At 34.8% G+C, this 264,960-nt stretch overlaps 12 protein-coding genes and 3 long non-coding RNA genes across 28 annotated transcripts; 5 read left to right on the forward strand and 10 right to left on the reverse strand.

The window, feature by feature from the left end:
- The first annotated feature begins 7,895 nt into the window (after positions 1 to 7,895).
- On the forward strand, positions 7,896 to 20,927 carry LOC126701780 (prolyl 4-hydroxylase 1). The gene is made up of 12 exons (XM_050400140.1): positions 7,896 to 8,159; positions 9,710 to 9,757; positions 10,667 to 10,729; positions 11,160 to 11,212; positions 14,530 to 14,595; positions 15,538 to 15,612; positions 17,530 to 17,604; positions 18,701 to 18,771; positions 18,865 to 18,916; positions 19,047 to 19,136; positions 20,031 to 20,123; positions 20,613 to 20,927. Exons 1-12 carry the CDS (start codon positions 8,093 to 8,095, stop codon positions 20,724 to 20,726), a joined length of 867 nt encoding a protein of 288 aa, XP_050256097.1. The 5' UTR covers positions 7,896 to 8,092; the 3' UTR covers positions 20,727 to 20,927.
- Positions 20,928 to 22,552: 1,625 nt separating this feature from the next.
- LOC126703876 (putative disease resistance protein RGA3) lies at positions 22,553 to 25,456 on the reverse strand. Its single transcript, XM_050402937.1, has one exon. It carries the CDS (start codon positions 25,454 to 25,456, stop codon positions 22,553 to 22,555), a length of 2,904 nt encoding a protein of 967 aa, XP_050258894.1.
- A 16,338-nt stretch (positions 25,457 to 41,794) lies between these two features.
- Positions 41,795 to 58,877, forward strand: LOC126703626 (signal peptide peptidase-like 3). The gene is made up of 14 exons (XM_050402651.1): positions 41,795 to 42,312; positions 46,426 to 46,584; positions 46,819 to 46,930; positions 48,441 to 48,560; positions 49,754 to 49,911; positions 51,790 to 51,969; positions 52,967 to 53,001; positions 53,112 to 53,268; positions 54,483 to 54,536; positions 54,607 to 54,699; positions 55,432 to 55,574; positions 56,924 to 56,994; positions 57,988 to 58,071; positions 58,420 to 58,877. Exons 1-14 carry the CDS (start codon positions 42,151 to 42,153, stop codon positions 58,533 to 58,535), a joined length of 1,644 nt encoding a protein of 547 aa, XP_050258608.1. The 5' UTR covers positions 41,795 to 42,150; the 3' UTR covers positions 58,536 to 58,877.
- Positions 58,878 to 64,780: 5,903 nt separating this feature from the next.
- Positions 64,781 to 65,494, reverse strand: LOC126702437 (putative lipid-transfer protein DIR1). Its single transcript, XM_050401139.1, has one exon. It carries the CDS (start codon positions 65,400 to 65,402, stop codon positions 65,082 to 65,084), a length of 321 nt encoding a protein of 106 aa, XP_050257096.1. The 5' UTR covers positions 65,403 to 65,494; the 3' UTR covers positions 64,781 to 65,081.
- Positions 65,495 to 79,069: 13,575 nt separating this feature from the next.
- Positions 79,070 to 81,000, reverse strand: LOC126702780 (UDP-glycosyltransferase 92A1-like). Its single transcript, XM_050401632.1, has one exon. It carries the CDS (start codon positions 80,806 to 80,808, stop codon positions 79,270 to 79,272), a length of 1,539 nt encoding a protein of 512 aa, XP_050257589.1. The 5' UTR covers positions 80,809 to 81,000; the 3' UTR covers positions 79,070 to 79,269.
- A 21,201-nt stretch (positions 81,001 to 102,201) lies between these two features.
- On the reverse strand, positions 102,202 to 105,143 carry LOC126703877 (uncharacterized). Its single transcript, XM_050402938.1, has 5 exons — positions 105,129 to 105,143; positions 104,720 to 104,812; positions 104,517 to 104,618; positions 102,637 to 103,014; positions 102,202 to 102,463 (listed from the first exon to the last, which is right to left on the reverse strand). Exons 1-5 carry the CDS (start codon positions 105,141 to 105,143, stop codon positions 102,389 to 102,391), a joined length of 663 nt encoding a protein of 220 aa, XP_050258895.1. The 3' UTR covers positions 102,202 to 102,388.
- Positions 105,144 to 130,361: 25,218 nt separating this feature from the next.
- On the reverse strand, positions 130,362 to 132,308 carry LOC126703673 (UDP-glycosyltransferase 92A1-like). The gene has a single exon (XM_050402723.1). It carries the CDS (start codon positions 132,104 to 132,106, stop codon positions 130,580 to 130,582), a length of 1,527 nt encoding a protein of 508 aa, XP_050258680.1. The 5' UTR covers positions 132,107 to 132,308; the 3' UTR covers positions 130,362 to 130,579.
- On the reverse strand, positions 130,362 to 207,473 carry LOC126703674 (UDP-glycosyltransferase 92A1-like). The gene is made up of 2 exons (XM_050402724.1): positions 205,860 to 207,473; positions 130,362 to 130,591 (listed from the first exon to the last, which is right to left on the reverse strand). Exons 1-2 carry the CDS (start codon positions 207,372 to 207,374, stop codon positions 130,580 to 130,582), a joined length of 1,527 nt encoding a protein of 508 aa, XP_050258681.1. The 5' UTR covers positions 207,375 to 207,473; the 3' UTR covers positions 130,362 to 130,579.
- On the reverse strand, positions 154,029 to 194,434 carry LOC126703676 (uncharacterized). 13 transcript variants are annotated; one of them, XR_007648161.1, is made up of 8 exons: positions 194,304 to 194,434; positions 194,080 to 194,224; positions 193,245 to 193,598; positions 193,059 to 193,160; positions 192,223 to 192,336; positions 192,044 to 192,090; positions 190,946 to 191,748; positions 154,029 to 154,207 (listed from the first exon to the last, which is right to left on the reverse strand). XR_007648161.1 is itself a non-coding variant. In XM_050402727.1 (5 exons), the coding sequence occupies exons 2-5, from the start codon at positions 194,178 to 194,180 to the stop codon at positions 182,826 to 182,828; spliced, it is 306 nt and encodes a 101-aa protein (XP_050258684.1). In that variant the 5' UTR covers positions 194,181 to 194,224; positions 194,304 to 194,434; the 3' UTR covers positions 182,729 to 182,825. The 13 variants fall into 13 exon arrangements, 2 of the variants coding, with proteins under 2 accessions (XP_050258684.1, XP_050258683.1); XR_007648164.1 differs by lacking the exon at positions 154,029 to 154,207 and adding an exon at positions 182,729 to 182,907 and having other exon boundaries at positions 191,678 to 191,748; XR_007648160.1 differs by lacking the exon at positions 154,029 to 154,207 and adding an exon at positions 182,729 to 182,907.
- LOC126703675 (UDP-glycosyltransferase 92A1-like) lies at positions 166,308 to 168,172 on the reverse strand. The gene has a single exon (XM_050402725.1). It carries the CDS (start codon positions 167,969 to 167,971, stop codon positions 166,445 to 166,447), a length of 1,527 nt encoding a protein of 508 aa, XP_050258682.1. The 5' UTR covers positions 167,972 to 168,172; the 3' UTR covers positions 166,308 to 166,444.
- LOC126703678 (uncharacterized) lies at positions 182,939 to 183,937 on the reverse strand. 2 transcript variants are annotated; one of them, XR_007648167.1, is made up of 2 exons: positions 183,592 to 183,937; positions 182,939 to 183,341 (listed from the first exon to the last, which is right to left on the reverse strand). It is a non-coding gene; the product is annotated as an uncharacterized LOC126703678 (long non-coding RNA). The 2 variants fall into 2 exon arrangements; XR_007648168.1 differs by having other exon boundaries at positions 182,939 to 183,418.
- LOC126703679 (uncharacterized) lies at positions 183,167 to 183,504 on the forward strand. Its single transcript, XR_007648169.1, has 2 exons — positions 183,167 to 183,289; positions 183,367 to 183,504. It is a non-coding gene; the product is annotated as an uncharacterized LOC126703679 (long non-coding RNA).
- A 2,546-nt stretch (positions 207,474 to 210,019) lies between the features above and the next one.
- On the forward strand, positions 210,020 to 211,424 carry LOC126702361 (uncharacterized). The gene is made up of 2 exons (XR_007647734.1): positions 210,020 to 210,309; positions 210,963 to 211,424. It is a non-coding gene; the product is annotated as an uncharacterized LOC126702361 (long non-coding RNA).
- Positions 211,425 to 222,725: 11,301 nt separating this feature from the next.
- Positions 222,726 to 224,737, forward strand: LOC126704416 (pentatricopeptide repeat-containing protein At3g02650, mitochondrial-like; the record flags this gene model as incomplete). The annotated part of the gene is made up of 1 exon (XM_050403427.1): positions 222,726 to 224,737. A coding segment is annotated over one exon (1,656 nt), but the record flags the coding sequence as incomplete, so codon positions are not given.
- Positions 224,738 to 242,301: 17,564 nt separating this feature from the next.
- Positions 242,302 to 243,542, reverse strand: LOC126702621 (transcription factor IBH1). The gene has a single exon (XM_050401379.1). The coding sequence runs from the start codon at positions 243,067 to 243,069 to the stop codon at positions 242,617 to 242,619; it is 453 nt and encodes a 150-aa protein (XP_050257336.1). The 5' UTR covers positions 243,070 to 243,542; the 3' UTR covers positions 242,302 to 242,616.
- Positions 243,543 to 264,960: the final 21,418 nt, after the last annotated feature.

Here is a 264,960-nt window from a genome sequence, read left to right on the forward strand (position 1 = left end):
CTAAATTTTTGGGGTATTTGGATTTTACATTTTAAATTTTCAGAATTTCAGGGTATAAAATCTCAACACTCCCAAACTTTAGAAGGTAAAATCCAAATTCTGAAATGTTAGGGTGTAAAATCCAAATACCCCAAACTTCAGGGAGTAAAATTCAAATTCTGAAACTTTAGGATATAAAATCTAATCACCCTCAAACTTTAGGATTGTAATTTGCAATTTACCCTTAAAAAAACATGCAACTCTTGTCAAGTTATAGCAGGTGTAACTTAAACTCATTTCATATATATATATATATATATATAAAACTATATATGAAGTTTTTATTTTATTTTTTTATTTTATTTAACATATGATATTTTCTTACATAAAGTAAGTGTTTACATCTTAGCAAAAAAAGAAAAAAGAAAAAGGTAAGTCTTGTCATATCTAAAAATATTCAAGTCAATTTTATAAAAATAAAACATAATTAAATTACGTATGACATACAATAAATACACTTTGATTTAATGAGTTACGTATGACATAAGAGTAATTAGAGGGAACAAAAAAAATGCATTAGTCAACAATAAATAAATGCATTACATGTTTTTAGTAAAAATCTAGGGGAACAATTATTGAAATCTATGTACAAAATTATTATTTTTTAAAATAAAAATATAAGAGAGAGGAAGGATTTTTGAAAAGTCAAGAAGGGGCTCTGCCACTCCCTAATGATAACACTTTTTCTTCGTCAGCACAAGTGTTTACTTCATCTATAACAAAATCTTGCAAAATAGTTAGCACAACATATAGAATTCGTGATCATCAACATGTTACCGCGCACCCTTGGCGCGATGGTCACTCCACAAGTATAAGTGCTTATAGGGTGTGGGGGCAAGGGTTAAGGTTCAAGTCTCTAAGAATGAGCTTCACACACATATACACTTAGATTAAGTTAGAGTAAAATTTCTATCTTGTATAAAAAAAATTAAAAAGATCATCAACATGCAAAACAAAATTTGACATGTTTTGTGCCCCTTTTTAAATTTGTATTATTTTAACTTGGATTATCAAAGATATTTGTTTTCTACTTATTTCCATGATCCTCAATTTGCTAAACTAAATTTGATGAGTCAGTTTTATTTTAATTTATAACTTAGACTACCAAAATATATGACTAGTTATTTTTAGATAAGGAGATAAAATATAATGGGCAAAACTTAGGTACAATTCTTAGGTATTGTTTCTTATATTCCTCCTCTTAAGATTCACCCATGTAGCTGTACTTAACTAAAATACACTTCCATCCTATGAGAAAAAAGCCATATGGTTGAATCTTAAGAGAGGAACCTAAAGAACAACACTTAAGTATTATACCAAAGTTTTATCCAAATATAATAGGGTAAATTGCAAAGTACACCCCTGAAATTTGAAGTTGCTTGGATTTTGTACCCCAAAGTTTGAGATATTGAATTTTACACCTTGAAGTTTGGTTCTATTAGTGAAACCTCACCCTCCATTAGCTTAAGCTGTTAAGTGACACATTGGTGTGCTGACATGTTTTCTACCTTCGTCAAGAAATCCTCCAGCTAGTTTCACATCCTAGTCTCGCCTGTCACCTAGTATCACATCCTCCTCCCTCACCGCCTCAGCCTTCATTAAGAAGTCCTACAAATTCATCTCCTCCACCGTATTATTTCTATTTTTGTTGTTGTTGTTGTTGTTAATCTCCTCCGCCTTGTTGTGATTGTCAGTGGCGATGGTCTCTTCCTAGACCTCATCGATAATCTTGTCTCCTTCGGCTCTGAGGTATCGAGAGGTGGTTCCTTTAAGGAATTGGTCAAACAAGGTGGAGTAGAGATTTTTCAAGAGATTAGCCAGCATAGTAAAGAGTGAACAAATAGAAGACTATCGTGGTAGATCTAGATTCTTTGTCGCCGCCGCCGCCTTTGTCTTAGACCTGATCTGGTCGAGCTGGGTGGGTTCACGGTGAGCTGAGGGCTGGGTTGGGTTTTGAGTTGCATGGGTTCGTTGGGTCCTTCAGCAGGTAAGGGTTTGTGGGTTTCTTCATTTTGAGTTGAGTGATTTACGAATTGAGTTGCTTCCAAAATGGTGTCATCATAAAACTTGGAATTCGGGTGGGTTCATAGTGCTTTTTGCTTTAAAACCACATCGTTTTGTAGAGCTGATTTGAGGAAAAAAAAGTAGAGTTAATTTGGCATAAAAAATAAAATAAAATAAACATGTCAGCACACCAACGTGTCACTTAATAGCTCAAACTAACGGAGGGTGGGGTTTTGCTAACGGAACCAAACTTCAGAGTGTAAAATCCAATTTCTCAAACTTTAGGATGTAAAATCTAAACAACCCCAAATTTCAGGGATGTACTTTGCAATTTACCCAATAATATACTATTGTGGTGGGCCTTTTTGTGTTATTGGGCTTCCATCCCTCTTGTTGTACTACGGCCCGTGGGTCTGAGGTAAGAGAGTTGGCGCTGGCCTAAATGGGCTACACTTTAGGCCAGCTTGTGCACAAGTCGAGCTATCCCAATATAGATGTGTTCTGGCAGAGGCATCGTAGACTGAGTGTATGGCATGCCCACAGTAGGAACAAATGTTACAGATGTTATAGTAGGCATATAGTATGACAAAATAACTGTAATACTAAACGAAACAAATGAGACTAACGTTAAGAAGGAAGATAGTTTAATAAGGATATAGCAGAATAATACAAAAAATGGAAATAACGCTACAGCAGACAGTTTAATAACTAAACGGTAAACTAATCACCCAATAAGCATAAATAACAAAAGAAAACTTGTTTGCCAGAAAAGTAGGCTTAGCTTTTCAGCAGAAGCGAGTCCAAGAAGGGAACCAATCCCCAACATGAGTAACCTCAAGGAAGGCTTTTGCCATTGAAGTTACGCACTTTGGAAAAAGGGTCAAAATGGTTTAAGCTTCCATCCTCAATCTCTTAGAGAATGGGTCTGTTAAGAGGGAGAGAAAAAAGGTAGTTTATTAATGCATGCCTCTATTCCTACCACTTATGTTTCTCTGATTTTCTGTATATTCTTTTCTTTTTTCTCTATTCTTTCTTTTTCTACCTCTTCTTCCTTCTATCTCTTGTCCCCCTTTCACTGTTCAAAGTTACCCCTTTTAATTCCCTCTGTCGTGGTGGGATTTGCCATTTTTACCCCTCAACTATTTTGGCTCCTTATGGGCATCCTTCCAGGACTACCTACTGGCCTGCTGGCTGCTTAGCCACTACCATTGCTCTAAATGTGTTGGTTGTACCACTCTCTATTCTCAGATAAAATTGCTTGTCTTGTTTCTTACCTATCTCTGTTTTTCACTTCCCTTATCTAGATAAGGATTAAGTCTCTTCATTACCTACTTCTATGGCATGCATCAAGTGGTCTCAGCCCATACTTACCTCTTTTGGGTTAGATGTCATCTCAGCAGGACATCTCTCTCTAAAGAAGTTTGAGCGAGAACCCCAAAATAGACCCCCTCTTTCTTCCTACCGTTAGACCACACCCTCTGAAAACCTTGACCTATGGGCCACCTCCCATGTATTGGTTGGGTACAAGTAAGTGGTGCCTTGACCTTTTGTGTATGCTCCACTCCGTCTGAATTTTGTTTCTTTTTGGCCTTCACACCATTATTGCTGCCTTCGTGTTTGTTTGATTCTGCTGTACGTACTGGTTGGTGTTTATCTTTTGTGGCGTGAAGGATGTGTAGGCTTTTGGGCTCATATTCCTTGCCTTTTATCCCTTCTTGGACTAGGCATTGCTTGGGCCTCATCTTCCTGCTGAGCCCATGTTTTCCTTTTCTATGTCTGGGACCTTTTGGCTATTGATCATGACATATCACTTCATCGTACTCGCTATAGCTTTTCCTTTCCTTTTACTTCTTGTTACCTTGTGGACTTGCAGGTTGATGTTCCTGCCGTGCCAATCCACATCTTCTTCAATCTTTTGCTCAGGGCTTCCTAGGCCCACTTTTCACATCTTTACCTATTTTGGGCTTTGTTAGCCAACATTCTTGTTGTGCCAGCCCATTTCATTATTTCATTCCTTGGGCTTCTTTGGCCCGTTTACTTTATCTTTACCTCTTTTATTCCCATGGGCTTTTTTCTAGATCCTGTGGGCTTCCTCAACCCAATTACCATATCCTTACCTCTTATTACTTTTCGGGTTTATTGGCCTTTAAGCCGACCCATTGAGTTTACTAATTCATTTCCCAGACTTCCTCCGCCCATTTACCTCTTCTTTACCTCTTTTTATTCCCATGGGCTTACTACTTCATTCTTTGGGCTTCCTCGGCCCATTTACTTCTTTACCTCTTTTTTATTCTTGTGGGCCTGCTAGCCATCAATCCTACCATTTCAGCCTGCTAGGCTTGCTTCCTCATTTCTTTACCATTTTCCCCTTCTCACCTTCCCTATATTGTTGGGTTTCTTCTACTGTTGGGATTTTTGTCAAAAAAATGGGCATCAACAACTGTCTATGTCATGGAAATTAATAGGAAATATAACTAAGATAACCTAATAGGTAATAACTCAAATGGCAATGAAAAGGAATGGCAGATATTTAAAAAAAAAATACTTTTTTTTGGCCTTTTGGCTAGGATCAAGGAATTGAGGAGTTTTGATATATATCATTATTGTATTAATAAAAAGACACATGCCATCCTTCTATGCATCTTTGGTTTGGAATTCAATTTTATAATATAATAATATATGTGGATTTCTTTTTTGAAGGAATATATGTGGATTTGAAATAACTAGGTGTAAAATATTACTTTTTTTTCTATATAAAAAAGTGTAAGATATTATTTCAAATCCATAATATCTAAGTGGGTTTTTACCAAAAAAAAAAAAAATCTAAGTGGGTTTGCTTGAGCAAAATCTCCAAATTTTATAAAATCATGTGTCACTAAATTTATATCAAGCAATTTTATTCATTAAATTCGTTTATTTACTAAATTTATTTATCTGGGTTATGGTCCGAAATAGAAGCTTTACTTCTAGCAATTTCTGAAGCTAGCTTGCAATATGTCCTTGTCCCGTGTTATCTTTTGAAGGAAATGCGAAGAGTCTCATTTTGGATAATCCTTGTATATGCAGTGGTATCTTTGCTTTATAGGTTGTGTGTTTTTTGTTTTGTTTTTTTTAAGAAATTCTTTCATTCAGGGAAAAACACATGAACATGAAAAAGTATATCTCAATTCTCAAAAGTGTGTAATGAATGCAATGATCAGGGTTTATTATTGAAAAATAGAATACTGATTCTTCTCAGCATTTTGTAAATTGACAAAAGTGGCTTAGAATAATTAAACGTGACCGTTTTAGATACCTCCGCTTCTATTGTAACTAAATTTCAAAAAAAAAAAAAATTAAAAGTAAAAAAAATTAAACGTTACCGTTAAAGGTATTAAATTAAACATGACATGAGATTTAAAAAAGTAATAAGTTAAGAGAAATAACATTGAGTAACGTTACTTAGATAAATTTTTTTACAAACTGTTGATGTGGTGAGTGGTTATTGATAATGAAAAAGTAATATTAATGGTAGACGTAGATAAAAACCAATAAAAAATTAGTTACATCAACGGTTTATAAAAGTTTTGTAAAATAGTTTTGGCTATAGCATTACTCAGTAATATTTTCACAAGAAATCTTAAGGGACAAATTGTTACTAGTTGTTATTGATTGACAAAAAAGTAATTTCAAGGATAGACTCAAATTAAAATTGTAACAATCTACCATATAAAATTTGTTGTGGAAATATTGTGAATCAGACATATAATATTACTCATATATATATATATATATATATATATATATATATATATTTAAAACCAAAGATTAGAGAAAATCCAATTAGATTTCAATTGGATTCTCAATTTAGGGTTACGTGTCCCATCTAATTTTGTGCAAAGTGAATTATTGAGGTTAAAGAACAATGAATCCAAATCTAATTAAATTCTAAATTGGATTTCAATTGGAGTCCAATTTTGCGCCAAGTGTCCATCTAATTTTTTAATTTTTGTGGCAAGTTAATTATTTGATGCAAAAACCGAAGAGTCTAAATCCAATTAATTCTAAATCATATATATATATATATATATATGAAATAATAAGAAACCATTATATATTTTAAAAATGTATGATTTAAAAAAATGTATAAGCTAATATCATGTATAATTTGAATCTATCTTAGAAAAAATATATATATGTATATATATAATTTGAACCGTATAATTATAATTTAATTTAATTATACGATACATATGCACATGTTTATATACTAGTTAAACACTAAACCACAACTGATATTAATTCTACTCTAAATACAACATACATTCTCCTCTACTCTAAATACAGTATAAATGCACCTCAAATTATTAATTTGCTCCTTTTAAAACTATAAAATTTAATTTATGACTTCTTAACCCTTAAAAAATCTTTTTAAAATCTCATAATTTAATTTATTATTTTTGAAGAAATAAATTTTAATTTATCTTAAAATATAGTTTTTCCAAAGCTCTGACTTCTTTTTATTTTATATATTTTTAATTGTTAAAAAGACAAAGACCCAGGTAGAAGTGAAAAACCTAAATAGCCGTCAGCGTGTTCACACTTCGCACACAATCACGCGTAGACGGCGTAGTCAACCGGGCCTACTAGTTTGAGAAATTTCCGAGTCAAAATATAAAAGAAAAAAAAAAAACAAAGAAAGTATTTTTTTTTTTAAAGGAAAAAAATAAAGAACGGTAAGTAATTAGTCTATCTAAATATAAATATAAATTAAAAAAGATAGAAAAGTAAAAAACGTGCAACAAAAAAAATTGGGCGTTTTTCACCAAAATAAAAAAAAACATTGGGCGTTTAAAAAAATTTTCTTTCTGTCTTAAAAAAAATCAAAATATTTTAACAATAATTTTATAATAAAACTTAAGTTACAAACGGTTAATTATAGGTAAAAAAAAAAAAATAAATAACATGGTAGATTCAGACGAGAATCACCAACAATTTATTACTCAAATAACAAAGAGAACTTTTTTTTTTTTTTTAGAATCAAATGACAGAGAAAGCTAAGTACCTAAATAAAATACTTATCCAATAAATAAGTAAGTAAATAAAAATAAATTATAAACGTGAAAAACACGTATTTAAAGTACTTTTTAAGAGAAAATGTATTTAAAGTACTTATAATGTATTATTGTTGTTTAAAATGATGTGAAAATTATGGTTTAAAAAATTGTTGTAAAAGCACATATTTAAAGTACTTATAATGTAAAAAATGTGTTTGGTACTATATTTTTAATAATATCTTTTTAAAAGTGAAAAAATATAATTATGTGTTTGGTATGTGTGTGTGTGTTTTTTTTAAAAAGTAATGTCATGTAGTCTAATATGTGGGACTTATAGTTTTTTACTTATTTACAATGGTATCATTGAATAATGTTATTTAAAAATTAAAAACTGGTAAGAAAGATTTTCTAAATTCAGTGTTTAAATACCTTAAAATAAGAAACGTAATTCAAATACTTCAAAATTATTTTTTTTTTACCCATAATTTTCAATGTTTAAATATTAAAAATTATTGTTTGAGTTACCTTACCAAAGAGGCCTGCCATTCAAAGTGTCTTTTTTCTATCTAAAGAAATAAAATCAAAACATAAAAAGGGAAAATAACAAAAATAGAAGTTTAGACACAATATTTTTATAGTAAAAAGTTATTACTGTACAACTTATCACTTAAATTTTGTCGTGTAATTGTTGTAAAATTATCTAACCACCGCTCAAAAAACAAAGAAAGGTAAGTAAATTAAAATACTTATCCCAAAAAATAAGTAAGTAAATAAATATAAATTTAAAAAAAAAAAATTTGGAAAAACATGCAACAAAAAACAGTGGGCGTTCAAAGTGCTTTCCTTCTGTTTCTCCAAACGAAAATTCTCGGTTCCCCACCGTAGCCGTTTCACTCTCTCTCTCTCTTTGAAGTCCAAAGTCCAAACAATATATTTGTCTCTCCCACCTAAAAAAAAAAAAAAACAGAAGACCAAAGAAAGATAGCAAAAGAAAGAAAGAAAGAAAGGAAGACATGGGTGGGGGTGCGATGAAGATCGTTTTTGGGCTGTTAACACTCGTCACTGTTGGAATGATTATAGGTACTCAATTTCAATTCTTTTCTTTTATTATTCTTCACTATCTACTTATATATATAAAATGATTCTAATACTACTCTATAATTTTCATGCTATGTTTCATTTTCTCTTCTTCACTGTACTACTTCAAATCTTTTGGTTCATTCATTTTCCATCTTTATCCAATATACCCATCTGCCACTTTATTTTATTTTATTTTTTTTAAATAATTCAGTGAGTGAGTACTATCTTGGATCTAATTTTCATCTAATTTTTCTTTTGTTTGTTTGTTTTTGTTTTTGGTTATTTTATTTTATTTTATATTTGTTTTTTAGCTTCAATTATATTACATGTTTTTGCTTGGCTGAGTTGGAACCAAACGTGGGGCTTATATTTCTTGCAAAAAAAAAAAAAAAAAAAAAAAAAGTCCCACATCTGGGTTTTTGGGGGGGTCCATTAATCATTTGAGAGATACAGGGTTTGCCTTTTGTATTATGTTCATTGGTGGGATTTTTTTTTTTTTTTTGAACATGATTTTTTTATTGATTCGAAGTATATTTTAGTCAAAACAGTGTCTTTATGTGATAGGATGTTATTTAGATGTGTGTAAGAGTGTTTTTGCTTTGAAATTAAGTTCTTTGAAGCCTTTTAAGATTGGTCCCAAAGTTGTAAAATGAAAATTGAAAGTCTTGTATCAATAAAAATTCAGTCTTTGTTTTCTTTGTGTTGGTTTCCAGATCTTTTCCTTGAGTATTTAATAATAATTTTACCTTGAGAATTTAAAGTGTTAAGTGCCTGTTTGGTAATGCGTTGACAGCTTTTTCATATTTCACATTTTTTTGGTACGGCCTTTTCAAACAATCCCATTTTTAAAAAGCTGAAAAATGAGATGTACCAAACAAGCACACAAATTTTAGGGTTGTACATGTGTAGGTGGACAGTTTGTGGTAGATACAAATCATATGGTAGATGGGTTCCTTTGGTGATGTTGTTTAAAAAAACTCTTGATTTGAGCCAAGAGCCTTGAAACTCAACTGACACCTTCTAGTGTTTCCAATAGACACGTCCAGGGTTCAAATTCCTCCCCCCATTGTAACTATCAAAGAAAAAATAACTTGATTCGTGCAATTGTGGATGCATGCTTACCTGGTTAATTTAATTGTTTTACCGCTTACTTGTTCTAGAAAGAAGATGTTAATTTCAAGATCACATAATGTCGAATTGGTGCTTTGATACCAAATGTAAATGATGGTTGATGAGGGATACTTAGGAGAACTTAGGGTTTCGTGCAGTAACTTTTTAAATTAGGGATTTTCATGAGTTTCATGGGTTTCAGGTCTAGTGGAAAATTTCATACTGAGAGTAGATTATATTATTATATTATTGTTTGTTTCTTACTTTTCCTAAAGAGATCAAGTATTTTGTACTTTCTTTCTTTCTTGCTTTCCTTGGATTCAAAACGTGATTACATCACTAAAATCACAATGTTGTACATTGAAGTGCATCCAATGCTTAATATAGAAAGCTAGTTTTTAGTATAACACTAATGCTGCATTGTTGTTTGGGAATCGCAGGTGCTTTGTTTCAATTAGCATTTATACGAAGGTTGGAAGCCTCCTATGGTACATTTCTTGGACTTTTCATCTCAACTGCTATAAATTCTGACTGAATATTGAGAGCTCTTATATTGCTTTGCCTTTTCTTGCATGTCTTACTTATATTAAGTGTTTAGATATTATATATATGGGAATTGAATATCTTATTCTTGTCTGCTGTATTTGTTTTCATTTCCTTCTGTATCTTTTGACTCTTAAGTTGCTGTGTAACATTTGGTTTTTATTCTAAAATTATATACTAAAATGAAGAGTTGACACCCAATGTACGTTGGTGCTGTGCTTGAAACATATACTTTAGTTTTGCTGGCAGTTACCAGGTATTAGGGTTTGTGGTGAAATTTTAACTTTTGAAATTACTTTAATGACCTTTTCATGAAGTGAATGAACACGTTTGGGGCATATTTTGGAAGATGGTATTTTCTGAAAATTTTAGGAGTAGGAGGGTCAATTAACTTTATCCAGGCAGGACGGGTGATTGGAAGAGAAGAACTTAGAAACTTTAGTGGAAGGAAGAGTCAGAGTTGCTGAAATTTGCAGAAGATTTGATGATATCTGCAGACTAATTATTTTTCTGATCTCTTTACTTCAGGGAAGTGAGGAACCATTTTATGGTAGAAGTTTGTGGTTTTGAAATTGATTGATGTCAATAATACGGTAGTAACAAATGAAATTTAACAAGTGTTGTTTCATCAATAAACTCATTAGAGCATGTCAGTCAAATTTAGAAAACATTTGTTAAGGAACTTAGTGTCAGCATTATGATATTCTTCTATCTACAAGATTTATATTGTGGATTGACATTGTTCATACTTTAAAAAATGTTTTGGTGCTCATATATATGCTTGCTAAGTTATATTTTGTTTTATCATTAATTTAACAAATGAAATTTAAAAGCACCATTCTTTATGGGTGCAGAGTTTCCATCATCTAGAAGATTGCAGGGAAACGAGAATGATGGCTATCTTCAGCTTCCCAGAGGTCAGTTTTCTTCCTAACTATTATTATGTTTTCTCCCAAAGTTGATTTTGCATAAGAAAACTCTATTCCGCTGTATTCTGCCAACCATAAAGTGGACCCATGCTACAAGTTACTTGTTTTTAACTTTCAAAGCATGGACCCATGTTTATGTATTCAGAGTTTGAATCATTCACTGAACTGTGAAACGCTGTTGCAATGATTTATCAGTATTATGGTCAACATGGGTTTTTTTTAGGTCCCCCATAAATTAGTAATTATATTTTTGCGATTACATATTTAACTGTTTTTAACAAGAAGCTTGATATAGCATCATTTTGTGAAATAGTGATCTTTTTTTTTTACTTTTTAAAATTTTTGCTGCCATAGAATTAGTGGAGTTTAGGAGTACTTTCTCTCTGATCTATTATTTTTACCATTTATCAATTTTCAGGTATTCCCGATTGGAATAATGACAAAGACGCAAGAATTTTACGTCTTGGATATGTATGTTCACGATTTTGTTATCTAATATTATGTTTAATTTAAGGTCACTATATCTCAACCCTCTGTCTCACCTGCCCACCTGAGGGTGGCGGGGTAAAGGTGAACAAACACATTTTATTCTTAATGATTTACATTTTGAAAATTTTGATGCATACTTTTTCTCACTGTTGGAACACCAACCTCTCATATACTTCCATACTCAGTGTCAATAACCCTTCTCCAAAGACATACCCCATAAGGAAATTCTCCCAATTTTGATGAATACTTGATGATTGGGAATTGTGTTTTGGGTTAATTCACATACATATTCATATATTATTTATAAGTGGTAATACAATATTATAATTTTGCTCCTCACACTAATATGCATTCATAATACTCCTCCACAAGTTGGTATATATAACTTATATATCATATAGTCCCCATTTGTTAAATAACAAACACAAACAATTCTTGCAAAAGGGTTTAGTAAACATATCAATGACTTGAGCTTCTCTAGAGATATATGGATTAACAATTACATCACTTTCTCTTCTTTCTCAAACAAGATGACAATCCACCAATGTATGCTTTGTCTACTCATGAAACACAGGATTAGGCGTAATGTGAATTGCTGATTGATTGTCGCAAAATATAGTCACATTCCTTGAGAAGGTGATAATGGGTGTTCGCTGTTCATTGGTTGGTACAGCTGGTTTTCAGAGCTTTTTGAGCAGCACCGGCCTTGTCGGAATCTGAGATAAGTGAACTGCCACCAGCACCATTGGGATCGGCTTTCCGGTATGTCGGAGCAGCTTTTCATCAGTGTGGTGGTCGGTTGCCATTGAGCACCATCAAATCCACCACAATCCAGATCTGGAGCAACCATTCAAAGTTTCAAACTAAACAATCTACATAGATCAAACCCTAAAATATGACTAGCAACACCAACACCAAATCAAAGAGAGAGAGAGAGAGAGAGAAGATTTGCTATCTGAGATTTCAGATCTGGGAGCTCTCACCTTCAAGGATGGAGATTTCAGATTTGGGAGTTCTCACCTTCGATCTGAGATTTCAAACCCAAACATTGAGGAAGAGAAATCTAGGTTGAGAGATTTGAATGAAGAGAGATCTGGGCTGACTTTGACTGAGTTTGTACAGATTTGAGATGGAGGAAGAGATATATGGGTGCTGTGGTGACGGTGGATGAATACTCCTATATAGTTTTCCTTAGTCTACACACCTTTCCATACTTCCCTTTAGCCAAAGACTTTGATGTTTGCTCCATATAAGATCTCCTCTCATAAATACCATAAGAGAAATACAGTTTTGACATATAGCTTAACTAATAACCAACCAAGATTAGTACCAATTTATCAAAAGGTGCACAGAAGAAACTTAGCAATTGGAGAGAATATCTCTAAATAGTCTACAACATAGTATATACCCATTGACATTGCAAATATCATTTTCACAATGCTGACAGCTCTTCTTCCATAACTAACCTTAAATCTTGAATAGACATTTCCCAAATTGTCTTAGAAATGATGGTAGAAGACTCAAAAGAGGTAAAGGCACATAAAAATGGAGATAAATGTGCATATGATACAAATTGAAAAATTGGATGAGAAGTACAAGTGTGTGCTTACGTTTGTGCAAAACAATAGGAAGAGATTCAGGATCAAGAAGTGAATCTCGAAAACTGGGGAGGAGTCTTAGTGGGAGGCAGACACCGACATGGATAAACCTGTAGTGGTCTCTCAATAGAAGTTACTGGAGGAGAAAAAGAAGGTATGTGGGGAAAAAAAAGGACTATTCACACTTTATGTAGAGGAAGAAAAATAAGGGGTAGACTTAAGGAAGGTCACAAAGTGATGGTGAATGGTAGTTTAATAACTCTTATACCCCTTTTGAGTACAAGAATACCCTAGGAATACACATTTGATTGATTTGGGATCAAGTTTTATCACCCCCAGACCTAGATGTGAACATAGTAAGTGTGCATTTGACATCAACTTATTTAGCTTTTTGTTCAAAGTGTGCTAAAGTATACTTTGAAAAAAATGAGAAAATATGAGGTTTTAAAAGCTGTACATAAAAGCTAAAAGCTAGCCAAATAAGTTGGACACAAATAGACATTTAAATACACCTAAAATTTTAAGGCAGTAAATGAAACAATGGTTTTTCAGGAGGCAATACTTTATCAGGAATCTGATCCTCAAGAACAGTGGAAGGCATACGATTGATGAGGAAGCAGGCTATTAGTATTGCATCACTCCAATATGGTTTGGGGACACTCATATGGAATAGCAATGCTTGAGTAACCTCCAACATATGTTGTAACTTATGCTTTGAGCTATGATAAATTACCACTTGTCCTAAAAGTTTAAGTGGATAGGAAATGGTGAATTTGATCACTTGCCATTATTTTCTAACACTTCCCCCACGTGTGGCCTTGAATTCTTCTTCAATAAGCATGGCCCAACATGTCAAGTTTTTAATTTTAAATTGGAGGTAACAATAGGGTTTGAACTCAAGATCACATGTTTTGATACCATGTTAAGTATAGGGGAGTATGTTTGGGGTTAATTAATTACCTAACACACATACATATTATTTATAGGTGGGTAGCTACAATATTAAAATTTTGCCCCTCACACTAATACGTATTCATAACAGTATTTAATGGATCAAGATGGAAACCCTGCCTATATATCATGGTCGCACTCCATTCTAGAGAAATATTACATTTAGTACACACACACACGCTTATACTTAAAATGGTTTGGACTTGCATAGGTGAATTTGGTCAAAATCTACTTACCTGTGCTTGTAGTGGGGTAATTTTGTATCTTCTGATTAGGACAAGTAATATATGTGTTATTTACTAGTATTTTGGTTATTCATTTTGTGACTTTGTGTTTATGTTTGGTTATTTACTTTTATTTTTTTCATTTGTTCTTTGTTTCTTTATTTATTTTTTGGTTGTGTTATTTAGAACACGCTGTGCAGTGGGGTCGGGAAAATTATAAAGGGTATTGGTGGTTTATTGGATGTTGTCCAAAACTTTGAATTTCTCTTAAATTACTGTGATGCATAGGCAATGAGTAGTGCATAACAGGTGTACTCTCTCTCTCATGGATATAAATGTTAAATAGCCTTTCTCTCATTTTTTGTTTAACTGGAATATATTTGGTTTTAATGTGAAATCTTTTTTCTACATATACTTGAATTTTTTTTCTTCTAGAAACAATTGTTATATTTCGTTATGAAGTTTTTTTGGGTCAATTTTTATGCTCAAGGCTCTCACTCTCTCTCTCTGTCTCTCTTAAATCTAGGTCAAACCTGAAATAATCAGCTGGTCACCTCGAATCATTGTACTTCATAATTTTCTGAGCATGGAGGTAAGTGTGTGTGCTATTTTATAATACCTTCTCATGTTGGCATGATAACCCTGGCTCATTATATATTCAATGAAGGCTCGGGTTTGGGGAAGCTCAGGTGGTTTTGAGAAACATAAAATCTAGAGCTGAATTTTTATTTATTGAATCTGTAGAGCTGAAAACTATATGTATCTTCCATAATCCAAGAATTTAAAAAATATGATAGGTACAAATGCCAAAGTTTGTAAACTCCGTAGTTTATGATATTATCCTCACGCTCATGGCATGGCATTTTTTATTACTGAGTTGATAATACTTCCACCAATGAGCAGAGCTCAAATGGCACGCCTTCCTTGTGTAAGAGTAAGATGGAGGGTGAGGTTATTGGTTCAATGTCCATTTCGTGCATGTGTGACTTACCAATCATAATAATAGTAATAATAATAAAAATAACAGATTCTACTTCCCAGGTGTCCGTAACCAGTATCTTATATTATATATAGCTGCAAGAACTACAACTAGGATTTAATTTTTGTTAAAAATAAATTTAAACTAAAAAAAGAAATTAGTGTAAAATGTAGATCATGTAAAGACTTCTTCTATTTCATATGCTTTTAAATGTTGTAGCCAGCATTGTTACAATCTAAGTTCCATGTTATGTAATACTTGATTACATGTTACTCCTTGGTACCTTCCGGTCTAGGCTTATGCAAAATTTGTTTTTTAAAACTTGAAAAATAAATGTTTATCAGCATAAGTTGTGGTAGAATCTTCCCCATACAGGATGATTCCTCTCAACCCAGCAAGGGCTGAGTGCACCAATGTCATTTTTGCCAAAAGGTTGAATTTCAAAATTTGGTGGAAGTTGAAGCTTATCTGCTTAATTCTTGCAGAGTTAAAAAATAGTCTTTTGCAGATGAAGCTACAAAATAGTGTTTCAAGTGAAGTTGTTGGTTTTTACAGGAATGCGACTACCTTAGAGCAATGGCCCTCCCCCGACTTGAAATTTCAACTGTAGTGGATACAGCAACTGGGAAGGTAGGCAAAATGGCTTTTCTTTTCCCTCTATAATTTTTCTTGTTCTTTACATTAAGTAATACTCTTATCTCTTTGTCAAAAATGTAGTAGATTGTCTGTTGCATGAATTCATCTTATTTTAATTTTTTTCTCATGCTTTTTTCTAATATTAATTTTATTTAGATTCTTCTCTTTAAGGACTTTGTTAAACCTTCCAGTTTTGATGTGAATGTAGGGCAAAAGGATCTGATACTAAATCTGACATATGACAGAAACAAGTGAATTTTTGGCTAGTTTCTTGAGATATATATATATATATATATATATATATTTGATAAGTAATTAAGATTTATTGATATCAGAAAAGAGACAGCCAAGTACACAGGAGTATACATGGGGTATACAAATCAAATAAATAAATTACATAAATCAAGTAAATCAAGATTTGAAGATAAGGATTGGTTTCTCCATACTGACTACCAGTCCAATAAGGTTCTAAAAAAGAATAACCTGAGATCAGGCAGAGAACTCTCATTATCTTCATAGCAACTACTATTTTTTTGCCTCCAGATACACCACATCAAACAATGGAGAGCAACTATCCATATATGTCCATTATGATGGTGACTAAACTGACCTTGCCAGCAAGCAAGAAGCTCAACAACAGACTTTGGCATAACCCAACTTACTCCAAATAACCCAAAACCATAGCCCACAGATTTGTAGTAACCGGACAATAAAGGAAGAGATGGTCAACAGATTCACCATTAAACTTGCACATGTAACACCAATCCATAATACAAACTTTTTTTTCCTTAAATTGTCAATCGTCAGACTTTTTCCCAAGGCAGTGGTCCAAACAAAGAAAGCCACTCTAGAAGGAATCTTTTGCTTCCATATGCTCTTCCAAGGGAAAAATTGATCACTAGGGCCAACTAAAAGACGGTAATAAACAGTAACCATAAACCTATTACTCCTATCTGGTATCCATCACATCTTATTCAACCCAATCCCCCTTACAAGAGTGCCATAAATGGTTTCTTGAGAGATATAGGTGACCAAAAGTTGGGAAAGAAGTGAGGCTAAAGGCAGAAAGATTGATTTGGGTTGGATAAGATGGAAACTTGATGGATTTTTGTTGCTGGAAAATAGGATAAAATGTTGCAGGATTTAACCATGGCAGTAAGTTATGGTAGGGTTTAGGAAGAGCTAGAGTTAGGGTTTAATGAGGTAAGGTGAACTTTAGCATTTCAGACTCCCAGCTCAAGCCTCACTGACCCTTTGAGATATCTATAGCAATCACCGGTATCTAGCCAAGATCTGCTTAGATGGCACACTGCTTTGTGATGAATCTCCATAGCCCCTCTGATTACAAAGGCTCACTATGGCTGAAAGAAAATTTGATGTTTTAGTTTGTGGTGATTTTTGCAGTTTTCATGTTCTGAATGGCAATCATTGGTCATGATCATATTCAGGCAGTGGAGCAAGAGAAGGAGGTCCCTCTTGTAGGGCTTTAGTTTTTGGCATCACATTGTTTTTTGTGCTGCCTATGGTTTGTTTCTCATCTTTCTTTCCGCTTATTTAGGCCTTTGTTTGGTGTTAGATAAAGGGTTGGGAAAATTATAGAAGTTTGAAGCAGAGGTAACCAAACCATTTCTAACCAATAACTAGCATCGGTTTTGGTTTGGTTGCTTAGGATCCATGGTTTGTTGGTTCCACCATTTCCCAAAATTAGCACTTTGGTTCAGTTATCTCCATGACAACCAAATTCCCTGTCATCATCCATTTACAATCAAACAAAGAGCTCTTGATTTTTCTCTTTATTTGCATAAATTATACTCTCTTCATAAAACATTACACATTTGCTTTCCTTTCAAACTCTATATAGTTTTTATTTTCTTAACTTGTAATGGCTGAAGTATGTTGTCCTATTTTCAGGGAATTAAAAGTAGTGTAAGGACTAGCTCAGGAATGTTCTTAAATCGTGAAGAAAAGAAGTATCCAATGATACAGGTTGGTTTGCTGTCAGAGTTAGTCTTCAACTTTTTTAACTATAATATCAATTCTAATCACTTTTTAGCTTCTCTAGAAGATACTGAAAGCTTGTTTATTTCCTCTGAGGTGCTATGCTTGTTATTAGTGGCTGTGGTTGTGGTCCTGTTGATGTAGAGCTTATTTATTTACTGTCCATTGTTGTTTTCATTGTTTGTCTGTGCTCATTTCTAACAAACAATTGGACTATAGATATATATTTTTTCTTAATAAGTTCGGACTGTTTTGACTCTAGATTGAGGAATGGTGTATGGGTGATTTGCAAACTTTATTGGAGAAGGCATATGCTTGAACAAATGGGGTTTTGGAGCATGTACTAATGGTTATTTATTTTATGGAAAAACATTTTTCTTTTCTATTAAAATTTTCTGTTCACTTTTGAAAACTTGTTCAAGATGGACCAACTTACAACTTGTTGGCCATGGACAATAAGCCCTTTTGGAAGAATGTTTTATGAAGATTTGCCACCTCTGCAGGAATATACTGCCAACTTGAGATGTCTTCTCAAGGAACTTATATTATATATATGCAAGCAACAACTGAGGAGTGTTATTTCTAACATTTTGAGAAGACATCTCAAGTTGTTTCTGAGGGGATCTCATCCACAAGTTTTGGATCATCACCTGATGTGATCTAGCTTAACTAGCACCTCCTCCTCCTGTAAGAATAGGATGGGGGATGAAGTATTACTTATTAGCATCAAAACCTAAATCTTTTGTCACAGCTATTTTGCATAATCATACAGCAAGAAGTGGAGTAATACCTTTTTAAAGTCGCACCTTTGCATTTTATATTTGGGACTTAACCCATCAAGGAGTGTTGCCTCCTCCTAGTGGCAGTTAGAAGGGATTTAAGGATAATGAATGTCAAAGTATGGTTAAGATTAAGACCCCAATTTCCAACTTTCTGCAAAGTGCGTCACACATAGACAAGCTTCAGTATGCAGTTGATATGTACACTACTATTTCCATTCTGTATTAATTGAGGCAGGCCTTAACTTTTTGTTGGCTGGTAGTAACTGATTTTGTGCTGTAATATTCTTTTTTTGCATGATCAGGCAATTGAAAAAAGAATTTCTGTCTATTCTCAAGTGCCAGTTGAAAATGGGGAACTCATACAAGTATTAAGGTAGGGATCTAATTTGCATACTAGCGAAGTATTCTTTGTGAATAGGAAGGCTGATATGTGTCAGTATCAAGGCTAACATTTGCAGCAGCGCAGGTATGAGAAGAGTCAGTATTACCAACCGCATCATGACTACTTCTCTGATTCTGTAAGTTATTTAGCCTTCTTAAATATTGGGATAATTTTCTTTACAGATATTGCTCATCAGTTGTCTTAAAATCTTTTACTCTTTTGTTGTGAAAAAAATCAAAATCATTTTCCCCCTTGTTTCATGTCAGTTCAATGTGAAGTATGGCGGTCAGCGCATAGCAACAGTCCTCATGTATTTAAGTGATAACGTTGAAGGAGGAGAAACATATTTCCCTATGGTAATTAACATATAAAATTTGATGCTTAATTTCTATGTTGTTTCTTTAGATAGAGGAATGGTAGAACTAATCTTGCTTTAGGTTATTGAGAACTTTGATGTTTTCATTTTCAGAGAAAATGACAATCATCTTATCATAATTGTCATATTTGAGCCATTTTCCAACTTATCTTGACAATTTTCATTTCCCAGTAACCTTTGCCTCAGGTTTCTGGCTTTGCCGAAAAAGAAAATAGAAAATGAGCAATTTAAATAACCAAACATGCCCTGAACTTTTCCTCAAATGAATATATGCATAACATATGTATCTTTTGATGTGTCTGTTTGGAAGTCCCTTGACCTAAGGACAATGCCTAGGAAAAAGTTGTTGGACTGTGGGTAAACTCTAGTGCCAAGTTGGTCCTGCAGGTGGTTGACACACAAGTCACCCTCTGATTAATTTTCTTCCTTCCAACTTGCAGATATTTATTTATTTGTTTATTTTTTTATTAAAAAAAAAGTGATCCATGGTCCCGATGACCTTCAAACATAGGCACCTCTAATATCACCATCATGCACTAGAATAATGAATTTCAACAAAATATTTTAACAGGATCTTGGGCTTGATGACCTGGGTTGTTGAATGGTCTGTTGCTGGGCACCAGCCTAAAATTGGGTCACTAGCTGACCTGAGTATTAAACAAGACTATTGGATTGCAGGCTAGATGGGCTTGCTCAAGTACAAAAGAAATAGTCATACCATCAAATAGAACAAGTGGGGTTGGGTCACTTTTGAAGTTAAAACTTTCATCTATCAGATTGTTGATTTTCTCTCCATTTTTGTCTGGGAAAGTATTATATCTTCTTGAAGTTTTGTTGCATAATATGCTTAAATTTTTTACTGATTAATTCTCAGGCTGGTTCGGGTGAATGTAGCTGTGGTGGGAAGAAGCTCAAGGGGATGTCTGTAAAACCAAATAAAGGAGATGCTGTGCTTTTTTGGAGCATGGTTTGTTTCCTTAATGTTTCTTATTAAGTTTGAGCATTTTTTTTATGGTTCTTTATTGAAATATGGTCTGCAACCCCTTAATTGTTTAACAATGACAATGTAATGCTTGTCAGAAATAAAAGAGGGCAAAAGAGAACTAGAAAAAAGGAAGGGGGGGGGGGGGGGGGTGTCTAAGCTAATATTTGAAATATTAGATAATGAATATTAAACCTAGACGTAAAACTGTAAAAGAATGCCCCAATATGGTTTTCCCCCCTTTCGCAATAGTTCTGTGATGATTATTAATATATAAAAAAATTAAAAAATTTAAAAAAAAAAAGAAAAGAAAAAAAGAAAAAAAGATGCTACATATAATCAATTATAATTTTCTTTACTAAATATCATGATGCTCCAATTATAATTTTTTTTTTTTTTAATTAAGCTTTCTATTTAATTGTCGGGCCTAATCATGTCTATGTTTGATTATTTTACTTGTCTTGATTCTTTCAGGGACTAGATGGACAGTCGGATATAAATAGCATACATGGAGGATGTGAGGTGCTCTCAGGTGAAAAGTGGTCGGCTACGAAATGGATGAGGCAGAGAGCTCTCTCGCCACCATAGCTTTACCAATACAATCTCTAAAAAATATACTAAAGGGGTCCCTTTACATGGGTTTTTTCTTTTCCCCTGGTAGATTGGACACATGTTTAAATGGTCAGTGAATGTGAATAATGTCAGATGTAAGTTATAAATTAAGCCTAAAATCCAAAAGTGTTGGTGAAAATACCAAATAATCAAAGTCCATATGATTAGCCAGAGCGAGTTAAGGACTTTATGTTGTCACATTTTGTGGCTCCAGTGTAGATACAGGGCCTCCTCATGGGAGATTCTAAAAACACTTAAAAATTACATGTTAGAAATAAGTGACCTTTTAAGTGAAGAATATAAATTTTTTTTTTCACTGGTTAGAAATACTACATAAATACCCCACCCATCCCCCTCCGGTGCTTGAATTTAGGTCCCTGTGCCCCATGCACCTAAGACTTGGGAGGACAACATACCTTGTGGTGAGGAGTATAATGTTGTTCAAATAAAAAGAAGTAAAAGAGTGAGATGCTTCCAATGCACTATATTTAAAGTCTTTGATGGTTGAATAGGAAATCTAAGATTCAATCTCTGTCTACACAAAAAAATTGATTGATATTTTGGTCTAATGATAAAGAGTTATTATCAGAAGAGTATGCTATAAATTGAAACTATTTTTTTTAAAAAAAGTACTTTGCCTGTAAGAAGGAATACAATTTTGGGACAGTAGGTTACAAATTACCCCTTTCCTCCTCTCTGTCTCATGAATTTCACTTATACAAGTATATTCATTTTATATATTTTCTCCTTAAATGAAAAGCATGCACATATCAGTCTAACGTGTGTTCCTTCTGTTTAAGAAATTTCCCATATTCAGAAATTGTTAATTCTAATGTTTTTGATGAAGCCAAAAGGAAAATATAAACCCAATTTGGTATTCAATGTCAATATAGGATATAATAGCAATTCTTGTCCAACTTCGGTTATATGGGGAGAAGGGGATTTAGAAAATTTAGTGGTTTATGAACCTGAGAAGAGAGAATAATGTGTTTAGGATATTTACATTACATAATATAGTTTGGAAAAGGAAATTAATTATTGAAAATGCCGACTTGAAGGATTTATGAGGCAACAACAAAACTAAAGAGTGTCAAACTTATATATATATATATATATATATATATATATGTATATGTATATATGTATATGTATATATATCTTGTAGTTTTGAGTGCATTGAATTTGGAGTGTAATTTTCTCGTCTGGGACAATCCATCCTTGCATGACCATACCTTTCGATTGAATTGTACTAAATCTAGATGGCTCAATAAGAGTTAAGCAATTTCGAGGATAGGTTAGATATATATTACAAACTAGATGTAACATGCTAAAAGTTTTGTAACATAGGTTATATAATCTATGAGCAATGGAGCTTTTTAGCACACAAAACAAACGAAGACACCACCCCAAACACAAAAAAAAAAAAAAAAAAAGGAGGAATCTTTTAGGAAAATTACCACAAAAAAAGAAATAAAGAAAGAAAGAAAAACTTATTTTATATTTTTTGGAGAGACAAACACACACACCATGTACTCCACTCAAAGACCGTGGTAAAACATTTTTTATTTTTTATTTAATTAGAAACACGCATCAGTTCTACACTCATAATATAATAGAGTCTTTTGGATATAAATTTATTACAATAACTCACAAGAAGTAAAATTAAAGTATCAAGATCCAGAGTTAAATGAGGCACTACAAAAGATGTTATTATCAATAGACTATTACTTAAACCTTGCTCGGTTTCACTTGGCTTCATATCTTCAACGAGTAAGGACGGTGTTTTTTATGTACAGAATGAATCAAATTTGATTGGGATATGAGATATCTTGGCCCAATCCTCTCCTCTCTCCTTGTGGCAGCATTGTCTCAAGTATAGGACACTCTCTGATAGTTACTTGTATAGGTGCAGTCTGAATGAGGTGTGGCAGTGCCTTTAGCTTGGGGCAGCATTCAATTGTCAAGCAACTGAGTCTCGGCATTATCAAACAATCTTCTCTCCAGCTTGTCCAGTCATACCAGTCTTCCCACTCTGTCAGGCCAAAAAACCCGAGTCTCTTCAGTTTTGGGAATGCAATTTTTGTAGATGTGGTTAGTACATCATCTGTGTTTGGAATGCTATCATGTGCATCCACCCCCAAAAATCTATGGCCCATGGTCTTTACATGATACATATACCATATTTCTAGTAACTCAAGGGAAGGGAGATTTCCCAAAGGAGGCAAATTCTCACAGTTTTCACAATTTTTGAGTATAAGCTCTCTCATGTTGGTTAACATCATTATCCAACTTGGCAACCTAGTGCCTTGGTAGTAGAGTATGTGTAAGGATGCCAGATTTGGATTTGGCTGCAATTCTTCAATTACATCATCATCATCATCATCATCATTGTGAATTCCTCCCTCTCTTTTCTGACCATAGAAATCCAGCCTCAAACCCAAAAGGTTTTTCTTGTTCTTCAATTCTGCTTTCTTAGACTCACCCCCACTTATCAAATTTTCTAGCCCATCCAAGTAAAGAATCCCTTGGAGGTGTTTCATATTTTTTAACAGTACCATATTACATGCCTTTTTAACACCATCGCCTCTCACAATGAACTTGCTCAATGTTCGAAGAGAACTTAATTTTCCAATTCCTTTAGGAAACTTCCTTAGATTTGAGGTCTCTTCAAGCTCAAGATGCCTCAAGTTGATAAGTTTCCCAATCCCTTGAGGTAGTCTCTTGAGGCTTTGACACCAATTAAGGATCAGGGATTCCAAATTGCTCAAATCACACACTGCTTCAGGCAATTCATGCAATCTAGTGTTTTTACTCAAGTTAAGGTATCTTAAATGCATCAAGTTGCGTACCTTGACAGGAACTTCTTTAATTGCAGCAGCATTTAAATCTAATGCCCTAAGCCGTGTCAAATTATCGAATAAATGAGGTAGAGCAATGTCTTCGGCCAGATTCAAGAGAGTGCGTGAATTCACTGCATTGTAATTGAAGACGGGCATTTGCGCATCTGATGCACATGTCAAGGTTAAGTGACGAACCTTTTTGTAGAATGCATCCATGCTTGGCTTTTTTTTACTGTCAACCTCCATGATAACACATTCGTTTCTTGTAAGAAATTGTGCAAAGTCGTGAACTATGTCATGCATCTTGCACTGTATTATGCTACCATCATCATCTTTTATGAAATCCTGGAACAAAGAGTGTGCAGCTAGGCTTTCAAAGTACTCCTGACCAGTTACTTCCATCTCTCTACTTCGCGAGGAGCTGAGATAACCTTGTGCCATCCACAATTTGATCAAAACATCCTTCTTTATTTCATAATCTTTGGGAAAGACGGCACAAAATAAGAAACACCGTCTTATTGCAGAGGGCAAATCATATAAGCTAAACAATAGAGGAGGTAGAAGGCCCTTTTCAGCCTCTTCCAATTCCCAAATCTCACTATCCAGAACATTCTGCCACTCTGCTTTAGTTCTTCTAAAACGCATGAGTGACCCTAGAGTTTTTGCAGCAAGAGGCAGACCCTTACACTTGGAAACAATCTTCTTGCCAATTTCTTCTAATGTTTCACACTCTTCACTAGCCCTTCCAAGAAATGCCAACTGACTAAACAACCACCAAGTGTCCCCCTCAGACAAATTCTGCAGCTGGAACATACATGAGCTTCCCATCATCTGTGCTACTCTTTCCTTACGTGTGGTCACCAAAATTGTGCTTCCTTGAGCACCATGCTGAAGACAATGTTTCAAAGGCTCCCACTTTTTGTAATCCTCAACCCACACATCATCTAGGACAATAAGGAGCTTCCTTTCCTTAATGGATTTACACATGTTTTGCAGGACACTTTCCAGTTCAACTAAACTCGGACCCGATTGTCCAACTTGTTCAACTATTGCTTTGGCAATCCTAATCTCATCAAAAGGGTCAGAGACACAAATCCATATTCTCATGTCAAAATGGGCTTTCACCTCTTCATCATTGTAGGCTAGTTGGGCCAGAGTTGTCTTTCCAATTCCTCCCATGCCTACTATAGAGGCTATATGGAGCTTGTTATTAACATTTCCTTCTTGTTGACCTTGAGTTTGACCACTCTCGGATAGTATTAATAACTTTCTCACTAAGGTTTCCTTGTCTTGGTCTCTACCTCGTATCTCTGATACATCTAGAAATGAACAAGTTTGTTGTCTGTCACGGTCAGGTTGTTGAGGAGCTCTAATGGAGTTAAAGTCATACCTATCTTTCTCTTTTGCAATCACATCTAGTTTTCCATTTATTACTTTTATCTTCTTAGCAATACCAGGACGATGACTAGCCCGACTAAGTTGACTAACTGGATTCAAAGACAAGAAAGAGATAGGAAAGGAGCTCACCTTCTTGGGAGCTAGAAGAAGATCGTTGTTGTCATCATTTTCGACTTTGTCTTTGTTTTTGTCAATCTGTGATTTCAGAATCGCAGTGCTCCATTCATCCAATAAGTCTTCCATCTCATAGGACATGTCTTTGAGCTTATCTAGCCAACGTTTCACACTGGCTTCTCTGACTTGTCTCTTCTCTGCATCCTCAAGGACAGTTTGAATGGCTTGTAGATTGCTTGTGAGCTTTTCAACTTGTTTTTCAACACTCACCACCGATTTCACGTTCTCTGCTATTTGTTGGCTAGTGACTGAGATCAGTTGTCCCAGGATCTGGGAAATAAGTGCTTCAGCCATACTTAAATTATAACTTGCAGAGCCGTATAGGAAAAAGAAACTGAGATGAGTTTGGTACTGACCAGTGGTGATTATTTTTTATATGACTGGTTCTATTATTGAATAAAAATCCCACCGTAGAATATAAGCCACTCCTTTATTGCATGCACTATCGCCCCATCAATGATTTCATGTTCTTTCTTAGAAGATTAAATAATTTTAATTTTAAAATAAAAGTTAATAAGTTTCACAACTGACAAGGTGATTAGTTGCAATTGTTGCACAATAAAAGTAATGTCAGTGATGATTCTTCTTAATACAATGTTACATTAATCACAATCTATATCCTCATGCAAAAAAAAAATATTTGAGAAGTTTATTGAATTTGTAGCAAGGTCAATCTATAACCTCATGTTGTGAAAAAATTTTGAGAAATTTATTGAATGGTTGTTATGAGTATGAGTCACTAACTCGTGCTATGCACGGGAACCTATCTATTTGTGAGGTAAACTAAAATAATCTTATAAAATCTTAAATTGATTAAGAAATTACACCATTGCATGATTTGCTCTTGTATGACTTTAATTTGTGTTATAATTTGATGAAGAAGCCATTGCTTGAACGTGCAATGACTTACAAAAAATTTATAAAATAACATAAGAGATTTTATATATTGCATGGATTTACATTAATTACTCAGGAATACCGTATAAAAATGCACATTTAAACATTAAGAGAAAAGAAATATCCTAAATTTTACTCACATAAAGTAAATTCGTATTCAGGAATATTATTCTAACGTTGATACTGCAAATTAAATTACAATTGATTATTCACTAACTAAAGAAATGTGCTGTTAGGTTAAAAGCATAAAGAAATATCCTAAATTTTACGATGTTCTTCTTTGTTATTATGTTAACAAAATGATTTGTCTTTGTAAATTTTTAATATTATATAACATTAACTTTTATTTTAATGTTTGCATGGATTTTGTTATTTTCAAGAATGAAATTTCAGATATTAAGGGCCCGTTTGGTAGAGCATTTTAGCAATATGTTTTCAGTTTTTAAACAATATTATACGCATTTTCACACTTTTTTTCCTCACGCGTATTTCAAAAAAATACAAACAACATTACTCAAATTTCTCTACCAAACAGGTCCTAAAACTTCTGAAAAACCAAAAAATATTGAAGAATCATATGATTCACAGCTTAGAAATTATTGAAACAAAACAAAATATATATGACTAAATAATAGAAAAATATAAGAGAAAGATGGGTTATATTCAAAAGAATAATCTATGGTTATAATTATTGAAAGGAATAAAAAGATTCAGAGCCTACAAATTATAGATAAAATATAAATATAAATATATATATATATATATATATATATATATATGATGCAAGAGACACAAGAAGATTATTATTTAGTATTATTTATGTTTGCAAGTCAATTGTATTTTTATGTTTTAGGTCCTATTAGTTTATTGGGCTATTAGTATTTTAATTTGGAAGCAAGGTTATTTTTGTAATAAGGTAATTAGGGTTTCCCAACCAATTAGAATTAGGGTTTAGCAATCCTTTATAAGCAACTTATTGTACTTTTTGAGAAGTTAGTTAATATTTTGATGAATGAAACAAATAGCCGTTTGGTCTTTCTTTGATCTGGTGCTAACTCCAGGTCTACCCTAGGTGCTAACTCTTAGTGGTTTCCCTGCTTGGTGCTAACTCTAAGCAAGGCCTAGGTGCTAACTCCTAGGTCATATCTCTTTATTTTATTGTTGTTCAATTTTTGTTTTGGTTGTCCTGCATCAATATATATATATATATATATATGTGTGTGTGTGTGTGTGTGTGTGACTACACAACAGAGAAATATAAGAGAAAAATATGTTACCATCAAAAGAATAATGTAGATGTTAAAACTTTTGAAAGGCCAAAAAATATTAAAGAATCATAAGATTTACTTCCTATAAATTTTTGAAACAAAACAAAATGTATATGATTACACAATAGAGAAATATAAAAGAAAAATTGATAACCTTCAAAAGAATAATACATGGTATAGCATTGAAATCTGCTAAACATGTTCAAATATTACAAAAACTAACACAAATTAGATGTTAAAACTTCCAAAATGCCAAAAAGATATATAATTAAAGAATAAGCTATTGAAACAATTCAAAAAAAATACACGAACCATAAAGCAATAAGTTTTAAATTTTAATGGGTCTAAACTTTAAATGATAAAAAAAAAAAAAAATCATATATAGTCAAAAGCGAAGGGTTTGGTAGTTCATGTACAAAAATCACTTAAAAAAAATACACGAAAAACCATAAAATAAATTTTTTTTTATAACATAGTAAAGGAGGAAAAAAAAAAACAAAAAAAGAGCTCATAACTCTACTCGTCTTAAAATATATATATATATATATATATATATATGTAAGGACACGATTCTCACACGGCCCAACAATGACGTTGGGCTCGCACGTGAAGGATCCCTCACAATAAGATTTGTAGAGAGTGGGCTTGAAAGGCTAGCGTTTGGTCACAGGGCGTTGGTCCAGACCGGACTTTAGGGAAACTCAGATAAGAAAAGGCTTCAGCCTGGATATCCAAGCCCCACAGCTTTGTAACTTGAGGGATTGGACTCCTCGGATCATGTCCGAGGAGCACTAATGTTTTTCTCCGGTTACCCGGCGGTGGGTTTTTCGTGGTGGTGTACATATATTGTCCGGGCATTCTCATCCCTGGAGTTTTTCCCAGGAAGTGAGATGGGGCTCCCTCACTTCGTTACCTTATGTTTCCTTTTATATTATCCTGCGTTTGCTGTCCTTCGTCCACGTGTAGGGTTAACTTTTCCAGGACTGACATTTGTCCCGTTAGTCTAATCCCAGAATTGGTGGGGATGGTAGATAAAACCTAAGAATCCGGTTCTGTTAGGTGTATAGTCTTATCTGGGAAGGGTAATAAGGGTAACTTTCCTAAGATATTTTAGATCTTCTTATGGATTTGTTCTTATAACTCTCTTTTACCCCTTTTGTCAAGGGAGCTTTAGGCTTGCCGAGGACTAAACCGTCCTTGGCTGCATACCTGGGCCATCCTTGGCCTTATACTTTTAAGCTTGGGCCATAACTTTTTTCAGTTTGGGCCTGCGGGCTCCCCATGAGCAAGTGGGCCTGACCCATAAACTATTGGGCCCCACAATTTATATATATATATATATATATATTGGGGTTTGTACAGCTTTTATAGTGTTCATGATTAACCTTGCAAATTTGGAGATAAATTATCAACGTCTGAGTTTGAGTTTAAGTTGGACTTGTTAGAGAGATAGAGTTTCACTCCTTATTAAATTTGGACTTTGGCTATTGATATCAAAGATTAGTCCTACTCAGGTTGAAGTTGATATTATTAATTAAAAAATGTTAAATAATTTTGTTTTTTAAAAAATGATAATGATGTAGTAAGCTCTAGAGAAGTAAACAAAAAGTTAAGGGTTTCGGTTATATATATATATATATATATATATATATATGTAAAATAGCTTACAAATCATTATTAGACTTTTTCTTTAATTTAAAAAAAAAAAAAAAAAGCTTTAACAGAAAAAATTATCAATTGTCAAGCAACCAAGAATCGGCGTCATCAAACAACCTTCTCTTCAGCTTGTCCAGTTATACCAGTCTTCCCATTTTGTTAGACCCCCAAAAAAGAAAAAGAAAAAGAAAAAAAGAGACTCTTCAGTTTTGGGAATGCAATTTTTGTAGATGTGGTTAGTACTACATCTGTATTTGGAATGCCATCATGTGCATCCATTCCTAAGAATCTAAGGCCCATGGTTTTTACATGCTACATAATTACAATAACCATATTTCTAGTAACTCAGGGGAAGGGAGGTTTCCCAAAGAAGGCAAATTCTCACAGTTTTCACAATTTTTGAGCATAAGCTCTTTCATGTTGATTAAGATCATCAATTATCTAACTTGGCATCCTAAGAGCACTAGTATTGGAAGTGTAAATACCCGCAGTTGCTATTTTACAACCAAAACCTCAAAAAACATGCTCCATCTAAGTAAGAGTTTCTATAATATTTTTACAACCTGTGTGGTTCTTAGAGCATTCTTAGCAAAGGTGTCAAATGCTATAATTTAACATCAAATTTTAAAAAAGCACCCTTCATCAAAGGTGCTAGATGTTATTAATTTTGACATCTAACTATAGTGGGCTCTAGCAGCCCACTGTAGCAAGATGTTAAAAAAAAAAAAATTGTTTGTTTAATGAAACACTATAGCAACAATGGATGTAATTAATGATTTAAATGAATAAAGAATAAAAAAAGAATATTTAAATGAAGTGGTAAAATAATAGAACCTTTGATATTGAGTATATTGTAAAGTGAGTTGTTAAAATGAATAAAGTAACTTTTTGAGATGCTAAATGCTATATTTTATAGCATTCTTAATAAGAATGCTTATCAAAGGTGCTAAAAATGCTAAATGCTATTTTTTAGCATTTTTAGCACCTCAAATGATAAAAACACATCTACATCAAATATGCTAAATTCTAAAAATTTAGCATTGAGCTATAATGGAATCTCATCTTTGACACCCTATTATAGCAAGATGCTAAAGTTTTTTAATATATTTCTTTTTCTTTTTCTCTCTCTCACTCTCTCTTGTGTCGTGCCTTTCTTCTCTCTCTCTCTCTCTCTCTCTGTGACTCTTGATCTCCACTTCAACAACGGTGAGCAACGCGACAACAAGGATGGCGCTGCCATCGTCGTTTTTCCGAGGGCCTCGTTAAAGGTGTTGTGGACGTGTTCCCTGAGCGTGGCTTCCACCGCCAGTGCCACGTTGGACATGAGACGCTCCGGAAGTGGCTGGGTTGATTGAGGTTTGCACGTCGCTTTTCACCAAGGGTGGGTTGTTTTGATTTTGTGATTTTGGTTGTTTTGTGGGTTTCGTGCTTTGATTTTGGTGGGTGTGATTTGATTCGTGATTTGGGTCTTTGTTGTGATTCTTTGATTTGTGATTCTGTGGTTTGTGATTTCGGTGGATGTGGTTCGTGATTTTGTGATTAGATGGGTGGGCTTCTAGGTCTTTGTTGTGATTTGATTTTGGCTAGGTTTCGGTAGTGGTGTGTGGTTGGAGGTGATGAGCTTGAAATCTCTGGCCATGGAGGTTTAGAAGGAAAGCTCAATTTAGGAGGGAGGGCTCGAAGGGATGAGAAGGGTTTTAGGCTAAGAATATGGAGAGGGTGAGACTTAGGGTCGAAACACCATGGAGTGGTGGCGTTGATGTTCAGAGACGGAGCTTGGTGATCAACCATGGAGCATGGGTTTGAGAACAGAAGATCAGAGAGAGGGAGAAGGTTCTAAATTTGTTGGGTTGAGAAATAGAGAAAGACAAAGGGAGAGAGAAGAAGAATAAAAAATAACAAAGAAAGAATATTTAAATTAAGTGGTAAAAAAAAATAGAAGTTTTGATTAAGTTGTATTGTAAAGTGATATGTTAAATGTTATAAAGTTGGTTTTTTAGATGCTAAATGCTAAAATTTTTACAATCTTTGATGAGAATGCTCTTATATATAGAACCAACTATTTACTTGGATGCAAAACAAATACTATTATTTGAAATGAAAATATTTGATGTTCTCTTTCTTCTCCTGTGCTATATAGCACTCCTCATCTCACTTTTAGTCATTCTTCTCTCTCTCTCTCTCTCTCTCTCTCTCCTAATTGCAAAAGCTCCATTGCTCTCCCCATGCCATTCAATCACTCATTTTCTCTCTATCCTTTTTTTTTTTTCACTGTATTGCTCTCTTCCTAGACTGAAGATTCAAGGGTTTGTTGGTTGGTTTAAATTTGGGTTTCGCCTGGAATTTTTGGGTTTCTTGGTGGTTGTTTGTTGGTCATTTTTGGGTTTGTGGTTTCTCGGTGGCTAGATCGGTGATGGTTGTTGGTGTTTATTTGAATCGGTGGCTAGATCGGTGATGGTTGCTATTGGTGTTTGTTTGAATCGATATTGAATTGGTGGTTGTGTTTGTTTGTTTGAATCGGTGTTTGTTTTGATGGTTGCTGTTTGGAGTTTTGGTGTTGAATGGTTTGAGTTTCGGTGTTGAATTGATGGATTGCTTGTCGGTTTGTGTGTGGGTTTTTTCTAGGTTTGGTGAGTGGTGGTGGGTTGCTTGGTGTGGGTTTGGTAAGTGGTGGTGGTGAGTGGTGGAGGGCTTTTTCTGGGATTTGGTGTTTGTGGTGGTGGGTTGCTTGGTGTGGGTTTGGTAAGTGGTGGTGGTGAGTGGTGGAGGGCTTTTTCTGGGATTTGGTGTTTATGGTGGATGGTGATGATGAGTACTTTTTTGTGGTGGTGAGTGCAATGGTGGTGGGTAGCAGTTCCATTTGGGTTTTGTATTTATATATTATATATATATATATATATATATATTTATTTATTTATTTATTTGGGTTTGTCATTTGTGGGTATGGATATGTGATTTTGGTGGTTGTTGGTGGTGGTGGTTGCTTGGTTTTATTGTTGTGGTTTGGGTTTTCAATGGTGGTGGGTGGTGGTGGCAATCTTTTTGGGTAATTTTGGTGATGACACGGGCTGAGTTTTGGTGGAAGGTGGTTGTGTGGGTTTTCTGGAGAGAGAAACAAGAAGAGAGGAAAAAGAAATGAAAGACTAGAGAGAAAAACATGATTTTTTATGTTATTTGATGCTATAGTTTATATTATTTTAATGAGTTGTATAAAAAAATTAGAAACTAAGATGTTAAGTGAGTTGTAAAATGAGATGATAAAATAGATAAAGTAGGTTTTGAGGATATAAAATAAGTGTTTCTTAACAAACCTAGATGCTAGTGCTCTAATACCTTGGTATTAGAGTTCGTGTAAGGATGCTAAATTTGGATTTGGCTACAATGCTTTAATTACATCATCATCATTGTGAATCCCTCCAACTTTTCTGACCAAAGAAATCCAGTCTCATACCCAAAAGGTTTTTCTTGTGCTTCAATTCTGCTTTCTTAGCCTCACCTCCACCAATCAAATTTTCTAGCCCATCCAAGTAAAGAATCCTTGGTGTATTATATTCTTAAACATTACTATATTACATGCTTTGTTAAGTTTTAGCACTATCACTACTCATAATCAACTTGTTCAATGTTCAAAGAGAACTACGAGGCTATTTGGATTTGCTATTTCCATAACTCATAACTCTGTTTCCATAACTCATAACTCAAAAATGGTGGGACCCATGACTGAGAAGTCTGTTTGGATTTTCATAACTCTGTTTCCAATTTTTGTTTCCATCACTCAATTCTCTGATTTTTGAGTGATGAGTTATGGAAACTGAAAACACATTTTAGGTGTTTTTAGTTTCCAAACTCTGTTTTCAATAGCATTTCTGTAATTAAAACAACATACTGGGTCCCACGGTCAGAGGTCAACCGCAACCTTTGACCTCTTTTTTTTTTTTTTTCCTCTCTCTCTCTCTCTCTATGGGTTCGATGATCTTCTTCTTCTTCTTCTTCTTTTTCTTTTTCCTTTCACACTAGTGGGTTTCAAAGTTTAAGATCATAACCTTTACAAAAAAAAAATGATTTTTTTTGCAAACACAGATCTGAATCAAAGACCTAGAAGGCTTCTAGATCTTAGAAAGTCAAGAAATTCACAATCTTTGTGTACCAAGTCAAATCAGACTCACATTCTCATCTCTCACAATCCATAACCCAAGCAAGAAAAACAGAGAGAGAGAGAAGAGGCAAAGAAAAATAGATAAAAAGTTTCTTAGTGTGAAAATGTGTATAGAATAGTGGGTAAGTACTAAAATTTTGCAAAGGAGATGAGATTGTAGAGGTGGGTCTCATTGAAATTTTCTCGGTGTTTTTTTTTCACTGGGTTTGAGTTCCCTCCACACCTTTGCCTCGATCGCCCTCTTCTTCTTCTTTCACTGGGTTTTGGCCTCGGTTTGGGATTTGAGAATGGTCTGTGACGAAGCGAAGACCGAAGAGGACTTGCGGTTGCAGAGAGTTAGCGGAGCCATCTTGGCGCTGCTGGACCACACGATGGTGTTGTTGGGCTTGTCTTCGTCGGCCGAATAGGGTGGAGGGAGGTCTCCATACAACTCAAAGCAAAAAAGAACAAAAATAGAGAGAGAGAGAGAGAGAGAGAGAGAGAGAGAGAGAGAGAGAGAGAGTTATTAGGGGCTAGGAGTGTGTCGGGCATGGGTCTCACAAACAGTGAAAAAATATTGAGTGATGATAAGTTGAGTGATGATGCCAAACAAAGTTTGTGTAGAGTAATGGGGTATTTTAAGTGATGAGTGATGAAAAATAAAAATCCAAATAGGGCCTAAATTTTCCAATTTCTTTCGGTAGCTATCTTAGATTTCAAGCTCAAACAATAAAGGATCTGGGATTTCAAATTGCACAAACAAATGTTTGAGTGTGTTTTTTTTTTTTTTTGGTCGATAACTTGATATATTCAAGTTTACTTTTTATTAAATTTTGTTTAATTTAAGTTTCTTAACGATTCTCCTAAAAAAATTCTTGTAGCTGCCATTTCATGTTCATAATTATGGGACCACACAAGAGGATTGCTATGCTCATTTGGACTAGAGCTTCAGGTTTTTGCATTGCGTAACCAAGTTAATGGTGTTTTGGGCAAAACTTCTGCGAGCAACTATGTGAGTAAGGTGAAGGTGGGAGTTGTCATGTCATACCTGTTTTGGGTGGTGATAAAGAATTCTCATCTTCAAGACTCTTTGCCATGGATTGTGCCGTAGCAAGATTAGACAGTTCACGGAATGCCATTCTTTGGAGTATGGCAATCTACATTGTTCTAATTGGATGAACAGCCATGGAATAGTTTTTAAGAGATAATTAATCATTTCTTGTTCTTTAGTACTCTATCTAGCTACCTAATGAGCTATATATGTTTAGAGCGGAAAAATCTTGCTATGTGCCGGTCTCATGAGACTCTCCATTGGAGCACTCTTTCATCATAAAATTTTAGTAAGGTCAGAGTCATCATCAATGACACATGTCTGGCCATTTCATTAATTTCTTTGTTCAATTAGTTCATATATTACAACACAATGGTAAGTAATAAATACTATGCTCCTTTCTTTTGCATTGAAGAAAAAAAAACCATTAAATAACAGCAAAATGTGCATTTAGTTAGAGTATAATAAATAACTCTAAATTACAGCGTGCAAATTCAAAATTAACTAAACTTTCAGAGAAAAAAATGTGTTAAATTATGAGAGATCCCCACTTGTTACAAAAAGCTTGCCAAGCTCTACATATAAGAAACAAAACTTCACTTGTTTCAATCTGTTGGCTTGAAGGTAAAATATGAAAAACCTAAAAAAGTGAAGGGGGGAAACAAAAGAAGTAAAAAAAATAGAACACCTGCAATATTAGACATTAGGCCTAAAAAATCGATGGTTATTACACGGCACCCTTTCAAAGCCCGTTGCTACACAACACTCTTACAAAGCCCATTGCTACATGGCAATATTTTTTACAAAATTTTACAAAGCCCAAATTCTAATTTGACACTATTTCATAAAGCCCAAATGTTATTTTGGCACTTATTTTACAAAGCCCAAATACTAATTTGACACTATTTCATAAAACCCAAATACTATTTTGGCACCTATTTTACAAAGCCCAAATATTATTTAGATAACTATTTCATAAAGCCCAAATGCTATTTTGGCACATATTCACAAGATTCAAATATTATTTTGACACTTGTTTTACATATACTAAATCTCACACTCATGGGAAATATAACTATTCATCCCTCAAGAAATACCTCTCTTACAAGATTTGTAAAAGCCCATGAATATCACCCATGACAAAACTATTCATTTTGTAGGGACAACCAAGCCCAAGGAAGCTTAACTACAAAGCCCAACTGGACCAGCTCAGTTCACACACAAATTCCAGCAGCAAGAGGTCACGTGAGCTGTCCAACCAAAATCTAGCACAACTAAACAGTTGGAGCCTATTCCCATCAAGTCCCAACTTGTCTAATCAGATCAGAAGAGGACACGTGTTCATCTGGGGTTAAACCCTTCCTCCATAAGCTGAAATTCCATCATTTCTCATGTGACATTAAACTGAAAGTGATGTGATAGAAAGTTAGGAAGCTTTAGCTAGCTATCACTTCTTTCTTCTCCAACCTATTTAGTCAAGAACTAAGAGCAGCTATGACCAAGCCATCAAAGCTCCTGAAACAACTTGAAATCAATTCATTTTCATACTTCTCTGGTTCATGGACTAAGTACATGAACCCCAAATGGGGAAACTTAAGGAAATGTGGTTTAGAGGGCACCAAGGGGTTCCCAGCAGAGTTCCCAGTAAGGGCTCCAAGGTTGACACCTGGCTTGGGGTGATCCAATTTGCCCTAGGGAGCTCTGATTCTAGCTGTAACATAACCAAGATTATTAGCCTAAAGCGTGCTCTAATCCCATCAGCCAAGGCCAATCAGCATTCAATGCTAAGTTAGAATCCCAGTTGTTATTACCCAAAACAGCAACAATCTTCTAAAAGTTAAGCTTAACACTATTAGCTAAAATCTCAAGAACGATTCTCTAAGGATTTTCTGAGGATTGGGAAAGATTTAGCAAAGATTATTTGCTAATCACCCCCTAAAAACCCAGATATAAATGGAACTCTCCATTAATGTCGAAGAGGGAGAGACCAAGATACACTAAGACATACACTAGGAAAGATTTTTCCTTAACCTCTCTGTTTAAACCTTCTCTAAGTTCTGAAAAAAAGCACTGAGTTCTTAGTTTCAAGCCTAGAAACTAAGTCCCCAACTCCTAGCTCAAAAACACTTCTCATATCTATACTCATAAACACTTATCTACCCTCAGCATAAAGCTCCAACAGCCTTACTATACACTCTTATTCATTACTCATACTACTCACAAATTACTCTCTCTACTCATTACTCACTATATTCACGAGCATGTCTTGGCATCATAATGATCTTGCTGCGCTAGCTGGGATCTCTCTCTCCCTTTATCTCACACTAAGTTTTCCTCATTATTTGTCATAATGGAACCCATGATATTGACTTATTTATTTACTGTTAATGTTTATGATGTAACTGTTACTATAGAATTTTTCCCTCATATTGTTGGATTAAAAGACTCCTCTCCAAAGCTAACGAATGAAGTAGCTAACAGCTGGAGGTTTATCCTGTTTTATCTTACTTTACCACTGGGCTATTTTTTGCAGAAATACCTTATCGCTGGGTCATTTTCTGCAGAAACATTTTACTGCTGGGTTATTTCTTACGGTATACTTTTTAACTGTGTTAACGTGTCCGTTGTTGGGATTGTTTATGGGCTACTCTTGTCAATTCCAATCTAGGCCCAAGGCATAAAATATAGTGGATTCCTTGGATCTTCACCAATAGCCTTTAGGCCGTGCATTGAGCCCATTGTCGAGTTTCGGTTTAGACCCCCCAACCCATCATAAATCTCATTTATCGAAAAGAAAACTTTTTCGCCCCCGACACTTTGTAAAGCTTTCCAAATTTTCTTAACAGAATTATAAGTTGTATCATAATAATCATAGAAATGTCGGCAAGACAATTCAAAAGATAAGAGCAACAATTATATTCATCTTTTATATACTTATCTATTTTTTCTTGATGGAGACTGTATTCTTCCTCACTTTTTTCATCGGTAGGAACTTTTGATGGATTCTTGTCAGTGAGGATATATGAGACTTTGAGAAGACTTAAGTAGAAGAGGACCTTTCCTTTCCACCTCTTGAAGTGAGCCCCCTTAAAGCGAAAGGGCTTATTGAGATCTCCCATAGGCTCATTTGGTTTCTCTTGTGTAGGCTCCATATGATGAATCTCCTTAAAATTGTTGGTGCTAACACAATGATAATGAAAATAACACAAAGAGAAACTAAATAATACTCCTGAATTTTATTAATTTAAAGAGAGAAATTACACAATATTATTTGGATTGAGGCGCGGTACTTGCTCTCTTTAAGGAGATTCAAGCCCTTGGTTGGCTAAACTTTGTAACCGGTGCAGACCTTCTCTAACCTATCTCCCCCAGGATACAACAGTCCAACAAGTGTCGTATGGCTAGAACGACCTCTGCACAAAGTGTTTAAACCTAAAGCTCCACCAGAAAGAACACCATTCTTTGCCAAGAATCTCTCTATTTTTTTTTTTTTTTTGGGTGTATATTGCAGTAACTTAGATTGGGTCTTAATGAGTCTATTTATAGGCTCAATGGGCCTCACGAAATTACTACCCAATTTATTCTGATCAATTAGGTCCATTATTCTACTATAGTGGGTGTTATAAGATTAATTGTTGGATATTAATTCTTGGACACCTCCACCCTTCACCTCCCTATTGTGCACGTATCTAGTCCAATATCTGAGACAATTCATGTTAGCCCATTAATCACCACAATTAAAAAGAATAAAATAGTCTCTCTCCTTTTTAATGTGGGATTAAACATTTTCACTAACTCCTCATCTTCCATATTCACTCCCATATCTTTACATTTATGTTATAACATTTATTCATTTTAATTATTTAATATTAAAATGCTCCAACATGAATTATTTGTATATAATGGGTTGAACGAATTATAGATTTGAATGATTATGGATTTTAATTTTTTGTTTTTGAATATTTTTTTTTTGTTGAATAACTTATTTACTTGTTTTTTGGCTTGGTTTTGTTTTTGTTTGGGTTATTTTTTATGTTATCTAGTTTTTATTCTTGTTATTTTTTTTAGGAGGATACAAATTATATTTGAGGGGCATGATTATTTTTGGAGTAATTCTATGTCTACAATATTTTTACAATAAATTTTATGTGACAAACTATTATTAGGAGGTAAAAAAATTATGTCAACATTGAGCCCAAATTAGAAGTTGTAACAGTTTACCACTTAGAATTTATTGTGAAAGTATTGTAAAAATGTTGTGGACGTAACATAACTCTTATATTTGTTGAACCTAAATTCTTGTTATTCTTAGATTAAAGTGCTCAATACTTTTTTTAGGATGGTCAAAATAGATTAATTTTGTATATTATTTTTTTTGCTTCAAGTATTTATATAAATTTTTTTTAAAAAGTCAAGGTGTTCAAATTGCGGAGCCCTCAGTCAATCATCCAATCCACAACAATTTTAGCATCCACCTGCACCGTCTTATCGCAACAGCACTTAAACCAAATGGAATGTATTTTTTTTTTTTCCTTTAAGAGGATTCAGAAATCTGTATATATTAAGAGGATTCAGAAAGTTAGTTATTGACTTTTTTCTTGTCAAAAATACCCCTAAATTAATTAACCAATAACTTAAAAATGAGGTCAAAATAGTAAATTAGAAAAAGAAAGTTAGTTATTACTTTTTTTACTGTCAAAAATACCTCTACCTAAAACTTAAAATTGAGGTTAAAATAGTAAATTAACAAAAATAATAAATTCCTACTTCTACGTTGAAATACCTTCCTGCTTCTAGTAAACTCCTACTTTTACGTTTATTTAAATTCTTACTTCTACTTACTAACTTCCTATAAAATAAGATTACTCTTTTATTAGTTTTAAAACTCTTCAAATCTACAAAACTCATCCCAAGTATTCATTTTTTTTTTTTTTTTTTACTTCATCACGATGTTTTTGTTTCTTCTATCCTCATTTTTTTTTTCAATTTAAAAAAAAAAAAATTCACTACACCCTTATGTTTTTTTTTTTTTTTTTTTTTTTTGGTGATTGGAAAAGGTAGAAATCCCAAATTATAATAAATGCAAATTATTAATTTTTACCAAAAAATAGAAGAGCTTTTGAGCATGCGCGTGAGTGCATGCTCAGAGACTAGTATATATTAAGTACTATTTAAGAGGCTTCCTCTATTTGAAATCCTCAATTTAGATGCCTAAAATACCTTCAAATTTATCCGTTTTTTAGGCTTAAATCATAGGGTTAGACATGTAAAATTAGTAATTTTAAAACTTCTATCCTCATTTTTTTTTTCAATTTAAAAAAAAAGTTTTTTCTCTCACTTCCACATTTCTCTCTCACGTTAGTTGTCAAATACTAATACAACTTAAAAAAAAAAAAAATAGAACTTTTTTTTTTTTCCACAAACATACCTTTTTTTTAATCACTAAACTGTTTTTTTCCCACCTCCACATTTCTCTCTCACATTAATAGTCAATTACTAATACAACTTCTTAAAAAAAAAAAAAAAAAAAAAAAAACTTCCATGGATAAAACGTGTAAACCCAAAAAATAAAAAGTCTCATTGCATGCGTGAAGTGTGTGTGATGAGGCTAATGTGTGTGTGTATAAACAAAATTAAATCCAAAGAATAAGAATAGCACAAACACACACACACATTATATTTATTTATTGCTTATACATGAAGAATGTTTGCAAGTGATTTCATTTAACATATGATATTTACTTACGCAAACAAAAATATATCAAGTAAGGGCACTCACATTAGTACTTATATAATAGAAAAAATGTCACATTCCAATCAAGCATAAAATTCACCCACTTTAGTCCATGCAAAATTGTGTAAAAATAAAATATTATTACAGTAACAGTATAAATTTATAATGACACTATTCATTTTTGCATTTATTTTATTATTAGTTTTTTACGTATCCCTACCAATGATGAAGGAAAAGAGTATATGGTTGTTGTTGTGTGTAAAGAAAGAGAAGCAATTAAAAAACAAAGATAATCTAATGTGAGTTGTTTTGAAAAGCATGTAAAATAGAAAAAGTAAGTTATTATGCTAAGACAAACAAAATTTTTTATATAAACTGATGCGAATGCTCTAAGTCTTTACATCTTTACAAAAAAAAAAAAGAAAAAAAAAAGAGTACGTCTTGACATGTCTAAAAATATACAAGTCAATTGATAAAAATAAAACATAATTAAATTATGTATGGTATATGTGGGTACCTAAGGCATGCTTGGCAACGTCCTTGGCCGACCTCGGCATGCTTTGCAACGTCCTTGGCCGACCTTGGCATGCTTTGCAATGTCCTAGGCCGTTACAAAGCATGCCGAGATCAGCCAAGGACGTTGCCAAGCATGCCTAGGACGTTGCAAGCATGCTTAAGCATGCCTTACGTACCCACAGTATACATTATATACACCTTGATTAAAGAGCTATGTATGATATAAGCATAATTAAAGAAAACAAAAATGTAGTATGCAACTATATAAATGCATTACATGTTTTTAGTAAAATTCTAGGGATCATTGTTTAAATACTCGGGGAGCACATGAGGGGTGAGCCCTATGGTGGAACTCATATGTGGGACCCACCCATCACGTGAGACAAGAGAGTATTGATCTTGGAGTATCCTATAACTTCCCATCTAGATGCCAAACTTGTTGCTATATTAGCTTCATTATCAATGACAGAACTAAAATTTCATCTCTAAAGCATGAATTGAAAATTTATCACCATTAGAAAAAAAAAAAAATACTAAAAAAAAGATTTTAATAAAATATAATAAAAGAACACACACTTTTTTCTTAATAAATTTCCATTCAAATTATTTATCAAAATAGAACTCAACCCTTTTTCTTAATCTTGAAAATCACCTATAATTTTTTTTTTTTTGAGAAGAAAATACATTCAGTCATTTAATTCGAAGGGCTTTAAATCAGCCAAAACAATAGCATTTAAATCTAGTGGAACAGACTCCATCCAGAATTGTAAAGGGGAAGAAAGTCTTGTTCTCTGAAGTAAGGCGTGTGCAACTGCATTACCTTATCTAATATGAAGGAGAAAAGTTTTGTAGATATTCCCCAAATAAATAAATAAAAAGATTTATAGATATCATCTCCATTATATGTCCGATTGCTTTAAGGACAAAAATGAAAAAAAGATAAATTTAAATAGTGTACTTCATAGGTTCATACTACCGAGTTATAACAAAAAAAAAAGGGGGGGGCTAAATTATAAATTGCACACTTTAACTTTGTCAAAAATTCAATAAAGTCTTTCATCCAATTCAATTTCCTAATTTTCAACTTCGTTTAATTCAGTTATCTTATTAGTCTTTGACGCATTTAGCCATTGAAGACCCTCGGACGATGTAGTTTTGTATTGAAAATAATTGAAAGTTTATACCGCAATTCAGACAAAGACAGAGTACTGAATTGAACAAAATTTAACAAAAGTAAAAATAGAGATGTGAATTGAATTTTAAACAAATTTATTAGAGAGTGTAGTTTCAAAAAAAAAAAAAAAAAAAAGAATTGAAGACTCGAGGTGAGGATATATTAATTTAAAGAAAGCAACGTAGCGTGAAGTTACTGAGGAGAGGGATAGATAATAGATTTAGAAGATTTATTTGGTGTAGCAGACCTCTCTTCTCTGCCTACCTACCGGTCACTCGAACTCTTTTTAGTGTTTCCAACCACGAGTTTTGCGTTGATGCCTCCGTGACCCCGAGAGAGAGTAAAATACAAGACCAGAGAAAAAACCATCATTCATATATATATATATAGATTCCTCAACCGCTTTCTCAAAACAGTTAAAAACTAAAATAACTATAAATCTTATTTTACTCTCAGCTTCCTTCATACAAGAAAGAGAAAAAGCAAAGCAAACAAAATTCCTTTATCCCATTTTTTTTTTCTCTCTCTCTCAGATTGGAGCTTCTGTCAGGTCCGCCATGGCTGCTGCTTCTTCTTCTTGGCCAAAACGCCGCGTTTTGGCGAATTCTCTGATCCTCTTCATTCTGATTGGTCTGTCGTGTATCGTCGCCGCTGACGATGTCAAACAGGACGACGATACATCACCTAAATCTCCGTCCTGCGACAACCCTTACGAGTTGGTAATTTTATCCAATCCCTCTTTCCTTTCCAATCCCTAATAATTGAATCACACAATTTCTTTTTCTTGTTTCAATTATCAGATTTTTTTTTTTTTTTTGGTTCAGATTCCATTTTATATGTCCAATTTTACATTCAATTACACATAATATGGCATTTATTTTGGGTTTTAGATTTTTATTATGAATAATTGAAAATTTTAACATATTTGTTTGTGGGATCCAATTTGTCGGTGGAGAACTGAAACCAAAGAAGTAGTTTTTTTTAATAATAATAATAAAAAAAATTATTTTTATTTGTAAATTGCTTAATGGGCTATTAAAGAATGTGGCCGGAAATTCGGTATACCATGGCTTGGTAGCTTGAGGCCAATAAGATTTAGATGTGATGAATGAGTGATCATTTTTTTTTTTTTTTTTTGGTAATTTGTTTTTGCCTTTTTGTCTGGAGCTATGAATTAGAGCTTAATGTTTGGCTCTCAAGCTTGCTTTAGAGTGGTGCCAAGAGTTTTGTAGCTCAATTATCACTTCTTGGTGTTAACGGGGGAGACAATCTAGGGTTCAAATCCCCGCTCCCTCAACTAGGAAAAGAGAGGCAAAACATTGTGAGGGGCGAGATCATGGTTAGTAATTCCTCAAATCATTAGGAATTAGGAATAGGAAGAAATATTGAACTACGTACGCCATGCCAAATTAGTCGAGGGATGAAAGTGGTTTTTTTCATTAAAATTATGGTGAAGAAGTCAAAAGTATTGTCCCTATGTGAATCTGAAAATGGAATAAAAGAAGTATTTGAGGTGTGGCTTTGGAGTGATGCTTGAGAGAAATATGAATGAGATTTCTTGTGAAGTGCTGTTGCCATGGAGGGAATACCATTTGGTGAATACTGAATAGAGATGGTTTATGTATTAGAAATATGGGGAGTTTTAAACCAAGGTATATAAGGGAAATGAATTAGGAGATTGATTGGAATTTATCGCGATTTTATTGAAGGATCTATACTGGCCTTTGATTATCTTGAATTCAAAAGATCCAGGAAGACCGGTTTTAAGAGTGACTTATGAGATTGGAAAATTTTCTATTATAGTGAGGATGTGTCTTTGTGAGATGGACGATTGGATGCTTGAAATAAAGGGACTTGAAGGGTCCAAATAGAGGGAGTTTATTAAGTGGTCGTTGATTGTGTCAATGCAGCACCTCATGGAGGATTTGTATACTACTTTGAGAAACTTCTACTCATTTGGCCGAATTTCAAGAAGTCAACATCAATCATATATATTGAGAAGTAAATTTTTATTCAACAAAGACAAAAAAGAAGAGTACACAGTACATTCTAAATTTTACAGTTTCAAGTTAAGCTATTTAAGAATTCCAAAACAGAACATGAGGGAACATTTCCTTACACAATTGTTTAATCATTTTTTTTTTGATAAGTAAGAATGTTATATATACGAATGGCTGCTCTATGCATGAAAAACATAGAGCAAACCCAGAAGATACAAGAAGGAAACAAAGAAAAAGCAAAAAAGAAAACCAATCCACAGATTAATTACAAAGAGAAAGAGAGCTAATGAAAGAAGGGAGAGAATCACTAGTCGTGAGTCCCTAAGCCCGAGACTAATCAAAAAGAGTCCCACTAAAAGAAGCAAGCATCTGATCACCGGAGCTAATCAAATCCTCAAAAGTCCACCGTTTCCGTTCCTTCCAAATACACCAAAAGATGCACAATGGAACTAAATTTCATATCTGAGACGAGTGTTTCCCCAACCGATTCCACCAGCCAAAAAGCAAATCTGGGATCGAACTAGGTACAATGATTCTTTGAACATTTGGATTTGGCCATTCAATTCCATCAAAAGTTCTACTATTTGATTACGCCAAATTGTCCACACAATGCACAAAGGAACTGCATTCCAAACTTTATAATTTTTGTTGCATTCCAACAACTTAAACATTTGAACCACTGTCTTCGGCATAACCCATGACACTCCAAAGAGTGCGCATACAAATGATCAAATATCTCTAACCACTATACAAGGAAGAAGAAGGTGTTCCACTGATTCCCCACTGTTCTTACACATACAACACCAATCAACAACCATGATAGTTGAAATACTGTCTACTGTAATGTTTCTTGGCACCTTAATGCCCCTGATATACTTCCATGGAAATCTATTCCCAATAGCACCACTCAAGGCTTCATGATAAGAGTGAACTTCAAATTTGCTGACCTGTATGGTTTCCACACTATTTGATCCTCTAATCTTGAGCTAACCAGCCAATTTGAGGATTCCAACTGAGATCTCCACCCAGTTAGGAAGCGACTGACGCACTCTTATTGTTTGCATGAAATAATTAAGAAAAGCATCTTTTAGCAGAGAGTCCCAACACCACAGATTATGCCAAACATGAATTTGTGTACCATCCCCTACCTAGAATATTATATGATAGATGAGATAGCAAACTTGGGTTGTACCATGGATGGCTTTCAAACATGGGGGAGGAACTTTTTATTCCAAGTTTGGCACATATTGGATGATGATTTTGAGGAAGTATTCTTGCCTTGGTTTATTATTTCTAATTACTTTTATTTTTCCTACCATGTGTGTGTGGGGGGCTAAGTAAATCAATGGATAGCTTGGTCCTGTTGGAAATACCAGTGTTAGTGAAGACACAATAAGAAATGATATAGATAAAATCACTCTTAGTGGGAGTGATAGTGACAATTCTAATTAAGCAATGTTGATTAGTTAGTGGGCGTTAGAGACATTAAGAATCTCATACCTGATGATACTCATTTAGTTAGGGATAATAATAGGGAGACTTATCTCATATATTTTGATATTGATAATTAAAATTTTGAGATTGACAATGTTCATTCTTTTCTTTGGGAACTAAAAAGTTCCTTTTCAACTTCTTTGAATGTCAGTTATCTGAATAGTGTGTCTAATAGTGATGACCACCATATATATATATATATATACATAGGTGATCTGAATTCACACTCTATTCTATACCTTCCAATTATGTTAAAATCCTTATGTCCCATTCATAGAGGGCAATGGTAATTTATCATTAGTTTAGGCCTTTGGGATTGGGGGTAATTTATCAATGGATTAAGATTAGGGTTAGGGTTAGAGTATTCGGCCCAGATATGTGGAAGAGTTGGGTAAACAATATATATTCAGTTGTGGTTAGAGTTTTCATACAGCTAATTTATGGAAGCCAATTAGGAGCATTTGTGAGGTATTCTAGAAATGTACTAGGATTAATGTTAAGATGGAAGTGACAGTTGTTTTTGACATGATCTCTGGTATAAAGATACATCATTGAAATTTTATTCCCGGAATTTTTATGCATTGCAGTTGATAGAGAAGCAACTATTACGGATTATATGCGTCTCACTAATTAGGTTTTGCATTGAAGCTCTTGGTGTTCAAGCTTTTGCTTATCTCTTATATACTTCCTGTGTATAAGGGCTACACCCTTCTATGATTTCTTGAAGAATGTCTCACTTTTTCTTAATTTTTTTTAATTAAAAAAAAATAATAAATAAAGAACCATTAATGAGTCGATAGAACATAAGAATTTTTTGTTGGTTAGTAGTGTTAATTGAATACGCAAGAAAGGGGTGCAACTCTAATGCATAAGAGGGATACAATAGAAATTGCTTGAAAATTAGAAATAAATATGAAGAATTGCATAAATGCTAATAAGCTCTATCTCAAATGGAGCCTCCTCGCCTTGTAAGAACAAGGTGGGGGTGAGGTCACGAGTTCATGATCCACTGGGTGCTTGTGTGATTACCAAAGAAGATCGGCCATCATTCGTGTGCATCCAAGCATGAAATCATCTTAAAAATAGAAGCTTGAACTCCAACATGGATACTTCCCACAATCAAAAGTCTGAGCATTCCTCTCTCTAGATGCACCACATAAGACAGAGGGACAACCTTGTTGATCTTGCCACATAAGATTTGAGTCATTTGAAGTGACAATTTTGCAGATGTGAAAATCAACAAAATTATTTTTGAAATTCTTTTCTTCAGCTCGAGTATAGATTGAAGAAGAAAAAGGGGAAAAAAAAAACTCTGTTTACTGTATTTAAATCTTGCAGGTCAAGGTCAAGAGCTGGGCTGGGGGTGCTGAAGGAGAAACTTTAACCGGGTTAAATGCAAGATTTGGGGCTCTATTGCCTTCTCATGCTGAAAAAGCTCCCAGATTGCCTGCTGTCTTTTCAAATCCCTTGAACAGCTGTTCCAGTTCATCTTCAAAGGTATACCATCTTTTTTGATTGGTTAAAATTTTCATCTTCTTAGCTCTTAGTCTTGAAGAACTCTCAATTCAAAGCTTTCAAAAAGTTGGAAAAACTTTAAATGCTTGAGTTGATGTTATAGTGAATGATTAGAAAAACATTATTGTTTTTGAAGTTCATAATTAAATTCAGATTGATGTCATTATTAACTTTTTAAGGCATCGGGATAAGTATGGTTGTCTTTTGCTTTTGTAGTTATCTGGATCTATTGTCCTGGCCATACGTGGTGATTGTGACTTCACAAAAAAGGCAGAAGTCGCACAGTCAGGAGGAGCTGCGGCCTTGGTGGTGATAAATGACAATGAAGGTTGTAATTTAAATACATCTATACACAATGTTAGTAATTTACATGCACACATTGTTAGTAATTCAGAATCAAATTTATTGACTCTTCTCGTTCCAACGTAAGCCATTTTATAATTTCTTGACTTCCAAGCACAAATTTATATTTTTAAATTAAAAAAAAATTTTCATTTCTGTTCTATTATTTGTTTGAAACTTTAAAAGCAGCTAGAAGGGATTTTTTTTTTTTTTTTTTTTTTTTTCAGTTGTTTTGCATATCTAAACTGAATGGCTTAACATAGAAATTGAAAATATATTTTCCAATCTTTTATGCTTATGTTCCCAATAACACAAACTATTAGTAATTAATGATTATATATATATATATATATATTAAATTTGTACTGTTAGTAATTTATATATTTAAAATGTTGTTATATTTATTCACTTTTCAAGTTTGAGTTTTGAATATAAATGGCTATGTTTTTTCCACTGAAAGAATATCTCTTTGGCTTGGTTATCAGGTTGAACTCCTAAGATTTGCTACCATTCAACGACATTAATTTCAGTCATTATAAATTTCTTAATAAATTATAGTATTATGATGTCAAAATGGCAAGTTTAATTTCTTTAGCTTGCCAATATAGTAGTTTCTAGTTCATGTTTCATCTTTGGAAACTTTTTTGATAATTAATAATTTTATTGCAAACAGTAAAAGCTTATGTACATAGAATGTACACTCAAACTCTCCTAAAGAATTACATAGAGAAAAAACTATAATATCAAAGAAGAGAGCTTATAAAATCTATGATCGAATGCTCATCATGGTTTCCAATAGTATGAGACTTCTCTACCAAACATCTTAGAAATGAAGTTTTCAACTAACACCCTCACACCGTTAAAAGTGCGGTTGTTCCTCTCCCTCCATAGTGCCCATGTGTGACACAATGGAGCTATGTTTCAAGCAAATGAGTTGGCATGATTTCCAACATAAGCCTTCCATACACAAAGTAGTATCATTTCAATCATTTATAGGTTGTGTTCATTTTGTGTTTGAACAATGTTCCTTCATCGCCTATAATTGATGTCTTAGAGCAATACTTTTGACAAATCAAATATTTATTTGTCACCAAATTGGATGGGAAAAAATGTGACATGTTGCTTAAGTAGTGATATTTTAATATATATTTGTCTTGATTTTCTCCTTAGATTTACTCTACTTCATCTACCCTAATTGCAAAATACTGACTGTCTCATTCTCACAATTATTTGTTGATTGCATATGTATATTATTAAACCTCCTTTCTATGTGTGTGACTGTCTGTATGTGTGTGTGTGTGTGTGTGTGTGGTCTTTTTGCCATTAACTCTTGATTGCACATCTATGGTTTTACAAAACCTCCATCATAGAACCCCTCCATCCATCTTCACTGAGCACCACCACTGTCATGGACAGTTAATCAGTAACTTTGACTTTTTTCCTTTTTATCAATTTCTTCAATTTTAATTTCATGTCCCGTTTTACTATCACTTCAGATCTTTTCAAGATGGTCTGCTCCGACAATGACACAGCTATAAATATATCAATTCCTGTTGTTATGATTCCAAAGTCAGGAGGAGAGACTCTTAACAAATCTTTAGCATCTGGACAGAAAGGTGAGCCTCTAATTATTCTGTGAAACATTTTTATATTTATTATACATGTGTAGCAGTTATTTACATGGACTGTTAGAGAAGCAAGGACATCTTGTCTCTGCACAGGAACAATAGTTGGTTAGGGACATGATTAAAGTATGTGTCTGGTTGACGACCATAAGTGAGACAGAAAATTCCAAGAATGAGGAGTGGTATTCTCTGTAAGGACTCTTCCTTAGAAAGGTTCCCTATGTTATCAAAAAAGAAGAGAGAAGGGGTGGGGGGGGGGGGGGGGGCAGGAGGGATGTAATTTATTACTCAAGAGTATGCATGAAAGTAAACTAAGAAAAGCAGAGATGATACTTTATGAAGCAAATTCTCTGCTACAATTGATATGTGGCATCACATGGTGTAAAATCATGTGTTTTCACTCTATGCTTGCTCATGGTTAAAAGATGCTTACATTATTAAAGTTATTGGCCTCTTGCTTCAGTTACATGGAGTAAGGCAAGCTTGAACTAAGGGAGTGTTAGGCTGGGATGAAGGTAGGGTCTTGATTTTTGTCCCCTCTGGATTATGGCCATCATGGTTAGTCCTGTCTCCCCCTGCAACTTTATAGTTACCTCCTTACCTTTTTACCATCTTTGCCTAATATAAATAGTCTCTGCCTAATCTCATAAGTGGAAGAATTGGCTTCTATTTTAATACATCTTAATCATTAAAGCTGCTAGCCATTTTTTTCTTGACCCAATCCCCCTAAAACAAAAGGCTTTTTTTCATCTTTGATATGCATGTGGGTATTTTAAGATATGAGTTCTTTTTCCCTGCCTGGTTCTTTTCTTCGATGATTTTTATTTAGTGCATGGCGTTATAGACAAAGCGAGTTGATATATTTTTAGAAACTGCATGGAGGTCAATGTTGGATTAGGATGACTCAATGGAAGTAATTATAATTTACCTTTTCTTCTAGTAGGTGCAAGTGCCAGGGATTTAGAGAGAATGCTTAAATTTGAGCTTATCTTTACTGAATTCTTGGCTAGCAACATGCATAAGCAGGGGTTAGTGATGTTTGTGTGCATGTGCATATATTGATTTAGACTTCACTTCCAGATATGTTTTCACTTATGAAGTATCTGTCGGGTGAGTACTTATCAATTATTAATTTTTTTTTTTATCTCTTATATTTGTGGTTAATTGTAAATCATTTATTGCAGTGGAACTTTTATTATATGCGCCAGACCGCCCAGTTGTAGACTACGCAGTGATATTCTTATGGTTGATGGCTGTTGGAACACTTTTCTGTGCTTCACTTTGGTCAGATTTCACTGCTTCTGAGAAGACTGACGAGCGCTATAATGAACTATCTCCAAAGGTTTTCTGTTCAACCATTTATTCTTTGTCCTACACTTCATTTTTGATAAGTACTGTCCTACACTTAATATGTGTGTACTTAAGTTTAATTCCCTTCTCATAGATTTCTCTTGATCAACATCATAATGAGCTTGGTTACACAAAATGACTGCTTGGTAATTGGTATAATAGCTAATGTAAATGCATGTTGTTGGCTATTTTAAGTCATCTGGAATTGGTGTCATACGAAATAGAGAAAAAAATTGTAATTGTTTTGACTGCCCTTGATCTTTATACTCTTATAAATTTTCCTGATATATGCTACCTTCTCTATTTTGTCTCTTTTTCAGTTGTTACTGATGTAATATATGCAGTACTAAATGAATTAGCTCAAAATATTATATTGTAAATGCAATTCTGGGCAACTCAGGTCTGAATTATTAAAAAAATCTAGCTTTTTGACTGCCTTTTTTCTGTGTGCTCTTATAAATCTTCCTGATGTATGTTACATTCTCTATGTTGCCTTTGGAGCAGTTGTCACTGATGCATTATATGCAGCACAATAAAATTTATTTCAAAGTATTCTATTGTAAATTACATTCTGGGTAACTCAGGTCTGATTTTTTTGTTGCTTTTTTAGATAGGTTTGTGTCAGCCCTTGATGGGTATGCCCTTCTTGCCTATTTGCACCCTACATCATACATGTCGTTGGATCATTAAAACATATTCAAGTTTATTGGCTGAAAATATAGTTTGATGGTCATCATTAGGATAGTGTTTATGCCATATGAACAGTATTACTATTTTATTTTCAACTGCTAATAAGATCTAATTTTATGGCAGATGAGTTCTATGTTAATCACTTGAATGACTATTAATTAAAGTAAATCAACCGAGTACTGTTTGTATTTTCAACTAAGCATTAATTCCAAGGATCCTTTTTTGTCATTCAGCCCTATCTAAGGCCATATTCTAACTACTTGCCTATTTTATGTTTGGCACCTCCTTAACCCTTTTTGCTTGGCCAACTTGAATAAAATCAATCTCTTTGGATTATTCTTGAATGTGATCAAACCATTTTGTGGAAACTTATTTGATCTTTCCTTGTGTTCGCACTTTTCCATCTTGATATCATGTTTGCTACTTATAGTATTGATCTGTTTCTTTATTGCTTGACATTTTCTTCCATACAGCATGTTATAATGCACAATTGTCTCATTATGGATACTCTGTTATGTCTTAAATAAATAATGCATAATTATCTCTCTATTGATAATTGTCGAACCTTTAATGAGAAATTCACCTTGTAAGAATTATGAAATTATAGAGTAGAATGGAAAGTTTTGCAATAGTTCATAGTGAGATATTCTTTTTTTTATGTTGAACCTTTTTTTCCCCGGGCAAGTAGCTAATGATTTCTTCTTATATGCCTCCATGACCCTTTTCTTTCTCCCTAATCCCAACAACAAAAACAAATCCCATATCATACTGTAATTGGTTCCCACTTGTTGCTAAATTGCTATGTGTTCTAGATTGCTTGCTAGTCAGGGCATTTGATTGATAGTTTGACATTGCCCCCCTATTGACCTTGATAGAACCAGAAAATAGTTGATTCTACTATCTCCAAAACACCACAACTGTGAGCACCATGCTTCATAGAGAATAATGGTGTTATTAGTAATAGTGTGTGACAGATGGTTGTACCAATTGGAGGAAAATCATAGGTTCACATTTATTTTCTTTGTGAGATGTTCTATTGAAATTTAGCTTTCCATCATAATTATTTCTCCTGTCTTTCCCCTAGTCTCCAAGTTGTTTAGTTTTCTTTAATTATTGCGTAATATGTGGTGATTATGGAAAGGAGTATTTGAATTGAATTGTCTTTTCTTTTATTGACTAGGAATCTTCCAATGCTGGATCAGACAAAGACGATTTGGAGAAGGAAGTCCTTGATATTAGTGCAAAGGGTGCTATATTTTTTGTCATAATGGCATCTGCATTTTTGGTGCTATTATATTTTTTTATGTCCTCCTGGTTTATCTGGGTGCTCATTGTACTATTCTGCATTGGTGGTGTTGAGGTAACACGGTTCTTTAGCGTGCATGTTTATTATTTTTATTTCTGGCTGAGATGATATAAAATTCCTCCATAAACATGTATTGCTTTCTGTCTAGAGGTACTCGAAATGTCACATTTTTAAATAATATCCTTCAATCTTATATGCACATGAAAACGTTTTTTATTATGCATTTTAGTAACAGCTTCCAGGAATGCATTTTTAGAAAATGGAAGTTATTTTAGTAAAAAAATGCCAATTATTAGTGTTTCATATTAAAGTGTCCTCCCAAAAGCTTTAGTCAATAGGTGGAGAGTTCCAATAAGTACATAAAGCTGTTACCTGGGATGAGTCAAACAATGTGGAACTTCCTTTGAGCACCTCCTCGAATGTGTTGGTCCAAAAAAAACAGTAAAGAATTCAATTAAACGAAACAGGCTCAATGTAGAACAACCAAACCAGAATCAAATAAACCAGGTACATGGAATCTGAACTACAAATTGTTGTCTGACACTATGTGACAACTGACAACCAAAAGTTTAAGCTCATAGTTGGAAGGCCCAACATGTACATAAACCCATAACCAAGCACACTCAGTGTGGAACTTCCTTCAACAGTTCATTTTTCTTAAACATAAAATGTGAAAAGGAAATTTTGAAAATCGTTATGATGTTATTTTTAATAAGTGAACTCATTATGTTGTTCTCCGAAACTAGTTTCTCGTTTTCCCTAAAAAAATCTTTTCTTAAATGATTTATGTGCTATTTTTTAATATTCTTGTCTCTATGAATAGAAAATTATTTTCCAGCACGTCCAAGAGGCCTTCAAGGTCTTATTAAAATGGCAGGGTACTATTAGTTTACTCAATGTATGATACAGAACAGAAAATATTGTGCTGCATACAGTGTTTTAACTATTAGACCAGACCTGTTGGTTGGACTGTTTGAACAGTGGACTGGTCTAATTTCATTCATGTCATACTTGTCCCCTTCTTTCTAATTAAATTAGTTTTTTGTTTCAGGGAATGCATGCTTGTATAGTTGGCCTAATATTACGGTATACTCCATATTTGCTTTTGCTTTCTGCTGAACCTTTCAAGTAGCTTGGAATTATGTAATAGTTTCTTTTTATTAGTGTTCCTTACTTTTGTACTATCTTTTGAGCAGAAAATGCAGAAAATGTGGGCTAAAGGCAGTGAATTTGCCTCTTATTGGGGAGGTTTCAATTATCTCACTTGTGGTACTATTTTTCTGTGTGGCATTTGCAATTTTCTGGGCTGTTACTCGGAAGTCATCATATTCATGGTTCGGTCAAGATGTTCTTGTAAGTCACATATCTCAGTAACTGTGTGCCATGCAATTTTGTCTATATCAATGTTCAAATGAAATAAATTCAGTTACTAAAACCAAACCTTTTTGAACTGGTATATTGAAGTTTTCTATAGCACCATTGAAATGAAAAATAACTCAGTTGCTAATGCTGAATTGATATTTAGGTAGAGTTGCTGAATTGGTAATGGAAGTTACTCCTCTTTTATCTTAATTTTTATTTATTGGCAATCCGTGTCCTTGTTGGGAGAACTTTATTGGATTGGTTGTTTGCTTTGCAAAAACAATCATTCCCTTCTTTTATTGATTTCCTAGATTCTTGCAATATATGTATTTGATTTGTTGACCCCTTGTACACTCCTTGTGTACTAGTGTGTTCCTTTTTGATATCAATAAAACTTATTACTTATCAAAAAAAAAAAAAGTGTCCTTGTTGGAATTGGCAAGGAAGCTGAAATAGTTTTATTTGGTTGTCATGTGTAAGCCATACCTATGCTATTTATCATGCTGACCCATTTGGTTTATGAATTTCTTCTGTGATTTAGAACTCATCAAATATTTCCTTAGAAATCTTAATCCATTCTCTCTTTCTCATAAAACCTGATGTCGTTTTTATTATTTTTTTTAAAACCTATCTGTCATTATGTCAGTGAATTCAGAGGGGAATGTGGACGAGGACATTACCCAAACATATGACACTCATTTAATTTGTCTTCCTTCCTTGGTTGTTGGTGCATTTGTGTTAATATATGCTTAATATTTCAGATTTGGAAATGTATCTGTGTCAATCCCTTTCTTTTGTTAATTATTTTTGTTAAATTGCCACCTAGAATGTTGTAGCCTTGTAGAATGGACTGGTGATCTTACTCATCATGATGCCTTAGTTCATTGAGGGTTCACCTTAGTGCGTAGTTTAGTTAGGTATAAATGGCTTGTGTCCTGCACAGAAACCTCAAGCAGCCAAAGTACTATGCCACTGTGTTTTGCCAATATATGTCTTATAAGCAGAACCAACCAGTGTAGGTGAAATGAATCTTCTTTTTCGTATTGTTACGAATCTTAAGTTGTTGGACTATTATATATCTATTGGTTTGCTGCAATATGTTGTATTTCGTCTGTGTATGTAGCTTACTGAAGTCAGATGCATAATTTTTCAAATCCTTCTTTCTTCTCTCATTTTCACTAGTTAAATGGCCTCCTTGTTGACAGGGTATCTGTTTGATGATAACAGTCTTGCAAATGGCCCGATTGCCTAATATCAAGGTAGGTAAGTTTTTTGCTTTCACTTGACATTGCATTCATTTTTAATAACCATGTCGAGATCACACTGCAGGTTGCTACTGTACTTCTTTGCTGTGCATTTGTTTATGACATCTTTTGGGTATTCATATCAAAAGCGATCTTCAATGAGAGTGTTATGATTGCGGTAAGTTCTGATCTCACCTTTAGTTTCTTTTGCTTGTATCGTTAAAGTTGTGCTATATAGTACCCATGCATGCTTGTTCTGTTTAGTTTAGACTTGAAACACAGAGTGTGTATCTATTTTTTGCACATTCACTTTACCCTGATTGGATGAAAGAATTGATATTTATATAGATTTAAATTAAAATGATAGGATTTATATTCCCATCATTTAAAATTCTAGCAATCACTATTTGCATTGTTTGGATTGGATATTATGTAGACAAGAAAATTTCATTAATTTAAATGTATAAAAATTCTAAAAATACAAGCTAAAACTGATGAGTGAAACCCTCTCACAGTACTCATCGCTATTTACAATCAAATCAAATTTTGAGTGGTGAGGATACAATATTTCTTTTTGGGGGTAAGTGACAATATATTTTGTTATGCAAATACTATTTCCCTAATATTTTAATATGTGGAACCTGCTGATGGCAATATGAGTAGCATGTTGCACTACATTTTCTGCTAACAACTATTTCACATGGAACATTTGTATTGGGTCTTGTTTTTGTTTTCTGTGCTTCCTCTTCTTGCTTTTTATTAAATTTTTCATCTGATGTATCCTTCTGTCTAACCATATCTCTGTGATATTTTTAACTTTCATGAGTACGTAATAAATTACATAGGCTATTTTTTATGACTGGAATTATTTTTATATGGTTTTTGAATGACTTTTCATCATTATCTGTAGGTTGCTCGAGGTGACAACAGTGGTGGAGAATCAATTCCCATGCTTTTGAGAGTCCCTCGACTTTTTGACCCTTGGGGTGGTTATGATATGATTGGCTTTGGGGACATTCTTTTCCCTGGTTTGCTTATTTCATTTGCTTTCAGGTAATGATTCGGTGCATCTCGATTGTGATATGAAGTACTTTGCCTTCAGTAAATCATATGAAATGTAAAGGTCTTACAAACCATGAAATCATTATGTGGCTCAATATTACATGTTAAACAACATGTTTATGCTATGTGGCTACTAGAAGTACATTAAATTCTTTAAAATTTTTGGTCTATATGAAAATTTCTTACTAAAATTTTAAAAAATTTAAAGTACCATTACTGCTACAATTAAAATCCGACTATCAAAACTTTCAACAATTATTTTTGTTATTTATTTTAAATTATTTTCATCATCTACTATAATTTTTAATTTTGATAAAAACTCAGTCTTACATAATTTTTATTCACCACATAATTTAAGGTAATTACTTTTACTATCCATTTTATTGTTCAATTTTGACGGGATTAATGAAAATTTCCGTAAGTTACACATGATTTTTAATTATTCCATGCATCACATGGGTATACTGCTAGTTTTGTGAAAGTATGGAGGCTCCTTTTTGCTTGAGCTTAGTGAACTTAACGGTGATTGGCTAGAATTAAAAGACAATTTTGTATTTTTTTTTTTAGGTAAAAAGCCAATTTTGTATGTTGCTGAATTTCCTACGCTTTTAAAATAATAATTCTTTTTGGCTAAATGAATGATCAATACTTTCAGAATTGAGTAGTGATGGCAATGAATTGGGTTTAGTGGGTTTCCCAACCCAAACCAAATAAGGGTCTGGGGTGGGGTTGGTTTCAAATTATAAAACCCACTAGGGCCTGGGAAGTATTCAGGTTTTACCCTTTAGGTATCCTAACCAGATCTGATTATGTGTTTAAATTACTACTAAAAGTCCCCTATTATTACTTTGTTTATACAAAAACTAGGGTTCTACAACAAAAGTATGTCTCTCTTTATCTCTTAAGGTGTTGTTTAATTTAGAGTAAAAGTACTAACTGGTGCTTAAATTTAGATAAATAATATTAGATGATTACTTTTAGGTTAACCGGACTTAATCATCCCATTCAGCCCAACTCATGGTTAGATAAATGAGGAGTTAGTACAGGTTTGGGATGGAATTTCGAAAATTTTATAGGGTTTGGTGTGTAGAATATTTGGAGGGTTTGGGTTTGGAATTTTTTTTATTTTTTATTTTTTCAGGTCCCAAACCTGGCCTATTGTCAGTCATAGAATTGAGCTTTTGAAACTGATTAAGGTGTTTGATGTTTCTGATCATGTGTCAAACAAAGGCATATTGTATTTAAGATGGTGAAAATTTTATTTTTTATTTTTTAAATTTGCTTCTGTGGGTAAATTTTCATTTTAATCTCTCTCTTTTTTCCATCTTTGGGTGTCTCAGATATGACAAAGCAAACAAGAAGGGTGTATTGAATGGATATTTTCTTTGGCTGATGATTGGCTATGGACTTGGTGAGTGCTCCTGCAATATCTTCTTCATCTTAATTTGTTTGCATTTGCGGCACAAAGATTTTTCTTCCGCATCAACTTAGAGAATAAATGTTGTGCATGTGAAAAGTATTGAACTTATGTAAGGTCATATAACTATCATATGACTAATTGAATAAAATTTAAAGGAGATCTAACGTTTTATATTATCATTTCTGTACACCATAAAAGAAAGTACCCTTTTTATCTTATGATTTTCTCTGTCCCCATTTAACTGTTGAACACTATCTGTATTGTATTGATGTCATTTTCTAATGCTCAGAATTTGAAAACACCCGTAATTAATGAAGATCACTGAGCTGACAGCCCTTTGGATAGAGAGCACAATTTTGAAAAGCTAATGGTTACAGAGGGAATTCTTTAACAAGTATAGAGGTCCTAGGAAAGAACCTTCTATCTCCCTTCCAGTGTATTTGGTGAAGGAACATGTAGAATATCTTAGAGGAAGTGTAAGGGATCATGAAATCCACTAATGAATAAGAGTCCAATGAATTTTCCTTGCCAAAGCAACATAGGGTTTCCCTAACAACTACACCCCAAGAATTCTATTGGTACTTCTTGTTTGGAATGATTTGGACAACTTTTATTGTTGCAACTGACTTGTAAAATTTAATCATGTCATCGTAATTTTTCATTCCTTATGCACAAAAGATGATGATAATATGTCAAGCAACAGTTTTCATTTTGTTACTGATGTTGCATCTTCACTGAGAACTGAATAAGATTATTCCTGTTGTTGTCTTAAGCTCTCTGCTAGGGTGGCTGGTAGCTCAAGTTCACAGTTTTGCATGTCTATGCTGATACCTTTTTTTTTTGGTTGAGAAACATGTCTATGTTAATACTTAAAAAGTATATAGATTCAGTGTTTTGAGCTGCTGCACTAGGATGCATGCAAACCCTTCTATATTTCTATGCTGTCTTTCCTGTTATACTGACAGAAGGTTTCTACTGCTTCAGGCCTTTTCTTTACGTACCTGGCCTTATATCTAATGGATGGGCATGGTCAGCCCGCACTCCTCTATCTTGTTCCATGTACACTAGGTAATAAATTGTGTTATTTAGCTTTTGGTAGGCTTCATCCTTCCTGGTTTACAATTAATGGGATATATATATATATATATATATATATATTTTTTTATCCACACTTTATTTTTCTCTGCAATAAGAGACAAAAAAGCTTATGACTGACGTGGTGGCAAGTTGGTATTGATAAGTCAAAAAGTGATGTGAATGGTGGACTTATGTGAGAACCAATGAAAACTTACCAACCCAACTTTTGTGAAAATTATTATATTTGGAGCATTACTCTTTTTCTTTCTCTTTTTGTTAGGTCAATAAAGCTTTGCATGTTCTTGACTTTTTCCATCCTTTCTCTGGCCATTGTATCAGGTGTTATTGTTATACTGAGCTTGGTGAGAGGTGAATTGAAGCAGCTTTGGCATTATGGCGCAGAAGAGGAGTCATCGCCATCACCAACCCCTAGGGATCCTTCTGAAGAAGCTTAAAGCATCATATTAGTCACATATATCTTCCAAAATGAGATAAAACGGAATTCGCTCTTATCTCCCTAGTTTGAAGAGGTTGACTTCGGATTCATCAGTAACTATCTTGGCTCAATATGATGTGAAGAATACAGTTAAGAGCAGTACAATTCCAAGGCTATTCACCTCGATGTTCACTCTTGTGTATATCATCTTCTTTTGTATTTATTGATCTTGCGTCTATTTAATACGTTCGTAATATTATGAATTGCATCATCATTATTGTTCCCTTTGATGAATGATAATATACTTGGAAAGAACTGTTAATTTTAACATCATACGGTTAGTGAATTACTTACATCGAAATGATGGTGCTTAAATGGTTGCAGATATCTATATTTATATACTAATAATACTAAAAGCTGATGAAAAGTATTAGTACTACAAAAAAATAACACAACTCGGATAGTGCGAATGCCAAGTTAGTGGGGGGAGAAAAAAAAGTTGTAGATCAAGAGCTCTACCACTCAGAACTCTCCACATGGTCGGTTGTTATAAAAATTAAGTTATTTTTTTGTAGCCTTAGCATTTTTCAAAGTTAAAAGTAGCATTTATTGTTGTTACTCTTTTGTTGAGAATTATCAATGTAACATTTTAGTCCATCTCGGTCTCATTTTGGTTAATTTCAATCCAATCCAGTTTGGTTCATTCAGTCCATTCAATCTACTTACTTAAGAATAGAGAAAATAGGTTTAAGTTAAGAGTACTTATTCAAAATATGAATTTATCAAAAAATATATATAGATAACAAAAAGTAGAATGATTATTTTTAATTTAATGATTTGTGGTATTAAATTTCATCAATTTTTTCCCCTTAGTTAATATTTGTACTTTATTTTTTTGTGTGAATTATACAATTTCAATGTTTAGATATGATATAATTTGAATTCGAAGACCAATATATATATATATATATATATATATATATATTATTTTTATTTTTATAAGGGTCCGATTAATGTATGTTCAAAGACAAACATTAACCATTCATTCTAGATCTGTTTTATTGGAGTGGAAAAGTGGGAGGATAGAAAAGATTTAGTTTTCACTCATATGTGTTTGGTTGGAGCAGTGAAAAAGTGGGAGAGTGAAAAACTCTTTTATTTGATTAAAGAGGAAAGTGGAAGGATAGTAAATGTAGTTTATATAAATTGACTATTATGTCTTTGTTATATAATATATAAGAAATAGATTTATTTACACTCATTAAATAATATAAAAATTAACACAAATACATATGAATTTATATTATTATTTATATTATAAAATTTATGGGCAACAAAAATTGTATTACGTGTTAACTTTGCTGGGAAGGCATTCTAAAAAGGAAAAAAGAAAACTTTGCTGAGAAGAAAAACGTGGAATATGGGCAGCAAAACTAATAAATCAAAACTGGGCAACAAAAATAATTGGGCAGAAAAAATAAGACAGCAAATATAAGTTCAACAAAAGAAGACAACAAAAATAACTAAGCAGCAAAACGTGAAATAGAATGAGTACAAGGCAAAAAAGTAAAGGGTATTGTTGTCACACAGCAGACTTTAGAGTTTTCTCCCCTCTTTTATCTCCATTTTGGGGAGAAAAGTTGTGTGGGCCTGGGTGGAAAATGCCTGGGCCCACATAAAAGTTTTCTTTCCCTTCCCAATTCCAAACAACACATAAACTCATTTTTTCTTTTATTTTTTCTCTAAAGTTTTCCATCAATCCTATTTCATCTCCAAAGAAACAAACAATTTAAGAAACTTTTTATGAAAAATTGAAAAAACTGTCAAATCAATTAGTTACTTCTTCATTTCTCCATAAAATGTTTCCTAAAATGGTTTACAAATATATGCTTAGCACATAAGTTAGTAAAATCCATTTTTATAAAGGGATAAGAAATTTCTTTGATGAGTTGGATACTAATATGCAAGGTTTTCAAACCCGGACCATACATTGAACCGTAAAAATGAGAGGTTCAAGGTTTTTAAGGTCAAACCGAGGTCGAACTAGAGTCGAACCGTGATGATGTCATAATTAATTTAATAATTATTTAAATATAAATTAATATATTAAATTTGTAAATATTATCAAAATTTACTAAAAATATCTTAAAAATTGAAACAAAATACATAAAATAGTACATTATAAGGTTAATAAAAAATAGTACAACATAAATAAGCATAAAAAGAAATTTTTATAATAATCCTTTAAGAGAAATCATTTCAGTTAACTAAAAATGACTTTTAAAATAAATTCATAAATTATTATTCTTAAATAAAAAGTTAATTTGGTAATGTTTAATATGTTGAGAAAGATGACATAGAAGTTTAGAAACTATAAATCATATAAATTTAATAATATTGCATATTAGCTCCCAAGAAGAGCACTTGGTCCGTTGGTCATGGCTTCAGTCTTGCTTACAAGGTGTGAGAGGTCAGGTTCGGATCTCAAAACCTTGTTGATATGAAGTTGCGCCCAATGCGATGCAGGTGTAAAAAAAAAAAATTATTGAAATAATTAATGAGTTTGCAATACAAATGATGAATTGAAAAAAAAAAAAAATTTGTTGTTTAATTTTTAGTGGTTTTTTTATAAGTAGTATATATTTGTTGTTCCATGCATATTGGATTTGAAAGTTCTCTTTGAAATATGTTGTGTTCTATTCTTCTATTTAGTTTTTTCTAATGTTATTGTATTATAAATTGTTTGTGTTTGGTTTACTTAGTTTCCAATGTAGTTTAAGAGTTATCATATTAATAATCTAATCACTAAACATATACAGATATAAATATTTGATTTTGTAGTCAGTTTTGAAGGTATTCTGTAGTTGCACAAAAAATTGATTCCTGACAAGTATAATTCAAAAAATTAAAATCCCATTTCATATGAAGATTATAGATTAAAATGTTGACTAATATCCATTTGTTAGCATTTTTTTTAGCACAAAAAAAAATGATTATTTTATTCAAATCTCAAGACACAGATGTGCATGTGACAATATAAGATCCCATAATGTGGTCAAATAATAGACTCCAAGTTTTTCTGTTAAGCATAGCTCATAACAAGACATGATCTTTTAGAAGAAAAAATAGGTTGGATAATACTCAAACACTAATGATTGTGTTCGAAATGCATTTTAGAACAATTAGAAATGCAAAAGTGATTTTCAATAATAAAATAGAATGTAGTATATGATTGTGAACTAAATTTTTATGATTTTATTTTTATTTAGTTGTCTATAACCCTATAACCCTTTACAAATCTTTTATCCCCTATAGAATTCATCTACTATAAACTTAATGGTTAATACATTCATACTTGAGCAACTTACTCTATATGGTGGACAAAGCATGTTTTAAAATCTCTATCTTGATGAACTTTTGTATTGGCTGAAATTAATTTAATTTTGTTTCAATAATATACTGGTGGTTAATCTGTGCGATGTATGAGAAAAATTATATTAAAATTTTAAAACTATATATTCAAATATCAAAAGAAATTGTTTTCATCATTGTATACTAAGTCACATAAATTGCATATTTCCCATATATTTCAAAGGTAAATAAAAGAATTACAATACTTTGAAGAGGAAAATTTAATGCAATGAAATACAATACTAAGTCACTTGCATTATATAATAATTTTTTTTTTCATAAGACTCTATGATACAGATAGCTACATGGAAAATATTGGATCATTTGACATCATTGATGATTGAACTAATAAGCTAGTGCTAAATTGGTCTACAAGAAATTAAATTTCAATTATGTTAACAGTGGTCAATCAGCATGAACAAATACATATATTCACCAGAGTCAAAATTAATCAACTTTACCTTCATTCTATACTTTTTTAAAGCTACATGTTTCTCATCAAAGGACTGTACTCTGCAACACCGACACCAACGCATAAATCAACTTTGAGGAATGGTAAATAAACATATTGACAAATCAAATCCAATTGCCTATCTAACCTTTTAAGTTTTAACCCGTCTCACTCTTGTGTGCAGTCCAGACATCTCATTGTTCATCAACAATGGCTCCATCTTTGGTTCCAACTTTCTCTGCATGTTTCTTGTTATCTGCAAAACCCAAGTAGTTTTTTCTATCTACCATTTAATGGCTGGGTCTTTCTTGACATAATATCAAAATTTTAGGAATTTATTAATTGACATATTTGAAATGTTAGGGAGCATTTTGACATAGGAAAAAAGTTATGGATCAAATTAAAATAGTAATCAAACGATTCAAACCTTATGGAAATGTTATTACTTGCTCTGGCTGTTTTTGTTGGTCAGGAACTTTTTAAATGAGTTGCATCTTTCAATAACTTATGATCATTAGGATACAATTCTGATCATAAAGTTTGACTTATTAAGAAGTGAATTTATCCTGTTATTCAAGTTGGTTTCTTCATTTTTTTTTTTTTTCCTTTTTTTGATGAGGTTTCTTTAATTTTAAATTTTTGCAAACTCATGCAAGTTATTGATCAGGATTCAGGAGGTTATAGGTAGTGGTGACTAATGACTTAAGGCCTTGTTTGGTTTAAAAAAATGGTCACTCGTCACTCAGTTTTCATCACCTATCACTCATTACTCATCACTTAAAACACCCCACCCCGTTTGGTACCATCACTCACTTGTCATCACTCAATATTTTTCAACTATTTGTGGGCCTCATACCTGTACCTTGTGCAACTTTTACTCTCTTTTTTCCCCTTCAACCCCTAGTACCCAAACTCATCGAACCCAGTGAGAAGAAAAAGAAAAAAGAAAAAAAAAAGAGGAAGAACTGAAAACCGAACCAGTGAAAAAAAAAAGGGGGAGAAGAAGAAGACTGAACCCAAGAGAAGAAACGAATAAAAAAAAGTTAAAGGTCAAAAGGTGCAGCTGTGGGTCCCTCCATGTGTGTTTAATTACAAAAATATCATTGAGTTATGAGTTATGAAAACTGAAAACAACTAAAATGTGTTTTCAGTTTCCATAACTTATAACTCAAAAATCAGAAAATTGAGTAATGGAAACTGAGTCACGGATCATGAGTCATGGAGTCCAAACAAGTGCTCTTCCGTGGACCCCACTAGTTTTGGATCATGAGTTATGAAAACAGGATGATATCACTCAAAACTCTCTTCATCCAAACATCACCTTATTTTTTGAGTAAGGTTGGTGGTCGACAATTTATATACAATCAATGAAGTTTTCTCTATATATGGAAACAAGTAATTATCTGTCTTAACCTGTAATTGATAGAATATCAATAAACACGTTAGCCTCATTTTCAAAAAAAAAATAATAATAATAATAAATAAACACGTTAGCCCGACATATATTTACCATCCTGAAATTGTGAGGAAATTAAAGAAATATTTCTTGATTTCTGAAATTCAAGAAATACTAGTTCTACTTACATCACAAGAAACTTGTCAGCTCATATCAAATTCAAAACTAATTTACGTAGGAAATGAGAGTCATCTTAATCATTTTCAAGATAGAAGTCGCTCAACCAACTTCCCTTTAATGGCTGTGGTAGATTATAGCAAGTGCTAAATATTAAGGGCCTTCCTTGTCAATTTATAAACTTTGTTTTTTATTTTTATTTTGAGAAGACGTCAATTTTCAAACTTATTATATGATGAAAAAAAAAACTTATTATATAATGTTGATTTAGATTCATTATATCTACTCCTATTGGAATGCCATAAAGAAATAAAGAAATCCTAATTCTACTTATATCACAAGAAACTCTAATTATACTTGTCTTACAAGTATTGTAATCATGAATCAATATATATATATATATATATATATGATTAGCCTAAAGCCTGCTATTATGAATATCTTTCAACGGACTTATTCTAAAATATAGAGCTTAATAAGATCTAGTTCTCAAGGACTTCTTTTCTATGGAGGTAGGCCGCAAAACTCTTTCTTTCTTTGTCTTTTTTATTTTGTTCTTTACATTTAACCATTCACTTGTTCATGGTGTCAAATATATGTTTAATTTTTCTGAAATGGTATTAGAGCTATAGTTTTTTTTCCCATATAGTAAGAATTTAATGAATTTAACTATGACCTTAATTATAATATCTACTGGTCTATTCAGATGATCTGGGATTGAACCGTTGTTACTTATCCCTTCTTGGTAGCCAAATCAATGTCTAGTTGGAGATTGACAACTATGCTAGCCAAAACGGTATGAAATAAAGTACCATTATATCCAGAAACATAGATAATGGTCCCTCTTCTTTCTGTTTGTGTTATAAGGGTGTACAAGAGAGGACAAAAGTACAAAACATCTATATGATATGACAGTGAAATAACTCAATACAAATACAGATACTGCATTACATTTGATATCACAATATATAACTATAACATGCAAGAACTCACAAACCTGACAATATATTGAAAGAGACAACAATTGATAATATATGTGCTCACAACTTCTAATGCTCAAGAAGATCATTCAAAGTTGAGCATTATTGAAAATGATCTAACTTCAGCTTTTTGCTAATTCATAGCTTAGCTTAGCAATGAGCAGCGTGAGGAAGTTTGCACTTTCCAGGGAGCTGCATGGCAAGGTTTGGATCAATTCCAAGTGAAGGCAACAGGTTTGAGTTCCTGTATGAGCAAAGACAACGAAGATCGGCATGTGAGAGTGCAGTGCAGCAATTAGTTGAAGGTGTTGTAGGATTTGGAGGAGTCACAGCTGATTTGCATGCCATTAGCCCAGAAACAGAAACATTGCATATGGTTTGGGCATTGGAAATTTGAAGCACACCATTGCTGGAAATAGCAACAAGTAGCACAGCCACAACAACAAAGAGCTTGATCTTGAATGCCTCCATGAAAACCAAACAGCTAGCTTGCAAAAGGTAGTCTCTTTCTTTGTTTGGACTTTGGATTGGTGTTTTGGTATTGGGAGCTTTGTGTTTGCTGCTTTTTAAAGGGAAGAATGATGAAAAATGTAAAAGTAGCCCGTGAATATACCTTGGCGTGTTCCCATGCACATACACTGTGGTGTCACGGGCTTTTGCACTTGTGGAGAGATGCCTTCAAATGTACTTCGATTCTTGTGCCTAGATGTGGGCCTAGTACAGATAGGCTATGATTGATTAGTTTAATTTTATATATTTTGGTTGGTTATCTCATGTCATGATGTCAAGCACCCAGCAATATGTTTATGTACATGAATAATTTTACAAAAAATTCTATACCTGACAAGTTATTAAAAGTAGGTATAAATATAATGCCCGATGATGGTCCAATGAGAATTAGTTTAAGCTTACTAATTCAATTGTTATGAAAATTTTTATGTTTGTAAGATTACTTAGCACTAAGTGATTTCTTCCAAAGTCCAAACACTAGCCAATGTTTTATGAGCAATGCCTGACAAACAAGTCTGGTTGATCAGAGTCAAATGTAGTACAATTATATTCGGATCATAACAGAAAAGATTTGGATAAAAAATGGATTGTTCTAAAGGGATTGCAAAACATACCACCCTTACTCAATTTTTTAAAATATAGTGTAAAACTTACTATGAGCCATATTTTTTTTCACATGACAAAAAATAAAAAATTGATAAATATATATATATATATATATATATTTGTCTTCATTTCAATATAAAACAAAATAATAAAATTCGAGAATAAAAATTAAATAGTATATAAAATTTTAAGTTAACACAGTTTAAGGTTTACTAAATTAAAATGTTCAAACCTCAATCTAATAAAGAAAGAATTGTTTGTGAGCACATATAGAAGAACCTTGAAAATAATACATAGAAAGGAACAATGGGGACTCCAGGAATTTTGTTCAAGGTGTTCTTATTCCACTTTGAAAAAATTTCAGGTCATTTCGGTCCATTTCAGGTGTTTCGGTAAATACCGGCCGAAATTTAAGATTTGGCCTTAAAAAAAAAAAAAAAAAAAAAATCTTAAAACCAAAACAAATTTGCATTCTGTACACTGAAAAACCTTAAAAGGAAAAAAAAAAATGAAAAGAAAAGAAATGAACAAAAGCATCTGTACAATAAACTATAAGTTCATTTGAAATATTAATAAAATTATTAATTATTATTGTTTAGTTGTTTCATAAATTTGTTTGTCTTTTATAAACTATAATTTGTTGTATTGTTATTTCATTAATTATTAAATTATTAATTATTGTTTAGCCTAACATAATTTAATTTATTTGTCTTTTATAATGTATTAGTTAATTAAATTATTAATAATTGGTGTTAAATAGCTTCATTAATTTTTTCTCTTGTCTTTCTCTCATTAATTTTTTAGCCTAACATGCCTTTCTCTCATTGGTAGAAAATCTACCACCTATCTTCAATTTTTTTTTTTTCATCTCATTAGTTCCTAGGCAAGTTGTGTACAGCTGGCTTGCACTTTAGTATGAGACTTGCACGCAAAATAGAAACATCAAGTCAAACTAAAAATAAAGAAATCCGGATCTCTCTCTTCTTGTCTTTAGTTTCCACTTTTCACTTCTCACTTTTCAAGCTCTCTCTAGTCTTCAGTTTCAAGACTCTTCTCCAGCTGCCCCTGTCATCACCATGTCTCTATCTCACTCTCTTCCCACCATGTCTCTACCTCTATTGGCTTACTAACGGAGTACCAACGCCTTATGACAACACAACAAAGCTGGGCTTTTTTTTTCCTTCAGATTCTTTGTTACAATTTTTTTTTTAATTTTTAGATTTTAGTTCAAAATTTGTTTGGCATAAAATTTTTGAGGGTGTTTCTAATAGGGCCTGAGGGTGTTCCTTTTTCTCCCTTCTTTTTTTTTTTTTTTTTTTTTTTTTTTTAAGGGTAAACAAATAAAAAAATTTAAATTATTATATATAAATTTTTTTTTTCAAGTTAGGGTGTTCCTGGGAACACCCTGGACTCTGAGTGGCATCACCACTGGAAAGGAAATGATCAACATCTACTAACTTCTAAGACACACGTAAGTCACCCTACTTGCTAAAAATCATGTATCATGGTTTCTTCAACGATGTGATTAGTAAAGAAAGAATTAGAATAGGAAGATTTGGTAAGAATGAGGAAAAAAGGTCATTCTTGTAACCTACGCAAGCAACTTCATAGGCTCTCCACTAACTCTAAATCACCCGAAAGACAAACAGGAAAATACATAAAATTAAGACGTAAATGCATTTTTAGACCTTACATTTTATACTTTTTTTTATTTTGATCCCTATATTTTATTTTTATCATTTTTAGTACCTAAACCAATTAACGTCTAACATTTAGGTCAATTTCGGCACTCAACTAACGGTAAAAGTTGACATGGCTGACGGTGGAATAAAAAAAAAAAAATATAATCACACATTAATTAATTAATTAAATTAAAAACAAACATTAGAAAAAAAAAAAATTTTCATTAGTTTTTGGGAAGAACATGATTGTTCATATTCTTCATGTTCTTCCCTAAGCATGTTTGATTGCCCAGAAATTTAAAATATCGAAGATTTAAAATAACGCATCAATGCCCTTGAGTCCTCTCTCCACCATTTAAAAAAAAACCTACTTTGTAAAAATTTATGATCTTTCCTTTTCTTCTTCCATTTCAATTCCAGATCCTCTCTTTCTCTTTCTCTTTCTCACAATGCATGTTTGTGTTTGTATATTTCTTTTTCTTCTTCCTTTGATCCAACTGTCGATCACTCACTTTCTCTTAAATCTTAATCTCTGAATTTTTTTTTCTCTCTCTCTCCCTCTTTGCTGTTTGATCGATGATGGTGGTGTGGGTTTGATCCGCAATGGTGGAGTGGGTTTGATCGGGTTTTTCTAGGTTTTCGTTGGGTTGGGTTTTTCTAGCTTGATCAGCGATGGTTATGTGGGTTTGATTGGGTAGGTTTCTGTGGGGCTAGGTATTTTCGGCTTGATTGGCAATGGTGGTGTAAGTTTGATCTAGTTTTTCTGGGTTTTCGGTTATGGGTTTGATTGGCAATGGTGATGTGGGTTTGATCAGGTTTTTCCGGGTTTCTGGGGTTGGGTTTGATCGACAATAGTGGTGTGGGTTTGATCATTTTTTTAAGGGTTTCTATGGGGCTGGGTTTTTCCCACGATGGTGGTGGTGTTTGTTGCTTTGGGAAATGGGTTTGATCGGTGGGGTGGTGTTGTTGATGGCGGATTTGGGTCAAGGATGGTGAGTTTGGTTTCGTATTTACAGGTTGTGGGTCTTGGATTTATGAACCTTGTATGGATGAACGTGAAAGAGTATTTGGTTATGGGTTTATGGGTCTATTTCTTGGATTTATGGGTTTGATTTACTAGAGGTTTCAATATTGAATGTGTTAGAAGTTTCTATGTTGAGATTGATTATGAATGTTGGCCGGTTGGGTTTGTCTTAATTTGGTGAAGAACATGAAGTTCATGTTTTGAAGAAGAAGAAGAACACGAAGATAATTAACAGTCATGTTCTTCCCAAAAACAAATGAGTTTTTTTTTTTTTTTATTTATTTATTTATTTTAATATTTATTTTTAATTTAATTGATTAATGTGTGTGATTATATATTTTTTTTATTCCACTATCAGCCACATCAACTTTTGCTGTTAGTTAGGTGACGGAAAGAATTTAAATGTCAGATGTTAATTGGTTTAGGGATTAAAAGTGATAAAAATAAAATGTAAAGACCAAAATGAAAAAGTGCAAAATGTAGGAATTAAAAGTACATTTACGCTTAAAATTAATAGGGACATATCCATTCTAGGGATTGGCGTAAGATTATTGAATTATAAAGGAACATGATAGGAACCAAGGCGATGTTAAAAATGTTAAAAGGAAGATATATTTTATGAAATTGCTAAACTACAAAAGGGGCAATTAAAAATAGTAGAGTCAAAAGAAACCACCTCACTTTACTCCTTTCCAAGTGAATTATTGGTCATCTATTACAACCAAGAGTCACGATTCTCCTTGGAAGAGTCCCACTGAATTAAAATGTACAAATCATCTCTTTCAAGGAAATAGAAGAACAAAGTGAGATTGGGAACTTGACCACAAGAATGATAGGGGTGACTTGAAGTAAAGAAGCATTGCTACATCCTAAAATTGGAAGGAATAATAAATAAATTTGGTACCCAATAATATAGACATTTAGAGAATGCAAAATGTTTAAGGAATATGATCATGTCACATGCTGATTTGGCTCAAACACCCTTGTTAAAAGAAGAAAATAGTTAACATCTTCTAGAGCACACTTAGGCCACCCTACTTCTCAAAAAACATGTTATTGGAATCATGTCCCGTGATTTTGCCAATGTTGTAGTTACGAGAGAATAAGAAGTCATAAAGAGAAGAAAAAAAAAAGACATTGACTTTGTAAGAGATATATTAGCTCATTAGCATAAGCTCAAGCCTAATACTACTTTGTGTGTAAGTCAAGTCTCTTACTTGTACTAGAAGTCTATTAGTTTAGGGTTTAGTCTATTATATATACCCATATTATGGTTCACTGTAATATAAGATTTGTACTATACTCTAATATATTAAAGATGTAGCTGTAGGAGGAAAAATTTTAAGCCAATTATAAAATGCCACATCAAAATTTAGTGGCAAATTCGAAATTAATGTCATTAAATTCATTAAATCAAATGATGACATGTGTCATCCAAATTGATAAAACATTAGCATATTGAAATTTGCCATGTATCACTTGGCCCACAAGATAAAGATAAATCTCATATTCAAAATTTATGGATAATTATCTTTATTAAAAATAAATAAAATAAAATAAAGATAAATTTTCTATTCAAAATTGATGAATAATTATCTTTATTAAAATAAATAAATTAAATAGAGGTAATTATTTATCTTTGTTGATTATTATCTTTATCAAAATATGATCTTTATCAAAATAGATAAATAGAGATAATTATCCCTAAATAAAATTTGGGCCAATCAAAAGTTTACCACATATTTCAAGCATATCAATTCAAAGTGGAGCTTATCCTCTGAAATCACTATAAATAGAGGACATCCTCTCTCATTTTCAACACCAAGTTTTCAAGAAGCTTAAACCCTGGATAAATTCTGTCTCAAGAATCTTTGAAGAACTTGAAGAACATTCAAAGGGCTTGAAGGATATTCAAAGGACTTGAAGGATATTCAAAGGACTTGAAGAACATTTGAAGGACTTGAAGAACAAAAAATCTCTAACAAGCTCAAAACCAAAGATATATTGTGAGGGCCATTTAATCCATCTTCCAAACAATTTGAAGAAAATTTCGCAAGTCAAGACCATAAAGAAGATAGAATTAGAGAAACACTTTTTATAAAAGAGTCAAAACAAAGATTGTACTCACAACTTGATTAATACAAAATTATATTTGTGGAACACATTTTTCAATTTTTTTAATTTTCTACTATTGAGAAATTTTGTGTTTACAGTAGCCTTTTAGGGTTTCCTTCGTGGATAAAAGCCGTTAGACTAAACCACGTAACCCTCTTATGTTCTATACTTTATGTTTCTGTTTCTATGCTAGTATATTCAATATGGTATATCAATATTGTACAGCACTTGGAACCCCAGGCCCAATTGGGCCTTAGGCTCTAACCTAACAACACGGCCTATGACGCCAACCTCTATTTGCCTGAGGCTCGGGCCTTAGGCCCACAAGGACCATAGGCCTAGGTCTTATGCCACCTTGAAGCACATTGAGTGAATGGTCTTAATTATTACGCACCATGCTTCCTCACCCAAATCACGCCCAGTGTACCACCTGCTAGACATTAGGGCAACTACTTGGGTTCACCAATTCTCGACTGCCCAGCAGTGCCTTGGGGAATATCGCTACCGAGCAAATCTACTTAGGTGGAAACCAATTCCAATGCCACTCTTACCACACCCCACTCCCAACTAACACCCACTTAAGAATAACGATATTGGATCTTCTTTCCCACTAACCATGAAAGTAATCATAACTCTCCACTAATTTTTGGCTATAAATAGGAGAAGTTAAAGAAGAGAAGGGGGTTGTTAAAAAAAAGTTCTAAAAGAGACTAAGAGTGGAAGAAGTGAGAATTAAGCTTGTGCAGTATTAGGAGGGAAGGGTAGTTCCGTTGGGTTTCTGTATAAAGAACTACCCAAGGTAGGAAATCCAAAGCCAACGTCACAAATAAATTGAGAGCCTAAGTGAGGGTTGGCCCACTAGCCTCAATACTAATATTTAACAGACTCCATCTTATCTAGGGTTGAAATCTCCCTTCTGGTTGTAACTATTGAATTTACCCCCCAAAAAAAAAAATCCATATTATAAGTTTTCTAAAACCAAACCGAGCTATTCCAAAAGGCGATATTACAAATGTAAAAGGAAGATTTTTAGAAATGGGTAAGCTTTAGAATGATGCTATTAACAATAATAGAAAGAGAAGGAATCACATGGTCTACATCACTCTATTCCTTTTGAAGTGAACTTATTTTCATATATTACAACCAAGAGTCGTGGGTCTCCTTTCAAGATTCAAATGGAATTACAATGTATAAGTCATGCCATCCTTTGCAATAATAGAAGAAGAAAGCAAAATTGGGGAACTTGACTTAATGCTAGGGATGACTTGGAGTGAGAGTTATTCACCTCTAAATAAGTTGAACATATAGTGACTGTTTGGATTGGGCTGATTTTCCTGTGCGTCTGCATTTGGCATTTTTTTTTTTTTTGGTAGAGATGCGTGTTCTGTGGCTGTCTAGTGGGTCCCGTGCACTATTCACAGGACCCACAAACCTCTTCTTTTCAATAAAACTTTCATTAAAAATGGGTCCTACGACACTATTCACATATTTAAAAATTATTTTGCTACAATGTTTTCAGTTTTCAACAAAATAAGCGGTATCTAAACGGACACATAGAAGGAAAGAAGCATTTCTAGGAACCTCAAAGCAATCGGTTACGGAACAAGAAGCCATTGATTGAGCTCAAAATTATGCAAAGAAGTGAGTCTGATGAGTTCAGAAAATTGAATATGTGATTAGTACCTTTACTATCCTTGAAAATTCATAGGAATGTCATTTAGGATAAGAAACTTTTTTTTTTTTTTTTTTTTTTTTATAATTTTAGCTAACCATTTTTCCTTTTCACTCATGTCATATTCCATATTCTAAATTCTATTTCATTTAAATATTATTTCATTATTCATTTTTTGTTATTTCTTTTACTTTTCAAAACACCCACTTTTCTTTATCAGAGTTACCAAAATACAAAAAACAATAAAAAAATAAAACACGAAATGAACAATACTCTCTAAATATAGGGAGGAGCCATAACAAAACTTCAAAGTAGAAAAGAGATAGGTAAGCTGATGTGGGGGAATTTTTGAATTTCCTTCCCTATTTTGCTTCCTTACCCTATTCTAGGGAATCTGTTTCCAATGCTCTAAGGCCATCGAATCTTTATCCATGTTTTGTGAATATTATTTCAAGGAAAGAGAGGGGACAAATGGGATCTATTAAACTAATAGTGCCATAGGTCGATGATGAAGTTCACACAAATGACAAGACAACTCCAATATTGTTTCAAATTGATCGTCCTTTAATTAACACAAAGTGACATGTGCTCCAAAAATTTATTCAAGTGTGGTCTAATTTATCTCAAGTGTCATTATCACTAGAAGTGAAAATCAAATTGAACTACTTTCGTTTGAATTTATTCATGGGGTGCCTAACACCTTTCTGAAAAGTAATTGAACTCCTAAAGTCACGATTCTGCTTAGAGACACGATTTAATGTAGATTAGCTTAAAGGACCCTAAGATGCTTAAAACATCACTATAGGTTACTGATCAAATGTTAGTGGCCAATCGCACCTTAGAAATCTAAACCCTTATGGGTGACTTCATTCATTCTATTTCATTGCCGACACATATGATCACCAGCCTACAAGGACAAATAGCACAATCAAAAGTGATATAACACTTTTACACGCGCAATAGGGAGAGCATACACACAGAGAGAAGAGTACCATCGAAGGGTGGTCAGTTGAGACCTAGTATCAAATAACTCTCCAATAGAATGTAACTTTATTTATGTGAAGTTTTATCATGTAACATATTCCTTTCCCAACAGAATGTAACTTTATTTAGGTGAAGTCTTATCATGTAACATGTTCCTTCCTTTAGTTGATTTGACTAGAAGTCATTGATTGTACCAATGGCATATAGTTCAATTTATTGGCATCTTCTTATATTTTCAATAGAAATATCTTAAGTTTGAATATCTTTGCCCCCAATTATCAATGTATCAAAAAAAATTTTAATAAGGAAGTTAGTGATTGTAAGTGATCAAGCCAATTTATTTATTTGGTTTCAAATTAAATGTTTAATAATAAATTTTTAAATACTTTTTTCTTTTTAATAATTGTTCTCCATAAAAACAAGCTTTTGAGTAGTACTACCACATATAAATTTGATTATACACATTGTCATTTCATTAATGTATAGTAGGATGATTTAAACTCCATATAATTCAATATCACTAATTTATTACCAATATCTTCTTTCAAAACCTTTTAAAAATGGATGTTTTGATAAAACATATTGTTCTTATAGGTCCACGCATCCTCATATGTTATCTTGGAACTTATGTGACTTTTACGAGCAAACATGGATTTTGTTGAAATGTATATTCATGTAAGTATTTTAAAATCTAGTGAGCTTAGCCAAAAAGCATTAATTAAATTGTAGGATACTTAAAATAATATTGCTCGTGCTTCTAAAAGTCACAATATTCTAGACAACTCTGATTTGAAAAAGAAAAAAAAAAAATTGTTTTAAGACTAAATCAAGTTGTAGATCAAGCATCAAATTAAGGTTTCAAATCATTCAATTATATATAAGGAATAAGAGTTGAAGCCTTAATTGTCATTACTAAATTTATCTTAAAACTTGGAAATTTTTTTAAGTGGTAGCATATCAATGGATTGGAAAGTAATGAGAAAACTTTTGATGGGGATGGCAACATTTTCATTAAAAAGCAAGCTACAGACCATCCCCATACCACTTTACATCCTTCTTCAGTTCTAAACCCCCTTCCTCTTCTCACAAAATTTGATAATGTTCCTCATGAATTTCCTGTTTGTTTTAAAAGCCAAAGTAGATTTTGCGAGAATGCAAAAGATCGGAAGGAATTTGGATTGGTTATTTTACATGTTTTTGAATACTGCTTGAATAACCAGCGAAATCTAAATGACCCATATTATTGTGCCGCTAAATATTGCCTAATTTCTTGTAGGAAAGAAAACAAACATCCTATTCATTTGGGACTTTGTTTATTTCAATGTTACAAAAATCATCACTAAAGGAAATTTTAGATTTGGTAATTAGTCCCAATCCTCTCTCGCTCTCTCGCTCACTATTCACTATTGACATGAATGCACATGTCCTTCAACAATATGTCATATCTATGAGCAACTAATACCTTTTTGTAGGTACATGTCACTTAGATCTATGTTTACAGAGAACATGTCAGACATCACTAATTCCATGTTTGACACTAGACGGTACATGCTTCTAGGTAGTCATGCATTAGCTTCTCACTCTTAGTCTCATAAGATCCTTTAGAACCCTATTTTATCTTTTGATATTTTAGATCTTCTCTTTTTTCTTTTATATGTGACCAAACTATGTTGTGTTGAAATTTCATTCTCTTTGTTATATAGTGGTTAATTAGTTTAACTCTTTTGCTTTAAAAATAATGAGTAAGGAGGAGAATAATTGTATAATAATATTTTTAACTTAGATTTGGTGTGTTCATTGTTGGATTACTAGATCAAATCTATTATTTGATTTAACAAATATATTGACAATTTTAAAATATAGTGGTTTCATGTTGGTATCTAGGATTTGTGACCTTGCCCAATTCAATTGTGCTTCTATTTGCTTCATTTAAACTCTCGTTTTTAAATCCCAGATCTCCTACCTTAAATTTCTCTGAATTATTTGTTTGTTTGTTTCTTCAAGAACATAGGACGTGGATTTTGAAATAACTACACTCTTAATTCTTCAACCAATAACTATACTCTCATTCTCCATCATCCATCATCCCATGTCAATAACGAAAGTTTGGCAGCCTCTCATATCAGAACAACGCCCATAAAGGGTCATATGTTGGAAAAATAGTATGGAGTGAATAAGAAATTGACTCTTAATATGTTCACTTGAACATGATATTGAAGTGGTGGGAATCCTTGAGTCCCACATAGGAAATGATAGAGAATATGAGTTTATATGTTCATGGGTTGGACATTGGGTTGGGCTTTAGTCATGTGTGGATTGGGCCTTCTTGTTCAAATAATAATAATGTTTTATTATTTTATTTTTTGAGTCAGTAAGTCTGTATACAACAATTATTAACTGAAACAGTGTGTCTATTCAATAAGGTATATTTTCATAGTCCCTCATTCATGAAAAACAATTTTTGTAGAAACTCTTCCAGAGAGAAAATATTTTGTGCATTCATTTGAGTCAAAGAGAGAGAAAGAGACATAGAGTAGTTCGCAAGCACGAACCTTGTGTGCTTATTCTTCGTGCTATAAATCATTTTATCCTGGAAGACAGACGTTCAGGAGTTGTAAAGCATCACAGATTGTGTGAAAGGCAAAATCTGCTTTAAAAAGATTGTGTTAAACACAAGACTTAATCTGAATTATTCATCCTTCACGTATTTGGTCAGTGAGTTGTTAATTATTTGTAGATTTCTTCTTATATATATACAATATTTATTTATTGCTTTTGCCTATCACATCTATTTGTGTTATTGCTTATATTTAGATTTGTATATTGTTTTTTTTAGTTAATCATAAAAATAAATTGTTGAAATATATCCAACATCACCTCCCTCCTCAAATTTGATCATTCTCCCCCTACATATTGGTTTTGATGAACATGCTGCATGCCACACCGTTTTCACCCACATCCCATTCTTCCACCTTGCCTATTGATTTTCCAATCTCCTCCATTGCTTCCTTTGTCATGCTTTTTATTGGAACTTTGGAAGATTTTATATTTGAATCCAAAAGACCAAGTGGCATTGATTAGTACTCTGTCTCGATCTGTTTCATCATTGAAAAAGAAAGGAAATCCGTTGGCCCCAAACTCTTATGCACTGAATCCCTTATTTGGTTTCCAAAAAATTTACATTGTTCACGTTATGGCCTTAAGGTTAACCATCTTTTGCGTGAGAACTTTTTCTATTATTGAAGCTTTTGTGAATTTGTTATGATCCTAGTGTTCCACATGGAAGTATAAGCTTAACCATGCATTTATAAGCTCTTGGACACTCCCCTTTACAAGCTTCACCTATACTTGATCCTTGCCTGTATAGTTGAAAATTTTGATACTTGTTGACTGCCGCTATTCATTGTTGTTATTAGTCATACTACAAAATTACTAATTTATATTAATTTTCTTTCCTTTCATGTTTTAAACATAATTTTATCCACCTAATTATTTTATGAAAGCATATTATTCCATGTTTTATTTATCCACTTTATTTACTTATTTATTTTTTGCATTTTTAGTGTGCTTGGGTTTCATATTGAATTATAGGAATGCTAACATTGGTGGAAGAGCAAGACATACTATGTAGAAAATTTCAAGTCTCTTATTTTAAATTGTGATTTGTAATAATTTGTTCAGAAAGTTGAAAACTTTGATACGCATGATTACTCGGTGACCATGACTATTCATTTCTATAATTAATGATACTAGAAAATTACAAATTTGGTGTTGGAGCATTTTAATATGATCTAATTAAAATGAATAAATAAGACAATATAAATATAAATATTTGTAAGTTAATAGGGAAGATAAAGAGTTAGTGGAATATTTAATCCCACATTGAAAAGGAGATAGACTCTTTTATTCTTTTTAATTGTGGTAATTAATGGGTTGATATGTATTGTTTCAAATTGTGGGCTCGATACATTAAGAATAATTTTCATATTCATTGGTAAGTAAATGATCTTTCTTATTATGAAAAATGAAGAGTCATTCACCCACTTAATGGAGGTTTATGTCTAGCAATTAATTTTATAACACCCACTACATCAGAATTATGGACCTAATTAATTATAATACCAAAAATATCCAACCACATTGAGTCCAAATAGTATTGCGTAATTTTTCTTTTAAATTAATAATATTCTGAAGTATTATTCAATTTTCTCTTTATGTTATTCTCATTATTATTGTGTTTGCTCCAACATTTGGTATTTTCTTTCTTACCCTCTATGCTCTAAACATCATTTTAACCACCTAATTGTTTTATCAAAATATTATATTCTTTTACATTTTATTTATCCTTTTTCTTTTACCTATTTACATTTCACATTTTAAGCGTATTTTGGTTTGCTATTTAATTACAAGAATGCTAACATCAATGGAAGAGCAAGACTTGCTATATGGACAATTTCAAATATCTCTTATTTTAAATTTTGATGTGTAATAATATATTCAAGGATTGTCTTACTCAATTCTATACTATTTTATATTTAAGTTTTAAAACTATTTGATCAAGGCGTTATGAGTTCAAATAGATGTCAACTTTGAAATTATCTAGTATGTTATCATGCTTTTATTTTATTTAAAAAAATAATAAAGTACTATTGATTTTAATTTCCTTCTCTAATAAGATTTTGGAACTTATATTTTGTTGGTCGATTTGAGAACATTTCCAATAATTGAGGCAAGATGTAGTTTTTGATGCATGATAATTTGCTTGAGGTCTATTTGTAAAGAGGTTAATGGGGGATTAAGAAAATTATTTGTAAATTACAAAGATTCCTTTAACTTTAATGATTTACTCTTTTTTTTCATTTCTAATTTTCTATTTGAATATAAGTATATTGGAAAAGACACAAGAGTATTTTTGAAATTTCGGCAAGATTCGCCATGTGACACTTGGCATGAGTGAGGAAGATGTATCAAAGGTAGCAAGGTCAATCATGAGGCTTCAACTTTGAAAGGACGTCTTCTAGAGTATCGACATTGTTGTTGCGGTGATTGGGTCTTGGGCCTTTTAGTTGGATCATTGTTGTGTGAATGATGTTTTAGCTTATACAAGGGTTGGTCAGTGATACGGGTAAGTGGTAACAATTTGGAGGTGGTAGCAGAAAAGCTCCGACGATGTCATGGTGGTTGGTACGGTTGATGACCCTATAATGGAATGAAAGTTTCGGTTTTCTATTTTAAATAATGGATTTATTTTAATTTATTGGATTTTTTTTTTTTTTTTTGAAAGCTAAAATATACCAAAATTGCCTTAAGTGGTTACAATTTTTTTATTTTTGTACGATGCTTACAATAACTTGAAGTTTCTTACATATTCAACAACCAGAATCATGTATCAACTCCTAACTATTTTATTTTGATAACTTTGCTTGCTCTTGATAAAACCGAACTATTTTATAATGAACTTATTTGTATGTATGTAACAATATAATATTACGAGGTCGCATTACCCAAAAATAAAGTATCAAATACAAACTCAAATAATAAGATATAATAATCTTCCACCCAAATTTATTGTTTCCAGAGAAAAAATGGTTGGTTCAATTAATCTCTATTCTAACAATTGAAACAATAAAAATAAATATTATTCCAAAAACTAAATCAACCATAATCTGAACGTAAGCTCCACAATTAGCAAGGAGATGCTGACTCTATCAAAAACCAACCTAATTTCCCAGGAATTTTTGAACCTCAATTGTCTCTGCTTGCTCTTGACTCCTGGAAATTAAGAATGCTTCTCACAAAGTCATCCATTGCTTTCACTGAAGAACCCATATCATCTGTCTCATCTCTTACTGCTTCCCTCAACTGCTTTTCAACCTCAACGGCCTTATTCCTCATATCCTTTCCTTTACCCTCTTTGTCCAAAACCAATTCAATGACCCTCTTCACCTCTTTCCCCACAACAACACCTTGACTCCCTCTAGTTAACTCTACACTCACACCCATCTCCTCCACCAGCATCTTTGAGTTGTAAGCTTGCTCAGTCGCCATCGGCCATCCTAGAATAGGCACACCTTGGCTTAAGCTCTCCAACACAGAGTTCCATCCACAATGGCTTAGAAATGCTCCTGTGGATTTGTGTGACAGAATGTCCAACTGGGGTGCCCAGTTACGCACTAACAACCCTCGTTTGCTTTGTTTCATTCTTTCTTCAAAGCCTTCTGGTAACCATTCAGCTTTGAACTCACTTTTCAAGTCAAAACCAATCGGTGGCCTTATGACCCAAATGAAAGATACTCCGCTATCTTCCAAACCAATAGCTAATTCCATCATTTGGGACAAACCAATAGTGTTTTGTGAGCCAAAAGAAATGTAAAGAACCGAATCAGGACCATGCAAATCAAGCCACTCAATGCATTTTTCTGGAGTGAGTCCTGGTTTTTTCCCAGTATGTTGTTTGAAAAATGAAAAACCTGAAGTTGAAGTTGAAGTTGAAGATGAAGTATTCTTAAGTGCAGCTAGAGGAATAAGAGGACCTATAGACCAAACAGGAACTCCGAGATACTTTCTCAGAAGATCGAATCCCAAAGGTTCAATTTCCTCAACTGAGTTACACAACCACCCAAAAGACTCAATAGACTGTGAAAGCTGTGTCTGCAAATATCTGGACCATATGTCCGTACCATCCGCGTCTCTTACATATGGATTCAGTTGAGAGCGGTGAAAACGATAGCTTTCAGGGAACCCTGGGACTTTGAACTCTTCAGAATCTGTAGAATAACGATGTGGGAGGTTGAGCCATATAGAGACATAAGCCAAGGTGCCATAAGCACCAGTAGTGGTGAACGCAATATTCACAGTGCCTACACTCTTTGCTAGCTCAGTAGCCCACCCAAAGAGCTCGTCAGAGATTACACATAGAGGAGGTTTCCCTTCTTGGTGGACAATATCATTGAGAAGTTGCAAGAGAGGGTCTTTGAGACTGAGAGATGCATGAAGGAAGTTTCCAATGCTGGAAGGGGACAAGAACTCAGTGTTCTCAGTGTTGGGTGGTAAGTCATGGTCAGTGGTGTTGAAGGGGAGCTCAGCAAAGCGAATTTTGGAGAGGGGTTGTGAATTTGAGTCAGTTGAAATGGAGGAACAGAGATATTGGATGTTGAGTTTTGTGGTGGCGATTGTGATGATGAAGCCAGTTCTTTGTTGGATCTGTCTTGCTAGTGCTAGGAATGGTATGAGATGACCATGGGCCATGAATGGTAGCATTACAATGTGTTCACGATAGTCCATCCGTAAATTCCTGAACTTCTTTGGATTTTGTGTTGAAGATTGTGATGAAACTGAGATTCAAACTTTTAGGTATGAGAAGGAAGTGAAGGGAAGGACTTTTTGGTGAGGTACAATCGTTTTGACTCTTTTATGCCTACCAATCATCCTGGCTTTGGGTATCACTCTTTGTCTTGCTTTGCGCTTTTTATCCTGCTTCACTATTGAAAAGTATTGGAAGCTTTTTAAATTCGCAATTAATATTATGGGTAAAACTTTTATATATATATATATATATATATATATATATATATATATATATAACCAAGTTCAATTAGTACACGGCTACTTTTGAGAATATATAAAACCAATTCCAATTAAAGCGTCCACTTTTGAGAATTTTAGATAAATCCAAAGACTTTGACATCTGCACCATTTTACATATCAGTATCACTTAAATAAATATTTTAATATATATATATATATATATATATATATAATCAATTCCAATTAGAACACATCTACTTTTGAGAATATATAAAACCAATATATATATAATAATAAATAAAGCTGAGAGAAAATCTAATTAGATTTCAAATTGGAATTCAATTAGAGTCTAATTTTGCGCCACATGTCCTTTTTAATATAAGTTTTTAAATTTTTGTGTCAAGTGAGTTAATTCAATGTAAAAATTAGATTTCAATTAGAGTTTAATTTTGCGACATATGTCTCATTTTTAATTTTTGTGTCAAATGAGTTAATTTAGTATAAAAAACGAGAGTCCAATATAAGTAAACCATAAAAAATCTTTCTAAAAAAACAAAAAAAGTAAATCCTAAAAAACATAATTTTTGAATGATTTTATATTTATGAGCCTTTTTTTTTATAGAACTAAAAACAATTCAAGTTTATAAGTCATCTAATATATATATATATATATATATATATATATGTTCCATCAAATCAAATTTTTTTTAATTTTTGTGTCAAATAAGTTAATTTAGTGTAAAAAACGAGGAATCCAATATACATAAATTATAAAAAACATAATCATATATCTAATACTATATATAAAATTAGAGGAAGAGAGAGTTTGAATGGTTTTATATTTATGAGTCTTTTTTTTTTTTTTTTGTATAACTAAAAACAATTCAATTAAATTTATAAGTCATCTATATATATATATATATATATATATATTAATAGGTAAAGTTTAGGAAAATTTCAATTAGATTCTACAATTGAAGTCCAATTTTTTCGCCATGTGTCATAAATTATTTATTTTTAAAGAGATTTTTATTTCATAATTGGAATCAAATGTGGGACTATATCATAAACATGGGCAGAACTACCCTTGGACTAGGGGGGGGGGGGGGCAATGGCCCCCCCTAATTTATTTATTTTTTAAAATATTATTATATATATATGTGTATTAATTTTAGCAATTTTGTTTTATAAAATTACATCTTATTTCCCTTTAATAATATCATTGATTCTTTTAAGAGTAATGCTACATTCGCAAACTTTTTTATAACATTTTTACAAACCTTTTTGGCAGCAAATTCTTATTGGTTCGCATATGAGCACACCACTCACACCATTTTTTTACTTACCAGTAACCACTTATTACATAAATAATTTATAAAAAACTTGCAGCTCTAGCATTTTCCTCATTTTAGTGACCATAAAAAAATTTATAGATCTAAAATCTAAAACAAAATATACAAGCCCCCCCCCCCCCCCACCCAGAAAAAAGAAAAAAAAAAGCTCAACAACAAAAATTACGAGTAAAAATAAAAACAAAATTAAGCTCAATTAACTAATTTTATCCAAAATAAATAACCTTGCCCTTTAAAAAAAATTCTACACAAAAAAAATTTTGTTCTTACCTACCCAAAAAAAAAAAAAAAAAATCTCAACAGCTAAGTTGCAAAATCAGAGGTTGAAATCTCAACAGTAAAACTGTCCCCCCTAACTCAAAGTTCTGACTCCGTCCCTAATCATAAATATCTATTCAAGTGAGTTATTGTGTACAAAAACCAAATAGTTTAGAATTAATGAACATAAAAATATATAAAAATGAACAATTTACATTTTCCACCTAATAACATTCTTACAAGACTTTTTAAAGAGTTAAAAAAAATATAAGAATGACTATCAATAATATTTAAATTATATATATAAGAATAATACTATACATCTTAATGTGTATTTTTTAAGTATATCCATGTAAATGCATAGGGTTACAAACTAGTTCCAATTAAAACACGTCTACTTTAAAGAATTTCAGATAAAACCGAAACCTATGATATCTGCACAATTTTACACATCAGCATTACTTAAATAAATAAATAAATAAATAAATATATATATATATATATATATTTATAACCAATTCCAGTTAGAACTATTTACTTTTAAGAAGTAAGGTTGAATTTATTCAACCATCTAATTGGCTTTATTCCGTGCCAAATTTGCTTGTAATTCAGCATTTAGTAACCCTGTATTTAGGTGGGTTTGTTGTAAGGGTAGTGAGTGAGAAAGAGTGAAGATTGCTCAAGAGTGTGCAAGAAAACAGAGACTCGCGGCTAGGACTCGCGGGTGACTCGCGGCTGCAAGCCGCCAGAAGCAGCACACGTGCCAAGCATGCTGGAAGATGAACAGTCATGCTAGCTGGAGCACTACAGGACAAAACAGGACAACTGGCCATACGGTTAACTCGCGACTGGATCTCGCGACTTAGTCAAGCCGCGAGGTCAAGCCGCGAGCCACCCCTGTTTTGTAAAACCTGACGTTTCACATTCCTCTCCCACTCCAGTATAAATACCCCTTTTACCCACGATTGAAAGAGAGCTTCCAGAGAGAATTTTGAGAGAGAAACCCTAAAGAAAACCCAGATTGTTTCACCCACAATCTCTACCTTAGAGTCTCTTCAAATTCCTCAACTCTCTTCCTCTCTATTGTCAAATCCTTGAGAAGCAATATACCAAACCTGGTTCTCACCATCATCATCACCGAGAGACAGTTGTTTGGATTTCTGGGAAGCAGTTAGGAAGAAACCAATCTTCATTGGTTGATGCTACGGTCTAGTAGCGGAATCCGGGAAGCTAGAAAAGAAAAAGGTTCGGCGCAACCTCGTTGGAGCAAAAAGTTTGGAGGGCTTAGGTGCACTGGGTAGATTAGGCTTGGAGGGTCTATTGCTGTCCTTGTATCCCAACTGTATTTTCTAGTGGATTGTTTACCGCTTGGAGGGCGGCGGAGAGGTTTTTCGCCGAGGACTTCGGTTTCCTCTTCGATAACACATCGCGTGTTGTCTTTGTGTTTGCATCTTCCTTCCTCTCTATCTTTGCCTTTTTATTATCTGCTGTGGTTTTATTTTGTTATGGCTTAGATAGTCTTTAACCAATTTCGTATTATAGCACGTGTTAAGTTTCCGCACACTAGTTGTTTGACATATTGCTTGTATTGGTTAAGTTGTAATTTGGGGGTCTAAACGTTCAAAGGTGTTTTGTACACGTTTTTGAACTTTCAATTGGTATCAGAGCAGGTACACTTGTTGTGGTTTTATTACCTAAGTGTGATCCTAGACCCCTGTGTTGTGGTTGTTGTTTTGGAATATACCATGCTGAATTGTAGCTTAAGTGTTAGTGAAAATGACTCTATGCATATGTCTGAAAGGTGTCTTACTGATGATCTTGTAGAGTTGTTAAAAACTAAGAAACATGCTAGAGTATTTGTTCACATGCTGGAATATCTTGAAAATCAGAATCTTGTCTTACACAGTAGCATATCTGAATCTAAATCATTGATTAAGAAATATAAAAGAAAGAATAGAATGTTGTGTGAGATGATTGAGAATCTGAAAATGAAAAATCAATCTGAAAGAAGCATGAAAACTGATGATGAGTTTGTGTTTGAAGGTCAAGAATGTCTGTCACATGTGAACCTATTTGTGCATACCTCATTGAAGGTGTTTAATGCGTGTTTGTGGTATCTTGACAGTGGGTGTTCTCGCCATATGACAGGGGATAAGTCACTGTTTAAGACACTCAAAGAAAAGGTTGGTGACTATGTGACCTTTGGTGATGGAAGTCATGCTCAAGTCCTAGGCAAAGGAACCATTGAGATACCTGGTTTGCCTCTGTTGAAAGATGTGCTGTTCATAAAAGGACTGAAGGCGAATTTGCTGAGCATCACTCAAATTTGTGATGATGATTTCCTGGTACAATTCTCTAAGAAAGGATGTTTGATCGTCAATGAAGAGGGGATTCAGGTTTTGGAAGGAAATCGGACTACAGATAACTGTTATGGAATAGTTCCCACGGCACCCATATCGTGTAGAAGTGCTCGTGTGGATATGTTGGAGCTGTGGCATCACAGATTTGGGCATGCCAACTTCAAACAAGTAGCAAAAGTCTCCAAACTTGAAGCAGTTGAGGGACTTCCTAAGTTTGGAAAAGTGAAGAAGACCGTTTGTGGTGCATGTCAAATGGGGAAGCAAACTAAGGCAAGTCATCACAAGGTGAATGTGATAGCCATCTCTCGGTGCTTGGAGTTACTTCATGTTGATCTAATGGGGCCTACCAGAACTGAAAGCCTAGGGGGGGAAGAGATACATTATGGTCATTGTGGACGACTACTCAAGATACACTTGGGTTGAATTCCTTAGAGAAAAATCAGAAGCTTGTGAGAGGTTGGAGATTCTGTGCAAGAAACTACAAAATGAAAAAGGGATTCCGATAGCCAAAGTTAGAAGTGATCGTGGGAGGGAATTTGAGAATGCAAGATTCGAGTCCTTCTGTGAGAAGAACGGAATTAAAAGAGAGTTTTCAACTCCCAAAACTCCACAACAAAATGGAGTGGTAGAGAGAAAAAATCGTGTGATTCAGGAGATGGCAAGAGTCATGTTGCTTAACAAGCAAATACCTCAAAAATTTTGGGGAGAAGCTGTCAACACCTCGTGTCACATTGGCAATAGGATTTTCTTTCGAGTTGGTACAAAGAAGACTGCCTATGAGATATGGAATGGGAAGAAGCCTAAAGTGAAGTATTTCCGAGTGTTTGGAAGTAAATGCTATATCCTAAATGATCGAGAGAATCTTGGGAAGTTTGATGCGAGAAGTGATGAGGGTATTTTTCTTGGCTACTCTACTACAAGTCGAGCGTATAGAGTGTTTAACAAGAGAACAAAGGCTGTGATGGAGTCCATAAATGTCAAGATTGATGATGCCTTACCTAAGGTGGAAATGATTGATGATGTAGAAGGGCCAAGCACCAAAGAGCCCAATGTTGAGGGAGAAGCTTTGGATATAGAAGGTGAAGAACCTATACCAGAAGTAGAATCGACTCCCATCAACCCAAGAATGGAAACGAGATCGATGTCTAGAACTTCAAGTCCTCTTACTCCTCCAGAAGTTCATCCTCCTATCTCTCGTAGTGATGAAGTTTCCACTTCAAAAAGGCCATCTTCAAGAGTTATCAAGAATCATCCGGAAAGTAATATCATAGGATCTCTTGATGACGGTCTTCGCCTCAGGAAAGGAAACATTCTGCTAGCCAATCATGTAACATATCACTGTTATCTTGCACAGTTTGAACCAAAAAGGGTTGAAGAGGCTCTTCAAGATGAGAATTGGGTTGAGTCAATGTATGAAGAGCTGAATCAGTTTGTGAGGAATGATGTGTGGGAACTTGCCCACAGCCTAAGAACGTTCATGTTATAGGCACAAAGTGGATTTTTAAAAACAAAACTGATGAAGATGAAGAGATAATTCGAAACAAATCTCGGTTAGTAGCTCAAGGATACATTCAAGTAGAAGGAGTGGATTTTGATGAATCATTCGCTCCGGTGGCAAGACTCGAATCCATTCGAATCCTCATGTCCATTGCGTGCACTTTGAATTTCAAACTTTATCAAATGGATGTAAAGTGCGCATTTCTGAATGGATATCTAAATGAAGAAGTATTTGTTGAGCAACCAAAAGGATTTGAGGATCCTCATTTTCCAGATCATGTATTAAGATTGAAGAAAGCCCTTTATGGATTAAAACAAGCGCCTAGAGCCTGGTACGATCGTCTTACACATTATCTTCTAGATAGAGGTTTCAAGAGAGGGTATGCCGATCGAACTCTGTTTGTCAAAAATGATGAAGATTATCTCCTTGTGGCACAAGTCTATGTTGATGACATAGTGTTTGGGGCAACTATCGAAGATCGTGCTACTGAATTTTCTGAGGAGATGAAGAAGGAGTTTGAGATGAGTATGGTGGGGGAGCTCACATTCTTCTTGGGTCTTCAAGTCAAACAACAGAAGGAGGGTATATTTGTATCTCAAGAGAAGTATGCCAGAAACATTGTCAAGAAGTTTGGACTAGACTCCAAAAAACATGTCTCCACTCCCATGAGCTCTTCCACTAAACTGAATGTGGATTCGTCGGGAGTTGAAGTAAGTCCTACATTGTATAGGAGCATCATAGGGAGTTTGCTCTACCTTACAGCCAGTAGACCGAACATTGCTTTCAGTGTGGGCGTTTGTGCCAGGTACCAAGCTAATCCGAAGGAATCTCATCTGACTGCTGCTAAGCGAATCATTCGATATGTGAATGGTACTGCAAACTATGGTCTGTGGTATTCAAAAGACTCAAATGCTTGTCTTGCTGGGTATTCAGATGCTAACTGGGCTGGCAGTGTAGACGATCGGAATAACACTTCAGGCGGCTGTTTTTATCTTGGTAACAATCTTGTCTCGTGGATGAGCAAGAAGCAGAATTCAGTGTCTCTATCTACTGCAGAAGCAGAATACATCGCTACTGGAAGTTGCTGCACTCAGCTTCTTTGGATGAAGAAATTACTTCATGACTATAGAATTCCTCAAGAAACGATGTGTGTCTTCTGTGACAACACCAGTGCCATCAATCTTTCCAAGAATCCTGTCCAGCATTCAAAATCCAAACACATAGAGATACGTTACCATTTCATTCGGGATTTGGTAGAGGAAAGAGTTGTGTGTCTTGAGTTCATACACACCGACAATCAAAAGGCGGATATCTTCACCAAGCCTCTCGATGGTCCACGGTTTGAATCACTCCGTAAGACCATTGGTGTTGGTACAATTCCTTGACTCTCTTGTGTGTTGTGTGCTTCACATATTTATAATATGATAAGTCTGTTTATGTTGGGGCACACACCTCTTTGATTAGCTCTTTGTGCAACATGTTTATTGTTTGTTTGTCCATTTGTGAATACTGTTGTTTCTTTTTATGTTTGTTCAATCATTTTCTTCTTTTGTGTCAAAAATCCAAAAATCACATAAAAATTAGAAAATCAGAAAGCTTGATTGACATTGTTGAGTTTTTGTTTCAAAACTTGTTTTGCCTTGTAACTTTGTGCTAATGGCATTGTGCATTTTCGAGCATTACTTGTTTCTTTGCACTCATATCTCTGTGGGAGAAATCTTGAAATCTTTGTGATTGTTGTAAATAGATCTTCAAACTTGTCATGAATGATTAGTGAATGGTTTTGTTGATCTTGAGACATGCATAGACTTGTGTCTATATATCTTCCCACTCTTTATTTTTGTTTTGCTAGAGCTCACCAAATGTAAATCTCCAAATGAAAAGAGATATTGAGCTGCAAAAGCCTGTCGCATATTCTAGTATTTGACTAGGAAAAAGGGTAAGCGACCTTTTATTAAAGTGAATGTTTATTCAAAAAGGCCAAAGGCCTGTTCTTTAAAGTGAAAAGTCATATATCACTCTCACAATGAGAGATGATTGCCTCAAAAGATCAAAAAGATCAAATGTTATGATTGAAAGTGGAGTCAAATGATAAGCTCCAAGTTATGTTATCAAGTTGTGTGGGAGGTCATATATACATATTTCTATAATTGAGATGGGTCACATGATCTAGTGCTAATTGTGTATGCCTTGGTTGAATTGATCATTGAAGCTTCACATTAGACGAAGGACTATCTTATTGTTGATATCCACACACAACACACAAGTTTATGTTCAATAAATGCCATATTCATTTGTGTGATTGTACTTGATGAAATGTGTTTTCACATGCTCAATCTTTGTTAATTCAAGCACAAAAAGATTTTTGAGTGTTTTAGGTATTTTTGGAAAGTCTTTTGTTTGAAAAATCTGAAAATTTCAAAAATCCAGTTTTGCCCTGTTTTGGCGGCTCAGTCGCGGGTATGTCAAGTCGCGTCTTCGCGAGTAATTTTTGGCGACTTGTTCGCGAGTGGAAGGTCCAGTCGCGTGGTTTACTCAGAGATTTTCGCGGCTCAGCTCGCGACTCACTCGCGGGTAGACCTTCCAGTCGCGAAAAACACTTAGAAAAAATTTTCAAATTTTTGTCCTTGAGTGTTTTGGCGGCTTGATCTGGCGACTTTTTGGCGACTCGTTTCAGTCGCGAAAATCGCGTGTTTTGGACATACAAGGGCAGTTTTTAAACTTTTTTTTTTCCCTCGATCTTTTTGTGACTGTTCATTGTCTTTCTCATCTGCTCTTACCCATTCACACCGTGCCTCCATTTTCGATCTCCATTATTTGCCTCTTTTCCGCTCAAAATCGTCAACTAACAGGTATGGTTTTTCTGTCTTGAACTCTATTTTACTTGTTGTTATGGTTTTCCCTCTGGATTATTCACTTTTGATTGTGATTTTGTGATGGGTTTTTAGCTCAACTATTACTCTTTGTCCATGCTTAGCTTATGGAAGCTTGTGTTTATGTTTTTGAGCTAGTTTATTTTGGTGGTTGTGTTCTTCATCATGTGCTTAGCTAGGGTTAGCTATTTTTGTCTGATCTGCTGTTGATGTCGTGTTTCACTATGATCCTGTGTGGTATCCTGTTGATGTGTTGTTGAATGTGGGTTTTTTTTTTCAGCTGATTATGTGGTTCTTTTTGACTGTGTAGTTCAATTTGGGCCATTTGTGTCCCTCATTGCTATTTTCTGACCATTTTCATCCAGCTATTAGGGTTTCTTCATTGTCCCTAAATTTCCACTAACCCTCTGCTAATATAGTCGGTTGGATTGTGTTCTGTCATTTCCCTTGTTCATAAAGCAGACTGGTCATGTCACCATTCAAGAAAGCTGCTGTGAAAGGAGGTAGTTCCAAAGGGAAGGAACCAGTAATTGATGTTGATGATTACCCACCTCAACCAAAAGGGACTCGCTCTTCATCAAAGAGATTTGATCCCAACAAGTTCAGATCATATGCAGCCTATCAGTCTTATGAGAATTTCTTTCTACATGCCAAACCATTACTAGAAAGAGTTTTGGATCAGTCCTCACTTCATGACACTGACATTCCGAAATGGTTTGCTCACAAGGATTGGAATTACCTTCTCTCTGATCCGGATGACGCATATGAAGAGATGGTAAAAGAATTTTATGCTAACGCAATTGTGGAAGGAGATGAACTTAAGTGCTGGGTTCGGAAAAAGAGCTTTTCTGTCTCTCCTACATATCTGGCAGAAATTCTTCACATCAACAGACCCATTTTCCGACATTCACCGGTTTATGATGACTCTGTCCTGATGAGGAGCTTCTCAAAGAAAGTCTTGGTCAAGACTTGGAGTTCTCACCCAATGGAAAATCCATCAGTGTTTCCTCTCTTTCTCCAAAACTGAGAGTGCTTACAATTGTGATGTTTCACAATTTGTACCCTTTATCAAGCACTGGGTATATGAACCTCGGACGTGCTTTGTTTCTTCATGATCTAATCTCTAATGTGGAAATAGACATCTGTGCTCATATCTTTCATGTTCTGCGCAAAACGGTTCTTCGAACTGAGTCTCGGATATGCGTTCCTTTCTGCAGTCTCATTTCACGGATCTTGAAGCTCAAGGGAATTTATCCAACGGCTGATGAATCTCCTATCTCCAAACCAAGTCCAATCAACATGCGTACATTCAATGCAAGTATTGGACATAGTCGGAAGAGAGCCAAACCAGAAACTTCTGCATCTCACAGTGACTCTCAGTTTAGCACTCTCTCCCTAGATGAGAAACTTGATCGCATTGTATCCTCTGTCCACGAGTTGAATACAAAGATGTCTGGACTCACAGCTTCTCTACACCATCAAAGCACTCGATGGGATATGAAGTTTACTTCTCTTCAAACTCAATTGGATCAAATTCAGAGAAAGCTGGAAGAGAATGACTAGCCTATTCCATGACAAAAAGGGGGAGTGATAGGCATGATCAGAGGGGGAGGATATTACCTAAGGGGGAGTGTCATTACCTAAGGGGGAGTGTCTTTACATTCTTCTTCAGTTTCAATTTTCTCTTTAAGTTGATATATTGTGTTTTGTAAACTGTTTTTCAGGATGTTTTTGTTGTTTGTACCCATGTGCTTTTGTAAGCTTTTAGGGTTAATGTTTTATGCATAGTTTGTAGGCTTTATGGTATGTACCTTGCTTAATGCAGCCTTTATGCTATGTTGAAATCAGTACTTTAATCTAAATGTTCTGCATTTTGATTTATGTACTGTCACTCTTGTGCCCTTGTAGGATTGTTCCTAGATGCATATACCTTGTGTGTTATGCATTGGTTGAGTGTTGAGCATACAAGTGTCTTGCCTTGTGCTTGTTAACTTGTATGTCCTTGTGTTCATTCCAAGTGTGAATGAACACTGTGATCACTACCTTGTGGTGTTCACTTGGTTGATCAAGCCATGGTTTGTTTCTTAACTCCATCTTTGCTTGATCACATATTGCCTGTTTCATATGCATTTATAATTTTCTGCTTACAATGATCATGGTGTATTGTTGTGTTTCAGGAGTATTATGTTCATATGATTCAAGTGCTTCACAGCTTCTAGAGTTAGGTGTGAGTGAGTTTTGTTCAACTGTTCCCAACTCACATGTTAAGTCTAGAGTCTGTTTTAGGGTTTTGTCACGGAATAGCCAAAGGGGGAGATTGTAAGGTTGAATTTATTCAACCATCTAATTGGCTTTATTCCGTACCAAATTTGCTTGTAATTCAGCATTTAGTAACCCTGTATTTAGGTGGGTTTGTTGTAAGGGTAGTGAGTGAGATAGAGTGAAGATTGCTCAAGAGTGTGCAAGAAAACAGAAACTCGAGACTGGGACTCACGGGTGACTCGCGGCTGCAAGCCGCCAGAAGCAGCACACGTGCCAAGCATGCTGGAAGATGAACAGTCATGCTAGCTGGAGCACTACAGGACAAAACAGGACAACTGGCCATACGGTTAACTCGCGACTGGATCTCGCGACTTAGTCAAGCCGCGAGGTCAAGCCGCGAGCCACCCCTGTTTTGTAAAACCTGACGTTTCACATTCCTCTCCCACTCCAGTATAAATACCCCTTTTACCCACGATTGAAAGAGAGCTTCCAGAGAGAATTTTGAGAGAGAAACCCTAAAGAAAACCCAGATTGTTTCACCCACAATCTCTACCTTAGAGTCTCTTCAAATTCCTCAATTCTCTTCCTCTCCATTGTCAAATCCTTGAGAGGCATTATACCAAACCTGGTTCTCACCATCATTATCACCGAGAGACAGTTGTTTGGATTTCTGGGAAGCAGTTAGGAAGGAACCAATCTTCATTGGTTGATGCTACGGTCTAGTAGCGGAATCCGGGAAGCTAGAAAAGAAAAAGGTTCGGCGCAACCTCGTTGGAGCAAAAAGCTTGGAGGGCTTAGGTGCACTGGGTAGATTAGGCTTGGAGGGTCTATTGCTGTCCTTGTATCCCAACTGTATTTTCTAGTGGATTGTTTACCGCTTGGAAGGCGGCGGAGAGGTTTTTCGCCGAGGACTTCGGTTTCCTCTTCGATAACACATCGCGTGTTGTCTTTGTGTTTGCATCTTCCTTCCTCTCTATCTTTGTCTTTTTATTATCTGCTGTGGTTTTATTTTGTTATGGCTTAGATAGTCTTTAACCAATTTCGTATTATAGCATGTGTTAAGTTTCCGCACACTAGTTGTTTGACATATTGCTTGTATTGGTTAAGTTGTAATTTGGGGGTCTAAACGTTCAAAGGTGTTTTGTACACGTTTTTGAACTTTCAATTTACTTTTGAGAATTTTAGTCCATAACAAACTCTACTATTAGAAGCCTCCTAATTTCACACATCATCTAATTATTTGTTATTTATTATGCATAGTTTATTTCTTTTATTTCTTTATTAATTTATGTTTATTTTTAGCCGATGGTACCCGATTCTTTTTCTTCCTCTCCTCCTTTTAGTCTCTCAAATCTGATTGTCTCTCTTCAAGCTAAAAGTCTCCACCTCTGTCACTCTCTTTCTCTAAGCATTTATACGGCATCATCTCGTATAAAACCACAAAAAGTTATATACTTATCGTTTGTTCAATGGTTAAATCACAGCCCCGGTGGAGTATAGTATGTATAGATAAAAAAATTACAAATTTCTAAATTCAACTGACAATTTTTTGACTTGTTATGAATGTTAATGTCCATCTTTTTTTCTTTTTTTTTAATCAGTTATGTCCATCTTTTTTTCTTTTTTTTTAATCAGTTATGTCCATCTATCAAACCTATGAGTAAGTCTACTATTCTAAACCTACTGAACTTAAAAAGTAATGTAAAATATCAGTCTCACACCCAAACAGTGGTCTAAAGCCACCAATAGATTCACACTTTTTTTTTAATAATATTTTATATTATTATTTTTAATATTGTTTTGTCAAATATTCAACTATTCAATATTCAACTATTTGGGATAATTTACATAAATAATGTGTTTAGTGGTTGGTGTGGGTGTGTGTATATATATATATATATATATATATGTATATATATCATATCATATGCTAGTGTGTTGTATGTAATATAACTTGCCTCACTTTCCCTTAAAAGTTACCATGACTTTTGAGTGGAGTTGTGATGTGTCTATGTATTAGAGCATCAGCATTGGGGCTTCTATATGCCAAATGTTAGGAACATTTGGCATTTAAGCCCCAAAACTACTCAACAATGGGAAGGCCATATGCTAAATGCCAATTCCAAATTTGGGATTTAGCTACAGTACCATCTCAAATGTAAGATGGTACTGTAGCTGAATGTTATAAAAAAAAAAAAAAATTTAATACTCTCATTTCTCTCTCCTCTCTCATTTATCCCGGTAAATTCCTCTCTCCTCTCTCATTTTTTCTGTTTCTTTTCTCTCTCTTTCTTCCTGCTCTCTCTTCTTCAACGGAATGGAGGCAACGGCGTGGAGGCTTGATCAGAAAAGCTGTGGTGGAGGCGTGGAGGTCGTGGGTTTCCGGCGTGAGGGTCGAATTTGGGTGGCGATTGGGTGGCGTTTGGGTGGTGTTTGGCGTTTGGGTCGAAGATGATGATGATGATGACGGGTTTGGGATGAATCCAGACTGCGAAGTGCGACCCTCTCTCTCTCGCCATCGCTGCCGGTGAGAACAGATGGGTTTGGGTTTGGGTTTTGCGAGAACAGATGGGTTTGATTTTTGATTTTGGATTTTGGATTTTGATTTTGATTTAGGATTTTGATTTAGGATTTTGATTTTGGTTTTGATTTTGATTTGGCTGGATTTGGCTGTGCTGTGTTGCCATTGGATTGTGTTTTTTTTTTTTTTTTGGTTCAGCTACTGGGTTTGTGGTTATGGCTAGTGGGCCGACGGTGGAGGTGGTGGAAGTAGTTGTGGCTGGTGGGTCGACGGTGGGGTGGGTGTCTATGGCTCCGTCGGAATGGGTTTTGGGTCAGTGGGTGGCAGGGTGGGTTTGCTGCCTGGGTTTTTTTTTTTTTTTTTTTTTTGGGTGTTGACAGTAAATTATGGGTTGTTGTTGGTGGTGGCGGTGGTGGTGTCAGGTGTGTAGTGCGTCGGTGGTGGTGATTGTGGTTTTTTTGGGTCAGTGGGTGGCAGGGTGGGTTTGCTGCCCAGGTTTTTTTTTTTTTTTGGGTGTTGACGGTAAATTATGAGTTGATGCTGGTGGTGGCAGTGGCGGTGTCAGGTGTGTAGTGCGTCGATGATGGGTTGTGGTGGCTCTGGGGCTGAGGATCGGTTTGGATGGCGTTTGTGGCTGGCGTTTCTGGGGTATTGGGTATTGGGTTGAAGCAGCAGTTGGTTGAAGAGGTTATTTGGGTATTGGGTTTTTGTTTTTATTTGGGTTTAAGGATATATTATTTTATTGTGTAAAAATATTATTTTAATGAGTAGGATAGGAAAATAAAAGTTGGGATGTTGGGTATATTGAAAAATGGTATGGTATAAGTAATAAAGTAGCTTTTTAGAATGGTAAAATAAGATAGGATTTGAGATCCGGATGTGGATGCTCTTAGAACCTCTTTCCCTCTCCCTTGTGTGTGTGTGTGTGTTTGTTTCTCAAAAAAAATGCTATATAATAAAAATTGAGCTTAGAAACCGTAGTTGCACCAAGTGACTACACTAAATTACAAAAAAAAAAACAAAAAAAAAATTAGAATTTAAAAAAAAATAAATATAATTTTTTGTACTTATTTTCTTCTCCTATAATTTCTAAATTGATAATAATTTGAATTTGATTACAATCCAAATTCTTCATCTAATCCTTTTATTATTGTAATTTATAAGTTGATAAAATTTTAATTTGATTACAATTCAAACTTTTCATCTAATCCTTTTTTTAATTAAATTATATTACTACGTGTATTAAAAAAAAAAAAAAAAAAAAAACAACAACAACAACAACATAGTACACATAAAAAAACAAAAAGAAAGCAACAATCTCCATCTATTCCTTTTTTTTTTTAATTTAAATTATATTACTTTGTGTAAGAAAAAAAAAAACATAATACCCATAAAAAAACAACAACAATGTATTCAACAACAAAATCTTCATCTTCACATGTGACTTTTTTTTTTAGATAATTATTGTTCATAACAATTTACCAAAAAAGATTTTGCCTAAAGTTCGTGGTTGCACCAAGTAGTTGCACTAAATTGCAAAAAAAAAAAATAGAATTTTAAAAAATATATATAATTTTTCTGTACTTATCTTATTCTCCTATAATTTCTAAATTGATAAAAATCTTAATTTGATTACAATCCAAACTCTTCATCTAATCCTTTTATTATTATAATTTATAAGTTGATAAAAAATTTTAATTTGATTACAATTCAAACTCTTCATCTAATTTGTTTTTTATTTAAATTATATTACTACGTGTAAAAAAATAACAACATATTATACATAAAAAACAAAAAACGTCAACAATCTCCATCTATTCTTTTTTTTTTTTTTTAATTTAAATTATATTACTTCGTGTAAAAAAAATAAAAAACAACGTATTCAACAACAAAATCTTCCTCTTTACACGTGACTTTTTTTTTAGATAATTATTGTTCATACCAATTTACCAAAAATGTTTCTGCATAAAGTAAAAAAAAAAAAAATATATATATATATATATATATATATATATTTGAGTTTAAAGTAAACACCTTCTCTTTCTTCCAAAAAAAAAAGTATCTATATATAATAAACGTTTGTTCTTCTAAAATAAAGGTTTGTTTGTTTATTTGGTTTTTTTTTTTTTTTTTTTTTTTTTGTTTTGGTGGGTTATAAAAGAAAAGTTTCCTTTTTTCCCATAAATTTTTTTTTTTCCTTTTTTCTTTCTATTCATATGAGCTTTTTTTTAATCCACCTTTTATGGGATTTATGAGATAGCAACAAACAAATTGATTAGAAATCTTAATTCCAATAGGATTTAAATTCTATATCAAATGAAACTCTACCTATATATTAATATATATATATATATATATATATCATTTCTTCATTATTATTTTTTCATTTTGTTTAAGCTATTTTTCTTTAACTTCAAAAAAATAAATAAAAACTTCTCACATACGTTTTAACCCAATTCCTAATATTAAACTTTTGTACTCATTTATTCTCTTCTACAATAATTGGTTCATATTTTAGTTACATACTCACACTTTCATTTCTCAAAGTGATAGAGAAAACAAACAAGTTTATTCTTTGTTCTTTTTCTAAATTTATATCTTAATTTATAATTTGTGTTAATTTCTTAATTTTAAATTATGAATAAGTTTGACTATGTTCTTTATATTAAATGTAAATTGTTGTTTATAGGTTTTTGGTTGTGTTATATTCTTCGGAAAAAAAAAAAGAAATAAAAGAGTTTATATTAATCTGGCAACAAAGTTAAATAGATAAGCCTAAGAAATGTTTACTAATAATAGTTATATCAGTAACTTTTTATTAATATGATTTAAAAAATAAATTGAATAGAGAGATAATTCATTAACGTGATTTAAACTCCACTAAAACTTTTTTAAGGGATTGGTATAAGAAAATTTCAAAATAATTTTCTAATTATTAAATACTATGCGCTAATTTCTAACTACCAAAACCTACAATTGAAATACTAATCTGTATGAGATACTACTTCCAAAGATTAATATCTTAGCTATTATTTATTATATGTTGACTTTATTTTTTTCAAAAGAAGGGTTTCTCTCTCTCCCTACAAAACAAAAGGATTATAATAAGAATTAGCTAGACAAGAGTAAGACTACACCACCTCTTTTCTACAATAAATGTTAATTTCAGATCATTTTTTATGCATATACACACACATGTAGTGTGCAACGCACATGACTTAAACTTTAAGTTTAAACTTAAACTTGGTAGGGTGAAACTCATTCAAGTTTAAGTGCCTCTTAGGGCTATAAATGAGCCAAGTTTTGTTGAGTAATGCATGTTTGAGCTTGGCTTGTCAATAAAAATCAAATGCTCAAGCTTGGCTCGAGCTTGAGACAAGCCTAAAAACAATGTTTGAACTTAAGCTCGTGAGAATGCCAAAAACCTTGAGCTTAGCTTGGCTTGGCTTGATTAATTAGTCAAGTCAAGCTTTTTAGCTTGGGATCCAAAAAAATTGTATCATCAAATGCTTATATCACCAAAAATCAAGTAAACAAAAAACAATAATATACTCATTTTATAATGCTTCTAATTCCACCCATGATTAGAAATTGTTCAAATTACAATTTTACATAATTAAATCCATCCATTCATCATTCATTGTCTATAACTTGAGTAATTGTTCAAAATGCAATTTTTACATCCACATTTGTCATCCATGCAACCATAATCTTCACAAATCTAAATAAATTAACATTCCAAAACATATATGAATAAACAAGCTATAAATTAACATTCTAAAACATACGTGTAATGTCATGATAATGAGTTTATTTAGTAAACATATATCAAGCTATAAACGAGCCTAAGCTCAGCATGTTTTTATCGAGCCCTATTGTTCATGAGCTTGTTCACAAACAATTTTTTTTGTTTGGACTCAGCTTGTTTATCAAACAAGCCTAAAACTAAGGCTCAAACTTGGCTTATTTATAAACAAATAAATATGAACGAGCTTTTTATCGAGCCGAGTCCGAATTGTTTATGAACGGCTTGGTTTGTTTACAGCCCCTGCCTCCTTCCATGCTTTCAAGGACAAAAATTAAATTCTCATGTGAGTCTCTCTCTACTTCAAATTTTTAAATGTTTAATAATTTAGATTGTGCTTAATTATTGAATTGAGGTTTCACTTAAACATGATTTCAATTATTGTTTTGGATAGTTTTTAACTATTAAATTCAAGGGTTTTCCATTTAAATATATGTGATTAAATGAGCCTTAAAGTTCAATGTATTATTGAAAATCATTCTATATATATTTTTAGGTACCTCTACCATCTTCCATTCAATTTTATATATATATATATATATATGCATTTTATGATACCTTAGTCTCACACAACATGCATTCATTATGTAACTTAAAAATAAAATATTCATTTATTTTGATTAAGCCGTGCATCGCATGGGCATAATGCTAGTCTATATCATATACTATATATAATAACAGAAGCCTTTTCCTACAATTAAGGCCATGTTGCCATGTAGGAAAAGTGCCCATCTAAAATTCTGCAACATTCACGATTAAAAAGCGATAAATTATACTGTTTCACGTTAAAACGCCGTTTGATAGTTTCTCCATATATTAATAAAAAATAACCGGTTAAAATACAATTAAATGACTTGCAAAATGCTCCCAAAAAAACTTATGATACAAAGATGAAAAAAAAAAAAACCTCACGATACAAACTACAGAGATAGACCACCGTCCATTTCCTCGCCAGACTTAGACCACCGGAACTGCAAGCACATAGAGAAAGAAAAATCTACCACCATTAGAGAGACAAACTGTGTACCCATAACTAGTAATAACTAATAATCGAAACGTTTGATTTTTTGTTGATCATTCCTCATTGCGCCACGTGGCTCCACAAATTAATGCCATATATACATTTAAAAAAACTAAAAAGTTGTGTCTTTTCATTTTTTGACATCGAACAATTGTATCTTTTGGCTTTGCCTATTAAGTTTTCTTTAAAAAATAACACACTTCTTCAAAACTACATTTACAAACACAACGTTCTGGCTCCTTGGTAGTTATTTTGAACGTTTTAATTCCTTTTGACCCAAAAAAAAAAAAGAAAAACTATCATATAAAAAAACTATTTCTATCCCAAAAATTTCATCTATTAAAAAAAAAAAAAAGCAATTGTGAAAATCAAACCCGATACCCAAAACTGAAGTTTTTGACTTTTTGTTGACCTCTTTAGAGCTTGCCACATCATTATCATTTTATAATTTTTTAACAAAATTGTATTTATAATTTTTTTTTATTCTTATCTTCTTCTCCTATAATTTCTAAGTTGATAAAATTTTTAATTTGATTACAATCCAAATTCTTCTACTACAATTTATTTGTTCATATCCTATCAAATTCTTTTCTTTTCTTTTCTTTTTTGGATAAATAATAAAACAAAAGTAGCCACCACCCACCATTACGATCTTTTTATTATTATTTAAAATATGCATTCTACTTGGTTGATACCTATACAATACCGATGGGAAACTATTTTAAATTATAAAATAATTTTTCTATTAACTTTTAATTAATAGTTTTTTCATATAGGACTCTCTATTTTTTTTTTTTTAGATATATATGATTTTAAATTTAACTATTTCGTACATCGCACGAATTAGCTACTAGTTACACTAGTTGTGTTAGCAATGGAGGTGTAAAACCCTCGTTGTTATTTTACCAAGCAACACCCAACAAATTAAGTTTATCCAAGTATGTATTGCTATATTTTTTTAGCAACTGGAAATAGTGAGTTCTCAAATATACAACCTACTATTCATGGGGCTGTAAACATTAAAAAATAATAATAATTATTATTATTATTATTATATATTGGAGAGAGACAGAAAGGAAGAGAGGAAAGGGAGATGGAAGAGAAGGGAGAAAAACAAAATCTTTTTTATATTATTTGATTGTTTAGTTTATATTATTTGATTAGATTGTATGTAAAAATAAGAACTGGGATGCTGGATGTATTGTTAAATGAGTTAGTAGAGTAGATAAGTAATATTTGAGAATGTAAAATAGGTCTTCTTTTTTTTTTTTTTCCTCCTCAATTGTGAATACTCTTAAATAACACTAAAAGTGGTGAGTCTATCCACACAAGATTGAAATAAACACTACTTAGGATCCGTTTAGAATTCGCTTATTTTCTTGAAACTGAAAACTTTTTACTGAAAGTACTATAGATAAAGGTAAAAGTTAGCTGAAATAATACAGTAAGACCTATGAATAGTACCAAAAAATACAGTGAAACTCATGAATAATAGCAAAAATAGGCTGAATAATAAAATAAGGTGACTTTTTTATTGGTACTATTCATAGGTCTCATGTACTATTTCAACTAACTTTTACTTTTATTTACAGTACTTTCAGTAAAAAAAAATTTAATTTCAGCAAAATAAGTGGATCCCAAACAGACCCTTAGTATTATATTTTGTAATGCTTTTTCCTTTCACGTTCAAATTTCACAAGAAATGACCAAATTAGTGCTTAGAAGTTAGAAGATGGAACGTCAAGTCATGGTACCTTATAATTACTATTTTGAGTTAAAAGGTCCTCTTAACTGAACCATTTTTATCTGAGTTGTTTCAATTTTCATTGCAACTTCTCTTTGTTTTTTAGAATCTTTTTTTCATTGCAATTGGGATTGGGAACTTATGTGAAAATATTATTAAATAAATTTGAGAATCTTCTATCAAAAAATTAAAAAATTGAGAGTCGTGGAGAACGATGCACATCATTAGTTTAATATTAGTAAATAAATTTGAGAATCTTCCATAAAAAAATAAAAACACGAAAGTCATGGAGAACAAAACAAGTATCATTAGCTCACTACTAGTACAGGCTTTGTTTACTTGAAAACTTTAAATAAATTAGTGGCATCAACGTCAATTTGAGATAAGAAACTACCAAGTCATTATATTTCAAAAGTACCTAATAATTACTTTTATTTGCAAAAAGACAACAACATAACCAAATTGAGTGTACTTATAGAATATTTCAAGTGTACTATAAATGCGTATTTTTTCTTCTCACATAATAGTAGGTCTCATTAATTAAATTCATAGTAAAACCCACAATTCATATAAGAGATAATGTATGCATTTATGTTTTATGATACTTCCAAAGTATTAAATAATTTTTTCAAATTGATACAAATACAAGTATACAACCAAGTTGTGCTTACCATAATTATAAAAATACAACTATTTACACAAAATCAAAGGTCATTTCTTAATTTTTCCTTTCACTACCAAAAAAAGACCTATTGCGGCAGGCCAAAAAATGCCGCTAAAGCCCTAAAAACCGCCGCTAAAGGTACATTTGACCTTTAGCGGCAGGTGATCCTGCCACCATTGCGGTGCCACTATAGGTCTATTGCGGCAGTAAAAAAAAGCACTGCTATAGATACAACTTTTAGCGGCGGTTTTGATTTATTGCGGCAGGCATAAAACCGCCGTCATATGACGTTCAAATTCATGTCAACTGACTTTTAGCAACGGGATATGTCCGCCACTATAGGCAATTAAGTAAAACAGGCTAATTGCCCCTTTAGCGGTGGGCTATAAGTGCTGCTATAGGGTTTTATTTAAACCGTAAAAATGTGCACCTATTGTGGCGCTTTTTGACCAGCCGCTATACGTTTGAACCTATAGTGGCGGGCTATAAGCGCCGCTATAGGGTTTTATTTAAACCGTAAAAATGTGCACCTATTGCGGCGCTTTTTGACCGCCGCTATTGGTTTTTTTTTTTTTTTTTTTTTCCCCAGTGGGCTTTAAAACTACTATTTTCATCAAAAATGTTGTTTAAACCTGTTACAAATATATTGTTCAGACCTGTTTAAAACCTGTAATAGTTTTAGCTCTACTAACACAATACCACAAATGTAATTAATTAACAACACTACAAATGTCTCCAAATTAACGTAATATTAATATAGAAATATCGATTATCAAATACATAACGTTGTCTATAACCACCGTCATAAGCTTAACAAAAAAAGATGTGGTCCTTTGAATAAAACAACCACTCAAATTAAGCTAATACTATAATCAAAGTTCTAAAGTGTTTAAAAATATCCTTCAACACTTGCAAAAAATGCGGTTGTTCTTCTGTAGTTCTTTGTACACAAAAAAGTTCTCGAACACCAAGATAAAACTTATAAGCTGCTTGGTTGATAGGATGCAGCTGACGATTTTTGGAGAGCTGGAGATTGTTGAGCCGAAGGAACATCCTAAATACAAAATATGATTACTCAATAAGTGTGCATAAATGGAATAGGATGACAAGAAAATATTACCAAGACAAAAAATGGAAATAAGTTAAATGAAGACATTTATACGCACTCACAACAATAACGAAGTGCTTACAAAGAGAAAAACATTGACTAAGTCTTTATTAATATACCTGATTGCATTGGGAAGAAATTTGTTGCATTTGTTGAAACATGCGAGCCATTCTTTGCTCCATTTCTTCGAATTGACTAAGTCTTTCCTTCATTTCGTCAAAACTTGCAAGTTTATCCTCCATAGTAGCCAAGGAAGCCTTCAGTTGTGCAACTTCATTGTCCCTTGCTTGACTTGAGTGTATTTCAATGTCTGTGAGAGCACTCTTGCTACTTCGACCACTTGGACTTGGACCAAATCCTATCCCACGAATAGGACCTTTGCACTCCTTACCCATCACTTTGGCAAACACATCGTCTATTGACCATGCAATACTACCACTTGTGTCAGATGACTGCAAATGATTCGAAGAATCATCCAACAATTCCTTCATTTTGTCCTGATATTTGGGTTTGAACAAAACAAAAAAAGTTAGAAATCATATAGTTAAAATGACCCCACAACATATATATACATATATATAGGATGAGACAAGCAACCACCAATATGTACCAGTAATCCTCAAGAGAAAATTGACAATCTATAGGCAACTCACCACATGAACCTCTCCAAAAAAACAAAAAGAAGTCCTAAACATCCACTGGGTATGCTGTAATATAACAAAGGAACTAAACATAGAGGCCTCAACTCAATAAGAATAACATTTCCACAATGAAATGGAGTTTGCTATGTAATCCAACAATCAAATGACCCCACAATAAAAACTAATGTGTATTGGCTAATATCAATTTGAAATATATCAATTTAAAATTGGAGTTTCTTGTTAGAAAAACATCATCATATGCCAAGTCACTAATGTGCACTGCTACATCTAAGCTTAGATCTTGCCATTTGTTCCTGGACATGGTTACATCCTAGATGATCCATCTTAGGCTAGTATGATGGTTGGAAAGTAATTCAGAATCCCCTCAAATCATAATTCTAGTCCTATAAATGTAACTATCATACAAGTTGAAAAGACCAGAAGAAGAATGTGATTATAATTCAAGGGCTTAAGAAGAAATTTTCGATACATAGAGTGAGGGGCAATGAAATTCACAGCCAATCCAAATCCTCAAAAAAGGAGGAGGGTTTTGGAAGGTTGACGCCATCATAACATTTGGTCACTTCATTACGAATGAAGAGTGAGGGGCAATTAACTTTATGCCAGGAATTACTAATGCAACTTTCATACCATGAATACTAAGGAGAAGCAATGAAATATGAAAGGTTTTATGCCACAATATTGTTCCCAAACAACACTAACTTCTCCATCCAATCTACATTTTAAACCTCAGCATCTCTCTCTAAGTCAATAACTAATTTAAAATTCATCCATTCCCATTACATTATTTTTTGTATTTGTATTTAGGAATTGGAAAAAGCCTTTCCTAAAACTATATCATATGAGATACCTTGAGTCATTTGTGGAATTCTTGAAAGTTTTATATCTAAGTCACAACCACCAAGATATATAAGGGTGCACACATAATGGGCTATAATAAACATATGCTGAAATGCAAGGTTGACATTAGAACTTGATCTCTGAAATTAAAGTTACACCTTTCATGAAATCATTCTTTAAAAGAAAAAAAAGGGGGGTGTCATATTAATCCCATCATTTCAATCATGAAGGTGAAACATTGATAATAGTATATACTTACCCTTCTTTAATTCAATGACAAAAGAAGGGTATTTATAATGGTACAGTAAAAACACATCTGGCAATAGCCATGGCATAATTAGCTTTGAGCTTACTTCTCTCTTTATAATTCCAAAGCTAGGCACAAACTACAGGTCTACACTACTAAGAACCATCAAATTTTACCATCAATCATTAATAACAATTATCATTGAATTCCTATTTTGTTTACCCCCATCTACAATGGAGAAATTACTCACCATTTTTGCTTTCACTACAGGATTAACTGCAGATCCATCTTTACGAGTATGTAGTATTGGATATAATATTGCACGCTCTATAGGACGTCCATCCGTTTTTGCCTACATTATGAACAACATATTTATGTAGTGATAAATATCGGTTCCACATAAACTTTAAGAGAAGTCAAAATCATCTAAAAAATAGTCATAATACTTATTACCTTTTTTGCAGCGTGCACAGCAAAGCTACAAGAACTAGCAGTATGTAAGTCATCCTGTTTAAAACGACGCTCCTTATTCTTATCTGACTCTAACTACATTCAACAAAATTATATGTTTATATACAGTATGCTTTAAGTATCTAAAGCCACTTTTAGCTAAAGCCAAAATGCAAACAATATTTACAGTATTTTACTAATTTATAAGAGTTGCACACAAAAAATTGCAATGTATTGGACACAAGCTACACAAAAAGGTCACTATAAAATTACCATAAATAAAAACTTTTAGCGCATCTATCTATACATTGTACATTAAAAGTGGTAGGAAATATGAAATTTGCTTGATAAATAAGATTACTCAAAGTTGACATATGCTTGGAAATAAAGCCAAAAAATAGAACTCATGAACATCAATTATTGCCATGATTAATTGTTATCACTATGACTAAGATTATCATTATATTAATACTTCCTGTTATTATTCACTTCTACTAACGGTATTACTGGTATATATATACTGATTAAATATATTCTTTTCAAACAAAAGGTACATTAAGGCAGCCGAAAGTGGCTCTTGATGATTCTATCAATAGACAATTGGTTAACTAAAAACAGAATATTTCAAGTACTTCCCTTCTAATCAATCCCAATCTAACATCTCTGTCCTACATGTGATTAGTTAGAAGTATCTCAGATGTGATAATTTCTTTTAGAGAACTGAAAACCATGCTGGAATATGACTGTAAAGATTAACTCAATGGTGAAAATAGACTACAGAGGCAGTTAGATTTAACAAAGTGAAGGTTAAAAAAAGCACCTTTGGTTCCTTCACGAAGTGACTTGGCAACACGAAAAGGGGCCTTCTTGAGACCCTCTCTATTAATATCCTCCCCTAAACCATGCAATAGAACTCTGACAGCATCTTCAATGGCTATAGTCTTTGGTCAATGGAACCTAGTTTCACTCCATTCTCAAGCTCCAAATCCCCACAGTCACCAATCCGAGGAAATAAAAACAACATATATCAATAGTTATATAGACATATGCACAAACAAATTCAATGTTATAATACCTTAAAAAATTGAAAGAAAAGTAGATAGAGAGAGAGAGAGAGAGAGAGATACCTGAAGAAGACGAGAAGGTATTTTTGGGATTGTGAAGAAATTGGTTTGAGGCTGAACAAACTTTTTCTCTCACAGACAAAGACACAGTAGCAGAAGCAAAGCAATCCCTTAAAGCCAAACCAAAACCCCAAAGAATTTGCGTCACTGTACACGATTTTGGGATTACATTTTGTCATAGAATGTTAATAATGATATGAAGTTTCTTCAATCTTCATGTTATTTTGCATTAGATTTTTTTTATTAATTGTTAACTATATTTCTCTACTCATATATATATATTAAAAAAAAAAAAAAAGTGTCTGAAGCTGACATTATCAAGCAACTTGTTATGCTTGTGATAATTTGTGTTGATGTGTCAAGTGATTTGGTACCTTTATAATAAAAAATAAAAAAAAAATCTTTGGCCTAAAAGTTACATGCAAGCAGCTTAATCGGATTTAAAATGTCACGTAACCACTATGATAAATATTTATTAATTAATTTAGAAATATAATAATATGAGCAATCATGATGGTCATGTGACATTTTTTAACTACATAGGTTGCTAGTGAATCGCTTGGTGTATAGTGATACACATTTTAATTATATAATTTCATATTTTTATTATACAGAAATTAAAAACAATACAAAGCCTCCTATCATATAGAATACAAGGGAAAGTAATTGCATTCAGCTAATAAATTCTCTAAAGAAAGAGACACCCCTAACAAATATAAAAGTAGCTAGCAGCCGCTATCAAGTAAGTGTTAATTAACCAGGAGTTGGTAAGAAAAAAAAAAATTTATGCACCATTTAACAATAATTCAGCCTTTGATAAATACAAATGACAGAACTTATAACAGATAACACAAAAGAAGCATTAAGCCATTAACCATGTTTATCAAGATTTGGTCAGACCCATCAGCTCAACTAGGTGTTTTTAGGCACTGTACAACTTAGAAACAAAAAAAAGTGAATCCTCAAAATAGCATTCTTAAGAAATGCAAACAGTTGAATTAAATATGTAGTAAATATAGATAGAAAATAAAAGAAATTTTGGTACATGCATTTTAAGTTCAAATTTAATGGCGTGAACAAATGTTTATAACCTATGATATTGCCTCTTGTTCTTTACAGAGTTGCACTTGATCTTTAAGCTGCAAAATTAACCATAGCCATCAGACAAGCATACCAAGAAAAGTGAAAGTACAAAAGGGGTGGCAAGTCAGTGAATAGTTTCTAGCTAACTAACTGTTAAGCACATGGCTTCTAACTAATCAACAATTAAGCACATGACACAATCAATTAATAAGCAAGTGACTCTAAACCCTCAATTACAAAGATGATACAAAACTTTACTAAATTCTCAATCACATAGATTATACAATCTGTCTTATTTAGTGTGCAAGCTTACTGGTCAAATGTGTTTATTCTACACATATAGCATAAAATCCCAGTAAACAATCAGGAGCATAATCAATCATGGAAATTATTTTTATTTAAAACAACAACTTACATCTCCACCACTTTGTGATATTCAATGAGAATCTCAAAACTCCACAGAGCCCTACAAAGACCAAGCCTCTCGCAAGGATATCTAATAACGTTGAAATCACCAAATAAAAACCAGGGGTTATTCCAACGACTACGCACCGTTGATAACTCCTCCCACAAATCAGCCCTATGAAGGTCTGCGTTTGGACCATAAATGCCAGTACAAACCCATGCAAAACACCCTTAAAAAGAACACTAACCGAAAACTAACCAACCAACACATCCATTTTCTCGACCACCCGCTTATCCCAAATCAGCAAAACCCCCCCAGATGATTGAACCGCATCCAAAACAGCCCAATCTTTGAAAGGACTACCCGATAAGCTTTGCAAGACAGCAGAGTTAATTGAAGAAAGCTTAGTTTCCTGGAGACAAACAATATCATTCCTCCATTCCTTAAGGAGATTCCTACAAACCTCTCTCTTTCGGGGATTATTTAACCCTCTGACATTCCAAGAAAGAAGTCTTAAAATCATTTATAACTGCCAAAAGCCCCCAAACTGTTCGCCGATTCTCTATAATGAGAAGAGGACCCATCGTAATTTACTATGGAAACTAGACCCCGAACTTCTACTTTGGAGTTCTTTTCTACCCTTAGAAGTACCCCTTAAGTTTCTTTTCTTTTTCTTTTTTTGTTGCTTTGTTTCACTGTTTGTTTTTTTTTTTTGTTGGTAAACTACACAAGCCCAGTAGGTCTTGAACCCCAAGACATCATCCGCCAACCCATTAGAAATAAGTGTCAGTTAAGCATAGCTCATTGGCTTGTATAAAACATCACATCCACTCCCCAAAACACACCTTCTACTCCCACCCCAACTAAGAAAAAGTTGACCAAAAAACATAAATGATTCATATCACAGCTAGAGGGTCCAAAACATCACTACGACTTCACCTGCCATTACTGACCCAAGTGACCCTCTCCCATTTCCTATTTACAATGTAGGGTTGTTCTAATAATAGTTATTTAGGTAATAGCCAATACACAATCTTAGCCCTACTTTTGGCAGAATATAAATCCAAGACACCAAATCAAACAGTCTCATTACTTATCAAAAAAAAAAAAAAAAAAGAGTTTCTTTATGAAGAAAGCAAATTCACACGATCAACACAAACCTAAACCACCAACAAGGAATCACCATTAAAAAGCTACAGAATATTCTGAATTAGAATACACACTAATACCCAAAAAGATCATCTTTAGTGGCTGATACCCAATTGCATTTAAATAAAAATAATAATAATAATATAGCACTACCAAACAAGACCGTGACTGAAACCCTAGAAACTCAAAAGTAAAAGTAAAAAAGAAGCAGTACTTTTAGGCGATCTCCATCAATGGCTTCAAGCAGTCGAGGGCGATCTCCATCAATGCCCTTGCCCTCTTTTGCTCGTCCCTCTCTCTCTCACCGATTTCCCATGGGTGCGAGTCACAGTGCTTCGGCAGTCACTGTAGGTCACTTCGTCATGATGGGTCTGGGTCGTGGGTCAAAGTTTGGTGGTGGATCGTATTTGGTGTTTGCGATGGTGGTTGTTTTGTGATTTGTGATTTGGTGATTTGGTGGCTAGGTTTTTGTTTTGTGATGGGTGTTTTGTAGTGGTGGTGGCTAGTGGTAGGTTGATTTTGGGTTGGGGTTTACGATGGTAGCAGGTGGGTGGGTGATGGTGGCTGTTGGTGACTGTGGGTTTGCTGTAGGTTGGGTTGGCTAGCGGTGACTGTGGGTTTACAGTGGTTTGTTTTTGTTTGTGATTTGGTGGTTAGGGGTTGGGTGGTGGTGGTGGTGGTGATGGTCGTGGTTGTGGGTGGTGGTGGCTGTGGCTATGGGTAGTGGTAGAGACGAGACAGTGAGGAGCTTTTCGAAGTGTTTGAGAGAGAGAGAGTGTCTGTGTGGGAGACTAGCTAAAAACGAAAAGGCGCTAAAACTGAAAAGGGGAAAAAAACAGTGGGAAAATTTAGGCCTGGGGGGGGGGGGGGAAATGTAAGGGTCTATTGGGGCGAGTCATTGACAGCCGCTATATCCAAGCTTTGGGCCGCTAAAACATGCCTATTACAGCGGGTCATTGGCCCGCCGTAGTAGTACGCCACAATAGATCTCATATGCAGCGACAGGCCCAAAATGCGCCGCAATAGGCGACATGTAGTGGCAGGTTTCGCACCCGCCACAATAGGTCGGTTTTTTTGTAGTGTTTCTTAATATATAAAGGAGGGGGGAGAATAAAATCTATTTCAACATATCTCTATCTCCTCTAATAAATTAAAAAGGTAAGACAGTAAATTCAAGACATACAATTATCATTCCAACAATGCTTAATGCAATGCAGCAATGCTATATCATTTGAGAAAACGTTCTGTCCGGAGCTGGCAAAAAAGGGGTTATTTACGCCACCAATCAAGAGCTACCATGCCAGATATTCAATGAGGCCTCAGTACACTCTATCACACAGGATTGTAGCTCAAATAAAACCAAAATCATCAAACACATTCCGTTCAGAAGCCCTTACTTGGAGAAATAGCACCAGCACCAACGCCATCTCTCCTCTAGCCAACAAAGCTCCTCTCTGCTGCTAGAGCCGCCGTGGCGTTGTTCTGAGCCGGCGCCCACACACCCAAATACTACAGTTTGTTCGACTTCCCCTTTATTTTTTTATTAGTTATTTCCCCAATATTTAGGTTTCGAAATTTTGGTGGGTTTGGGTTATTTTTTGGATATCAATTTGTTCATATTGGTATAGGTTTTGTTGAATTATATGGATTTTCCTTTTTTTTTTTTTTTAGGTATTTTCATGGGTTTTGATTAGATTTTTAAGTGATAGGCCACCCACCTGTACTTGTATCCATGTATTTGATTAGATTCTTAAGTGATTCCATGGTATTTTCACATAGAAGATAGTCTGCTCATCCTGCATCATCGATGAAGAAGAGACAACTGAGGAGCCAATTCCAAGGTTACCAAAGGAGCCTAGCTTGATGAAAAGGCCCAAAAATGTGGTCCATGCATTGCCCAGTTGAAATCGTTTGGGAATTGGGAGTTTAATTATTACATAAATTTAAGAATGATACATCAAAATTGTTTGTCGATTGGAATCTTTGGATTCCTCTCTCAGTTGAATTCTTTAGTCTATTTGTCCAAATATGCTTCCAAATGTTTCTATTCCACCATTTGGTTAATTAATATAAACATATCGAAAGTGTGCATTATGACATTTCTTGAAACTAAAAAGGGTAGAAATTGTCATCTTTGATATATATCTATGTTTGAAATGGATGCATTCACCAATTTTTAGTTGTTTGACAGTAAAGATGGTTGAGTTCAACCAAAGCGATCTTGGTTCAGAGAAAACATTTGGATCACAACTATTGAAATAAATTTGGAGATAACTCTTGAAAGAAACAAAGTAGATACTTTTGGAAATTCAAAATTTGGAATGGCTTGATAGAACTGAAATTGGAAATTGACATGCTAGCACCATATCTGTGGTGACCTAACATTTAATGCTGGGCATGGCTTGTCCAAACATATGACTAGAACCCAATCCCCTGTTTTGACTATAGGGAACTTTACTTTCTTTTTTCTCTCACCTTTTATTTTTATTATCGATGTGTTGTTGATTGCATACTCAACTCTAATTTATGTCATTGACTCATCTCCCCAGCAAGTTTCATTTTATCTAGTTGAGGCTGCCACATTAGGTATGCGCAAATTGACAGAGTTGTGTTGTTAATATTTTTTTTATTATTGCTTACTTCATCCAACGTAAAAAGAGTTGTCAAATGTAAGAGAGGTGGTCACCAAGTGCTAAGGCATGGTGAGGAGTGCTGCTCTTATGCCTTTTGAGCTTCAAGGCAAGGAACACTCACCTTTGGGTCTAAAGTGAGCACATTTGGGCTTTTTATATTATTTAAGAACTTTCATTTTTTAATCTTTTAAGAGATGAGTGGCAACCTTGTGGACAACCTAAACTGCTTTCTTTGCTAGTCTAATTTTAAAATTTTGAATTATGTTATTTTTTGAAAGTCACTGTGCTCCATCTTTTTGTAAAACAGGTATTAAGTGTAGGCAAAAATAACTATTTCTAGGTTGCCTCGTCGTGATTATACTATCATATTTATTTAATTTTCATTTTTTTTTAAACCTTGACTTAAATTTTTTGGATTTGCTTTTCTTGGGAGCTTGTTCAATTAGGAATCCAACACTAAAATGAATTTCATTGAATGGGAATCTTGTTTTTTGTTATAGGCGCCTTCTCGACAAGTTTTTTTTATATTGTGGTTGTTGAATTCTCCACCGTGAACCTAGGCCTCTGGACACAGCTGGTATCATTTATTTGATAGATATTATCATATTCTTAGCTTCAAATATAATTTTTTACTAATTGTAATTTCAATTTTCTCCTACTTGTAATGTCAATTTGCTCTCTATATGTACTAGAGTGCAATTAAAGATGTAGTTGGAGTTATTTTATGTAGTGTTTATTGAGTTGTTGAGCAAGGTGTTCAACTATACCCTGCATTTCTTGTGCTTATGTGGAATTAATTTGAATTTCTAAAAATTCAAATTGGTTGTTTAGTTTTGTATTATGTGGTTGGATTTACTCTTTACTTGTATCCTAAAACAAGTTTGCCAAATTGGGCAAGTTTGGTATTGTAATAGCACAATATTTGAATTTATTCTCAATCATATCTTATGAATTTTTCTTCTGTTTTGGTTTTTATAGTTTATTTTGAAATTTAAAATTACTTGAATTGAAAATATGAGTGTGAGCAATGAAGAACCTGAAACAATCTCACTTTATGATATGGTGGATGATGAGTCAAAAATAAATGAAGATCAAAATGATGTAGACTTGTCATTGAATGATTCAAATCAACCTTTTGCATGCAATAGGCATTATGTCTCAATAAAGTATTTGATAAGCTTGAGGATGCTAAAGCATGTTATAATGCATATGCAATAAATCATACTTGAAAGAGTAAAAAAGATAGAATATTGGTTGGTATTGAATATGTTTGTTCAAAGGAAGGGTTTTGTCGTAGATGTGATGAAGACACAGAAAGAATAGGTCCAGAGCATGCAAAAACAAGAGTGGGATGCAAAGAAATGATAGGTTTAAAGAAAATTGAAAAAACATGGGTTGTGTGTAAGTTTGTGGAGGATCATAATCATAAGCTTCTTACCCCTAAGAGTACAAGCATGCTTCATGGGCATAGAGTGATGACAAATACCCAAAGGAATCTTATAGATACACTCGATGAGACAGGTATACCTCCAAGCAAGATAATGTCTGTGTTATGTAAAGAATCCGGTGGTGATTATAATGTTGGATGTATTTCAGTCGATATTCAAAATTTTTTGGGTAATAAAAGAAGAAATTTGCTTCAAGATGGAGATGCCCAAGGAATGTACAAATATTTTATTGAGCAGCAATGTAAAAATCTAGGTTTTGTTTATGCAATTGAAGTTGATGAAAATGGGTGCATGGGTAATTGCTTTTGGGCAGATGCTAGGTCAAAAATTGCATACCAATATTTTGGAGATGTTGTTACTTTTGATGCTACATACCAAACAAATACTTATAAGATGCATTTTGTTCCTTTCACAGGGGTTAACCATCATCATCAATCTGTGATGTTTGGATGTGCTTTGCTTGTGAATGAAACAGCTGAATCTTATACATGGTTATTGAAGACTTGGCTTAATGTAATGCTTGGAAATCCTTCTTCTACAATTATCACAGATGATGACAAGGCTATGGCTAAGGCAATTGCAAATGTATTGCCTAATGCAACTCATAGATTGTGTATGTGGCATATTTTACAGAAAGTTCCAGATCAGTTGTCCCATATATATAATAAATACCATTGCATCCATGATACACTCACCATTGAAGAGTTTGAGTTAGGATGGAGTAAGATTATGGAGAACTATGGATTAAGGGGATAACGATTGGTTGGGAAATCTCTATATGCGGCATGAAAAATGGGTTCCCACTTACTTACGAAGGAAATTTTGTGCTAAGATGTCTACAACTCAAAGGAGTGAAAGCATGAATAAATTTTTTATAGATTATGTTCGTTCAAGTACAACAATAAGTGACTTTGTGTATCAATATAAGCAAGTTTTGAATGCATATTATCTTAAAGAGAAAGAAAATGATGTAAAGAAAAAAAAATTCAGTGCCAATTTTGAAAACATGTTACAAGATAGAAGTAGAAGATGCAAAAGTTTATACAAAAAAGATGTTTATGAAATTTTAAGAAGAGTTATTTTGTAGTAAAAAATACAAGGCATCCAAATATTGTAAAGAAGAAGTGAAGAAGATATATAATGTGGTAGCTCATGGGAAAGAAAGTCCATTTTATGAAGTGTCATTGGACATTGTTGAGACAAAAGCTATTTGTACATGCCATATGTTTGAGTTTGTTGGAATTATTTGTAAGCATACTCTTGCTGTTTTTGTGAAGAAATCTCTTGTACACTTTTTTCCATCACATTTTATTTTAGAGAGATGGACAATAAATGCCAAGAAGTGCATTGTACATGAAATATCTGGTGATATCGTACAGGTTGAGCCACAAATTTCTTCTACCTTAATGAGAAATAATTTGATGCTTCAATTTTTGGAAGTTGCAGAGGCAAGGTCACAGTAAGAGAAGAAATATAAGCATCTTGGACAAACTTTACAAAAAGTTCATGAGGAGCTTCTAGCCATGCAAGATGTTTGTGATATTGATGATTCAAGAAGTCCTGATAATACTATATTAAACAATCAAGTATTATCAAATATTCTAATTGCTTTGCGAGACCCTCCACATGTTCCTTCAAAGGGAAGGACTAAAGCTTTGAGACAAAAGCATCCAAGAGAAAAACAATTGACGAAGAAGAGAAAGTGTAGCATTTGCAAAGAAACAGGTCATGTGAGAAGCAATTGTCCGTCACATAAGCATTCTGGGTAATTATATAAAATTATTGATTTTTGTATTGATTTATTATTTAAATTTTTGTTTTATAAAATTTCTTCTTGTAGGGATGTTGCAAATACAAGCTTGACACCATACTTGGAGTCAATGCATCAACAAAGTCAAACTGAGGTTTTTTTAATTATAATATATTCAATTTCACGATAATACATATCTTTAATGATATTTTCCAAAATGAACTTTTAATTTTTTGAATTAGGAATCTTCGATAACAAGGTTGAACTCGTCAGTCATAGCAAATACATTGTACTCCACAAGTTTTGTATAGGTATATGATGTATTTGATTTTTTTTACTTAGTATAAATTGTTCAGTAATGGATGATTTTGTTATTTATTCTAATTTCTATTTGTCAATCATCTTTAGGATTCTTTGCCAGCTGCGACGTATCCTTCTACATCGTCATCATCTACCATGCATATACATCCAACCAGTCATCATTTAAGGTATGACCACTTATTGTTTAATTAGAATATTTTGAAATTTTTTTTTTTATAATTGTGCTCATTCTAATATATATATATATATATATATATATTTGTATTTGGTTGTACGTTCTTTTATGTAAGATCTATTACAACAATTCCAAGAAAGCTGATGTACAAACAAGTTTTGTGACCAAGAGAATGCATTGGGAAGCAAATATTTTTTGCTATACAATATTTTAATTGTGGTGGATAGAACCATCTTCTTGTAGTTTGAATTGAAACAAGTTTTATTTTAAGATGTATCTTCAATCATATGATTCTCTTTTTATACTCTGAATCATGACATGTTTTATTTCAGGTGAATGTATTGTCAATGAAAAACTTTTTAAAAAAAAATTGTGACATGTTTTATTCCAAATTTATTTGTAATCTTATGATTCTTTTTTTGTATTTTGAATCATGACAAGTTTTATTTCAAGTTAATATATTGTCAATTAGAAACTTTAAAAAAAAAAAAAAAAAAAAAAAAAAAAAAAAAAAAAAAAACAAACAAACAAACAAAAAATTGTGACATATTTATTTTAGGTGAATGTATTGTCAATTAGAAACTTTTATAAAAAATTGTGATAGGTTTTATTTCAGATGTATTTGTAATCTTATGATTCTCTTTTTGTATTCTGAATCATGATAGGTTTTATTTCAAGTGAATGTATTGTTAATTAGAAACTTTTATAAAAAAAATAGTGACAGGTTTTATTTCAAATGTATTTGTAATCTTATGATTCTCTTTTTGTATTCTGAATCATAACAAGTTTTATTTCAGGTGAATGTATTGTCAATTAGAAACTTTAAAAAAAAAAAAAAAAAATTGTGATAGGTTTTATTTCAGATGTATTTGTAATCTTATGATTCTCTTTTTGTATTCTGAATCATGACAGGTTTTATTTTAGATGAATGTATTGTCAATTAAAAACTTGAAAACCAATTTGAAAATTTTAAAACTATTCATTTGAATACTAAGTGATACTAATGCAAAAAAAAAAAAAAAAAAAAAAAAAAAAAAAAAAAATTATGTTTTGCTAATTAACACTATGAACAAGAAAATTTCATAAAAGAATTTTTTTTTTTTTTAAGTTAAATATTATAATAACCGCGTACAAAGGGGTTTTATCAAGTTTCCTAATGGATGGTGGCCTTCTTGCTAAATTAGAACAGGATACTAAAACTTATGTGCAAGGAATGCTAGAGGCATTTTAGTTAGCTACATTATCACAATTATCTAAAATATCCAAGCTTATGTATTACTTTGATCTAAGTTGCTATTTCTATTAAGAGAAAAAAGTAGCCAGGGATTTTATATGACTAAGAATTTCTTATAGATAAAGATGATATTTGACAATCAATCGTAGGAAAGATAGAAAAGAGTTTAACAATTTTGATGCTGCTTATTATTCTTCCGGTGTTTGAATACAAATAATCTAATCATCAATAATTCATTATCAAATAGTTGATAATCAAATACAACTATATCTAATCATCAACAATTCAAAATTCAAATATGGATATACATGCAACACCTATCATTATATGCAAAGCATCTTGTGCAATCTCCTTGGCTAATCCACTCCACCCTCCACCCAAGTCATTCCTACCTTTAAACATAGCAATATATAACAGTTTCATCACTTACATCTTTCATTTTGATCACTCAAGTGCTTTGTAGTACTAAAGTTTCATTTCTTGTTCAGGAGTAGCATTCAACAAAAGATATATATAGACCAAAATCTGAGACATGAAGACACATTTGTGATATTCATTGCTTCCATTTGACAATTTTAAACACAAATTTACTTTCATTATAAAAAATAATAACAACAAAATAAATAAACAAAACATCTTTTATAGAATCTTTGTACTCTTGTACATTGCAATAAAGTAGATAGACAAGACAAGTTAACGTCTTCCACCACCAAATGGTCATGAAATGGAGGTATTTTCACCTTTTTATGGTTTTACATTGGTTCTAAATATGTCTCAAGTTTAAATTGAAATGGAAAGTTGCCTCAAATATACATGAATGAGAGGAGGATTTCAAGAATGGAAGATGTGAAATAGTTCATGCTAGTCTCAGCCATAAATAAATAGAGTTTAGAAAATATCTTGAATTAAGAAAAAGCACAAATTCAACCATCATACAAGTACTTAAAATGAATCCACATGGCCTAATTAAAAGTTTCCTATAGGCTAGAAAAGAATGCTATATGCTGGAAAAGAACATATTAATTTTAAATGCCTATTTCCACATTGTGACTTTTCCGACATCGTTTTGCCTAGCAAAACTAATGCGATTTTATACTCAAATTGCAAACCTAGATCATAACCAATGTCTCTCTTGTAAAAGTAACTCCAAGCCCAGATCACTAATCTGTCAATTTGCACATACCTAATGTGGCAACCTCAACTAGATAATATTTTGTCTAATCACATTGTATTCGTTTACAATCTATTGCGCATACCTAAGGTGGAGAATTCAACAACCACAGTAAAAAAAAACTTGTCGAAAAGGCACCTGTAACAAAAAAAAAAAAAAAAGATTCTCATTCAATTAAATTCATTTTAGTGTTGGATTCCTAATTGAACAAGCTAGCAAGAAAAGTAAATCCAAAAATTTAAGTCAAGGTTTAAAAAAGAAAAAAGAAACACAAATTGAAAATTAAATAAATATGATAGTATAATCACAATGGGACAACCTAAAAAATAGTTATTTTTGCCTACACTTAATACCTGTTTTACAAAAAGATGGAACACATTGACTTTCAAAACATAACACAATTCAAAATTTTAAAATTAGACCAGCAAAGAAGGCAATTTAGGTTGTCCACAAGGTTGCCACTCATCTCTTAAAAGATTAAAAAAGAAAGTTCTCAAATAATATAAAAAGCCCAAATGTGCTCACTTCAGACAACTCTAAAGGCATCAAAAGAGCACTCCTCACCTTGCATTAGCACCTGGTGACCACCTCTCTTACATTTGACAACTCTATTTACATTGGATGAAGCAAGCAATAATAAAATATATATATATATATATATATATTTATATATTAACAACACAACTTTGTCAATTTGTGCATACCTAATGTGGCAACCTCAACTAGATAAAATGAAACTTGCTAGGGAGATAAGTTAATGACATAAATCAGAGTTGAGTATGCAATCAACAACACATCGATAATAAAAATAAAAGGTGAGAGAAAAAAGAAAGTAAAGTTCCCTATAGTCAAAACAGGGCATTGGGTTCTAGTCATATGTTTGGACAAGCCATGCCCAGCATTACATTTTAGGTCACCATAGATATGGTGCTAACATGTCAATTTCCAATTTCAGTTTTGTCAAGCCATTCCAAATTTTGAATTTCCAAAAGTATCTACTTTGTTTCTTTCAAGAGTTATCTCCAAATTTATTTCAATAGTCATGATCCAAACGTTTTCTCTCAACCAAGATTGCTTTGGTTGAACTCAACCATCTCTATTGCCAAACACGTAAAAATTGGTGGAAGCTTGCTAAGTATAACTGTTTGAAACTCTGAATCCATCCATTTCAAACATAGATATTAGATATATATCAAAGGTGACAATTTCTGACATTTTTAGTTTCAAGAAATGTCATAATGCACACTTTTGATATGTTTATATTAATTAACTAAATGATGGAATAGAAACATTTGGAAGCATATTTGGACAAATAGACTAAAGATTTCAATTGAGAGAGGAATCCAAAGATTCCAATCAACAAACAATTATGATGTATCATTCTTAAATTTATGTAATAATTAAACTCCCAATTCCTAAACAATTTCAACTGGGCAATGCATGGACCACATTTTTGGGCCTTTTCATCAAACTAGGCTCCTTTGGTAACCTTGGAATTGGCTCCTCAGTTGTCTCTTCTTCATCAATGATGTAGGATGAGTAGACTATCTTCTATGTGAAAATACCATGGAATCACTAAAAGAATCTAATCAAATACACGGATACATGTACAGGTGAGTGGCCTATTGATAATAGCTTAATTTTGCATATTTATATCATTATTAGAAAGCATTATCATACTTATTTTGAGTTAATTCATGCATTTTATAATTGGTTTTGGAATAATACTAAATAATCAATTTTGTGCTTAATTGAATTTTAATGCGTGAATTTGTCTTTTGTAGGATAATGAAATTAAATAAGTGGATTTGTGTAAAGAAGAAAACTAATGGACTTCTACTTTTACAAGGCCAACCCAATTAAATTCGAGTTCAATTGGAGCAGGGAATCAAAGGAAATTTGCACCAAATCCAAATCCAATTCGGATTTGGATTCCAACCTGCGCACCAGTTAGTATTTGGAGCATAACTTTCAGCTCAGATGTCCAATTGAGATGATTCAAGTTGGGCTGGAAAGCTAACTTAAAGGCTACAACTTTTTAGTTTATCAAAATTCCGAATTCTGAAGTTAAATGGGCAGAAAATGTCGGTTAAGTGAAACCTAAAAATTTGGGATTTTCTCCAAACGGGAATTCAATTTGTAATAGGATTCCTTGACCTATTTAAAGGCCCTTTAGGGCAAAATTCAAAAGGGAGCTGTTGTAAAATATAATTTACATTTTCTTAAAGTTTCTTTACAGTTTTTAGAGTTTTATTTGTGTTATGGCTTGCTAAAAGCCTTGCTAAGGTAAGAGGTGAAACCTAACCGTTTATTGGTATGTTCTTAACAATTATTTATTGGTTTTAATGCTTATATTTTTATGTTTTTGATTGTTTTACTCATCCAAAAAAGTGTTTAGTTCTGTATAATTCTTTGATTTATCGTAGACTCTAGGTACGTTAAATGCTTAGTATTCCCTGCGAACTAATTCACTAGTTTTGTTTTGCCTAAAATCAATCAATTTCATGAAACTACCTTAGACAATTAATTCTTGAGTTCTTATTGTTAAATCGTCCAACTAAGATCATCCTTTGTATGAATTTTAGTTGAGTTATAAAATAAATATTGTTAAGACTACCAATAGATGTGTTGTGTGTGGATCCCTAAACCTTAACGCCTTAATATATTGTTATTTTCTCTCAATTTAAATTACCTTTACTAAAACATCAAAAATCTCTTCAATTAAACTTTATTATTTTAGTTTTATTCTCTTGTGGTTTGCTAATCAATTCCCTTTTCCCTGTGAATTCAACCTCGGACTTATCGAGTTATTACTTCGCGACAATCCTGCACCTGGGAGCATTATTTAAGTCGTAGCTCCTATCACTTAAGAATCTAATCAAAACCCATGAAAATACCCCAAAAAAAAATTGCAAAATCCATATAAATCAACAAAACCTATACCAGTATGAACAGATTAATATCCAAAAAATAACCCAAAACCATCAAAATTTCAAAACCTAAATTTTGGGGAAATAACTAATCAAAAAATAAAGGGGAAATCGAAACAAATTGCAGTATTTGGGTGTGTGGGCACCGGCTCAAAACGCGCTGCGAAGGCTCCAACAGCGAGGAGGAGCTCCATTGGTCAAAGGAGGGGAGGCATTGGTGCTGGTGCTGTTTCTCAAGATAAGGGCTTCTGAATAGAACGTGTTTGATGATTTTGGTTTTATTTGAGCTACAATCCTGTGTGATAGAGTGTACTGAGGCGTCATTGAATATCTAACGTGGCAACTCCCGATTGGTGGCATAAATAACCCTTTTTCTGCCAACTCCGAATAGAACATTTTCTCATATCATTTTTGTTGCCACCTTTTCCCAATATTTACTTTTAGGGTAAATTACGTATATGGTCTTTAATGTTTAAGCTATATGTTAATTTGGTCCTTAACCATCGTTTGATAGGAGGGAATGGGATGGAATAGAAAGGAAATGAATGAAAAGAATAATTTTAAATATTCTTCTCTTCCTTTGTTTGGGAGTTTAAGTGGGAGGGAATGAAATGGGTAGAAGTGAACGCACATTCCTTTTTAATCCCTTAAAACCTCAAATTTTCATTCCCCCTAAAATTGTGAAGAATGTGAGGGAATGAAATTAGAATTAATGAATTTTTTACTAAAACTTCCAAAATACCCCTCTATATTCAACCCTTTATTTTAAAATAGGAGTTTAATAGTAATCTATATATATATATATATATATATATATATAAAACCGAAGCCTCTGAAGCTCCCACAATTTTCCATGTCACCACTATTTTATTTTTATTTTTATTTTAAATTCTTTTTATTTTAGATTTTATATCTTATATATTTATTATTTCTCTTTAATGTGTAATTATCTTATCAAGTGTTACAATAGTTTAGTTTAAGTAAAACTCTATTAGATATATGTCTCAAGACCTCGAAAATTCTACTTCAACTAAAATTCTATAACAAAAATAATATATCCAAGTCAAACAATGTGGAAAAGCGGATTTAGTTATATTTGAAGCGAAGTTCCTCTCGAAGGGTCTCAAGAAGCAATCCTAATTTATACTTTCGGTTAATTGGCATGATCCAATTTCTGACGTGATAAGTATATGGTGCAAGAGAGTAAATCTTTTGTATGCATGCGCATGTCTCGTATGTCAAAATAGAAATTGAAAGTAAAATACCTCATCAGTATATATATATATATTTACTTTAGCAATACGTTTCAATATTTCACTATAATTTTTTTTTTTTTTTTTTTAGAATGCACTATAAACTTTTCAGTTTGTGTTTTACAGCAATACGTTTTAGTTAGTGTTTTACTTTATTTACTTTTTTATAACAGTTTTTAACTTTATCTCTCTCTCTCTCTCTCTCTCTTTATATATATATATATATATATATAACCGAAATCTCTGAAACTCTTACAATTATTATTTTTGTTCAGTCCAAACTTAACAAGGAGTGAAACTCTATCTCTCTAACAAGTCCAATTTAAACTCAAACTCATCATTATCATTTTTTTTTTAACAAAATTATTTTTGTTTAATTCAAACTTAACAAGTAGTGCTATTTTTCTAACAAGTCCAAGTTAAACTCAAACTCAAACTCAAACTTAAACTCAAACATTGTTAATTTATAAATTTTCCCAATACTAATTGAAATCTTAAATGTGAAGTTCAAAAGTTGTTAGAAAGATTGAGTCTATCTAAATCCCCAAACTTATCATATTCTACATGGCATATATATAGACCAGCAAGTGTCTCTCAACCTCACACGCTCAAAGGAAGAAGAAAAAACAATGGCAAAACATAGAATTAGGTATATTGGGGTCGTGACACCAAGCAGTAAGGGTAGTTCAATCAAAAGAATAATGGCGAATAAATCATTAACACTATAAAAGCTGAGTAGAGGTATGAACTCTTCTTATGTTATTTTCTTCTCCTCTATTTTATTAAAAAAAAATTATTTTATGCTTTTTCATGTATTTTTTAAAAAGTAATTTTCGTATATGAACCACCAAACTCTCTTTAGCCTTTTTTTACAAGATAAAAAAGTTTGTAATAATTGAAATTATTCTTTTGAATGTAACTCATCTTTCTCTTATATTTCTCTATTGTTTAGCCATATATATTTTGTTTTGTTTCAATAATTCCTAAGCAGTGAATCATCTAATTCTTCAATATTTTTTAGTCTTTCAGAAGTTTTAATATCTGAATTTTTGAGTTATTTTTTTGCATTATCTGAAATTGTAACACAAATTGAAGTCATACAAGAGCAAATGGTGTAGTTTCTTAATCAATTTTAAATTTTATAAAATTATTTTAGTTTACCTTACAAATTAGTAGGTTCCCGTGCATAGCACGGGTTAGCGACTAGTATTGTCATAAAATAATTCCATTCCATTCCCTCTATGTTACTCCCAAACAAGATTACTTAATTCCATTCATTTTCATTCATTTCCATTCATTTATTTAAAACATCCAATCAAAGTTACTTAATTTCATTCTATTCCATTTTTTTCCATTTCTTTCCCTTGCTTAAATACATTTTATTCTATTCCATTCCTTTTCATTCTCTTATAATCATTCTATTACATTCTCTTATAAACTCTTAAACGAAGCCATAACGTTTCAAATTTGTTAATTTAGTCCTAATATTTTGGTATTATGTCAAAATAATCCATGCTGTTAAGTGATGCTTATGTGACTAATGGCTAGACTTCCATTTGTACTGCCACATCAAAATAAATAAATAAGGGAGAGAGAGAGAGAGAGAGAGAGAGAGAGAGAGAAAGATACTGTTTACCAGTAAAATTTGGGATCAAAATCCCTAATCAAACGCTTGGGTATTTTTCATATCATTGGAGTCAAAGTACTTGGGCTGGATTCCGTTTCACAACGATAGTCCTAATTTGAGGGCGCACAAGTTTGGAATGGCTGTTTGTAGCTATCAAAATAAGGAAGTAGTACTGCACTCGTTTTTTGCTCTTTGGAAAGAATTATTCCCTCTCTGTGTACTGAACTCAATAAAGCTTTTAATTATAACGTTTTCCTCAGAAATACAATCTGCTCCCCACTCCCTCCAAGCCCTCTTGTAATGGATCCATATATCTTCTTTGTTGTACTTACATTCTTCCATTCATTATCATTCTTGTTTCCCAACAGGGAGAACTCCAAAGGGATTCAATACTTCAATCGTCAAAGTTGTGGCCCTTGTGGGCACTAGAAAGTGGTTGGATTGTGGGCAATATGTAAAAATTGAGATCGTGCGTTTGATTAGGGATTCTAGTTACGAAAGAAATTTTACCTGTAGACATATTTGAAATTTTCCCTGTTAGCCACAATAGCATTTTTCATCCATCATTTAAGAGGAGTGCTATATCTACAACATTTTTACAATATTCTTAAATTCCTTGTATCTAGGGCACCACCGTGAAGGGAAGCTCACAACATTGCTTTGAGACAATTAGGTCATAGGTCTTGAGCTACTAGATGAGGTGATATTATTGTAACATTTTACATGCAACAGTATTTTTTATGAGAGGATATCATATGTCGCATGCAACATATATATTATACAAAATAATATATCCATTGAGAGAAGCCACTACAGCTAATCTGGATGGCCTTACGAGTTACAACCACTATCACGATGCCCACAACTTGTTTTAATTATGTGCTTCAAGATTCCAGAGCTGGTTCAGCAGAAGAAAAGCAGGATAAGTGAAGGAAAAACCTTACCCGTAACTTTTTTTATATTAAATATAAAATTATTGGTAAAAGTTGGACATGTCAAATTACGGAAAAATGCTTGGAACACATAAAAGTGCACAACTTTATGCCATAATTCGTCATGTGGCAAGTTGTAAGTGATGGAGGTATGTCCTCACATGGGCCACCACAACTTGTCACGTGGCAAGTTGTGGCACAAAATTGTGCACTTTTATGTGTTCCAAGCATTACTCCAAATTACCTAGTGCTAAAAATAGTACCACCTAAATATTCTATTAACTATTATACACCTAATAAAAGTAAATATATTCTATTTGTGGTGAGCCTTTTTCTGTGTCTTGGGCTGGATCACTCCTGCTATACTACGGCCCTATGATTATGGGTAGGAGAGTTGGGATTGGCCTAACTGAAATACACCTTAGACCAGCTTGTGCGCAACTTAAAGCCCTAGCAGGAATCTTGAGCATGTCGTGTGCCCATGGCAGGAAATATTGTTACAAAATGTTATAGCAAGAAAAACACAATACATCAAGATAGCTAAAATACTTTAACTAAAATATTCCTACTGACAATAATAATACTTGAACAATTCCACAAAGGAGAAGTATGATAATGTGATTACAGCAGGAATAGATTAATAGCAAAAAGAAGTCACGCTAGCTTTTAAACAGCCATCGCAAAAGAAAATAAGATCAGTCTGTTGAAAGAATGGGCTTGACCCTTTGGCAGATTCAAGTCCAAGAAGGGAATCAACCTCCAATATGGGTAACCTTAGAGGGGGATCCTGCTGTAGAGATTACTCACTTTGAAAAATGGACCTAAGTGGCTTGATCTCAAATTCTTGACTTACTAGAGAGTGGGCTATTGAGAGGAAGAGAAGTAGGTAGCCTATTGGTGCATGTTTTTACTCTTATCACTTATATTTTCTTCCTTACTCTCGGTTTTCTTGTTTTCTTTGTTTTCTTACTTATATTTCTTGTTTTTCTTTCTTTTCTGTTGTTATTCCCTTTCCCTCTCTATTGTTCCGTGTTGTTCTTTATTGTGCACATCTATGGTCTTTTATACAGCCTGCCGTGACAAAATTTACCATTTTTACCCCTTAATCGCTTTGGGCCTGTTGTGTGTGTCCTTCCTAAACTGCCCACTAGCCTTCCGGCTGCCCAGCCACCACTACTACACTATGTTGGCCATGCCATGCCCCATTCTCAGACAAAAGTTGTTTTGTTTTGTTTTTTACTTCCCTTGGCACTCCCATCCGAATAAGGGCTCAGCTTCTCTCCTACCAACCTCTATAGCATGCATCTAGTGATTCCAACTTATGTTTGCCTCTTTTAGGTAGAATGTCATCCAAGCAAGACATTTCCCCTAAAAGAGCTTGAGCGGGAACCCCAAAATAGGCTCCCCCTTCTTTCCACCGCCAGAACACACCCTCTCTTAACTTTGACCTATGGCCTACCTCCCTTGTATTGGCTGAGTACAAGTAGGTGGTGCCTAACCCTTGTGTATGCGCTCCACTCCCATATGAGTCCATTGCTTTTCTGGCGTTCATGCATTTGCCATTGCCTACAGGTCTGTCTAACTCTGCTGCACGCTTTAGGGCTTGTTTAACTCTTGTGGCGTGGATGAGTCATTGGATCTTCATTCTCTACATCTCATCCTTTCCTTGGGCTGGACATTACTTAGGTGTGGGCTTCCTCTTCTTTAATTCGGCCCATGTCTCCTTTCATCCCTTGTCCGTGGGCTAGCTGGTGCTTCTACCACACCATTTCATTGTTCCTGCTATGATATCATTTACCTTTATTTACCTTATTACTTCTGGGCTTGCGGGCTGAAGTGTCTGTCATGCTAGTTTCACATATATTATTTCTTCCTTCAGTTTCCACTGCCTAATATTTCTCGGGCTTTTCCGGTCCATTTTATTCCTTGGGCATCCTCGACCGTTTCATTCTTTAGGCATCCTCAGCCCATTTCATTTTTTCCTACTTCTTACATTCCCATGGGCTTTTGCTAAATCCTTTGGACTTCCATGGCCCAACTACCACGTCCTTTACCTTTGGATTTATTGGCCTTCAAACCAATCCCACTTACCAATTCCTTTCTTTGGGCCCCTCTAGCCCCTTTTTGCTTTCTTTCTATTTCTTTTAATTCTCATGGGCTTACTACTTCATTCTTTAGAGCTACCTTCACTCGTTCGCTTTCTTGGGAGCCACTTTGTTATTTTGTGGGCTTGTGGACCATCATTCCTATCACTCTGGCTCAGTGATCTTTATTTTGTTATTTTATTTCTTCATCTTTCTCATATTGTTGGGCTTCTTCTGCCATTGGGCCCTTTTGCCAAAAATGGGCATCTACACTATTATACACCTAATAAAAGTAAATGAAGTGAATGAAAAAAATGAATTTCATTCAAATTTTAAAGACAAAAATAATAATATTACATGAAGAAGTTTTAGAAACAGTATCAATCAAATTCATTGAAGAATCAATAAATATATATATATATATATATATATGTGTGTGTGTGTGTGTGTGTAGGGGGTTTAAACACAAAAAGAAAATTTACCCAAAAAAGCACAAAAAGAAAAAAAAGGTCTTGTGCAATCATTTGGCTGTATCTTTTTTACTTAATAACTAAATAGAAAATTTTTTAATAATTATTTTTCTTTTTCTTTTTGGATGATAAAATTTTTAAGATTCAATTATCTTTCCTTTGACTTTCTCATTTACTCAGCCATCGGTTACTGAAAACTAATTGTTGCAAAACTTACTCTTTTAATGAAAAAAGTACTTCACATGCACTTTCAAAATTAAATCATAATGGGAGTTCACAAAACTACTTCTCTTGCTTTCCATAGCAAATCTTAACGAAAATTTGGGTTTCAAAAACCAAATGGCTAATCAAACATTTCCAAGCTCAAGAATCACAATAAACCTAATACAAAATAAACAAACTTTAACACACTGGTTGAGCCTAAAATTGACCAATTTTGTTGACTCGACCTAACTCTTTGCTTGAGACATATTTTTATGCAATATGACAGTAACCCTATCTCTCCTGATACCAAAATCATTTACCTTCTTTCGAAGGCCGGACCAATGCAATTTGAGAGCTAAGGCAAAAACTCTAAATAGACCTTTTTATAATAAAGTATTAGTTAAATAATATTTATTTTATTAATCATTAATTTTGTTAATATTCTAGCTAGATCACAATTCATGTTTGTTGAAGTGCCATACTAAAACCACAAATATTTTAGCAAATCTTCAAGTAGCCTTCAAGTAACTAATAAATTAGTTTGACTGTCAACGTTTCGGCTTTTGGCAGCAAATCACTTTGAAGATAAAGCTTGTGGAAGGTATTACAAGTTACAGCGAGAAGATGGGAGGTTAGATATAATTTGGGCTTTTTAAAAATGCATGGGAAGTCTCTGCGGCCATGTGGTTCAGTAATACATGTTGAAACTTTATAAAATGCAAATGGGCAATTTGGGTTCCTTCTAAAATGCAAATTTGGGTTCTTTCAAAAACTTTATAAAGGTTGTTCAGTAATAAATGTTGAAACTCCATGTGGTTCAGTATGAATCAAAGCTTAGAAACAGAGTCCCATAGATGTATTTTTGCTTTACAAGAATCACTTCTATGGCTAAAGATGATGGAAGGAGAAAAGGAAAAAAAAGACGAGAGAATTTTTTTAAGAAATAGAAAAGTATTTCACTCTCTTCACTATCAAAGAAATGCCTAAATGTTAACTTCCAAGAGAGTCAATAATACGAGTCTAGCTTTTGGAATAATGATTCCACCTACTGTCAGGACCATGTGCTCTTTTTTCTTAGCAATTATTACTACCTACGCTGCCGTGAGGGCCACACCTATTATATATTTCTTTACCCATATCTCTACGGCCAAGTAAGACCCCGTTTGCTTCCACTTTTTGAGCCCAAAAAGTGCGTTTTGAAAAAAGCTCAACCAATTTTTGCGTTTGGTAAACTCAAAACGCAACTTTTTTATAAAAGTTGCGTTTTGAGCATTGAGGACAAATGCGGAAGGGATTATGGACCCTCAGGGGTCCATAAATGAAAACGCGCTATGCGTGTTTTGTATATTACCGTTGCAAACCCGAAAAATACCGAAATACCCATCAGTTCTCTCACGCCCTCATCTCTCATCTGTGTCTTTTTTCTTCGTCTTCCTTTTCTTCTTCCTCTTCGTCTTCCTCTGCTTCTTCACCGGTCTACCCCCACAATCAACAAAACCCATTTCAACCTTTGATATTCCGAACACAGAATCAACAAAACCAAACCAAAAAACAACTCAAAATCAACACAAAAACAACTTAAAATCAACTCAAATCCGGAAAACCCATCCCAAACCCAACTCAAAATCAACCCAAAATCCATATGAAAAAAAAACCCAAAATCCCAAAATCCTTATGTTTCAATCATCTTCATCTTCATCATCATCATCATCATCATCTTTTTCTCTGGAGTGTGAAAAAAAAAAAATAAAGGATGAGTTGGGTGAGTTTGGTTCCTTTGTTTGTTTTGAAGTGCTAAGAGGAAAGAAAAAAAAAAAAAAAAAAAAAAAAAAGAAGAAGAAGCAGAGCTGTGTTTTGGACCGAAGTGCTAAGAGGCAAAAAAAAAAAATAAATAAAGAAAGAGAGCTGGGCATGTTCTGGACTGAAGATGGTAGAGGAAAGAAGGAAAAAGGAAAAGAAAAGAGTGTGGTTACGTGGGTGGATGAGAAAAAAAGAGGAGAAAAAAAAAAGAAAAAAAAAAAAGAAGTAGAGCCACGTGTGTGGAGAGAAAAAAAGAAATTATATCATAATATTTTCACAATATTTTTACAATAAATTTTAAAGTAGGCTATTATTAGCTAATATTGGTGAGAAAAAAATAATTTTAATAGAAAGAGAAAAAAATAATTTTAATAGTATGTTAAAATTAAAATTACTATCAATTTTTATCACAATATTTTTACAATACTTTCACAATAAATCTTAAGTGGTAGGTTATTATTAGCTAATATTGGTAAGAAAAAAATAATTTTTTTAGAAAGAGAAAAATTGATTTAAGTATGATAAAGTAATTGATTTAAGTATGAAACAAACTCACATAAAAAAAAAAAAAAAAAAAAAAGTATGAAATAAATTCCCTTATATATATATTGTCCTTTTTGGTAATTTATCCCTCAAACTGCCACTTTTATAAATGCTAAACAAACACTCAGTTTTTTCATTATGCACTTTTTAACAGTTTTTACCAAACACTCAGCATTTTGAAACTCCACTTTTTCATTATGCACTTTTACAAAACTCCACTTTTTCATTATGCACTTTTACAAAAAGCTGAACCAAACTCACCCTAATACATGATGAAACTCCATATTGAACCACATGCTTCACTTTCTTTAACTCATCTTCATTAGCACCTTAAACAAAAACATGAAAACTAAATGAATACCTTGCAGTAGGTCTATCAAATCACATATACACTAAATTGCAAACTTTCTACATTTATTGTTAAGGTTTGTGGTAGAAATTTATTTGTTCTGTTAAGTACTTAAGTCTGAGAATAGGCAAAGGAAACTGCAATCTTCTAATCTTAATATTTTTAGATTACTTTTTTAATGAAAAAAGTACTTCACATGCACTTTCAAAAATCATAATGGTAGTTCACAAAACTACTTCTCTTGCTTTCCATAGCAAATCTAAACGAAAATTTGGGTTTCAAAAACCAAATGGCTAATCAAACATTTCCAAGCTCAAGAATCACAATAAACAAACTTCAACACACTGGTTGAGCCTAAAATTGACCAATTTTGTTGAGTCGCGCAACCTAACTCTTTGCTTGAGACATCTTTTTATGCAATATGACAGTAACCCTATCTCTCCTGATACCAAAATCATTTACCTTCTTTCGAAGGCCGGACCAATGCAATTTAAGAGTTAAGGCGAAAACTTTAAATAGACCTTTTTATAATAAAGTATTAGTTAAATAATATTTATTTTATTAATCATTAATTTAGTTAATATTCTAGCTAGATCACAATTCATGTTTGCTGGAGTGCCATACTAAAACCACAAATATTATAGCAAATCTTCAAGTAGCCTTGAACTAACTAATAAATTAGTTTGACTGTCAACGTCTCGGCTTTTGGCAGCAAATCACTTTGAAGATAAAGCTTGTGGTTTTAGTATCCTTTATTACAAGTCACAACAAGAAGATGGGAGGTTAGATATAAGTCAGGTTACATGCAATGAAAATCTTGTATGTTTTGATTATTTTGCAGACTATTCTTAGTGAATTTGATAAGACTATGCAATTACAATTGAACTATCACTTGAGTCTATTATTCAACAACAATAGCAAACATTGTATTAAAGTATAAAATACAGACTCAAATAAAATATTATAATCTTCCACCTTAATTTTATTGTCTCAAGAGAAAAAACTGTTGTGCAATTTATCACCAGTCTTACAGTTGAGGCAATAAAAAATCTTAAATCAATATTATTCCAAAAACTAAATCAACCATATATCATCTGAACATGAGATTCACAATTCGCAATGACAAAAAAGTCGGTGATGCTTATTCTATCAATAACCAACCTAATTAATTTCCCATTTATTTTTGAACCTCAATTGACACTGCTTGCTCTTGACTCTTGTAAAGAATGGTTCTCACAAAGTCATCCATTGCTTTAACAGAAGAACCCTTATTCTCTGTCTCATCACTTACCGCTGCCCTCAACTGCTTTTTAACCTCAACAGCCTTATTCCTCATATCCTTGCCTTTACCCTCTTTTTCCAAAACCAATTCAATGACCCTCTTCACCTCTTTCCCCACAATAATTCCTTGACTCCCTCTCGTCAACTCTACACTCACACCCATCTCCTCCATCAGCATCTTTGAGTTGTAAGCTTGCTCAGCCGCCATAGGCCATCCTAGAATAGGCACACCTTGGCTTAAGCTCTCCAATACAGAGTTCCATCCACAATGGCTTAGAAATGCTCCTGTGGATTTGTGTGACAGAATGTCCAACTGGGGTGCCCAGTTACGCACTAACAACCCTCGTTTGCTTTGCTTCATTCTTTCTTCAAACCCTTCTGGTAACCATTCATCTCTGAACTCACTTTTCATGTCGAAACCAATGGGTGGCCTTATGACCCAAATGAAAGATACTCCACTATCCTCCAACCCAATAGCTAATTCCATCATTTGGGACAAACCAATAGTGTTTTGCGAGCCAAAAGAAATGTAAAGAACCGAATCAGGACCGTGCAAATCAAGCCACTCAATGCATTTTTCAGTAGTGAGTCCTGGTCTTTTTCCAGCATGTTGTTTAGAAAAAGAAAAACCTGAAGATGATGTATTCTTAAGTAACGCTGGAGGAATAAGAGGCCCAATAGACCAAACAGGAAGTCTGAGATACTTTCTCAGAAGATCGAACCCCAATGGTTCAATTTCCTCAACTGAGTTACACAACCAACCAATAGACCCACAAGATTGTGAAATCTGTGTCTGCATAAATCTAGACCACAAGTCCTCACCATCTGCATCTCTTATATATTGATGAAGTTGAGAGCGATGAAAACGGTAGCTTTCAGGGAACCCCGGGACTTTGAACTCATCAGAATCTGATGAGCGATGTGGTAGGTTGAGCCAAACAGAAACGTAAGCCAAGGTGCCATAGGCACCACCAGTGGTGAATGTAATATTCACAGTGTTTACACTCTTTGCAAGCTCTGTGGCCCACCCAAAGAACACGTCTGATATTATACAGAGCGGAGGTTTCCCTTCTTGGTGGATGATATCATTGACAAGGTGCAAGACAGGGTCCTTGAGACTGATTGATGCATGAAAGAGCTTTCCTATGTTGCCGAGAGACAAGTTCTCAGTGTTCTCAGAGTTGGGTGGTAAGTCATGGTCAGTGCTGTTGAATGGGAGCTCAGCAAATCTGATGTTGAAGAGGGATTGTGAATTTGAGACAGTTGAAATGGTGGAACGGAGGTATTGAATGTTGAGCTTGGTGCTGGCAATGGTGATGGTGAATCCAGTTCTTTGTTGGATCTGTCTTGCTAGTGCTAGGAATGGTATGAGATGGCCATGGGCCATGAATGGTAGCATCACAATATGATCACGAGGAACCATTTGTAATTGTAAGTTTTTTTTACTCAGGATTTTTGTGTCGAAGGTTGTGAAGAAATTGTGATTGAACTTGTTGGAATGTGAGGCAATTAAAGCGAAGGGAAGATGAGCTGTTGGTTCTTTATTTCTTGTGTTTTGAGAAGACTATCATTATTCTTATTCTCGCTTTCTGTATCACATTTAATGAATACCCCTTTTTTTTTCTTTTTTTTCTTTTTCGGAAATCTTTAATGAATACCTTTGTTTGCTCAAAAAGTTAGTTTAAAAAATATTATAAAAATAATAAAGGTATTAATGAATGTTCTTATAATAATGATTAATAATTTATTTTAAGAGTTTTTTAATATTATTTTTATGAAAAATAAAAAAATTTCAAAAAATTAATTATTTTTTTAATAAAAATTTTCTTTAAATAAGACCCCGTTTGTTTCCACTTTTTGAGCCCAAAAAGCACGTTTTGAAAAAAGCTCAACCAACTTTTACGTTTGGTAAACTCAAAACGCAATTTTTTTTATAAAAGTTACGTTTTGAGCATTGAGAAAAAAAAAACTGAGGACAAACGCGGAAGGGATTATGGACCCTCATGGGTCCATAAATGAAAACGCGCTATGCGCGTTTTGTATATTACCGTTGCAAACCCGAAAAATACCGAAATACCCATCAGTTCTCTCATGCCCTCATCTCTCATCTGTGTCTTTTTTCTTCGTCTTCCTTTTCTTCTTCCTCTTCGTCTTCCTCTGCTTCTTCACTGGTCTACCCCCACAATCAACAAAACCCATTTCAACCTTTGATATTCCGAACACAGAATCAACAAAACCAAACCAAAAACAACTCAAAAACAACTTAAAATCAACTCAAATCCGGAAAACCCATCCCAAACCCAACTCAAAATCAACCCAAAATCCATATGAAAAAAAAACCCAAAATCCCAAAATCCTTATGTTTCAATCATCTTCATCTTCATCTTCATCATCATCATCATCATCATCTTCTTCTCTGGAGTGTGAAAAAAAAAAGAATAAAGGATGAGTTGGGTGAGTTTGGTTCCTTTGTTTGTTTTGAAGTGCTAAGAGGAAAAAAAAAAAAAAAAAAAAAAAAAAAGAAGAGCTGTGTTCTGGACTGAAGTGCTAAGAGGCAAAAAAGAAAAAAAGAAAAAGAAAGAGAGCTGGGAATGTTCTGGACTGAAGATGGTAGAGGAAAGAAGGAAAAAGGAAAAGAAAAGAGTGTGGTTATGTGGGTGGATGAGAAAAAAAGAGGAGAAAAAAAAAAAAGGAAGTAGAGCCACGTGTGTGGAGAGAAAAAAAGAGAGAAAAAAGGAAATTATATCATAATATTTTCACAATATTTTTACAATAAATTTTAAGGTAGGCTATTATTAGCTAATATTGTGAGAAAAAAAAATTTTAATAGAAAGAGAAAAAAATAATTTTAATAGTATGTTAGAATTAAAATTACTATCAATTTTTATCACAATATTTTTACAATACTTTCACAATAAATCTTAAGTGGTAGGTTATTATTAGCTAATATTGGTAAGAAAAAAATAATTTTTTTAGAAAGAGAAAAATTGATTTAAGTATGATAAAGTAATTGATTTAAGTATGAAACAAACTCACATAAAAAAAAAATAAAAAAAAAAAGTATGAAATAAATTCCCTTATTCCCTTTTGGTAATTTATCCCACAAACTGCCACTTTTATAAATGCTAGCCAAACACTCAGCTTTTTTATTATGCACTTTTTAACAGCTTTTACCAAACACTCAGCTTTTTGAAACTCCACTTTTTCATTATGCACTTTTACAAAACTCCATTTTTTCATTATGCACTTTTACAAAAAACTGAACTAAACTCAGCCAGAGTCGTGAGACTATCAAATTTGCAATTGAGTTCTGACATTTTGGTATTCGTGTCAACCTCTTCCAGGACCAGCACCAAGTGAGTTTTTCAAATTTCAAAATATTACAGTGGGGAACTTTAACTTATGTGACTGAAAATAATCAAAATATTAATTCATAAGTTTTTTATGAATGAAAATATTAAAAGTTTTTGGAGAGTCGTGGAGGACGTTGCCCCTACTGGTATTTAGAGCATGATTAGTAAAGGAAAAATGACAGAGGATGATTAGTAAGTGATAATTAATAATTTGTAGTATGTTATGTTGACAAAAAAATTGCTAAATAATGTGTGGTCTAGAACTAATTTTTAGAGGCCCGTACCAACTTAGAATTAATGCGTCATGAGATGCCATGTGACATATATGAGTTTTTCTTTTCTTCCGTAAAATTTTATTTGAAGAGAATGACACCTATGTGACAAGTCACTCTCAGCCATAGGTTTAATTTGATGGTTTAAATCTTTGGCACCTCACCAAATAACAAAAAGACTATTTTATCCTTAAATTTTTTTTTCTCTCTCTCCCCTATGCAACTGCCGCTCTCTGCCTCTCCTTCAACCCATTCTATGCATCTCCTTCAATCCATTGTCACAGCAACCCCAGCCCATACGCAAACACTAAAACTTAGCATTTGAAACCAAAACTCCCAAACACCCAAAATCTACGAAATTGAAAGCAACAACACCCAATAATAAAGAGTACCATTCAACCACACTAGACATATGTATAGCCCAGGTGGCAATGGCAGTGCCACGTGCAGCTTAGGGTGTTCCCAGGAACACCCTAACCTGAAAAAAAAATTATATATAATAATAAGATTTTTTTTATTTGTTTACCCTTAAATAAAATTAGGAACACCCTCAAATTAAAAAAAAAAAAAAAAAAAATTATTTATTCTACTTTCAAGCCAAAAAAAAAAAAAAGCCCAAAAAAAATTTTTGAACTAAAATTTGAAAAGAAAAATGTAATAGAGCAAGCAGCAAGCCCAAGGATTCTCAAAAAAAAAAAAAAAAAAAACAACGGACGACAAGCCCAACATCAAGCCACGGTAAACCCACGGCAAGCCCAACAAATTACAAAGGTATCAAACCCACAGATTCTATAAAAAATAAAAATAAAAAAAAAAAAAAAAAAAACCAATACAGAGCAAATCACTAAATCAAAAACCTCAAATCACTAAAGCAAATCTAAAGACAAAAACGTCAACAGAGCAATGCCTCAAGCTCAAGCCAACAGACGGAGATCGATCACGTTTCTCGCTCCTCGTCGGAGATCGGTCACATCATCGGAGATCAATCCAATCCAGAGCACATTGCCGCATCAGAGATCGGTCACGTTGCTCGCTCGTCGTCGTCGCTCGCTCACCGATCGGAGATCACTCGTAACTCGCCCCTCATCGGAGATTACTCATCACTACCTCAGCCTCAGCCTTCAGGCCTCCCTGCTCTAGTGCTTGCTCAAGGTATTTCATTTTACTAACTTCTCTCTCTCTCTCTCTCTCTCTCTCTCTCTCTCTCTCTCTCTCTCTCTCTCTCTCTCTCTCTCTCTCTCTCTCTCTCTCTCTGAAATCACTGAAATGAAATGAATGAGAGTCTCTCTCTCTTTATTCTTTAAGACTAACTTTATCTGATTCTTTTGAACTGTGATTGGCTGAAGCTTTAACTTTATTAATATTTTGCCTATTTTTTTTACTTTTTGGCTTTATCTTATCCATTGGTGTTGGTGTTGGTGTTGGTGAGATATTACTTGTCTTTTTGTGTAATGTGTATTGTGATCTATGATTGTGAAATTTTTTGATTGACAGTTGGCTCTTGTGATTGGGGGCATCAAGCATGAGGCTTGTCTGTTGAGTAGGGTGGGGGGTGGATGGACACATGGGGCCGGATAAACAATAATTAAAGCATTATAAGGTGCACATGGCTAGCTCTTTTAGTGTAATGTGCACATGGGATGTGTGCTAGTGTAACTAATAAACAATAATTTAATTAACCAATAATTAACTGGGGAAAGCAACTAATAAACAATAATTAATAATTTAATTAACCAATACATTATAAAAGACAAACAAATTAAATTATGTTAGGCTAAACAACAATTAATAATTTTACAATTAATGAAACAACAATATAACAAATTATAATTTATAAAAGACAAACAAATTAATGAAACAACTCAACAACAATAATTAATAATTTTATTAATATTTCAAATAAACTTATAGTTTATTGTTTATTCTTTTACTAGAATTATAGATAAATATTGATAATGAGACTATCATGCAACAATTTCAAAATATGAAAACTCGTAGAAGGCAATTGTAAATTTTATGTATTTGCGTGTTTTTTTTATTGTTGTTGTTATCAATATATGAATTTCCCTTTTTATTAGATTGTGTAATTTATACTTCTTAAGGAACACTTTGGAAAAAATTCTTAGAACCGCCATTGTTAGGTGGGCAAGGACAGAGCATTGGTGGGCTCACTGAGTTGCAGAGAAGAAGAACCCAGCAACAATAAGGACGGTAACTCTACAGCTGAGGTGGGTCCCACTAGGGTCAAGGTCAAACTTGCTCCTAACAGAGCAGCAGCCATGGTGGTCTTCGTGTTCTGGATGGTACCATGATTGATGGAATTTTAGGTACGGGTCTGAACTTGGGTTCATGGGCGGAGCCATGTTGAAGGGTGGGGGGGGCCATGGCCCCCCCAAAATTTTGAAAATTTTTAAAATATATATATATATATATATATAATTATTTTAATGTTTTCAAAATTTAGTCTAAAAAATAAGAGTTGGCCCTCTCTAAGTATTTGAATTAGTCCAATGATGATTTAAAAAAAATAAAAATGGTCTAATAGTTATAGAGACAACTTTATTTTTCACAATTCTATTTTTTATTGTAAAATGTGTTTTTATATCTGTTAAATATTTGAAAAAGTTTGGTACCAAATATGTTTAAATTTATCTTTTTCAATCTGTTATGTGGCGATTAACAAGTCATTGACTCATTAAAAAATTATTGTCACTAAAATTACACATGAAATGTCTTTTTAGTTGCCACACAATGGGTCAAAGCAAAATAACTTTAAATATGTTTGGAGCCTAATTTGTTCCTCCAAGTTTTGGATCATTCTTGTGTTTGAAAATTACATTAGTTCAATTGAATAATTTTACTTACATTAGTATATAATTTGATAATTTTTATAGAAAATGAAACTTTTTAAGAATTTCACTATGAAAATTGTGAAAATGTATTTTATTAATTTTATGAAAGATAGCCATAAAACATAATTTTGATTGAAAATATTAAGCTCTTTTTTTGTTGGGTGTGTGTATATATATAACTTATCAAATAAAAAAGTGTGTGTATTTATGTGTGTGTATGGAGTTGTCTTGATAAATATATTAGTGTTGCAACTTGGCCCCCCCAAACAAAAATTCCTAGCTCTGCCCCTGCTTGGGTTTGGGTCTTTGAATGTGGGGTAGAAGAAGAAACTTGTCTTGTGGGTCTATGAGGAAAACTGAGTTTTGGAGGGTTGAATAAGGTGGTGATAACCATAACTGAGTTTTGAGGATTAATCAGTGACAGTCGCAGAGACTACGGTAATTGGGTCTGTACGTAAAATAGTTTTTTTGTTATTTGGTGAGGTGTCAAAGATTTAAGCCATTAAATTAAATATATGGTTGAGAATTTAGGTATTGCATCCCGTGCTCCAATACCCTAGGTATTGCACGGGATATGAATCCTTAAGATGATATATTCAAAATATATGAATCATTAATAATGCATATAACTTACCTTTAAGAAGAAATTTTAGGATACTTTTCCTTTTCTTGTAATCAATTAAATAAAAGTTTATTTATACATTTAGTTCTTGTTTTCAAATAGTTCCTAATCTTTCAAATATTTCAATTTAGTCCTAAACTTTTTAAGCATGTGTAAAAAAAATGTTCATGCCATCAATTGATCGATGGTAAAGTACGATGTGACAAACAAAATCACTAAAATTAAATATTTATATTATTATTCAGCAAAAAAAAAAAAAAAATTATATTAGCACGGAGCCTTGGTGACAATCTATATCTATATGTATTATATATAAAAGATGAGACGTAGAATTTAATATTTTTATACTCATGTTGAGCCACTTTATCAGCCATGTCATACATTTTATAAAAAATAAAGTTCCTATATGATTTTTCTATTTTTTTTTTATATAAAATAATTAAATATAGTTCATGGACAAACCTATTAGTAAACTCCATTACTATTCAACATGTTACTATTCATTTGTTTTAAATGCAAATATTTGACTATTCAACCATCCAAATTGATTTTAACTTTTCATTTTCTTCTTCCTAATTTCAAATGATTGTTAAAATTGAATAATTCATTATCTTCTTAGTAGATATATGCACATGTTTAACTATTCATTACAAATATTACTATTCATTAAATGCAAATGTTTAACTATATTCAGCTACCCAAATTGATTTCAACTTTTCGTTTTCTTCTTTCTAATTTCAAGTAATTGTTAAAACTGAATATTTAAACTTTTCATCTTCCTATACTAAAATAAAAAAATAAATAAAAAATAAAAATAAAAACTCTTCTTCTCTTCCTCCAATCTTTCCTCTCCCTCTTTGCCTATTTATCTCCCTACTACTCTTTACTTTAGCATTAAACTTCCTTCATCATTTCCTATTTCTTATATGTTGACTCTTCTTTTTCCCATCTTATTTTATATAAAGTTGATATCATTTATTCCATTTAATCCATATTTTTTCTACACAAAAACTGTAAGTCTCTCTCTCTCCCTTGATTTTTTGTTCTTTCTTATAACTCTAATTTAGGTTGATGGTTTTTTTTATTTAATTTTTTTGTGTTGTATTTTTTAAATTTCTCATCACAAATCACTCTTATAGCTTTGGTTGAATTTTGGTTTGGGTTAATAAGTAGTTTTTTTTTTTTTTTTTTTTTTTTTTTAAATAGAAAATTGAGTTTATATCAAAACTGTAGGAACCAAGTACAAGACTTCTGGGCCTTAGGTCACTTGGGCTCACAATTTATTTGTAGTGAGCTTAAGGATTTCCTACAATGGGTTGTTCTCGGCAGAGAGACTCAAAGCAACACTCAGTTGATACTCTCTCCTTGACTGTTTTCTCTCAATTTTTCTGAACCCCTTCTTCTCCCAACTTTCTTCTATTTATAGCCAAGGTTAGTGAGGAGATTATGATTACAGTTACCGTTAGTGCTACTGAAGGTCCAGTATTATCTGGTTAAAGTGGGGGTTTAGGTGAAAGGGCGGTGCAGCATTTATGATCTTGGAACTTGGTTCCATTTTGACCGATTATGTTCGGCAACTCAATCTCCCGTGCATATCATGATTTTCCCGGACATGACTCATACGCTCGACCGGGAAAGTTTAACCAGTTAACTCTGGGAACTCAATACCCAAAACTTGTTTTTACTCTAAGGCAGTTTCAAGAGGGGCATAAGATAACTGGACCTTTCTGCTGGGCCTGCGCCTAAAGCCGGTATGGGCTTGGGCCCGGGGCCTAGATGGGTCTGGGCCCAAGGCCAGTATGGGCTTTGGAATCTCGGTGCCGTACAATAGCCCCCCCTTGATTCACACTCGGTCGCCGAGAAGAATCAAGGAGCTGCCTGGGCCTTTTGACCTCGGGAATCTTCTAACCTGGGACTTCTGACTGTCACTTCTTATTAATATTCATCTCAAAAGACGCGCCGTTTTGCGGCGCCAGGCGCAGTCGTCATTATTGCCTGACGATTCGTGAACCGAAGCGGCACGCGAATCGGTTACGCTTGGCATTCGCTGGGTTACTCGTAAACTGTGCCCATTTATTGCTTGATTAAGCGTTTCTTCTTCCCCCATTTCTTTTTGGCTCTATAAATAGTCCCCCTTTGGACACCATTCCATTTTCCCTTCGCCTCTGATCTTTAGTGCTTACTCTCTGCCGACCACATTTCTGTGCGCTTGCTTGCCCAGTGTTCTTTTCCTCCTTAGAACCCAAAGTAAGTTTTTCTTCCCCTTCCTGTTCCTTCAGCTTTATTTCTTTGAGTTCACTTTTGTAGTTTTAGGCGTTATAGATGGGTTACTCTTACCTTTTAGAATCCCCGGCTGCTTTGGCCACCTTTAGGAATAAATTTAACATTCCCGATGACGTGGATGTGGCCTACTGCCATGAGAGTGATATGAAACTCCACCGAGGGCAGGGTACAGCCTTCTTTCCTTTGATGTCCATTTTAGAAGGTGGAGTCAGGTTCCCCGTAGATCCCCTCTTGATAAACACACTCACTTACTATGGGCTGTGCCCTGACCAGCTTCCCCCCAATTTTTACCGGGTAGTTAGTTGTGTCGGTAAGTTGAACCACACCTTTAACTTACAGTTAGACCACCATGACATTAACCAAATGTATAGCCTCTGTGGGAGTAAAGCCACCAATTATTACCTAAAGACAAGAGATGCACGGGTACGGCTGATATCATGCCTACCTGATTCGAACAGGAACTCCGCCGGGGAGTTCGTTAGGGTGCGCGGCAATTGGTTTGCCGGGGAGATCCCTTGCCCCCTTACACGGCGTGAAGTGGGTTCGTACCATCCTCTTCATATAATTGCTTTCCTCCACTTCTTCTTTTCTTCTTATTGGAGTAAAAAATTTTTATTGTTAGAGACTAATGCGTCACCTGTTCTTTTACAGACGGCAAAGTGTTTGTGCAGGACCTCAGACCCGTCCACGCCAAAGATTTAAACTTCGTCCTCCGTTCCGAGATATACGTGCATTGGGACGGACAACTCCGGGCCTCGCACTTGATCCTCGGAGTGGAGCCGGTTTATTCTACTTGGCAGCCTTTCAAGCAGGCACTGATAGTAGACAGCCCTCTGCTATCATATATAGACGTCCGGTACGTAAACTTTTTGCCGCCGAAGCTTACAACCGGGGAAGCGAGGGAATTTGGTCGGCGGTTTACTTGCGCGGACGAGCTAGCCCCTTTGCGAGACGAATCCGCAGAACAAGCATCCCGGCGCCTTAGGGAGATAGCCCACGAAGCCATACAGCAAGAAGACCAAGCGCAAGAGCAGCCTATTCCCGAGAATCCAGCCGCTGTGCCTCAACAACAAGTGGTAGAAGTGGCTGCCCTGCTAGCTGAGGCTATCCGACCTAGCGGAAGGATGGTATCAAGGAAGGTGATGTCAATAGAACGGTTCGTGCCCGGTGCCCGGCAACCCAATCAGCCCCCGCCTTCCTAGGGCCGGGGTCAAGCGTCTCAGCCCCCACCCTCCTCGCAGGCCGGACGTGCCAGAAAGAAACAAAAAGTTACCGACCAACCTTCCACGGGACCGGGAGATGCCGCTGTCCGGACTCCTCCCCGACCAACAGGTGGAATCGTTATCCGCGAGCCGCCAACCGAAGCCGGCACGGGGGGCACGTCCTCCTCCCAAGTGGCTCCAGCGTGGGAGCCAAAGTTCCTTCTGGACGGCAAGCCATTGCCCTCAACCGCCTGTGTTCGGATGTGGGATAAGGGCGAGGGCGGCCGTATTGCCCAAACTTTGGCTGAAGCTCTCCAACTTCCCGAGGACGTGCACGCTTTTGAGGAGGGATCCGAGGAGTCTGTGGGGCGCCGGTTAGAGTGGCACGCCATTGCGATAATTCTTTTGTCTATCTACTCCTTCATATAGATTTCCTTTTGCTTCCTTTCTAACCTTTGCGCTTGCTAGGCCGCTCAAATGGCTCACATTGTGGCTGCCCGGGCCCGGGAGCTTGCCGAGGAAAACGAGCGCGCAAAGGAGGCGCGGGAGTCAGCGGTGAAAACGGCTAAGGAAAAGCTGAAGGCTGCTGAGTCTGCTGAGAAAAAGGCTGCTACTGCGGAGAAGAACCGGGCATTGGCCGAGAAGAGGTACGCGGAGCTCTCGACTCAGCAGAATGAGACGGAGGTCAAGCTAGCCCAAGCCATCAGCCTTAATACCTCCAACACCGAGGAGATTGCCGATCTCAGGGCAGGCTTGGCGGCCGCGGAGCAGAAATGGTACGATGTCGGTTTTGCCGATGCCAAAAATTCCGCAGAGCCGGTAGTGGCTCGGGCTCGGAATATGGGTTTTGAGGCCGGGTGGTTTGCCGCTCTCCAAGCAATGGGAGTTCTCGAGGATTCGCCTCTGAGAGACCTCGGCCAAATTCCATTCCCGAGCCCTGCACCTGCCGCCCAAGATGCCCCGGTTGCTATTGACGAGGAGGAGACGGCCAGTATGAGGGAGCTGGTTGAACAAATCGATGCTCACGCCGAGCCCGAGGAAATGGAAGCCACCAGTATCCCGACTGTGCAGGAGCTTCTCGGTGAGGGCCCGCCTTTTCCCCTGACCGTCCAACAGGAAGTGACACCGCCGACCCAACCTCCCAGCTGATTTTACTTTTATTTACTAGATTATTTTTATTTTGTTGGTTTTATTTGCCTATGTCACCGGGATGTGGTGACTGGACAATTGCCTTAATTTATTGGTTTTACTTGCCCACGTCACCGGGGTGTGGTGACTAAACAATTGCCTTTATTTGTTTAATTAGTAGTCCGTTTTCTTTTTCCGTTTCAATTTGTTGAATGAATTTATATCTATTTATGTGTTTTGCTTGAATCATGCCAGTGCTATGGCCGCTTAATAGAATGGTACCCCCGAAAACCTGTTGTGCGGCGCTGTGGGTAATTTGAGAGCGCTAATGGACTTAGTATTTGTAAAAGGGTTAGGTTTTCATCAAGCTTTGGTTTAACCGAGAATCGTGTTTTCGTCCTTAGAGTATTCGCTTGTAAGGTTTCCACTTGTTCGGAGATTTGAGTTTAACCGAGAATCAAGTTTCTGTCCTTTAGAGATTTGTTTGTAAGGTTTCCACCTGCTTGGCGATTTTGGTTGAGCCGAGGGTTAGGTTTCTGTCCTTAGTGATTTGTTTGTAAGGTTTCCACCTGCTCGGCGATTTTGATCGAGCCGAGAGTCAGGTTTCTGTCCTTAGAGATTTGTTTGTAAGGTTTCCACCTGCTCGGCGATTTTGGTCGAGCCGAGGGTCAGGTTTCTGTCCTTAGAGATTTGTTTGTAAGGTTTCCACCTGCTCGGCGATTTTGGTCGAGCCGAGGGTCAGGTTTCTGTCCTTAGAGACTTATTTGTAAGGTTTCCACCTGCTCGGCGATATTGATCGAGCCGAGGGTCAGGTTTCTGTCCTTAGAGATTTATTGGCGATTCTCTTGGTGTGCGGTTACGGAGTCAAAAACAGCATATACAAAAAAGTTCATCAAGCTCTTAATTTTAATGGAATACAAGTTCTGGCTTACACCGATGATTACGCGTAGAATTTCTTCAAGTTGTTGGCGTTCCATGGTCGGGGGAGCGGCCTTTCGTCAAGGTCTTCCAGGTAGTAGGCACCTGCACCCGCGATGGCTGTGACTCTGTATGGTCCCTCCCAACTCTGAGCAAGCTTCCCTGCAGCCATGTCCCGCATGTTCCCCACTACCCTTCTTAACACTAGTTCCCCGGCACGGAATTCCCTGGCCTTTACATTTCGGTTGTACCTTTGGGCCAGCTTCTGCTGATACTCGGCAAGCCGTACGGTCGCGGCCTCCCTACATTCTTCTAGCCAATCCAAATGCTCCATCATCAGGTCGGCGTTCTGTACGGGGTCAAACCCGACGACCCGTGCACTGCATAAGCTCACCTCGGTTGGTATCACTGCTTCTGCTCCGTATGTCAGAGAAAACGGGGTTTCCCCCGTGGATCTCCTGGGGGTCGTGTGGTAGGCCCATAAAACACTGGGTAGCTCTTCTGCCCATCTTCCTTTCGCTTCATCCAACCTTTTCTTGAGCCCGTTCAAAATAGTCTTGTTTACTGCTTCAGCTTGGCCGTTGCTTTGTGGATATGCCGGGGTTGAATACTTGTTCTTGATGCCGAGCTCACTGCAAAAGGTCCGAAAAGCGTTGCTGTCGAACTGTAACCAATTGTCTGTCACTAGCGAATTCGGCACCCCAAACCTTGTAACTATGTTTTTCCATACAAATTTTTTCACGTCAGTATCCCGGATATTAGCCAAGGCTTCAGCTTCAGCCCACTTTGTGAAGTAATCTATAGCCACCAATACAAAACGGCGGTTCCCTGTTGCTCGGGGGAATGGCCCGAGGATGTCAAGTCCCCATTGTGTAAATGGCCACGGGCTGATGACAGGATTTAGACGTCCTGCCGGCTGATGGATCATTGGGGCGTGCTTTTGACATTGTTCGCAACTCCAAACGTATTCGGCGACATCCTTCTGCATCTGTGGCCACCAAAACCCCTGTGTCATTGCTCTGTGTGCTAAAGATCGTCCCCCAACATGCCCGCCGCACACTCCCTCATGCAGCTCGGTCAGAAGCTCCTTGACTCTTTCGGGATGCAAGCACAAGAGGTAAGGGCCCGCGAAGGACCTTCGGTACAACTTTCGGTCCGAAGACAGCCAGTACCTGGGAGCCATTCGTCGAATCTTGTTGGCCTCGGCCTCATCCTCTGGAACTTTATCTTCGGAAAGGAAGTCTATGATCGGGTTCATCCAACATGGACCGGCCACCGCCACCTGCGCAACCTCTACTCCGGCCTGGTCGGGAACACTCTTCACACAGATGCTCGGCTGCCTTATAAGCTCTATAGTGATAAGCCTTGGCGTGTCCTCGGTAGCCGATGAGGCTAACGTGGCAAGAGAGTCAGCGTGCTTGTTTTGTGACCGGGCTACCTGGGATATCTTTACCGTTCCAAACTGACCGATAATCTGCTTTGCCGTACTTAGATAAACTCTCATTCGGGGGTCCCGAGCCTCGAAGTCCCCAGTGATCTGATAAACAACCAGCCGAGAGTCCGAGTAGATCTCCACGTCCTTTACGCCCAGATGCAATACTGCCCTCAACCCGGCCAGTAGGGCTTCATATTCGGCTTCGTTGTTCGAGGCTTTGAACCCCAATCTGAAGAAGTGTTCCAGTCGTATACCCTCAGGGGTGATTAAGACAATACCAGCCCCGGCCCCCATAGCATTTGATGCGCCGTCCACAAATAACCTCCACGGGCGAATCTCCACACTACAGATTACCTTGCCTTCATTCTTGGGTGTAAATTCTGCGATGAAATCGGCGAGAACCTGTCCCTTCACCGAGCTTCTAGGTCGGTATCTTATGTCAAACGATCCCAACCGAGTCCCCCATTTGGCAATCCGTCCTGTGAAGTCGGATCTCTTCAACAGTGACTGCAATGGATACTCGGTGAGGACGAACACTGTGTGTGCCTGGAAGTAATGTGGTAACTTCCTCGTGGCGTGCACCAGGGCCAAAACTAACTTTTCAAGAGGCAGGTACCTTGTCTCGGCATCGACCAAGGTTTTGCTCACGTAATACACCGGCATTTGCACTCCCCGGTCCCTTAGTAACACAGCACTTACGGCATGATCGGTGACTGCAAGGTACATAAACAGATCCTCCCTGGGATCCGGGGCCGTCAACCTCGGCGCCTTTGCCAAATAGTCCTTTAGTTCTCGAAAAGCTTCATCGCAGCTCTCGTCCCATCGAAACCCCTTCCACTTTTTCAGAAGCTGATAAAACGGCCGGCAGCGATCGGCAAACTTGGAGATAAATCGGTTCAGGGCAGCTAACATTCCAGTGAGCACTTGTACCTCTTTGGGATTGCTTGGTGGTTTGAGGCAGTTCACGGCTTCTATTTGATCGGGGTTAGCTTCTATTTTCCCGAGTAGAGATCAGATATCCCAGGAACTTACCAACCCCCACTCCGAAAGTGCACTTCTCGGCATTCAGGCGCAATTTGTGCCGACGTAGTATCTCGAACACTCCCCGGAGATCTTTGGTATGCTGTGACTCGATTCTGCTTTTTACCACCATATCGTCGATATAAACTTCAACCGTGCATCCAATTTTTTCTCGGAACATTCTTGTCATCATTCGCTGATACGTAGCCCCGGCGTTCTTCAATCCAAACGGCATGACCTCGTAGTGATAGTTTGCATTTGGGGAGATAAATGCTGTCTTTTCTCGGTCTTCGGGCGCCAAGGCAATCTGGTGGTAGCCCTGGAAGGCATCTAGGAAGCTCATCCTCGGATGCCCGTATGTTGTATCTACTAGCTGGTCAATCTTGGGCATCGGGAATGGGTCCTTGGGACATGCCTTGTTCAAGTCTGTGAAATCCACACAAACTCTCCATTTCCCGTTCTTCTTCTTCACCACGACAGTGTTTGCCAACCACTTCAGGAAGAATATCTCCTTTATGGCTCCGGCCTCCTTCAGCCGCTGTACCTCCAGGTTCACTGCATCGACGTGTTCTTTTGACGCTCTTCTCGGTTTCTGCTTCTTCGGGGGGAACAATGGATCCACGTTGAGTCTGTGGACAATGAACTCGGGATCTACACCGGGCACTTCATACGGGCTCCATGCGAAAACATCTATGTTCTGCAACAGGAACAACAACATCTCTACCCTTTCCCGGTCATTCATGCTTGTACCTATCTGGAAATATCTGTCAGTATCTGGGAGAATTCTTACCTTCAGCACCTCCTCAGCAACATCCGCCCCAGTTTCCCCCGGGGATTTCTGTAATTGCTATGAATTCTCTTTCTCGTTTTCCTCAGTTTGACCGAGCTGTTCCTTCTCCCACCTGACCGCGGCGACAAGGCACTGCCTCGCCACCTGTTGGTTCCCCCTTACCTCGGCAACTCCATTCTCAGTAGGAAATTTTACTTTCACATGAAGGGTGGACGGAACAGCCCCCATGGCGTGAATCCACGGCCTTCCCAGGATTGCGGTGTAAGGTGCGAATGATCGGACTACTATGAATGTAACTATAACTCCCATGCCTTCCATGTCCACTGGGAGAGAGATTTCCCCCTCGGGAATCACAACTCTCCCGTCAAACGAGACCAATGGCGTGTCATACTTCGCCAAATCCTGGGTCTTTAATCCGAACCCTTCGAAGAGGTCCGGGTACATGACGTCAGCCCCGCTACCTTGATCAATCATCACCCTCTTCACCAAGAATCCGCATATCCGGGCTGTCACCCCCAAAGCATCGTCGTGAGGTTGGATCGTCCCTTCCAAATCATCTTCTCCGAACGAGATGGCCAGCCGTCCAACTTTCTTTTTCTTCTTGGATGATTCTCCCTCCGCGCAAGCCACTGTCATTACCCTTTTTGCCGCTGCTGCTCTTCTTGGTGCGGCATGGATGACATCGATTACCCCTAGGGGTGGTGGAAAGGGGTTCCTTTTCTGTTGGGCGCCCTGCCCGGGTTCCCGGTCAATGGAATCTGCTACAAACTCTTTCAGGTGCCCTGCCTTCACTAACTGTCCGAGATGGTCTTTTAATACCCTACACTGCTCGGTGGTGTGCCCCTTGTCTCTGTGATAGGTGCAGTATAGGTTTTGGTTCCTCCGAGATGGGTCGCCCCCCATCTTGTTCGGCCATCTGAAGAATGGCTCGTTCCTGATCCGTTCCAAGATTTTGTGCACGGGCTCTTTAAACACCACATTCACCCCTTCGATTTGCACCTCTGGTTCCTGCATTCTGAAGTCTCTTTTCGGTTTTGGCGGCAAGATGCTTTGCCGAGATCTCCCCGCAAAAGGAGCTTTCCCCCTGCTTTGCAGCCGATCATCCTCCAGGCGTTTGTACTCCTCTATGCGTCTCATCAGTTGCCTCATATCCTCCGGGGGTCTTCTTGTCAGCGACTCCCGCAATTCAGAATCTTCGGGGAGCCCCATCCTGAAGGTGCTTGCCGCAATTTTCTCGTTTCCTCCACCAATCTCGTTGTAGAGTTCCCAGTATCGGCTGGCATAACTCCGAAGGGTTTCGCCGACCCTCATTTTCATGGAAAGCAATGCGTCGACCGGCTGTTGCACTCGGCTGCATGTTACGAACCTGCTGCCGAATTCCTGAATCAGCTCGGCGAAGCTGTGTATAGAACCTTTCCGCAACCCATTGAACCATCTCAGTGCGGTAGAGCCGAGACTAGAGGGGAATACTTTACACATCAATGCATCGTTGTGCGCATGCAAAGACATCATGTGGATGTAATGACTGACATGCTCCACGGGGTCTGTCCTCCCCTCATAGGAATTAAATGGTGGTCGCGTGAATCTGCTCGGCATGGGTGCCCGTTCAATCTCATCGGAGAATGGAGACTGGGCTGCCATCCGCAAGGCTCTGCTCATGGCGTCCATTGCAGCGTTGTGGTGCCACTGCTCCTCTGGCGACTCTGATCCTTGGTCATCATATCCATGCGATCGGGAACGGTCCCGTCTACGACGCGTCTCCCGAGAGTGTCGATGTGACTCTTGAGAGCGTGATCGGTCTCGGTATTGTTGCGTAACAGATCGGCTGGAACCCTCCTCGCCCCGGTTTCTCCTTGGTTGGGGGTTGTGGTTCCTTTCATGGCGCCGACCCCTTGCTTCCAGCTCCAAGTCCATTACCAATCTGCGTAACCGCTCCAGCTCTCGGTCTCTATCATCATATTGCCGATGTGCTGAGACGCCTGAAATTGTCCGGTGTGTCTGGGCCAATCTTTCTCCCAATCCGGACCTTTCCTCTCCTCTTGGATGCTCCCTATCCTCCAGCCGTTTCTGCCTTCTCTCCCTCCACGTCGATCCCCGAGAAGATCCTGTGGAATTGCTCGGAACATGCCCTCCTGAACGCTCCTCAGACATCTCCCTTGCTTGAGTCTCACTCGAACCACAGCTTCGTAGGAGTGCCCCACGGTGGGCGCCAATTACAGAAACCAAGTACAAGACTTCTGGGCCTTAGGTCACTTGGGCTCACAATTTATCTGTAGTGGGCTTAAGGATTTCCTACAATGGGTTGTTCTCGGCAGAGAGACTCAAAGCAACACTCAGTTGATACTCTCTCCTTGACTGTTTTCTCTCAATTTTTCTGAACCCCTTCTTCTCCCAACTTTCTTCTATTTATAGCCAAGGTTAGTGAGGAGATTATGATTACAGTCACCGTTAGTGCTACTGAAGGTCCAGTATTATCTGGTTAAAGTGGGGGTTTAGGTGAAAGGGCGGTGCAGCATTTATGATCTTGGAACTTGGTTCCATTTTGACCGATTATGTTCGGCAACTCAATTTCCCGTGCATATCATGATTTTCCCGGACATGACTCATACGCTCGACCGGGAAAGTTTAACCGGTCAACTCTGGGAACTCAATACCCAAAACTTGTTTTTACTCTAAGGCAGTTTCAAGAGGGGCATAAGATAACTGGACCTTTCTGCTGGGCCTGCGCCCAAAGCCGGTATGGGCTTGGGCCCGGGGCCTAGATGGGTCTGGGCCCAAGGCCAGTATGGGCTTTGGAATCTCGATGCCGTACAAAAACAATATATATGGCTACAAATTTGAATGTGTCTACCAATGGACTTCCACTGAACAAAGATGTATTCACAATATTTTTAACTTCATATACTTCTTTGGTATTGTGAATTTGAGAAAGAGAAAAGGGTAGGCAAAGGATGTACGGTCTTTCATAATCCCCTATGTTTTGAAGAAAATAAAGGGCCTATTAGTCTCCCTTTTACTAGAATTTTGTATAGAAAGCACTTTGCTATAAGTTCCTTGACTTTTTGTTATTTTATAATGAAATGGGACTGAAAGTTTTCCTTTGCCTAACTAAACAACTAGAGACAGATATACAAATACTTTTGGAGAAAGCTGATATGGCTCTTAGAAAGTACAAGATGCATATGGTTGTGGCAAAGGAGCTTTTAACTTGCAAAGACGAGGTCGTAGTTGTTGCAAGCAATGGAAAGATATCAATTTACCATTATAAGACTCAGGTTGGTGATGTTGTGGAGAATCCCCTTATTAGACTTATTGTGGAGAGACATTCGGCTTATGTTGAGAAGCCAGATCTATAATATCTAAGCCTAAAATATCATCAAATGTTTGATGTAACAGACATTTACCAAAAATTGCTTTATGGTAGCAGGTCCTAATGATAATCATTTGCATTATTTGGTAGGTTGACTTGCCTTCAGGCAAAAAATAAAAAAAAAAGAAATAAAAAGCATATTTTGATTTCAATCAAAGTGCTTATAAAGTAACCTCTAAGGGGGGAGGGATTATAATAAACATTGTAACTGCTCTATAGTCTATACTGTGACAAAAAGTGAATAAAGTTGTTTTATTTGTAGAGTATCGAAAGAGTCAAAAAACATTTAGTGTAATAATTTTGTATTGTTGCATCCCATGTGTTTGGTAAAATTTCTTTTAGAAATTTTATGTGTTTTTCACAAATCTATTTATTATTTTTATTTTGGTCATTTTATTACAAATAATTAGCATCTCCACCATCAAATTTTTAGTTAATTTGAATTTGTTTGGTAAGCTTTTACTTTGCTTAGTTGATCATCTTTATTGACAATGCCAAAAAGAGAATAAGATAAAATATAATTTACTCTAAAGCATCATTATGCTATTAATGTTTTTATGTATGGGTACTTATGAAACTTTTTCCCTTTTGCATTTTATTTTATTTTATATTTCCACTTTATGATATATGATTTATTGATAATAATCTATTGCATAGTTATCTTTATTTACTTTTTCACTTAGTTTCATTGTGAGGAAGAAAGTGATCGATGTGGATCTATGTTTTGGAGAAAAATATACGTAAGAGTTGAATCGCATACATCCATATAGTAATAAACAAAGTATACATAATTACAACTTGGTCTAATAGCTCTCACACTATCAATTTAATATATATATATATATATATATATTGCATTGTGTTTTCATATATATCTCACTATATATAATACTTGACTACAAAAAAACTTCTAATTTAAAACATAATTTCAAATAACACATATTGAATTTTTAAAAATATACAATTTATTATATTAATTCAATAATTATCCAATAAAAAATAATCATATCAAATTTTCCTGCAAATCGCACGAGTCTGTGACTAGTATAATTTAAAAATAAAAGACATCAACTACATTAAAAAGATCATGTGCTACACACACAAGGAACCAATTTGGAGGATCACCTGCCAAACAAGGGTGGAACTAAGAATTTATATTTGGGGCCGACTTATGTTATTGTTATATTATTCTAAACAAATCCACACAAACAGACATAAATAACTTACTATTTTTTAAACTCTAATCAGTATACAAATTTGCTAGTTTGATATTGGACATTTACACAACTTATATGAACAAAACTTAAGTACAATACCTTATGTGTGATTTCTTTGGTTCCTCAAATATGTGTGTGTGTGTGTGAGAGAGAGAGAGAGGACTAGTGGCATCAATGATGTGTTTTTTTGCCTCTGATGGTGGTGGAGCTCATGAGTTTCGTTTCTAGGTTAGACTTGTGTGAGAAGTAACAAACCCGGCAAAGCCACCGTGATTGTGGCCATAGTGACAGTAGTCATGGAGATTCAACAATGGATAGCTTAAGGTTTGAGATCAAGGAGGTTCAAAGGGATATAGTTAATTGAGAAAGAGATGAGAGAGACGGTGTTAACTAAGTTATTTAATTAGACATGTGGCAAAATTTTAAAAGGTATACCTAATTAACTATATCTAAGTTTTTCCCTATATCAATAGATATAGGTGGTCAACTAAGTAGTGAGTAATAATAATAATAATAAAGATATATTCTCTCTAGCCTCTACATTCCGCCAGCCAGTTTTTATAATCACTTCATCCAAAAATATTTAGTTAATTTTCATATAAACACTATTATTTTCATACACTTTATTATGGGTTCAAGAAAGTATTGTTTGAGAGTTTCTTTCCTTACAAGTGGTGTAGATTTGTTAGGATATATAGTTTGGTGGTTGTGCTTGTTGTATCTTGAGAGCAGCACACAAAACTCAGTCAACTATATCAAAAAGCTATGTAGACAGCATATATCATCTCAAAAGATTGATATAGTCTATGCGTCAACTCCTTCACCTAAAAACTTATGGAATTGACGGCAATTTGAGTTATGAAATAATTCTGAAGCACTAGCGATGTAATGAATCATAATTTATTTTTCTATTTTAAGGTTGAATTTAATTTTTGTAAAATATTATTATTTAAATCATAAGCTTGAATATTGTGAAATTTATTTAATTTTTCATTTTATGTTCAAAGGAACAACACAAACCCTACTTCCCTTTCTCTCTCTATTTACCTAATTAAACAAAAACAAAAAAAGTTGTGTTTTAACATGACTGTTTACACAAAAATGCATGTTATTTATGAGTTTTTTCTTTTCTAGTAGAATATTTTTATGTCCACAATATTTCATAACAAATTTGTTATTGGTTCTAATTTGAACTTACTACTAAAATATTTTTTTTTCCCCATTAGTAATGGCTAGTAATAACATGCCACTTAAAATTTGTTATATATGAAAGTGTTGTGAAAATATCGCATTTCTCTTTTTAGTAAATAGAATGGCGAGAATGATATCTAATTCAACATCTCTCTCTCTCTCAAATAAAAGGTGAGATTGTAGATTTAAGTTAGTTAACAATAATGGGTATAACTTACAATTTAGGAAAAATTAAGGGTACTTTTTCTTCTTTTTTTATCAAGAAAAAAAAATTTTAACGTTGTTTTCAAATCGTAATGAATTAATCTTGCGTAAGATACTAAAATCTAACGAGGGATTTTATCGAAAGCTTAATTGGGACATCCTTAGGGACTAGATTATGAATAAGGAATGAAGCTAGGGACCTCCATGTGGTTAAATAAATAGTAACCTTCAGGTTTGTTTTAGCTTAGGTAAAGAAAGGAATTGTTTGTCATGCTTAAGGGAAAAAAATTGACTAAACTTAATTAGCTGCACTTTCTTAACTGATTCGGCTGCAAAATTCGTTAAAAATCAGCCAATAAATCAAAATCTTCTTTTGGGCTAAAAAGGGCTAATTGCAACTTCAACAACATAAAGCAGGAGCTACATGTCCCCATTTGTGTGCTTAGCAAAATTCACTTTTTGGGTCCATGAAAAAACCTAAATAGCCCAATCGTACCCTACAGGTCACACTTCCTCAAATCCCAATTAAAGTTGCATGGACTTAAGCCATGCACAAAAAAATAAAAAAAATAATAATAATACAAAATATGTGTAATTGATGTAGAAAAGATATCACAGGCCATCCTGAAGTGGAGAGAGCTCCTGAAATCATGGCGCCATACCAAGGGGTGCCAATAGAACTCATTGGGGGCAATGGTGTCAAAATTGTATGAAATTTGGATGGCTAGAGGAAAACGGTATTTTAATTAAAACTCGTGGCTTTGTGACAAGTTTTGCTACGAGGTTTGCCTTCATTTTAGAGAATTCCTCTGTTAAGGCTCTGGGAACTGTGGAATTACCGTTTTTAGTAATATTTGTTTTCTTAATAACCTTTAGTTTAAAATTCATAATAATGTCCCATCTATTTTAGGATGTCTCTTAGAGAATGATAGTTTCAATTTTTGCAATTATCTCAATTTTGCCATTTTTGGTAAAAATAAATTGGGGTGTTTTCCTAACTACCCTATATTTTCTTTTTAATATTGAAATGCATTGTAGCCTTCAAGGCAATTCAATTATCAAATTGATAAAAATTCAAACTTGTGTCTTTTTTTTTTTTTTTTTTTTTTAAATCTTTAGTGAATTCAAGAAACCTATCACCTTGTGGATTCAAGGAACTCTTGGATTTTAGGTTTTCAATAAGAAGCTAACATGGTTAGTTTCTTTTCATTCATAAAACAGTGTGTTTGTTTTATAGTAACTTCCACAAATAAATAATGGAACAAAAAAAATTGGCCTTTGTTTTGTATCATATTAGTAGGATTTTCACAAAAATGGGCTTCAAGTCAATGATTTGTTGAAAATGAAATTTACCAAAAAAAGTGAAGGTTTCAAAAAAGAGATGGGTTCAAATTATACCTAATGTAACTCTAAAAAGTTACACATTTTCTAAACCATTGGATTTAAGTTGATCCAACAGTCAAAAAAATATACTCATTAATACTGATATTCTGATAAAGATCTCATTTATTATCCTTATTTATAACATTCCATACCTATCTTTAATCCCAAAAATAAGTATATTTTTCTCTCTGCTCTCTCTTTCTCATCCACTACACGTTTCTCTCTCCTCCATTGCTCTTTCACCTCCATTTTCATAAGGTTCCACCTCCACAGCCACATAGAATCTGATGAATCAAAAACTTGAACTAATTAAACATAAGGTTGAAGTAAATAACTTAAAAATTGAAACTAACCTTTTGCACAGAGAATAAATGGCACTGGAAAATATATATTCCTTGTTGAAATTCTTTAGAAGCTTTGGGCAAAATCTGTTTGAATCGACCAATAATCACAAATATCAACGACGCCTATGACTTTGTTGACCCAGGTGTACTAATCTTTAAAGCCCAAATTGTTTCACATGAATCTTCCATTCAATTCTATATAGCCATAAGTCCATAATATTGGAATATTCAAACCCATCTTCACCCTCCACGTTATTTGAGTTTAATTTTTGTTAATTGCTTCACGGATATCAAAGATTTTGGTTTAATAGTTCTAATAAACTACAAAATCCAAACAGATTTTGCCCAAAGCTTTTGAAGAATTTCAACAAGGAATATATATTTTCCAGTGTATGCATGCGCTTCATTTGTTCTCTCTGCAAAAGGTTAGTTTCAATTTTTAAGTTATTTACTTTAGCCTTATATTTAATTAGTTCGAGTTTTTGATTAATCAGATTCTATATGGCTGTGGAGGTGGAACCTTATGAAAATGGAGGTAGAAGAGCAATGGAGGAGAGAGAAATGTGAAGTGGATGAGAAAAAGAGAGCAAAGAGAAAAATATACCTATTTTTGGGATTAGAGATACGTATAGAATGTTATAAATAAGGAATAAATGAGATTCTTATTAGAATATTAGTATTAATGAGTGCATTTTTTTTACCACTGGATCTACTTAAATCCAATAGTGTAACTTGAACCTATCTCTTCAAAAAAATAAGCAAATTAAGATACTCTAAAAATGTATAAATATATTATTTAAACCATCTTTGATACAATGCTAGCTTTTTAAGATTTTAATTTTTTAAGTAAACTTTCTTCTTTTGAACCTATCAAGAATTTTATCTTAATTTTCAAATACAGAATGTAAGTTCCAGTTAGCTTAATTGGTAAAATCTCTTGTTGTTGAACAATAAATCTGGGGTTTGAACTTTGCTTTCAACCATATACCAATCGATGTCTTAACTTAATGATAAAGAACAATTATCATAAATTAGATACCGTAAGTTGAAATTCTATTGTATCTATCAAAAAAAGTTTCAAATATTGAAATTACAATTTTAATTTGAACTTATCTTTAAATTTATAAATATTAAGTTTAGTACTATAAAATCAAAATACAAAATCGAACAAATACGCTCATATCAACATTAATATGTGGATTTGGATGTGTGTGTGTGTGTGTGTGTGTGTGTTTTTGGGATAATTACACTAAACCCACCTGTGGTTTGGGCGAAAATCACTTTACCTACCCGTGGTTTGAAAAATATCACTTAACCCACCTGAGGTATGATCCGTTTGTTTTCCATAACCCACCTCTGTTAAAATCAGGGGTAAATAGGTATTTTTGCTCAAATTTTATGTCTCTCTCCTCCCAAAACAAAAAATAGCACAAAAATATAAGAGAAACAAGATCAAAAAGTGGTATTGATCTCTCTTAATTCACATAAATCTTGAACATGAAGAACATATCCAAAAAAATAAAACCCAGATCAACCTACACAAAAAACCAAACTATACAATATTGCCCTTCAAAACAGGACTCTTGTTTCCTATATTGCACTGAAGTATACTTCTTTCTTCGGCAGTACTAAGCCCTAGTGTGCCTGGGTAAACCCAAATAAACATCATCATTCACAATAACAGTCAAAACCCAATTCAAGAAACCTCAAAATGTCTTCAATACTCACACGGCACAGAAGATTTAAATCAAACACATCCCATACCATTTCTATGAATCAAAATGAACAAAATTTTCGAAACCCAGTTCAAATAAAACTCAAACTCTTTACAAAAAACAGCCAATACCAACAAAAAACATCAAAACTGGAGCTATAAATCAAAATAAAACCCAAGACATCTTGAGTGTCGTTGTCGCTCCTACGACTTCAACTCCCTCCATGACCACACCAAGGACATCTTGAGTGTCGTCATCGCTCTCCTCTTCGGCGTTGGCTGAGGAGCCCTCATCGCCGCCACCATGTATCTCGCTTGGTCTCTCTTCTCCCACCGCTTCTCCTCCTCCGACTACTCTGCTTTCCCCTCTTCTTTCTGCCTTTTTGGCCTCTGTACTTTACAACTTGTGGCCTACCACTAACGCACAAGCTCTTCGTTCTCTACCCACCCTTGATTTTCCTGATCTCCCCAGATCATCCTCCTTTAAGCAGGACCATCTTCCCTTGATGTGGCGCCTCTATAACGAATCCAACCTCGAGACCCACTTTATCAAAGATGGTAAAATTTTGAGAAAATTTTACTAACTCTAATTACATGGGTGGGCCGCGATGAACAGCAGTCACACATACCTTACCTAGCTTCGATGATGCAAAACAAGTGTTTTCTCCCCCTCCAGATGCTCCAAACCACGAAGAACAAGGTCCCTCTCTCGAAAAGTTTTTGATTTTTGGGTGTTTTGATTCGCGTTATGTTCTGTTTTGGGGTTTAAAGGTGTTTTTGTAACGGCAAAGACCGAGGTGGGTTACGGAGATTGACGAAAACATACCTTAGGTGGGTTAAGTGACACTTTTCAAAACACGGGTAGGCAAAGTGATTTTCGCCCAAACCACATGTGGGTTATGTGTAATTATCCCTTTTTTTTTTAGGAATGTGTTTGTTGATTGCTTATTTATAGTAAAACTATAAAAAAGAAGAAGAAATTTATTTATTTTTTATGTCAAGTCCATTGAATAAACTCAGAAATCCTAAAATTTATTTATTTATGGGCTTACCAAAACGCAAGATGCTCTAATGATGGGTTAAAAGCGAACAGAGAATCAAATAGCGTAAAAATAAAAACATGATTTTATCCAATGGAGTAGTTCTAGGATTTTTTTATATTTTATTTTTTAACTTTAAAGTAAAAGTGATTTGAAATAGGGCAGTAAACAAGTCAAGTCAAGCCAATTATTAAAAGTTTATACTTCTTCATTTAAATTTATCGCAAACATGAGTTGCGCTCGAGTTCATCCCCAAACTAGATTGCATGTTTAAAATGTGTTCATTTTCTTGTTAAACAAATTTGAGGTTATTCACAAGCTACTTTGTTAATTTATTTTTTTCTTATATGTAGTAAAACCATGACTAAAATCTTTTACCTCTTCACAAATCTATGAATTTTCACTACAAACGCACTGTTTATATTTTCAACAAAATACAAATAGTAAATTGGTATCAACAAACCTTTTCAAATATATATATATATATATACACACACATTAAGTGCGAAACTTAGATACAGTAGCTTACATACTGTTACTAAGGTACTCCTTTTAAAATTTAGTCACTTGTCTCATTAAATAACTCAATTAACACCGTTTGTTTATCTATTTTTTCTTTTCACTTTTCTTGAGAGGTTAGAGAACCCACAAGAAAACCCAACCTCTTTAGCTTTTCAATCTCTTAGACTTCTAATTTTTTCTAGAAATCAAGATTTTAGAAGAATGAAGGGGCTGGCTTAATTGTGTGTTGTGTTATCAACGAAAGTTTTGTTGCTTTTTGTTTATGAATATTGGCAGAGTGAGAGAAGTAGAGAACTTGGATGGACAATGAACAATTTTCATGTACTCACGGATCTATAAATGACCAAACCCAAAAACCCCATGTGTTGGAACCCAACCAAAACCAGCATGCCTAACTATTGTTTGATTTGGATTGTGACCCAACTTAAAATAATATTGTTATGGTTTTCCATAGGAGATTTTCTAAGGCTTAGTCCATGAAGCGAAGGCTTAGGTTGATAAGCCCAAGTTGTAGCACTCATGGACAAGCCTCCTTGGGGGTTCGGGAGCGATGCCCTCGGGAAAATTTGTTGGCCCGTTTTGTAGCCCATTGTTAATAGTATGCATAGGATATAAAAACAGTTGTTTTGGAGATTAGAGTTTTGATTTTTTTTTTTTTTTTTTTAAGAGAGAAAACTATAATATTACATCTTGTATTTTTCCTTGAGAATAGTGAAATCCCTACAACTCTGTGAACGTAAGCAAATTGCCAAATCACGTAAATACTATCTTGTGTGTGATTATTTTTCATGGCAAATATTTTTCTCTATTTTTGCATCTCACAAATCTAGGAATTTCATTTATATTCCCTACAAGGCGGTGATGTGGGATAGGGAAGCGTCAAAAAACAAAATACATCTTCTTCTAGAAAGCAAGAAACAAAACACATTTGCTTTTGAGAATAACATTGAATCAGCAAGGGTTCCTTGAATCCACAAGGAGAAAGAGTTTTAGATCTACCATAGAAAAAATAGATAAAAGTATGAATTTTTATTAATATCAATAATACTCAAAAATTGTTTACAGACTTGGAAGCCTATTTAAAGGTTTTGTAAAACTTGACAAACAAGAAAATATATTCTAAAATAACTCCTAATTAATACCTAACCATAATAGGAACCAAATTTGACATAAAAAAAACACTAAAAGCACCTAAAAATAAGGAAACAAATGCCTTAAACCTAAAATAATGAAATTACAAACAAATTCCAAAATTAATAAATTACAAAAAATGAATAGTAGATTTTTTCCTACATCAGGGGGCAATGCCTCCCCCCCCCCCCCCCCAAATTTTTGAAAAATTCTTTTATATTATGTATAAGTATTAAAAACTTTAAAATTTTAGCTACAAAAATAGAAGTTGCCCCCCAAATATTTGAGTTAGTCCAATGATGCTCTTAAAAACAAATAGAATTTGTCAACCAGTCTTGTAATTATAGAGATAAGGTAGTTTTTGCTTTCTCAAATTCATTTTTTGTACATGTTTAATATCAAACTAGACAAATTTTTTAGACTAATTGGAATTTAAAAGATGATAAGTTCTCCTAAAAAACTATCTTACGAATATACATATGTGAATGTTGTTAATTTTATATACAATATATTTATAAATTATGACCTACTCTAGTATCAAAATATTAATGTTTATATATTTGTATGTACATTTACACGTGTGTGATGGTTTATGTTGAATCAAGACTACTATATTAGTACCAAAATTTGCCCCCCCCCCCCCCCCCAGCAAAAAATCCTAGCTCCACCCCTGCTAACAACCAAAACAAACTCATTCCCCAAACCCACATAAAATCAAACAAGGAGAGGAGAAAAGAGAAATTAAAGGAAAACTAAAGAACAAACACAGAGAGAGAGAGAGAGAGAGAGAGAGAGAGAGAGAGAGAGAGAAAAGGTGGAGGACTGGTGGCCACTGCATCATCGATGAGGTTTGTTGTCTCCGATGGTGGTGAAGCTTGTGGGTTTCAACCCCAAGGGCCTGGGCTAGACTTTAGTGCAAAGAGAGAACCCAAAAGAGACAACATGAGAGTGGCTAACCATCGCTTGCTATGGCCGCCTTGATAGCAACAATGGAGATTCGATAGTGGACAGATCTTCAAGTTTGTGATGAGAGTGAGATGATGGAGGGATTTGATTAATAGAATTAGAGAAATAGAAGGTGCTAACACCTTTAGCTAAGTTATTTAATAAGATAGATGGCCGAATTTTAAAAAGGGTAGCCAAGGAACAGTATCTAAGTTTTGCCATATCTTTAAACAATTATACATATAGATATATTATATTATATATAGCTAAATTGAGTTTCATGTTCACTAAGTATGTTCAAGAACACATTATTAAGTTTGAACTTATCTTATTTAATAGTCGAACCTAAACTTGAGATTTGAATTTTGTTTATTTGCTAAACAAACAAATATAAACAAGCTTTTTTCAAAGTCAGACTTGAGCTATTGATAAACAAATTACAGCCCATTTTGAATTCATTGAAAAAATTATAAAATAAAATAAAATAAAATAAAAAACGGTTTTAAACAAACAAAGGTCTTGTGAGATCATTTGACAGTATTTAGCACAAAAATCTTGTGAAATGATTTGACTGTGTTTATTTTTCTTAATAACTAAAAAAAATATTTTAAGAATTATTATTCTTGTTTTGTTTCTTCGATGATAGAATTTTTAAGATTTCAAATATCTTTTCTTTTCACTTTCTCATCTACCCAACCAATGTTATTGAATACTCATGATTGCAAAACTTACCTTTCTTTAAATATAAAATAATCTATATAAATATATATATATATATATATATATTTATATTATAATAATAATAGGTGAAGTTAAGAGAAACTCAAATTAGAATTTCAAATTAGAGTTCCAATTTTGCGGCATGTGTCTTAAATTATTTATTTTTAAAAATTTTTATTTCTTAATTTTAGAATAAAATGTGGGACCACATCATAAATATTCATCCAAGTGAATTATTAAATACAAAAACCAAAGAGTCTAGAATAAATAAATTGTTAAAAAAAAAAAAAAAGGTGCTTCACAATAATTAAAAAAAATGGACAATTTACATTTTATACCTAATAATATCCTTACAAAATTTTTTAAAGAGTTAACAAAATATAAAAATGACTATCAATAATATTTAAATCATATATATAGGAATTATATTATGCATCTTATTTTATATATTTAAATGTATCTATACATATGCATGGGGTTACAAGCTAGTAATAATAATAATAATAATAAACCCCAACTTCACATACACTTTCAAAAATCATAATGGTATCACCGCACACTCTTAGTGCAATGGTCACTTCACAAGTATAAATATTTGTGAGGTGTGAGGGTACCAAGAGTCGGGGTTCAAGTCTCTAAGAGAAAGTTTCACACACATATACACTTAGATTGAGTTAGAGTAGAATTTCTATCTTGTATAAAAAATAAATAAAAAATAAAATTAAAAAAAAAAAACTTTGTTTCAAATTAAAATAGAAGGACTTCATTTAAGAAGAATATTGCTTTAAAAAATGGCAAATTTTGGAATATCGAAATATCCTAAACAATTTCAATCATTTTAAATCTTTTTTTTTTTTTTTTTTTTGAGAAGTAAACACACATACAAGGGAGAAGGAAAGGGGTTCTAACACAAAAGCACACCACAACTCCACTCAAAAGTTATGGTAACTTTTAAGGGAGAATGGGGTAAGTTATACTACACATGAAGAGGGTAAAAATCTAGGTTGACGGATCTCCATGAAGTGGGCCTGATAGATCCACAACCAAGGGCTGATAGAGGGCGAGCCCATTTGGTGCAAATGTTTGTTATGGATAGATCCTGCATAAACAGATGCAACAGGAACGGATCAAGCACCCATGTGGCAACCAGAAACCCTAGATGAGAAATACTTGCGACACACACTTAACCACCATAGGATCCTAAAGTAAATGGAACCCTAGCACAAAAAGGATTCTGAAAGATAGGCGCATTAATGAATATCTTCTCTATAAGGAAATGTCTTGTCCATTACGTTTGGGACTATTCAAGAGGATTCCTATAAGAAAAAGACTTCTACACCAAGGAAGAGATGTTAACCTTCTACTACTATAAAAACCCCAATACCCTCACAAATCAAGGTATGCATAATTTACCCTTCTCTAACACTCTAGAGTTGTGAGAATAGTTCTAACTTGACCTTCAGAGGGTATTCGGCCAGCACCACACCGATGCTCTCTATTAGGTCTTCTCTTTTTGCTGTGCAGGTATCGTTACGAGCGTGCGAAGATCGCGTGGCTCATTGGTGATATTTACGGTATCATCAACACACAACACACTCTCTTAAGTAATGTGGCCTCTAAGTATGGCCTTGCCTTCTTGCATTTTTTTTTTCATTTTTTTTTCTTTCATAACCTGCTAATTTTTGCTGAAGCAGATTAGAAAAATTTTCAAAGCATTCACCATTTGGATGAGTAGAATAGAGGGCTAGAAGGCCCACCACTTATCCTTTGCAGGTATAATGGTCCTTATCAAGGCTACTGTCTCTGCCATCCCAAATTGTGTTATGCGATATGCTCTTCTCCCAAGTAAGGATCTAGATGCTATTTGTTAAAGCTATTTTAGTGATTGAGAGACTGAAAAAGTGAAAAGCGAAAAGTGAAAGCAAGACAATAATTTGGTATCCATTTCGCATAATTAATTTTGCCAACTTATTTTTTTGTTTAGTTTATTTTTACTACTATTTATGAACTCCACAACATATTTTGGTACTATTCATGAGTTCCACTATACTATTTCAGCTAACTTTTACTTTTATCTACACTACTTTCAGCAAATAGTTTTCAATTTTAACAAAATAAGCGGATTCCAAACAAATCCTTGATATGATTAGGCCTGACAGCATCAATGACTTTACCTCTACAGTTTAAAGTCATTGATGCCTATATCTTTGATTTTAAGCTCGTGTTACAATGAAAATTTTGTAGGGTAAATATATTATAGAATCCTAAGCCGCTAAGCCAACCCCAAACTACCTATTTACTTGTTTTACAAGTACATGAACTTATAGTGGATTTGGACCTTTTAGGCCATGGGGTTTCTAACATGATAAGGCTACTAAGAATTTCCTGTGGGGTTCTTCAACCAACTATGATGTGCAAACTTCATATGGCCCATTAGGGAAAAATCACCAATCCAAAAGCTAAAGGTGGGGGATCTGGGGTTAATGGCCACAAGAGTCAAAATTTGTATCTTTTCGCCAAGCTAAATTGGAGGTTTCATCATGGAAGGGATGCATAGTAGGTCTAGGTGTTAAGAAAGAAATACATTCCTAATTGTATTTTTCTTAGTGTAGGGTTGGCAATTCGTATTTGCTCAAGAGCTTGGTTTGCTATTAAAAAAAGGAAAAGAAGGTCTTTATGAAAGGTACGTGATGGCCAATGGTCCTTATTAAGGCTATTGTCTCTGGCTCTCTGCCATCCCAAATTGTGTTATGCGATATGCTCTTCTCCCAAGTAAGGATCTAGATGCTATTTGTTAAAGCTGTTTTACTGATTGTGCTCATTTGGTACGTATGTTTTACTGATTGAGTAAAATTGCAGCCTTAGGCTACAATCAATTTTGTAACTAAATTTTATCTTTTTGGAAATACATGTGGGTAAAAAAGTGTGTAAAAATATATATAATGTTGTTTAAAAACTAAAAACATGTGCTTAAAATAGTGTACCAAACAGGCCAGAGACTGAAAAAGAGAAAAGCAAAAAGTGAAAGCAAGAGAAATAACTTGATATGGTTAAGCCTGACAGCATCAATGACTTTACCACTACAGTCTAAAGTCATTGATGCTTATATCTTTGATTTTAAGCTTGTGTTACAATGAAAATGATGTAGGGTAAACATATTATATAACCCTAAGCAGCTGAGCTAACCCCAAACTACACATTTACTTGTTTATTTACAAGTACGTGAACTTATAGTGGATTTGGACCTTTTAGGCTATGGGGTCTCTAACATGATAAGGCTACTAAGAATTTCTTGTAGGGTTCTTCAACTATGATGTGCAAACTTCATATGGCCCATTAGGGAAAAATCACCAATCCAAAAGCTAAAGGTGAGAACTAGGGTTAATGGCTACAAGAGTTAAAATTTGTCTCTTTGCGCCAAGCTAAATTGGCGGTTTCATCATGGAAGGGATGTGTAGTAGGTCTAGGTGTTAAGAAAGAAATACATTCCTAATTGCATTTTTCTTAGTACAAGGTTGGCAATTCGTATTTGCTCAAGAACTTGGTTTGCTATTAAAAAAGGAAAAGGAGGTCTTTATGAAAGGTACGTGATGGCCAATCCAGAATCATAACCCTCTCAACTTTTGGCTTGATTAGTGGCTTTCTCAGAATTTTGTTAGGAGTTTTAAGGCTTGTTTAGTATAACATTTTTAAAATATGTTTTCAAAATGAGTAAAAAAAGATTTTGAAAGTATTTTTCCCAACACAAAAAAAAAAAGGGGGCTTTTGTAGAGGTTTTAAATGTTAAAGAAGAAAAAAATTTGCTTGGCAAACATATCTCTAGCTATTTCAATTTTCAATGTTTTTTTTTAACTTAATTTCCTTCCCTCATGTTTTGCCTTCATGTAGTGTAGGGCGTTGTGGGAGAGTCTTCCTTGCTAGTGGCAAGTCTTATTCCCTTAAAGGTGATTTTTCATGTCATGGATTTTGTTGTGGATGTGGCAAACTAGGTCATGATGAAAAAGACCGTTTTAGGCTAAGTACAAGATCTAATTCCATCAATATGACCCTCGGCTTGAGGCCCAGCCTAGTTGACCAAAGAGTGCGACGCAAATTATTTGCCCTGCTCAACAAGAAGAAGACAATTTGCAAAACGACACTCATTTTTCGACAAATAACTTGACTGTAATAAAGGAGACGGTTGGTTACCAACAACGTCAGTGTGGTAAAAAAATCGGTGATGGTTATTTAATTGAATGTCACAAGTACTGATATGGCAAAAGTTCAAGATTTGGTTCTGACAAATGTCTTTGTTATGATTAGTGGCTTGAATAGTGCAAGTGAGAGCGCACAGTCCTTGTCTTGGAAGGATTTGTAATCCAAGTCCTAGTTATATTAGGACTTGTATAGCCGGCTTTGTGATATGTTCTCAAATAATATACCCTAGCCGACTTATACTTTGTATAAATATGTTTGTCATGCGGCAATTGATTGATAAGTGATCAAAGGCAGCCGCATATTATTTTAGAGTTCTAAGTCGTGCTTTGTTTTGAGAGAGAAATTTAGGTAAGCCGAATCATGTAAATCTTTGTGTTTCCCGTGTGATTGTTTCTTTTGTCTTTCTATTTCTATTCTACATAAGCCCACTGTTATTTGGATACACACACAACAAATTGATATTCATGCTTCTGCTATTCTCAACAAATTGGTATTAAAGCTTCTATTTTTACAATAGTCTTAAAGTGGGTGTTTCTTTGTGGAATAAAATTTCCTTTGTTCCACTCTATGCTCCTATAGAGGGATTCACCAAACTGCAAAAATCACACATAAAATAGCATAATCGCACCGCAAGTAACAGTGCACTCCCCTATGGTACAATGCAATTTGCAATTTTATAATAAGAAAACCACATAAATCGCATAAACCGCACCACACCCTCTCTATATATTAATATATTTATTTATTTTAAATATTAAATATATTATTAATAGTTTAATAACCCTAGTTTTCAAAAAATAATAATAATTTGATAACCCTAGTAAGTGTTGACTAGGAAATCCAACCCAAAATAAATAAAAACTAGCTCAATAATTTAAAACTTTGTCCAAAACAAAGGGAAAACTTAGTTTTGACTGGGTAGGAAAAACCCAAAATTTGAAATATATATCAACTTCAAACCGTATCTTATACACTGCACCGCACATGTGACCCAAAAATGAAATGCAGTACAGTTATGATTTTGGCTAAATTCTAAACCGCATCGCACATGTGACCGCAAAAATAAGGTGTGGCAGTGGCGAAGACAGGAATTTTGAATTGGGAGGGCCGAACTATTCTGTCAAGATAAACTCAAATCACAAATAGACACTCCCCTAAAAAAATCCACATAATATATATATATATATATATATATATATATATGTATGTGTGTGTGTGTATGAAAATATGAATTTTAATTTTCTTATTCTAAAGTAAGTTATGTACATATACACAAAATTATCAACTTTAATATCTAGACACAAGATCTTCTTTATAAGAGAAACTTATAATCTTTTTAAACTCTAAAAAGTATACAAACATTGTATAATTGGGTATACAACATACAAATATATAGAGCAAAAAAAAAGAAAAAAAAATGAATATAGTATCTTCCATCAAAATCATACCCAACAATAATACTTCACGTAATAAACTTCATCAATTATTACAAGTTACAACAAGAAAATGGGAGGTTAGAGATAAGTCAGGTTACATGCAATGAAAATCTTGTATGTTTTGATTATTTTGCAGACTATTCTTAGTGAATTTGATAAGACTATGCAATTACAATTGAACTATCACTTGAGTCTATTATTCAACAACAATAGCAAACATTGTATTAAAGTATAAAATACAGACTCAAATAAAATATTATAATCTTCCACCTTAATTTTATTGTCTCAAGAGAAAAAACTGTTGTGCAATTTATCACCAGTCTTACAGCTGAGGCAATAAAAAATCGTAAATCAATATTATTCCAAAAACTAAATCAACCATATATCATCTGAACATGAGATTCACAATTCGCAATGACAAAAAAGTTGGTGATGCTTATTCTATCAAGAACCAACCTAACTAATTTCCCATTTATTTTTGAACCTCAATTGACGCTGCTTCCTCTTGACTCTTGGAAAGAATGGTTCTCACAAAGTCATCCATTGCTTTAACAGAAGAACCCTTATTCTGTGTCTCATCACTTACCGCTGCCCTCAACTGCTTTTTAACCTCAACAGCCTTATTCCTCATATCCTTGCCTTTACCCTCTTTTTCCAAAACCAATTCAATGACCCTCTTCACCTCTTTCCCCACAATAATTCCTTGACTCCCTCTGGTCAACTCTACACTCACACCCATCTCCTCCATCAGCATCTTTGAGTTGTAAGCTTGCTCAGCCGCCATAGGCCATCCTAGAATAGGCACACCTTGGCTTAAGCTCTCCAATACAGAGTTCCATCCACAATGGCTTAGAAATGCTCCTGTGGATTTGTGTGACAGAATGTCCAACTGGGGTGCCCAGTTACGCACTAACAACCCTCGTTTGCTTTGCTTCATTCTTTCTTCAAACCCTTCTGGTAACCATTCATCTCTGAACTCACTTTTCATGTCGAAACCAATGGGTGGCCTTATGACCCAAATGAAAGATACTCCACTATCCTCCAACCCAATAGCTAATTCCATCATTTGGGACAAACCAATAGTGTTTTGCGAGCCAAAAGAAATGTAAAGAACCGAATCAGGACCGTGCAAATCAAGCCACTCAATGCATTTTTCAGTAGTGAGTCCTGGTCTTTTTCCAGCATGTTGTTTAGAAAAAGAAAAACCTGAAGATGATGTATTCTTAAGTAACGCTGGAGGAATAAGAGGCCCAACAGACCAAACAGGAAGTCTGAGATACTTTCTCAGAAGATCGAACCCCAATGGTTCAATTTCCTCAACTGAGTTACACAACCAACCAATAGACCCACAAGATTGTGAAATCTGTGTCTGCATAAATCTAGACCACAAGTCCTCACCATCTGCATCTCTTATATATTGATGAAGTTGAGAGCGATGAAAACGGTAGCTTTCAGGGAACCCCGGGACTTTGAACTCATCAGAATCTGATGAGCGATGTGGTAGGTTGAGCCAAATAGAAACGTAAGCCAAGGTGCCATAGGCACCACCAGTGGTGAATGTAATATTCACAGTGTTTACACTCTTTGCAAGCTCTGTGGCCCACCCAAAGAACACGTCTGATATTATACAGAGCGGAGGTTTCCCTTCTTGGTGGATGATATCATTGACAAGGTGCAAGACAGGGTCCTTGAGACTGATTGATGCATGAAAGAGCTTTCCTATGTTGCCGAGAGACAAGTTCTCAGTGTTCTCAGAGTTGGGTGGTAAGTCATGGTCAGTGCTGTTGAATGGAAGCTCAGCAAATCTGATGTTGAAGAGGGATTGTGAATTTGAGTCAGTTGAAATGGTGGAACGGAGGTATTGAATGTTGAGCTTGGTGCTGGCAATGGTGATGGTGAATCCAGTTCTTTGTTGGATCTGTCTTGCTAGTGCTAGCAATGGCATGAGATGGCCATGGGCCATGTATGGTAGCATCACAATATGATCACGAGAAACCATTTGTAATTGTAAGTTTTTTTTACTCAGGATTTTTGTGTTGAAGGTTGTGAAGAAATTGTGATTGAACTTGTTGGAATGTGAGGCAATTAAAGCGAAGGGAAGATGAGCTGTTGGTTCTTTATTTCCTTTTTTTTAGAAGACTATCATTATTCTTATCCTCGCTTTCTGTATCACTTTTAATGAATACCTTCTTCTTCTTCTTCTTATTCTTCTTCTTCTTTTTTTTCTTTTTTTTTTTTTTTTTTTTTTGGTAATCTTTAATGAATACCCTTGTTTACTCAAAAAATTAGTTTAGAAAATATTATAAAAATAATAAAAATATTAATAAATATCTTTTAAAATAATGACTAATAATTTATTTTAAGAAAATTTTGATATTACTTTTATTAAAAATAAAATAAATTCAAAAAAATAATTATTTTTTCTTTGTTAATAAAAATTTTCTTTAAATAAATTATTAGCTAATACATTAAAAAGATTCGTTAGCATTTTCTAAAAAAAATATCGAGAAAATTTCTTAAATTTTTTAAATAATAAATGCTCTAAATAACTGAATCTCTTTTTTTATTATTATTTTAAATTATTTTTTTAAGAAAATGCGGTGTTGAGACTTAAGAGTCGTGAGACAATCAAATTGGCAATTGAGTTCTGACGTTTTGGTATTCGTGTCAACCTCTTCCAGGACCAGCACCAATTGAGTTTTTTCAAATTTCAATATATTACAGTTGGGAACTTTAACTTATGTGACTGAAAATAATCAAAATATTAATACATAAGTTTTTTATGAATGAAAATATTAAAAGTTTTTTGAGAGTCGTGGAGGACGTTGCCCCTACTGGTATTTAGAGCATGATTAGTAAAGGAAAAAATGACAGAGGATGATTAGTAAGTGATAATTAATAATTTGTAGTATGTTATGTTGACAAAAAAATTGCTAAATAATGTGTGGTCTAGAACTAACTTTTAGAGACCCGTACCAACTTAGAATTAATGCGTCATGTGATGCCATGTGACATATATGAGTTTTTCTTTTCTTCCGTAAAATTTTATTTGAAGAGAATGACGTCTATGTGACAAGTCACTCTCAGCCATAGGTTTAATTTGATGGTTTAAATCTTTGGCACCTCACCGAATAACAAAAAGACTATTTTATCCTTAAATTTTTTTTTTTCTCTCTCTCCTATGCAATTGCCGCTCTCTGCCTCTCCTTCAACCCATTCTATGCATCTCCTTCAATCCATTGTCACAGCAACCCCAGCCCATACGCAAACACTAAAACTTAGAGGGTGTTTGGTCATTGATTTCAAAACATATTGTTTAGTGTTTAAACACTAAACAATATTGTTCAAAAACAAAAAAAAAAATATGTTTGGTAGACCATTCCGGAACAGGGGTGTTTGAAAAATATTGCTTAAAACATATGTTTAAAACAATAGTTTTTGAAATCACCTTGGGACTGATTTTGAACAACAAAAACTATTGCTGAGTGGCACTTTTGTAATTAAGTTGAACAGTGTTAAGGCCCACCGGTCAGCTTTTTCACCCACACAGACACAACCCGGCAGCATTTAAACAATATTTTATATTTTTTTTGTACTTTGCTGATTTAAAAAATATTTATTTTGTACTTTGTTCAGCTTTTTTTTACCATCTAACACACACATACCAAACACATATTTTATGTTTTTGAACACTGAAACATGTTATTTAAACCATGATACCAAACACATTTTTTTGTTTTATAAACACTAAAAACATGTATTTCAATAACACTTTTTAAACTACAATTTTCACATCTTTTTAAACAATAATTTTTGAACTCTATAACCAAACGGGCCCTTAGCATTTGAAACCAAAACTCCCAAACACCCAAAATCTACGAAATTGAAAGCAACAACACCCAATAATAAAGAGTACCATTCAACCACACTAGACATATGTATAGCCCAGGTGGCAATGGTAGTGCCACGTGCAGCTCAGGGTGTTCCTTTTTTTTATTTGTTTACCCCTAAATAAAATTAGGAACACCCTCAAATTAAAAAATATATATATATTTATTCTACTTTCAAGCCAAAAAAAAAAGCCCAAAAAAAATTTGAACTAAAATTTGAAAAAAAAAAATGTAATAGAGCAAGCAGCAAGCCCACGGATTCTCCAAAAAAAAAAAAAAAAAAAAAAAAAAAAAAAAAAACAATGGACGACAAGCCCACGGTAAACCCACGGCAAGCCCAACAAATTACAAAGGTATCAAACCCACAGATTCTATAAATAAATAAAAAAATAAAAAAACCAATACAGAGCTAATCACTAAATCAAAAACCTCAAATCACTAAAGCAAATCTAAAGACAAAAACGTCAACAGAGCAACGCCTCAAGCTCAAGCCAACAGACGGAGATCGATCACGTTGCTCGCTCCTCATCGGAGATCAGTCACATCATCGAAGATCGATCCATTCCAGAGCACATTGCCGCATCAGAGATCAGTCACGTTGCTCGCTCGTCGTTGTCACTCGCTCACCGATCGGAGATCACTCGTAACTCGCCCCTCATCGGAGATTACTCGTCACTATCTTAGCCTCAGCCTTCAGGCCTCCCTGCTCTGGTGCTTTCTCAAGGTATTTCATTTTACTAACTTCTCTCTCTCTCTCTCTCTCTCTCTCTCTCTCTCTGAAATCACTGAAATGAAATGAATGAGAGTCTCTCCCTCTTTATTCTTTAAGACTAACTTTATCTAATTGTTTTGAACTGTGATTGGCTGAAACTTTAACTTTATTAATATTTTTCCTATTTTTTTTACTTTTTGGCTTTATCTTATCCGTTGGTGTTGGTGTTGGTGAGATATTAATTGTCTTTTTGTGTAATGTGTATTGTGATTGTGAAATTTTTTGATTGACAGTTGGCTCTTGCAATTGGGGGCATCAAGCATGAGGCTTGTCTGTTGAGTGGGGTGGGGGGTGGATAGACACATAGGGCCGGATAAATAATAATTAAAGCAGTGTAATGTGCACATGGCTAGCTCTTTTAGTGTAATGTGCAAATGGGATGTGTGCTAGTGTAACTAATAAACAATAATTTAATTAACCAATAATTAATTGGGGAAAGCAACTAATAAACAATAATTAATAATTTAATTAACCAATACATTATAAAAGACAAACAAATTAAATTATGTTAGGCTAAACAACAATTAATAATTTTACAATTAATGAAACAACAATATAACAAATTATAATTTATAAAAGATAAACAAATTAATGAAACAACTCAACAACAATAATTAATAATTTTATTAATATTTCAAATGAACTTATATTTTATTGTTTATTCTTTTGCTAGAATTATGGACAAATATTGATAATGAGACTATCATGCAACAATTTCAAAATATGAAAACTCGTAGAAGGCAATTGTAAATTTTATGTATTTGCGTGTTTTTTTATTGTTGTTGTTGTCAATATATGAATTTCTCTTTTATTAGATTGTGTAATTTATACTTTTTAAGGAGTACCTTGAAAAAAATTCCTAGAACCACCACTACTAGGTGGGCAAGGACAGAGCATTGGTGGGCTCACTGAGTTGCAGAGAAGAAGAACCCAGCAACATCAAGGACGGTAACTCTACAGCTAAGGTGGGTCCCACTAGGGTCAAGGTCAAACTTGCTCCTAACAGAGCAGCAGCCATGGTGGTCTTCGTGTTCTGGATGGTACCATGATTGATGGAATTTTAGGTACGGGTCTGAACTTGGGTTTGGGTCTTTGAATGTGGGGTAGAAGAAGAAACTTGTCTTGTGGGTCTATGAGGAAAACTGAGTTTTGGAGGGTAGAATAAGGTGGTGATAGCCATAACTAAGTTTTGAGGATTAATTAGTGACAGTCGCAGAGACTACAGTAGTTGGGTCTGTACGTAAAATAGTCTTTTTGTCATTTGGTGAGGTATCAAAGATTTAAACCATTAAATTAAATATATGGCTGAGAATTTAGGTATTTCATCCTGTGCTCCAATATCCTAGGTATTGCACGGGATATGAATCCTTAAGATGATATATTCAAAACATATGAATCATTAATAATGCATATAACTTACTGTAGGGACACGATTCTCAAGCGGCCCAACAATGACGTTGGGCTCGCGCGTGATGGATCCCTCACAATAAATTTTGTAGAGAGTGGGCTTGAAAGGCTGGAGTTGGGTCACGGGACGTTGGTACAGGCCGGGCACTAGACAAACCTAGACTGGAAAAGGCTTTAGTCCGGTTATCTAACCCATTAACTTTATGAATTGAGGGATTGGGCTCCTCGGATCATGTCCGAGGAACACTAATGTATTCTCCAGTTACCCGTCGATGGGTTATCCCTGGTGGAGCGTATATACTTTCCGGGCATTCTCATTCCTAGAGTCTTTCTTAGGCAGTGAGATGGATCACCCCCCCCCCCCTTTGTTATCTTGCGTTTTCTTTTATACTAGCCTACGTTCATTATCCCCCGTCCACGTGTAGGGTCGACTTTTCCAGGACAGAGATTTGTCCCATCAGTCTAATCCCGAAATTGTGGGAGATGGTCCATAAAGCCTAAGAATCCGGCTCTGTTAGGTGCGATGTCATGTCAATGAAGGGTATTAAGGACTATTTCCCTGAGATATTTTCTGATCTTTTAAGTTTGCTTGTATTCCACTTTCGTTAATGGGATTCTGGGCCTTCCGAGGACCGAGCAGTCCTCGGACGTATCTTTGGGCCACATCGGGCTCACTATTTTTGGGCTTGGGCCCTGGCCTCCTTTAGTTTGGGGCCTGTGGACTCCCTATAAGCGAGCGAGCCGGGCCCATAAACTATTGGGCCCCACAATAGCCCCTCAAAACCCTGCTGTCCAACGTCTTGGTTGGAAAGGTGGGTTTTGGTAATACCGAGCCTTAACTGCGGCTCATTTATTTCGGCCCTTGATCAACGTTGGCGACTCTTCACCTCCACGAGGAATGCGTCGGTCTACAAGATATTCCCCTCGATTTACACGTGATGCGCTTATTCTGTTCGGTTATCCGTAGCACGCCTTTAATATCTTCCTTTTACGAAACCTCCCCAACCTAACGGTTATTGATAGCGTGGGGGAATGAAACGGATGCACATTTATTCGCAGATTTCCTTGGGGATCAGAACGTGTTACGCACCCTCGTCTTGCTCCCCTATATAAAGAGAGAGGACAAAAGGTGATTCTCTCATATCTGAATCCCTCAAGCCCTTCTCATAGTTCATTTCTTCCGTCTGGTTATTCCTTATCCAATAATACATCCTCCATAATAGTCAACCATGAATAAATCCTTCCTTTCTCAGAAACGCCATGTCTTAACAAAACTTGAGATGGCTCGGTCAGGGCAAGGATGGCGGAGACTCAAGATTTGCCTCCCCATTCTTTTAGCCAAAATCCGAAGCAGGGACCCGTCACACCTCACTTCCGGTGTGACTGAGTCGAAAACCTCCCTTGTCATCTCCATCCGCTCTCTCATGAGCATACCTAATATGGCTCCCATTCTCCCTCTTTTGCTCCTTTTACTTTCTTTTCATTGCTTCCCTCTTCTTCTCCTCCTTCCTACTCATGTCCTCCATCTTCTTTTTCCCTTGCTTTCTTCAGCGACAAGAGTTTGCTGAAGTGCTTCCATGTGTTCCAATTCTTCTTCCTTTTCCTTCTCCTCTGTAAAAGGTTCTTATCCTGATATGAGCAGTACTGAGGCAAAGATTTCAGAGAGACTTTGAAGGCGCTTTTAGAAGACTCCTGGCGGTTTACTTATCTGTATTACGGATGTTATTACTGCTTCGGCAGTTCATTTTTGTATAGGCTTGTGTAAGCCCTTCCTTGTATGTTGTAATAATAATTTTTTATATTAATAAGAGTTACTGTTATTCTATTTCGCATGTTCTGTTTATATGTTTTAATAAATTTGCAAGTTCTGCTCGGCACAGTAGTATAGCATTTGAACCAATGACAACTAAGGCCAAAATACTTGCTAATAAAAAGACGTCATAATAACTTTAACAAAATTATTATTCGACATAACAATCCGACCAGTGAGGAACGAGACTTACCTTAACATTAGTCGCGATGGGGACTAAGTGCTTGATAAGGTGTAAGAAGTAATTATCCGAGGACATGTCACCCTTTCAATGAGCAATTTCCTTAGGCTAACGATCATCGGTTCGTTACGCCATATTCTTAACACACTGGCCTTAACATTTTCCAGTATTTAAGCCGAGAAACTTCTCCATCCGAGTAGTTGATTTCCCAAAAGGCCTGAGTCCGAGGACTTCGCACAGCCAGAGTTTTGTTTAGAATGTATACTTTTTCTTTTAGGTGCTCGGTTTCCCCATAGGCTTGAGTCCGAGGGCCATGCAAGTCCTAGGTTCTGTCCAAGACTTATAAGATATCTTTTTTATGTTCTTGGTGTCCCTCTAGGCTTGAGTCCGAGGACCATGCAAGTCCTAGGTTCTGTCCAAGACTTATAAGATATCTTGTTCGTACTTGGTTTTCCCATAGGCTTGAGTCCGAGGACCATGCAAGTCCTAGGTTCTGTCCAAAACTCTATGAGTTCAGATTCTCCCTTTCATAAGGCATTTCCCAAGGCGCCGAACAGGGGTTGTCCTCGGCCACGGCCATTGCTCGGCGTGGGCCACAGTACCTGGGCCCTCACGCAAAGCAGGCCCGGGGCCACGAATCCACTTAGCCCATGAATTAAGAGATATTTCTGCAACTTCTGGCCACGTGGTACTCTCTGATGTCACAGTGACCGAGGTGCGCCTTTACGAGGCTCTTTAATCTTGTGGTTGCAATTGATGTTGGAAGTTGAGCCAGAACTGTTTTGTCTGTAGCGTTCCTTAGGACGCCGCGTGAGTTGACTGCTATCACCTTGTCTTTTCAAATAAATGGGAGGGAGAGAAAGTTGCTTTATATACGCACAAATCCTTCAGATTTTCTCCCACATCACAGCTTCCATATCCAGAGCTCTCCTCCCTTAGCATAACATGTTTAAGGCAAGGGTTGGAAAGAAAGAACTTTCTCCGCCGCAGATGCACCCTGCCTTTATGAGACTCAGAATAGTACGGTATGGGCACAGGAAGCTTAAGTTCAGGAGAATACTTCATTTCGACAGAGGGGGAAGGGAATCTTTCCCTCTTTTAGTCAAAATCCGAAGCAGGTTCTGTCCATGCCAGAATTTTGGTGTGGCAGAAGAAAGATTTTCCGCCATCAGCGCCTCTGCTTTGCGGCAGGCGTATATTTAGAGAAAGGCCCTCAACCTCCAACTCCCTGCACCTTTCCTTCAACGGTGTCAGGTTCAAGTTGGGTCTCTTTTGCTGTTTGAGTTGTGGGCATGTGAAAGCATTGAGGAAGAACAAGGTCTTGGAGCTGTAGCCAACCTCTCCTCTGATCTACCTCCTCAGCTTCATTTTGTTCCCTTGTATTTTCCTTTCTTCTTGGTTATGTAGTGAGCTTCGACACAAACTGATTCCTGCTTTTTCATTGTACGCTGTACTATTTCTTTGTTTTAGTAAGAATGGGAATTTCTTTACTTGTTTTGAGCACTGTTTCTTTGACAACACTGTTTCTTGAATGGGTGTGCCCTATGTGTGCGTTTCTTCAAGAATATTTAGAGCAGAATGGCTTGAAGCATAATTCAACTAACTCCAATTTACCAACACTACCAGGCATTATATCGATAATTCATAATAAATCAAACTTAAGAAAACTAACCGAGATATCAGTTGGATATTCTGTGATAAGCGCGTGAATATCGTCCAAGGCTGATGATTTCTAAGCAATCCATCTGAGCAATCGACTGGGATATAGGGGACTCCGATGATGCTTTTGTGTATTTGGTTTCCCCACAGGCTTGGGTCCGAGGACCATGCAAGGCCTTGGTTCTGTCCAAAACTTGTGAGGTATCTCATTGGTACTCGGTTTCCCCATAGGCTTGGGTCTGAGGACCATGCAAGGCCTTGGTTCTGTCCAAGACTTATAAGATCTCTTTTTTGTACTTGGTTTCCCCATAGGCTTGGGTCTGAGGACCATGCAATGCCTTGGTTCTGTCCAAAACTTTTTTGTATTTGGTTTCCCCACAGGCTTGAGTCCGAGGACCATGCAATGCCTTGGTTCTGTCCAAAACTTTTTTGTATTTGGTTTCCCCATAGGCTTGAGTCCGAGGACCATGCAATGCCTTGGTTCTGTCCAAAAATTTTTTTTGTATTTGGTTTCCCCATAGGCTTGAGTCCGAGGACCATGCAATGCCTTGGTTCTGTCCAAAACTTTTTTGTATTTGGTTTCCCCATAGGCTTGAGTCCGAGGACCATGCAATGCCTTGGTTCTGTCCAAAACTTTTTTGTATTTGGTTTCCCCATAGGCTTGAGTCCGAGGACCATGCAATGCCTTGGTTCTGTCCAAAACTTTTTTGTATTTGGTTTCCCCATAGGCTTGAGTCCGAGGACCATGCAATGCCTTGGTTCTATCCAAAACTTTTTAAGATCTCTTTTTTTTGTACTTGGTTTCCCCATAGGCTTGGGTCTGAGGACCATGCAAGGCCTTGATTCTGTCCAAGACTTATAAGATTTTTTTTTGGAGGTCAGCCCCTTGGCCATGACGGGGGGAGCAGACTTGGGGTCGGAAGCCCCTAGAGAAACCCGCGCCGTTAGCGGTGCAAGGCGTAACCCCTAGCAGAAGTTTATGGCGGAGCAACAACTGCAGGTTGTCGGAAATGAGAAAGACTCGTGAATCTCCGCTTGCTAGAGAGCTGACTTATGCGCCACTCGTGCCAACGCGCAAGCCTTCCCACAGACGGCGCCAATGAGCAGTCCTCGGACGTATCTTTGGGCCACATCGGGCTCACTATTTTTGGGCTTGGGCCCTGGCCTCCTTTAGTTTGGGGCCTGTGGACTCCTTATAAGCGAGCGAGCCGGGCCCATAAACTATTGGGCCCCACACTTACCTTTAAGAAGAAATTTTAGGATACTTTTCCTTTTCTTTTAATCAATTAAATAAAAGTTTATTTATACATTTAGTTCACGTTTTCAAATAGTTCCTAATCTTTCAAATATTTCAATTTAGTCCTAAACTTTTTAAGCATGTGTAAAAAAAATGTTCATGCCATCAATTGATCGATGGTAAAGTATGATGTGACAAACAAAATCACTAAAATTAAATATTTATACTAACACGGAGCCCTGGTGACAATCTATATCTATATGTATTATATATAAAAGATGAGACATAGAATTTAATATTTTTATACTCATGATGAGCCACTTTATCAACCATGTCATACATTTTATAAAAAATAAAGTTCCTATATGATTTTTCTATTTTTTTTATATAAAATAATTAAATATAGTTCATGGACAAACCTATTAGTAAACTCCATTACTATTCAACATGTTACTATTCATTTGTTTTCAATGCAAATATTTGACTATTCAACTATCCAAATTGATTTTAACTTTTCATTTTCTTCTTCCTAATTTCAAATGATTGTTAAAATTGAATAATTCATTAACTTTTTAGTAGATATATGCACATGTTTAACTATTCATTACAAATATTACTATTCATTAAATGCAAATGTTTAACTATATTCAGCTACCCAAATTGATTTCAACTTTTCGTTTTCTTCTTTCTAATTTCAAGTAATTGTTAAAACTGAATATTTAAACTTTTCATCTTCCTATTCTAAAATAAAAAAAATAAATAAAAAATAAAAATAAAAACTCTTCTTCTCTTCCTCCAATCTTTCCTCTCCCTCTTTGCCTATTTATCTCCCTACTACTCTTTACTTTAGCATTAAACTTCCTTCATCATTTCCTATTTCTTATATGTTGACTTTTCTTTTTCTCATCTTATTTTATATAAAGTTGATATCATTTATTCCATTTAATCCATATTTTTTTCTACACAAAAACTATAAGTCTCTCTCTCTCACTCTCTCTCTCCCTTGATTTTTTTTTTCTTTCTTATAACTCTAATTTAGGTTGATGGTTTTTTTATTTAATTTTTTTGTGTTGTATTTTTTAAATTTCTCATCACAAATCACTCTTATAGCTTTGGTTGAATTTTGGTTTGGGATAATAAGTAGTTTTTTTTTTTTTTTTTTTTTTTTAAGTAGAAAATTGAGTTTATATCAAAATAATATATATGGCTACAAATTTGAATGTGTCTACCAATAGACTTCCACTGAACAGAGATGTATTCACAATATTTTTAACTTCATATACTTCTTTGGTATTGTGAATTTGAGAAAGAGAAAGGGGTAGGCAAAAGATGTACGGTCTTTCATAATCCCCTATGTTTTGAAGAAAATAGAGGGCCTATTAGTCTCCCTTTTACTAGAATTTTGTATAGAAAGCACTTTGCTATAAGTTCCTTGATTTTTGTTATTTTATAATGAAATGGGACTGAAAGTTTTCCTTTGCCTGACTAAACAATTAGAGACAGATATACAAATACTTTTGGAGAAAGCTGATATGGCTCTTAGAAAGTACAAGATGCATATGGTTGTGGCAAATGAGCTTTTAACTCGCAAAGACGAGGTCGTAGTTGTTACAAGCAATGGAAAGATATCAATTTGCCATTACAAGACTCAGGTTGGTGATGTTGTGGAGAATCCCCTTATTAGACTTATTGTGGAGAGACATTCGGCTTATGTTGAGAAGCCGGATCTATAATATCTAAGCCTAAAATATCATCAAATGTTTGATGTAACAGACATTTACCAAAAATTGCTTTATGGTAGCAGGTCCTTATGATAATCATTTGCATTATTTGGTAGGTTGACTTGCCTTTGGGCAAAAAATAAAAAAGAAATAAAAAGCATATTTTGATTTCAATCAAAGTGCTTATAAAATAACCTCTAAGGGGGGAGGGATTATAATAAACATTGTAACCGCTCTATAGTCTATACTGTGACAAAAAGTGAATAAAGTTGTTATATTTGTAGAGTATCGAAAGAGTCAAAAAACATTTAGTGTAATAATTTTGTATTGTTGCATCCCATGTGTTTGGTAAAATTTCTTTTAGAAATTTTTTGTTTTTCACAAATCTATTTGTTATTTTTATTTTGGTCATTTAATTACAAATAATTAGCATCTCCACCATCAAATTTTTAGTTAATTTGAATTTGTTTGGTAAGCTTTTACTTTGCTTAGTTGATCATCTTTATTGAAAATGCCAAAAAGAGAATAAGATAAAATATAATTTACTCTAAAGCATCATTATGCTATTAATGTTTTTATGTATGGGTACTTATGAAACTTTTTCCCTTTTGCATTTATTTTATTTTATATTTCCACTTTATGATATATGATTTATTGATAATAATCTATTGCATAGTTATCTTTATTTACTTTTTCACTTAGTTTCATTGTGAGGAAGAAAGTGATCAATGTGGATCTATGTTTTGGAGAAAAATATACGTAAGAGTTGAATATATCTCACTACATATAATACTTGACTACAAAATATATTTTATTACACTACAAAAAAAACTTCTAATTTAAAACATAATTTCAAATAACACATATTGAATTTTTAAAAATATACAATTTATTATATTAATTCAATAATTATCCAATAAAAAATAATCATATCAAATTTTCCTGCAAATCGCACGGGTCTGTGACTAGTATAATTTAAAAATAAAAGACATCAACTACATTAAAAAGATCATGTGCTACACACACAAGGAACCAATTTGGAGGATCACCTTCCAAACAAGGGTGGAACTAAGAATTTATATTTGGGGCCGACTTACGTTATTGTTATATTATTCTAAACAAATCCACACAAACAGACATAAATAACTTACTATTTTTTAAACTCTAATCAGTATACAAATTTGCTAGTTTGATATTGGACATTTCAACAACTTATATGAACAAAACTTAAGTACGGTACCTTATGTGTGATTTCTTAGGTTCCTCAAATATGTGTGTGTGTGTGTGTGAGAGAGAGAGAGAGAGAGAGGACTAGTGGCATCAACGATGTGTTTTTTTGCCTCTGATGGTGGTGGAGCTCATGAGTTTTATTTCTAGGTTAGACTTGTGTGAAAAGTAACAAACCCGGCAAAGCCACCGTGATTGTGGCCATAGTGATAGTAGTCATGGAGATTCAACAATGGATAGCTTAAGGTTTGAGGTCAGGGAGGTTCAAAGGGATATAGTTAATTGAGAAAGAGATGAGAGAGACGGTGTTAACTAAGTTATTTAATTAGACATGTGGCAAAATTTTAAAAGATATACCTAATTAACTATATCTAAGTTTTTTCCTATATTAATAGATATAGGTGGTCAACTAAGTAGTGAGTAATAATAATAAAAAAAAAAAAAGATATATTCTCTCTAGCCTCTACATTCCGCCAGCCAGTTTTTATAATCACTTCATCCAAAATATTTAGTTAATTTTCATATAAACACTATTATTTTCATACACTTTATTATGGGTTCAAGAAAGTATTGTTTGAGAGTTTCTTTCCTTACAAGTGGTGTAGATTTGTTAGGATATATAGTTTGGTGGTTGTGCTTGTTGTATCTTGAGAGCAACACACAAAACTATCAGTCAACTATATCAAAAAACTATGTAGACAGCATATATCATCTCAAAAGATTGATATAGTCTATGCGTCAACTCCTTCACCTAAAAACTTACGGAATTGACGGCAATTTGAGTTATGAAATAATTCTGAAGCAGCGATGTAATGAATCATAATTTATTTTTCTATTTTAAGGTGGAATTTAATTTTTGTAAAATATTATTATTTAAATCATAAGCTTGAATATTGTGAAATTTATTTAATTTTTCATTTTATGTTCAAAGGAACAACACAAACCCTACTTCCCTTTCTCTCTCTATTTACCTAATTAAACAAAAACAGAAAAAGTTGTGTTTTAACTTGACTGTTTACACAAAAATGCATGTTATTTATGAGTTTTTTCTTTTCTAGTAGAATATTTTTATGTCCACAATATTTCATAACAAATTTGTTATTGGTTCTAATTTTAACTTACCACTAAAATAATTTTTTTTTCCCCATTAGTAATGGCTAATAATAACATGTCACTTAAAATTTGTTATATATGAAAGTGTTGTGAAAATATAGCATTTCTCTTTTTAGTAAATAGAATGGCGAGAATGATATCTAATTCAACATCTCTCTCTCTCTCTCTCTCTCTCTCTCTCTCTCTCTCTCTCTCTCTCTCTCTCTCTCAAATAAAAGGTGAGATTGTAGATTTAAGTTAGTTAACAATAATGGGTATAACTTACAATTTAGGAAAAATTAAGGGTACTTTTTCTTCTTTTTTTATCAAGAAAAAAAAATTTTAACGTTGTTTTCAAATCGTAATGAATTAATCTTGCGTAAGATACTAAAATCTAACGAGGGATTTTATCGAAAGCTTAATTGGGACATCCTTAGGGACTAGATTATGAATAAGGAATGAAGCTAGGGACCTCCATGTGGTTAAATAAATGGTAACCTTCAGGTTTGTTTTAGCTTAGGTAAAGAAAGGAATTGTTTGTCATGGTTAAGGGAAAAAAATTGACTAAACTTAATTAGCTGCACTTTCTTAACTGATTCGGCTGCAAAATTCGTTAAAAATCAGCCAATAAATCAAAATCTTTTTTTGGGCTAAAAAGGGCTAATTGCAACTTCAACAACATAAAGCAGGAGCTACATGTCCCCATTTGTGTGCTTAGCAAAATTCACTTTTTGGGTCCATGAAAAAACCTAAATAGCCCAATCGTACCCTACAGGTCACACTTCCTCAAATCCCAATTAAAGTTGCATGGACTTAAGCCATGCACAAAAAAAATTAAAAAAAATAATAATAATACAAAATATGTGTAATTGATGTAGAAAAGATATCACAGGCCATCCTGAAGTGGAGAGAGCTCCTGAAATCATGGCGCCATACCAAGGGGTGCCAATAGAACTCATTGGGGGCAATGGTGTCAAAATTGTATGAAATTTGGATGGCTAGAGGAAAACGGTATTTTAATTAAAACTCGTGGCTTTGTGACAAGTTTTGCTACGAGGTTTGCCTTCATTTTAGAGAATTCCTCTGTTAAGGCTCTGGGAACTGTGGAATTACCGTTTTTAGTAATATTTGTTTTCTTAATAACCTTTAGTTTAAAATTCATAATAATGTCCCATCTATTTTAGGATGTCTCTTAGAGAATGATAGTTTCAATTTTTGCAATTATCTCAATTTTGCCATTTTTGGTAAAAATAAATTGGGGTGTTTTCCTAACTACCCTATATTTTCTTTTTAATATTGAAATGCATTGTAGCCTTCAAGGCAATTCAATTATCAAATTGATAAAAATTCAAACTTGTGTCTTTTTTTTTTTTTTTTTTTTAAATCTTTAGTGAATTCAAGAAACCTATCACCTTGTGGATTCAAGGAACTCTTGGATTTTAGGTTTTCAATAAGAAGCTAACATGTTTAGTTTCTTTTCATTCATAAAACAGTGTGTTTGTTTTATAGTAACTTCCACAAATAAATAATGGAACAAAAAAAATTGGCCTTTGTTTTGTATCATATTAGTAGGATTTTCACAAAAATGGGCTTCAAGTCAATGATTTGTTGAAAATGAAATTTACCAAAAAAAGTGAAAGTTTCAAAAAAGAGATGGGTTCAAATTATACCTGATGTAACTCTAAAAAGTTACACATTTTCTAAACCATTGGATTTAAGTTGATCCCACAGTCAAAAAAATATACTCATTAATACTGATATTCTGATAAAGATCTCATTTATTATCCTTATTTATAACATTCCATACCTATCTTTAATCCCAAAAATAAGTATATTTTTCTCTCTGCTCTCTCTTTCTCATCCACTACACGTTTCTCTCTCCTCCATTGCTCTTTCACCTCCATTTTCATAAGGTTCCACCTCCACAGCCACATAGAATCTGATGAATCAAAAACTTGAACTAATCTATATATAAAATAATAGGTGAAGCAGAGAGAAACTCAAATTGTAATTTCAAATTAAATCTCTAATTTTATGCCACGTGTCCAGATTACAATTTCAAATTATAACTCTAATTGTATGACGTGTCTTCCCTCAGATTACGCTGTGCTCTTTTTTTTTTTTTTTTGGTGAATAAAACATTGCTCTTCACACCCGTGTATTTTCAGGTTCACCTCCCCTTCTACAATAATCAAAACCCAAAATCCTTCGTCTCCTTCTTCAATATACAGCTCCCCTCTTCTTCAATTAATGCTATGAAATTTCAAAGAATATCTCGGTATCAATGATGCATGTATTTCTGTATCTTATATAGGGCAGAGGTTCTCCTTCTATTCCAATTGTACTTTTCTTCACAATTTTAAAGGTCCTGCTCTTCTGTATCTTATATAGGACAGAGGTTCTCTATCTATTCCAATTGTACTTTTCTTCACAATTTTAAAGGTCCTGCTCTGCAAAATGAAAGGTTTGATTACTCCAATTCCTTCGTTTTTGTGAATAACCAAATGAAAACACCCAAAAAAAGAAAAAAACTAAATATCAGAGAGATGTACATAAATTTAAAGGGAAAAAAATCATATTCCCAAATAGAGAAAAAGATAGATGAAAAAGGAAGAAAATTTACCTGAGTCTTGAGACTAAGAAACTGATCCGTCAACATGAGAAGCCTTAACCCATGGTGGACAGTGAGGCGAAGCTGTGAGTGTGTTGATGAGGCGGCGGCGGCAACAGCTGGGGTTTGGATTGTGGAGGGTATGGAATGAAGTCAGTGAAGGGTTGAGACCTGAGACTAGAGAGACTTGAGATTGGGAGTAGAGAGAACGGAGACTTCTGAGATTGGGAGTGATATTTTGATTTAATATTGAGAAGTGAGAACAGATCTGAGATGGGATTGAAGCTTCTGTCTTCTGCTTGCGTTTGCTGATTTGATTTTTGATTTTTTAAAGAAGACTCTAGAGACGTGTAGTAGGTGTAGGTGCAAGATAAATATAAAAAATAAAAAATATAGTACGGTAAAATTCAATTAGTATTCGTCCAGTATACCATGTTTGACTCTCCTCAATCAAAGTCTATAAGTGAACAGTAATTAATAATTATATATATATATAAAATAAACAACAAGGATTAACTTTTTTTTTTTTTTGGTAAGAAGGATTAACTTTATAACATCTGGACAGGAGTGAATCAGGTAGAATTTCTTTCTTCTCTTTTCTTTTTTTTGTCTTTTTTTTTGGTAGAATCATCAGGTAGAATTTCACATCTTTATTTTGTGTTTTTTTTCTTTTTTCTTTTGCACGCGTTTTAGGCCAATATTTTTACTGTTTATTTACTGTTGCGACTACTGTTTATGAGCAGTAATTGAAATATTTGACTGCTAAAGGGTCTTTAAACAGATTATTGTCTTAACAAAGGTCATCTATGTTTTTACAATTCATGTCTTTATTTTGTGTGATTTTTTCCCTCCAGATTGTCATAAAATTGAGAAACTCTGTTGCGAACGAACTGAGACTTTTTAGCTACTTATTTTCTTATCAAAGGTCAGTTCTTTTTTATTGTTTATGTTATTATTATTGGTCAATTATTTGATAGACTATTCATATTCTATTTATTAGAGATATAAATCTAGACTAAATATGTGTTGTAGTGTAAAGTCTAAGGTTCCCGTTTGGTAGAGTAGTTTAACAACATATTTTCAATTTTTAAACAATATTACATACATTTTCACACACTTTTTCACTCACACGTATTTAAAAAAAAATACAAACAATATTACTAAAATAACGTTATCAAACGGCTCCTACATCTGAAAGCCAAAACTTCTATGTGGAATTTTTAAAAAAAAAAGGTTTGTAAACATCTATCCCAAATTCAATTGAAGTGGAAATTGTTCTAAGTGTTCACGTGGTGGGATTTCCATCAATCCACGTTTCATCCTTTTGTCAGAACACGTAACGTGCTTTCAAGGAATTGACACCTAAGGCACAGATCAGATAATTGCCCAAAAAAGGAAAAATAGCCAAAAACAAAAAAGAAAAGGTAAGGTAGAGATTAAAGATGCAACTGTAATGATTCAGAATGAGGAGAAATTATTTTATGCGTCAATAATCACTTATGTGTATATATAGTCATATGCTTAAAATGAGTCAACCTAAAAAAAAAAAAAAGTTAAGATTCAAATTATTTCTTGTGTTATAGTTTTTCACAATTATACATTATTTAATAAATTTTTATTAGATGATATATATATATATATATATATATATAAACTTACTATTTAAATACGTTGCTTCTCTAGAGTCTATACGCTCTATACTTCCAAAATATTCTGTTTGGTTCAACATATTTTTTTTTGTTTTTCTCAAAAAAAAAAATGAGTTCTTATTCAAAAAAATGAATTCAAGAAAATTATCTTATTTTTTTGTATTTAGTATTGACCTTGAAAATGAAATCAAAAATATTTTATGGTATTCAATAAAGAAAATCCATATTATAATGGAAAGATTTTAAAAATAATAATCTTATACAAAATCATCAAGTGGTATAATATTATAAAAAAAATCTAACAATTCAATCCTAACACATATAATATATATTTATGAAATTTAAGATATTTGAGTTTTAGTTGATTTTATAATATTTTGGTATCTAAGTTTTTAAAGTTTTACCATTTTTAGCATTATATATATATCAAACTTACCCTTAACGATTAATGCATGCATATAAATATTCTCAAATAGTCATACCTTTAAAGAATTCTATACATGCAAGGCGTAAGATGTCTACAATATTTTAAAAAAAAAATATATATATATATATATATATATATATGACAAGTAGTTAGCTGTGATTTTCCATTGTACCTGCTTATTTTGTTAACAAAGGTCATTTTTTCCCTCTACTTATGTTGTGATTAGAAAAATATGGTTAGTATTTAGCCATGATAATGTATTAATAATTGTTTATTTTCTTGAAAAATGTCAGCTCATAATAAAAGGAAATTATGCAAAAGCTTTATAGAATTATCATGATGCTGTCCAACTACAAATTGATCCATGTATATGTACAACAACATGGGCCTTACCCACACAGGGAACAGAAAATATGTGTAAGCTTTGGCATACCTCATTATTTTAGGGTGCTGAAATGCCTTCAAAAACCAAACTAATTCACATTGGTTTTTACATTAGAATGAATTTTTTTTTTTTTTTTCAATTAAGGAAATCATTCCGGACTACTATTCTTCAAATTTAAAGTAATTAACAGTACTAAAATCATCCAACATAAAGGGATACACGTGTACCAGATAACTCTACTATTGCCTCTTTTATTTTCCACAAAATGATCAATGATAAAACCTGAATAGCAAAAAGTACTATTTACGTTAACTTCTTAGCATGAAACTACCGGTTTGTGAAATTACTATTATGAAAAACTTATACATTGTAATCAAATTCACCAAAGAGAAACAACAATTAAACCCAGAATGTGGGATGATACCTTACCAAAGTATCTCACCGGATTTTCTGAGCAGCTTAAAATTGTCAAGAGAGCATATTCAAAAAGCCCCAATGTCTCGCCCTTCACTGCATAAATTTCAACATTGAATAAGCATTTCTTTTCTTCGGGCAAAAGATTTTTTTTTTTATATAAATTAAAAAATACAAAATCAAAAATATAAAATTACTCAGAAAATATATATATATATATATATATATATACCTTTTTTAAGTGAATGTCCATACATGTCATGGTAAGCAGAAATAATAGCAGCCAATTGTGCCCTGCTTCGTTCACTAAATATGTGGATAAAGGTCTTCTCATCAGTTCCCAATTTCTTTTCCCCTGCTTTAAAAAGGAGCCTTTGAATCTTCACAGCTATCTCTCTGTCAAATTCCAGGCCTTCATAACGGGGTGTGCTTACATATGCTACCAAGAGGTATATCAAATATTTTGCATTAAGATATTGATGACTTCATTTCCTCTCATATCCTAAAAGGGATATTTTAAATTCGAAAATATCAAGCCACCCCTCATATACCAGATATTACATATATAGTTATATACTACTATACTATAAGTTAGTAATGCTGTTATAATTGCGCCTATCACTCCTGCAGCATGAACTGCAAAACCCCAAAGCCAAGGAGCATTCAATGAACCGCACATCAAGTGTGCACTTTTAACCCTTTTTGGAAAATCCCAAAGGCCATAAAGTGTGCTTCTATTTCTTTCTTTCATATTTTTCCCATAAACCCTCTCAATTAGCCACTACATTTTCGTATTTTAGTGCTTCGTGTTCTCTGACTTTTGGTCATATTTTGGTTAAGCCATGTACTTCATTTCGGTAATTGCTATTATAGCTGTCCAAATTTTGTAAAACAGAGACAATTTCCTAAAATGTTGCCTTTAAATTGTACTATATGATTAATTGATTTATCATGTTCTCCATTGATTATTTTTTTTCAAATTTACTATATACAAAATATAAGAAATTGAAATAGCCATTGTTTGATTTAAAATTTGAAGTGACAACCTTTTTGCAATTGCACCACTCCAATGATTTGATCTAATAGCCTACATATTACTATTTTAAATTTTCAAAGTAATTTTGATTGTATATTATAAATATTTCTCCGTATAAGAAAAAGCCTTTAAACATAAATAAACTCATGATTAATAATATATTCATTCCCGTGCGGTAGCACGGGTTACATACTAGTTAAACATAAGGTTGAAGTAAATAACTTAAAAATTGAAACTAACCTTTTGCACAGAGAATAAATGGCACTGGAAAATATATATTCCTTGTTGAAATTCTTTAGAAGCTTTGGGCAAAATCTGTTTGAATCGACCAATAATCACAAATATCAACGACGCCTATGACTTTGTTGACCCAGGTGTACTAATCTTTAAAGCCCAAATTGTTTCACATGAATCTTCCATTCAATTCTATATAACCATAAGTCCATAATATTGGAATATTCAAACCCATCTTCACCCTCCACGTTATTTGAGTTTAATTTTTGTTAATTGCTTCACGGATATCAAAGATTTTGGTTTAATAGTTCTAATAAACTACAAAATCCAAACAGATTTTGCCCAAAGCTTTTGAAGAATTTCAACAAGGAATATATATTTTCCAGTGTATGCATGCGCTTCATTTGTTCTCTCTGCAAAAGGTTAGTTTCAATTTTTAAGTTATTTACTTTAGCCTTATATTTAATTAGTTCGAGTTTTTGATTAATCAGATTCTATACGGCATTGGAGGTGGAACCTTATGAAAATGGAGGTAGAAGAGCAATGGAGGAGAGAGAAATGTGTAGTGGATGAGAAAAAGAGAGCAAAGAGAAAAATATACCTATTTTTGGGATTAGAGATACGTATAGAATGTTATAATAAGGAATAAATGAGATTCTTATTAGAATATTAGTATTAATGAGTGCATTTTTTTTACCATTGGATCTACTTAAATCCAATAGTGTAACTTGAATCTATCTCTTCAAAAAAATAAGCAAATTAAGATACTCTAAAAATGTATAAATATATTATTTAAACCATCTTTGATACAATGCTAGCTTTTTAAGATTTTAATTTTTTAAGTAAACTTTCTTCTTTTGAACCTATCAAGAATTTTATCTTAATTTTCAAATACAGAATGTAAGTTCTAGTTAGCTTAATTGGTAAAATCTCTTGTTGTTGAACAATAAATCTGGGGTTTGAACTTTGCTTTCAACCATATACCAATCGATGTCTTAACTTAATGATAAAGAACAATTATCATAAACTAGTATGTAACCCGTGCTACCGCACGGGAATGGATATATTATTAATCATGAGTTTATTTATGTTTAAAAGACTTAGTTAAGTCTAAATTCATATTATTAACCAGAAAATTTCATTAGCAAAACTTAGCAGTATATATATATTATTTGTTCCATTTTTGTAGTTTGAAAATGATATTTATGTGCAAATGGAAGTTGTAGATGAGAATGAGTTGTGGAGTAAAATAGAGCAGATGAAATGAGGAGGGGAAGAGAAGATGATAATTAAGCACAATTTTAGTCAAGCAGGCCAGCAAACCTTATATGATATGGCTTATACCTTAATTCAGTTTTCACATCACGTATGTACTTCTAGTCTCCAATAGACCATTTGGAGGAACATATGAAATGAGCAACCACCACTTTTATTACTTCCATTGCGTTCAAATGAGTTTGAATGTAGGGAATTTTCTAGAATGCTTCTCTATTGTGCATGCAAAAATGCAATATCTTCAAAGCAATTAAAACTTGACTTACTTTGATATCATAACTTACTTAAAAATAAGGGGAAAAAATAATAACAATTTATTACAGTGGAAATCATTTAGAAAATAGTGCAAATATATTCAAATGAGTTTGTATAACATCATTGTCTAAACATTTGGGACTAATCTTCAAAGTCAAGTCAGTACATTGAAGAGGATATTCATCAAGGGTTTGTTGTAAATAATATTATGATGAGACATTTGTTCTTAATCTTTGAGGGCCTATTTCTAATAAGCCACTTGAAAATTAAGCAAATCCAAAATATCATTGTAAAAAATAGTTATAGCACCGAATTTGTCAAGAGTTTGATGAAACCAAACACAAAAAATGAACACAATGATTACATAATGGCAAGATAATGGGTTTGCAATTTAGATAATATATAAACCATCAAGAAAATATATTAAAAGGCAACCTTTATAAAGAATAGTCTCTTTCGACTCATCTCTATTTAGTATTAATAGTATTATTACAAACTCATATAATGTGTCCTCTCCTGTAATTCCAATTCACATGAAAATTGCTCTAGGTATTATAAGTTCTATTGCAATTTTGTTACAAACCGATTTGGAAGCTGAATTATGATGCCATGCATAACTGGTCGGCAAGTCCACATTAATTCACAACAAAAATGTACTTAATGGCATATTTAGTAAAACATGAAAAGAAATGATAAAAAACAGCTATTCACATGTATTTAATCATGACATATTTAGTATTCATGTGCCTTGTGTAGATGATTTAATGAATAGAACGATTTAATAGAAGTAGGTGGTCATCTAAATCGCTATGTAATGTAATTGGTTGGCAGAGATTCCTTCAAACAAATTTGGCAAAAAAGCTGTCCAAGAAATAAGGCAGCATATTCTAGCAAATACAATTGCAAAAAGAGCACCAGAACATATGAAAAGCTTTGCAGTTCTCCACTGTTGAGAAACTGAAGCACCACTTCAAAAACCAACAAAAGTTTTTTAATTTCTCAAAGCTTTTCTAATCAATCTAATGAATCACAAAGTCAAGAAAAAAACAAAAGTTAGCATCCTGTTATATTTTAAAAATTTTCCTCACTTTTAATAGCAATTGAGATACTACAAATGCCTACTTTTGGATCAGCACAGCAGCAATGTAAGAAAAGGGAAAATGGAAAGTTTGAAGGGATGATTTTTAGGCTTGTAATGATTCTTCTCATAGCAATTAGTTTTTAAAGGATCAAATGTGTTAGTCCAACTCAAAGACAGCATAACTTCAAGTTCAATAGTATGATGGTCATTTTATTACCAATAAGAACTACCTTAAACATTAAGAACTTCCAAACAAACTCAATGGTATTGGACATCCTTCGAAATGACCACATCCTTCAAATGACCCGTATTTATTATTTAAGAAAACTTGCTAATAAAGTTATTATGATTTATGAAACCACTTGCAATTATGATAGCATCACACAATAAATTTTAAAATTTCAATCATAATTGATAGAAAAGATCACCAAAAAAAAAAAAAAAACCTATTCAGACAAATTCCAGCAAGGGAATTCCACAGTTGGCTGGAGTTTCGATCGTCCATCTAAAACATACATGGGAAGAAAAATACAATTTTTCTCCCATTTCCATTGAAAAATCAATACATAAAAACTAAAAAAAGAGGGTTAAAAAATTGAACGAATCTCACCTAGATTCTTCAACTGGGATATGATTCCAATATCTTCAATCACCTATCCCGGTGATTGCTAACCCTTTTGAAGCAATGGACAAACAAACACCACCCGTTCTTTTATGCAGCCAAACTCTTTGCATAAAGCCAATTTTTCAACAAATCCATCAGAAACACATCCATATCAAGAAAATCATATAATATGAATAATCCAAACAGGAAATAAGCCAAAGAACCATATCAGGGAGGTACCAAAACTTTATCACAGCAAAACCAAATAATTTTATTCCCTTCTCAATTAATTAAAATAAAGTCTAATATTCCTAAATTAAAATTTATCATGACAAACCACTAAATTTTTATGATAGAGGTTTATAGTTCATCAAAAAAATAGAGGTTTATAGTTACATATCTTTTAAGTAAATCAAACACAAAAAATAACTTTGTTGTAAGCATATAGTACTGCTATCAAATGTTGAAACACCAATGTAACACACACACACACACAAAAATAAATAAAGAATTTGAATAATGTTCAATATTCACCTAGTGTGAGTAGCAACACTTAGAGCTTTGGTGTGATTCCTAATTGACCAAGTCATCTATTAAGTCTAATGCTTTTCTAACATAAATCATGAATGCCAATTTTTAAGTCAATTACCAATCTGTTGATACTATTTTTGCTAAAAGAACTCAAGTTTCATTATAATACATTATGAATTATTGTCTACCAAGAATTTAGGAACATACCTATTTTGCAATGAATTGTCTAGGTCTTCATTTCCTTTGCCTTTGCCCTCAACATCACCCGCCACATCTTTCTACATAAAAGAGAGAACCAATTGTGGTAGAATATAGATGCAAAAATAAAAAGTATAATGAAAAAAAAATTAAAGTATTAACCGTACATATGAGGATTCTGTAAAAGTGTAAATAATTGATACATAACATGATAGAGTTGAAATATTAAATAAAACCGAAAAGTTTATATGCAAAAGAAATGAAGTTATTGTAATCAGTAGATAGATACCCAAAGTACCAATCCATTAAAACTACAAACTTTGAAACACAAATTGAAAGGGATTTCAATAAAGGGAAAAATAGACCTAACCGTACCCATTCTTCTTGGACTTTGGGTTGCCTCAAAGGCTTGGCCTTTCCACCTACAAACCCATAAATAAATAAAGAAACATTAACAAAGAGTGCAGTCGAGATCTCATAGGGAATCTATACTTGAAATAAATCAATGATAAATGATATTAAAATCAAATCAACAGAGAGTCAAAGGAACCTACCCAATAATGGCTCTGGCGATGCGACGGCAGAAGAAATAAAGTTTCACAAAAAAGGGTAGAAATAGACCTTTGCAAGAGTTCTTCTATATGTATGGAGTGCCTCGTTCTTGTCCCCTGTAGACAAATAGAAAAATAAAATAATACAATTTTACATTCCAAACAACAATCATAATTATAATAAGAAAAGGGTAATACAAATCAAATAGTTGGCATGCAATACTCAATCCAGTTTGGAGTATTCATTAAATTAGAAAGTTAACATTGACACCCAAACCAGTAGATACGAAAATTTGAAGGAAAAAAAAGACACCAAAATCAAAAGGAATTAAAAAAAACAAATGATAAAAAAAAAAAAAAAAAAAAAAAAAAAAAAAAAACTAAATAAAATTCAGAGAATGAATTGAAATGAGAAGAAGAAAAAGAAAAGAACATCACATAGATGACAACCAAACCACGTTTAAGCAAAGAAAATTCCTTGTTTCTCGGCAATACCTTCAATGGCTGTCAACCCTAAGCTAAATGGGTTTCAAAAGTCTTTGATCATGCCCTTTATTTCTTAGTCATTCAAACTTAATCAAAACCAATAACCCAAATACCTAAATTAATAAAAATCAATCCAAAATCTTGAAAAATCATAAAGCAAATCTGGATGATCATCAAAAAGAGTTGCAACCTGAAAATTGTAAAACAAAAACCACTAAGAATATTAAAATCCAGCCCACTAAGACTACTGAAAGTTACATGAATAAGAAAACTTTAGAATTTAAAAAAAAAAAAAAAAAAAAAAAAAAAAAAAAAAAAAAAAAAAAAAAAAGAAAGAGCCATGACACGCTAACCTGATTGTAGGCCTTAATTGTTATGCCCTTGTGCTCCTTCTGGCACACATTCATAATGTCTTGGAATGCTTTATAAACACGTTCATCATTTTGAAAGCGTTTCTGTACCAAAAAAAAATTCAACATTAAACTGCAAGGAACCAACATTTGCAGTTGAAATTCAACAAAGCAAAACAATATCTTCACCTTTATCTTGTTCACAAAGCTGATAGCTTCTTGAAATTCAACCTTATTTTGTGGAGGACCTAGAAATTCAACTGTTGACTCACTCTTTAAGGTATCTTTGTCATCATAAGAAGCCAAATTTGCATTCACTCCAAAACCTTCAACTTTCCTGGCAGATTTTCTTTTGCCTTTGTTTAACTCAAGGTGTTCAACACTAAGATCACGATCAGCACTTGTAATATCTCTCTTTGGTCTTGAAACGTGTCCTTCACCGCCTTGAGATAGGTTAAGGTGTCAGTCTTTTTTAGTTTCCGCGTGGTAACACTAAGACCACTACCTCCTTCTCCACCCTCTGGGACTTGGGATTGCCCATAGCTTCAAATCCACAAACACATATACCAATAGCACAATTCAAACTCAAACAATAGTACAGAAATATTACATAACCCATATCTCTTTTCCCTCACAAAGCCCCATATAAATTCAGCAAATACCATCATACAAAAACTCACCAAGCAAACACATTAGAGAGGTTAAACCAAAAATTTTGAAAAAACTCCAAATTTGATGTTCATAACTTTTCCTTCATTTTCTCTCAGGAACCAAACAAAGGCTATGAAATTGAACAAAAACCGAATAACCCAGCATCAAAATCAACAATAAGAAAATGTAAAAAAAAAAAAAAAAAAAAAAAGCGCTCTCAGACCATCCACAAAAACCCATCTACATTTTCACATCTTTCCCCTTCATTTACACAGGAACCAAACAACTTCTAAGAAACCCAACGACCCAGAATCGAAATCATCAAGAAGAAAACGAAAAAAAAAAAAAAAAAATCGATGGATTAGTAAAATACCAACTGTAACCAAACGCGGAGGTACCGTAAGTCATTTTTGTAACGGCGATCGGAATCGAAGGTCTGCGCGCACTTCTGCAAAAACCGTGGCAGCTTATCATTCAGTACTTGCGAAGGTAGCAAATCCTTCATCTTTCTGATCCCTCTGTATACACAAAATGCCAAACAATCTTACTTTTTAAAACCATTAAAAGAGCTACTCACAAAGAAAGAGAGAGGCATACCGGAGCCATGGGAGAAGAGGGTCATTGCCAGAGTAGGATTTGATGTCTGAGATCAAGGAGGTGAAGAGATTGGTGTTGTTGTCGTTGTTGGCTTTGGCAGAAGGGGAGGTGAACCTGTAAAACAGGCGTGTCTGATGTATAGAGAAGGGCAAAAGGTTTTATTTAGCCAAAAAAAAAAAAAAAAAGCACAACATTTAAATGTAAAACGCAGATTTCTAGAAGGGGAGGTGAAATTAGACTACAATTTCATATTTGAATTAAACAATTAGGAAGATAAATCTAGACACATGGCACAAAATTAGAACTCTAATTAGGAATTCTAATTTGATTTTCTCTCTGCTTCACCTATTATTTTATATATAAATTAGACACCGTAAGTTGAAATTCTATTGTATCTATCAAAAAAAGTTTCAAATATTGAAATTACAATTTTAATTTGAACTTATCTTTAAATTTATAAATATTAAGTTTAGTACTATAAAATCAAAATACAAAATTGAACAAATACGCTCATATCAACATTAATATGTGGATTTGGATGTGTGTGTGTGTGTGTGTTTTTTTGGGATAATTACACTAAACCCACCTGTGGTTTGGGCGAAAATCACTTTACCTACCCGTGGTTTGAAAAATATCACTTAACCCACCTGAGGTATGATCCGTTTGTTTTCCGTAACCCACCTCTGTTAAAATCAGGGGTAAATAGGTATTTTTGCTCAAATTGTGTGTCTCTCTCCTCCCAAAACAAAAAATAGCACAAAAATATAAGAGAAACAAGATCAAAAAGTGGTATTGATCTCTCTTAATTCACATAAATCTTGAACATGAAGAACAAATCCAAAAAAATAAAACCCAGATCAACCTACACAAATAACCAAACTATACAATATTGCCCTTCAAAACAGGACTCTTGTTTCCTATATTGCACTGAAGTATACTTCTTTCTTCGGCAGTACTAAGCCCTAGTGTGCCTGAGTAAACCCAAATAAACATCATCATTCACAATAACAGTCAAAACCCAGTTCAAGAAACCTCAAAATGTCTTCAATACTCACACGGCACAGAAGATTTAAATCAAACACATCCCATACCATTTCTATGAATCAAAATGAACAAAATTTTCGAAACCCAGTTCAAATAAAACTCAAACTCTTTACAAAAAACAGCCAATACCAACAAAAAACATCAAAACTGGAGCTATAAATCAAAATAAAACCCAAGACATCTTGAGTGTCGTTGTCGCTCCTACGACTTCAGCTCCCTCCATGACCACACCAAGGACATCTTGAGTGTCGTCATCGCTCTCCTCTTCGGCGTTGGCTGAGGAGCCCTCATCGCTGCCACCATGTACCTCGCTTGGTCTCTCTTCTCCCACCGCTTCTCCTCCTCCGACTACTCTGCTTTCCCCTCTTCTTTCTGCCTTTTTGGCCTCTGTACTTTACAACTTGTGGCCTACCACTAACGCACAAGCTCTTCGTTCTCTACCCACCCTTGATTTTCCTGATCTCCCCGGATCACCCTCCTTTAAGCAGGACCATCTTCCCTCGATGTGGTGCCTCTATAACAAATCCAACCCCGAGACCCACTTTATCAAAGATGGTAAAATCTTGAGAAAATTTTACAAACTCTAATTACATGGGTGGGTCGCGATGAACAGCAGTCACACATACCTTGCCTAGCTTCGATGATGCAAAACAAGTGTTTTCTCCCCCTCCAGATGCTCCAAACCACGAAGAACAAGGTCCCTCTCTCGAAAAGTTTTTGATTTTTGGGTGTTTTGATTCGCGTTATGTTCTGTTTTGGGGTTAAAAGGTGTTTTTGTAACGGCAAAGACCGAGGTGGGTTACGGAGATTGGCGAAAACATACCTTAGGTGGGTTAAGTGACACTTTTCAAAACACGGGTAGGCAAAGTGATTTTCGCCCAAACCACATGTGGGTTATGTGTAATTATCCCTTTTTTTTTTAGGAATGTGTTTGTTGATTGCTTATTTATAGTAAAACTATAAAAAAGAAGAAGAAATTTATTTATTTTTTATGTCAAGTCCATTGAATAAACTCAGAAATCCTAAAATTTATTTATTTATTTATTTATTTTTGGGCTTACCAAAACGCAAGATGCTCTAATGATGGGTTAAAAGCGAACAGAGAATCAAATAGCGTAAAAATAAAAACATGATTTTATCCAATGGAGTAGTTCTAGGATTTTTTTATATTTTATTTTTTAACTTTAAAGTAAAAGTGATTTGAAATAGGGCAGTAAACAAGTCAAGTCAAGCCAATTATTAAAAGTTTATACTTCTTCATTTAAATTTATCGCAAACATGAGTTGCGCTCGAGTTCATCCCCAAACTAGATTGCATGTTTAAAGTGTGTTCATTTTCTTGTTAAACAAATTTGAGGTTATTCACAAGCTACTTTGTTAATTTATTTTTTTCTTATATGTAGTAAAACCATGACTAAAATCTTTTACCTCTTCACAAATCTATGAATTTTCACTACAAACGCACTGTTTATATTTTCAACAAAATACAAATAGTAAATTGGTATCAACAAACCTTTTCAAATATATATATATATATATATACACACACACATTAAGTGCGAAACTTAGATACAGTAGTTTACATACTGTTACTAAGGTACTCCTTTTAAAATTTAGTCATTTGTCTCATTAAATAACTCAATTAACACCGTTTGTTTATCTATTTTTTCTTTTCACTTTTCTTGAGAGGTTAGAGAACCCACAAGAAAACCCAACCTCTTTAGCTTTTCAATCTCTTAGACTTCTAATTTTTTATAGAAATCAAGATTTTAGAAGAATGAAGGGGCTGGCTTAATTGTGTGTTGTGTTGTCAACGAAAGTTTTGTTGCTTTTTGTTTATGAATATTGGCAGAGTGAGAGAAGTAGAGAACTTGGATGGACAATGAACAATTTTCATGTACTCATGGATCTATAAATGACCATACCCAAAAACCCCATGTGTTGGAACCCAACCAAAACCAGCATGTCCCCGGGGGGGGATGGGGGGATATAGGGAGCTATGGCAAGGCTTGGGCATGTTGGGCTTTTGTGGAGCCTAGCTATTGTTTGATTTGGATTGTGACCCAACTTAAAATAATATTGTCATGGTTTTTCATAGGAGATTTTCTAAGGCTTAGTCCATGAAGCGAAGGCTTAGGCTGATAAGCCCAAGTTGTAGCACTCATGGACAAGCCTCCTTGGGGGTTCGGGAGCGATGCCCTCGGGAAAATTTGTTGGCCCGTTTTGTAGTCCATTGTTAATAGTATGCATAGGATATAAAAACTGTTGTTTTGGAGATTAGAGTTTTGATTTTTTTTTTTTTTTTTTAAGAGAGAAAACTATAATGTTGCATCTTGTATTTTTCCTTGAGAATAGTGAAATCCCTACAACTCTGGGAACGTAAGCAAATTGCCAAATCACGTAAATACTATCTTGTGTGTGATTATTTTTTATGGCAAATATTTTTCTCTATTTTTGCATCTCACAAATCTAGGAATTTCATTTATATTCCCTACAAGGCGGTGATGTGGGATAGGGAAGCGTCAAAAAACAAAATACATCTTCTTCTAGAAAGCAAGAAACAAAACACATTTGCTTTTGAAAATAACATTGAATCAGCGAGGGTTCCTTGAATCCACAAGGAGAAAGAGTTTTAGAATCTACCATAGAAAAAATAGATAAAAGTATGAATTTTTATTAATATCAATAATACTCAAAAATTGTTTACAGACTTGGAAGCCTATTTAAAGGTTTTGTAAAACTTGACAAACAAGAAAATATATTCTAAAATAACTCCTAATTAATACCTAACCATAATAGGAACCAAATTTGACATAAAAAACACTAAAAGCACCTAAAAATAAGGAAACAAATGCCTTAAACCTAAAATAATGAAATTACAAACAAATTCCAAAATTAATAAATTACAAAAAATAAATAGTAGATTTTTTCCTACATCAGGGGGCAATGCCTCCCCCCCCCCCCCCCCCCCAAATTTTTGAAAAATTCTTTTATATTATGTATAAGTATTAAAAACTTTAAAATTTTAGCTACAAAAATAGAAGTTGCCCCCCAAATATTTGAGTTAGTCCAATGATGCTCTTAAAAACAAATAGAATTTGTCAACCAGTCTTGTAATTATAGAGATAAGGTAGTTTTTGCTTTCTCAAATTCATTTTTTGTACATGTTTAATATCAAACTAGACAAATTTTTTAGACTAATTGGAGTTTAAAAGATGATAAGTTCTCCTAAAAAACTATCTTACGAATATACATATGTGAATGTTGTTAATTTTATATACAATATATTTATAAACTATGACCTACTCTAGTATCAAAATATTAATGTTTATATATTTGTATGTACATTTACACGTGTGTGATGGTTTATGTTGAATCAAGACTACTATATTAGTACCAAAATTCCCCCCCCCCCCCCCCACCCCCAGCAAAAAATCCTAGCTCCACCCCTGCTAACAACCAAAACAAACTCATTCCCCAAACCCACATAAAATCAAACAAGGAGAGGAGAAAAGAGAAATTAAAGGAAAACTAAAGAACAAACACAGAGAGAGAGAGAGAGAGAGAGAGAGAGAGAGAGAGAGAGAGAGAGAGAGAGAGAAAAGGTGGAGGACTGGTGGCCACTGCATCATCGATGAGGTTTGTTGTCTCCGATGGTGGTGAAGCTTGTGGGTTTCAACCCCAAGGGCTTGGGCTAGACTTTAGTGCAAAGAGAGAACCCAAAAGAGACAACATGAGAGTGGCTAACCATCGCTTGCTATGGCCGCCTTGATAGCAACAATGGAGATTCGATAGTGGACAGATCTTCAAGTTTGTGATGAGAGTGAGATGATGGAGGGATTTGATTAATAGAATTAGAGAAATAGAAGGTGCTAACACCTTTAGCTAAGTTATTTAATAAAATAGATGGCCGAATTTTAAAAAGGGTACCCAAGGAACAGTATCTAAGTTTTGCCATATCTTTAAACAATTATACATATAGATATATTATATTATATATAGCTAAATTGAGTTTCATGTTCACTAAGTATGTTCAAGAACACATTATTAAGTTTGAACTTATCTTATTTAATAGTCGAGCCTAAACTTGAGATTTGAATTTTGTTTATTTGCTAAACAAACAAATATAAACAAGCTTTTTTCAAAGTCAGACTTGAGCTATTGATAAACAAATTACAGCCCATTTTGAATTCATTGAAAAAATTATAAAATAAAAAAACGGTTTTAAACAAACAAAGGTCTTGTGAGATCATTTGACAGTATTTAGCACAAAAATCTTGTGAAATGATTTGACTGTGTTTATTTTTCTTAATAACTAAAAAAAATATTTTAAGAATTATTATTCTTGTTTTGTTTCTTCGATGATAGAATTTTTAAGATTTCAAATATCTTTTCTTTTCACTTTCTCATCTACCCAACCAATGTTATTGAATACTCATGATTGCAAAACTTACCTTTCTTTAAATATAAAATAATCTATATAAATATAAATATATATATATATATATATATATATTATAATAATAATAGGTGAAGTTAAGAGAAACTCAAATTAGAATTTCAAATTAGAGTTCCAATTTTGCGGCATGTGTCTTAAATTATTTATTTTTAAAGATTTTTATTTCTTAATTTTAGAATAAAATGTGGGACTACATCATAAATATTCATCCAAGTGAATTATTAAATACAAAAACCAAAGAGTCTAGAATAAATAAATTGTTAAAAAAGAAAAAGAAAAGGTGCTTCACAATAATTAAAAAAAATGGACAATTTACATTTTATACCTAATAATATCCTTACAAAATTTTTTAAAGAGTTAACAAAATATAAAAATGACTATCAATAATATTTAAATCATATATATATATATAGGAATTATATTATGCATCTTATTTTATATATTTAAATATATCTATACATATGCATGGGGTTACAAGCTAGTAATAATAATAATAATAATAAACCCCAACTTCACATACACTTTCAAAAATCATAATGGTATCACCGCACACCCTTAGTGCGATGGTCACTTCACAAGTATAAATATTTGTGAGGTGTGAGGATACCAAAAGTCGGGGTTCAAGTCTCTAAGAGGAAACTTCACACACATATACACTTAGATTGAGTTAGAGTAGAATTTCTATCTTGTATAAAAAATAAAAAATAAAATAAAAAAGACTTTGTTTCAAATTAAAATAGAAGGACTTCATTTAAGAAGAATATTGCTTTAAAAAATGGCAAATTTTGGAATATCGAAATATCCTAAACAATTTCAATCATTTTAAATCTTTTTTTTTTTTTTTTTGAGAAGTAAACACACATACAAGGGAGAAGGAAAGAGGTTCTAACACAAAAACACACCACAACTCCACTCAAAAGTTATGGTAACTTTTAAGGGAGAATGGGGCAAGTTATACTACACATAAAGAGGGTAAAAATCTAGGTTGACGGATCTCCATGAAGTGGGCCTGATAGATCCACAACCAAGGGCTGATAGAGGGCGAGCCCAATTGGTGCAAATGTTTGTTATGGATAGATCCTGCATAAACAGATGCAACAGGAACGGATCAAGCACCCATGTGGCAACCAGAAACCCTAGATGAGAAATACTTGCGACACACACTTAACCACCATAGGATCCTAAGGTAAATGGAACCCTAGCACAAAAAGGATTCTGGAAGATACGCGTATTAATGAATATCTTCTCTATAAGGAAATGTCTTGTCCATTACGTTTGGGACTATTCAAGAGGATTCCTATAAGAAAAAGACTTCTACACCAAGGAAGAGATGTTAACCTTCTACTACTATAAAAGCCCCAATACCCTCACAAATCAAGGTATGCATAATTTACCCTTCTCTAACACTCTAGAGTTGTGAGAATAGTTCTAACTTGACCTTCGGAGGGTATTCGGCCGGCACCACACCGATGCTCTCTATTAGGTCTTCTCTTTTTGCTGTGCAGGTATCGTTACGAGCGTGCGAAGATCGTGTGGCTCATTGGTGATATTTACGGTATCATCAACACACAACACACTCTCTTAAGTAATGTGGCCTCTAAGTATGACCTTGCCTTCTTGCATTTTTTTTTTTTCATTTTTTTTTCTTTCATAACCTGCTAATTTTTGCTAAAGCAGATTAGAAAAATTTTCAAAGCATTCACCATTTGGATGAGTAGAATAGAGGGCTGGAAGGCCCACCACTTATCCTTTGCAGGTATAATGGTCCTTATCAAGGCTACTGTCTCTGCCATCCCAAATTGTGTTATGCGATATGCTCTTCTCCCAAGTAAGGATCTAGATGCTATTTGTTAAAGCTATTTTAGTGATTGAGAGACTGAAAAAGTGAAAAGCGAAAAGTGAAAGCAAGACAAAAATTTGGTATCCATTTGGCATAATTAATTTTGCCAACTTATTTTTTTGTTTAGTTTATTTTTACTACTATTTATGAACTCCACAACATATTTTGGTACTATTCATGAGTTCTACTATACTATTTCAGCTAACTTTTACTTTTATCTACACTACTTTCAGCAAAAAGTTTTCAATTTGAACAAAATAAGCGGATTCCAAACAAATCCTTGATATGGTTAGGCCTGACAGCATCAATGACTTTACCTCTACAGTTTAAAGTCATTGATGCCTATATCTTTGATTTTAAGCTCGTGTTACAATGAAAATTTTGTAGGGTAAATATATTATAGAATCCTAGGCAGCTAAGCCAACCCCAAACTACCTATTTACTTGTTTTACAAGTACATGAACTTATAGTGGATTTGGACCTTTTAGGCCATGGGGTTTCTAACATGATAAGGCTACTAAGAATTTCCTGTGGGGTTCTTCAACCAACTATGATGTGCAAACTTCATATGGCCCATTAGGGAAAAATCACCAATCCAAAAGCTAAAGGTGGGGGATCTGGGGTTAATGGCCACAAGAGTCAAAATTTGTATCTTTTCGCCAAGCTAAATTGGAGGTTTCATCATGGAAGGGATGCATAGTAGGTCTAGGTGTTAAGAAAGAAATACATTTCTAATTGTATTTTTCTTAGTGCAAGGTTGGCAATTCGTATTTGCTCAAGAACTTGGTTTGCTATTAAAAAAAGGAAAAGAAGGTCTTTATGAAAGGTACGTGATGGCCAATGGTCCTTATTAAGGCTATTGTCTCTGGCTCTCTGCCATCCCAAATTGTGTTATGCGATATGCTCTTCTCCCAAGTAAGGATCTAGATGCTATTTGTTAAAGCTGTTTTACTGATTGAGTAAAATTGTAGCCTTAGGCTACAATCAATTTTGTAACTAAATTTTATCTTTTTGGAAATACATGTAGGTAAAAAAGTGTGTAAAAATATATATAATGTTGTTTAAAAACTAAAAACATGTGCTTAAAATAGTGTACCAAACAGGCCAGAGACTAAAAAAGAGAAAAGCGAAAAGTGAAAGCAAGAGAAATAACTTGATATGGTTAAGCCTGACAGCATCAATGACTTTACCACTACAGTCTAAAGTCATTGATGCTTATATCTTTGATTTTAAGCTTGTGTTACAATGAAAATGATGTAGGGTAAATATATTATATAACCCTAAGCAGCTGAGCTAACCCCAAACTACACATTTACTTGTTTATTTACAAGTACGTGAACTTATAGTGGATTTGGACCTTTTAGGCCATGGGGTCTCTAACATGATAAGGCTACTAAGAATTTCTTGTAGGGTTCTTCAACTATGATGTGCAAACTTCATATGGCCCATTAGGGAAAAATCACCAATCCAAAAGCTAAAGGTGAGAACTGGGGTTAATGGCTACAAGAGTCAAAATTTGTCTCTTTGCGCCAAGCTAAATTGGCGGTTTCATCATGGAAGGGATGTGTAGTAGGTCTAGGTGTTAAGAAAGAAATACATTCCTAATTGCATTTTTCTTAGTACAAGGTTGGCAATTCGTATTTGCTCAAGAACTTGGTTTGCTATTAAAAAAGGAAAAGGAGGTCTTTATGAAAGGTACGTGATGGCCAATCCAGAATCATAACCCTCTCAACTTTTGGCATGATTAGTGGCTTTCTCAGAATTTTGTTAGGAGTTTTAAGGCTTGTTTAGTATAACATTTTTAAAATATGTATTCAAAATGAGTAAAAAGAGGTTTTGAAAGTATTTTTCCCAACACAAAAAAAAAGGGGGGCTTTTGTAGGGGTTTTAAATGTTAAAGAAGAAAAAAATTTGCTTGGCAAACATATCTCTAGCTATTTCAATTTTCAATGTTTTTTTTTAACTTAATTTCCTTCCCTCATGTTTTGGCTTCATGTAGTGTAGGGCGTTGTGGGAGAGTCTTCCTTGCTAGTGGCAAGTTCTATTCCCTTAAAGGTGATTTTTCATGTCATGGATTTTGTTATGGATGTGGCAAACTAGGTCATGATGAAAAAGACCATTTTAGGCTAAGTACAAGATCTAATTACATCAATATGACCCTCGGCTTGGGGCCCAGCCTAGTTGACCAAAGAGTGCGACGCAAATTATTTGCCCTGCTTAACAAGAAGAAGACAATTTGCAAAACGACACTCATTTTTCGACAAATAACTTGACTGTAATGAAGGAGACGGTTGGTTACCAACAACGTCAGTGTGGTAAAAAAATCGGTGATGGTTATTTAATTGAATCTCACAAGTACTGATATGGCAAAAGTTCAAGATTTGGTTCTGACAAATGTCTTTGTTATGATTAGTGGCTTGAATAGTGCAAGTGAGAGCGCACAGTCCTTATCTTGGAAGGATTTGTAAACCAAGTCCTAGTTATATTAGGACTTGTATAGCCGGCTTTGTGATATGTTCTCAAATAATATACCCTAGCCGACTTATACTTTGTATAAATATGTTTGTCATGCGGCAATTGATTGATAAGTGATCAAAGGCAACCGCATATTATTTTAGAGTTCTAAGTTGTGCTTTGTTTTGAGAGAGAAATTTAGGTAAGCCGAATCATGTAAATCTTTGTGTTTCCCGTGTGATTGTTTCTTTTGTCTTTCTATTTCTATTCTACATAAGCCCACTGTTATTTGGATACACACACAACAAATTGATATTCATGCTTCTGCTATTCTCAACAAATTGGTATTAAAGCTTCTATTTTTACAATAGTCTTAAAGTGGGTGTTTCTTTGTGGAATAAAATTTCCTTTGTTCCACTCTATGCTCCTATAGAGGGATTCACCAAACTGCAAAAATCACACATAAAATAGCATAATCGCACCGCAAGTAACAGTGCACTCCCCTATGGTACAATGCAATTTGCAATTTTATAATAAGAAAACCACATAAATCGCATAAACCGCACCACACCCTCTCTATATATTAATATATTTATTTATTTTAAATATTAAATATATTATTAATAGTTTAATAACCCTAGTTTTCAAAAAAAAAATAATAATTTGATAACCCTAGTAAGTGTTGACTAGGAAATCCAACCCAAAATAAATAAAAACTAACTCAATAATTTAAAACTTTGTCCAAAACAAAGGGAAAACTTAGTTTTGACTGGGTAGGAAAAATCCAAAATTTGAAATATATATCAACTTCAAACAGTATCTTATACACTGCACCGCACATGTGACCTAAAAATGAAATGCAGTACAGTTATGATTTTGGCTAAATTCTAAACCGCATCGCACATGTGACCGCAAAAATAAGGTGTGGCAGTGGCGAAGCCAGGAATTTTGAATTGGGAGGGCCGAACTATTCTGTCAAGATAAACTCAAATCACAAATAGACACTTCCCTAAAAAAATCCACATAATATATATATATATATATATATGTATGTGTGTGTGTATGAAAATATGAATTTTAATTTTCTTATTCTAAAGTAAGTTATGTACATATACACAAAATTATCAACTTTAATATCTAGACACAAGATCTTCTTTATAAGAGAAACTTATAATCTTTTTAAACTCTAAAAAGTATACAAACATTGTATAATTGGGTATACAACATACAAATATATAGAGCAAAAAAAAAGAAAAAATGAATATAGTATCTTCCATCAAAATCATACCCAACAATAATACTTCACGTAATAAACTTCATCAATTATTACAAGTTACAACAAGAAAATGGGAGGTTAGATATAAGTCAGGTTACATGCAATGAAAATCTTGTATGTTTTGATTATTTTGCAGACTATTCTTAGTGAATTTGATAAGACTATGCAATTACAATTGAACTATCACTTGAGTCTATTATTCAACAACAATAGCAAACATTGTATTAAAGTATAAAATACAGACTCAAATAAAATATTATAATCTTCCACCTTAATTTTATTGTCTCAAGAGAAAAAACTGTTGTGCAATTTATCACCAGTCTTACAGCTGAGGCAATAAAAAATCGTAAATCAATATTATTCCAAAAACTAAATCAACCATATATCATCTGAACATGAGATTCACAATTCGCAATGACAAAAAAGTTGGTGATGCTTATTCTATCAAGAACCAACCTAACTAATTTCCCATTTATTTTTGAACCTCAATTGACGCTGCTTGCTCTTGACTCTTGGAAAGAATGGTTCTCACAAAGTCATCCATTGCTTTAACAGAAGAACCCTTATTCTGTGTCTCATCACTTACCGCTGCCCTCAACTGCTTTTTAACCTCAACAGCCTTATTCCTCATATCCTTGCCTTTACCCTCTTTTTCCAAAACCAATTCAATGACCCTCTTCACCTCTTTCCCCACAATAATTCCTTGACTCCCTCTGGTCAACTCTACACTCACACCCATCTCCTCCATCAGCATCTTTGAGTTGTAAGCTTGCTCAGCCGCCATAGGCCATCCTAGAATAGGCACACCTTGGCTTAAGCTCTCCAACACAGAGTTCCATCCACAATGGCTTAGAAATGCTCCTGTGGATTTGTGTGACAGAATGTCCAACTGGGGTGCCCAGTTACGCACTAACAACCCTCGTTTGCTTTGCTTCATTCTTTCTTCAAACCCTTCTGGTAACCATTCATCTCTGAACTCACTTTTCATGTCGAAACCAATGGGTGGCCTTATGACCCAAATGAAAGATACTCCACTATTCTCCAACCCAATAGCTAATTCCATCATTTGGGACAAACCAATAGTGTTTTGCGAGCCAAAAGAAATGTAAAGAACCGAATCAGGACCGTGCAAATCAAGCCACTCAATGCATTTTTCAGTAGTGAGTCCTGGTCTTTTTCCAGCATGTTGTTTAGAAAAAGAAAAACCTGAAGATGATGTATTCTTAAGTAACGCTGGAGGAATAAGAGGCCCAACAGACCAAACAGGAAGTCTGAGATACTTTCTCAGAAGATCGAACCCCAATGGTTCAATTTCCTCAACTGAGTTACACAACCAACCAATAGACCCACAAGATTGTGAAATCTGTGTCTGCATAAATCTAGACCACAAGTCCTCACCATCTGCATCTCTTATATATTGATGAAGTTGAGAGCGATGAAAACGGTAGCTTTCAGGGAACCCCGGGACTTTGAACTCATCAGAATCTGATGAGCGATGTGGTAGGTTGAGCCAAATAGAAACGTAAGCCAAGGTGCCATAGGCACCACCAGTGGTGAATGTAATATTCACAGTGTTTACACTCTTTGCAAGCTCTGTGGCCCACCCAAAGAACACGTCTGATATTATACAGAGCGGAGGTTTCCCTTCTTGGTGGATGATATCATTGACAAGGTGCAAGACAGGGTCCTTGAGACTGATTGATGCATGAAAGAGCTTTCCTATGTTGCCGAGAGACAAGTTCTCAGTGTTCTCAGAGTTGGGTGGTAAGTCATGGTCAGTGCTGTTGAATGGAAGCTCAGCAAATCTGATGTTGAAGAGGGATTGTGAATTTGAGTCAGTTGAAATGGTGGAACGGAGGTATTGAATGTTGAGCTTGGTGCTGGCAATGGTGATGGTGAATCCAGTTCTTTGTTGGATCTGTCTTGCTAGTGCTAGGAATGGTATGAGATGGCCATGGGCCATGTATGGTAGCATCACAATATGATCACGAGAAACCATTTGTAATTGTAACTTTTGTAAGTTTCTTTCTTTTTTACTCTGTATTTTTGTGTTGAAGGTTGTGAAGAAATTGTAATTGAACTTGTTGGAATATAAGGCTATTAAAGGGAACGGAATGATGAGCTGTTGGCACAGATAAATTCTATCATGTATTCTTATCCTCGCTTTTTGTATCACTTTTAATGAATACCCTTGTTTGCTCAAAAAGTTAGTTTAGAAAATATTATAAAAATCATAATGTCAAAACTTACTTAAAATTTTTCAATAATAAATGTTCTAAATAACTGAATCTCTTTTTTTATTATTTTTTTAAATTATTTTTTTTAAGAAAATGCGGTGGTGACTTGAGAGTCGTGAGACTATCAATTTTGCAATTGAGTTATGACATTTTTTTTTTTTTTTTAGGAACAGAGTTATGACATTTTGGTATTCGTGTCAACCTTTTCCATGACTAGCACCAAGTGAGTTTTTTCAAATTTCACCGCAATATATTATTACAGTTGGGAACTTTAACTTATGTGACTGAAAATAATCAAACTATTAATACATAAGTTTTTTATGAATGAAAATATTAAGTTTTTTGAGAGTCGTGGAGGACGTTGACCCTACTAGTATTTAGAGCATGATTAGTAAAGGAAAAATGACAGAGGATGATTAGTAAGTAATAATTAATAATTTGTAGTCTTTATTTTTTTTATTTTTTTTACCGAGTAGCACTAGCCTTTTTTTTTTAGAATCACTAGCCTACAAGGCTCGATGGTAATAATTTGTAGTCTAAAATTATTAAATAATGTGTGTTCTAGAACTATTTTTAGAGGGGAACTTTTTAGAGACCCGTACCAACTTAGAATTAATGCGTCATGTGATGCCATGTGACATTTATGAGTTTTTCTCTTCTTCCATAAAATTTTATATGTGGAGAATGACATCTATGTGACTAGGGATGGTAATTTTGCCCCGCTCCACTTAACCCGCCCCTCCCCGCTTTGCCCTGTGCGGGTTTTTCCCGCCCCGCAAAGGTGGTGGGGCGGGGATGGGGTGAGATTTTAGACCCGCACCGCGGGGCGGGGCAGGGATGGGTTTACACTTTTTAGACCCACCCCGCCCCGCCCCGCATTAATAAGGGTTAAAAGGTAATTTTTTATACCCCAAAACCCTACTATTTAAACAAAAATATCATCATCTTATTTTATTGAAGTGGAGATTCTTTTTGAAGAACTAGGCAATTTTTATTTTGTTATGTATTAGGAGTTTGGATTATTTTATTGTGTCGTACTATGAGATTTTTGTTGTGATATTATCTTGTTAAACATTTAGATAATATTATTTAGTATTTGCTAAAAATTAGTTTGATTTGATAGGATAAATTTATTTATAAATTCAAGTATATTTTTATTATTGAAACATGTAATTTTATTTGAAAAAATGGTAATAGTTGCAGGGAAAATTAACAAGAAATAAAGTTTAACGGTGTAGGGTGGGGCTTCGCGGGTCTTCGTGGGGCCTTAAGGGGCGGGGATGGGGCAAGAAATTTTCCCCGTCATACAGGGCGGGGCAGGGATGGGGCAAGAAAAATCCATGCGGGGCGAGGGCGAAGATCCCATTCTTCGGCCCGCCCCACCCCATTGCCATCCCTATATGTGACATGTCACTCTCTCATAAAATTAAGGGTAAGATGATATATTCAAAATATATGAATCATTAATAATGCATATAACTTACCTTTAAGAAGAAATGTTAGGATACTTTTCCTTTTTCTTTTAATCAATTAAATAAATGTTTATTTATACATTTAGTTCATGTTTTCAAATAGTTACTAATCTTTCAAATATTTCAATTTAGTCCAAAACTTTTTAAGCATGTGTAAAAAAAAAATGTTCATGCCATCATCTGATGGATGGTAAATTATGATGTGACAAACAAAATCACTAAATTAAATATTTACCAACTTAGAATTAATGCCTCATAAGATGCCATGTGACATATATGAGTTTTTTCTTTTCTTTCATAAAATTTTATCTGAGGAGAATGACATCGATGTGACATGTAGGGGTGTATAAAAAACCGAAGAACCGAAAAAACCGATTCAAACTGACCAAATTGATGCAAAAATTTCGGTTCGGTTTCGGTTTTATTAAATAAAAAACCAAAAAGTTCGGTTCGATTTTCGGTTACAAATTTTAATAAACTGAACCGGCAAAACCGAACCGAAATATATATTATATTAAATATATATATTATAATTTATATTAAATATATATATATTTTAATTTATATTAAATATATATATTTTAATTTATATTAAATATATATTTTGACTCTGACTAGTGACTAACCATTTGTCACTTTGTGACTTTGTAGTTTGTCCTTTGAGATACGCCTAAAAAAGAGAGAGATTTACTTGGCTGCAGCTTTTGCGTGGGGCAGTGGGCTTCCAGCCTTCCATCTTTTCATATTCAAACAATTCACTGATTTCAGTCATTCAGCTATTCAGTGATTCACAATTCAGCCATTCTAGATTTCAAAATTCAAACAAATGATCCTGCCTTACCTTTTTTAAACATAATATTTTAAAACCCATTAGATTAATCACCTATAATTAAACTAAATAAATATCTAATTAAACTAAAACTAATTAGAGTATAAAATTAAAAGATGAAAACCCTACCCTACAAACCCAGCCCACACGCTTCAGTTTCACTCTCACTTTCCACTCTCTCTCACGTTCATCAAAGTTCAGCCTACACTCCACATTCCTTTCACGCCAAATCACCCTCTGCCACCGCCTCCACACGCCACCCTCCTCACGTCGACTTGATCATCGGCTTCTCGTCTCAGTGATCTCATGGTGAGTCTCTGTTTTGATGCTCTTTTCTTCTGATGCTCTTTTCTCACGCTGGCTTGATCATCGGCTTCTCATCTCAGTGATCTCACGGTGAGTCTCTGTTTTGATGCTTTTTTCTTCTTTTCTTTTGATGATGCTTTTTTCTTCTTTTCTTTTAATGCATGATGATAAGTAAATAGGGGTTTTCAAACACGTTGAAAACATGACAAAAAACCACTTTTTTATTTATTCCATCCAGGGTGTATGCATGTGAATGATTTGAGGGTTTTTTTTTTTTTTTTTCTTTTGTTGAGCTAGTGAATGATTTGAGTTAGTGTAATTTAGTTTTATATAATGTTGATTTCGTACCCTCTCTGGCTCTCTCTGTTTTGGGTTTTAGGTTTTGAAAATAGTGAATCTCTGTTTTGTAGAAACAACATAAGATCAAGATGTTTATTTTTTCAAGTTTTAATGTTTTATATGCAAATAAAGTTACGGTTTTGAAAAAATTGATAACCATGTGCTTGGCTGCTTGTGCTAGTTGGTTTATTTATTAAAGTTAGCTTAGTTGATTGCTTTTGTCTCATGTGGTCATTGAAAATCTCGATAACCCTCTCTCTTTTTTGTATTTTGGATTTTGTTTAAAACTGAATCAATAAAGTTAGGGTTTTTAAAAAAAAAACCTAAATGTCTTGGATTCTTGGCATATTTATTGTTGTATTGTACAAGTGACTTTTATGTTTTTTTTCATTTTTTGTTTTTAGAACTCGTGAGTGATGTTGCATTAACGTCGGAACTTGGCATGTCCACACCAACACCGATTGAAGTTGATGGTTGACGGGTGGTATTGATGTTGATATGTACACTTTTTGATATGTATAGTTGTACACTTTTGATATGTACATTTTTTGCTATTAGACACTAGTAGACAGTGGCCTACATATATAGATGGGCTTTTATTTTGAGCTTTGATAGTGGCTGGCCTATACATAATACATAAAAAATATATGATACATTAGGCAATAGGCAATGACATATGGCCAATTTATTTTGAGTCTTTGCCCAAATATTAAATATGGACAGTGTATATGTTGACGTTGACATTGACATATAGCCAATTTATTTTGAGTCTTTGGCTATAATGCTATTATGTAGGTAACATATGGACAATATGTGGACATTGACATATTACTAATGAAGTAATGAAATATGCACTAGTTATTTTATTTTGACTTGTACAATTTATTTTTTAATCTTGTTTGTATTTGATGGGTGCTTGTAACAAGTTACAGAATAGTTTGAGGCATTGAGCACTAGAGCAATTTTTTGCTCTAGATTATTTCTGGACTTGTGAATCTATTTTGACAGGTTGTGCTTGTGCAAATGTATTGTGGACAGGTTATATCATGTTGACAGGTTATTTTTGGATTTATGAATATGTGATGTGTATTATGAGTATAATAGAAGCTCTAAAGAAGGTTATGAATTTATGATAGGTTGTGATTTATAAATCTGCTATATGTGTTGTATTTTTGGATTTATGAATTTGTAACAGGATTTTTTTTTTTTTTTTGTGAAGAATCTGCTATAATGTGTATTTCTAGATTTATGTTGAGCAAAAGAAAGTTATAAAAAATTTCAAATGAAAAGCAAGTTGTGATTTTTTTCTTGTTTGTAAAATGCATGTGTAAAAAGGCCCAAAAATGGCCAAAATAGGAAAGGCTCGAATCTGGGCCAAAAGGGCCAAAACAGAAAGCTAAAAAAGGCCCAAAGATGGCCATTGCCAAAATAGAGAAGGCCCAAATCTGGGCCACAACTGGTTCCTAACAAATGCCCAAAACAGATTTCTAAAAAAGACTTAATTAGAGCATAAAAGGGCCATAAAATAAGAGGCTAGAGGCCTGAATACTGCATTTTTTTTAAAAAAAAAAAACCAAACAGAAAATTTTTGAAAAAAAAAACTGAAGGCCCAATTGACCCAAACTCCAGGCCCAAAAACCGAGACCAACTGAAAAACCAACCGAAACTGATGGTTTTTCAACTATTTCGGTCGGTTTCGGTTGAGACTTTTAAAAACCAAAAATTTCGATTTCGGTTGGCCGGATAAAAAAAACCGACTGAACCGAACCGATTACAGCCCTAGTGACATGTCACTTTCTCATAAAATTAAAGGTAAGATGATATATTCAAAATATATGAATCATTAATAATGCATATAACTTACCATTAAGAAGAAATGTTAGGATACTTTTCCGTTTTCTTTTAATCAATTAAATAAATGTTTATTTATACATTCAGTTCATGTTTTCAAATAGTTACTAATCTTTCAAATATTTCAATTTAGTTCTAAACTTTTTAAGCATGTGAAAAGAAAATGTTCATGCCATCATCTGATGGATGGTAAAGTATGATGTGACAAACAAAATCACTAAAATTAAATATTTATACTAACATGGAGTCCTGGTGACAATCTATATCAATATATATTATATATAAAAGATGAGACGTAAAATTTAATATTATTATACTCATGTTGAGCCACCTTATCAGTTACGTTATACTTTTTATAAAAATAAAGTTGCTATATGATTTTTCTATTTTTTTTATATAAAATAAATAAATATAGTTCATAGACAAACTTGTTAATAAACCCCATTACTATTCAACATATTAATATTCATTTGTTTTAAATGCAAATATTTGACTATTCAGCTACCCATATTGATTTCAACTTTTCATTTTCTTCTTTCTAATTTCAAGTGATTGTTAAAATTAAATAATTCATTATCTTTTTAGTAGATATATGCACATGTTTGACTATTCATTACAAATATTACTATTCATTAAATGCAAATCTTTAACTATATTCAGCTACCCAAATTGATTTCAACCTTTAGTTTTCTTCTTTCTAATTTCAAGTAATTGTTAAAATTGAATATTTAAACTTTTCGTCTTCCTATTCTAAAATAAAAAAATAAATAAAAATAAAAACTCTTCTTCTCTTCCTCCAATCTTTCCTCTCTCTCTTTACCTCTTTATCTCCCTACTACTCTTTACTTTACCATTAAACTTCCTTCATCATTTCCTATTTCTTATATGTTCACTCTTCTTCTCCCTATCTTATTTTGTATAAATTTGATATCATTTATTCCATATTTTTTTTCACATAAAACTGTAAGTCTCTCTCTCTCTCTCTCTCTCTCTCTCTTTATTTTTTTTCTTTCTTATAACTCTAATTTAGGTTGATGGTTATTTTATTTTATTTATTTGTGTTGTATTTTTTAAATTTCCCATCATAAATCACTCTTATAGCTTTGGTTGAATTTTGGTTTGGGTTAATACGTAATTTTTTTTAATAAAAATTTGAGTTTATATCAAAACTATATATATATATATATATATATATATATATATGGCTACAAATTTGAATGTGTCTACCAATGGACTTCCACTTAACAGAGATGTATTCACAATGTTTTTAGCTTTATATACTTCTTTGGTATTGTGAATTTGAGAAAGAGAAAAGGGTAGGCAAAGAAACACTGAATCCAATTTTTGCTGGTTGTGCAATGCGTAAGGTCATTTTTTTATAATATACAATAAATTTCACAATATTTTTTCAATATATTCTTGTGATTGGTATATAATAAAAGTGATGTTAATAATGATATTAATCAAAATGATATTACACTAATTACAATATAGTATCTTAACAAATCATGTAAAAAGTTGGTGAAATTTGTTTTCCTTTGTGTAACATTGTTGATTTACAAATGGAGTCCCAACTGATCTTTCGGGGCATCAGTTGAGTGTCACATAATATCCTGACCATTGGGCCACATTTATAAAGGTGTTTTGCCTAAGTGGCCTCATGAGAATGAGATGAGGAACCTACTAGTGCCTTCTTGTTCATCTTATGTTTCAATGTTCTATCATTGCACTCATCAAAGATTGAAATGATGGTTACAGATACTTGCTTGGCTAGATCTAGAAGTGCATGCTCCACTCAATTTCTTGATGTTGGCTAGTCGGTAGTCTAGGAAAAACTTCTGGTATTGTGGGCTGTTGGACCAAGTTGAGTCTCAACTCTCAATAAATCTAAAATTTTGTTTACCCTTAATAGTTAATACCTTTGCTGGTAGACAAAGTTTATTTGTCTCTTTGCTTCTCTCTTAGAATTCAAACTAGTTGAAAAGCCTGCATATAACTTACCTTTAAGAAGAAATGTTAGGATACTTTTCCTTTTTCTTTTAATCAATTAAATAAATGTTTATTTATACATTTAGTTCATGTTTTCAAATAGTTACTAATCTTTTAAATATTTCAATTTAGTCCTAAACTTTTTAAGCATGTGTAAAAAAAATGTTCATGCCATCAACTGATGGATGGTAAAGTATGATGTGACAAACAAAATCACTAAAATTAAATATTTATACTAACGTAGAGCCCTGGTGACAATCTATATCAATATATATTATATATGAAAGATGAGACGTAGATTTTTTTTTTTTTTTTTTTTTTTGGAGAAACAAACACACACATACAAGGGAGAGGGAAAATGGTTTTAACACAAAAGCATACCACAACTCCACTCAATAGCCATAATAACTTTTAAGAGATGGTGGGGCAAGTTATACTACACACTACACACAACACACTCTCTTAAGCAATGTGAGACAATTTCCCTTTTTTTTTTTTTTTTAGAAACAAACACACACACACAAGGGAGAGGGAAAGGAGTTCTAACACAAAGGCACATGTTAAGCCACCTTATCAGCCACGTTATGCTTTTTATAAAAATAAAGTTCCTATTTGATTTTTATATTTTTTTATATATAATAATTAAATATAGTTCATGAACAAACTTGTTAATAAACTCCATTACTATTCAACATGTTACTATTCATTTGTTTTAGATGCAAATATTTGACTATTCAGCTACCCAAATTAATTTAAACTTTTCATTTTCTTCTTTCTAATTTCAAGTGATTGCTAAAATTGAATAATTCATTATCGATTTAGTAGATATATGCACATTTTTGACCATTCATTACAAATATTACTATTCATTAAATGCAAATGTTTAACTATATTTAGCTACCCAAATTGATTTCAACTTTTCGTTTTCTTCTTTCTAATTTCAAGTAATTGTTAAAATTGAGTATTTAAACTTTTTGTCTTCCTATTCTAAAATAAAAAAAATAAATAAAAACTCTTCTTCTCTTCCTCCAATCTTTCCTCTCTCTCTCTGTCTCTTTATCTCCCTACTACTCTTTACTTTATCATTAAACTTCCTTCATCATTTCCTATTTCTTATATGTTGACTCTTCTTCTCCCTATCTTATTTTGTATAAATTTGATATCATTTATTCCATTTAATCCATATTTTTTCCACACAAAAAATGTAACTCTCTCTCTCTCTCTCTCTCTCTCTCTCTCTCGATTTTTGTTCTTTCTTATAACTCTAATTTAGGTTGATTTTTTTTTTTTGGTGTTGTATTTTTTAAATTTCCCGTCACAAATCACTCTTATAGCTTTGGTTGAATTTTGATTTGGGTTAATACATAGTTTTTTTTTTTTTAATTCATAATGGTAATTCACAAAACTACTTCACTTGCATTCCAAAGAAAATCTCTACTAACTTCTTAGGTTTCAAAAACCAAATGGCAACCAAATATTGTCAAATTCAACAATTACCATAAACCTAATACAAAATTAACAAATTTTTAGCCAAATGGTTGACCCTAAAATTAGCCAATCGTTGTTGAGTTGTCCCCAACTCTTTGCTCGAGACATTTTCAATCGCCCAACATGGCAACCAAATGGGTAAGACTAAAATTGGAAAATAATTAAATAGGGGTATAGGCCTTTAAGGGACAAAAGGGGGGGGGGGGGGGGAGAGGGTGGTATTATATTTATGGGACTTCAATCAAAATTTTATTAGAACACATTTCATTTCCTCTAATTTTTCACAATTTTTGAGTGATTGAAAATTGGTTGATAAGAGAAAGGAATGAAACATCCCCAAACCTTTTTTTTTTGGGTTTAGAACATCCCTCCTATTGAACTTTGAAACAAGGTAATATAAATAATTGTTTTTAAAAAATTCTTTTATTTCCTCCTGTTCCTTTCTCCCAAATAAGCTGTAAAAAACAACATCAAAGAATGTAGGAAGTCAGTGTTCAAACAAACACATAAAAGGTTAAGTTATAAGAAAATTGAGTTTAGTTTATTAAGGAAAGAAATCAAAAGATGGCTTCACAAAAGAAACTTTAGGTATGTATTAAGAAAGTTGTTACCACCGTGCACCTTTGGTATGGTGGTCACTTCATAAGTATAAGTATTTGTGAGGTATGGGAGGCAAGAGCCAAGGTTCTTGTTTTCAAGAGGAAGTTTTACATACATATACACTTAGATTGAGTTAGAGTAGAATTTTTATCTTGTATAAAAAATATTTTAAAAAAATTAAAAAAGTTGTTTCAAATTAAAATAGAAGGAATTCATTTAAGAAGAATATTGCTTTAAAAATGGCAAATTTTGGAAAATCAAAATATCCTAAACAATTTCAATCATTTTAAATATTTTGATCCATAATAATTTTGAAGTAAATGCCTCTAGGTATGGCCTAGCCTTCTTGCATTTTTTTTTTCTTTCACAACCTACTAATTTTTGCTTAAGTAGATTAGAAAAATTTTCAAAGCATTCACTATTTGGTTGAGTAGACTACAAGGCTGGAAGGCCCACCACTTATCCTTTACAAGTGTAATGGTTCTTAGAGCATTCAATGTAGGAATGACATATGCCAGATATTGGTAGTATTTAGCATTTTAAGTCCTAAAACTCCCTAACAGCCGGTCTTGCAAAACCTTACTATTGCAAAAAAATTTGCAATTGTGCTACGGTGTGATTCTAAATGTAGAATCGCACTTAGCACAATTGTAAAACTAAATAATAGTTTTTTATTCAATCCTCTCTCTCTTTATTTTCTATGTTTTTCAATCCTCTTTCCTCCTTCAGTGATTCTCTCTCTCCTTCAGTCCTCTCTCCCTCACTCCAACTCTGTCTCTTCATCTCCCACTCCTTGTTTCTCTCGGTGTGTAGTGGTGGCCTGTTTGTGGTGGATCTCAGCATGGCAAGGTCACGATAGTGGTGTTTTTTTCTGCAAGGTCACGGCATGGTGAGATCGGTGGGTCGTGGCAAAGGTGGATGAGGTGTGGCAGATGTGGGTGCGGCATGGCAAATGTGGGTTGTGGTAGAGGTGGGTTTCTTTTGTGTAAATTTTGACTTGATTTTTTTTTTTTTGTGGGTTCATGGTGGTGGAGTTGGGGGTTGTTGTCGTGGTGGTGGAAGGGGTGGAGTTTTTATTATGGGTCATATGTGGGTTTATGGTGGTGAAGGTGGGGGGTTGCCGTGGTGATGGTGGTAGCGTGGCCATGAGTTTCGGTGGTTGAGGTTTCTGGGTTTCAATGGCCATGAGTTTGTGACTGGGGTTTCAAGAAAACAACATTATGGATGGGTATACTTAGAGGAAGCTTCTATATGTGCTTGAAGATGACTTTGTCTTTAAACTGATAAAAATCAGTTTTGGCACTGAGTTTGGAGATAAAAATCTGTTTGGGTATGTTCTTCAGGGTGGTAGTGATAGCAGGTGGTTGCAGAGGTGATTTGGGTTTCGGGTTTTTGTTTTTATTTGGGTTTTGGGATATATTATTTTATTGTGTAGAAATATTATTTTAATATGTTGTATAGGATGCTAGAGTATTGTAACATAGTATGGTATAATTAATAAAGTAGCTTTTTGAGATGATAAAATAGGATAGGATACAATTCTTGGATGGGGATGCTCTTATCAAGGCTATTGTCTCTGCCATCTCAAATTGTGTTATGCGATATGATCTTCTCCCAAGTAAGGATCTAGATGTTGTTTGTTAAAGCTGTTTTAGTGACTGAGAGACTGAAAAAGAGAAAAGCAAGAAGTGAAAGCAAGACAAAAACTTGATATGGTTAGGCCTGGCAGCATCAATGACTTTACCACTACAGCATAAAGTCATTGATGCCTATGTCTTTGATTTTAAGCTCGTGTTACAATGAAAATGATGTAGGGTAAATATATTATAGAACCCTAAGCAGCTATGCTAACCCCAAACTACCCATTTACTTGTTTTACAAGTACATGAACTTATAGTGGATTTGGACCTTTTGGGCCATGGGGTCTCTAACATGATAAGGCTACTAAGAATTTCTTGTGGGCTTCCTTCTTCAACTATGATGTGCAAACTTCATAAAGCCCATCAGGGAAAAATCACCAATCCAAAAGCTAAAGGTGGGAACTGGGGTTAATGGCTACAAAGAGTCAAAATTTGTCTCTTTTCGCCAAGCTAAATCAATAAATTGGAGGTTTCATCATGGAAGGGATGCGTAGTAGGTCTAGGTGTTAAGAAAGAAATACATTCCTAATTGTATTTTTCTTAGTACAAGGTTGGCAATTCGTCTTTGCTCATGAACTTGGTTTGCTATTAAAAAAAGGAAAAGGAGGTCTTTATGAAAGGAACGTGATGGCCAATCTAGAATCATAACCCTCTCAACTTATGGCATGACAAGTGGCTTTCTCAGAATTTTGTTAGGAGTTTTAAGGCTTGTTTAGTATAAAATTTTTAAAATATGTTTTCAAAATGAGTAAAAAGAGGTTTTGAAAGTATTTTTCCCAACACAAAAAAAAAAGGGCTTTTGTAGAGGTTTTAAATGTTAAAGAAGAAAAAAATTTGCTTGGCAAACATATCTCTAGTTATTTCAATTTTCAATGTTTTTTTTTTTTACTTAATTTCCTTCCCTCATGTTTTGGCTTCATGTAGTGTAGGGCGTTGTGGGAGAGTCTTCCTTGCTAGTGGCAAGTTTTGTTCCCTTAAAGGTGATTTTTCATGTCATGGATTTTGTTATGGATGTGGCAAACTAGGTCATGATGAAAAAGACCGTTTTAGGCTAAGTACAAGATCTAATTCCATCAATATGACCCTCAGCTTCGGGCCCAGCCTAGTTGACCAAAGAGTGTGACGCAAATTATTTGCCCTGCTCAACAAGAAGAAGACAATTTGCAAAACGACACTCATTTTTCAACAAATAACTTGACTGTGATGAAGGAGACGGTTGGTTACCAACAACACCAGTGTGGTAAAAAAATCGGTGATGGTTATTCAATTGAATGTCACAATTAATGAAATGGCAAAAGTTCAAGATTTGGTTCTGACAAATGTCTTTGTTATGATTAGTGGCTTGAACAGTGCACGTGAGAGCGCGCAGTCCTTGTCTTGGAAGGATTTGTAAACCAAATCTTAGTTATATTAGGACTTGTATAGCCGGCTTTGTGATATGCTCTCAAATAATATACCCTATCCGACTTATACTTTGTATAAATATGTTTGTCATGCGGCAATTGATTGATAAGTGATCAAAGTCAACCGCATATTATTTTAAAGTTCTAAGCCGTGCTTTGTTTTGAGAGAGAAATTTAGGTTTTCTCTAGTCATGTGCTATGGTGATTGAGAGCTCTTTTGGGTGTATTTGGGATATGGGTTTTGGGGTTTTTGAGAGTATTTTGGTACCACCTTTGTAATCTCTTTCTTTTGTTAGTGAAACTTTCTCCTTGACGCCACCCGTGGACGTAGGCCAAAAGCCGAACCACGTAAATCCTTGTGTTCCCGTGTGATTGTTTCTTTTGTCTTTCTATTTCTATTCTACATAAGCCCACTGTTATTTGGATACACACACAACAAATTGATATTCATGCTTCTGCTATTCTCAACAAATTGGTATTAAAACTTCCGTTTTTACAACAGTCTTAAAGTGAATGTTTCTTTGTGGAATAAAATTTCCTTTGTTCCACTCTATGCTCCTATAGAGGGATTCACCAAACTGTAAAAATCACACATAAAATAGCATAATCGCATCGCAAGTAACCGTGCACTCTCGTATGGTGCAATGCAATTTGTAGTTTTATAATAAGAAAACCGCATAAATCGCATAAACCGCATCATACCATCTCTATATATTAATATATTTATTTATTTTAAATATTAAATATATTATTAATAATTTAATAACCCTAATTTTCAAAAAAAAAAAAAATTTGATAACCCTAGTAAGTATTGATTAGGCAATCCAACCTAAAATAAATAAAAACTAGCTTAATAGTTTACAAAGGAAAAACTTAGTTTTGACTAAGTAAGAAAAACTTAAAATTTGAAAAATATAACGACTCCAGACCTCCCGTTTAAAACTCTCCCATTTTAATATAGATGAAAGACAGGGATTTTTTTTAAAAAATAACTATAAAACACAAACAATATTATTAGTTAGACAACGTTTGAAACTAATTTGGTTTCTAACAATTCGAGTCCAGAGGACTCGATTTTCATCTCCACGTAGGCCTGGAAATCGAGTCCATTAGACTCGGTTTCTGTACATGGAAATCGAGTCTAATGGACTCGGTTTCTGTACATAGAAATCGAGTCCATTAGACTCGATTTCCGTTCATAGAAATCGAGCACCCAGTACTCGGTTTTCTTCATTCAACGCACCGACATGAAATCACCAAGGAAGAACACGTGAATGAACACTCACATGCTCTGTTTTACTCTCCACAAAACAGAGCATGTGAGTAGAGATTTGGTCACAAAGAAACCAAGTCCGTCTCCAGCAATCGGCCATTCCACTGCATCTGATCTCTCAGCAGGCCAAGGACAGGTATTCCGAGTTTTTTACAGCCCAGTCATCGATACAGGAATGGCAAATCCATCCCAAATGCAAGTTGCAAGCTCCACTGGAAAATTATGCAAAAATCAATTTTGACACAGCCATTTTTGTAGGTGATAATAAGTCAGGTATTGGGGTCGTAATTAGAGACAAAAATAGTCTTGTTATTGCCTCGTGTTCTCAGGTGCTGCAACATGCTTATAGCAGCAATGAAATTGAGGCTTTGGCAGGCTCTTGTTATTGTATTTTTCAAGAAGCCCGAATTTTTTCCTTGCATGTCTGGATATGAAAATGAAAAAATATTTATATATATTTGAAAGGGTACAATATAAAAAGAAATTCTTAATCTCTACTCACATGCTCTGTTTTGTGGAGAGTAAAACAGAGCATGTGAGTGTTCATTCACGTGTTCTTCCTTGGTGATTTCATGTCGGTGCGTTGAATGAAGAAAACCGAGTACTGGGTGCTCGATTTCTACGAACGGAAATCGAGTCTAATGGACTCGATTTCTATGTACAGAAACCGAGTCCATTAGACTCGATTTCCATGTACAGAAACCGAGTCTAATGGACTCGATTTCCAGGCCTACGTGGAGATGAAAATCGAGTCATCTGGACTCGAATTGTTAGAAACCAAATTAGTTTCAAACGTTGTCTAACTAATAATATTGTTTGTGTTTTATAGTTATTTTTTTAAAAAACCCCGAAAGACACTATAAACAACCTAAAGGCTAAAAATATGCCATGTCATTCTCTCAAAAAAAAAAAATTTTTCTCTCTTTATCCCTTCTTTTCCTCTTTCTCCCGTCAGCACTCTCATAGTCTGAGCATCAGAGGTGTTCAGTTCAAAACATGCTGGAAATTTTTTGTTGCAGTTTGGTTGCGTGCGACTGCGAAGGACACACCCAAGAAACTGTGGCAGTTGGGACTGATGTGGCGGTGAGTGTTGTGGCTAGAGCGTTGACGCCGTCGAGGCTAGCTAGGTCCGGCAGTGGCGCACGAAACGGAGGTCCTCCGATGAGCTTGCGGTAGAGCGAAACTAGATAAGTTGGGCCGTTTGGTTCGACGGCAGAGGCTGGGTTTTTTTTAATGTGGGTTTGGTTTCTCTAGATTTGCGAATATGGGTAGAATGAATATGCGTTGTGGGTGGTTGATGGGTTGATAATGGTGCTTTTTTATTTTTATAGATGGTGGTTTTGGAGAATTGGATCAGATTTGATGTGAGTTTCAGGCATGAGAATTCACAGATAAATCCCACCATCAATAAAAGTTCAAGGCAAGTCCTGCGCCTTTGCCATCGTTTCCGATGGCTCTGTCCTATTCGCTGCAAAGTCGTTGTAAGACGCATCATCTCCAATGGCTCCATCCTGTTTGCTCAAAGGCGTTGTTGCATCAGTGGTGGCTCCGGTGGGTTTGCAAGGAGATTGCTAAAAGGTGCGAGCAATTAAGAATTTTGTAACGTGTTGTTTTATTTTCTACCGTTAGATTTGTTACTTGCCACGTGCCCCCCATCTGTATTAAAATAACCTGCTTGATTTGTAGGGTAAGTGTAAACACTGATACTGAACATCTTTCTTAGAGGGAGAGAGAGAGAGAGAGAGAGAGAGGATGTGGAGGTCGGTGGTGGTGGCAAGAGATGCTGTGTCGTCCAGACAAGGTGGAGGAGTATGGAGGAGGTTCTATGCAACTCAAAACCCGAAACACAAGGTACCTGCTTCTTCATCTTCTATAACTCAAACACAAACTGAGTCTGAATTCCCTGTTTTCTCAACAAATTGAGGTTTTCCCAAAAGATTATTTATTTGCCAAAACCCCAGGTTCTACTCTCAGACCTCAACAAAACCCACTGATTCTGAGGAGTCCTCAGTGGGTTTTGTTGAAAATGGTGATACCCAGTTGGAGAATTCTGAGATTCATGGGGTTTCTAAGCAAGGTTTAGTTGGTATTGATGAAAATAGGGATACCCAGTCGGATAGTTTTGTCCCTGGGGATGGGGATGAGATTTTCGGGGTCTCAGACCAATCTGGTGATTCCCAGTTTGATACTTTTGCCACTGGGGAGGAAAATGGGGATGAAAAGGAGGAGGTTTATGAGATTAATGTGGAGCAGTTGGAGAATGTGTTGTCGTTATTGCAGAGTAGTGTTGATGGGTCTTTAGAGTCAGCTCTTGATGACATGGGTTTGACTCTACATGAGGAGTTTGTGGTGAAAGTTCTGGAAACCCCACTTGTTTTGGGTGAGAATTTGATTAGGTTTTTCAAGTGGGGTTTAAAGAAGAAATCTGAGTTTAAGGTGACTACCTGTGTGGTGGATGTGCTAGTGTGGGCAATTTGTCGTGAACTTAAGAAGAAAGATGCATATGCTTTGTGGGATTTGATTAAGGAGATAGGTGAGAAAGAGAATGGTGTGTTGAATGTGGAGATTCTCAATCAGTTGATAGCTTTGTTATCGAAATTGGGAAAAGGGAAGGCGAGTTTGGAGGTATTTAACAAGTTTGGGGATTTTGGGTGTGTCCCAAATGTTGATACATATTATTTCACGATTGAAGCACTATCTAGGCGATCAATGTTTGGCTGGGCTTGGTCTGTTTGTGAAAAGATGCTTGATGAGGGAAGTTTGCCTGAGAATGAGAAAGTGGGTAAGATCATATCTTGGCTTTGTAAGGGGAGGAAGGCTAAGGATGCCCATTCAGTATATTTATTTGCGAAGGAGAAGAACCAAATTACTCCTCGATCTTCTGTTAATTTTTTGATCAGTTCACTCTGTAGAGAGGATGAAACTGTGAAATTGGCTTTGGAGATGTTGGATGATTTTTCAGGAGGAGCACGGAAATATGCAATTAAGCCGTTTTCTACTGTCATTCATGGTTTGTGTAGGATGAAAGATGTCGATGGGGCAAAACAGTTGCTTTCTAAGATGATCACAGAGGGTCCGCCCCCTGGAAATGTAGTTTTCAATTCAATTATCAGTGGATATTCCAAGGCTGGGGATCTGGGAGAAGCTATACAGATTAAGAAGCTGATGGAGAGTAGGGGATTGAAACCGGATGTGTACACATATACTGTCATCATGAGTGGTTACACAAATGGTGGTCAGATGGAGGAGGCTTGTAAACTCTTGTCAGAAGCAAAAAAGAAGCATTCTAAACTGACCCCTATGACTTACCATACACTCATTCGTGGGTATTGTAAACTTGAAGAGTTTGACAAGGCTTTGAAGTTGTTGGCTGAGATGAAGGATTTTGGCGTTCAACCTAATGTTGATGATTACAATAAGTTGATCCAATCTCTTTGTCTAAAGGCTTTAGATTGGGAACCAGCAGAGAAGCTGCTAGAGGAAATGAAAGAGAAAGGATTGCACCTCAATGGAATCACAAAGGGTCTCATAAGAGCAGTCAAGGAGATGGAAGAGGAGGAGCTAGTGCTGAGTTCATAAGTGTGGAGGGCCAGGGGCCTAAATTGTTTAGCTGGTTGTAGGAAGTAGATGTGATACAAAGACACGGATGGGCCAGTTTTGTAGACTTCACACCCCCCCCCCCCCCCTTTCAATGACATAAAGAGTGAAGCCTTGTGTATGACTTCTTTGAAGGATTGCGTTATATATTCCTTCACATCAGTCAGATTGACAGAGAAGCTTCATTTATTTTTCTTTCTCTATTATTTCACGTCAGTTTTCACTTACATTCTGTTAAGCAGCCGTCTTATCCAAGTGAGGGATATGCATTCTACACACTGTAGAAACAATGGTTTTGGTTGCAGCAATGCAAATGTCAAGTTTTGTTTAATTTATCATGTGATCTTGTTTTTTGTTACTAGGATATCTTGACTTGATTAAATTTAATTAATTCATCCAACATTCCTTTACTTGACCTTTACATGCACTTCTTTTTACCTTATTTATTTATTTTATTATTACTATAAAATTTTAACCTGTTTTATTTTGAGATGTTTGTTCATCCTTCAGAAATTCCATGTTTCACCATCTATTACCTTTTTTTGTTTTTATTGCTTTTCTATTGGATTTGGAAGGTCCATACACATTGTTATATGGTATTTGTATTATTCAGGGAGGGCAGAGCAAACTCTTGAAAATGAGTTATGCGGATTACCAATGTTAGAAAATTGTGTATTGGAAAGAGGAAAAGAAAAGAAAAAACTAAAGATAAATAGTGGAAGATCAAAGTATAATGTTATCAGTATCTGTGAACTAAAATTCACTATCTTTTTTGTGCTCGTCCTCTCTATTCAAAACAACTGTTGACAAAATTTTCCTTTTGGTCTGTCTGATCTAGTTTTCCTAATTTTCTTGATAGGTAATTCAAGTATCTTATTAAAAAAGACATAAATGTACAAAAGAAGAATCTAAGAAGTATAGTGGTTGTACATCTTCAGATAGCTCATAAAAATTACAAAACTACTGCTTCCATAAAACCATGGAGCATAGGTCTATTCGGATCCAAAGACATCCAATGAAACAGTGAGTGATCTTTTGATGTTTCAGTTGTCACATGTACGGATCATCACGTGGCTTCTTCTTTGTTTTTCTGTAAATCTTCATCCTCATGTTGCATTACATCTGCTAAATTATGGTTTTGAAGTTTTGAACAATGTGTTATTTTTTGAAGACTTTTGCTTTTATGTTTCTGTATCCTTAGATTGGAAGGTGGCTTACCATACTTTGGATTTATCTAACTAGAGCCAAGCTGTGGCAATCTCAAACTTGTATAACATGGAGGCCAAAACTCTACTTATTTGTTTTTCTGAATTCAAATCTATATCAAGACTTGTAATTACCAGCTTGTTAATTTACATGATATTACTAGATTAGGTTGGGTAACCTAGCATAGGAATAGGGGTGGCAAAGTAAAGCCAAAACCCATTTGCCCACCCACTCTAATTAAACCCAAACCCACCCAATTATCAGTTGGGTTAAATGGGCATCAACCCAATTAGACCCACTGATAATTGGGTTTTAATTAAAAACCCATTGAAGCCCATTTAACCCCAAAAACAATATACCCAAATTCAATCCAGTCATTTCCAAAAAAAAAAAAAAAAAAAAAAAACCAACCCTCAGACGTTTCAGGGTTTAGGGTTTTCATTTTCCCTCATTTTCTCAGCCTCCAATCATGTTTTAGTCAGAAACCCAACAGCTTCGGACACATCAAAACTCTTCAAAGCTTCAATAGTTTTCTGAGTTGTTTACCGAAATATTCACTTTATCCTCTTTCCGGTCACTCCAGCACTCATCAGTAAGTTTCAAATCTCGGATTTGGTTCCTCTCTTTAGCTACTCAAAAGTCTTCTTTTGCTTTCCTTCGTTTTCTCCGTTACCAAACAGTTTACATCTTCTAATTTTGTTCGATTTTATCTTCTCTAATTTCGATTGCCTGAACTGTTTTTTGGTAATTTAAATCTGTGAAAGTAGTTAGTAGATGTCAAATTTCTTTCACATTTCCAAATTCTATAGATATGTAAATGCATTACAAGGTATGAGTTTGCTTGTTTGAGATTCAATTGCAAGGTTCACTGTTACTTGTTCTCTTGTTTCTCTGTTTTGTTCATTTGGGTCAGAGTTGTTGATGGAAAAGAACTTGGATTTTGAGAAAATGTGTCATATAAAGAGATTAGTTTAGTAATTTGATCGTATGGGATAGTTAAGCTTTCCATTCTTGATAAATAAAATTTCAAACTTTATTACTTTTTTTGGAAGAAAAAGAAAATGATTTCCTCTGTTTTCTCAGTTGCCAAATATAGGAAAGAGATCATGACATTGATGAGGAAGAGTTGGTCACATAGAAGAGTTCAATTTAAGCAATTTGGGAAGTCTGTCTCAATGATTTATTCAGTTTGTAGTCAATTTTCTACTTGAGTATGCTCTGAGGACCAAATTCAGACGGCAATTTATGAGTGTATGTGATGCAAAAGCTTATAGCTATAGATTGCCCTTTAATAAGATAATGAGTTAGGATACTTAATTTGATAAGAATTTGAGATTTAAGATTTAGTGTTTTTAATGAAGTCGCTTGGGTATTTGACATTTAAAGAAGCCATAATTCAATGTACAGTGTAATCAGAAAATGAGGAAATAAAATTTACATAAGGTTTGTGATGCATTGATTAATTCAGCCACATGGTTGAAATTAATTGGGTCCTAAGGTACAGGACTTTTGTTGCTGCCTGTTTGAAATTTTGAGCATTCCATGGCTGAATGTATGATCAAATTTTAGATTATACTATATACTAAAATTATATTTTCTGGGATCAAAACTATAACTGGGTATGTGTGTAATTTACTAATAAAGAAAGAGTTTTCACTCTTCTTGTATTCCCAAGATTATATTTTGAAACATTGAAAGGAATATTTAAAAAAATTTAATTATGTTGGTTGCAAACCAACAAAGGTGTGGCCATTTAGCCCTGCATATACAATAATTTGATTGTGGGGTTCATTGGACGTTTCTTTGTTTGTTGAACATTTAACCTTTTATCCCAACATAAGTATTATGCTGCAAAAATTCATTTGTTTCTATGGCCTTTGAAGATCTCTTTGTGTGCTGAAATACTGCAAAGTAGAAAGAACGCTTATGCTACGTTAAGTACTTCGTTTGCTTCATTTGTAATTCATTTGGAATATTGATGCAGGTGGATATGTTGTGGTGAATGAAAAGCTGCCTAATTATGTAGTCCCAGATTTGACTAACTTCAAGGTACTCATTTTTGTAAACTTTAAAGACTATTTGTATATATTTGACTGTTGTGAGTCTTCAAAGGGAAAGGTTCCTTTGCAGCTTCACATTGTACATAATGTTTATCAACATGGAAGCTTTTTGAGGACTCATTACATGTTTTTATTTCAAAGATACTCAATTGTTGCTTATTAAGTGCTACATTGTTGGATAGGTTATTTTTCGTCTTCTTTTTTAATGTTATGGGTTTTAAGATTTTACTTTTGGTTGTTGGTGGTGTTAAATTTTAATTGGATCAGCAGCTGGTGCAATCTCCAGTACTGCAACTTTCCCACTTGAGGTGGCTCGCAAGCATATGCAGGCTGCTGGAGCTATCAATGGGAGACAGTATCAAAGCATGCTTCATGCTCTCGTGAGCATATTTGAAAATGAAGGGCTTCCAGGTCTGTATAGAGGGTTGGGACCAAGTTGTGTGAAATTGGTCCCTGCTGCTGGGATATCTTTCATGTGCTATGAGGCATGCAAGAGGATATTGGTTGAGAAAGAAGAAGATGATTAACCTTAGAATAGGCAGACTTTATTTTTACCTTTTTGAATAAACAAGATCCATGTTTTATTTTAATAGGTGACCTTTTTAATAGCAAATAGATGTTGGTTTCTGATTGGAAGTGTTGAGTCCAAATCTTCATAAAAATTACAAAGTGGATTCCTACACGGTGGATTATGGGTTCCACATTGTTGGAGACGAGCTTGAAAGCTTTTTACAAAGTATATAAAGTGAGGTATGTGTTTATCATTATAGATCGCCTCCAAATATTTCTAAGCAGGCCTCAAATTATTGTGTACGAAAGAAAACCCTGTATTGTATCAATCAGGTGGTCCTAATTGTCTTTGATTCGATGGCATATATATCATTAATCATATTAAAGCAACCATCCAAGAGAAATTGGAGGAAAAAAATGTACGAACTAAATTACAATTGTCACCGTATATGTTGTTATATTTTTAATCACGGTGGTCCATTTAAGCAGTAACACATATGTATAATAACTTTATTTTCCTTCAAACATGTAAGGAAAAGAATTTTGAAACATTAATTTCAATAGAAATCTTAAGCATATCATAAACAAATAAAAAATTAGAGTGTCATAGAATTTCTTAACAAAAAAAAAAAAGACACAGTATGCTTGTACTTGGTCATTTTTTTGGATTTTGAGGGTATTTTTGTCATTTTGAGGATTCCGGGGGTATTTGGTAATTTTTTGGGTTTTGGAGGTATTTTGATAATTTTTTGGGCTTATGGGGTATTTTGGTCAATTTTTTGGTTTCAGGGAGTATTTTAGTCATTTTTTGGATTTTAGGGGTATTTTGGTCATTTTTTGAGTTTTTGGGGTATTTTGGTAATTTTAAGGTTTCGAGGGTATTTTGGTCATTTTTTGGGTTTTGGGGGTATTTTGGTCATTTTTGAAAATTTTAGAATACTTTAATCATTTTCACTTTAGTAACATTTTGGTAATTTTGATAATTGGGTAACTGGATGGGTTGGGGTTTACCCATAATAATTGGATTGGGTTGAATTTGAGTTGAAGCAATTAGTTAAATGGGTTTTATATACCCAACCCAATTATGCCCACCCTAAACGCACCCAAACCCACCCATTTGCCACCCTGATAGGAACATTGTGAATATGCTAATTGCTAAGTATCATAATGATTTTTGCCTTTTACTAAATTATTTGTTACATGTGACATTGGTCTTTGATCTTTGGAGTTCAAACATGCTTCAAGTTCCTTATTTTGGTTTAATTTTCATATCTTCACTTTGTCTTTTTTGATAATTTGATGTCCTCATTCGACTGATAGGTTTTACCAAGTGCACAAAGCTCTCACTTTTGTGGAGTTTAGGAAAGGTAATTAGTAGTTACCTTCACATTATTTTTATGTTTTTATTATATACAACACATAGCATTTGTCATTTTATGCTGTTACTTACAAGTTAGTTACCTACAATTGAGTATTACCATTTCTTTACTGATTTAATGATTGATAGGATAACACATCTAGCTAGCAAAAGTGACCCATATGGGCTAAGAAGAGATTACCTTTTTGCTAGAAGAGGAAGTCTTTCTAACTTTTAGTTTTCTGATGGCTCTATGAAAGAATTTGTTTAGGGCAAGTTATAACTTACCCACCTATGATTTGATCGAAATTTAAGTTACCTATCTATGGTTTGAAAGTTAGCACTTTTCTCAATTGAGGTTCACTATGTTAAGCTTTCATAACTTACCTTAGTACTTTCACCGTTAAAAACGTAAAAAAACATAACAAAAACATAAAAATCAAGATCTAAAAGCATATTTTTTAAAGTAGTGAAGTTTTGGCTTAAGAACATTCTTTCTTTTTATAACATTTTCAAGTCTGTCAATCCAAATAAAACTGTCAAGGGAATAGAAAAGATTGAGAAAAAAATTTGTGGTGTGTTTGATTTGGATTTAATTTTTGGTTGCAATGGTTGTGGGTTTATGTTCAAAATTTATGAGTTTAATTTTTGGTTTATGTTCAAGATTATCTGGCTGTGGATGATCTAAGTAAGGCTAGCGATTGCTTGTTGGGTTGTTAGTTGTATACTAGTACATAGGTCCACGTATATAAGAGTATTTGAACAATGTAGTATAGAGTTTAAGATCCCCCAGCCCCAGGAACAGCACAGGGATATGTTAAGAATGGAATTTGAACTTTCCTTTCCTTGATTGTTTAAACGAAACCTCACTTCCCATTGGATGGAAAGAGCATGCTTTCCTCTGTTAAACATGACCACCGTGGATGATCATTTTTCTTTGAATCAAAATTTGATAAACTGTAGAAGTAGAACCCAAAGCCAAGCCAATTTACAAATAATAGTTCTCAGGCTCCCATTCCACCAACCAATTCCAATTGAAGCTGTAGTTGAAAATGAAACACGTCCATAATTTTTTGAAAAATTCATTGAGTAATTAAACATGTATTCAAAAAACAAGCGTTTTCTACTCTGCATAAGCCTTTTGCAAAATATACAAGCTAAACCCAAACCAAAAACTAAACCCAGAAATCTTGAACAGAAACAAAAAATTAAACCCATAAATTTTAAATATAAACCCACAGCCATTGCAACCAAAAATTAAAACCAAATTAAACACTTTACAAATTTTTTTCTCAATCTTTTCTATCCCCTTGACAGTTTTATTTGGATTGATAGGGTTGAGAATGTTCTTATGAAGAGGAAGAATGTTCTTGAACCAAAACTTCATTTTTAAAAATATGCTTTTAGCCCTTGATTTTTATGTTGTTGTTATGTTTTTTGTGTTTTTAACGGTGAAAGTACAAAGGTGGATTATAGAAGTTTAACGGAGTGAACCTTAAGTGGATAAAGTGCTAACTTTTAAACCACAAGTGTGTTTTTTGTGTTTATTGCCACCCGATTATCGATTAAGCCTCAATTCGTCGGTTTCCCATCCATATGGACCTTAAAATATGATGAGTCATGTTATACCATGGGCAAAACTAGGCTTGCCCCTTGGTCGTCAACTTGGATTGGTTTTTCTGCCTGAAGTGCCATAATTCGAGGAAGCAACAAAATTGTTTTGCACTCAAGTGCACTTAAGTCGTTGATGATTATGATCCCCTGGTTCTCTTCTTCTTTGTTCATTTGATGACTAATCGATCCTATCGTTTCCTTCAGTTGCATAGTTTGTAGTTTTTTTATCCTTTTGTTCTTGAACTTTAGCCTTTTATTTTGTCTTTTTTTTTCTGCCCATCAACACTTTCACTACCTTTGACTTCTTGTGGACTTGGTAATACTCCCTCTCTTCTTCAGATTCCTGGCTAGAATCTGTTACTCCATATGGTACTCCTATTTCAAGCCCTAGTTATCGAACTCGATCATCTCTAGCTCTTTTACTTCTTCTTGTTGGACTACTGGTGGTCTCTTAATTTTACTCTTTAGTTGTGCCTTGGGAACCATTGTAACCTTTAAATTTTGTGTCAACTTGATGGCACTACTTCCAAATCCGACATAGTATAACGCTCTTGATTGAGCTTCAACATCTTCTGAGTTACTATCCATCCTCAATGGAGTCTCGCCTTGGCTCAATTTAATCATCATTAGACGTACCTTCAATCTCTTTGTACAAAGCTGCTTATACGTATAGGTTGGCCTTACAGGATGAGGCTTGCTGAAATAGATGGCTTGATAATTTTGGTTTCCTTTTTTCTTTTCTTTTCCACTTTTTTTTTTTTTTTTAATGAATGATAATTTTGGTTTCCTATTGCTCTTGAATCGCTCAACCAGAGATATTAACCTGCTTTTGTTATACTCTAGCCGATCTTTGCGAAGCTTTGAGCCAATATTCACCTCCCCCCCCCCCCCCCCCCCTCCTTAATTTTTATTGATCTGTTTCATTTTTATTTGAGATAAGGCATTGACTTATTTTAAAAAGGCCATTAAAAATACTTCTCAAAAAAAAAAAAAAAAGCCCATTAAAATAGTCCACTAAAAAGCTATAGTGTATAACCTATGATAAGGCCCAATGAAAGCAAACGTATCTTGTATATATAGGGCCCAATCTTCGGACCTGTCCAATCCATTGAAAAGAAACAACCAATTTATTTTTTCAACAGATCAACCAGTTTCTAAGGTAGGTGGGGGTGATAGACCAGATAAGTTTTTTCAAGTATTGAATGTTCAAGTTCGGCCCGACAACAAAAGTAAAATATTCAAGTTTAGCTTGAGCTAGAACCAAGCATATTAACAATTTTCAAACTTGAGTTTGTTAAAAAGCCTAAAGTTAAATATTAGCATTGATACACCATGTTGAATGTGCTAGTATGGAAGCGAAAACATAAAATATAGAACACAATAACACACGAGAGTTATGTAGTTCAGCTTAACGGCCTACATCTACAAAGAAAACCTAAAGAGCTACATCAATAATATATTAGAATGTAGAATAAATTTTGTGTTACAATGAACCGTAACATGTGTATATATAGTAAACTAAATCCTAAACTAATAGACTTTTAGTACAAATAGGAGACTTGGGTTGCACACAAAGTAGAATTAAGCTTGGGCCTATGCTAATAGGCTAAAATATCTTTAACATCAAAAAACTTGAACTCAGCTTTGCTCAAGTTAATTCATTAGTTAAGTTGAATTTAAGCTCAAATTCAAGCTAAAATATCAAGTTCTGCTTAGCTTTAGTAACCTGCTTCAATAGGAAAAAGGCCCATCGACTATATATATATATATATATAGGGGTTACCACAGCATAGTTAGGACATCTTGTACAACTAGGATTAGAATTCCTAGTCTAATTTGGATTAGGGTAATACAATGGACTTTGAGCCTCGACAATGTTCTTTACATCCTACCTTAGACTCAATGTGGAAGCCTAAATATAACTCGATTTGAAAAGCAAATATAATCGGGCCGGTAGAGCACATATTGGATAAAGGAAGTGATAAACTAAAAAGAAGGTTGGAAATCATATGGGCGCATGGTGGAGGTAATTTTCCAACTAGCATGCATTTAGGAGAGAATATCTTTAGTTATATTGCATTAGAAACGATTCAGTAAAATAACATCTCGAGTCTCTTAAACTCGAGTTCACTGTAGCAACTCGAGCCTAAAAGACTTGAGTTCTATGTGCTGGCACACCTGAGGTGGAGTCTAAAATCCATATGGAAATCAAGTTTTAGAGACTCAAGTTCCGTTTTTTCCTTCTCTGTTTTCCCTTCGCCCTGTTCTCTTCGGACCACCATGGCCAACGATTTCTCTAACTCTCAAAACCCCAAACCTACTTCCAAAGACAATAAACCCAGAAAACAACAAACCAAGCAAAAATATTAGATAGAAACATCAAACCCAAGTGCGCTTTGGTGCCGAGATTAACAATTCCAAGCCATTCTGGTGCTGAGATCAATAAACCCAAGCTTAGGGAGCCGCTCCGATGCCGAGATCGTGATTTTTGGGTTTGGGTTTTTGCTCCGATGCCAAGATATTATGAATCTATGGGTTTGGGTTGTTGCTTCAGTGCTAAGATTTGATGAATCTGTGGGTGAGGTACAAGGAGAAAAGGAAGAACAAGGAGAACGAAGGAAGAAATGAGAAAATGAAGAATCGGAACTCGAGTGTCTAAAACTCAAGTTCTACATGGTTCCACGTGGAAAATTTTCCACATCAAGTGTTTCTCAGCTCCGGAACTCAAGGATTGAAAACTCGATTTCCACCCTGAACTCGAGTTTTTAAAAGTCGAGATGCTAGTTTCCAACTTTGTTTTGCCAACGTGCCCACTAACGAAATTCTAAGAAATTTAAAGTTAAATGGAAAAAAAAATCGTGCATGGTGATTGAAGCCTGACATTGCAAAGGACTGCAAATCATATTGTAGAGGTTGCGAATGTGTGGTTCAAGAAACTTAGCTAAAGATGACACATGACCACAACAACAACAACAACAAAAAACAAAAAACAAAAAAAAAAATCAAGTGTCAGACTAGAGGTGTGGTCTGAAAAACTTGAAAAAATGTAATAGAGATGTGTGACTAAAACGAAAGCTGATATAGGCTAAATATAAGACAAATGGTCTAAGAAACTTAGCCAAGATTGTAGAGATGCATGACTAGAAGGAATTCCAATAAATAATACTCCTCAAGACACATGGGATGGAATACTTTATTAAGGTGGTAATGAGTAGTGACAATGACATGTGATGAGAAGGAAAGTCAAATGCCAGATGGAGGACCATGAACATTTAGGTGCATGGATACAGAGATCTATACCCATATGGAGGACAACTCTTCTAAACGAAAGACACATGGTGGCCTATATGGGTGTTAAGTTGTGAAGTGATTAAGTACGTCCATAAGTAAAAGCTATTAACAACTATATTTTGTTTATTAATCACTCACAGTAAATCCAATGTAGGGTTTATATACTAGTGATCTCTTGGTTAACTCTAGATTAATTAGGGTTAGTTTGCTTGTTTTACAAGTATACGAAACAACAATTGGTTTAGGCCTCTTGGGTCATAACATCTCTAACAATGGGATTCTATTTGAACACTATAAATGGTAAAGAATAGATCAGTAAGGTTTTGGGACAAGATGCAATTTCTTGAATTTAGAGCATTAGTATTCGGAGTTGTAAAACTCCGGAAATCTTATTTTAGCCTCTAAAACATCAAAACACAAGCAACATCCAGGTGTGTATTTGCTATAATTTTTACTTTGCTATAGTAAAGTTCTACATATACAACTTGTTGTAGCAAGTTGTATTCTTTTTTTATTAACTTTATTCCTCTCACCTCTCTCTCCTCACTTGACAAAACTCCTCTCTCTCTCTCTCTCTCTCTCTCTCTCTTCCCTTGAATCAAGCCTCCATGGTGGAGATGTGGCCAATTGGCATGGGCCCCATTGGTTGGTGGAGCTCATGAGTTTGATATGGTAGATGTGCTAAATCAGGGTGGTGGAGCTCATGGGTTTGACATTGCAGATGTTGCAAATCGGGGTGGTGGTGGGTCATTATTGGTTAGGTTGAATTGGTGGTTGGTATTTTTTGGTTCGATGGTTGGGTTTTATTTTCAGTGATTGTGGCTTTTGTGGGTTGTTGGTGGTGTTGTGAGTGGTGCAGCATTCGTGAGGTGGTGGGTTTGGCTAAGGTGATGGTGTGAAGGTGGTGATGGAGAGGAAGGTGGTGACTATTTTTATTTTTTCCTAGCAGTGGCTGGGTTTTATTTTTTTATAGTGGTGGTTTGGTTTTTTTTATGGTGGTGACTAGGTTTTTATTTTTTATGTTGGTGGTAATCTTTTAGACGCAAAGAAATGGATAGGAAGAGAGAACTAAGAAGAGACAGAAAGAGGAGAGGAAGAGAGAGAAAGAGGTGGTAAAATTAATATAAAAAAAATGAATAGATGAGAAAAATAAGAAATGGGATGTTGGGTGCGTTGTAAAGTGGTATTATATAATAGATAAAGTGACATTTTAGATGGTAAAATAGAACATTTTATACAATCCTGGATGCAATACTCTTAGATTTGAAAAACCCTTACTTATTTGCACTCAACCTTGTAGAGCGGCTGGCAATAGTGGTGGGGGGTAAAAAACACCTTCTTTTGAAGCCTTAAATACTAGACAATAGCAACTAAAATATTATGTACTAGTCAATAATTTGATACAGTACACCCCTTGAAATGTACCAGTGTAAATATTGGGTTGTTTTTACTGATACCAACTATCGCTTCTCTTGATGGAATGTTTTGAATGAGGGAGAATAATTACTCTTCAATTGAGAAGATATGGGTTTATTCCTAATATAATGATGAGTTAGACGACGTTATCTTTCTTTATATATATATATATAAGATAGAAATTATACTCTTGCCTAATCTAAGTGTATATATGTGTGAACCTCCCTCCTGGAAACTTAAACCCCGGCCATTGACCCCCACACCCCACAAGCACTTAATATGTGTAGAGTGACCATCGCGCCAAAGGTGTGCGGTGATAGACGAACTTATCTTGACTTCATACATATGTATATGCACGGTAATGTCATTAATGATACACTAATATTGACCTATACAAAAATATTTTGTTCTCAAGACAAAACTGAAATTGCTTGTAAAATGAGATTTATAACATTGGTTCTAATATCATTGCATGACATAGATCTAATAAAATTATTAGACAAAGAGAGAGAGAGAGAGAGCACAACAAATTAACTTGGATAGTATACTACATTAAATTACTATTTTTTAAGACAGGTTATGATTTGAAACCTATAGAATAGCGTCTGCTCTATGATGATTTCTCTTTACCAATAGGCCAAGAAATGAATGAGTTTCTTTTTTGTGTATGCGAGATTTGAAATTAGGTCCCTTACTTCACAAGAAGAGAATTTACTATTTAAACTATCTAGAATCCATTAAGATAAATTACTACTTATTACAAAGTTTAAACTAGGGGTGAGCATATAAGTCGGGTTGGAGGACTTTTTCAACCCACCTAGACCTTGTCAAGTTGAGAAATTCTCAACCCAATCCACATGGGTTCCATTGGGTATGGATTGGGTTGAGTTAGTTTTTTTATTAAAAATTTGGACTTTCATAAACTATTGTTGAGGCCCAAAAAATTACAATGTTATACCAAGGCCCAAAACAAAGCAAAGAATTGAAACCTAGGAAAAATAAAGCATTTGGGCTTCCAATAAGAAAGAAGAGAGGTCCAAACACATTAAGGGTCCCTAAGGAGGGAACCAAATCCATGAATGGGCAAGTTTCAGGCCCCATAAAATAAAAAAAGGAAAAAAGCTCAGCCTAGCCCTCAAAGGTCATAAAATCGCTAGGGAGGCCCGGGAAAAAAACTGGGCCAAGATATCTGGGGATTCTCAGGAGCTTAGGATCCTCGGGACATGCAACAAAGCCAGGTTGGGATTAAAACAGTTCAGGGTGGGTATCGAGAAACACAAGGAACTAGAATAAATAGATATGTCCCTATCAGCCACCCAATGATGCAAAAAGAGGGTCAAAAGGCTTAAGAACCAACAACCCATAAGTAAAGGCCTAGTACCTTGGGGATCCCAGGAAGAAGAACCATAAGGGAATGTGGCTAGAGATCTTTCAGCCTGACAGGATTGAATCAACTCACTTGGGAAAAATGACAAAGGGAAAAGTAGCCAAAAGTTGGGTTAGAAAAAGTGGAATCTAGATGCCTTAAAAGAAGAAAGACTAAAGGTCAACCCTCTAGGACACCCCAGAACGGGAAGGTCAACGGGGGTCTTTCGAAGAGGAAGTCTCAAAAGGAAGGAAATAATGAAGAATCAGGAAAGGACCAGCCACCAATGTTGCTGACACAACATTGATTTTGGTACCCAAAAGAACAAATAGAGGGAATTAGTGGTACCCCGGAAACCCTAGGATGACACTATAAAAGGGGAAGCAGCCAACAATGAAGGGCATTCAGCAACAGTGAATTAGAGTAAAAATCATAGAGAAAACTCTGCTAGAATTCAAAAAAAAAGATAAAGAAGAGGGAAATATTGTCCAGTATCCTCAAACAGCTACTAGAGAACATACTTAGATTCAAAGGGACTCAAACTTTGCAAGTCTTAGAGGCCTGAAGAGCGAAGAGCCATCTAAGCCTGTGATTTTTGAACTTATTTGGACCTTGTAACACGTCCTAGTGAGCATAGTGTATTATACAATCAAGAAAGTAATAAATTATTTTACATTATCTTGAGGATCAACACTTTATTTTATGTTCCTTATTTATCATTTCATTCAATTATTGTTCCTTGTTGTTCAATGCATATTATTTCCTGCATGTTAGCATGTACATGTTGTAAGATTTGTATTCTGTGCACCACCTAGTTCGAAATCAGCCCAAATTAGCTACAGTGAATCAAGCCCAATCTCTTAAAATAATAAGTATTGTGCCCAAGATCCTTATTTCTACTTAAACTTGTGTGCTAAAAAAAAAGAACCCACACAACTATTTAAGAACTTTTTTTTAATAAATCATTATAATTCATATAATTTGCATAAATTGTATTCCAAATTTTCAAATTCATCAAAAATAATTCTCAAAATACCAAAATAAATCAAACTAAAAATTAAATAATAATAATAAAATAAACTAATATATATGGTAGGTCGGGTTGAGTCAGATGTATTGAAAAAACTATTAACTTGAACCCAACCTAACCCAAGACCTAAAATAAAATTACAACCCAACCCATCCACCAACCCACGAAAACCAACCCAAGATATAGGGTTAGGTTGAGTTGGTTTCATCGGATTGATAGGTTGAATGCACTCGTAGTTTAAACTAATAAGAAATTATACATTTAATGAATTAATCATTATTCTACCACATTTTAACTATATCTTTAACATTAAAATAATCAGTAGTTTAAGGGCTTCTTTTATTGAAATTAGTTGTTATATTTTCAAGGACAAAATATTCTATTGGTTCCTGAACTTTAGTCTATGAGTGACTTTAATTTCTTGAGTCTAAAGGGATTGCTTTCAATCTCTAACAAACTTAAAGTAACAGCTTTTAGTTCTTAAAATCTTAAATTAATCAATAATAAACTCAAAGTGATTGGTTTTAGTCCTAATAGAGTAATGAAATGTTAGTTTTTAGTTAGATCATGTCACCTAAATGATTAAAAGCAATTATTGTAAACTTTAGAGACAAAATCATTCAAGTACTAAATTTTAGATGAATAAAAATTATTTTTCCCATTTTTTGTGTTCCACTTTATACTCTACCAATCATAACTTGTCACATATTCTTTTTTTTTCTCTAAAATAACTAAAGTTTAAGATAAAAAATAATTAAAAAATTAAACACATAAAAGTTATGAATGGTGGAGCATAAACAGAAATTTGAAAAGTAGAACAAAAAATTTCTATTTATTTTAAATAACCAAGATTGTATTTAAGAAAATTTTCAATTCTACGAGGACATTCAAAACAATATAACATGACATCGATTTTGAATATAAAATTTTGTAAAACAATGAAATAAATGAATTTGAATAATACTTAAACCAACACACTGCATTTCTTTGGAATTATCATTTTCATTCAATTGGAAGACTTAGAAACTAGAAAAATACTTGAAAACTCAGTAATGCAGAATGCACACATACAATTGGCATGGAAGAAAGAAAAATTATCATTAAGTGTTTTCACCATGTAATGCATGCATGGTGGAAAAAAAAATTATGAGAGGGCTTTCTCAAGTTTAAGCTTTATATGGGGACTCTAAACTCACCAAAACTTTTGAAGCCATATATATATATATATATATACACAGTGGCGGAGCTAGAATTTGAGTTGAGGGGGGGCAAAACTTGTATAAGATATATGCATTTTATGCACATATATCTTATGTATTTAAAAAGAAAAAAAATAGAAACAACAAATATGTTAAGTAGCTAAGGTGATTTTGTTCCATTAATGATTAGGAAAACAAGTATAAAATATATATACATATATTTCATTTTTCACAACTTCATCAGCAACCAAAACGAGTCAATTAAAAAAAAAAAAAAAAAAACCAACAACTGTTCTCACCTTCAAAACTGAAAAAAAAAATGATAGTATCAAAAAAAAAAAAAATTTTTTTTTTTTGGGTGGGCTAGGGGGGGCAGTGGCCCCCCCTCGACCCCCCTGGCTCCGCCTCTGTATATATATATATATATATATATCCAAGAAACTAAACTTCGACACAGCTAGGTTAACTTATAATCCCTACATAAACTGGATATATATATATCCAAGAAACTAAACTTCGACACAGCTAGGTTAACTTATAATCCCTACATAAACTGGATGAAGGTTAAGTGGTGAGTATAAGACCATTAGACAAATGTGATTTAAAACTCTCAAATTAATTAGTGTGTACGTAGTTTATCAATAAAACAAAAGGAAGAAAATAATGAATTTAACAAAAATATTGAATCTTCCATTACCTTTAATGAGAATAGCACACCACCTAATAAGTTTGTTTCTATTACATTTTCTTGTTATAAAATCCATCAAAATTTCCTTTCTTTGGTTACAGCTCACTTGACAAAATGATATAACCGGCTATTGAAGCAATAAATTTTCGGTAAACCATATGTTGACAATGAAGATGACTACAACGACATTAATGATACTAATAATAATATATAGTATAATGCTCTATTTTTTCCTAATATCCAATCCGCTTAATGATGCATGGCAAATGATAAGTTTACTAGCTAGTGACTCTCTAGTCAACATTAGAGAAACGGTGGACCTACCATGTGCAATGTGCTATTCTTATTCTTGTCCAAATTCCAAAGCAAACATTCCTTGACAGTCTCAAAAGTAGGTCGACCAATGGAGAGAATAGTACTTTCCTTTGTTTCTGCTACTCTTTTCTGTCTGTCTGAAATATTTTAGACGTAAAAAGAGGATAATTCCATGTTACTTGGGACATGGGTATTCCGTCTTCTTAAGAGATCAGACATATATTGACACATCCAACAATGAAAACTGTCAAGTGGCCCATCTTAAAGAAGAATCTGTAAGTTGACAACTAAAACGATATATATATATATATATATATATATAAGAACTCGGTGGCAGTTTCTCATTCCCTTGTGAGATATGCATGCCAGCCTGCATTCTGGACTTTGGTGTAGGTGGTCATTGTATGACAGCCAGAAAGTTTTCATGTGTATGCATTTTTCATGTGTATGCATACAACAAAACTATGACCTTTGGGTACTGACACTTAACATCAAATTAGGGTAATGGGTGAGATCACAATTCTGATGAGATGCTTGAGTTACTATATCAAACATAAATATATACAAATATTTCTAAGGGTCCTTAAGATCTCATGATATCCATGAAATTCTATGTTCAAAACTCCTAACTAACATCTTAGAATAAATCCCAAAGAATCCCTTCCTATATATACTTGGTGTATGAAATATAAGACTACACACACTTGAGAGAATGGTTATGTGCTCAAAGAGTTCTGATTACACCTATGTTAAAAAAATTGAACGCAATTAAAAACATGAGTGTAAATGTTGAAAGAAAAAAGATTAAGTTAATTTCAAGGACTTCATGAATGACAACCCTAGGGACAACACCATATAAATCGGCATGAAATTTTGAAATAAAAACACTTTTATTTGAAATAGGGGCTATCTCCAAAAAATTCTTCATTATAATTACTTAGTATATATGAGATGGGATAATTACACACATTCGAGAAATAACTGGGTACTTAAAGAGATTTGAATACCCACATTTAAGGTGAGAAAATGATGTAATTAAAAAAATGAGTGGAAATGTTGAAAAAGAAAAGCTTAATTAAGTTAATTTCAAGAGCTTAAATGAATGATAACCCTAGGGATAAAAACCATGTAAATTGACATGAAACTTTGAAATAAAATGATATTTATGTGTATTAAGATTTTTGTAATTTAGTAGTATTGACTGTTTCTTCTATTAGCGAGATATTTGGTTCAAATCTACCTCTTTATTGTTTTTATATAAATATGTTAGATTTTCAATTTATAATGTCCGTTCTATATATGATAATTGTTTATTATCATCAATCATCAAGTCAAAACATCAATTAATTTTTAGTATATACTGAATTCAAATCTCATGTCTTACTCAACAACAAAATACTTTACTAAATGAACTAACTGAACCCACTAGATAATTCTCCGCCTTAACTCTGAAAAGTAAAAATCCTGGTTATATGTTGGGTCCACTGTCCATTCCTAGACCAAGATTATCAACAGCCACTATTTATGCATGCATCCTGGCTTTGTCTACCAAGGGGCTTTAAATCTTACCTCCCTAACTTCAGCCTTGAGAAGAAGTAACACGCCTCATGTTCCTTCTTGTGTGTCACTACCATAAACATCATCCAAATTGTACCTAACTTGATGAAACCAAACATGTGTTTCTGCAGAGACAAGCATGTGTATCTTTTCACACTTCAATTTTTTCACCTGAAATGCTCCTTTAAACGGTATGACCAACAATTGACAAATTGTAAAAAGCAGAAACATTCTATTCAGGCCACACAAAAAATACATAAAAACAAACAAAGACAGAGAAATTAAAACACAAATACGCACAAAGAGAGAGAAAATAAATAACATAAAAGGACTATCCGTCCCTGCATTACCAGTCTGGATTATCTATATATGTACAATCAAGAAAAAAAACCCTGCTCGTGGAAGCTTTTGAGTCTCTCACTTATGATTGTCTTTAAATATGTATAATTGTGTATATATATAACATATATATATATATATATATATATGTGCGTGTCAACCCAATTATATAAGCTATTCTCTGTGCTTTAGATACTTACCATTTGCACTCTCTCTATCTTATACCTTTACCGTAGCATTTTCTATATGTTGAAAACTTTTTTTCATGCTCATTTAGAAAGGTGATCTGCTATTGTCTGCATGACCTTAACCTGAGTTGAAAGGCAACTTATATAGTGAGCTGTCTCCTCCAACAAGCTGCACATATCCATGGCTTTCCCACCTGGCACAAGTTGTCTAAGCTTGTTGGTTTGGCTTTGATCTCCTGGTGGATCATTCTTGATGACCCTTTTCTTCATGGATCTTCTTCTCATCATACCGTGATGCCTTGCCCGGTTTCGAAGCTTGAAAAGAATGGCTCGACTCCAAGCCCTCCTTGATCCAACTGCATGAGCCATGGATGAATACGCCGCGATCTTTATTCTCTGACTGCGCTTGCGGATTTCTTCAATGGATGATGAACTGGGTGCATTCTTTCTCATCCTCAAGAGTGTACGGATGAACCTCCGAGCAAACTTGATTTTGTGAGAATTGGTGTTTAGGGTTACACCCTTTGGAGTCATGGTTGGTGCAAGTAGAAGGAGTAGAAGGCTAAAACTGAAAGAGAAGAGAGAAAGAAAAGATATGTGTTGATTGTGGTGGCCTTGGAAGTGGGATCCAAATCCTAGTACAACTAACTCTGACAATAGTTACCTTTTGGGATGAAAGAGAGAGAGAAAAACATGAGCATTAAAGATTGGAAGTTGGGATTTCCTTCTGACACAAATTGGGTCCTCTTGCTGCTATCCTGCTTGCAAGTTGCAAGGACAAAAAGACATAAAAACTCAGGTCTGACACAAGAATCAACAAGGCCCAAACACTTAGAAAAAGAAAGAGAGAGAGAGAGATGGATATTGGATTTGGATTTTGGATACAGATACTGATGAGGAAGGTAGGAATTTGAAGGAGAAGATGGGCAGGAGTTGGACTAGGTGAGGGATTGAAATTGGAAGGCTAGAGAGAATTTAGACTTTGGAACCATTGTTTTATTTATAAAAAAAATATTATATAATTTTTCAATTTTTGTTATCTTTATCATAAAGAGGTGCCATTTGTGCATATGCCAAAGAGAGCGTGGGAATCACGCTAGGATTGACAAAAGTTGTGACATATATTAATAAAAAATTATTGCAGAGATGACAGATTGCTTTATGTTGTTAAAGAATGTAATGTTAGTCCACCAAGAAAAGGTGCCAGGAGAGGAGAGGAATGGGGTCCATGATTTTTAAGCCAGTGGATGAATAGCGTGGACGACACTTGCTCTGAGATCACGTGCACTAATTAAACCGAGTTTTGTGTGTGTGTGTGTAATTTCATTTTCAAGGAATAGGGTTGGAGAAGTGGATTAGTGGACCCACCAAGGCCCAACCACCACATGCTCGCACATGGTTCAGTTACCCACTTGTCTGATATGGAACCTTTTTCTCTTTTCTAATCTTCGATTACTTCCTTGTCAATTAATGCTTTGTGTTTGTGTTAGGTCTAAAGAATCTTCATTGCATTGCTAACCCCTTTCTTTAGTGCCAATGACAATTATACCCATTTTTTATTAGTATAATGACACAACATTAATCACATCAGTCTTTTAAGGCATTTTTAATCAAATTTAGTGTAGGAGACAAGAGTCAAAGTTCAAATATCCAAGAAGAAGTTTCACACAAATTTATACTTAGATTAAGTTAAAGTAGAATTTCTACCTTATAAAAAAAATATATATCAAATTTAGTGTGCATTTGGTATTGGCTTAAAAATTCAGTTTTTTTTACTATTCAACTTATTTTTGCTACTATTATAAATCTCATTGCACTTTTTGGTACTATTCATGGATCCTACTGTACTATTTCAGCTACCTTTTAGCATTATTTATAGCACTTTTAACAAAAAGTTTTCAATTCCAACTAAGTAAATTGTTCTCAAACAGACACTTAGTCTAATAACTTTACTTTTTGTTAGTTTAATTAACTTACTGTCGTCCTGCTATGCGCTAGTGGCAATATACTAAGTAGCAATATATCACGGGGCGTGGAGTGATGATTACATATGCAAGCTTCCTTTTTTCTTCTAAAAAACCTAATATACCATTCACATACAACTACATCAGTCTCAATATTTTATCATTATTCTATTTAAATATATATTTTTCCACCCATCCTTCTCTCTCTCTCTCTCTCTCTCTCTCTCTCTCTCTCTCTCTCTCTAACCTTCAACACCACTGCCATATCCAATGAGAGAAATGTTGCCAAGTCCTTCATCAACAACACAGCTAAGAGAGAAAACTATATCGCAACACCACAAGATCCTAATAGATCGCACCACCACCACCAAATCACAATAAAGAGAACCAAGTCCTCCACCACTCGCAACACCATTAGAACACCAGATCACACCACCATTGTCAATCTGTGTGGATTGGTGCATGAGAGAGAGAGAGAGAGCCCTAGGTGGAGAATAAGAGTGAGAGAAAATAAATAAATAAATAAATTTTGGTGTATTGATGAGTAGTACCTATATACAACTTTTAAGGTTCTATTCAATTGTTATTAGTGTGCAATAGAGTGTTAAGCCTGATGCAAGGGCATTTTAAGTGGGTTTAGCTATATTTTTAAACATTAATTTGGATAACTTGCTATGAATGTTCTTAGCATCCATATATATATTTGTAAGGACTCAATTCGTAACAACCCCAAAATGATATTGGGTTAGCACGTTAGGGGCCCAAACAATATAATTTGTAGAGCGTGGGTTTGAAAGGTCAAGCCTTGGTCACCGGACAATGGTTGGTCGTGGTGTTCATACGGAAATAAACTATGTTCGCTCGAGAAGTCTCTCTCCTCGGTACGGCCTGGGAGGCTCTGGTTCTTAGCCTTTTTTCCCAGCCCTTTTTCTGGATTGCTTACTTCTCCTTTTATATTAGCCTGTACCCCTCATCCAACGTCTACGTGTAGGTTCGACTTTCCAGGATTGATACTTGTCCCATCAGCCCATACCCAAAGTGGTTGGGGGTGGTTGTAAAAGCTGAAGAGCATGGTCCTGTCAGATGCAGAGTATTCAATGGCAGTAATGACAGCTTTTCTTTTGTCCTTTGTCGCCATATTGTCCAGGGGTCCTTTCTCTATCAACACGGATATTTTAAGTTTTTCCCAAAACTGTTCCTATACCGTTCTTGCCCTTTCTTTCAAGAGGGCCTCGAGGATGCCGAGGACAGAGTTATCCTCGGCTATGTCTCAAGGTTTACTTGGACTTTTATTATATGTTCTCGGCTATATCCCTCCTCGGCTCGGGCCTTGGGTCCCAATGTAAAAGTGGGCTAGGGCCACAAATTCTTTAGCCCCACAATAGCCCCTCAAAATCCTTCTGCCCAACCTCTTGGTCGGGGAGGAGGATTTTGCTGATGTCGGGCCTATACCACAATTTTTCTAGCTTTGCCCTTCATTAATGTCGATGTCTTTTAGTTTGCCTGGGAAACGCTCCCGGTCATGAGACATTCCTTTAGTTTTACTCACGTCGCGCCTCTACCGTTTCAGTGTACGAGGTGCGTTTTTAATAAGCTCCTTTCACGAGGCAACGCCCATTCAACGGTTGTAAACGACATTGGGAGTTGAGCGGGATTTATCTCATTCTGAGCTTTCCTTGGAAATCTGTACAGATTAAATGCCACCAGTTTTGCCTTCCGTATAAGAAGCAAGGCAGGAGGTCACTTCCTTTACGCACAGACCCTTTAGTCTTTCTAAAGTCCTAAACCTCCAACTATGCTCAAAGTTTTCCTTATCAGCATAATCAAACTTTAGAGTGTGATATGTTTGAGGTAAAAGCGGGGGTGAAGGAACCACATCCTCTCCAGAAGCACCGGGTCCCTCCGAAACTTAAGATGACTCGGTCAGGGCAGGGTAGGCAGAGACTCAAGATATTTTTCCTCTTCCTTCAGCCAAAATTCGAAACAGGTGTTAATCGCATCAAATTTTTAGTGCAACGGAGCTGGGGTTGCTCACCATCAGTACCATCCGCTCTCTTTCGAGCATAGCTAATATGGCACCTGCGTGATAGGAGTCAGGGCTGACGCAGGGACTAAGCATCCCTGCTTCTTCCTCTCTTCCTTCACTGGTACCTCCTTTTATCTCCTCTTCTTCTTCCTTCCCATCACCAGATCTATCCTGGTGCTTTTACTTCTTCCTCTTCTTCTCCTCTTCCATCAAAGGGGGTCACCCTCTCATACATAATCGCTACTGGAGCAGAGTCTAGAAAGATTTGTCGTTTCCTTGTATCTTTTTATTTTTGCTTTTGTAATTAGCTTCCTGCATATGCTTGTTTAAGCCCCTCATTGTACGCTGTACTACTTCTTTATATTAATAAAAGTTGACATTATTTTATTCTATGTATTCTTTCTTTTCTGCAATAGTTATGCTGTGAATAGATGTGCCATTATATGATGATTTTTTATTTCTTTTTTTTTTTTATTCTGAACGATACTTAGGGCCGAAACCCTTGTTAAGAAAAGATATTATTCTGAGCTTATTGAAACTATTCGGCACAATAATGCCAACCTGAAAAAGGTTACATACCCAAGACTAGCCGAGATGACAGCTGAATGCTCAGTACTGTGTAGGAGGTAATCATCCGAGGATGGGTAACCCAAAATGAACTGCTCATGCGGGTCGCCATGTACTAGGGTGCTTTGCCACCTTCCTAATAACCTTCATAGCCTTAGCCATTTTTGGCATCCGGTCCAAGGACCGAAGTACGACCTTACCGAACTTAAACGCTCGTTTGCATCAGTTCCCTTAGAACTAAGGATCTGAGGACAGGTCGGGATCTTCATTCCGTCTAGGACTTAATCCGACTTTCAGTAAATAATCTTCCCGTAGGTCTGAGCAATCTATAATTCTCCTTAAGTGGTTGGTTTCCCCATAGGTTTGAGTCCGATGACCATGCAATACCTTGATTCTGTCCAAAACTTAGCTTTTTAAGTAGTTGGTTTCCCCATAAGTTTGAGTCCGAGAACCATGCAATACGTTGGTTTTGTTCAAAACTTAGCTTTTTAAGTAGTTGGTTTCCCCATAGGTTTGAGTCCAAGGACCATACAATACCTTAATTCTATCCAAAACTTAGCTTTTTAAGTAGTTGGTTTCCCCATAGGTTTGAGTCCGAGGACCATACAATACCTTGGTTCTGTCCAAAACTTAGCTTTTTAAGTAGGTTTGAGTTCGAGGACCATACAATACCTTGGTTCTGTCCAAAACTTAGCTTTTTAAGTAGTTGGTTTCCCCATAGGTTTGAGTCCGAGGACCATCCAATACCTTGATTCTGTCCAAAACTTAGCTTTTTAAGTAGTTGGTTTCCCCATAGGTTTGAGTCCGAGGACCATGCAATACCTTGGTTCTGTCCAAAACTTAGCTTTTTAAGTAGTTGGTTTCCCCATAGGTTTGAGTCCGAGGACCATACAATACCTTGGTTCTGTCCAAAACTTAGTTTTTTAAGTAGTTGGGGGGATTAGCCCCTCGGCCAAGGCGTGGGACATTGGTTTGGGGGGATTAGCCCCTCGACCAAGCCCCTAGAACCATCCGTGCTACTGACGCTTCGAAGCATAGCCCCTAATGGAAAAGCGTAGCCCCTAATGGAACTTTATGTTAGGGCACTACAACGGGCTGTTGGAAGTAATGGGGGGACTTTCTCGACCCACCGCCTGTGCCAACACACAAGCCTTCCCACAGACAGTGCCAATTGTAAGGACTCAATTCGTAATAACCCCAAAATGATAGTGGGTTAGCACGTTAGGGGCCCAAACAGTATAATTTGTAGAGCGTGGGTTTGAAAGGCTAGGCCTTGGTCACCGGATGATAATTGGTCATGGTATTCATACGGAAATAAACTATGTTCGCTCGAGAAGTCTCTCTCCTCGGTACGGCCTGGGAGGCTCTGGTTCTTAGCCTTTTTCCCAGCCCTTTTTCTAGATTGCTTACTTCTCATTTTATATTAGCCTGTACCCCTCATCCAACGTCCACATGTAGGTTCGACTTTCCAGGACTGATACTTGTCCCATCAGCCCATATCCAAAGTGGTTGGGGATGGTTGTAAAAGCTGAAGAGCATGGTCCTGTCAGATGCAGAGTATTCAATGGCAGTAATGGCAGCTTTTCCTTTGTCCTTTGTCGTCATACTGTCCAGGGGTCCTTTCTCTATCAACGCGGATATTTTAGGTTTTTCCCAAAACTGTTCCTATACCGTTCTTGTCCTTTCTTTCAAGAGGGCCTTGGGGATGCCGAGGATAGAGTCATCCTCGACTATGTCTCAAGGTTTACTTGGACTTTTATTATATGTCCTCAGCTATATCCCTCCTCGGCTCGGGCCTTGGATCCCAATGTAAAAGTGGGCTAGGGCCACAAATTCTTTGGCCCCACAATATTCAATATTATGTTAGTGTCCATATTAGTTACTTAAATTTTAGCTAGATTCTTTTATTTCTAACTAAACAATTGTGTTTTAAAAAACAAAAAACAAAACAAAACAAAACAAATTTTGTTTTAGGGTATAAGTTAGAAAATAATTCAACACATGGTGTTTGCTCCATGATAATTGTTATTTATCATCAATTTAAAATATCAATTGGTTTTTTGTGTAAAAGAGATTTTAATCCTAAATTTTGGCGAGATTTGAACTCTAAATCTCTTATTCAATGATAAGAGACTTTATCAATTGAGTTATTTGAAACCCATAGAAATCCCTTCTAACTTAGTTAAACTAAAAATGATTGATTTTGTGGGATGGTACATTTTGGCTCTTAGATCTTAAAAAATAAATAAATTATACCCACTATAGAAATATTTATTTAATTTCGGATTTTTTTTTTTTCAAATCTACCTCCATTGAATTTTTTTTTTTAGCTTTACAACCTTCATTACTATCACTATTGTCCGTATTATGGTCACCGCGACTTATAACACTATTAAATTGTACCACTATTGTTATCAATTCATTACCACCATAATTATCATATCATCAAAACTTTTATAGTTTAGTAGTATTGGTCTTTTATAAAGAAAATCAAGATTCAAATTCTCTCTGCCCACTTGTTCTAACATATTTTCCAAAATTATCATCATCCTTTTAACTAAAATACTAATTTTTTTTTTTTTTTTTTTGTCTTGTAATATTACTTGTAGTTGCACGATTTTCCTGGCCCAACTTCTGTTGATCAGGCCTTGGCCCAAAGCACAACCCACAATAAATATTTGTAGAGGATGGGTCAAAGAACTTAGCCTCAGTGAACCTATTCGGTCTAATGCATGGACAGTATTGTTTGCAAAAAAAAATAAAAACACAAGAATGGATCTTTTTCCTCTAATTCTATTTCTTCAGTTTCTTATACAGTTTTTCCGTCCCCTTCTTTGAGGGACTCCACTACATTATATAGTTCTCCTCCTCTCATCTCAACCTTACACCTGTTGATCATCTAAGCATCTACTTGAGCACCTGTCCCATCAGACGCCCTCATCAGTCCTCATCAGTCCCTTTGTGAGTTGCAGAGGCCAAGGTGATACTGTTCAGGGGTCTTTTCCTCATTAATGCGGCCAAAAAGGGTGGTTGGGACGCATTTAATGTGGTGGTAGCTTTCCATGAGATATTTTGGATTTTATTCATTTTATATGTTGGGAGGATGAACTGAAATGGCTGGGGAGAGTTCCTCGTCTGAGCTTCGTGATGTCTGAGGAGGAGTTACTCCTCGGACAGGTTTCCTTGGCGCTAGTGGGATCGAGTAATGCTTCATATGTGGTTTTTCTTTGGACAGGACGCTCCTCGGACGGGCCTGAATTTGGAATAGCCCATTATATTTGGGCCGGGCCCCACAATAGCCCCTCAAAACTCCGGTTTTTATCTCCTTCTGAGGAGAAAGGCGAGGTTTTGATGTTTATGAGAGGATGGACATAAGGAGATCGTGTGGCGCGCGTGCGGATCGTTACTTTTGACGCGCTACAATTTACGAGGCGCGGCCATTAACTTCTGGAGGCGTTATGTTCCCTTCATCCAACGGCGTGGCGTGGATCGAACGGCCATCGTTTTTTCTCGTATTTTTAGGCAAGAGTGATCTTTTCTCTCTCCTCCCGGCTATATAAGACGTCAGAGGGGTTCAGTTCTTTCTTTTTATCTGTATTTCGTAAACCTCAAAGGACTCCAGAGAACTCCATCGAATCCCAGAGATATACAAACACTTGCGTCCGTTACGCCACCGTAGCCATTTTTTTGTGAAGCGTTTCGTCCAAGAGAGATTTCCAGGCGTCCCATTGAGCGTTTTGTGAAGGTACCAGTACATTTCGTTCTTCTTGCCGTTTTAATTCCCTCCTCGGACTCTACTTTTCTTCTCGGTCTTTACTTTCATTTCCCCAATTCAGTTCAGATGGGTAGATTCGAAAAATTAGTAAAAACTCCAGCCGCTATGGAGGCCTTTAGGGCTAAATACCACATTCCCCCGGGGGTTGGGCTGCGGTACTGTCCTCTTGAAGGAGTATTGACAGATAGAGGTGAGGGAGAAGTCGTTATCCCCATGATTGCTTTCATAGAGGGAGGGATGACACTTCCCATGCGTAGGATTACAAGGGAATACCTGTTCAACCATAGGTTGATGCCGTATCAGTGTGCCCCGAATATGTTCAAGATTCTAGGCTGTGTAGATGTCTTAGACGAGCGGATGAATCTAGGCCTTACTTGGCACGATGTGGCTCATCTGTACGAATGTCACCGCCTCGGGGATGATGGGTATTATCTTAAATCCCGGAACGAGGACGTTAGGTTGATCTCTTGTCTCCCAGTATCCAATAAGACCGTGAAGAATGACTTCCTCATTGCTTCTGGGGAGTGGTTCGACGGTATTCATTGTCCAACTCGGGCAGGAAACCCAGGTGCGGCGCTTTTAGGATCGGTCCTTTTTGGGAAAGGATTTAGTATTGAGGGGTTATTTTTCTTGCTTTCTTTGTAATTGGAAAATTTCATGGACTAACCCTACTTTTCTTGGTTGTTTGCAGACAAAGTTCACGTCGCTCCTCGGATAAACTTTGTGAAAGTGCCAGCGTTGAACTATCTCCTTAGGTCGGAGATTTACGTTGCCGAGGACGGACAGTTGCGTGCGGCCCATCTGATTCTGGGCTATCAACCTCTGAGCAGCGCTTTCCAGGCAATCGGTCACGCTATAAGGGCTGGCAGTCCGAGGCTGGCTAGGATTGACGTGTCCAAGGACGGGTTCCTAGCTCAGTACGATCTGCCACCAGTTGTGTTGCCTGGTGTCAGAAATCCCTATTTAGCAGAGCAGCCACCTCTGGTAAACGAGCCTGACGCTGCTGTTCTGGTTGAAGAAGAAGCTGAATCGTCTCGTCTTTCCCTTGAGGAAGAGATAGACAAGTTTTACTTCGAGGAGGAAATTCAGCAAAACCCCTTGGTGGAGCTTTCTAATCCCGAAGTAGAGCAGGACCAACATTCCGCAGTTGGTGTTCCCTCAATCGTTATCTGCTCGGATGATACTTCAGACGAAGAGGTAGAGCCCATGGCAGGAAAAGGAAAGTCTCTGAAGGAGCTGATGTCCTCCCGAGGGAAAGGTCAGTCATCGAAGGGTCAGTCATCGAAGGGACCAACTCCATCACAGGTCAAAACCCTTCCCCCTGTGGTCCCTCAGGGCGTCTTGGACCCTGACCTTAAGGTTAATCCGGACCTGAAGAAGAAGAGGCCGGTTGACACTCCTGAGGAAGGTGAGGTGATTGCCCAGCCGACCAAGCAGCAAAAGACCACACAGGCGCCAAGGAGCAGAAAGGGTAACTCCTCGGAGAGCCGGGATGAGGAGAACCTTGCTGAAGTGCGCGCTTCCCCTCGTGCATGGAACCCCAAGTTGGAGCTGGATGGGGTTGCCATCCCTTTCAATGCTTCGGTCCGAGAGTATAACCGAGGCCGGACAGGGTACGTGGCGGATGCCTTAGAGCAACCCCTACTCCTTCCTCGAGATATGAAGGCCTATAGGCGGTTCTCTCAGCCCGAGCTCTTCCTATCCCTAAAAAGGGATCTCGCGATGGTAAGTAATCCTTTTACTGTTTTATTAATTTATTTACCCCTGTTAGATTTCTTTTTCAAAACAATCTTGTTTCGTTCGTAGATTACTCAGCAGGTGTTCGTGGCTGATGAGTTTTGCCGTGATAGCCGTAGTCGGGCTGAGGCTGAGACCCAGGCTCGGGCGGAGATGGAGAAAGCCTTGGGGTCCCTCAAGTACGATCACCTTAAACTCACGGACGAGTTCAAGGTGTCGGAGAACCGGCGCAAAAGTGCAGAGGCTGGTTTAAAGAGTGCCGAGACCCAGGCGGAGGACCAGCGCAAAGAGCTGTACTCGACACAAATTAACCTCGCCATTGAGAGGCAGGCAGTGCAGGATCTCAAGACTGCCCTGCAAAAAGTTGAGGATGAGCTGAGGCAGGCCAAAGAGGAGGCCCAGCTGATCCGAGAGGCTACTGAGGCCGAGAAGAATGCTGCTCGCCAGCTCGGGGCTGAAAAGACGGAAGCCAGGCTATCCGAGGAGATCCCCGAGGTGTGCAGGGATTACTGCAGTATTTCATGGGCTCATGCTCTCGATGCTGCAGGAGTTCCTGCGGATTCGGCACTAAGACTGCCCGAGAGCATCTTCTATCCTCAGGAGATCCGAGATAATCCTGATGACGCCCAAGTCGCTTCAGAGCAAGACCTGGCGGTGCCTGATGCCGTCCTTGTACCTGATATGGCGAAGGATCCCGCCACAGACTCTACCATTGAGGTTCCTCCTCCTCAGCCCGAGCAGAAAGAAGATCCTCCCGCTAAGGCTTAGCCTTTTAGGCTTTTGATCTTTGTACTCTCTTTTTTTCTTTGAATGAGAGTCGTCTTATTTTTCCATTCTTTTGTAAGGACCTCTCTTTCTAATGTACTCGGAATATTAATATAAAATGTTCGTTTTGCTTACTATGGATGTATGTCAGTAGCGCTCTTTTTTAAACATTTGCAACGATGTAGATACAGGTAAACGGTCAAAATAAAAATGGGTTTTTAGGCTGCGCATTTGAGGGTTGCGATGATGCTAGACTATGCGCATGCATTAAAATGATTTCCTTTAAGTAACAATCTCCCAATCTATCATAAGTAATAATTTCCCCTAAGTTTATGGTCCGAGGAACCATGCAGGACTTAGGTTCTGTTTAAAACTTATGAATAGTTGCCTTAAGTATTAATTTCCACTAAGTCTGTGGTCCGAGGAGCCATGCAGAACTTAGGTTCTGTTTAAAACTTATGGTTTTTCTTGTGTACTTGGTTTCCCCATAGGCTTGAGTCCGAGGACCATGCAAGGCCTTGATTCTGTCCAAAACTTATAGTTCTTCTTTCGTGTATTTGGTTTCCCCATAAGCTTGAGTCCGAGGACCATGCAAGGCCTTGGTTCTGTCCAAAACTTATGAATAGTTGCCTTAAGTATTAATTTCCCCTAAGTCTGTGGTCCGAGGAGCCATGCAGGACTTAGGTTCTGTTTAAAACTTATAAAGATTGTCATGAGTAATAATTTCCCCTAAGTCTGTGGTCCGAGGAGCCATGCAGGACTTAAGTTCTGTTTAAAACTATGAATAGTTGTCTTAAGTATTAATTTCCCCTAAGTCTGTGGTCCGAGGAGCCATGCAGGACTTAGGTTCTGTTTAAAACTTATAAATAGTTGTCAATGGACCAGCAAGTAGCGGATAGTCATGAAAGAAAACGTATGCTAAGCCATTCTCATTAATAACAATATCTTCTGAGATTATTTACATTCCATGGTCGAGGTACAGCTTTTTCATCCAAATCTTCTAGGTAGTAGGCGCCTATTCCGGCCACGGATGTGACACGGTATGGTCCCTCCCAATTGGGCCCCAACTTGCCCCAAGAGGGGTTCTTTGCGCTGCCAAGAATCTTTCTCATCACGAGATCTCCTGGACCCAGAGGCCGCAGTTTGACATTAGCATCATACCCCTGTCTCAGCTTCTGGTGATAATAGGCCATATGAATCATCGTTTTTTCCCTTCTTTCTTCAGCTAGGTCCAGACTTCGTTCCAATAACTCGTCATTATCGTTTGGGGTAAACAATTTAGACCTTAGCGTGGGAAAGTTGTTCTCGATCGGGAGCACGGCCTCAGCCCCATAAGTCATCGAGAAGGGGGTCTCACCGGTCGATCGTCGTGGCGTCGTCCGATAAGTCCATAAGACGTGGGGGAGTTCTTCTACCCATCTCCCCTTTGCCTCGTCCAGTCTCTTCTTCAGTCCGTTCACTATGACCTTGTTCATGGCCTCGACCTGCCCATTTCCTTGAGGGTAGGCGGGGGTGGAATATCGGTTAATGATTCCAAACTCGCGGCAATACTCCCTAAAGTTCTTACTGTCGAACTGCAGACCATTGTCGGAAATGAGTGTACGCGGAGTCCCGAAGCGGGTGATGATATTCTTCCAGATGAATTTTTGGGCGTCCACGTCCCTAATGTTGGCCAAGGGTTCAGCTTCCACCCATTTAGTGAAGTAATCAGTTCCGACTATTATGTATCGCTTGTTCCCCGCAGCTTTGGGGAAAGGTTCGACTATATCAAGGCCCCATTGTGCGAACGGTCATGGGCTAGAGAGGGGGTTGAGAACCCCTCCGGGTTGGTGGATATTCGGGGCGAATCTTTGGCACTGGTCGCACTTCTTAGCGTATTCTTGGGCCTCTCTTTGCATGTTCGGCCACCAGTACCCTTGGGTGAGTGCCCTGTGCGCCAGCGATCTTCCTCCGGTGTGGCTTCCGCAAATCCCCTCGTGTAACTCCTCAAGTAAAGACTCAGACTCTTCTGGATGTATGCAGAGTAGGTACGGCCCAGAGTAAGAGCGTCGATATAGTTTGTGGTCTTCTGATAGCCAGAACCGAGGAGCATTCCTGCGTATCTTTTCGGCTTCTAGTTTTTCCTCCGGTAAGATGTCATTTTGGAGGAAGCTCTTTATGGGGTCCATCCAGCTAGGACTTTTTCTGATCTGATGGACTTGAGCCGGGTTTCTGCAGATGGGACTTGCCTGTGATAGATCTTCAACAAGGATCATTCGCGGCAGATTATGCGCCGAGGACGTGGCGAGAGTGGCCAGCGAGTCTGCATGGGTGTTTACACTCCTGGAAATGTGCGTCAGACTGAAGGATTCAAAACTCATCTGTAGCCGTTTGACTTGTCCCAGATACTCTTGCATCCTAGTGTCTCGAGCTTCAAGCTCGCCCATCACTTGTCCGACCACTAATCTGGAGTCCGAGAATGCTTCTATTATTCTTCCACCCAATTTTTGAACCATCGCCATCCCTTGAAGTAAGGCTTCGTACTCGGCTTCATTGTTCGTAGCCGAGAATCCGAGTCTTAACAATTTTTCAATGGCAGGGCCGTCCGGCGATATTAAAACTATCCCAACTCCTGATCCTCTTTGGTTGGCCGCGCCATCCACGTAGACCTTCCAATGCATGGTCCCCCCTGCTGAAATTGCTCCAACCAATTTTCCACCCAGGTCTTTCTTCTCGGGCATCGTTTCTATAGAGGGTTCAACAAACTCCGCTACCAAGTCTGCGAGGACCTGTCCTTTGACGGAGGGTCTGGGCATATATTTAATATCAAAGGCCCCCAAAAGAGCACTCCACATGGCGATCCTTCCTGTGTAGTCAGCGCTTCGAAGAACGGCTCGAAGGGGAAGCTGAGTTAGATCGATGACCGTATGCGCCTGAAAGTAATGAGGAAACTTCCGGGTTGCATGCACTATCGCCAGAATTGCCTTTTCTAAAGGTAAGTATCGCACCTCGGCCTCATGTAGTGATTTGCTCACATAGTACACCGGTCGCTGCACCCCATTATCATCCCGTATAAGTACCAGGCTTACAGCGTAGGGAGCTACGGCGATGTAGGCAAACAGCACCTCATCTGCCTCAGGACTGGACATGATGGGTGGTCGGGACAGGTAGTCCTTAAGCTGCTGGAAAGCCTGAGCGCAATCCTCCGACCATTCGAACTCTTTCCACTTGTTTATCAGGAGGTAAAAAGGCCGACATCGATCCGCCGATCGCGATATGAACCGGTTTAATGCCGCAATCATGCCAGTGAGCTTCTACACCTCCTTCGGGTTCCTAGGAGTCTGTAGGCTGTTAATGGCTTTGATTTGGTCGGGACTTACTTCTATTCCCCTGTGGGTGACCATGTACCCTAGGAATTTCCCAGACCCGACTCCGAATGAACATTTGGAGGTGTTCAGCCGCAACCGGTGCTCCCTTAAGATAGCGAAGACTATTCTGAGGTCTTTCACGTGCTCGGACACCCTTTTACTCTTCACAACCATATCGTCTATATAAACCTCAATGATCTTGCCCAGTTGTGGCTCGAACATCCGAGTCATCATCCTTTGGTAGGTTGAGCCCGCGTTCTTTAGCCCGAACGGCATCACCTTATAATGATAATTTCCGATGGGCGTCATGAAAGCCGTTTTCTCTTGGTCCTCTAACGCAAGGGGTATCTGATGATAGCCCTGGAAGGCGTCCAGGAAACTCATTCGAGGGTGCCCCACGGTTGCATCCACCAATCGATCGATTTTGGGTAGGGGGAATAGGTACTTGGGGCACGCCTTGTTCAGGTCGGTGAAGTCCACGCAGACCCTCCACTTCCCCGTCTTCTTCCTTACCACCACTGTGTTCGCTAACCATTCGGGATAAAAGACTTCTTTAATAGCCCCTGCTCTTTTCAATTTTGCCACTTCGTCTCTTACGGCACTAGCGTGCTCCTTTGAAGGGCGTCGGGGTGGCTACTTCCTCGGAATGGAAGAGGGGTTGACGTTCAGGTGGTGACAAATGAGGCTAGGATCAACTCCCGGGGCATCGTAGGCGTCCCATGCGAATACGTCGACATTTTCTCTGAGAAATCTGACCAGTTCCTCCTTTCTTGAGAGGGCAATTCAGAGCCGACCTGAAAGAACTTCTCAGGGTCATCTTTGACAGCAATCTTATCTAAACCTTCACACCTTATCTCCTCGGCCAGCCCATCGTCTTGTCTTGCCGAGGAGACTAGTTGCTATAAGCTCTCTGGGACCGAGGACTCGACTAAGGGCCGATGTAAAATGGCGGCCACCATACACTTCCTGGCCACGGCCTGATCTCCTCGGATCTCTTCCACTTGTCCTCTGGATGGGTATTTTACTTTTTGGTGAAGTATGGAGGTCACGGCCCCTAGGGAGTGGATCCATGGCCTTGCAACTATCGCGGTGTAGGGTGAATAAGCATCGACCACGATAAAATTCACCTCCACCACTTCCGCCCCAGTCTGTACGGGCAGTCGGATTTGCCCCTTTGGCGTAACAATCCTTCCCTCGAAGCTGAAAAGGGGGGAGTCATAAGCTGTCAAATCTTCCGGCTTCAAGTTCAGCCCCTTGTATAGGTCAGGGTACATTATCTCCACCGCACTTCCCGAGTCTACTAACACCCTTTTCACATCGAAGCCCCCAATCCGCAATGTGACCACCAAGGCATCATCGTGAGGTTGAATAGTTCCTCTCCTATCCTCATCCGAGAATCCCAGTATCAAGGAGCTTCCCTTTTTTGGCCTTTTGGGCTCCCTTTGCCTGCCCTCGGAGGGGAGCCGATCAACAGCTAATACCCTGGGGATGGGTGGCCCGGTTCTTCCTGGTGCAGCGAGGATGACATGTATCGTCCCGGTGGGGGGTCTTAAAGACACGTCCCTTCGAGGCTCTTGTGCTGCTTGGCCGGGATGGCCGCTCGATGGGTGCAGCAGGTGACGTAACTTTCCTTCTCGGACCAATTGATCTAGGTGATTCCACAGATTCCTGCAGTCCTCAGTAGTATGCCCATGGTCCCGATGATAGTGGCAGTACAGGTTCTGGTTATGTTTGGAAGGATCTCCAGCCATCTTTCCCGGCCACCTGAAATAGGGTTCATCCCTTATTTTCTCCAGTACCTGTTGTACTGGCTCTCTGAACACGGCATTCACTGTTTGCGGGTTGCTCTACCCAGCCTGTCGCGGAAAGTCTCTCCTCGGCTGACCAGGATTGTGACGTTCCGACCTGACATCATTTGCTTTGGGGTGGATAACCTTCTCCTTTCCCCTCCCTTGCAGCTGATCTTCCTCTACTCTTTTGTACTTGTCGATCCTATCCATTAACTGTTGGACGTCAGTAACTGGTTTTCCGGTGAGGGATTTCCTTAAGTCATGCTCGGTGGGGAGACTGCTTTTGAATGTGCTGATAGCAACATTATCATGGTTGTCATCTAAATCGTTATACACCTCCCAATACCTATCCGAGTATGCTTTCAGGGTTTCTCCTTCGTGCATGGATAAGGATAGTAGCGAACTGAGAGGTCGAGGGACCCTGGTGTTTGTAATAAAACGGGAGCAAAAAGCTTGAGTGAGCTGCTTGTAGGAGCCTACGGAGTTTGTCTTCAGGCTGTTGAACCACCTCATTGCCATCGATCCCAAGCTGGATGGGAAGATCTTGCACATTAGGGCTTCGTTTTGCGAATAAATCGCCATTTTTTGGTTAAACTGACTCACGTGCTCTACCGGGTCTGTTCTGCCGCTATAGATGGCGAACACCGGTTGGTTGAAGCGTCTTGGCAGCTTAGCCCCTTCGATTCTATTCGTGAAGGGTGACCTCGAGACCTGATCCAGCGCCTTCTTCATGGCGTCGTTCCCCGAACCTTTGCTGGATGGGCTCTCATACTTCCGTACAGGGCGTGGTTCCTTTTCGTAAGAAAAGGTTTCACTCGGGGGGGTCCTTGACCTTTGTCTGTAACTCACGTCCTCTGCATTAGAAGACTCGCCTGAGTCAGAGGGAGATCGTCTTCGCTGTACACGTCGTAACTTCCTTTTTAGGTCATCTATCTCTCGCTGCATGGCCTGGTGACTATTTCGCCTCTGAGACACGTGACTTCCTATCTAAGTGTGACTCTGGCTCGTCCGGATAGTATGCACACTTCCCTCACGATTCCCCCTACCGCCTGGGTTGGTTGGGTTATTTTGTCTCTGGGACTCGGCGGGTTGTGTTCGTTGGGAGTCAGCTTGGTGAGGATCCTCCTGGTGCGGACCTAGTTCTGCCATGCTCGACCGTTGTACTAGCTGATGCCTTAGTTCTCCCCACAGACGGCGCCAATTGTAGTTGCACGATTTTCCTGGCCCAACTTCTGTTGATCAGGCCTTGGCCCAAAGCGCAACCCACAATAAATATTTGTAGAGGATGAGTCAAAGAACTTAGCCTCAGTGAACCTATTCGGTCTAATGCATGGACAGTATTGTTTGCAAAAAGAAATAAAAACACAAGAATGGATCTTTTTCCTCTGATTCTATTTCTTCAGTTTCTTATACAGTTTTTCTGTCCCCTTCTTTGAGGGACTCCACTACATTATATAGTTCTCCTCCTCTCATCTCAACCTTACACCTGTTGATCATCTAAGCATCTACTTGAGCACCTGTCCCATCAGACGTCCTCATCAGTCCCTTTGTGAGTTGCAGAGGCCAAGGTGATACTGTTCAGGGGTCTTTTCCTCATTAATGCGGCCAAAAAGGGTGGTTGGGACGCATTTAATGTGGTGGTAGCTTTCCATGAGATATTTTGGATTTTATTCATTTTATATGTTGGGAGGATGAACTGAAATGGCTGGGGAGAGTTCCTCGTCTGAGCTTCGTGATGTCCGAGGAGGAGTTACTCCTCGAACAGGTTTCCTTGGCGCTAGTGGGATCGAGTAATGCTTCATATGTGGTTTTTCTTTGAACAAGACGCTCCTCGAACGGGCCTGAATTTGGAATAGCCCATTATTTTTGGGCCAGGCCCCACATTACTCATTCAAAAGATATATGGAAATTCAAATTGATTGGAATTTCATTTCTCATCCATTCAAAGCCTATCATTTTCAAAATTTTAAAAAAATTCTTCATCCCCACACAACCAAAATGTTATAAATTTAGGTTCACATGGCACTTTTTGAATAACTCCTTTCACTGATTTAAAAATAAATAAAAACAAAAAAAAAGTCAGTATTAAATTGTGTTTGTTTACCGTTAAAGTGTAACTTTAACTAAAAACCTAAGGTCAAAATTCATTATCCAATTGTCTCACTGACCGAATTCGAAGGTTTCTTTGATTGACAAAGTAATTCACATGAAAACTACAGATAATGGATTAAATATAACAAACAAGTACCGGTTGGTAGGGCATTAGCGAATGAAAAACTGAAATGTGTGCCTAAAAAATCACGGGTGTCGTCTGCTTTCGCTGCTTTTTCATCTTTCAGAAAGGCGGCTAATTCTACGAGACAGACAATCCAATCCCCCCCGTGTTCGGTGTTCCACTAGGATCTTTCTTGCTTAATGCTTCTGACTATGACATCTCATTCTAATTATTAAATACTATATCCCACAAAAGAAAAAGATCTTCTTCTTTTTTCTTTTTTTGTTGGATCTTGTGCCGACTATTTTCTTTTAGGCTTAAACTTATTGCATACCCAACTGAAATTACGATTCATGAGTAAAAATCATGATTTTTAAGTTATGATTTCAGTTGGAATGTGTAAAATGGTTTGAGAATAATAAATATTACTGTGTATTTTGAGAATGAGTGTTTAACCTGTATAATGCAGTGAAAAGTAAAATAATATGAAAATAATTTATGATATATTATATATTTGGTCTTTTAACTTTTAAGTTATGTATCAATTTAGACCTTAAACTTTTGCTAACTATTAGTATGTCAAAATGGTCCTTGCCGTCAAGCAATAGGAAAATGCTTAACTCACACGGTTGGAAAATATTCCCTTCTTGTTTACTAAAAGTTTCCCTAATTAAAGTTATAAAATTAAAAAAAGTGAAGGATAGCTATGTTTGTCTGATTGGATGTTGATATAGTTGAAGGGAAAAAGGAAGAAAATATGTTTTGAAAATCATCTCTTTTTCTTTTTCCTTTTCTTTTTGGTGAGTAAACATAAGGCTAAGTAGTTTTGGTACGACTGAAGTGAAAATGATTTTTTCATGTCAAATTGTTTGATTTTCCCATTTTTTAAATTTTTTACTTTACCCTCATCGTCATAGTAATCAATTCATAAAATATAGTAAATGATTAATGTACTAGTGAAAATGGATTATTTGATTCAAGTAGAATGGAAAATATATATATATATATATATATATATAGAAGAACTTCAAAAACATTGTAGAATTCGGAAGAAACACATGTTAACTTAAGAGGTGATAGAAAATATGATTTTAAATAGGATTGAATGATAGAGAAGCATATATGTGTGGTCTAGCCTGATTAGTTTGTTGAATATCCATACTAAACTCAAAATTTGGGTATTGCCAATGTGTTGTCCTTGCCTAACACATTGGCAATTTGTTGGGCATTCTCTAAGATTTTTTGTGTGAGTTTTATGGACTTGCTTGATGCAATGTACCATCTCGTAACAACTACAAAAGGGAACCTTGCCACCTGATACCAAAAGGGCGTTTTCTTAAATAATTAACATATAAAGACACACTTTAACCCCAAAGACCAGAACTCAATGGATATATACTCAATTATGTTATATTAACTATTCATTTTTCTCATCATTATTCAATGTGGGACTTCACTCATACGTGTAAATCCAACACAGGTGATGATGAGATGCTGCATGAAACTACGAAACAATTATTTCAAGTTTGAAATCAAGTTTGCATTGTGATCGAATTACTTCGTGAGAATCTTTACTTTATACTTAAAAATTCATATTTTACGTTAATTTTAGTATTTCATGTAATGACATTCATGACTTATTCCTAAATGTTGCGTAGTACGTTAATTTGAATGAAAGATGCATTTTGTACGTTATATTTTTATTATTTCATATGAAAAACCTATGATTTCATGTAAAAACTCATCATTTTATGCACAAAACCTACTAATTTATATAAAAATTTATTTTATGCAATCTTATTATTTCATGTGCTAAACTATATTTCAATGATGCAAGGTCATGTTCACTAACTGAAAATTAGAATTCAAATCTAACCTAAATATTTGGCAAAGAAAATCCAATTTAAAACTATCCTATTATAGTTTATCAAAAAAAGAAGGAAAAAAAAAAAAAAAAAAAAAAAAAAAACACTATCCTATTATCACATGTATAATATATTGAAATCATAATACAATCCCCAAAATTCCGATTCTAATTCCTTTTCTTCTTCTTTTTTTATGGTTTATGGTCATCATTCTCCAATAAAAATTATGCCAAATCTAAGGCAAACAAAATTCAAAAGAAAACTTAAAAGTTAAATTGGGCTAGAGTTATACCTACATACGCTTATCCTTTCCTCAGTACTGATGTTTGATGATGATTTGTCTACCATTGGGTCCTTTGTTGATCAACACTTTCTGGAATCACCTTATTCTCCTCCACACAATCATGACTCACAAACCATTCTCACGAGATTGTACTAGATCGTGTATGTAAAGGTTTTCAGACCCGGACCGTTCATTAAACCGTAAAAGGGAGAGATTCAAGGTTTTTAAGGTCGAACCGGGATCAAACCGTGATGACGTCATAATTAATTTAATAATTAATTAAAGCCTAAATATAGATATTAAATTTATAAAACTAGCAAAATTGACAATATATCTATATATGTGAGGGAAATTTAATGATTTTCAAGCATATATTTAATAATTAAATAAGAAAGTTAATAAAATAAAATAATAACCATGAAAACATTAAAATTTATGATTAATTTTTGAAGTAAAGTTAAATATCTTTGAAGAATTTTAATTATAATTTTTTTTATTCATTGTAAAATATGGATAATTTAATTAAGTAGAATAAAATTGTGTTAAGTTGTTTTAAAAAAAAAAAATTTAAAAATTGCTAAGGGGTTGGACCGCACGGGTCTCACCGGTTCATACGGTCCAACCCCGGTTTTAGGGGTTCACAAAATTAACAAAGATCCGGTTCTATAGGCTTAAAAAACTGGTTTTCATCCCGGTTTTCGGTTTTCACAGTCCGACCTCTCGATCCGGCCCGATTCTGAAAACCATGGATGTATGTGGTGTAAATGTAAATGTAGTGTTTTTTTTTTTTTTGGGCTAAAGTAAATGTAGAGCCGATGTGATCCAAATTTCAGCTTATTTGAATTTTTAGCTTCTTTTTAGTACTATTCATGAATCTTATTATACTTTTTGGTACTATTCATGATTCCCATTGTATTATTCAACTAGCTTTTAACCTTTTTTTTTTCCTATAATCTCAACAAAAAGTTTTCAGTTTCAACTAAGTAGGCTGTTCCCAAATGGACCGGTAATGTGTTGGGAAAAGAACATTTTGGAGAGACTCCTATTGTGAAGTTAATATATATAATTTATAAAAACACCACTTGACCCAAAAGTTAAGTAAATTGATATGAGTCAATTATGTTATATTAATTGACCATTTATTCTTCTCATCAATATATATATCTAATGCAAAATTTTACTACTTAACCTACCACACTACTCACACATTAATATTACAACAAATCTTCCATTCATGTGTTTCTTCTATCAAGTCGCTTCTGGCAAGCGAACATGGGAGCCTTCTTTGCGCAATTATGGGAGTCACCAACACACCTAGGAGAACCTTTACTCAAACATGGTTGAACAAACATGGGAATCTTCCGCATTTTACTCGATAGGACCCACTAACAAACACTTGGCCTCAAAACATTGGCTTTAACACCACTTGTTGGGGAGAGAATGTTATGGAGAGACTTCAATTGAGAGGTTAATATAACATATAGAAACATCATTTGATCCTAAAGCTTAAGTCAATAGATATGAGTCAATCATGTTATATTAATCACTCATTCTTTTCATTACTATTCAATATGAAACTTTACTACTTGCTCAATTATACTACTCACACGTGAATAGAGTAAGTTGATAAAGGTACTTGTAGAATGCTAAGGCTTTGATTAATTGATTGTATGCCTGGAAATAATGGCTTTGAGTGTGTTAATTGAACAAAAATGGTTGAATATTTGTGTTTGTTGAGTGAAAATTTGGGTAGTGGTTCAATTGTGCTTAAGTAGACTAGGAATTCTTGTCCCTTTTCAGATGCCCCTTCCTTTCTAATAGAGGAGGGATCTTGAGTCGACTAGGGACTTGGGAACTTTCTTTTCTTTTCTTTTCTCTTTTTTTTTTTTTTTTCTTTTTGAGAAAGGAATTTAATTTCAAAGAATACTAAGATTTCAAATTCCTAAAAAGGTTTAGAAAAAAACAGAAATTTAGTAAAACTAGAGGTCATGGTGTTGTTTGACACTCTAACCACCCTTTTCGAAATAGAGAGTGCCTCGTTGTTACCTTGTGCCCTAGATAGAATTCTCCATTTTTTTATTAACCCTAATT

Source organism: Quercus robur, chromosome 10 (assembly GCF_932294415.1).
Source record: "Quercus robur chromosome 10, dhQueRobu3.1, whole genome shotgun sequence".
NCBI lineage: Eukaryota > Viridiplantae > Streptophyta > Magnoliopsida > Fagales > Fagaceae > Quercus > Quercus robur.

Bases quoted from the DNA above. Each gene is read 5' to 3' on its own strand.
- LOC126703876 (XM_050402937.1), bottom strand. From the start codon at position 25,456: ATGGCTGAAGCACTTATTTCCCAGATCCTGGGACAACTGATCTCAGTC.
- LOC126703626 (XM_050402651.1), top strand. From the start codon at position 42,151: ATGGCTGCTGCTTCTTCTTCTTGGCCAAAACGCCGCGTTTTGGCGAAT. The intron at 51,970-52,966 runs GTAACACGGTTC...TTTTTGTTTCAG, and splicing joins TCTGCATTGGTGGTGTTGAG to GGAATGCATGCTTGTATAGT. The intron at 54,700-55,431 runs GTAAGTTCTGAT...CATTATCTGTAG, and splicing joins ATGAGAGTGTTATGATTGCG to GTTGCTCGAGGTGACAACAG.
- LOC126703877 (XM_050402938.1), bottom strand. The intron at 103,015-104,516 runs GTGAGTAATTTC...CCCAAATATCAG, and splicing joins CTGTAGTGAAAGCAAAAATG to GACAAAATGAAGGAATTGTT. The intron at 102,464-102,636 runs GTATATTAATAA...TTTTGTATTTAG, and splicing joins TTTCTTCCCAATGCAATCAG to GATGTTCCTTCGGCTCAACA.
- LOC126703675 (XM_050402725.1), bottom strand. From the start codon at position 167,971: ATGGTTTCTCGTGATCATATTGTGATGCTACCATACATGGCCCATGGC.
- LOC126702437 (XM_050401139.1), bottom strand. From the start codon at position 65,402: ATGGAGGCATTCAAGATCAAGCTCTTTGTTGTTGTGGCTGTGCTACTT.
- LOC126701780 (XM_050400140.1), top strand. From the start codon at position 8,093: ATGGGTGGGGGTGCGATGAAGATCGTTTTTGGGCTGTTAACACTCGTC. The intron at 15,613-17,529 runs GTAGGCAAAATG...TCCTATTTTCAG, and splicing joins TGGATACAGCAACTGGGAAG to GGAATTAAAAGTAGTGTAAG. The intron at 17,605-18,700 runs GTTGGTTTGCTG...TTGCATGATCAG, and splicing joins AGAAGTATCCAATGATACAG to GCAATTGAAAAAAGAATTTC.
- LOC126702780 (XM_050401632.1), bottom strand. From the start codon at position 80,808: ATGGACTATCGTGAACACATTGTAATGCTACCATTCATGGCCCATGGT.
- LOC126703674 (XM_050402724.1), bottom strand. From the start codon at position 207,374: ATGGTTTCTCGTGATCATATTGTGATGCTACCATACATGGCCCATGGC.
- LOC126702621 (XM_050401379.1), bottom strand. From the start codon at position 243,069: ATGACTCCAAAGGGTGTAACCCTAAACACCAATTCTCACAAAATCAAG.
- LOC126703676 (XM_050402727.1), bottom strand. From the start codon at position 194,180: ATGATAAGCTGCCACGGTTTTTGCAGAAGTGCGCGCAGACCTTCGATT. The intron at 192,091-194,079 runs GTATTTTACTAA...ATGGGTTTGTAG, and splicing joins TCCGCGTTTGGTTACAGTTG to GTGGAAAGGCCAAGCCTTTG. The intron at 191,749-192,038 runs GTTAGGTCTATT...TCTTTTATGTAG, and splicing joins GTCCAAGAAGAATGGGTACG to AAAGATGTGGCGGGTGATGT.
- LOC126703673 (XM_050402723.1), bottom strand. From the start codon at position 132,106: ATGGTTCCTCGTGATCATATTGTGATGCTACCATTCATGGCCCATGGC.